Below are 288358 nucleotides of genomic sequence, written 5' to 3'. Positions count from 1 at the left end.
GACTCCCTAAGGGGAGGGGGCCATTGGGATGTGACACTAGCTTCTGGCAGTTGGATGTTTAGGGACACCAGGAGCATGGTGGTGTATCCCTAAGACTCTTGCCTAGCAACCATTGATAGATCTGTTCTCCACTTTCTAATTCTTTTTTAACCCCATTATCCTTTGGCCTTCACAACATCCCCTGGCATCAGATTCCACAGGTTGACTATGAGTTGTGTTGAAAAAGTAATTTCTTCTGTTTGTTTTTAAACCTGCTGCCTGTCTGTTTTATTGGGTGACCCCGATGAAGTGGATTTGAGCCCATGAAAGCTTATGCCCAAATAAATTTGTTAGTCTAAGGTGCCACAAGTACCCCTCGTTCTTTTTGCTGATACAGACTAACATGGCTACCACTCTGAAACCTAGTTCTTGTGTTATGTGAAGGGGTAAAGAACACTTCCCTGTTAACTTTCTCCAAACCATTCATGATTTTATAGACCTCTTTTGCATCCTCCCTCAGTCACCTCTTTTCTAAGATGAACAGGCCCAGTGCCTTCAATCTCTCCAAATAGGGAAACCGTTTAATACCCCCTAAGCACATTTTTGTTGCCCTTGTCTGCACTTCATCCAATTCTGATTTTTTTATTTTTTTTTTTAAGATCGAGCAACCAGAATTACGTGCAGCATTCAAGATGTGGGCGTACCATGAATTTATAAAATGGTATTATAATATATTCTGTCTTATCTCTTTCTTAAAGTTAGCTTTTTTGACTGCTGCTGCACTTTGAGCAGACGTTTTCAGAGAATGATCCATGATAACTCAAAGATCTGTTTTGAGTGATAGCAGCTAATTTAGATCCCATTATTTTATAGGTATTGTTGAGATTTTTTTCCCCCAATGTGCATTGAAAATTTGAAAGTGTTTAATTTATTGTACCAATTTAGGGGGAAACCGTAGTATCTAATGCATCGCATTTTATGTGTTCCGAGTCTGAAATAATTCCATGCTGTACAGTATATTCTCCATTATCTATATCTTTTTTATTTCTATTTTATAATTTAAAAACCTACATATAGCACGTAACAGAAAATAAAAAAACAATATATGGAATGTTGTGATACACTTATAAAGTGTTCCCATTGACTTGTCACTCTCTATTGTGGAGTAAGGCACTACTCACTGCGAGTAAAGACATTAAAATTTTGCTCTATTTATCTATCATTATAGCTTAAAACCTATCATCTTTCCCTCAAGTTATACCTGCCTAGATAAAAGATGGGCTTTGTATGCCTGAAAGGTTAAGGAATCTGGGATGCAGCAGATCAGCAAGGTGAGCAATTTCCAGAGTTGTATATAACATAGGCCAAATCCTCAGCTGGTGTAAACTTGTGTAGCTGCATTGAAGCCCGTGGAGAGTCACACTGATATACAGCAGCTGAGGATCTGGCCCTATGTTTACAGCCTAGAAGCAAATACACACCATTAGATGTTTACATGTGTCTGACGAAGTGGGTATTCACCCACGAAAACTTATGCTCCAATACATCTGTTAGTCTATAAGGTGCCACAGGACTCTTTGTTACCATTAGGTGTGTAGCTATTCAGATAGTTTTCCACCTTCTGAATAGAACTGTGAATTTCTCCAGTTTTGCTTTGGAAATGTTTCTATTAATATTTTCTTTCTTTGAGTCTGCATCTCATACCTCAAGATTTGCTTTGTTTGAAACTGAAATTCAAAGTTAAAAAGGCAAAGCAAAATTCAGTGCAAAGTGCTGAATTTTGCAAGCCAAGCAATGCAAAACTGCCCATAGCTTCCATGAAAAGTATAAACAAGCATGGATTCATGTGCAACAAGACCTATCAGCATGGAAAGGTTCATGAAGCTTAGTAAGTAATTCAGCAAAGCTGATCTGGGTTCTGAGTTTGCTAGATCACAAAATTGGCATTTTCCATGTACTTTCAGATTCTTCTGCAAACAGTTTGCACAACTCTAATTAGGAGACACGAGATCAAAAAGCTAAGAGTCTATGACTGGGAATTATGCAACATTGTTACCAGATTACATTATTCAACACCCTTCAGTTTTATTGCAATAATTCTAAAAATGAATCCAAATATATAACTATTTATGTATTTATTTGTATAGTAGAAAAGGAATAATTCCTGTTGAAGTTAGGAACCCCTCAGAGAAGAATGTTTTTTCATTTGTACGACAGGGGAGGGAAACCTGCAGAAGCAAGAGGGGCTGACGAGGTCTCTGGGCAGATTCCAACATGGTAGCAATTAGAGTCTGATCAAATACGCTGAAGTTCATAAGTAACTTTCCATTGATTTGTTCATAGATTTTAAGGCCAAAAGGAACTGTTATATCATCTAATCTGATCTCCTGTATTACAGATCATAGAATTTCATCCAGTTACTCCTGTACTGAGCCCAATACCTTGTGTTTGGCTAAAGCAGGGATCAGGAACCTTTGGCACGCAGCCCATCAGGGAAATCCGCTGGTGGGCCAGGACGGTTTGTTTACCTGCAGCGTCCGCAGGTTCGGCCAATCGCAGCTCCCACTGGCCGCTGTTTGCCGTTCCAGGCCAATAGGGGCTGCAGGAAGTGGTGTGGGCCAAGGGATGTGCTGGCCGCCACTTCCCGCAGCCCCCACGGCGAACCGTGGCCAGTGAGAGCTGCGATCGGCTGAACCTGCGGACGCTGCACGTAAACAAACCGTCCTGGCCCGCCTTCAGATTTCCCTGACTGGCCGCATGCCAAAGATTACCAATCCCTGGGCTAAAGCATATCTTCCAGAAAGGCATCCACTCCTGATTTGCAGACTTCAGGAGATGAAGAATCCATCACTTTGCTTGATAATTTCTTTGAATGGTTAATCAGCCTTAGTGGCTTCAGCTTCTAGCCATCAGTTTTGTGATGCCTTGCTTTGCTAGATTAAAGAACCCTTTAGTAACTGGTATTTTCTTCCTGTGAAGGTATTTATACACCACAATCAAATCACCTCTTGATCTTCTTTTTTTCATAAACCAAACAGATTAATCTCTTTAAGTCTCTCACTGTAAAAAAAGGCATGTTTTCCATCCCTCAAATCATTTTTGTTGCTCTTCATTGGCCTTAACCTTTGGGTGGACAGCACAGCAGACTATGTAGACATAGTGGAAAAAAGCTAAATGATGGGCAGAAAGGCTGATAGGCTGAGGATGGCAGGAAAATCGGCCAGTTTTGTGGATTTATGCAGGGCAAACAAATTTATATGCATTATCTTGGGGGGGAAAGATAAATTTATGCAGGTTTTTGCATTGTGCATAATTGCATGGACTCTGTCTATATATTATGCAAAAGCTGGTTTCCAATTGATAACGCTTATTGTCAATTTAAATTCTGTGGATAAGGGCTGTACTCCAGCATTCTGAGTGGCTGATGGAGAGTATATACAGTATTTGTAATTCACTCACAATTTAAGACTAAAGAGCAGTATGTTGGCACAATATAATTTTAATAACACTGACATTTTTAAAAATATACTTCTGCATGCTGGTAAATTAATTAGAAAGCAGTAACTAACAGTAATATCAAGTTACTAACATGTGCTTTTTATTGTAGGAATATTTCTCGTACAGTGATTGTTCTCTGTTCAAGAAAAGAAGGTTAGGTAGTACAGCATTTAAAAAAAAAAAAAAAAAAAAAAAGCGAAGTTTTGAAAGAGCTAATTCACCACCATACCTCAAGCAGGAGCAGTTGGGATTGAAACACAGGTTTTTCTCCAGAGTGTTGATGGGGGACTATCCTATGCATCAGGCTATAGGGCAGCCCCCTCACTTGGTCAATGCCTGATGATGAATCCTTCTACTGATCCCACCCACAGAAAAATCCCACTGTGCAAGGCTGCAAAGATAGGACCCCATGGAGAGGGGCTGTATGGCATGTAGGGGGTATTCAGGTTCCTTTCACTGGTTTCCTACATGCTATGGCCTCTGCATCTGTATGCAACTGAACCACATCTGGACTGCAGCACCTAGGGCTTTTGGTGAAAATTAAGAAGGGAGCAGGATTTGCCCCCAAAACTGTAAAAGTACAGACCAGACATGAGGGTTTTCTTGTGGTGATGAAATCTGGCCCTTACTTGGTGCTTAACTGGGAGCTGAGCACTCTTGAAAATCTGGACCCATTTGCCTTTCCAAAGGTGCTATCGGTCTCTTTTTTTTCAGTGAAGTCAGTTGCAAAACTCTCCTGCAGGGTTGGGCTGTCAGGCTTAAGAATTTAGTGATACCTACGAACTAACGAGCATGAAATTATCTCCTGTGATCTTCTTAGTACTCATGATCATACATCATTGTCCACTAATTGGACAACACACTATTAGGATTTTATTGATATTACCGTTGGACTTATTCAACAATGCAATGTTAATTAAATCTGTTATTTTTCCCTTTCTGCTGTTATGGACCATTAGATATTAGTGACTGACTGGCTGCCTAAACTCCTACCACTGTGGGATGTCTACACTGCCATTAAAAACCCATGCCTGGCCCGTGTTAGCTGACAGGCTCATGGGGCTTGAGCTAAGGAGCTGTTTAATTGTAGTCTAGATGTTTGGGCTCCAGCTGGGCCCGGGCTGTAGGACTCTCCTTCCTTTCAGGATCCTGGAGCCTAGTGAGAGAGAAAAGAAAATCTGCATCTCAGCACACACAGGTGAAAGAAAACAGCATGAAGCATTTTTCCTCAGTAGACTCCATGTCTCTTTCTGCTCAGCTTGATAGAACTTTATGATGGGGGGGGGCTGAACGATAAAAGTGAGGGGCAAACACCCCAAGGTATCTCTCTACCTATCCATCTCCCTTCTTGCACCTAAAAAGACAAAAGAAACATCTGTTAGACTTGGGAGGAAGGGTCCGGATGTGAAGATTTTGATCCATAATGCTGTTGGAAGGATGTGGAAAGGACGTTACCTTGAATCAAGTACAGTTTCAGTTAGGCACTAGGAAGCATTTTCTTTATTTTTCTTGTAACCATTTCAGACTTTTTTATGCCTCATTACTTGTACTCACTTAAAATCCTATCTTCTTTTGTTTGTTTTATTGTTTGATCGAACCCACTGTGTTTAAGTTAAATTGTCTTGGTAACTCCATTGAAGGTGGCAAATTGTTGTGTATTGTTTCATTAGAGGAACAACAGACCTAATATCTCTGGGACTGTCCAGGAAAGGGCTGGACAGTACAGAACATACATTTTGGGGGGAAATCTGAGACTGGGAGTTTGTTGGGGTCACCCTGAAGTAGTAACCAATGCTGCTGACAGCTGGAGTGTGACTAGAGTGTGGCTGGCAGGCTGCAGTTACATGGATGTGCTCCTATGAGCAATCCAGGTTGGGAGCTACAGCAGCAAGGCGTTGCAGGTCACCCCTGGTTACAGGGCAGGCGATGACAAAGCCTCTCACTGGTCTGGATAACACCCTGGAATGTCACAGTTTGGCTTTTTTAATGAATTTTGCGCCATAGTGACAGCACTGGAGAATGAAGCTGTCTCCATCCACAAAGCAGGTACACTATGGGTAATGGCAATCCAGTTTTCCCAATGTTATTGTTTGTTCTGAACAGAACCTCTAGGGAGGGAAGAGTTGAGTCATTCAGTCTTTTGATTCTTCTTTGGGTCTGCCATCAAGTTTACAATATGGTGCCAGTTGTTAGGTGGACATCTATCAAAACAGAACTGGACTCCCTTCACATAGGCTACTGAACGGCCATCAGATAGTAATGAGTTTCAGACACTGCCGATCTTTATAATTTAAGTCCTATTGTGAAGTTGCCAGGGAGTGGACGTTTGGGTTTCTGTACTTTCAAGGTAACATTAGTGGTACTGTTAATGCTGTGCCACAGGATAAGTGTTTGTCTCTCTGCTTTGTAGCTAATAGGATCTTCATAATACTTATATGTGTAGTTCAGAGGAACTGTAATTAAGAAGTTTGCAGGCATCACAAGGCCAGCAGCTTCCTTATTTTGAGCCATCGTTGAGCAATGGGTTGGATCGGAGAATCTCCTGGGATTTTTGCTCTTCTAGGAGTTGTTTGTTGTTTTGTTGGAGTATCTGCTTGCTTTTGAAGCTTTGGTATTACAGCCAATGACAGAAGGAGAAGCACAGTCTTTCTGTTAGAAGGCTGGCTGTGCTTAGGAAATGTTACTTGCCACTGCAAAACTGGAAGAACAGTTCTGGAGCTGTTTGGAAAGCCTCTTTGAAACATGTCATCTTAGATTTTAAGGAAGTTACTACTGTTCTCATTTACAAAGCTGGTTCTGCTGTTGTAGCTGCAACTCATTTTTTGGACCATGTTGTCCAGTCAGCTTCTGTGGGGGTGTACTAATGCCAATATTCCTTTTTATTACAAACATTAAGAAGTCTTCCAGACATCTGGTAATTTCCCTGCTATTCTCAAACTAATGGTAAGCCTCTCCTTTCCTTGCAACATATTTATAATCCTATCCTGAAGCATCTTTAATTTGCCATTTCTTTTGAAAATGTTTAGGGTACCTTCCAGGTATAGCAATGTGATCAAACTCAGTCAGGCTTCAGTCAAGGTCATAGCAGTGAGAAAGCTAATGAAGATTTGTCGTAATCTTTTTCTCAGGCAATGTTCCATATTTTGTTAATTCTGCTATTGGATCTGTTAATTCCATGTAATACTTCAGAAGAGAGTGGGCTAGTTAGACCAGAGGACCTGAATGGTGAGATTATTAGCAACTCGGTTGCTTTGAATTTTCTTTGCACTTGCTTAAGAAGTTTTAATTTGCTTCAAACATCACATGAATTTCATCAGTTTGAAATCTGCTAGCTAGAGTATCCCAAGACTGCTCTTGATCCCATGTTGACCAGTATCTGCATTACTTGCACAGCATCAAATTGCTTAGCACTATAGGATGTATGAACACCAAACCTGATCTAAAACCTCTTGAAGCCAATGAGAGTCCTCCCATTGAAAAGAAAGAATTATTTACAGAGGAGAGGCAATTCCCTCCCCAGTGCAACCAGGGTTGAAAATGGATGATGCAATATTTTCAGAAATGTACAACTTTGAATTTTTCTCACCATCAGAGGAGTGAAGTTCTGAAACAGTCTTCCATAGGAATAGTGGGACAAACAATCTAACTTGTCTGAAGATGATCCTTGACAAGTTTTTGAACAGAATTGTATGATTGGGTTGCCTGTGATAACAAGGGATCCTATTTGATGACCCAGGAGGTCCATTCCAGTCCTAAATCCAGTGTTCTTGTATTCCTATTTATTCTGATGGAGGCAGATAATTCTAAAGGTATTATGTCATCCCTTCCCATGAGTTAGCCATTGGATGGGAGTAGCAGTTTTTCAGCACCTCTGAAGATCAAGCTCATGATAATCATGTTCACAAGAATTACGAGGTTGCATATTTGAATTTTATGATTCAAGATTGTCGAACAACAGGCTGAAACGGAATTATTTAATCAAAGATTATCTATCTGAAATTAGTACAGCACTATACAGAATACAGAAAGAATAGATACATTATCGCCCTGGGTGTAAGGTAAAGTGCTGGCCTTTGTAACAAGTGGGATGCTGGTAGTTTGTACTCCCTGACCTAAGTTTCAAGGTCTCTGTTTTTTATAGGGTGGGAGACAAAAAAAAACAATTCTTGGATGGCAAAAATACTTTCCCACGATTATATTTATTGTGTGTTCTGTTTTCCTAATTACTGACAGAATTTCTTTATGGTCCTCAGTTTACCTGATTGATGAGTAAAAAGGAATCTCTAATCTGGTCATTATTATCAACCGCTGTGAAAACTGACAGTTCTTAATAACTTAAAAACATCTTTCAACGGTTCATTATTTCATCCATTACAGAACCCATCTGTAATAACAATTATTCCTTATTTATCACCCAACCCACTACAGAAAACATCTGCCATAAAAAGTATCCCTTATCAATCACCCAGTTTTGTTTATAACATACTTCTGTAGACATTCCTAGTAGTTTGAAGGGGTCTTTTCTATGGATACCTGGATTCCTCAGCACTGGAGATGCTGAGAATAATTACAGGTTTCAGAGTAGCAGCCGTGTTAGTCTGTATCCGCAAAAAGAACAGGAGGACTAGGAATGGCTGAGCCATTACAAACATTGAATCTATCTCCCCTTGTAAGTATTCTCACACTTCTTATCAAACTGTCTGTACTGGGCTATCTTGATTATCATGTCAAAAGTTTTTTTCTCTTACTTAATTGGCCTCTCAGAGTTGGTAAGACAACTCCCACCTGTTCATGCTGTCTGTATGTGTGTATATATATCTCCTCAATATATGTTCCACTCTATATGCATCTGAAGAAGTGGGCTGTAGTCCACGAAACCTTATGTTCTAATAAATTTGTTAGTCTCTAAGGTGCCACAAGTCCTCCTGTTCTTTTTGAGAATAATTAGATACAACCCAACACTCAATCACATAAAAATTCCTGAGTACAGGTCACTCACAGGCTAAGAACTAATGCTCTTAGAATTCAAACATACTTTCTGCTAATGTCATAAAAATTCCAGGGGAATTAATATCAAAAAAGGACTAAAAAGGTTAATATTTACTAACCAATGTATTTTGCAAATCTGGAGACATCTGTTCCACAGAAGTCAATGAGAATTTTGCCATTGATTTCAATGTGATCAGGATTTCACCCTCTATAGCTACTATGAAGAAGACAACATTTACCATTGAAGAGAGAGCTCTAGATATTTACCTCTGCTATTTCAAAACTACCTGGAAGGACATTCATTCCCTGGATAAAAATGGTTATTTGAATACTCTCTTTCTGGTACTCCAAGAAGTCAAAAACTGTCTTTCAAACTAGTCAGTCACTAGTCCTCATGAAGTCTATGTCCATTATTAGCCAGAAACTTTAAATACCGTTAACTTTTGTCCTAGTGATATTGGGGGGGGGGTCCTCCAGAGACCCCATTCAAATGAAGTATCAGCAGTGGAGATCAGGCTATGCCATACCTTCTCCCTACACAAAACATGCCCCTTCTCTCTCATGGCATACCCCACACACTGGGGTGAATGTTGGCTGGAACTGGCTTTACCCAAGCAGAGTTCTCTTCAGCTGAGGGAATTCACTAGCCATTTGTAACCTGAGCAAAGAGGCCAGATCATATCAGAGAATCTGGCCCAAACCTTTTGCTGTTCTGGATCTGACATGAGTAGGAGTTATGCATGCAGTTCCACAATAGTATTATGGATCTAGGTACAGTAGTGCCTTTGCATGTAAATGGTTAAACAGAGTTTGAGAAGATTGCTTTTATGAAATCAATCAAGTGGTTGATGCTGTGACATTTTAAAGATTAAAGTCTTTTTGTAACTTGTCCAGTGGATTGTATAAACAATTTAAGAAAGATTAATGAGCATGGCATGATTTTCATAAACAACAAAGGATGAATAAAAGGGTACTCTAAGACTTTCAATGTTCTAGGTTTGTTGGAAAAGGTCAGGCTTGTGAGATACAATGAATAACTTTTAGCAAGGGCTGGGTGTCTATGGCATATTTAATCTTCTAGTTAAAAAAGTTAGACATATATTTGAAATTTATGTTGTTTTCACTCCCTATCCTCTGCCCCACACACAAACCAAATCTAAACTTAGTTTTATCTGGACTATCATATCAAAAGCCCCCTCTTCAGCTAAAGCAAAATATAAAAAGATCGTATGAGAGCACAAAGGAAGCATAAGGGGTTTGCTATAGTTATCACAGTTTGAATTTTTTTAAAATATTCATTCGATATATCATTTTCTCTTTTTGTAAATAGAGGAAAATATCCCTGAGCAGAAAGATAAGATTTAAGTTTATATTGGAACAGTCCTAAAGTGTTGGGTTGTTTTTAAGTTGATTTAAAGCATGGTGTACAATATACACTGTATTAGAAGAGACCTTAGACTAGTTTCCCCTGACTATAGCCCTTGGAAAAATTGCATGAGATATCAATCTCCCCATGCTGGGCTTTGGCTTTCAGTGGTTCGAATGGACAATTGTTTCAAGTATTCCACTACTGTAGAACCTTTAACACAACATTACATGCTGATCTACTGTAAAATGTAAAGCCTGAGTAAAAGGATGCCCGTGAATAACACTTCACTTAAATAGCACTTTTAACTTACAGATGTCCAAATGTCTTATCCAAATTAAGTAATTAAAGCTCGGAACACCCTAGGGAGGTAAGAATTATTATTCTGTGTCTTCTCTAGACTTCCTGACCCCATTATAATCCTTCCAATCTGTTCAAAATGCTGCTGTGAAAAAAGGCTTTATCTTCACTGCTTTAAAAGATATGTTTTTATAGTAAAAGGACAAACCATGGATAGTTATTGTTATGATCAGGGTGAAACCTTGTTCCAGGTTGAGTTAAAACCTTCTTAAACTGATCTGTGAATGAGTCCTGTATTTAAGTCAGTTGTAAGATACAATTAAGGGGCCACATATAAAACAAAGCCTAATGGAGTCTGGACAGAAACTAGCACCAGGTGGACAGACGGTTTGACTGAATATTGTGACCAGGTACAGGGGAGTGGGAAGGGCAGAGGAAAGGGACAACTGAGAGCAGACTGAGTGAGACAGACAGCCTGAAGGAGTAATTGAAAATGTGTGGCTGACCCTCAAAGAAATCTGGGAAGAGGTTATTGGATCAGGGGCACAGGCTGAAAGAGTGCTCTTGGTGCTGTGAGTAAAAGAAGCTGTTTCCTGCTATTTGATTCCCTCCGCGTTCAGAGGCACAGGGCTTTCTACATTTGTAAATAAAAAAACCCAGCATCAAAGAAATACTTGATTATTTCCAATTTCTACTCCCAACTGGAACACCCAGAGGGCCCCAAACTTTCTCTAGCTGCTTGGGTCAAAGAGGGGCACAATTATCTTGCTGTAAAATCCTAAGTGGAGACCAGACATTTGTAGTGCTTACTTCCTGATAGGTGGGTGAGGTCAGCTCTATACTCCCACCTGGGGTATAGCTCATAGTAAAACTAAGGGTATGTCTACACTACGAAATTAGGTCGAATTTATAGAAGCTGGTTTTATAGAAATCGGTTTTATACAGTCGATTGTGTGTGTCCCCACATAATATGCTCTAAGTGCATTAAGTCGGCGGACCGCGTCCACAGTACTGAGGCTAGCGTCGACTTCCGGAGCATTGCACTGTGGGTAGCTATCCCACAGTTCCCGCAGTCTCCACCGCCCATTGGAATTCTGGGTTGAGATCCCAATGCCTGATGTCGCGGGGGGTTCTGGGTACATGTCATCAGAGCAACGGCAGACAATCGATTCACGCCTTTTTACCTGGGTTACCTGTGCAGACGACATACCACGGCAAGCATGGAGCCCGCTCAGCTCAGCTCAGCTCACCGTCACCATATGTCATCTGGGTGCCGGTAGACGTGGTACTGCATTGCTATACAGCAGCAGCTAATTGCCTTTTGGCAGTAGACAGTGCAGTATGACTGGTAGCCGTCATCGGCTATCTGGGTGCTGGCAGACGTGGGGCTGCATTGCTATACAGCAGCAGCTCTTTGCCTTTTGGCAGTAGATGGTGTATTACGACTGGTATCCATCATCGTCATACTCCTCAGTATGAACTCCAGAGTTCGGTCAGAGACACCTGGGCAGACATGTTTTGTCTCCTAGAAACTCAGTCCTGCCGGCTGTCCTATTGAACCGTCTTGACGATGATGGCTAGCAGTCGTAATGCAGCATTTTCTGCCAAGCACCCAGAAGATGCCGATGGCAATCAGTCATGCTGCACCGTCTGCTGCCAGCCTAAGATGTAAAAGATAGATGGACCAGATTTGTTCTGTATTCATTTGCTTCCTCCTCCCTGCGTGAAATCAACAGCCTGCTAAACCCAGGGTTTTGAGTTCAATCTTTGGGGGGGCCATTCTGTGTGACAGTTCTTTGTGTTTCTCCCTGATGCACAGCCACCTTTGTTGATTTTAATTCCCTGTAAGCCATGTCATCACTTGCCCCTCCCTCCCTCCGTCAGACAATAGTTTTGCGCCTTTTTTCAGCCCAGACGCCATAGCACTGGGATCATGGAGCCCACTCAGATCACCGTGGCAATTGTGAGCAATATGAACGTGATGCGCATTGTCCTGGAGTATATGCAGAGCCAGAACATGGCAAAGCAAAACCAGGCGAGGAGGTGATTGCAGCACGGCGATGAGAGTGATAAAGAAATTGACAGGGACATAGACCTATCACTAAGTATGGGCTCCAGCAATGTGCAAATCATGGTGTTACTGGGGCAGGTTCATGGCATGGAACGCCAATTCTGGGCCCGGGAAACAAGCACAGACTGGTGGGACCACATCGTGTTGCAGGTGTGGGACAATTCCCAGTGGCTGCGAAACTTTTGCATGCGTAAGGGCACTTTCATGGAACTTTGTGACTTGCTTTCCCCTGCCCTGAAACGCCAGAATACCAGGATGAGAGCAGCCCTCACAGTTGAGAAGCGAGTGGCGATAGCCCTGTGGAAGCTTGCAATGCCAGACAGCTACCGGTCAGTTGGGAATCAATTTGGAGTGGGCAAATCTACTGTGGAGGCTGCTGTGATCCAAGTAGCCAACGCAATCAAAGACCTGCTGATATCAAGGATAGTGACTCTGGGAAACGTGCAGGTCATAGCGGATGGCTTTGCTGCAATGGGATTCCCAAACTGTGGTGGGGCGATAGATAGAACCCATATCCCTATCTTGTCACCAGAGCACCAAGCCACCGAGTACATAAACCGCAAGGGGTACTTTTCAATGCTGCTGCAAGCCCTGGTGGATCACAAGGGACGTTTCACCAACGTCAACGTGGGGTGGCCGGGAAAGGTACATGATGCTCGCATCTTCAGGAACTCTGGTCTGTTTCAAAAGCTGGAGGAAGGGACTTTCTTCCTGGACCAAAAAATAACCGCTGGGGATGTTGAAATGCCTATAGTTATTCTTGGGGACCCAGCCTACCCCTTAATGCCATGGCTCATGAAGCCGTACACAGGCAGCCTGGACAGTAGTCAGGACCTGTTCAACTATAGGCTGAGCAAGTGCAGAATGGTGATAGAATCTGCATTTGGACGTTTAAAAGCGCGCTGGCGCAGTTTACTGACTCGGATAGACCTCAGCGAAACCAATATTGCAATTGTTATTGCTGCTTGCTGTGCGCTCCACAATATCTGTGAGAGTAAGGGGAAGACATTTATGGCAGGGTGGGAGGTTGAGGCAAATCGCCTGGCCGCTGATTACGCGCAGCCAAACACCAGGGCAGTTAGAAAAGAGATAAGGAATGGATGTTGTCTGCATGCCAGCAAACACCGGGACCATACGCTGCCATGCTTTGTTATGCAATGATTCCAGACTACGTGCTACTGGCCTGGCATGGTAAAGTGTCCTACCATGGCAGACGGGATAAGGCAGCCCTCCCCAGAAACCTTTTGCAAAGGCTTTGGGAGTACATGAAGGAGAGCTTTCTGGAGATGTCCCTGGAGGATTTCCGCTCCATCCCCATACACGTTAACAGACTTTTCCAGTAGCTGTACTGGCCGCGATTGCCAGGGAAAATTAATCATTAATCATTAAACACGCTTGCTTTTAAACCATGTGTAATATTTACAAAGGTACATTCACCAGAGGTCCCTTGTGTGCCCTCAGGGTCTGGGAGCATGCCTTGGGTGAGTTCGGGGGTTACTGGTTCCAGATCCAAGGTGATAAACATATCAGTTTATAGCAGTTTCTCTGCTTCCTTGCTGTGAGCTATCTTCATTGTCTTCATCATCATCTTCCTCGTCCCCCAAACCCGCTTCCATGTTGCGTGATTCTCCATTGATGGAGTCAAAGCACAGGGTTGGGGTAGTGGTGGCTGCTCCCCCTAGCATGGCATGCAGCTCTGCGTAGATGTGGCATGTCTGCGGCTCTGCCCTGAACCTTCTGTTTGCTTCTCTGGCTTTGTGGTAGGCTTGCCTTAGCTCCTTAATTTTCACGCGGCACTGCTGTTCGTCCCTGTTATGGCCTCTGTCCTTCATGGCCTTTGAGACTTTTTCTAATATTTTGCCATTTCGTTTACTGCAACGAAGTTCAGCTAGCACTGATTCATCTCCCCATATGGCGAGCAGATCCCGTACCTCCCATTCTGTCCATGCTGGAGCTCTTTTGGGATCCTGGGACTCCATCATGGTTACCTGTGCTCTCCATGCTGGGCAAACAGGAAATGAAATTCAGAAGTTCGCGGGGCTTTTCCAGTCTACCTGGTCAGTGCATCTGAGTTGAGAGTGCTGTCTAGAGCGGTCACAATGAAGCACTGTGGGATAGCTCCTGGAGGCCAATAATGTCTAATTCTGTCCACACTACCCCTAATCCGACCCGGAAAGGCTGATTTCAGCACTAATCCCCTCGTCGGAGGTGGAGTAAAGAAACCGGTTTAAAGGGCCCTTTAAGTCGAAAAAAAGGGCTTCATCGTGTGGATGTGTCCAGGCTTAATTCGATTTAACGCTGCTAAATTCAACCTAAACTCGTAGACCAGGCCTTTGTGCCTAGTCTTCACTAAGATTTGACAGTAGGATAGCTAATAAATGTGAGTTATCCCATGGTAAAAACACAACTGCTTTCTTTTTTATTTTTGGTTGACTCTCCCACCTTGCAGGGTCCTGGAGCTCAAAATTCTACCACCTTCTCTGACACTGTGCCCCTGTTCTGCCCTTATTGTAATCATTGGCTCACCAAGTCTTTCCAAATCAAATTCAAGAGCCTCATTTTTGCCTTCCACCATTCAGCTCCTTCCTACTTCAGCTCATCTCCTTCCATTCTCCCCCCATTCTTTCTTTTCTCAGACCACACAATGTGTATGATTGGGAAATGGATATGTAGGGGTATTTACACCTCTACATTGCCTTAGTCTTGTGTAAAGCCCATACATAATTTTCAGAATGCATTAGTCTCAAACATTGTTACTCTGTTGTATTCATTTTGTCTTTCAACAAAAACTCCTCATTGCCCTGATGTCTCCTCCTATTCTTGTCTTAGCTTAGATAGTAAGATTCATAGATTTAATAGCTTTAACACAGGCCATATAATTTTATCCAGTGATTTCTCCATCTGGCCCTATAAAGTCTGAGTTAGAGCATATATTATAGCAAGACATTCAGTCAGAAGTCCCCTACTGACAGAGAATTTTCTGTACCCTTTAATAATCTGTTCCAATTTAATTACCCTCAGTTAACAATCAACAGAGGGTCCTGTGGCACCTTTAAGACTAACAGATGTATTGGAGCATAAGCTTTCGTGGGTGAATGCCCACTTCGTCATACGCTCCAATACATCTGTTAGTCTTAAAGGTGCTATAGGACCCTCTGTTGCTTTTTACAGATCCAGACTAACACGGCTACCCCTCTGATACTTGACATCAGTTAACAATGTGTATCTTGTTTCCAGTTTGAACTTTACTGACCTCAACTTCCAGTCATTGGATTTTGTTATGCCTTTATCTACTTGATTAAAGAGCCCTCTAGTATCTGATATCTTCTACCACTGTAGTTAATAATAGACAGTGACTAAATCACTTCTTAGCCTTCTCTTCAATGAGCTAAATAGATTGAGGTTGTTTAATTTCTAATTTTAAAGTATGTTTGCTAGACCACAAGTCATTCATGTAGCCTTTCTCTGAATCAATTCAGATTTTTCAAAATCCTTTTTAAAGAACAGCAGGGACTCTACTATGCTACAGAAATAATATAACCCATTTTACAGATGGGGAAACTGAAGCATAGAAATTCTATATCTTGCCCAGATCATGTAGTGAGTAAGTGGTAGAGCCAGGTCCTGACTGAAAAATGCAAACACTGAACTGTACCTGAGCCACTAAATCGCACTGGGCTGACAATGAGTTATTTGGAGGATACTACACAAGGAGAAATCACTGACAATAAGATCTCCTGCTAATAAATGTGCGTTGTCTTTCCTGATACATAAATCATAACCGCCAACAAGAAATCAGACTAGTATCCTATAAATATTTGTATGTAGGAAGTGAAAATAAAAATACTACTTAGCTTTTGTATGTGCATGTTAGGGTTTTATTTTGCTGCCAGTCACCGGCAGCATGGTCAGTTCATTACATTTTCTAGGAATCAGTGGGTTTGGCCTGTGCTGTACCAAAGATGTGTGTGTATGTGTTTTGTATTCTCACAGCTTTAACTCAGTCTGGACCTTACGTTTAAAGGGCAGGGACTGAAAAAGAATGAGAAATACTATGAGCTACTATTTAATGCTCATTCTGAAGTTTGTTAGTAAAGACATTCCTCTAATGCTTTGTCAGATCCATGCCCACAAGCTGTGATCTTTCCCTGTGCAATTAACTTTGTCTAACATAAATGGATGTTGTCTACTGACCTCCATAATCTCAGATGCTTCTAAAATCAGGAGACCAATCATCTATCTATTGGCCTGATCCTTGGGACCTGATTTGCTGTTTTAAGTTAACTTTTTTGCTCTCCTAATTCTGAGGACCTGCAGGCCAGATCTGTTGAGGTATCTAGGTATTAATACCACACTTTTCACCATGTATCTGACCATTTTACAAATGAGTTGCTTTTTTGCTTTTTTTTTTTTTTTTCCCACCAAGATCTTAGCTGCTTTCCTCCATAAACATAGGACAGTGGTTTTCAACCTTTTTGCAAACCCCTAAAAATTTTGAATGAAGGTGCCTTTGGAAATCTTAGACATCGTCATAGTGGACCACAGATTGAAAACCACTAACACAGGGGAAACTCCCACTGACTTTAATGGATGCAAGATTTTATGTATGTTACAAAGTAACACTGTATTTTCAAAAAAATAGAATATAGAGGATCCCCCAACACAGATTACGTCCCCTGATAAGACACCAGGTATAAATGGTTAATCTATTGCATAGTAGGGCCAATAATCAAATACCCCCATGCTTTTTTCGATGAATACTTGACAATGGAATATATATGCTAAAGAAGAGAAGTCCAGTAGAAGAAAAGCTAAAATAGCAACTTGACCTGATAAAATAAAAGATCTCTTAAATGAATGCCTTTTCTGCTCAGCAAGCCAAAATATATTGAATAAAACATCAGATCCCATTTAACTGAATTTTGTGTTTTGCAAGATCAGACTGCTAGGAAAAACTATAATTTTGGTGTAACAAAGTTATCTATTTTAAGTTTCTTTTGTATATTACTGTTCCATGAGCTTTTAGAAAGGGATTTGAGCAATATAATTATTTCAGTGCTGCTGCTCCTGCTGTGTGAGGCAGGGGAATTTTTTACAAGTCTCTACTGACCTAAATAGACTCAATTTTATAAGGAAAAATATTTTGTTTCCCCTTCTATGTGATCACAAACCCATCTGCTCTGACCTTATCTTGCTATGAAGAGGTTTAGTAATTGCTGGTAAAGCTCTAGGGGGCTATGCATTTTCAGTTTAAATTGCTATATACATTTTAGTAAAGAAAGGTAATAGTCTAGAAGGCATTATTATCTAACACCAAAACCCAATAGAAGTGGAAAAAATCAAGACACTCATAAAGCATAAAAGTCAATGACTGGAGTAGCTAGATACAAAAGAACAGATAAAGATAACATGAGAAACAAATAAAATGAATAAACCATCAGCTCCCTAAGAGGATACTCTTAAAACAGGATCTGATCCAAATTATATGGAATAATAGGAATTTTACCACTGATTTAGCAGGTTTTGGATTAGACCCAGAGCTGTCCTTACACTAGGCCACATCAAAATGAGAATGTTTGCATTCCTAAGTTTTTTGTATCAAGTATATTAGAATCCCTGGATTCTTTAGAATTTCTTTTCTAATATTAAGAAAATTGTAAGTACTCTTAGCATATGCACAATGTGCCCTCAGGTGGCATGTGACCAGGATTCATCACTGAATTTGGTCCACTGAGTGGATCATTAGCTTCCCCAGCTCAGGCTGGGTACTGATGGGGAGTGCGATGTGAACGCTGATTCATGTGGGCCACAACATCAAGACCTCCACAAAAACTGGGTAAATATGATATGAACAAGGGCTTTTCTATTGAGTTTGTGGAGGATGGAATTCTCCAAGGAGTATTTGGGCCACTCTGTGTAAAGATATTGCCATTGGAGTTTGATGATCATACTAGTTTCAACCGGTAATGCTTGGTTAATGTCTTACAGTGATGATGATGATTATTAGAGTATTTATTACAATTGGGATCAGTACCCAAGTTAATATGAGAACAAGATAAACACAGTAAGGGGTATAAAAAGGAAGAAAGAGAAGGGTCAAGATAATAAGATCATGCAGTTGCTTGAAAAGGGAAGTAAAGGAGGGGAGTGTCAGGGCATTGTGGATATGATGAGAAGGGATGACTGGTAACAGTTGTAGGATGTTGAAGAGTCATAAAAATATGTTCCCCCAGAAATAGAGGCTTTAAATAGAGATCTACAAGTAGCAGTGCTGTATATTGCTGAAGAAATGAGTATAAAGGAAGCTGCATCTAATATGTATAAAATTTGGAAAGATGTTGATGCAGAAAAAGAATTGCCTTTCATGCAGTATTTGGAAAGGGGATCATGGGAGAGAAAACAATCCAGACAGATGGAAACGGATATGGAAAATCTGTTTGATTTTACAAAAGAAATTACTTCAAATCTATCAACATTTACACCCATCAGAATAAATAAAGTGACCAATGGCATGGGAAAAGATTGTTGGAAGCATTGTGGCCTGGGGGAGCAGGAGGGAGGGGACATGATTCTACATATTTGGTGATCATGTCCTAAGAAGTAAAAATTTGGGAAGCAATTGATTTGTTTGTATATTTGCCAAAAGCAATTTGGCACTGGTCCTGTCGGGCCTTATCCTGTATGGTGCTGAGTGCCCCAGTAGGCCCAGTCACAGGGAACTGAAGAAGCTCAGCACCTCACACTGTTGGGAGGTCTATGAAAAAATGTACAATGTTTAAAGCTTATGGAAATAATATCCCACTTATTAGTTACTCTACAGCAAATCACTGGAAGAGAAAGACAAATAATCTCCTGCCCGTTGTCCCATGGACAAAGAACAACCACATTCTTTCCACCTCAGTGACTTTAGTTTTCCATTTAAAAAAAATCCAACAAACCAGGAAGGAAAGGGAAGGAGGGAGATAGACAGAATGGTCATCAGGATCATCTAGTGCCCTTCTGCAACAGGCTCCATCTGAATACAAAATGGCAGCTTTCTCCGAAGCAGGGAGGAACACTTCTCTCAATGTAAAGGTGCAGAACACCTGAAAATGAGCCATAAGGTATAGCCCATACATAACATTTTAATTTAACAAAATGTAGGAAATGATGGGGAAACTCACTTTTAAAAAGGCAGAACTTGGATACAATTTTTTGAAATCTGGGTAATGTCACTGAATTATAGAATTTAATAACTGCATCAATCAAGCCTACACTTTACATTCAATTCTTGTTAACTATTGATATATAGGTTTCAGAGTAGCAGCCGTGTTAGTCTGTATCCGCAAAAAGAAGAACAGGAGTACTTGTGGCACCTTAGAGACTAACAAATTTATTAGAGCATAAGCTTTCGTGGACTACAGCCCACTTCTATGCATCCGAAGAAGTGGGCTGTAGTCCACGAAAGCTTATGCTCTAATAAATTTGTTAGTCTCTAAGGTGCCACAAGTACTCCTGTTCTTCTTTTTATTGATATATAAAGTATCATTTTTGCCATCTAGTGATGGTTCCTGTGTTTGTTTATTTTTAATTATTTGTACTGTTGTCAGAAACTTCATTTTTAAAAAAATGGTTGTCACTCCCTACCCCAGCTGTAACAAATGACCAGAACCTCTTGATTTCATTAATATATTTTTCCTAAACTGCTCAGACATGTTATTGTCCTGTGTCACACATTCATTGCAGTCTAGAAACTAAAAGTGGTTAACAGAGAAGCAATCCTTAGGAACTAAGTGTGTTGCAGACATTTTTTTTTTTATGTAAAATCTGTTAAAATCTTATGCTAATGGCTCCAGGTAGATGCATTTGGTGAAGCTTGCACTTTTAATCTTTTGAATATGTAATTCCAAAAACAACCAACCAACCAACCACACCCCTTTTCAGGAAGCTTGTTACTGTGATCCTAGCAGCTCAGTTGAACCAAGAATTGCAGTCATGCAGCTGAATGGCTCAGATTATTAATAATTGGATAGAGTCTCTCACCTCTGTGTTGCTTGTTCAAATAAATTCCAGTGGCCAAATCCTGTTTGGCTTACTCACACAGTTCCCACTATTTCCTTGTACTCCTCTATCTGTCCTTCTGTATCCCTCAGTTGCCTCTTTTAGGCCAGGTCTACACTACAAACCTATATCCATATAACTAAGGGCATGTCTATACTTACCGGAGATCAAAGCTATGGTGATTGATGCACTGAGGGTCAATTTAGCAGGTCTAGTGAAGATTGCAGATCACTCTCCTGTCAACCCCAGTACTTCACCAGAATGAGATGAATAAGGGAAGTCGATGGGAGAGCGTCTCCCATCGATGCAGCACAGTGTACACACCGCAGTAAGTAGATCTAAGCTACGTCGAATCCAGCTACGTTATTCAGGTAGCTGAAGTTACATAACTTAGGTTGATTTACCCCCATAGTGTAGACACGGCCTAAGTCATTCTGGGGTGTGAAATCCACACCCCTGAGTGACATAGTTATACCAATCTAACCCCCTGTGTAGACAGTGCTACGTCGATGGAAGTGATATAGTTACCGCCTCTTGGGGAGCTGGATTAACTATGCTGATGGGAGAAGGTCTCCCATCAGCATAGTAGTGTCTTCATTAAAGCACTAAAGCGGCACAGCTGCAGTTCAGCTGTGATGCTGAAGAACTGTACGTGAAGACAAGCCCTTGGGCCTGGTCTACACTAGAAAATTAGGTTGGCATAATTATGTTGTTCAGGGGTGTGAAAAATCCACACCCCTAAGCTGCAGAGGTAAGCTGACCTAAGTCTCTGTGTAGACCTTCTTAGGTCGACAGAAGAATTCTGTCTACTTAGTTGCCATCTCTCGGGGAAGTTGCTTACCTATGCTAACGGGAGAACCCCGCTTGTCGACATAGGTAGTGTCTACACTGAATCACTGCAGCTGTGCCACTGTAGAGTTTCAAGTGTAGATAAGCCCTTAGCTTGTAAGCTATTTGGAACAGGGACCACGTTTTTGTTCTGTGTATATACAGCACCAAGTACAGTGGGCTATGATTAAGGCTCCTGAGCACTACAGTAATACAAATAATAATAAAATAACAAATAGTGCAAAAAACTTTTTACAAAAGTTAATTAGTGAGCTAGTTAAACAAGAGTGAACTACCTTCGCATCCCTTGAAAGGGGTCTCTCGAGAACAAACTACACCATTTGCTCAAGAAACTCCCTGAAAAAGCACAGGAACAAATCTGCACAGACATACCCCTAGAAACCTGACCAGGGGTATTCTATCTGCTACCCAAGATCCATAAACCTGGAAATCCTGGACGCCCCATCATCTCAGGCATTGGTACCCTGACAGCAGGATTGTCTGGCTATGTAGACTCTCTCCTTAGGCCCTATGCTACCAGCAATCCTAGCTATCTTTGAGACACCACTGACTTCCTAAGGAAACTACAATCCATTGGTGATCTTCCAGAAAACACTTCCTGGACACTACAGTGCTAATAAGTGATGGTCACACAAACACCACCCTATACCGGAAACCTATTGACCGCTATACTTACCTACATGCCTCCAGATTTTATCCAGATCACATCACATGATCCATTGTCTACAGCCAAGCGCTAAGATACAACCGCATTTGCTCCAATCCCTCAGACAGAGACAAACACCTACACAATCTCTATCAAGCATTCTTAAAACTACAATACCCACCTGCTGAAGTGAAGAAACAGATTGACAGAGCCAGAAAAATACCCAGAAGTCACCTACTCCAGGACAGGCCCAACAAAGAAAGTAACAGAACACCACTAGTTGTCACCTTCAGTCCCCAACTAAAACCTCTCCAGCACATCATCAAGGATCTACAACCTATCCTGAAGGACAATCCCTCACTCTCTCAGATCTTGGGAGACAGGCCAGTCCTTGCTTGCAGACTGCCCCCCCCAACCTGAAGCAAATACTCACCAGCAACCACACAACAAAAACACTAACCCAGGAACCTATCCTTGCAACAAAGCCCATTGCCAACTCTGTCTACATATCTATTCAAGGGACACCATCATAGGACCTAATCAGATCAACCATACCATCAGAGGCTCGTTCACCTGCACATCTACCAATGTGATATATGCCATCATGTGCCAGCAATGCCCCTCTGCCATGTACATTGGCCAAACTGGACAATCTCTATGCAAAAGAATAAATGGACACAAATCAGACGTCAAAAATTATAACATTTAAAAACCAGTTGGAGAACACTTCAACCTCCCTAGTCACTCAATTACAGACCTAAAAGTCGCAATTCTTCAACAAAAAAATTTCAAAAACAGACTCCAACGAGAAACTGCAGAACTGGAATTAATTTGCAAACTGGACACCATTAAATTAGGCTTGAATAAAGATTGGGAGTGGATGAGTCATTACACAAAGTAAAAACTATTTTCCCATGCTAATTTTCCCCCTACTGTTATTCACACCTTCTTGTCAACTGAGTCTGGTTTTGTTCAATTTCTTCATCAATGATTTAGATAATGGCATGAAGAGTAAAGTTTGTGGACAATACCAAGCTGGGAAGGGTTGCAAGTGCTTTGGAGAATGGGATTAAAATTCAAAATGATCTGGACAAACTAGAGAAGTGGTCTGAAGTAAATAGGATGAAATTCAATATGGACAAATGCAAAGTACTTCACTTAGGAAGGAACAATCAACTGCACACATACAAAATGGGAAATGACTGCCTAGGAAGAAGTACTATGGAAAGAGATCTGAGGGTTATAGTGGATCACAAGTTAAATATGAGTCAACAGTGTAACACTGTTTTAAAAAATGCAAATAGCAGGAGTGTTGTGAGTAAGACACAAGAAGTAATTCTTCCACTCTACTCTGCACTGGTAAGGCTTCAACTGGAGTACTGTGTCCAGTTCTAGATGCCACATTTTAAGAAAGATGTAGAAAAATTGGGGAAAGTCTAGAGGAGAGCAACAAAAATGATTAAAGGTCTAGAAAACATGACGTATGACGGAAGATTGAAGAAATTGGGTTTGTTTAGTCTGGAGAAGAGAAGGCTGAGAGGGGACATGATGACAGTTTTCAAGTGTAAAAAAGGTTGTTACAAACAGGCGAGAGAAAATTGTTCTCATTAAACCTCTGAGGATAGGACAAGTAATGGACTTAAATTGTAGCAAGGATGGATTAGGTTGGACATCAGAAAAAGCTTTCTAAATCATGGTTGTTAAGCACTGGAACAAATTGCCTAAGGAGGTTGTGGAATCCCTGTCACTGGCAGATTTTAAGAACAGGTTAGACAAACATCAGTCAGGAATGGTCTAGTTATTACTTAGTCCTGCCTTGAGTGCAGGGGACTCTACTAGATGACCTATTGTGATGTCCTTTTCAGTACAACATTTCAATGATTCTATGACTAGTTCCTTCCTCCCATGTGCTGCAAACTCAGCTGATGGGAGGAGTCTGCTTGCATGACTCATCTTCATAGGGAGGAGAGCAGGACAACAAAATTCTTTTATCCTCTTGTTGATGGTATGTAGGGAAATTCTTGTCACAACATCCCACAATAATCCATCTGGTATTGATGGACATTTCCCTTTGGGAAGGGCATAAAACCTTCTGTTGAAGATCAGCCCTTCATACTAATGTCTCTCTCCCATCTGGTGATTTGCACAGTCACAGAGGCTTACAATACAACCGCTCAAATATTACCTTGCACGAGGGAACACATATGTTATAAGAAAGATTAATGCAAGCACCAACTGACAAGCATTCAATAAAGTCTCAATGCTAAATACATTTTTACAATTCTAATACCTATTTTAACAATACTAGCACACGGTTGGGTCAGACTGATTCCAGGTACGTATTTGTCAGAGTTCAGTGTGAGCTGGCATCTGGTCTGCCAGTGTCACAGAGGAGAAAACAATCCTCCTACCTTTCTTTGTCTCCCCCTCCTTCTTGGCTGGTACAGAGAGTTTCCCCTCCTGTTTCACTTTACTTTAACTACTGGGAATGATAAACCACTAGAGGTGCAGTGTTAGAATTATGAGACTGCTATGTTGTACGACAGGATACGTACAAAGAAATCCATCAAACTCTGCTCAGGCTTAGAACAGATGACCTGGTGCCCTGGCCTCCAGCCAAGTTTCATTCCCATCAGGGAAGCTATGATAAGGACAGGTGCTGAAGGAGGATATTTGAACAGCAAACAAATAGGCAACTTGGGAGTTTGGGACATTTAAATCCAGTTTACTATTATCCTCTCAAAAACCATATTCAGAGCATGCACCTGCATTCCTTGTACGCCCCAAATTCCACTGGGGAATCTGAGATGTGCAATGAATGCAGTGTTGGACCTTAAAAATTGCAATACATAAAGAAAGTCAAAGGTATTACCTCACTTCCTTAAAATTGCCCTTCACATATCAAATGGGATCTGAATTTATTATTTAGAAATTGGTATAGAAAGGACTGGAGGAACGTTCATGTCCCTAACATATAGTAGAGAGCACAGAGAATTACTCCTCCTTGTACTAACGTAACTATTAATTAGTCAGCCACTATGTGTATCAGGGATGAATTTGGCTTTATCTCTGCCAGATTTGAAGATTCCAACTATTTCTCACATCTGGCAGAATTAGCAAAATTGCACAATATTAATTGATAATGTATGTGAGAAATGGATAGGGACAGATATAGAAGATTTTAAACAAAGCAAACTAAACGTGAAATGTTGGAATACAGATCATTGAATTGAAGGTATGGCTAAATGTGTAATACAGATGGTCTAATTTAACTATGGCTGGCCTGCTTCTAATCTTACTTACTGGTTTTTCACCAGTAAACTCCATTAATTACAGTGAAGTTACTCCATTAATTACAATGCAAGTGAGATCAGAATCAGGCCTAAGGACCAAGACCCACTGAGCTCATAACAAAGTGAGCAAGCTGAATACTTTATTCTATTTTGCTGCTGCTAAGCTTGAGAGATGTGCATGCATAAAAATTGAAGAACAGAGCTGTTTGTGTGAATTCCTCTTGTGTGGTTAATAGAAGGTATCCGGGGAAATTATTTTTCCTCTCGCCAGTAAAGACATTTGGGCAGATTCTGAAAAAAAAAAATCATTGATTTTTTTTTTTTTTTTATAAAACCATTAAAATGTACTGATAAAATACTGGGAAGTAATTTTTCAGAGTCAGCATTTGAAAAAGATTTGATGGTATTGATTTTCGCTGTGTATACCTGCTCAGTACTGCAAGAATATTTTAAAAGTCCTATCTCTGTTACCCATATCTGTTTTCCCTGCTAATTATGAGCAAAGGTTTTAAAGAACCATTTTGTGTGGTATTGTACCTGGTCACCTTGAGAACTGCTGTTGTAACTGCTATTCTTTTCTTTATTTCTTTCTGAGTATTTAGGGCTCATGAAAGACACAGTCATGAGTCTGAAGCCCCCTATTTAGCCATAGAACAGGTTCAATATGAGCAGCACAGTGCCAATATAAAGAACGAGGAGTACATGTGGCACCTTAGAGCTTAACAAATTTATTTGGACATAAGCTTTCATGGGCTAAAACCCACTTCAATGGATGCATGCAGTGGAAAATACAGTAGGGAGATATATATACACAGAGAGAACATGAAAAAATGGGTCTTGCCATACCAACTCTGACGAGACTAATCAATTAAGGTGGGCTATTATCAGCAGGAGAAAAAAAACGTTTGTAGTGATAATCAGGATGGCCCATTTCCAACAGTTGACAAGAAGGTGTGAGTAACAGTAGGGGGGAAATTAGCCTGGGGAAATAGTTTTTACTTTGTGTAATGACTCATCCATTCCCAGTCTTTATTAAAGCCTAATTTAATGGTGTCCAGTTTGCAAATTAATTCTAGTTCTGCAGTTTCTCATTGGAGTCTGTTTTTGAAATGTTTTTGTTACTGTATTTTCCACTGCATGCATCTGATGAAGTAGGCTTTAGCCCACGAAAGCTTATGCTCAAATAAATTTTTTAGTCTCTAAGGTGCCACAAGTACTCCTCATTCTATTTTAAGTTAGATATCTCATTATATAATCATAAAAAGAACGAGGAGTACTTGTGACGCCTTAGAGACTAACAAATTTGTAACTAGTCGAGGTAAACTCCAGGTAGGGGTATAATCTTGATAAAAGCTGGGCAATATTTTTGGATTAAAATTTTTTTTGCCAAAAAATTCATATGTGGGCCTAAGGAGAGAGTCTACATAGCCACACAATCCTGGCTGATTTGAGTCAGCTGGGGGCTGGGATCATTTAATTGAGCAAACCAAATACAGTTACCAAACCAATTAGAATACAAATTTCAAAACCAATTATCAATTTATAAAATCATATAAAAATAAAATATATATCATATAATTAATTGAAATGTTTCAACTATTACATTATGATGTTGTCTGACACAGAAGGACTGGGCTCAATGAGCCTTCTACTCCCTTGCATTTCAAAAAAATATTTGCTATTGCTCCAGCTCAGAATGGGGGGAGGGAGGGAAATCATAGTTTTGGAATGTCCTGAAGAATGGGAATTCCAGGTTCTGACCAGCTCTAATCAATTACCTTAAGATACCTCGGGAGCAATGCTACCATGAGAAAAGGAGCCTAGGGAATAGTATGCATGCTGCAGTACTCAAAGGAAATTCCCACAGATCTTTGGGGGCCACACCATTCTACTCCTTCCATAAACCCTTCCTTGAGTTGAATTAGCATTTTAGGAGCTCCATGAATTCAAACTGAATTTCCTAAGCAATTATCCCAGTTCACACAGGCTTTTTAGCTGAACTATATGAGTTAGGCCTTCTGCAGGATATAGATAACCAAACTGGAAACTTCAGCCCATGTTCTTTCTGCCTACATTGCACAATGTACAGTAGATTAAAATCATGGCTGCATTAATTGTCTGGTTGGTGATAGGAAATATTCCTTTAGCACATGTTTAATGGTCCAACCTTGATTGTCTCTTTCCCTACTGAGGAATAATATAATACAGCACATCAACCTGATGTGCTATTGATCGTGCTTTATTTTTGTTTATGGCAAACTCTGAGGGCAAATTAGAAGTTTTTGTGGCATGCTGCAAACAGATGATTCATTCAGTGATTGAACTAATAAGAAATACTAAAAGAAATCTGTCAGGCAACTCTAAACTGTGAGATTCCCACATTTAAAAAGAAAACAGGGAAGCAGTTTGGCTTTGGGCCAATACCACTATCACAATGCATCCACCTTGGCATTCTGAGTGCTACTTCCAGGTTAGACTCATGATCCATCCAGATATTAGTGCCATCTTTCACCCATCAAATGCTGTAGTGGGAGAAAGGATGGCAGGATTTTTGTTAGGCAGGAAAGAGTGGCGCGCACAAGCTGTCAAGTTCCATACCACTATTCCCTGCTTAGCCCACAGATATCTGAACAGACAGGGAGTTAATGCTGCTTGATTGCCACTAAGCAGCCGAAGGGCATTTGGCCAGTGGCAACACAGCTCCTTCAGGAGCCAGACTGTTGGGGTGTGGGGAAGGTCAGGGAATAGCCATCCATGCAAGATGGCCCCTGTCTCCAGTTCTCAGGAGGTCCCTTCCTTCCAAATCCCATGGATTCATGAGACTGGAAGATCTCATCACAAACCAATTCCTGTGGGCCCCCAAATCTCTGTCTCTGTAAAGGGAGTTTCTCAGAAAACTCACTTTTGAAGTCTCTTGCCCCGTTTTTCCAGGAGAAGGCTTGATGTGGCTGTGGGCTATTTATTTTTCTTTAATCTTTTATTAGTTTTAAACTTGTGGTGGTGGTATTTAAATTGGCTTAGTGTGTTGTCTGGTTTTATTGACATTGGTAAGGTAAATAAAGATTTTTTTTTATTAGCGAGAGAGAGAGAGAGAGAGAGAATACCTCGGTTTCACTGATAAAAATTATTGTACAGTAAGAAAATGCCAGTGGAAAAAGATTATGACCTTGTGAGCACGTTCCTTATGTACTCTGAGGATTATGTGACTTTTACTTTAAGTGAGCTTTAGTATTCCCAAAGCAGAACTTGTGAAATCATGTGAATGCTGTTGGGATCATATGAGTGTTGGTCTCAGTATTCATAGCTGACTTTTGGTGGAATTTATTTAAAAGAAAATCATTTTTTCTCTCTAAATAGTTTGAGCTCTGGAAAGAAACATTTCTGTATATTCAGAAATCACTAACAATGGTCATGGTATAAAATGAGTGAACAGCCTCCTTTTGGTTTTCAAAATGGCTTGGTGGGATATCAAAATCTTCTCTAATTTTTAATCTCATTTTAGTTTGTACTTGATTGAGTTTAAATATTTTATTTAGCATTTATTATTCAATTTATTTTTAAAAAGACATTCATCCAAGTGCTGCAGAAACTTTATTAGCTACTTAGTGCAGTCATTGATACTCTGTTGCTATTAAATATATTTTTAAAAAGTCACCTGGAGTCTAAGGTAAAGTGAATGTCCCTTTGCTCTTAAGAAATTGTGCCTTCTCTCAGGGGCCACAAAAGGTGTCGTAACAATTATACAAGAAAGCCCTTATGGTCCAACTATTAGCTGCAGATCTTCAGGGCAAGATTTTCGAAAGAACCTGAGGGAACAAGGTGTTCAACTTCAATTGGATTTCAATAGAATGTAGGTGCCTAACTTGTTTATTTCTTTGTATAGTGGTAGCACCTAATAACCTCACTCACAGATCAGGATCCCACTGTGTTAGGCACTGTACAAACACAGAACAAAACGATGGTTTCTGTCCAAGCTTACAGTCTAAGTATAAAACAAGAAACAAGAGGTGGATGCAGAGTGGGGAACATAAGGAAAGAATGGGACAATGCTGGTTGTTGTGTTAAGTAGTAGTATCAGCACACCAGCTTCTGAACTGTTGTTTGTGGGTTTCTTTGGAAACATCACAACCAGGGAGAGTTTTAAGGAGGGGTTTGAAAAAGGAAAATTAGATGTTTACCCAATGTAGATTTACCGAGAGCTCTTAGTATGTCTGAGGGGGAAGCATAGGAGAAAGCATGAAAGTGAGTGTTGGAAAATCTAACAAATGGTTGAAGAAGGTGGGCATTACTGGCAGAGCTGGCATCTTGCTAGGCCTTCTAATAAGGCCTTCTATGAAAACCTCAGCACTGGTTAGTAGAGACAGTGTAAGTTATTGCAGATTTCCCCTTCTACAGAAAACGTTGGAGAAGAAGCAAGTGCGACCACAAACCAGAGTTCTGAGTTTCACAGGAGACAGCACAGAACAATCCTAGCCTCAAGTGCACGATCATTTTTTGGCTTTAGCCAAAGACTTTGGTTTATTAATAAAGGTTGGGGTATAATCCATGAAATATCCAATGATTATTTCTAGATTTTTCTTCCATGTCCTACTGATTACCTGTCAGTTCCCCCCAAAACACTGATGGGGTGTGAAATCACAGCCGACATTCCATCTTCTTCAGGTTTTTAGGATCAAACGCTTACAGATAATGTTTGATCCGTTCCACAGGCAGTTCAGTCTCTGGATGATTAAACTGAGCTTCTCAGCATGAAAAGATCCAGATTGTGGCAACCAAACTGTCAGCCTAATTTGAGAAGCAGCAACAGCAGCAGAAAAATAACAGGAGCCAGCTTACCCTTTGGTCAAGGGAGCTAAAGTGCAGCAGAGTCCCTGCTAGAGGAGAAGTTCTCTTGAATATTGTTTTCTTAATTCTCTTTTCTGGAACAGATTTGTTGTACAGTGGCATTATTCCCAGCTTGAGCTATAAGAAAAATAGTCAATAGAAATGAACTAACAACCAAACACTCATCATAACCTTTAAAGTGCACATCTGACCACTTCTGTCTACATATAACAACTTTCTAATGTAACACAAAAGTTTTGAAACTATGGCTCTGAGTTTCCCTTCACTTATGCTGGTGTAAATCAGGAGAAACCTGACGACAATGGACCAGATTCATCCCTGCACCAATGGAAGTGATGGTGTTAAGGCAGAAGACAGGCAGCTTTTGACTTCACTATTCAGAGATTGCTGGAAGCCAGTTCAGCATATTGCAAATTATGGAAGCCCATCTGAGAGTCATTACAGTAGTGGAGAATTATTTACCATAGCATCTAGGAGACTCCAGAACAAAAATACAGTGCCTTCCCCCAAGGGATTTACAATCTAAGTATAAGACAACAGATGGATACAGACAAGTGGGGAGTACAAAGAAACGTTGATAAGCAGTGGCCTGTGTTGGCATCCTCACTGTAGCATAGAACTAACCTGGCCACTACCCCTCTCCCTGCCTCCCCACCCTACCAGACACACACTCCTGCCCGAGAAGACCTTGATGCAGGGGACATTTGATGGCAGAATCTGGAGCTGGGAGAATCATTTCTGTGACTCCCTGTGCAAGGGTTATTCCCTGGAAAAGTCTTGAGCCCATTGTGGATGCTTCACACTGTTTAGTTGGTACAAAGGAAGCACAGTTCAAGGGTGAATTCCCCTGAATGGAGTGCACCAATGTTTGTGAAAGGAGAACTTGGCCCTCTGTTCTTAGTCTATACAATACATTGTAGCTGTGCTCTTCTTACTATTACAGATAAGATGATATAAGAGTATGAAAAGAAAAGCATATTTAAAGAATTTATAATGTGGCTTTAAAAATTGATTAAAGATTAAATTTGATTTATAAATTGCCAGTGTGTGATCCATTTTTTAAATAATAAAATTTAAGAAAATCCCCTTTGGGCACTTTTTAAATAGAGTGTAAACTGGAATTGAAGTTTAAAAGAAAGGTGTTTGGCTTACAAGTTCACAAAAGGTTTCCAAAAGTATATACCGAGTCAAATGGAAAATTTATATATTAATGTATATTAATTCTCTTTCCAAAACCACCCATCAGATGAAGTAAGAGATATACTGAGATTTAAAGGTGTTATGCTGCTTATGCTCAGTAGAATTACATATATTTGTATAGGCAGCTTTTTAATGTACAGAATCATCTTTACACCCATCATAACATAGGAAGGAAAATGCTACAATGGACACTGATTTTTCTTTTGGAATAGTAGAGCAGCTATACCAGCCGACCTGGCTCTGAACAATGCCCTAGAGCAGAAACCAACACATAGTGCATGAAATGTACTGGAAAAATGAAAGCAGTCTGAGACAGACTTTGATGACCAGAGGGCCCAAATGAGATGCTAACTGACTGTCGTCATCCTAGGAGTAATGCACGGGGCCCAATTTTCAATTGTGTCTTAATTGGATTGCCCCATTCTGCATTTGGACTAGCAAGTTGGCACTTAGGGGACAAAAGGTACCCACACCTCTGTGACCCGATGATTATCTAACAGTGAAATTGGTGTGGTTCCTCTGCACAAGCTTGTGGGGAGATTTTGGGAGGACATTGGGAACCCCACTCCATGTTTGCTCCCTGTGTAGTGGATGGGACAGGCTCCAGATGATCCATCACTGCATGTGTTCTCCTGTCCTCTGCCCCATGATGGGCATGGAGGGCTGCTTCTACAACTTAAAGTAACCTCCATTCATTGAATCTGCAGCCACTTGCTGGGCTGGAAGCAAGTATTCCTCCCTAACTGCTGCCTGACATGCCTCAGCCCAGTATGCCACCTGACTACTTGGGCTAAGAAAGGGTAAGGGGATCTGGACCTTAAAACTCAAACTTGCTACCAATTTGACTACTTAAATGAGCGTATTTGGGTTCCCAGGTTCGAAAATCCATTTCTCTGTGTGTTAGACTCTCTCATGCCAGCAAAGAAACCTGCATGTCTAGTTTTCTTTCTGATTCCAAAATATGTGATCCTAGCAGATCATAAAAAAATCAAAATATGTTTGAAGAGTCAGCAAGGCATCAATACTGCAGTTCTGTGAGAGGATCCTTTCTGTGCAAACCTAGTGAGGTTCCAATCTTGGTCCTGACCGTAGAACTGCCAGAAGTTCTATGCATCACAGTTCAATATTGCCTCTTGGGCAGAGGTTGTTCATCCTGTCTCTTCTGCTCTTTCCAGTGGAAAATTCTGACCACAGCTTACCAGGAGACGGTTGGTTGTTTTTTAAGTTAATGTTAATTTTTTTGCTGAATCCTTGGACAAGTCTATGTCCCACATGTACACAGCTACTCTTCTGTGGCCAGCTCTGCCTCTCTAATGCTGCACAGCTGGGGCCTTTTCTTGACAGAATTCTTTCAGGGCAGAAAATGACAATCTACTATATCTTCACACTCTACCTAATTTTTGGCAGCATTAAAGTCTACATAAGGCTAATGTACTGGAATTTCCTCTCTAGTGCCTGCCTGAAATCTAATCTGGTGGCATATACTGACAATTTCTGATCTGATAAGAAAAGTATTGTCATAATAACTTCTGTTTTAATTAACTGCACTGTCATGTTTTTAACCAATTTCATTCTCTATTCTTTGTCCAATGGTAATACTGATATCTCTGCTTCATGTTTAATCTTTAGATCCTTGGAATCTAGCTAACTGATCAAAGTAAAAACTTCCAGATGCAGCTAAATTGATCTTCAGATGTTTATCTGAAAAGGAAAATGCAGATATAGCCAATAATTTTCTACAGAAATGTACATCACTCATCCTAACAAAGTTACATCAGAGAAGCGGCTTACAGAAAATTTCCTGGCAGGTACATTTTTGTTTTCGTTAACTTATGTCTGTCAAATATAAGGAATAGGCTTTTCTTGCTCACAGATAATGTGTTTGAAATGTGCTAGCTGTGTTTCAATACTGCAAGCCTAGATCCCAATTCCGACAGGGCAGAGCCCATTGCCAGATAGGGGCCTTGGAACCTTATCCTACAAACTAACAAGTACCTTTAGCTCCCAAATGAATTCAATGGGGGTGCTCATCAGCTTGCAAGAATTATATATCTCTCTTCACAGATCATTTCCTAAGAGGACCTGATGGCTCGCTTCATTTTTGTCACCGGTGTTTAAGGGAACACCTTGGTGCCTTATATAGTCCACATACTACTTACTGCAGTATCCATCTCTTTAAAGCTTCTCATATTCATTGTTTGTCATATCTGTGGGAGGAGATCTTTTATTGACTTGTGTGGGGCTTTGATAGGAAAGAGTTCTATTGATTTGTAAGTATTTAAAAAAGGAAGAAGGGAGCACAGATGACACAGATCAGTCTTCAGATGCTGAGAATTTCATATCATGTAGGTTTCCAAAAAGTAAATTTTTGTATTTAATTACAGAAGTTATGTGAATTGAAGCCGAGAGAAATCTTACTGATGGTAGAATTCTCCCCTCTGGTTTAGTCCTACCGACGCCCGAAATGGTGGAACTATGCATCACCTCCAGTATAAGTACCTGATGTGATTAGACTGTTCACTGTTGGTTAGAATTAGAAATAGGTCAAATTCATCCTTGAGCTAAATTTATTGAAATCTGTGAAGTCATCCCAGGGATGAATTTGCCCCCAAAATAATAATTTTATAAATTTTAACAGCCAAGAGTCCAGTGGGAACTTCCGTGCAGAATCATAGTATAGTCAAAATATAAAAATGAATCAAGTGTCGCATTTACCAAGTAGAATTTTTGTTATGATATATACTAAAATCTGTGATTCCTGCAGAAATTAAGTATGTAATTAAAAAAAAAATCCAAGCCACTTTTGGGTTTCCCAATCTGTCATGTTTCTAAGGGTCCCATGTGAATGGGAGGAAGGTTGGGGCAACACATGGGAAAGAGCCCTGCCAAACTGTGCAAAGAAGACATACGCTAAGAAGCAGCAATTTCCCATGACCGCACATGCCCTACCTGGCATCTGTGGTTTTTAAATAATGCTGTTTAATCGTTTTCATAGGAAGCCTTAGACAGTGGCTGTACATGGTTGTGATGGTGGCACTGACCATTGATGTGCAAACCCAGCAGGGTTGGGCTGTTGAGAGAGCCACGGTTGAGAATAGAACAAACCTGGAAGATGTTTTCTTGAAGTAAAGACTCCACTCCATTTGTATTTTTTTAATATATCTCCCCCCTTTATATTAAAGCAGTATGAAGTATCCATTGACTTTAGGAAATTCTGTGCTCCGACTAATTAATAGTCTGTTACTGGAGACAATAATTTTGCAAAGCAGTTCAGCAAAGGCTAGGTTCGATCTGTACTGTCGGCCACTGAAACAGCAATCACCCTGTTAGAATACATGGGTTTCAAATGCTACTTAAAATGTTCTATCACTTTCTTGCCTTGTGCTATGGGAAGCTTTTACCATTACCTATTTATGTAACTGAGTGCTTGCTTAAAGAGCAGTGCTAAACCATAGTCTTGTGACATCACATCCATAGTGAAGCTTAATTGTATATTGACTGAGAGTTAGCACTGACTCTCTACACTTGCACTATTGTATTAATTTGCTTCTGAAAGCTAGAGCCATGTAGTTGATTAACAAGTTAGAGCACAAATCAGTGGTTCTCTAACTTCTGTTCTACCAACCACATGGGAAGAAGAAGATACACTCATGGACTGTCTCCTCGCCCAACTTTCTAACAGTCCCTCCTCACTCTGATTGGTTTCTCAAAATGTGTCTTTTCTGCAGACCTCCATGAAGGTTTCCATAGTGATAGCTTAAGAGCCACTGCACTAAACCTTGCAGGTGATTCCATTCACTTCCATGCAGGTGAGCACTTTGTTCACAGACTCCTCTGGTTGCCAAGAAAGACTTGGGACAGCAAATTAAGCACCCAGTCCATCACCTTTGTAAAGTGCTATGAGAACCTATGGATGAAAACTGCTATATAAATGCCAGGTAGTTATTACTATTATTTTGCTCCCATTGAAATCAAACTGAGTGTTGCCACTGACTTCAATACGAGAAGGGCCAGGCTTCAGAAGAGGAGAAATTATCCAAAGTTTTCTTTTGGAAATTGTGATAATATTGTATTTGTTATGTAGGTTATACTCATTTATTCTGATATTGCCAAACAGTATATTTCTTAATGAATTTCCCCTAAGGGAAGCAAATGTGGCAATCTAACCAAGTTGTTATGGTCTATTGCATAAGAACTACAGTATGCATGTTTATGATCCTCTACAGAGAACTACACTGCTAACTGTTTAATGGTGTAAAGCTTTTCATCTCTGACAGAACATCACTTTTATACAGTATCTTGGGTTTTTTTCAGTACCATAACCTTAATGTGCTTTTAAGGATAATTCGTTTTTGTTTTATTTCTGTTTGTCTGTTACTAAACTATCTAAAAGAATTTGCAAACATCTGTTTACTAACATATTTTGTCCTCTGAAGAAAAGCCATAGGAATGAGAAGTTCTAATGTATAACTTGTAAATATTCTCATTGGAAAAGTGCAGAAACAAACACTGAGAAGAGACTACAAAAGAAGTATTCATGAAGACTTTTTAAATGAGAGTAAGGGCAAAGGAGGACTAGATCCCTCAAGAAATTTTCATTAAGATATGGAATCTTTTACCTCGTGGCTGTTTCTCTAAATCTGGCCCAGTCAGTGGTAACAAGAAGTCACCATTATTCTTCTATGATGGTTTGGTGATCTATGTAAAATGAGTTAGTGGCCCCAGTCCAATTCAAAGGAGATATGTCTACATCACACAAACATATTGATAGTCTCAGTAGAAAGGTCAATGACAGAATGGAGTTGAAGAATTCATTCCCCAAGGAAGGTAATTTCCACAACCACTAAATTCACTAAAATGTAATTCAGATGGGACACTTAAAAACCAGACTTGACCGCATAATAAACCAAGTCTAATATAGGAAATGAGGTGATTGATCTAGTATATTTGTCACTTGGGTGGATAATCTTTTATGTTTACTAGTCAGAAAAAGATGTCTGCACATAAAAAGTCATGTTTTATAAAGATTGGGCTGAACACACATTCACTCTGTGGTCCTGAGCAAATTTCTTAACTTTTCTGCTTCAGTTTCTCCATATGGAAAATGAGAATACAAATATTCACTAACCAACACATACGGGTATTGTGAAAATTTATTAGCTAATGCTGGTGAAGCACTTTGAAGGAGGAAAGCAATATGAATCCTAAGTAGTAGTATAGCATTTGTGGATACCAAAAAGCAAGATACATATATAATCTCATACTAACACACATCTCTGAAAAGTTAGATGAATTATTGTAAGCATAAATGTTGTTCTCCCATTAGTATAAGCCTCAGAGTTACTGGTGTAACTAATGTGAAAGGGGAAAGCTAAAGAATATTTGCATAATTGCCAACCATCCGTCCCCTTAAAAGGAAATATACTGTGAAGTACTATTAATAAGTGTCAATGAAAATATAATTTTGGTTACATGATTTGAATGACTCATCAGATAAAAATGAAACATGTCCTTGTTTAAAGGCAACTAGAGAAGAAAAGTAAGAATAAAAAGAAATTCTCTCAAAAACAGGCCACTGTATATGAAAAAACTTCTTTCTAGGGACTATGACTGCCCCTAATCTTCCTCAATATTATCTGAATTTTGTTCCTCCAGTACATTTGTAAGGGTGCAGGGTAGAACAGACTGGAAGGGGGTTGTTTCTCAATCCTAGTTGTACAGTTCACATTTATGCTAGCATATGGAGAATATTGCATGACCTAATGGAAAACATCACATTTGTTTTTACAAGTGTAATCATTCCTCTTATTACATCATCTGCATGGCTTGAACTCAGGACCTCTGAATCTAAAGGCATAAGCTTTTACTGTTTAAGCTAAAGGTTGTATCTGTTAGTTTTAATTTGGTAGCAGACTCATAAACCTATATTCACAATTTAGTCAGTAGAGGGGGACAAAAAGCCACATTGTATTAGCAAGAGTTACCTGACTGGGAAAGATTATCCCAAGCTTCAGAAGTGCATAGTAATTCAAATCCCTTATGGGCCACTACTTGTATTGGTGCCTCTGGATGTTTGGAGCCAGGACCTTGGGATCTCAAAGCATGCACTGTTTATTAAAGGGGCATGTCCATTAGCTTTAAGGTACCACCAAACTCATAAACTGCTCTGTGGTCTAGCCTTTAGAGAACAACAAAAGCCATAGTGCTCTTTCATCCCTTTAAAGACATGTCTTTAAGGAATCACTATATGTTCAAAGAATAAACATTTAGGGCCAATTTTTGCACTCAGTGGTTCACTTTCACCTCCCCCTGAATGGTGTTGCACATGTCTATCAGGCATCAGACACTGGCTGTTAAATTCAATCTCCAATTTTACATTATTATTCATCTTGTCTAGAGTTGGTTGGGAGTTTTTTTCCCTAGAAAATGCAAATTAATCAAAACTGAAATTTTTAGTGGGAATGTACCGCTTCAACAAAACTTTTGTTGGAAAAGTTTCTCAGATCCAGGATGGAATTTAAGAGAGAGAGACCTCACTCTAGAATAGCCATTAGCTGAAAGCCCAGTGGGCACTCACCTGTTGCCAGCACAGAGTGCCCGAGGCAAAGCAACAGTGGGGTTTGTTGCCCGGTGTGCTTCGCGCCAATAAACACACCAGGGGGAGAAGCAAACAAAGTTTATTTGGGATCCCAAAGCGGTGCAAGGAGACAGGCACGTCTCAGATCAAGCACATTAACAGGAACAGTTTTTCTTCTTTTATACATTTTGCAGTTAAGCCTCACCCCCCCCCCCTTTCCCCTCTAGCCTTCCCTTTCTCCCTCCCGTCCCTGGTAATAGTTAAGTCATTCTTGGCAGCTATAAGCCTAGCTTGTTAGTAACTTCTTTAAACCGTTATCTTGTCCTTTTTCCCTTCAGCCAGAAACATGCAGGCCTCATTATTACTGCTTGAGCAGGGGGTTGCACACAGATAACTGGTTGCTTACATATTCCAATTGCACCTGGCTTTTGAGGTTGATTAGAGTTTAAACATGGAAGGATAGAGTTTGGTTCACTTAGGCCTAGTGCAGGAAGGCTTCATTGACACTTAGTGGCCTTCCACCCTCCCGAGTTACCTAGGGTGAGGCTTAATGACGTCAACACACCTATGATGGGGAAGACCCAGGTTTAAGTCCCTGCTCTGCCTGACTTGAGGCAGGTTTCGTTTTTTTCCCTGATGTGGAACTGGAAGATTTTGAAATCTTGAAAAGTTTTGTGGGACCAAAAAGGTTCCCGCTTGGCTCTAATCCTAACTTTAGATGCACACATAGATTAAGAACTAACCTCGTTATCTCCACACTGATATATACCTGCCTCTGGAGATTTCCATTACTTGCATCTGAAGAAGTGAGGTTCTTACCCACGAAAGCTTATGCTCCCAGTACTTCTGTTAGTCTCAAAGGTGCCACAGGACCCTCTGTTGCTTTTTACAGATTCAGACTAACACGGCTACCCCTCTGATACTTGACACCATGCAAGGCACTGCATTTAGCCGTATGGAATGGAAATCTATCAACCTCATGAAGAAACTTGCACAAATACAGACAGATATCATCTTCCTTTCCAAATGCAAACGGATGGACATCATACCAAATGGACTGAAGGTGAAAAATCCATTGCTATCTACATACTGCACAGACCACAGTGAGAGATTATGCCATACATTATCAAAGAAACTGAGGAACCACCTGATCAGCATCCTATACAGCAAACAGAAAAACATCAAGAAAGAGCTCTCCAACCTGGAGACTTTCATAAATAACCAACCCTCCACACAAATGGACTTTACTAAAATAAGACAGGAGATCTACATTACACACTTCACCTCTCTACAAAGGAAAAAGGACCGTAAACTGTCTAAAATCCTACCTGCCACATGGGGCCACAACAGGGGTACCCCTAAGTCACCCAGCAATATCGTCAATTTATCCAGCTACACACTCAACCCAGCAGAAGAGTCTGTCCTATCTCGGGGACTCTCCTTTTGCCCCAGCACCCCCACGAACATGATACAGTTCTGTGGTGATCTGGAAGCCTACTTTCGCCGCCTCCGACTCAAAGAATATTTTCATGATAACACTGAACAGCGCACTGATACACAGATACCCTCCCACCAACAACACAGGAAGAAGAACTCCACATGGACTCCTCCTGAGGGTCGAAATGACAGTCTGGACCTATACATAGAATGCTTCCGCCGACGTGCACAGGCAGAAATTGTGGAAAAACAACATCGCTTGCCTCATAACCTAAGTCGTGCAGAACGCAATGCCATCCACAGCCTCAGAAACCACCCTGACATTATCATCAAAGAGGCTGATAAAGGAGGTGCTGTTGTCATCATGAACAGGTCTGACTACCAGAAGGAGGCTGCCAGACAACTCTCCAATACCAAATTCTACAGGCCGCTTTCCTCAGATCCCACTGAGGAGTACACTAAGAAACTGCACCATCTACTCAGGACACTCCCTACACTAACACAGGAACAAATCAACATACCCTTAGAGCCCCGACCGGGGTTGTTCTATCTACTACCTAAGATCCACAAACCTGGAAATCCTGGACGCCCCATCATCTCGGGCATTGGCACTCTCACTGAAGGACTGTCTGGATATGTGGACTCCCTACTCAGACCCTACGCCACCAGCACTCCCAGCTATCCCGTGACACCACAGATTTCCTGAGAAAACTACAATGCATTGGTGACCTCCCAGAAAACACCATCCTAGCCATCATGGATGTAGAGGCTCTCTACACAAACATCCCACATACAGATGGAATACAAGCTGTCAGGAACAGTATCCCTGATGATGACACAGCACAACTTATTGCTGAGGTCTGTGACTTTATCCTCACGCACAATTATTTCAAATTTGGTGACAATATGTACCTCCAGACCAGTGGCACCGCTATGGGCACCCTCATGGCCCCACAATATGCCAACATTTTTATGGCTGGCCTGGAACAACGCTTCCTCTCGTCCACTCATGCCCCTTCTCTACCTACGCTATATTGATGACATCTTCATCATCTGGACCCATGGGAAGGAGGCCCTGGAAGAATTCCACCATGCTTTCAACAGCTTCCACCCCACCATCAACCTCAGCCTGGACCAATCTACACGGGAGGTCCACTTCCTGGACACCACCGTACAAATAAGCGATGGCCACATTAACACCACCCTATACCAAAAACCCACCGACCGCTACGCCTACCTTCATGCCTCCAGCTTCCACCCCGGTCACACCACACGATCCATCGTCTACAGCCAAGCACTGAGGTACAATCGCATCTGCTCCAACCCCTCAGACAGAGACCAACACCTACAAGATCTTCACCAAGCATTCTCAAAACTACGATACCCACACAAGGAAATAAAGAAACAAATCAACAGAGCCAGACATGTACCCAGAAGCCTCCTGCTACAAGACAGGCCCAGAAGAGAAACCAACAGAACTCCACTGGCCATCACCTACAGTCCTCAGCTTAAACCTCTCCAACGCATCATCAGTGATCTACAACCCATCCTGGACAATGATCCCTCACTTTCACAGACCTTGGGAGGCAGGCCAGTCCTCGCCCACAGACAACCTGCCAACCTTAAGCATATTCTCACCAGCAACCACGCACCGCACCATAACAACTCTAACTCAGGAACCAACCCATGCAACAAACCTCGATGCCAACTCTGCCCACATATCTACACCAGCAACACCATCACTGGACCTAACCAGATCAGCTACAACATCACCGGCTCATTCACCTGCACGTCCACCAATGTTATATATGCCATCATATGCCAGCAATGCCCCTCTGCTATGTACATTGGCCAAACTGGACAGTCACTACGCAAGAGGATAAATGGACACAAGTCAGATATCAGGAATGGCAATATACAAAAACCTGTAGGAGAACACTTCAACCTCCCTGGCCACACAATAGCAGATGTAAAGGTAGCCATCTTACAGCAAAAAAACTTCAGGACCAGACTCCAAAGAGAAACTGCTGAGCTCCAGTTCATTTGCAAATTTGACACCATCAGATCAGGATTAAACAAAGACTGTGAATGGCTATCCAACTACAGAAACAGTTTCTCCTCCCTTGGTGTTCACACCTCAACTGCTAGCAGAGCACCTCACCCTCCCTGATTGAACTAACCTCGTTATATCCACACTGATATATACCTGCCTCTGGAGATTTCCATTACTTGCATCTGAGGAAGTGAGGTTCTTACCCACGAAAGCTTATGCTCCCAGTACTTCTGTTAGTCTCAAAGGTGCCACAGGACCCTCTGTTGCTTTTTACATAGATTAAGATGGTACTTAGTTTCATGCTGGTGTGTAGTGCTGAGGAGGTGAAGGTGAAAAGAACCTTTCATCTTAACTAATGGGCCAGGCTCAATCCCAGTGCTTTTGCAGTTGACAGGCAGGGGATTTCAGCACTGATAGTAGTGTTAGATATCCCGAAAGAGATGGAGCAAAGCAGATGTTTAAGAGCCCTTGGCCAGCATGAGAGAAATACACTCTGTGTTCCAAAAAAAAAAAAAAAAAAAAAAAAGCAGAGATTTGTGTTTCAACAGCACCATCTTGGTTTGAATCTCATCCTGTAATGGCAGTAGAGGGAACAGTTGGGAGCAGTAGCTAGTGCTCACCTACCTATCTCGTAGCACAGGCAGTGCATTATAACCATGATCCTGCCCTTATTCTTTAAATATTGGAATACTCCATGTGCAAAATTCCTGAAAACTATGACATGGCTAGGAGACTTTCCTCTGATGACAGCCATCTAAAGCTAGCATTTTGTCCAGGTGTCAAGAAGACCCAATCTCATCCTTTCTCCAGGAACACTGAAAAATGAACTGAGTTCTGAGGTGTTGAACATGTTGGCCTATATGTTTCTAGGCACCTACATTTGAAACTTTTAGGTTTTAAAATGAGACTCCTAAATCTATATTTAGGCACCAAATTAAGTATCCTTTCTTCCAAGAAAAACACTGATCTGCATGTGCTCAGCACCTTTGAAAATAAGACCAATCTTATTTTGGTGCCTTAACATGGATTCTTGAACAATTTGGCCATAGCAGATACATGTTAGCCAGGTGCTCTCCCACATTTGCAAAGTAACTTTTAGCATAAACATACTACGCTTTTTTTTAATCTGTATTTTTCATCCTTTTTTAATCCATTGCAGTTGCTGTGACAAAGTCCTGTTTGTGGGATTGATCTCAGTTTGAACATCCTCTGTTATCTTTTGCTTCCATCTGGTTTATGTGAACAAACACAACAATGTGTATGTTCTCCCTACTGGCTCACTAGCTAACAGAGAAATCAAAAATATCTTCAGTGCATTTTTCACACCTGTCTGTGAACTTCTAACCCCTCTGATACTTCCATTATTCGGTTCTGTGATGCCTGTTAGGAAACAATATTACTGTCTTATGGCAGTAAAACCATGCAGAATGCTAATAGTATGGCATCTTTTTCAGGATATGTAAGAAATGATCAAGTAATTTGGGAGAGATGGTTATATGAAAAGCCTCAAACAAATGTCATTTGTTGTCATTAGTTGGCAGCTACTAGATCAAAGGTAATGAAACTGCAGTGTGTCACTACCATTAATAGATGTCTCTTATAGCAGCTGTCAAAAAGAGAAAATTGTCTCTTTTCTGATTCCCAGTTAAAACTAAAGAGCTTCAGTCACATTTTTTTTAATAGCTAACCTTCTAGTTTTGGGTTAAAGGGGCATTTCTATTTTGAGTTTGTTTATGGTTTGTTCTGGTTGGTTTCTCCCAAGGGCGTTTCTGTCTTTTTAAAGTATGATTAATATTTTTGTATAAATTTTAGTGTTTATGAGCAGTCCATATTGACAGCCCGAATGACGTATCTAAAGCCACAGAAGAGATAATAAAGCACAGGCAGCAGTGTGAACTTACTCCAGACTAATTCACCAAAAGCATCAATCCTCCATTTGTTATTATTCTCATATGGAAGCACTTTCTCTAATGGCTGACTTTCTCCCAAATCTCATAACATCCCTGAAGTACAGAAGTATTATTCCCATTTTTAAACTAAGGAGATTGAGGCAAAGAGACTAAGGACAAAATTTTCTAAAGCATCTACCATATGTGATTTAGGCTCCTAAATCCCATTATCATGTAATAGGACTTAGGCTCCTAAGTCACTTATGCATTTTTGAAAATTTTCAGGTCTGCCACAGATTCAGGAAGTCTGTGGCAGAGCTGGAAATTTAATCCACATCTCCTTAATCTCTGCCCATTGCCTTAACTGCAAGACCATCCTTTACTGCAACATGGGGAGCCTATGTGGAGAGTAGGTCAGAGAAGAGTTGAATCCTTGTGCTCATTCAGTTCTTGGCCTCTCTTGGATGGCACTAACGCTACTTTTGTCAGCACACTTTTTTTTGGGTAAAATGGACACTTGCATCCTGGGAAATGGACTAAAACCACCAAACTCATTTTACATGGGATAGTTTGCAAGTTAGTAATCTGTGAATATTTTCCCGTGAGCTATTCCCTAAAATCAAAGATTTATCATTAAAACACTAAAGGTTTTTTATGTATTAGTCCAAACAGAAGGTACACTAATCTAAAACTTATTTCCTGGGTCCTCTTATGGGTTAAAGAAATAGTCTAAAGATCAAGTTGGGGGGACGGGGGGAGAAATGGGTAAAGTGAAAAATGGACATAAGAAACAATGTTGTCCGACACCCCCTAGCAAGTAGTTACCTCATTGCAAATTACCCACAAAAATCAGTACACAGTAGCAAACACTTGAAAGATCATGTAACCGTTTCCTTTCATGTTATTTTTGTTGATGATTACATCAGAGCACACTGAAAAGTGCATGATTAGTCTGGGTGAAAATTGATGTCAGTGGCAGTGATTCAATAATACTCACTCAAAGGCAAGCAAGACAAAGTTTTCTTCACTCTCACTGATATGGGATGGCAAGTAATGAGTTAACCCTTTCTATCGACACAGTATGAGACTAAAAATGTTGCCCTTTCTTCCTTGAGTGTTCCACTTTAAGATAGGAAGTGAAAACTTGCCCCTGCCCATCGTAGGTTGTTTCTGACATAGGTACTAATTTCAGCAAATTCACAAAACCTCAGGTGTATGGAAGGTTGTACTGGACACAGCAAAAAAGAAAATGAAACACCAGCCATGGCAATATGAAAGAAAAATTAGACAAAATTTATTCACCCACAAAATATACAAGGAGTTGAAAATCTTTTCCACTGTAAATAAAAGTTTCTCACTTCCCATGCAGATTTCAATTTCTGCCTAGCTCGTTCTTGTTGGCAAGATATTTCTGCAGACTAAATATATTTTCAAATCTTAAAGATTAATCTCTGAAGTGGGCAAATACTAATAGAGTAGACTAAAAATATCAAACTGTCATCAAAGTAATCTTAATTTAAAATAAAGTACAGCCACTTCAGCAACTGGGGAAGGACACCAAGAAAGCCTGCCAGGGTGAATTCTGCCTTTGGTTATACCTGTGCAACCCCACAGTCTTAAACCTCGTCTCTGAGGCCACTGTGTAGTAGAACATAAGAATGATTATACTGGGTCAGAACAATGGTCCATCTAACCCAGTAGCCTGTCTTCCGACAGTGGCTAGTACCAATGATTCAGAGGGAATAGATAGAACAAGGGAATTAGTGAATGATCCATCCTGTGTTGTCCAGTTCCAGCAATCATAGGTACAGGGACATCTAGAGCACCTTGTAGCCCTGGCCATCTTGGCTATTAGCCATTGGTGGATCTATCTCCACGAATATATCTAATTCTTTTTTGAACCTAGTTATACTTTTGGCCTTCACAACATCCCCTAGCAACAAATTCCATAGGTTTACTTGTGTGAAGAAGTACTTCTATTTGTTTGTTTTAAACCTGCTGCCTATTAATTTCATCGGGTGCCCCCTGGTTCTTGTTATGTGAAGGGGTAAATAATTCCTTATTCACTTTCACCACATCATTCATGATTTAATAGACTTCTATCAAATCTGTCTGGTCATCTCTTTTCAAAGCTGCACAGTCCCAGACTTTTTAATCTCTTCTAGTATAGAAGCTGATCCATACCCCTAATCTTTGTTGTTACCCTTCTCTGTACCTTTTCAATTCTAATATATCTTTTTTTGAGATGGGGAGACCAGAAATGCACTCAGTATTCAAGGTGTGGACGTACCATGGATTTACATAGTGGCTTTATGATACTGTAGTTACTGTCCTATCTATCCCTTTCCTAGTGGTTTCTCCACAGTCAACTGATGCAAAAAATTCATTTAGCTTTTCCGCAACTGTTTTGTATTCCTTGAGTGCTTCTTTAGCACCTTGATTGTCCAGTGAGCCCACTGATTGTTTGGCAGGCTTCCTGTTTCTTATGTACTTTTAAAAAATTGCTCTTAGTTTTTGTCTTTTGCTAGCTGCTCTTCAAATTCTTTTTTAGGCCTGAATAATACTTTTTCATGTGAGTTCCAGAGTTTATGCTCCTTTCTATTTTCCTCATTAGGATTTGACTTCCAATTTTTAAAAGATGTATTTTTGCCTTTAACTGCTTCTCCTATTTTGTCGTTTAGCCATGATGGCATTTTTTGGTCCTCTTGCTGTTTTTCTTGGGGTGGAAGGGAAGTGATGGGGGTGTATACATTTAGTTTGAGTCTCTGTTATGGTGTTTATCTCCATGCAGTTTTCAGGCATTTCACCTTTCTGACTGTTCTTTTAATCTCTCTTTAACTAGCTTCCTCATTTTGGTATTGTTCCCCTTTTTGAAGTTAAATGCTACAATGTTGGGTTTCTTTGATATTTCCCCCCCTACTAGGATGTTAATTTTAATTACATTATGGTCACTAGCACTGAGCAGTTCATCTGTATTCATCTCTGGGACCAGATCCTGTGCTCCATTTAGAACTAAATCAAGAATTACCTGCCCCCTTGTGGGGGTTCCAGGACTAGCTGCTCCAAGAAACAGTCATTAATGGTGTCCAGAAATTTTATCTCTGCATCCCATCCTGAGATGACATGTACCCAGTCAATATGGGGATAGTTGAAATCTCTTGTCATTATTGGGTTTTTTGTTTGTGTAGCCTTTCTAATATCCTGGAGGCATTTCACAGTTACCATGACCATCACCATACTGGTCAAGTAGTTGGTAGTATATTCCTACTGCTAAACTCTTAGGCCTGGTCTACACTGGGCGGGGGGGGGGGGGGGGGCGAGAGGAATCGATCTAAGCTATACAACTTCAGCTACGTACTTAGATCTACTTACTGCGGTGTCTTCACTACGGTGAGTCGACTGCTGCCACTGCCCCGTCGACTCTGCCTGTGCCTCTCGCCGAGCTGGAGTACAGGAGTCGACGGGAGAGTGCTCGGGGATCAATTTATTGTGTCTAGATGCAATAAATCGATCCCCACTGGATCGATCGCTGCCCACCGATCCGGACGGTAATAAAGACATACCCTTATTGTTCAAGCATGGGATTTCCGTCCATAGAGATTCTGTGGTACAGTATGATTTATTTAAGATTTGTATTATATTTGACTCTATGCTTTCTTTCACATATACTACCAATCCCCCACCAGCACAACCTACTCTGTCATTCCTATAGATTTTGTACCCTGGTATTACCATGTCCCACTGATTATCATCATTCCACCAAGTTACTGTGATTCTTATTTTGTCAATATCCTCATTAATATCAGGCACTCAAGTTCATCCATGTTAGTATTGAGACTTCTAGCATTTGAATACAAGCACTTTTAAAATTTGTCAATAATTAATTGTCTGCCTTCATGTGATGTAATTGAATGGGACTCTTTTTCATTTGACTGTTTTACTTCATTCCTATCTGTACATTATCAACTTCTAGTTTCTCAGTAGTTGGCAGTGATGGCAGTAATATATGCTGCTTTATTGCATCATAACACAGAGCCAGGATTTGGTCCCATGTAAATATGGATTACTGAAAACCACATCCACCCAGCACCACAGTTCAGTTTATTTTATTTATTCCTGTTATCAAGAAAACTATTAACTCCAGTTAGTTTCCTTTTTCAAAAGAGGTCATCTGTGCCAAATGTCTCTGCTGATATTGGCACTGATCCTGCAGCCCATGTGAGAAGCTCACTGACTTCAATAAGACTCTGAGGATGAAGGGCTGCTGGACTGGAAATGTTGTCCTTTTGAGAAGCAGTTCCTTGCCTTCAGATGTAACATCTAGAAATCTCTTACCCTTTAAACAAATCATCCCATCCCCACACATACTGCATATCTAAGAACACATGCCACCTTTTACTTATATTTAGAAAACAAACATAATGCATCTAATGAAGTGTACTTTTAGAAGTGAATTTTTATTTCATTTAAAAAAACCACTACTATGGATCAAAGTCTGCTCTCAATACAGCAAATGTAAATTAAGAGTAATTACTGGAATTACATCAAGTTTGCACAGGTGTATATTAGAGCAGAATCTATCCCTCACTAATTATTACCAGTTTGTCTATCTTACTGCTTGTGGGCATCAAACTAAATACTTTCTCACTCTCTATTTTTGTACATTTATCCAATCTAATCTACATTATTGTACTGTGCCTTCACCATGGTATCTAAGTGAATTGAAGCTGAGCTTCTGTCTGATCTTTCTAATACTCTTTTAAATCAACATTTTCTACATGATTACATTCTAATATCCTGATTAACTGAATTGACATCTTAATAGGCACATAAAGAGCCCTGAATCAATAGTGCTATTACCATTGTAACATGCATAAATACTGCATGGATTATTACTTTATTTCATTCACTTATCAATTACCCTGTGTTCTCATAAGTAATTGATACATATTTGCGACCTTAATTCTGTATGAGAAGCTTCTTGTCTGGGAAATTCTATATAGTTCATTTGCGAAATACTGGGCTCTTTAGTGATGTAAATTGTTGACACAAACTAGTCTGAAGTATTCTCAGAATCCCAAATAACCCAGAATACACAAATGTGAGATGTTTGGGGAATGTCAGTTGCATTCAGGGCAGATAAAGTGAACTGAAATAGAGTTTTTTTAATTAATGTAAAAATGCGCCTGTTAGATCTTAAATCATTATGGTTGAAATTTACCACAGTGCAAAGAATACATGCAAGGCTCTTATACCACTTAAATCTTTAAGTACAAACCTGGGTTGGTGCAGTAGACTTGGCACAGGCATTTGGGTGAATTTCATCCTCTCTGAATTTAAAAATAAACTGAAAGTTTTTAACCACTAACACCTACAGTCATGGTTTGGGTTTCTCCTGTAGGCCACTAAGTATGTCTACACTGCAATTAAAAAGCCTGTGTGGCTGGCCTGTACCAGCTGACTCGAGCTTGGGCTAATGGACTGTTTAATGGCATTCTAGACGTTCGCGCTCAGGTTGCAGCCTGAGCTTTGGTACCCTTCCACCTCAAACCTGGACATCTACACCACAATTAAACAGCCCCTTAGCCTGAGCTGCACAAACTCGAGTCAGTTGACATGGGCCAGCCACGGGGGTGTAATTGCAGTATAGACATACCCTAACTGATTTTGATTACTTCAGCTTTATGGGGGTGAAGTGATGTTCACCCTTAGGCTCTACTTTTGCAATTTCACTGCACCAGCCCAGAGCGCCCTTGACTTCAGGGAGCTCCGGCAGGTACTGCAGTGTATTTGCATGCAGTGAAGTGTACAGTCTGGTCTTCAGAATGTAAAAAGAGAGATGCTTCCTGCTCTGCTCCACACAGCCAGACCTTCTACATCCATGCTGACCTTTTCATTTTGCCCTTGGACTAATTTTGAGCCAAAACCTGAAGTCTTTACTCAGGCCAAACTACCCTGACTTACCAGGTATGTTGATCTCAGTGGGAGTCTTGCTTGACTGTGAACACAGCATTGGGCTTGATGTTTATTGCAGGAATACATCCGTCTGCAGCAAAATCTTTATTAGTTGGATAAGGAAAAAACCTGCTATTCTGAGTCTACTTACCACTGACATTGCTATTTCAAGAACAGCTACTGCATATTTTGAGGAGATCTTTGATTGTTAGCTAAAATAAGCAAGCTCTTCCTTTAAATGGTTGGTGCTGGTCCTGCTTTGAGCAGGGGGTTGGACTAGATGACCTCCTGAGGTCTCTTCCAACCCTAATATTCTATGATTCTATGTTTCTATTGTCACTTGAGACTTGTGGTGCTTTTTCACCTTAAGGCTGCAGTTTCTATGCTTATATTTTTCAAAATAAATTCAATACTTTACTCAATCCAAAAGAGGTTAAAACTTTCATTCATTTCTGTTCTTTCAGGAACCTTCTTTTTCTCAGCCTATGTTTTTTCCCCCACGAGATGTATCTTATGATTATGCTGTATATTTAAAAGCTTTTAGCATGGCTTCTTTAGTCTGAGTTCAAAGAAGCATATGGTATCACCATTGGAAAACAGGTTTATCATGAATTTCATCTTGGAGATCTTTTTTCTTTGGTACAGATCTAAGAGAAGTTCTAATATTGTTTTCTTAACCTCAACACAATCCTTCAACTCAACCTAAAACTATTTGAGCTGATTGTTTAGGTCACTTTTTTTTTACAAGGCCGATTTTCAATCCATACTCCTGAGGGATTTTTTAGCCTCGTGTGTGCACACGCACACACGTGCAATTGTTATTTTTTCTTTCAGGAGCTAAAACTGAGAACGTTGCGACCAGAAACATTTGTAGTTACTCGTGCTAAGATATAATATGTTGTTGTAACAGAACTCTTTTCACAGCCAGGATATTATATTCTTAGTTATTATACATACACTATAAATGCATATGGGGGGAAGTTTCTTCCAGACTGCAATAATAAGTTTATGCCCTGAAGTAGGATCTATGACTAACTTTATCTTTGTTTTGTTTTTATGAAATATTTTACCAAGGGAAAAGAGGTAGGGGTTTTGTGTGTATGTGCGCGCGCGCATGTGCATGTGTATATACATATGCTATTAAATTGTACATGTAAAAAATAAAACCAGCCTAAGTGTGAGATTTAGTTTTTGAGTTTGGGTCCATCTAACTCTAAGAGTTACAGCTCAACCATCTATTAGATGGATTTCAGAAATGAGTCATTTTTAACTGCTTCCAACTCCTAAACTACTGAACAGATTTACTTCTAACATGCCTGAAGATTCAGTCTTTCCCCAGCAAGTAAATGTTGTAAGTGCAGGTCCACACTCTCTTTAAAATCTCTATCAAAGTTCAAATTTTACACTAGAAAAGGATATGGGTACTAATATAGCTAACTATCTTCTGGTATAATATGCTGACTTACCATCTGAGAATCTGGTCCAAATCAGCCCATCTCCATCATCTTTAAGCCCCTGATCCTGTGAGCTACAACAGAGGTTGAGCAAAATCTAGCTCTCTGTGGATAAAATGATGTTTCCTAAGCTTGGCCTCAGAAACTGCTTTTTCACTTCAGTCAAGGTTTTACATAAAACTCAGACAGGAATTTCTTATTTTGATTACTGTAGAGAATGGAGAAGACATTTTATATATGATATTAATTCAACTGCAAAGAATTTCACAAATAGAACATCTGAAGGATCAGTGAATTGTACAGTGGGAGATACTTATCAATTGACTGTATAGGTGTTGTTTCGGGCTAAGAGGCATAACATAACAATGTGCAAATATAATTCCAAATACACCACTACCTTCAGAATTAATTTTAATATGCATCTCACTTCTGCTCCTGTTGCAATCCACGGCATAAGTCCCACTGATTGAAATAGAAGCCAGACTGTCTCCGATGTTAGTGCAAAATTAATTTCTAGAATTTGGAAAGCTACAAGTGAGTTTGGAATTCTCAGACTATTCTTCTGTACCTATTTGGGAGGAATTTGTGGCAGCAAAATCTGTAGTTTTGTGTAGTTTCATTTATTTTGGTTATTAAAGGTCTATGAAACATTTCTGCTTAAACACAACCTTTCATGTCGCAATTGCTCAAAGGCAGTGCATCTAATTAAGCCTCCTATATATATATATGTAATTACTCCTCGGTAAGATTTAGTACTAAATGCTTTGGCCTCCAAGTCTTCTGAACATCTTGGTAATTGCTAAGCTTAATTTTAGACAATTAGCATAACCACTTTGTTAGTTTTCCTTTCACACCAGAGAAATAAAACAGGACATGCTCTGTTCAATGCAAACTAGGGATCAGTGAACCTCCGGGACTTGGAGGTTTTGCAGACCACTTGAACCATATTTTGTGTTCACATGGTATGCAAAACTAGTTCCAGTTCACAAACCTTGTATTCCTGTAGTGTAGACATACATCTTTTAAGTAATTCAATTAAAAAACAAACAAGTTTTCATAGCCCAAGGGAAAACTGTACTATGAATTGGATGGGAAATCCCTCACCCCCCAAAGCCCCTTAAGTGGAATATATAGTGTATAAGGTATATACAAACACATACAAAAAGTGTATCTAGTATATAAAGCATATATAGTACATAAAGTCTATATCGTATACAGAAACAGAGTATGTAGTTTTATTATAAACTTTTCTTTGACACTCTTAATTCCATTTTTTTCATAATATATTTTTCTCTCTGCCCCTCCTCTTCTAGCTCAGTCCCTTTTCCATAGTCTCTTAAAGGGAATTGAACCCAATAATAAAAAACCTGCCAGAACTGTCGTTTATACTGTAAAGCATACTAGAAATTGTATAAGTTCCAGGCTGCTCAAAAGGAGCAAACACTAGGATAGGAAATCTTCTAAGGTTGAGTGTACAGATGATAGTCTATTGTAATGAAAATGTAAGTGCATTTTCAAGCACAATCTAATATGTCTTACATAACTTGTCCATAGACACTAGTGAGGTGAGACAGGTTCCGTGCCCTTAATGCAAATTAAACAAACAAGGTTAAAGGGTCGTAAGACTGGGTTTAGTTGTTACTGCTGAAACTAATGGCTGTGAGAGGAAAGGAAAATCTGTTACTGTTGAAAAGGACTTACCCTGTCAACAGAAATTGAACGTGCTTGGAACTAACGTTCTCAGCATAACCAGAGGACATAGAATCATAGAAATGTAGGGCTGGAAGGGAACTTCAAAAGGTCATTGTGACAGAGTAGTCTTCCCCTTATGGGCCGTGCTGCCTACTGATCAGCCCTACCTGTCACAAGGTATGGCAAAGGAGATGAATTGCCACCTAGCTCCAGGAGTCAAGCTGGGTACATCTGGTGAAGGGAAGGACAAAAGTTGCCTGAACTACCCAATCTCCAGAAGGAGGGCTGAGACTCCTCCCATAAGTGAGATTGAGCCCTGTGGGGACTGGGAACAGACCTTAGATGGCAGTCTTCAGGTAATCATGTAAGCCAGAAGCACGTTTTGTTTATTTGGGACTTATTGTTATGGCTCTTTTTGTATGAGGCTTTGTAATAAACAAGGTCTAACAAGGATGGTATTGAGTCAAGTGTCAAAAGTGCCTGAAATGAAGTGATTGACTTCCTGAGAAGGAAAACTGAGGCAGGGAATATGCAGAGCACCGCATTAACTCAGCAGGGGGCACTATAGGGTAGACATGCCCTACAACTGTCAACTAGTCCATCCCCTTGGCTGATGCAGGACCAAGTATACCTGGACAATCCCTGATAGGTGTTTGTCCAGCCTCTTCTTACAAACCTCCAATGATGGGGATTCCACAACCTCTCTTGAAAACCTATTCCACTGCTTAACTGTCCTTATAGTTAGAAAGTTTCTCCTAATATAACATAAATCTCTCTTGCTGAAGCTTAAGCCCATTATGACTCATCCTACCTTAAGTGGACATGGAGAACAATTGATCACAGTGCTCATTATAACAACCCTTAACATATTTGAAGACCGTTTTAAGTCCCCCCCTCAGTCCTCTTTCTCAAAACTAAACATGTCCACATTTTTTTAACCTTTTCTCATAGCTCAGGTTTTCTAAACCTTTTAGCATTTCTGTTGCTCTCCTTTGGACTCTCTCCAGTTTGTCCATATCTTTCCTAAAGTGTGGTGCCCAAAACTGGACACAGTACTCCAGCTGAGACTTCAACAGTGCTGAATAGAGTAGTAAAATTACCTCCTGAGTCATTATTAGACAGCATGCAAAGGCAATGATTGAAATCTAAGACACTGTAATGGTTTTTGGCAAAGAACAGATATAGTTCACCCTACGCTTAATGTGAGTGGTGCTTCTCCTGTCGGTGATTTCCAGTTTTATACCTCTTGAAGCAAAATGTGGAACTGCTGTAAGAAAATGTGCAGGATTAGGTGGTACCAAAGGAACGGTCACTGTTTGCCTTTAGGACAAATAGATTTAATTACATTTCAAATTACTCTAGTTCCCTCGAGCTGTTTCCTAATGAATGTTTATTCACATTAGAAAACTACACAATCTGACATCAGCCTCCATATCTACTTTAATAGACATGACTGGAACAAGATTTTATAGATTAAGATGTTATGTCAGAGACATAGAGAGAGGTTTATGTAATGCTTGCAAGCATCGTGCCTAATTCAAACCAGTGATTTTCAGTCTCTCACCTTCATAAGAACTAAAAATAATCACATTTATGAGTAGCTAAGTGAGATCACTAGTGTAGGAAACCCCTACATTATTATTGCAAGATTTTGGGTCAATATTATTTCAACATTCTTCTCTCTTTTGATCTTATCTGTTTAACACAATAACTTTCTGATCAATCTAATTTATAAACTATCTAGAATAGATACTTTCCATCCACTTGTTTAGACTTCTTTGTAGGGGTTGGGGGAACCCAGGATGTACAATACCTTGAAACACAGAAAAGAAAAGCTTGCTTTAATATGTTGCTTCTTTACATAGATGCTTTTTTATTGTCTAAAATAGTGTAAATAGACAAGAATTACACTGAAGAACAAGACTGAGCTTTACTTTGCCTACCCCATGTTTCAACTGTAGTCTATTGAAGAGACACGGTGGGTGAAGTAATATCATTCAACTGCAACACGACTTCAAGTTTTGCATTATTGCTAATGGTAAAGTTTCAAATAACAGTAATGATGCCTGGCTCTTTTCATCAGTAGATCTCAAAATACTTTGCAATTGAGGGAGATAAGTACCATTATCCCCATTTTATAGATGAGGAAACTGACGAACAGAGAGATGAAGTGACTTGGCCAAGGTGACTATCCAGCAGGCCACTGGCAGAACTGGGAATAGAACCCAGGTGTTGTGAGCCATAGTCCAGTGATCTATTTATTACACATACTGCCTTAGTAGTATGGTAAGAGGCGGGGGCAGATTGAAATCCAGTTCATTTTTCTATATCTAATGTGTTCTTAAGATACCTTAATAATACTGTTGCCCCTTCTTCTAATATCATGTCCTGCTCTGACACCATTGTCTTCCCTCTGTTGATTGGTAGCAGATGTCTGGTGCCTGACAGGTCACTCTTCCAGTGGAGGAGGAATCAGAGGTGGAGTCTAGGTATATTCTAAGTGTAACTTGTTTTATTTATATATATACAACAGTCTTGGAAAAAGGTGGCCATACACAATCCTTTCTTTCAAGAATCTCAGCCCAACAGCAATGTCCAGTTCCCAAAGAGCATATCTGCTTCAAGTATTGTCTTTAATCAGAGACCAAAATAGAGAGCAAACTCATCACCTAGTGATGCTTATCATAACAATCCTAATAATATAGGACCAATATCTAAAACTTGCTTTCATTTTCTACCACCATGTTGTCTACAGAAGATTGTGATGACACGATAGAAATGCCCAAGATTCCTCAAAACCTTAGGTGATGTCTCTTGTTCCAATTTCAGCTTATTGATCAAATGAGTTAGAATGCCAATAAATCAAGTATGGCAAACTGCAAACAATTCACTTAGCAGTACTGCAATAGCCTTAGTGCTTCCAACTTTTTATGCAATGCCATGAAAACTTTATTTCAAACAATATTTTAAGGACCTGTAATGGGTGGGGTTTTTACCCACAGATACAACTGCATAAAAGGTTGCAAAGTGTACATTCAACCCTTGTTCTGAGTTCACAAAAGCATAATTATGGTATCTTGGATATCTATGCTGGCTACATAGAGATGGATACAAATGATCAAAGTGTAAAAGATCCTTAGCTGACATGACTTGGTGTAGCTCCATTGGCTTTAATTGAGGTGCACCAATTTACTCCAGCTGAGATCTGGTCTTAAACTTTAAGCTTATTTACAGGAATTTTTTCCAGATATGAAACATTATCTGGAACAGTATGTGTGCAGTTACCTCCAAAACTGTATAGATAGTGGGGTATAACTATCTATAAAAGGTGTAACTGCATTACAGACTTTGAGAACGGTGCCACAGGTAGTGAAAGTAGATTAAATCTAATGGGCTAGTAAAATGTTTAGGGATCACGTGTGCCCCTTATTCCTTACCCGATAGTTGTGCCTATGGCCAAAAATAAAAACTGCTTTAGCAGTCTGTACTGGAGAATGTAGTTTTCTCCGTGTGATTTACTTCTGCTATGTGTCTGGTATTAAAGGACACAAATAAATGAATCGGTAGATTGGACCAGTAAAGAAATTGTAGCTAGGCACTTGCCTTTGTATATCTTTTGTAGAGGGGTAAAATGAGGTAGTGGGATGGAAAAAGTGAACCGCAGTTCCAAGGGAAACCTCTGACTGTTCTGCAAGGTGACCAGATATTAACACGTTTTGCATTTTGTTTTAAACATGCTCTCCTGTATTTTCTTCTAACTATCTTGTTACCCTGACCTCGGGAATTAAATAATGTCTTGTTTTCACAAAAGTATGTCTTTGAGAAAAATAAGCCAAAATCTTTGGGAAGTTAGCTGGACTATTGATGGTTCTATATCAAAACAACTATTTGGAGTCCCCTGAATTTAAGTACTGCGTCTGAACTACATGATTACACCTTGTCCCTCCAATAGGCAGATAAGTAACCACAGTAAATGGTCACTGTGCGTTGAGAAAGCAAAGCTGTGAGATAAAGAACCAAGTGCTATTTGAATCCCAATGTTCACTGCCCCAAGTACTTGCACTTACTATCTATCCATATTTTGAAAAGGAGATAATATGAAATCACAGTATTGCCAACTGTCATGATTTTTATCTTGAACCTCATGGTATTTAGTGGGCAGTCTTTCTTAAAGTCACAGCTGCTGGCATCGTATGATAACCTGAAAATCTGAGTTTTTTTTTTTTTTATTAAATGCCAGTTTCTAGCTCTTACAGTTGTAGAGAGAGGCTTGGAGAAGTGATTCCCTGAAGGCTTAAATAAAAAGAAAATAGAGCCCATTTTACATTAATTTATATATACATGTAATGTCATGGTTGTTAAGCTAATCTCATGATTTTTGAAAGCTTGGCATTGGCAATACAATCACTTTAGAGTGACAATGGTTGAGGGGTTTTTTTGTACTGGTTGTACTAAGATATGTGGACATTTTGAAACTTCAAGAAAAACAGGAGATGGGGAGCTTCAAAAGCTGTTCAAGAGTTAAAGGGAGATAATGTTGCTGAAAGAGCAGAAACCATGAAAAGAGTTGATGAGTGAGTGTCTGAATGGAAGAGAAGATAACGACCGTATACCATTGAAACAGTTACGGTCTGATGAAATACAAATTAATATGTCCCATTCTGATAGCAAGATTCTATTCAAAGATTTCTATTCTAGAAGTAGAATGACAGGTATCTATTTGTTAAGTAGGGTGGAAGCATTATGGTAGGCAGCTGTTTTCACTGATGGCATAATAGTCAGTACATTGTATTATAAGATGAATGTGGAATTTGGACCAATCTATTTAGTGCCTAGTCCGTTAATTTCCCTTATTTTCATCTAGCAGCAAATTGATGAAGCAGTAACTAAAAATTTACAGCAACAAAAAGCAAATTGAAGCAGCATTTTATGGATAACCTGGAAGTAGCTGACAATTTTTCAGAGATGCAAGGCCAAATTAAATTAAATAAATTTATGGAGATCCTATCTCCTAGAACTGGAAGGTCATTGAGTCCAGCCCCCTGCCTTCACTAGCAGGACCAAGTACTGATTTTGCCCCAGATCCCTAAGTGGCCCCCCTTAAGGATTGAACTAATAACTCTGGGTTTACCAGGCCAATGCTCAAACCACTGAGCTATCCCTTCCCTTCAGCAGGTGATTTGTCAAGTGCTAAGTGGATGTATGAAAGTCCTGAGTGTAAATTGATGTAATTTACTGACATGCCTAAGAGTCAGATGAGGGTAGTTAATGTTGAATGTGGCTTACGTTACCTTTCCTTTGAGCTGATTTTCCTGCTATACCCTTTTTTCCCCTTAGCATGTGAGTAAACCATTTTAGACTCCATCAGACTCAATGAGCCAAATTCAGAGGTGATATGTATAGGGTTATAAATTACATTCTGGTAAATTGATCTGAGGTTATCTTTATTATCCCTGCAGTATGTAAGTTACCAAAACTTAGACTCCCTTAGACCTATATACATCCACTTATTGATGCAAAACTTACACATCCTGAATGTGGCAATATAGATTTTAAAATCAGCTGTCTGAGATTATCTTCAGTAACGTATATCTAATTCAAATGAAAACTAATGCTTATTTTCTCTTAGTTCCTACAGGATTGTTGAGCAGGCAACAATCTTATGGTAATTTTTGCCCTGACATATTTCAGGCAGGCAAAGAAACTAGAAGAACATATAATGAGGCCAATTTGCTCTGCTGCTGTATTTAGCTACCAAATACAGGTCACTGTTTGTATTTAAAGGGAAATAGCCTGGTTTTTATTTTCTGAAAGATCACATTTTCTGCTGAAGATTTATCTTCTACCTATATCAACTCCAATGGTACAATAAAAATTCTTGCTGTCCAGTGCCCAGTGGAAGTAGTCATTTTAACTGAAACTTCATCTTTGGTTTCTCCTACTTTCTTTTGATTCAATGCTGATTTGGTTTATCAGGAAACCATCCCTTATTTTCCTTTCAGAGTCCTTCCACACCAGAATAAATTATCTTAATTTTACTTATTCACCATTTCTTTGCCTTTAAGTGAATCTTTGTATGAAAGGACAACATGAAACCAGGTATATCCTACATTCTGAGATTGACAGCAATTTGTCTCTGCAAAATTTATCATCTGACATTTGCCTGCTCGGATTTAGTCAGATTCACTGGCACACCAGTGTGCAGACTTGCGGTTTCAGACACTCTAGAAATCCTTCTTTTCAGTAGTTTGGAATGCTTCTTTTGCACATACCATCCTAAGTCGAGATTGATCAAGTAGCAGAGCCCTTCTGTGGCCACCCAGTTGTACCCCAAAAATGGTTTAGCATCTCTGCTGCCATCCTATATGATAGAAAAAGATCTGGAATGAGGAGCCCATCTGGCTAGAAGATTTCCCATGAAAAAGAGCAGAGCTCTTCAGATATCACCCAATATCTAATTTTCTGTGTGTGTGCATATGTGTGCATGCACTGGGGAGAAGGGAGGTTTTGTCAGAGCTTCTTCCTGGAGGATTGATTTTATCTTTCTCCTCCTTCCCACTTCAGTCACAATTACAGGTCATTTGTGGTCCCTATAGAGGAAGACCAATGAGTGCCCTGTGGATGGACAATGAAGAGGGTGGGAAATTCTCTGAGGGAATCTCCCTCACCCCTTTGGCTCCATTGTGGTGTGGATGGAAACTCTCCACCAGTGATATAGTGGGTTTTTTTTTTAAAAGAGGTAAATTAACCTAAACTCCATATTTTCCAAATGAGAAGTCTGCAAACTCCATTTACCAGTGTTTACCCTTGACTACACTACTGCTCTCAGCAACCCCTTGCTTTAATATTCAGTCAGATTGTCTGAGAGCTCCACTACTTGCAAATATGAGGGCTGCACACTTCAGTAGGGTTTGTTTGTAGACATCCACATAGCTGTTGATCTCCTTTAGATGTTCAGATATTTTGGTGTTGAGTATGATATAAAACACAGATACAATTATACTTCTGAGACACCCTTGCAGACTGAATCAGGTCATTACCAGATTAACCTAGATACTGTGGATAGTATTCTAAAAAGGGCCTAAAGTGATTTTAGGAAAACAAGTCCCATTCAACTTTCAATGGAATTTGTGCTCCTAATTCACTTTGACAGTTTAGAAAACTCACCCTGTTTGAAGAAAGTTGATTGGAGAGAATAATCCAAAAGTATGAAAATGTGATATTTGCAAAGGAAATCACGGTTGAAGTAAACCAGCTAATCTCTGTCAAATCTCCTGGTCCTCTCCACTCCATCAAAAGTGTGTGTTTGTGGTGTAATACACATACACACAAACTTCATATAAGAAGGAACTAGTTATAGTACTACATCTTTAGTTCTGTTTGGGGAGCCAATCATATCTGTGTTACAGCCATATGTGTCTTAGAAAGGATTATCATTGAATTGGGAGCTGCAGGACAGCTCCCAACTTTATTAAACTCTAACTTTATTAAAACAAACTAAGGTTTATTTAACATTTCTTTAGCTTGAATACGTGCAATGCTACTCTTAAGCGCTGGTGTGACACTTAGCAATTTGAAAGGAATATGAAATCAGATAAAAATGCATTATACTCTACATCCATTTTATTTAACATGAGTTTAAGAAAACCCAAAACTAATCCTTTTCCTATTTTGCTACCATGGATAAAATCTTTGGATTTTAGATGAAGCTTAGCCTCAATCCTCTATTTTAAGAAAAGTTTCAGAAAAAAGCAGCCGGGACTTATTTTATTATTATACTCAGTAGCTACATTTTATGTCTGTTCTTACACAGAAACTTAATGTACAATTTCTTAAATGCCTGAAGACATCCACAATTTAATTTCTTTACCAGCAGAGACTCCTTTTCAACATCTTTCTGGTTTAGGCTCAAAGTCAAAAGACCCTCAGATACAGAAAGACTTCTACTACCAAACTAGCTGCCAGGCCTTTGAATGAATAAAAAGCAAGGTGTTTTTTGGATGGAGAAAACCGAATATAGTCTGTCCTGATGAGGTTTGGGTTGAAATTTGACCTCAGTGAATAATTCAATTCTGGTAATATGTTAAATGAGTAAGGGACTGGAACATACTTAAGTATGTATCGATCCCCCTCAATTCTTCTGTCTTCCAAAATGTGTAGATGTCCAAATCTGACCATGTCTATCTTTACAGAAAGCACTTTTTAGTCTTCTCAAAGGATGTCTCTATGTGGGATACACAAGTATAAAAATACCTAAGCTCTTTACAGCCTCAGGTATCTCTACTACTAGAGCTTGATGAACAATGAATGTGCAGTAAATAAAAATAAATGTATTTGATTGTATCTATCTACTATATGATATTTAGGTACCACCACCAGCTCCTAGTTGTGAGATATTCGGACAAACTAGTAGGAAGAAGACTCAAGATGAAAAAGCTTATTTCCATGTCTTACAAACTGACCTTGCAATGCTCAGGTTCATCTTAGTAGAGTCAAAATGTATTTAGTCAGTTCAGTTTTCTGTCTGAACCATTTGCTCAGTCCTAATGTTGGTTTATACAAAAGTCCCCTCAAGCACCAACTGAATTGGATTGAAAGTCATTTGACATTTAACAGGGAATACACTGAACAAACTAAACCAAATGAACCAGTCGTATATAGCTTTTGTGGTTTTTAATGCCACAGCTGTACAGGGAAGGGGAAAGATCTCTGCACTGGTGGCAGGCCACAGAGGGTGTTCTGCCTGTGTCGGTACTGAGTCAGTGGAATGACTGGGAATGAGGTCGGTGAATGCATTCATAGAGACAACTGCAGCACCCTTTGGAAGAATACAGTGTATGTTTCTGCTTCTTCTGTTTTCCAACTGCTGGTGCATAAAGGAGAGCAGGAGCAAGGCCCCAACCCTGCCTGGGAATCAGGGCCGGCTCTAGGCACCAACAAAGCAAGCAGTTGCTTGGAGCTGCAAATTTGCAGGGGCGCAAGAATCCAGCATGGGAGCTGTAGTTCGTTGGTTAGCTCCCTGCCTATAGAGCCAGCCCTGGAGCAGCGAAAGAACTACATTTCCCAGCATTCCCTCGGCCGCAATTAACAGGAAAGGGAGGGGGAAGGAATGTGGAACTGAAACCTCATGCTGTAGCTTGCTGTGAATGGTAGGGACAGAGCCAGCTCTAGGTTTTTTTGCTGCCCCTCACCCCAGCCCTGGGCTCCCCCTGAACCCCCGTGCTGCCCCAGCCCTGGACTCTCCCCCGCCTACACCCCCTGCTGCCCCAGCCCTGGGCTCTCCCCCCACCCGCATCTCCTGCCACCCCAGCCCTGGGCTCTTCCCCCCCACACACCCGCACCCCCTGCCACCCCAGCTCTGGCCCCCACCTGCACCTCCTGCTGCCCCAGGCCTGGGCTCTCCCCCCGCACCCGCACCTCCTGCTGCCCCAACCCTGGGCTCTCCCCCAAAGAAAGAATTGGGTGGACTAAATGGACAGTGCACCTGTCTATCTGAAGCCTAGCAAGGGAGATCCCACTAGAATTTAAAATGAAAAGTAAGGGAGGGGAGGCTCTACTAGGACCTGGGCAGCTTTAGATACAGTACCAGGCACGTAGGAGGATTTACACTTCTGAGCCATGGAAGCAGAAACTGACTTTTCTTTTCCAGATTTAGCTAATATTCAGAAAGGGAATCTAGCACCTGCCTTCCAGATTTGAACACCCTCAAAATTCAGAAGTGCTCAAGCTCAATTTGAGCAGCTGTTACTTCATTTCTCCCAAATCAAATATACTGATCCACTGTAACGTGCTGTAGAAAAAGTAGAATAAATTTAGCAAGAAATGCTTCCCAGTGGTTATTAAGACTGGAATTGCTATTTTCAATAGCCATTGCTTTTTTTTTTTTTTTTTTTTTTTTTTTTAGTTTTAGTTTTATTTGTTTAAAAGGAAGACAGTGATATTGCATTGGCAAATTCCCCATAGAAACAAAGAATGGAACAAAAGAATAATAAAGGCACCTCAACTTTTCCTCATTTATGTAGGACAGTCTTATAATATGCATCCAGATATCCTTCAATCACACAAGCTGAAAATTGTTCCACTTTACTACAGTCCTGTAACCATATGGGAACCAATCCTGTCTGTGTTCTGTGCACATCCAAAATTCCTGCTGAATGACCCGCCCTGGGAGCGAATTACCAGTGACCCAGGGCTGGGGCAGCAGGTGGGTGCAGTTGGCGGGGAGCGGGGGGGGAAGAGCCCAGGGCTGGGGTGGGGGGCAGCCAAAAAATTTTTTGCTTGGGACAGCAAAAAACCTAGAGCCGGCCCTGCTGGGAATACAGCACTGCTGGTAAACACTACACTGTCCCACCCTTGCACAAGTGCACTAGGCCTGCGAGTGTGCCGGCCATTTGTGCAGATGTGCAAGGGGGAAGATTCCTTGTGGCCTTTTCCCTACTTCATGCATATCTGTGCAGGGTCAGCTGCAATTTGGCCCCTAATGAGTACAAGAGATTAAATCCTATTTCCCATGCTTGCTGATGGGCCATAGTGAGTCTGAAGAAAACATTATGCTGGCTCTTCTGCATTTATTTCAACTGCTTCCACGGGTATGCAGTTTCCCTTCAACAGGTATAAACAAGGCAGAGGCGCTAGCCTAGCTGACACTACTAGGGACAGCTAATATATAAGCTGATAGAAAAGGAGCTGTCCTGAGCGACCAGAGCTACCAGTGAGATGAGGGATACCTGACACCAGTGGGACCACCAGGAGCCTCCAGTGAGAGAAGAATGTGCAGGAGAGGGGGGTGAGAGGAAGATCAGATGGAGGGAAAGCATGTTCCCGAAGCAGGCGAAGAAAACAGAAGAGATGGGAAGGAAGAGGTGACATATAAAGAAATACAAGAGTGATCACTCCCTCTTCCTGCCCCAAGAATGATTGAACTCATATCATTATAGATTGACCAAGAATTGTGAATACTTCCATGTACTTCTTTTCCACATAAGCAATTGCTGTAGTTGCCATAGGGATATTTTATTATCACAAATAGTATCATGGTTCAGACAGGAGAAGCTAGGGTGACCAGATGTCCCAATTTTATCGGGATAGTCCCAGTTTTTGGGTCTTTTTCTTATATAGGCTCCTATTACCTCCCCATCCCCTGTCCCAGTTTTTCACACTTGCTCTCTGGTCACCCTAGGAGAAGCATAAGAGATCCATGAGATAGAGCTGATAAAAAAAATTGTGATTACATTTTTATTTTTAAAAAAATGAGTTTTCATAGAAAACAAGTTTTTGCACAAAAATCTTTTTTGGTGGAATTTCTTGGTTTGATAACACTGGTCTACAATTTTTGAGAAGTCGTCTGCTTCAGATATAAAATGTGCTATTTATTATGTATTTTGATGTGCTGAATTCAAATATGACAATTAAAACAACTGATTGGCTACTGTTTCTAAGATATTTAAGTTTTTACATTTTATGTCTATGTATATTGTGTAGATAGTAGAGTTTTAATCATAAATTGTAAACCTAGGTCTTTTCATGTGTTTATGGTTGCTTTACTTGATAATATTTCACCTGTCCTGTTTATGTAACGCTTTAAAAATCAGCAAAAGAGCTATATAAATAAAATTTATTATGAAACAAAAGGCAAAAAACTATTATGTACATAGTTTAGTCCTATTCAGTGTCTACTCGGCGCTTCTTGGCTTGTCTCTTGTATTCATTAAATGGAGCATCTCTTGTCACTGTCCAGCAATAGTCTGCGAGCATTGATGGGCTCCATTTGCCCTGATAGCGTTTCTCCATTGTTGCAATGTCCTGGTGAAATCGCTTGCCATACTCGTCGCTCACTGCTCCACAGTTTGGTGGAAAAAAACCTAGATGAGAGTGCAAAAAATGGATCTTTAGTGACATGTTGCAACCAAGGCTTTTGTATGCCTTGAGGAGGTTTTCCACCAACAACCTATAGTTGTCTGCCTTGTTGTTTCCGAAAAAATTTATTGCCACTAACTGGAAGGCTTTCCATGCCGTCTTTTCCTTGCCACGCAGTGCATGGTCAAATGCATCATCTCAAAGAAGTTCACGAATCTGAGGACCAACAAAGACACCTTCCTTTATCTTAGCTTCACTTAACCTTGGAAATTTTCCACGGAGGTACTTGAAAGCTGCTTGTGTTTTGTCAATGGCCTTGACAAAGTTCTTCATCAGACCCAGCTTGATGTGTAAGGGTGGTAACAAAATCTTCCTTGATTCAACAAGTGGTGGATGCTGAACACTTTTCCTCACAGGCTCCAATGACCGTCAGAGTGGCCAATCTTTCTTGATATAGTGGGAATCTCTTGCACGACTATCCCATTCGCAGAGAAAACAGCAGTACGTTGTGTATCCAGTCTGCAGACCAATCAAGAGAGCAACAATCTTCAAATCGCCACAAAGCTGCCACTGATGTTGGTCATAGTTTATGCACCTCAAAAGTTGTTTCATGTTGTCATAGGTTTCCTTCATATGGACTGCATGACCAACTGGAATTGATGGCAAAACATTGCCATTATGCAGTAAAACAGCTTTAAGACTCTTTGATGAATCAATGAACAATCTCCACTCATCTGGATCATGAACGATATTGAGGGCTGCCATCACACCATTGATGTTGTTGCAGGCTACAAGATCACCTTCCATGAAGAAGAATGGGACAAGATCCTTTTGACGGTCACGGAACATGAAACCCTAACATCACCTGCCAGGAGATTCCACTGCTGTAGTCTGGAGCCCAACAGCTCTGCCTTGCTCTTGGATAGTTCCAAATCCCTGACAAGGTCATTCAGTTCACCTTGTGTTATGAGGTGTGGTTCAGAGGAAGAGGATGGGAGAAAATGTGGGTCCTGTGACATCGATGGTTCAGGACCAGAAGTTTCATCCTCTTCCTCTTCTGACTCAAGTGAGAATGATTCTGGTGCATCAGGAACCGGCAGTCCTTCTCCGTGGGGTACTGGGCGTATAGCTGATGGAATGTTTGGATAATGCACAGTCGACTTTTTCTTCTTTGACACACCTTTCCCAACTGGAGGCACCATGCAGAAGTAACAATTGCTGGTATGATCTGTTGGCTCTCTCCAAATCATTGGCACTGCAAAAGGCATAGATTTCCTTTTCCTGTTCAACCACTGGCCAAGATTTGTTGCACAAGTGTTGCAGCATATGTGTGGGGCCCACCTCTTGTCCTGATATCCAATTTTGCAGCCAAAATAAAGGTGATAGGCTTTCTTAACCATAGTGGTTATACTGCACTTTTGTGATGCAAAAGTCACTTCACCACAAACATAGCAGAAGTTATCTGCACTGTTCACACAAGTATGAAGCATCTCTGCTCACTTTGGCTAAACAGAAATGTGTCCCTTTGCAAAATCAAACACTGACAAATAAGAGAGCATGACACTGTATGATTTCTAGAGCCAATATAGGGCAATTTGTTCAGCAGAGTGATGTAAGCTTCGTTATGATTGCATCATCCATGACTTCTAGGAATAACATAATGCAATTCATATCATGTATGACGCAATACCAGCTTCAGATTGCATCATTCATTGTTTTGCCTAAAAAGCAAGTACCTGTCCAAACCCAGTCATAGATTTATTCATAGATCCAGTCAAAGATGTATTTTAGTCATTTCTGGTTTAAATTGAGATCCGTTCCCTTTATAACTCACTTATCCTCCGCCATTCCCAAGTCAAGGGTCGTATATACTGACCCAATAGAATATCTTGAAAACTAGAGCCAATCAACAATTTTAAGCATCATTTTCATTCTCAGTGACCCAGAATTAGTAAAGTTTGACTACATTTATTTCAAAAGCATTTTGGCTGTAGAGCAGTGTAATCTGTAATTAAAAACTTTAGGGAAGAAAACGTCTGTTATTCAGAAATTGTGGGAAAATGCCCACCTTCTCCTATTTATGTTTTTTTCCTAGAAAAGTGGGTTGGGGGCAGAAGCCCATCATGGGAACAACTGGAAAACGGTGAGAAAAATGGGGGGGGAGAAGATTAAGGACGTGTTGGACATTGTTTCTAATTTTCCTATGTGAAAACATGTATTTCCTATCAGGAAATTTTCTCATCGGATTTTTTCCTGTGAAAACTCCCACTGGAAAAATTCCCATTTTCCAGATTGCTCTAGAGACAAATTCACCCCATTATGATTTGGCCAGGCATGAAAAACAGTGGGATCCCCTTTATCTTAAAGGGGGGGGAAACAGCAAGATAGTGCAGCTGCTGGAAGTGATGGCTCAGTAGGTGGCACTGTTCTCTCTGAGACACTGCTAAATTTAACTGCCAATTGTGGTGTTACAGGACATGGCACAACTGTCTCTCTAATGACAATTGTATCATGGATCCCCTACAATGCCTCCCCTATCCCTTCGCGCGCGTGCGCACACACACACACACACACACACACACACACACACACACACCCTGCTAAATAAAAAAGAAATGAAAAACAAAAGCCATGTTAATGTTTTGTTTAGCATCTGCTGATTTAAGTCAAGCAATTCAAAGTTATGATTGAAATTACACCCTTACACTGCCTTAATGTGCTTAGCGATAAAATGCTTATGGCATCTAAAATCACCCACTGATCAGACTCCTTTGAAATACCTAGGAATACAGAGTTTCAGCTTGATTATCACTTTTTTGTTGATTATAGCCAAACATTTTTAACATTCAATACTTTACACAAAGGTTCACCAAATTCATAAACAATTATCTTCATTATGTCTTATCTTACCTTTGTAAACTAATTTATTGTTGTCTTTTCCAATAAATGACTGAATGTGTCCACTTTTCTTAATGGTCTCAGAAAGGAAAATAATCCACTTTCTAGCTGGCATGCATTTACTGAAAAGCTGTAGAATGACAGATGTCAATGTGGAAATTGCAATTATTTTTCCAATATGGTTTTTAAAGTAGCATGAATCTGTTCATAGTTTTCATATCCCAGAAAGTTGGTTATAGTTTCACTATTTCTATATCTATTTTTAATGCTAAAATTGCAGCTGCACATGGAGGATTTAGCTGATATCTTGGCAGCTACCCAAAACAGCCTTTCTGCTATGAGCTAGATACTTAGCAGGATAATAATCTTCTCTCTTTTATTTTATTGTGAATTCAGAAATCAGCTCATTTTTTACAGCAAAACATTTAATGCATCACAATAGAGTTCAGTGGTCAGCTGAAGCTTTGTACTTACCACTAATGGCATTTAGACAAAGGGAGATATGCATATATCTCCAGCTAGAAAGATATTCCAGACTGCTAAAGCCATCTTATACTGTCGCTGAACACAGACACATTTTCTCTCTCCTTCAGAAAAAGAAATACCTGCTGATGCAGAACATATAGGCATGTTAAGAACTAGGTGGGGAAATGGCAACAGTAACCTCCAGAGGTTTATAGTCAGGAAAAGTAACAGTATAAAAGTGACATTTTTTACTCAATATGTCTATTCCATGTACATCTTGGAGTCAAGCCTGCTTACTTTAATGTCAAGAGCAGTGGGTTTTGGTGTTTTTACTTTTCTGCCTTGAAGAGACAGTACAGTTATGGAAGAGTGAGCTGGATTCTAACTTTATTTCTTGCATCATCCAAATTCTCACTGCACAATCATTATTAACAATAATATAAGAGAGAAAGCATAGCTTTATTTTTCAGATCCCAAATGGAGGTTGCAGCATTGTCAGGTGGGTGGGGGCAGGAACCTTCTGATTTGTAAAATGAGCAAATATAATCTAGACTTGGTCTACATTGGAAAATTAGGTTGGTTTAACTACATCAATCAGGGTTGTGAAAAATTCACATCCCTGAATGGCGTTGTTAAAACAATCTCAATCCCCATGTAGACAGCTCTAGACTGATGGAAGAATTCTGCCTCTTGATGAGGTGTATTACCTATGCCGATGGGAGAACCACTCCCATAGGTATAGATTGTGTCTACACTGAAGTGCTGCATCTGCGTAGCTGTAGCATTTTAAGTATAGACAGGTCTTGACCTAGAAGGTTTGAGAGAACTGATATGGAACTAATCTAGCCCCTCTGCTATGTCTGCTTTTAATGAAATTGTGTGAGGAAGGTAAGCAGGTTTTGAGTAACTGCTATTTTTTATATAATCACCTTTCAGACTACAACTGAACTTTAGGGGGCAATTTTTTCAAAACTACACTTCCAAATTGCACCTAACAATCTGCTGTTGGACATATAAAGGAGTTATACCAATTATGCCAGATGAGGAGCTGACCCATAAACTGGGTCATTTGCATACAAACTCACAAAACTAGTCATTTTGTCTGAACAAAACTATATTAGATTTTGCATGCACAATTATCTCTCTGCTACTGGAGTACCTATTTCCACATGCAGCTTAGGCACCCACATCTTAAAATTTGGCTTAGCGTGACTTCTGAGTACAAACATATGTTTGAAGCAGTTTGAAATATGCTTTTTACTTCACTTAATTATATGTGATTTTAAGATTTCACCCAACTTATAACTCTGGCTCCCTTTTTGAACTCGCATATAACCACAGGTGTGATTTTCGGGTGTAATTATTTGTGGATAAAAATTAAGCTATCTAGACATCTACAGACATTTACAACTAGTGTAAGTCCTAGGTTTCCCTGCCATTTGTATAATACCTGGTATTTACACTCTCATGCCGCCCTAACAATTTTGTTTGTGCTATATTGCTGTTTGTGTAGAAGGCCAAAGGTAACACTAGCCACCGTGTCAGAGGGAGGGTAAAAACCTAAGTGGTGACCCCTCACAACAAAATGTTGATTTGGGGTCAAGGGGGGGAATGTCACAACCCAATGGTCCCCTCCCTCAGGGGGTCCTAATGCTGTTGCAGGCATTGCAAGGTATTTCGGGAAGGGTTAAAGGTGTGAATGTGGAGTAAAAGGTTCCTTTGCGGGTTGCAAGAGGCCGAAGAGGGAGGGAGAGAGAAGGGAATGGGTTAACTCGACGCTCCAGCTAGGTCCGAAGAGAAGAAGCTAACTTCAGCCCAAGGCCACTGCACACAACCGACTCTCGGCTACCTGCCAAGAAAGACGGGAGCCTAGATTCCAACCCCGATCAGCCGTAAAAAAATAAAATAAACTAAGCTAAGCAGGACTGCAGAGGCTGCAAAAACTAGTGAGACAGCGAAGGCCAGCAAGGGGGAAAATAAAGTCTAGCACCCCTGAAGCCTGTGTGTTTTGAAAAAGCTAAGAAAGCTGCAGAAAGCCGGTTTGGACTGGGACAAAGAGCACAGGGGACAGAGGTCCCTGAACAAAACGCTCCCCAAAAAAACCAGAACTTAAAAACCTTCCTAGAGGCCAAAGCAAGTCAAAAATAAACAGTAAGCCCTAAACGGCCTGTGTACAAAACAAAACTCTTGTCTACCCTTCCCCCTCTTCTTCTTACGTTACACCCAGCCTTGGCCAGCCTTGGGTTCTGCATGTGTAAGCATAAAAGTGGGTTAGGGCACGGGCACTAACGCTTTCTTCCTTCCTTTAAGTAATGTAAAAAGCACCCCACACTCACTGCTGATATTTTACTAATAAAGCTTTAAAACTTAAACACTTGGTGTGCTCCTTCATCCCCTCCCCTAACAATCCTGTGGCCTCAGCCTAATCACCTAACACCTCAGGCAAACTGGTAACATAAATCTGTCACACTATGGGTACTATTCTTCATACATTAAACTCAGTGGGAGTGTTGCCATTGACTTCAGCAAATGCAGGATCAGACCCTATATATTATTAGTAACTTTGTGCCCACAATTATTTATAGATTCTAATATTGGGAGCACATAAAAGGAAGCCTGGTAAAAGGCATTTTAAAAACTAGACCTTTTATTACAAATACTGAGAAGATTCTTGCCTGCCAAATTCCCCACGTGTATTCTAAAGCAAAAAGTATAACAAAAAAGCAAAAGAGAGATCTTAAAAAGTATCCGGAGCTAAAAGAATAAGACAAAGATGAAAATCTAGGTTGCTAAAAAGTGTTAAAACAAATATATTGCATAGGTAAATAAATTACACTTTCACTTCACTTAGCCATCTACCAAACCAAACTAGACAGCAGTGGAACAGTGCAGTACTTGGAACACTGCAAACAACAGGTAAAAAGAAATCTGATGGATCCAAAAATAAAAGAAAGAAAAAAAAGTTACTAAGCCAACAAATAGGATCCATTTTCCCAATGGCAATTATGTTGAGGAGTAAACAGAAAACAGCACTGATTGTGCAAAGACTTTCATGCTTAACTTTAATTACATGAGTAGTTCCATTGACACCAATGGGACTACTCATGTTTAAAGTTAAGTACATGCATAAGTCTTTCAAGTATTCAGACCCAAAAATGCCATATAACATTTTGTGAAAGGGAACAGGTTCGGAGCCAAAGTATATTTCAAACTCTATGGATGAAAACCTGGCCCTATTGAAGTCAATGGGCAAAACTCCCATTGACTTCAGTGGGGATAAGATTTCACTCTGCTTCTTCTAGGAAGCCTGATATATTTTATCTGAGTTTGCCTCTGTTCTGGTAAAAATATATATGTCGATCAATAAACTGCTGAAGGATTATAGCCAATTATAAGTCTAGACTTGTGCTAGTTGTTAAACTTTTCCAGAGTAATGAGAAATACATATAACGAATGTAAGTCATTACACTGTCCTCAGCTCTTCAGTGTTTTATAGCATCCCAGGGCCCAATCATACAAGTTGCTGAGTACCTCCTCTTATTTGCTGAATACTCACAACTCTCAGTTAACGGGATTGGTGAAGTTAATGGGATTTAAAGGTGCATAGAAAGCTCTCAGCACCATTCAAGATCAGTCCCGTAACCTTGTAAGGAATGAACAAAAAGATGAAATCTACAATTTCATTGTAAAGGAATGGGCTATGGTTATTTTGGAACTAAATTAATTCCACCCAATCCAATAAAATATCGCTTTAAAAACCTCTTTAAGATAAAGAAGGATGAAAATAATATGTCTTTTATCAGCCAAAGTTTTCTGTATTACTGATTCCTAACATCATTTAAAGGGTGGGGGTAGGGATCAAACATTTTACTATTTTTCTTTTTAGGAATTTCATTCAGCTTGGCCTCTGAAAGCAGATATATTAGTTTCATTTGTTTTTAATAACTGTTTTCACTTTTCAGTTTTCTCGCTTGAACCAAATTATGTTGTGTTTGGGGTAACAACACTGCAAGGGAATCCTGAAATAAAAATAACTGATTTAACTACCATGAAAATATTTCATGTTCTTTTATTAAGTGTCAGATCACTCCCCCCTCTTTTGTAACCCCAAGTCTAAATATCAGGGGCTAAATTAAGCTGATAGTGTTCTCTTAATTGAAAGGCCCCCAAGCTGTTGATCCATCAAACTGAGGTTACAGGTCTAAAAAGGGCACCTTGATCAACCTATATATAAAAAGCTATTTCAGTGGCTTGAAATGAGCTCTCATCAGGTCTTTAAAAATTAGATATACATTTCATCTGGCCACAAAAGGGTTGATTCTGGGTTGCAGAAGGGCAAGTGCTTTCAGGCAGCAAGGGATGCGTGAGTCTGCTGCTAAAAGAATGTGTATTTCAAAGGAACTCTGACCCTTTTGTACTGACAGAGGAAAATAAAACTTGGAGAGATCTTCAGGGGGAAATGTATACCATCTGAAAATAAAGCTCCTGTCTCTGCCATTGGTAACTATTGCAATAAATGCTTTTAGAGATTGTAGAGGAATATTTGTGATTTGCTCTGCACCATAAACCCTTCAGATTCTGACTCCAACTTACTGAAATTCAGAAGGCAAAAATGCCTTTTACGTTAATACTTCACATTTTATTGAGTTCCCGTCAAAGAGTGTATGAAGGGGAGGGAGGGTAGCCTGGTGGTTAACCACAGGGGCTGGTCAGGCTTCCTGGTTTCCATTTAACATCTTTATGCCTCAATTTACCAACTTAGGGAACAGCTATCCTCTTTATCTTCACTACGTATCTCAAAAGGGTGCTGTGGAGATTTATATTTTTGACATACTTTTTGCAGTCCTTAGTGAACATGCTATAGAAATGCAAAGCACCTTTATCAATTGTGAAAACTGCAGCCTGTGGAGCCCTTTTCCCAAATTCAAGGCCAGAGTGTGTGCCAAAGGTACCTAATAAGAACGGCTTCAATTCTCCCTCCCTCCAGGATACTTCATTAATTTATCTCCTGCAGGATGTCTCCCCCATGGGCAGCAAAGACCTATGCTGGGAAGGCTTTAAAACCAATCAATACACAGGACTTGGCTTTAGGTTAATGGTCTCATGATCAGGAATAGCAGGAATATCTGTGGTGAGTGAACTGTTGGGAATTCTAGCATTCTTTGCTGCAGCAGACATGAAAGTTTTAAAAGGGCCCTCTAAATTTGGCCTGCTGAAATTGGTGTTTGAGAAGCTGGGAGTCTACTAAGCTCCACTGCTTCATTTAGGTCTTACAAAGAGAGTGTGTGAAGTAGAAACAATGAGGAGTCCTTGTGGCACTTTAGAGACTAACAAATTTATTTGGGCTTAAGCTTTCATGGGCTAAAACCCACTTCATCAGATGTGTGGAGTGCAAAATACAGTAAGCAGAATATATATTATAGCACATGAAAAGATGGGAGTTGCCTTAACAAGTGGGGGGTCAGTTCTAACGAGCCAATTCAATTAAGGTGGAAGTGGCCTATTCTCAACAGTTGACAAGAAGGGGTGAATACCAAGGGAGGGAAAATTACTTTTGTTGTGCTAATGAGGCCAGTGCAATCAAGGTGGCCCATTTCCAACAATTGACAAGAAGGTGTGAGTATCAGCAGAGGGAAAATTACTTTTTGTAGTGACCCATCCACTCCCAGGCTTTATTCAGGCCTAATTTGATGGTGCCCAGTTTGCAAATTAATTCCAATTCTGCAGTTTCTCATTGGAGTCTTTTTTTGAAGTTTTTTTGTTGAAGAATTGCCACTTTGAAGTCTGTTATTGAGTAGCCAGGGAGATTGAAATGTTCTCCTACTGGTTTTTGAATGTTACAATTCTTGATGTCTGATTTGTGTCCATTTATTCTTTTGCGTAGAGACTGTCTGGTTTGGCCAATGTACATGGCAGAGGGGCATTGCTGGCATATGATGGCATATATCACACTGGTAGGTTGACCATATTTCCCAAAGAGAAAACGGGACACTACTTGCCTGAGCCTCCATCCCCACGTGGGGCTGGCCCAAGCCACTAGTCTGACCCTTGCACTCCCCTTCCTGCGCGGGGCTGGCGTTGCTGCTCACTGGAGCCCTGCCTGACCCCAGGCAAGGCTGGGGCTGGTGTTGCTGCTTGCTGGCAAGCTGCCTGCCCCCTGCCCAAGTCCTGCCTCCCCCATGCACCGGCTTACCCCCCCCCACACACATTCCTCTGCGCCCCAATTTTTTGACAGAAGTGAGCATTTTTCCCATTTACTCTTGGCAACTGAGTAAAAGTTTTTTGCCAAAAAAGTTGGAACTGCTGAGACAGGGCTTAAAAAGGGGACTGTCAGAGCCAAAATGGGACATATGGTCACCCTAGTGTGAAGCGTATGTTCAGGTTTAATCAGGTGGCTTTTTGAGCTTCCAAAGTATAGGACGAAGAGCTCTGGATAAAAATCTTTCTATGTGCTACCATGCCTTATACTTGTACCATAGCCTATATTGTCATGGCTAAAATTCAGCTTTCTTCCTTATTTTAATTAGTTCACCAAGGAATAAATATTATGATGAAGCATTAAAGTGAAATCCTGGTAGTTCTGCCATGGACTCCAATGGGGCCAGCATTTCACCCTTAGGCTCTCCTTCCTACGGAGCCTTTGGGAAGGAAAACAATATAATGCATTATACACTTGGCTAACACACTTTTCAGTAGTTGTAACTATTTTTTGCTTTTACCACTGAAGAGCAAAACTTTTACATTTCTCTTGCTTCATTTTGCTTTAAAGCTAAATCTGTCAATGGTTTATGATCTAAGGAAAAATATATCCTGTAAGTATGGACACATGCTATAATAGTTCTTATGACTGACACAGTAGCTTATGAAGCGGTTTATGAAGTATTTTCAATTCAAAGTACTTTCCATTTTTTTTCACTCAGGATGCAAGAGTCCAAGATTAAAAATCATGTAAAATATCTTGTTGTTAACTTCTATACCACTGGAAGTCAGGAACTTGAATTAGTACCCCATCCTTAATTCACCCAGATATGGTTAGCTATGGTCTGCATTGCAGTACACAAGGTGTTCATTATGTTTTGATGTTCGTGCACAGCTAGGTAACGCAAGGATGATAAATCAGCCTTATTTCTGACCTTGTTTAGATTTGGTTTACAACAGGTCTTTAATTTTTACCAGGGATTTTTGAATGCCATGTAAACTTAGCCACTGAAGTCAGTCAGTACTGACCCCTGCCATGTAACAGAAGTATGACTGTTTGTCACTCTGACCCATGTGTCTGGGGCCAGTAAGCAAAGACCAGCCTTATAGCAGCACTCTGTGTATCACGTTTTCATTACCTGTAATACTGTTTTTGCTATGTAACAGCATGCAGTCATTGCTACACATTGAATTTAGAGATCTCACTTACTGGTTAAGCAATCTATTTTTAGGGTTTTATACAGCTGGCCAGCACCATAAAAGGCATCCAACTATTATGTAAAATCAATCGTAATAGCAAAATTTCTAGTGCACTTCAAAGAGTCTTTAGCTCAGTGGTGGGCAACCTGGGGCCCATGGGCCTCATTTGGCCCATCAGGATAATCCGCTGGTGGGCCGCAAGACAGTTTGTTTACATTGATCAACGCAGGCACGGCCGCCCGCAGCTCCCGGTGGCCGCAGTTCGCCGTTCCCAGCCAATGGGAGCTGCGGGAAGCGGTGGCCAGGGACGTGTTAGATATGTCCTAAGCACTGCAAAATAGTTTTATTTGGAACCCTAATGAGTGGCACAACTAAGTAACCGAGACAATTGTCAAGGCTTAGGTCCCAATTTAGCAAAGTATTTAAGTACACCTATATGCATATATAGGATAGTAGGGTTATAAGTAATAGCCAACAAGGATTTGTCAAGAGCAAATCATACCAATCCTACCTAATTTCTTTCTATGTCAGGATTACGTTAGGATATTCTAGAGGATAGGGGGGAGGCTGCAGATATGATAAAGCTTGATTTTAGTGAGGCTTTTGACATTCTCATGAGCAAACTAGGGAAAGATTTAGAAGCTGGGTGTGCTTAGTCTTGAGAAAAGAAGATGAAGGGGGCACCAGATGACAGTTTTCAAATATGTTAAGTGCTGTTATAAAGAGAGCAGCGATCAATTGTTCTTCATATCCACTGAAGGTAGGACAAGAAGAAAAAATGGGCCTAATATGCAGCAACGTTGATTTAGCTTAGATATTAGGAAAAACTTTCTGAATAGAATAGTTAAGTACTGGGTGGTTGTGAAATCCCCATCTTTGGAGGTTTTTAAAGAATAGATTAGACAAATACCTGTTCGGGATGATCTAGGTATACCTGGTCTGGCCTCAGGACAGGGACTGGACTAGATGACCTCTCAAATTCTTTTCCAGACCTACATTTTTATGGATTCCATAATGCTTCATTCTTAACTTTCACCATGTGAATGACTTCATGTATGCACTTTGCTCAATCAGGGCTATATAGTAGAACCTCAGAGTTATGAACAACAGAGTTACTAGCTGACCAGTCATGCACACACCTCATTTGGAACCGGAAGTACACAATCAGGCAGCAGCAGAAACAAAACAACAACAACAAAACAAGCAAAAAAAAAAAAAAAAGGAAATACAGTACAGTACTATGTTAAATGTGAACTACTAAAAAAAAATAAAGGGAAAGCAGCATTTTTCTTCTGTATAGTAAAGTTTCAAAGCTGTATTAAGTCAATGTTCAATTGTAAACTTTTGAAAGAATGACCAGAATGCTTTGTTCAGAGTTACGAACATTTCAGAGTTGCGAACAACCTCCATTCCTGAGGTGTTAGTAACTCTGAGGTTCAACTGTAGTTCAGAGCTTACTAAATATTGGAGGTACTATGTTTTCTAAAATGTCTTTTAAAACTAACCATCCAAGTCATCTTCAGAAATCATGATGGTGATGCTATTTGAACGCTCATTGGAAGAGATGTAGGAAAAATGTTACTGTTTTGCGTGTATGATTTTACAGACTAACGATATTGAACATAGAAGAATTGTGGAATTTTTCTTCAAAATACATCACTTTTTATTATGTATTATACATATTTCATACTTTACTGATTTTTAATATGAAGAATTAAAGATATCTTTAAAATAAATACCCAATTCCACACCAAAACAGATTTCGATAACACTATTTCAATTCTTCAGTCATACTCATAATGCCCATCTTGAGTTCATGTAAAAAAAAAAAAGTGATCATGGAATAATCAATCTCTGTTGTCGGTTTTAGCAAAAATACTTAAACATAAAGCAACCATGTTTTATATCAGTCAGGCATTGATTTTGAGGGTCATGAGAAGTTAATCCATAAAAGAAATTTTGTAGAGATAATGGATATTATTGTAAAATATCATTTGTATTTTAACAAACATATCTAAATCATGCTTTAAATCTTCACCTGGAGACACAAACCACTGCCACCGCACTAAGATGTCACACTGCCTACAACAGATCAGTTCTTGGATTAAGAGCAGCTACCTCAAGATGAACTCAGGCAATGCTTAAGTGATGCTGTGAAGCTTCGGGGTCCTGTTTTATTCCTCACTAAATCTGGATGAACAAATTGTATTATTGTCTAAATATGCATTCTTTCATCTCCAACTCCCCAGGGAACTTTGCCTCTTCCTCCTGGATAAGGACTTTGTCATACTGATGCAGGCATTTGTCACCTCCAGGCTGGATTACTGCAATCCACTGTATCTGAAGCTAAATGTGAAGACAATGCACAGGCTCCAGTTGGTACAGAACTCATCTTCTCCATAGTTTAGGCAGCCCATCAAGCTATGGACAGTACTTTCAGACAAGATTGATTCTAGGGCACCTGGGGGGGGGGTGTCAAGTGAGTATTTTGGAGCACCTGGCTGGACCTATTAAAGACACAAATCTTCCATGAGTCCAGGGACAAGTTAGATCCCTGGAAAACCTTGGCTTTTAAGAGTTTATAAAAAGGAAAATTTGTCTACTGTGTCAGTATTTTGCTGTAATGTATAATTTACATAAAGGATGAAGACTCTCCAACCTGCTGCTGTTTTAAGCATAATTTTCCCTGGCAGACTTGCAAGGAAAAAACCCCCAAAATGAAAAGAGAATTAAATGAAGTATTGACATTGTTGAAGTGCAGCTTTCTATCACAGCAGAAAGGCAAGGGAGATACAGTTCACACTTTTCACCTAATTTATGAATTATTTATGAATTATTTCTGCTGATAACCCCAAATGCAAATGCTTGGTTTAAAGCACATTATCAAGATATGCTAAATTATACTCTTCTTATTGTGAAGAGCCTCCAGATGGAATCTGCTTATATAGCAAACAAAACACCAGTATTTTAATTTTCAGCCAGTGCTCCAGAAAAACTTGAAACAGTAAAATCTCTGCTAAAACCTACTCAGCAGTTAGGAAGACACACATTCACAAAAAAAGTCAATCAGTAAAATGAAGTGCTTCAGAAACAAGCAACCAGAACATCTTCCCTGAGCCCTGAAAGGAACATCCCCCCTCTATCCTGACTCTCCTCTTCCATTCTCAAATGACTCCTCCCTGCCTCAAACACATACCAGCCTGAATCAGAACTAGTTCACCTATCCTTAAGAACAGGATAATCTGAGGGGTGTTTCAGGTGATAAGGGATGTGAGAGTCATATTTACTCAGACATCTTTTCAATGCGGACAGTCAGTATAAACAAACTGTCTCGTGGCCTGCCAGCGGATTACCCTGATGGGCTGCAGGTTGCCCACCACTAGTTTAGGAGTTCTTTTCTCAATTTTTATTACATCCTTGCTCAAGCAAACTCTCTTTACTTTCTTCCTAACTAAAGTATGAGTAAATATCAAGTAAAAACTTTTTTTTTTCAATTCTAAACAGGGTAAAACACTTTAGCCATAGAAATCATACAGACTGTCAAGGATGATTCCTAAGCTATTGGTTACAGTTCACTGAGTATTCAGAAGATTATCTTAGTCTGTGCAAGCTGCAGAAATTGGACAATTTTTTGCTTTATTAGTTTGAACTGTGTTAACCTCTTGACACACAGAAAGTGGTTATCTGGAATTTGTAATATGTGGCATTCCCGTATGCCCTTTATTATCTTTTTGGATTTTTTTCTTCTGCCCTTATTCATTGCATTTTTTTATTGTTTCACAATGGGACAATTTAAAACTATTCCGATAAGATGACAGAGAAAAAAAGCAGAACAAGGTCCTTGGGATCTGGCCCATAGCTGTGCAGTATTTTGTTGGGCTGTGTTTATATGAAAACTGTTACATGAACAAACACTTCATATTCCTGTCCTTAGGAAGTAATTTCTTCACTCCTATCCACCAATGAAAAACCATTTAAACAAAGAGGAAATAACTATAAAGATTCTGTTGGGGTGGGGGCGCGGGGGAGAAGGAGAGTCATAAGATGCCACCCTACTTAAGTTTAGCTACAGAGATGGTATTCTTCTTTATGTTTCACTTCATATACAATAGTTTTTATTATACTTCGCTGACTGCCTGAATATAATCCCACTGAAGTGAATGGGAGAAGGATTAAGACTTAAAATAAAAAGCTGTGTGAACATTTTTTTCTTTTTCAAATACAAAACCAAAGCAGACCTCTATCTTTAGTCACAATATATAGAAAGTTTCAGAGTAGCAAATATCTCCAACACTGATTGTGTTTGACATAGAGAGCCCATGAAAGTTGATCTCAAAATATTGCTTGTCTCGACTTTGACAGTAAAGTGCTTTTTGCAATGGAAATATATTTTATTCCATCACTTTACCCTAACTATCCAAGTTAAAAATTGCTGATAGTGAAGCAAAAATTATGTAACTAGACTAAAACAAAGTGACTAGGAGACAATTGTCCTACAAATGGAGCAGGAATGAATAATGAATTAAAATATATAAAATAACTTCTTTTCAGGTGTTCTCATTTTCTACACATACCCTCACATCTTAGTTATGTCTGTGCTACAACATCAATTTGCAAATAGAGAGAATAATTCATAGCATGAAAAGTATTCAATTTTTTTCCATAATCCAGAGAATTAGACCGGGAAAGAAGCAAAATGGAGGTGTCTCAGATGTCTTTTATATCCTTTGCCATGTGCATGGAAAGTTAATGGCCCAAGATGGAGTCCAGGGTCACATGATCATATCACATGTCTCTACATGTTTTGCTGAATCACAGGGAGTTGGCATTGGCTTCTTGCTGTCTAAGCCATCCACAGGAAAGGCATCTGGGCGTCTGAGATTCTTCACTGTCTCATTGTGAGAGCTGAGTATCCTTAATGGGCCATCATCACATAGCTGTCTAGCCCTAATGTAAATCTATCTGCGGGTGTCCCCCAGGAATACAACATGTTTAAGATACAAGTATGTAGCCAATATTCCTAACTTCAGATACAAAGATGATACATGCATATAAACAGGATGATCATGCTTAGCAAATCGTAACTTTTCCATTGATGCCTTACATAACATACTTTCTACAAGATTTATGGAAATTGTGTAACAGTGGTAACAACCGTGATGTAAACGGTTACCTTTCTTATAAACAGCATCACAGTTCCAACCAGTGCCACCTAATTAAACCCAATGAAGACAATGACCATGTGTCAGTGAGGGCAGTGATGGAAAGAATAATGATGTCATTATTTACAGAGCACTTTTTAGAGTAGAACCCCACTTTAAATATTAGATTTCATTGATTATACATTGTAGCAATAGTCAAGTTCTAAAGTGTTTCCAAAAGCAAACATCATAGACCATGAACATGGTTATATTGAAATTGGCTTTCAAATTTGAACGGTCACAGACAATTTTGTATTGCCATAGAATTATAGAAATGTAGGGCTGGAGGAGACCTCAAGAGGTCATCAGCCCAGATGCCTGTGCTGAGGCAGGACCAAATAAACCCCTCACAGGTGTTCTTAAAAACCTCCAATGATGGGTACAACCTCCCTTGGATTCCACAGCCTTCCTTTAGGTGGTAGCTCTAGTAATTTATAAAGCAAAGTTTATAGAAGTATATTTTGGTGCTCATGTTAAACTCCTTCAAATGCAGTCATGTATATATACCAACTATAATGGTCTTCTCCTAAATTGTCTAGAGTCACATCCATGATTCTCAATATTAGCTATGGCCACTGAATGCACTGACTTTTGTTGTACCTAAAAATCCTATGGAACAAAATTGTACGTGGGTGCTATAAGCTGAAATCATTCAGCCAAGGAATGAAAGACTAAACCAACCATTCTGATAAAATGTGGTGGTTGTTTTTTTAAATGTGGAAAAGATGATGCATCTTTTGGTTCTCTCTCTCTCTCTCTGCATATCTGCCTATTTTCACAAGTCTGGTTTGGTTAGGTTCTTCAGGAAACGTGGACTAACCAAGAATGCAAAACCTACCCTAATAATTTATCTGCCAGAAGTTGAAGTAAATGCCAAAAACCATGAAGAGGAATGCTTCAGCTAATTGATTTTAAAATGCTTTGGACATGTTGTGCATTGGACCGTGTATGTGTTGACATTCTCTTGTAATTTAAGATATGATTTTGTTGCATATTGTAACTAAGGAACTGGTATGGATATATGTGTATTGCTGTTCTCTGCTGAAACTAACAAGCCTTTGAAGGGGTTTATATGTTTCTATTGCTTGATCTAACTGAGCTGCCTCTGTGTCCTTTCTCTTTGAAGCCAGAAGTTGTGATTTATATTATTCCTGACATATGTATGTAGTTAGCTGATGATTTGGGGTATCTTGTTAGAAAGAAACATGGATTGTCTAGGCCTCACCGCACAAGGTAGTTTCACCTTTAATGGACAAATTTTCAGAGGACTGCCATATTGCATACATCCAAACCCCACATTGTGAGTATTCAAATTGGGTAGTAAGGTGCAGTTACTCAATTTGCACATGTGCACACTCTTTTGCATGCACACAGTTCTAACCTAGTGTGTGCAAATAAAATTGTAAAACATGTACACTAATAACCTAAGGTTTCAGAGTAGCAGCCGTGTTAGTCTGTATCCGCAAAAAGAAGAACAGGAGGACTTGTGGCACCTTAGAGACTAACAAATTTATTAGAGCATAAGCTTTCGTGGACTACAGCCCACTTCTTCGGATGCATATAGAATGGAACATATATTGAGGAGATATATATACACACATACAGAGAGCATAAACAGGTGGGAGTTGTCTTACCACCTCTGAGAGGCCAATTAATTAAGAGAAAAAAAACTTTTGAAGTGATAATCAAGCTAGCCCAGCACAGACAGACAGTTAGATAACAAGTGTGAGAATACCCACAAGGGGAGACAGATTCAATGTCTGTAATGGCCCAACCATTCCCAGTCCTTATTCAAACCGGAGTTGATTGTGTCTAGTTTGCATATCAATTCTAGCTCAGCAGTTTCTCGTTGGAGTCTGTTTTTGAAGTTTTTCTGTTGTAATATAGCCACCCGCAGGTCTGTCACTGAATGACCAGACAGGTTAAAGTGTTCTCCCACTGGTTTTTGAGTATTTTGATTCCTGATGTCAGATTTGTGTCCATTAATTCTTTTGCGTAGAGACTGTCCGGTTGGCCAATGTACATGGCAGAGGGGCATTGCTGGCACATGATGGCATATATCACATTGGTAGATGTGCAGGTGAACGAGCCCCTGATGGTATGGCTGATGTGATTAGGTCCTATGACTAATAACCTATGACTTCTTGAAAAAGAAGCAACTATTTGATCCTTTCTACCTATGAACTCAAAGTAAATTTGCCTTGAGGTGTGTTACTTGCGCTTCCCTCAGCTAACAGTCCCTCTGCATCTAGGGGAGTTTGTACCACGCAATTTCCCTCAAGTGTTTCCCCGAGTTGAGATTGCTTTAAGCTGGGACTGGGGTTCCACCAACCGAAGCTTTGGGGGTTTATGCTAAACAAATGCGTTGCCCACACATCCTGGCCAGTGTAATTTATATCTGGCTGAAAGCCCTCAGCAGAGGGAAGTCTGTAGACATTTTACACTGCTGGAACCCCACTCTGGGTTGACTCTCCATCAGCAGCAGCCCTGAATCTAGTTACAGGTATAACAAGCAGCTCAGTGAGATATATGATACTGAGATCTCTGAAATTTTTCAGCTGGACATGTTCTGACAAAGGGCATGGAATTGGAGGTTGATAGAAAAAGAAAGGGGGGGAAAGTGAATAGTTCATGTCTACACTATTTTAAAGTATTTTTAGACATAATGAAGGTAACAAAATAATTCAGGAAGTAGCTGTGCACAATTGTTCCTGGAACAGTTTTTCTTAACTGTCTTCTTGTATCTTTGTCAAAACTGGCTGAGGAAGCAAAGGTAAACATAATCATTAAAACAATAATGTTTAGTCCCAGAGAGTGGAGTTTGGCAGGGTCTTGAAGCTTCTCATGAATTCCTGCACGTTGTTAGCTTTTATTTTCTGATTTCTGGTTGATGCAGGCTGAGCTGCTGTGTGTAATTGGATGAAAGTTTTAATTCCAGAATCCTGTTAAGAGATGGAGACGAGCTGGAATGTTTTGTTCAGAGTGACATTTTAGAGTTCCAACATCAGCATCAAAAGCATGAGTGTCTCCTGGCAGAGGTGAATTATACTAACACACAAAGCAAAATCCTCAACAGTTGTTAAATTGCTGGTCTACAATAAAATGCCTCTTTGCACCTTTTCTGTTTCTTTAGTTGCAGTTTAAAAAATACAGTATGATAATGAATTAAAATGATCCTGGACCAGTATGATAATGAATTAAAATGATTTGGACCAATCTACACGGGAGGTCCACTTCCTAGACACCACCGTACAAATAAGCGATGGCCACATTAACACCACCCTATACCGAAAACCCACCGACCGCTATGCCTACCTTCATGCCTCCAGCTTCCACCCCGGTCACACCACACGATCCATCGTCTACAGCCAAGCACTGAGGTACAATCGCATCTGCTCCAACCCCTCAGACAGAGACCAACACCTACAAGATCTTCACCAAGCATTCTCAATACTACGATACCCACACAAGGAAATAAAGAAACAAATCAACAGAGCCAGACATGTACCCAGAAGCCTCCTGCTACAAGACAGGCCCAGAAGAGAAACCAACAGAACTCCACTGGCCATCACCTACAGTCCTCAGCTTAAACCTCTCCAACGCATCATCAGTGATCTACAACCCATCCTGGACAATGATCCCTCACCTTGGGAGGCAGGCCAGTCCTCGCCCACAGACAAGCTGCCAACCTTAAGCATATTCTCACCAGCAACCACGCACCGCACCATAACAACTCTAACTCAGGAACCAACCCATGCAACAAACCTCGATGCCAACTCTACCCACATATCTACACCAGCAACACCATCACAGGACCTAACCAGATCAGCTACAACATCACCGGCTCATTCACCTGCACGTCCACCAATGTTATATATACCATCATATGCCAGCAATGCCCCTCTGCTATGTACATTGGCCAAACTGGACAGTCACTACGCAAGAGGATAAATGGACACAAGTCAGATATCAGGAATGGCAATATACAAAAACCTGTAGGAGAACACTTCAACCTCCCTGGCCACACAATAGCAGATGTAAAGGTAGCCATCTTACAGCAAAAAAACTTCAGGACCAGACTCCAAAGAGAAACTGCTGAGCTCCAGTTCATTTGCAAATTTGACACCATCAGATCAGGATTAAACAAAGACTGTGAATGGCTATCCAACTACAGAAGCAGTTTCTCCTCCCTTGGTGTTCACACCTCAACTGCTAGCAGAGCACCTCACCCTCCCTGATTGAACTAACCTCGTTATCTCCACACTGATTTATACCTGCCTCTGGAGATTTCCATTACTTGCATCTGAAGAAGTGAGGTTCTTACCCACGAAAGCTTATGCTCCCAATACTTCTGTTAGTCTCAAAGGTGCCACAGGACCCTCTGTTGCTTTTTACAGATTCAGACTAACACGGCTACCCCTCTGAGAATTAAAATGAGTTATTGTATAATATTAGTTTCTTATAAAGTTCTCAATGGCAGTTTGAGGCTTATTCTCTCCTGTGCTGTGGATCTGCTTAGCGTGGGTGTGGGGATGGTGTGATGTCAGGGAGCCAGTTCCCTGATTGTAATGCTACTTACTGTAGGTCTACACTGCAGCTGAGAATATGCTTCCCAGTGCTAGCAGATTCATAGATTCTAGGACTGGAAGGGACCTCGAGAGGTCATCGAGTCCAGTCACCTGCTAGCCCCGCTTGAGCGAGTGGGCTAAAACTAGCAGTGTAGCGGGGAGTAGCATTGGCCCTGTCTTGGGCAGTAACTAAATGCTAAACTGTATTATACAGTTTAACCACTCGGTGGCGCCATGCGTAACATCCCTCACTTGGTATGTTCTGTGGGGACTGTTAACATCTCTATACCTCACTTTCCCATCTATAAAATTCAGAAGATAATACTGACTTCACAGCGTATTGTGAAGTTTGGACAGTGATTAGAAGTAAAGTGATAAGATTTTATTTGACTTTATTCTGAATTTAAACTGCCAGACAATCAAGCTTTCCATTAAAGGAATTTCATATAGTATTCATGCCTGTCAGCTTCAAAAAGTACCTATTGCTCTAATACTTAGGGCAACATATTGCCCTCAGTTCACATCCAGAACTCTCACTCATATCAACAGGAATTATTCTTTCAATGATGTCCCATTTATGGATTTTTTTATATGATCTCTCCAAATATAACTAGGGAGGGATAGCTCAGTGGTTTGAGCATTGGCCTCCTAAACCCAGGGTTGTGAGTTCAATCCTTGAGGGGACGATTTGGGGATTAGCCCTGCTTTGAGCAGGGGATTGGACTAGATGACCTCCTAAGGTCCCTTCCAACCCTGATATTCTATGATTCTATAAAAGATAGCTTCTGTGGCATTAATAGCTTGCTCTAAAACATTAAATTTCCAGCATGATTCTCTGTGGATTTATTTTTCCTACAAGACTATATGTAAGACTCTGGCTTATAAATCCTTTTTAGAAAATAAAAATAATAAAAATAAGAACTTTTGTTTTGAAGAATGTCCACTAATGCCTGCAATCAGCTGTCGGCACAACTGGCAGCACTGAGACTTCTATCATACACTGCTGTTAAGGTAGTTAGACATCTTAATATTGTCATTTGCACCTGTGAAAATTGATGTTAAAGTGAAACTTGGCTCTTCAGAAAGGCAGTACTGTAATACCAATAAAATGTGGCTACCTGATTTAAGAAAGCTACTTCAACACTCTCTCCCTTCTTTCATGTATTTATATTATGCTGTATGTTTTCTATCATCGGCTGGATTTTAAGCTCCTTCTTCCTCACAAAAGCCATGCTGTTTCAAACATCCTTTGCAATTTTTATGAAAAGAAATACAAAGAAAGTTAAGGGAGATCAATCATTACAACAGTGAGAAACAAATCAGGAGGTTTTTGAAAGGAACCAAAAAATTTCTGATACTCATCAGACTCTTAGTGTTCTTTCAGTTCAAAGCTATATTTTCAATTGGAGAAGACAGCTCCCTTTGAGAAAAGAAATATGTTTGTATTAAACTGGAAAACAATTTAAAAAAGGATACCACAGAGTCAATAAAACATTATACATATATTCAATACATCCTCTACAGTAATCTGTCTAGCATGGTCTGCTTTTTCCTCAATTCTGCATTGATAGGAAGGTTTTTATTTTTAATGAATTCAAATGATTAGGTTATAAGCATTTGAGACATGAACTCGGACTACCCCCATGCTCTCAGCCAAAACTACCAAAACATAAAAGTGCAACAAACTGTTATGAAAACATATCTGTGTCTAAGTCCTTATTTAGATTCTACCAGTGATACATAACTAGTGTCTCCACATGGCTATGACAATAACCATTTAAAGAAGAACAGGAGTACTTGTGGCACCTTAGAGACTAACAAATTTATTAGAGCATAAGCTTTCGTGGACTACAGCCCACTTCTTCGGATGCATATAGAATGGAACATATATTGAGGAGATATATATACACACATACAGAGAGCATAAACAGGTGGGAGTTGTCTTACCAACTCTGAGAGGCCAATTAATTAAGAGAAAAAAAAAAACTTTTGAAGTGATAATCAAGCTAGCCCAGTACAGACAGTTTGATAAGAAGTGTGAGAATACTTACAAGGGGAGATAGATTCAATGTTTGTAATGGCTCAGCCATTCCCTGTCCTTATTCAAACCATTTAGTAATGATTAACAGAAAGGCGTGCCATGCAAATGGTATATAATTTTATGTAGTATTTACCTTGCCTTATTACACATCATATTAGAATATGTGTGGGCAAATTATAAGCATTGTTAAGGTATCAGTCAAGAAGGCACATGACATCACAGCCATGTATAATAAACTTCCCTGTCACTCAGAAATGTTGTTATACCTAGATCCATCAGTTGGTAAAGCAAGCCCTGCAATTAACAGCTGAACCAATCAGAACGAATAAAATGTTTCCATTTTCTAAAACCTATAACTGATAGCCAGTCAGAGCTTTCCATAGCTCGTATTCATACCCAAATCAATTTCTTCTTCTGATTTTCATAATGAAAAGTTTAGGGCCATACTCTTCCTCTTAATACTATCCAAAATTCAGAGTTACTCCAGAAAGGTCAATGGCATTGTATCAATAAAAACTATTGTGAGAGGAGAATCAGGCCCATTGTTTTGGAAAATACTTAGATTTAATTACACTTTTGATGTTCAGTTGGAGGTAAGAGTTAGGATACACCTGAACTTTCAGTTAGGGATATCAGTTAGAATACAAATGTGGAAAGAGTAAGCAGAAGAAGATAAAAGTGAGGAGATAGAAGGAACAAAAAGATGACAAAGATTATTCTAAATGTTGATAGTATTTCATTTTGCACAATATGGATTTTAAAAATCATATGCCAGGGGAAAACTATCATGCATAACAATGCTGTTCTCTGCATGTTAGATTCTTGTTGATATTAAAAGTATTGAAGCGTCTCTCTTCTGTTTTAGGATGCTGCCACACCAGATTCCCTTGATGGAACAGCAGACTTGTTTTACAAGATTGCTTATCTACTATTGTCTGGGCTGTGCAATGGCACAACAGTCTCCACAGTGCTACTTATGTAATATGAATTGCTTCTGAGTGCTGCATCTTATTAGTGTTCTTCCACACTCCCCAAAAAGAAGTCCTTCCAGAGAGAGAGAAATAAAAGGAGCAGAAATTATTAACATTTCTACTAAACACCACAAATGCTGACATGAATAATGCAACAGATTCTTCACATTATATCCTCCCATCCTCTTCCCTAAAAAGGCACTCAGAGTCACTGAGGTGATGCAATAAGGTCTAATGTAATGGGAGGAAGTAGGAGATCCCCAGGAAGAAGAGGAAAGAAATTTTGTTCCCACAGGCCAGGAACAAGCTGTGAGTGGCTTTCCCCAGTATGCTGTCATCTTCTGGAAGAGGGGGTGGACCACCAGTTAGCATCTTCCGAGACTTCCTGCTGCTGGACGAAGTGTAGAGTCTCTAGCAGCTGTTCCCTGAGTCTCCCTGCTTCTTCTGTAGTAAAGACTAGATCCTGTGCTCAGATACTCAGAAGAGTCTCAGTGACTTCATGGGGAAACAGAAAGCACAGGTCAGGGTAGAGTTTGGCTCTCATGACCTTGTCCTGCAAACCCTTAGGCACAAGAGTAACTTAACAGTTGAGTTGTCCCCCTACGTTCAAAATGATGTGTGTGTCTAAATCTTTGCAGGATCAAAGCCTAAGTCTATTGGACAGCCTTGGTGTTCTGAATCTATACTTTCAAATGAATTTCTCCAATTGTGGAAAGAGAGCCATGGGTAGGCCACATAATACAGCTCAGTCTGGCAATGCCCAAGTGTGGAACACAGGCACAAAATCAAGCACATGGCAAAAGTAATAGTGCTAGTGACAGATGATTAATTTCTTATGCATGCAAAACAGAACTTCATCTTCATGATTCAACATTTCTGATATCAATAATTAACTAATGAATGTGAGATACCATAAGGTCAATAGACGATGGAGGTAAAAATGAAGGACATTTGGAAGATATGGGTAACAGCTGGCAATAAGACTGCAGGTGAGGAGAGTAGCAGCTGGACTTGGGATGCAGCTTTTAAGCATAAAATATAACACTCACCTCTCTAGGTGTGGCATATAAAAATTGTAAAGGGAACCTATGAGGAAAAGAACTAGAAATGAAGGAAGAAAAAAGCAGACAGCTGGTAAAATAGGGCTGAAAACTGCCATTTTCAGTATTGTCAGTTCTCATGATATTTGATGTTTTTCTCCTCCGCTCCTGAAATGATGAAATTACATGAAATCTTAGCATTCATTTTTAAAAAGAAGCAAGGCCTAGACCCTCAAAGGTATTTAGGCTCCTCAATTTCATTGATTTCAAGTTTCTAGCACTCGTTGTTGAAGAGAACAGTCTGAAAATGTGACCCAGGTGTACCTTAAAGGCTTAGAAAGCCAGAAAGCAAATAAAAATGTATACATCTATTATTTTGAAAAAAATTTCACGATTTTTATGCCAATCTCATCGTTTTTGAGGCCTGACTTTTGATTTCTTGGTGTCAGCAATACTGCATTTTATAGCAATGTGAGGAGGGCTAGCTTCTTTGGCTGGCTGCATGTGGCTTTACCCTTTTGGAAGTCCTGGCCAGTTGCCCTTGGCTTCCTTCCAAAGCTGTGCATTAGAGCAAAAATCTGTGAGTGCTGGAAACACCTGGCTGTATTGGCAATAAGAGTCCGAGAAAGAAAGGACCTGATTTGAGAGTTTAACCTCACGCTACAGGGAAAACGGAAGGCCAGTGCTGGCCAAATGAAAAATAACAGGTCCCCAGTACATAATGGGAGAAGGTCAGACACTTGGAGGAGGTTCTGCTACAGAGTCTAACACAGAGTCAGCTAGGTTGGATGTTTTCCACGACCCCCATCCAAAACTCTGAAATTTATGGGAGTCATTCCATAGATGTTGGATTGAGTCCTAAAGGAATTAAAATCTAACAGATTGTAATGATACAGGGCCCAATCCTGCCCTCTAATGATCGATGATTAAGCTTCACTTAACTTTAGTCGGAAATGTAGTTGATTAAGAAGCAAAACTGAACTAAGTGGCTAGTGAACTCTTAGTGTGAAGTGTTAGATAAAATGATTGTAAATATAAAACTCATGACTAAAACTGTATAATTAAATACTAGCTCTCCTCAAATGCTGTAAAAAATAAAAAAAAGATGCACCTGAAAACATTACAAAATACCCTCTTAACATTATAGACATTAAAACAGATCAAGGGGATTTTCATTCTATCTGGTTTACCTGTTTTTAAACGTTGAATTGGAACTGATGTCACGGTGACATTGTATGCTAATGTCATGTCACATGGGACACGCCAAAAGTAGGACAAATCTTCTAATTTAATAATCAAAGTAAATTGACAAGTACTGTAGCAAAATACGGTCTTGATCCTGCAAGCTGTTCCACGCAGGTGGACCTTAAAATGGAAGCTCCGTGCAGACAGAAAAGGTTGTAGAATCAGGGCCTACATTGGTAGTTATTGTGTCTTCCTCCCGTAACATTATCCATTGCTGTTTAAGATTTAGTCCCTGAATTCATTCAATAAGGCAAAAATTCCTTCCCATACTGATTTGCATTCTGTCACTAGGTGGATATAATGTCAGCTTTTCTCAGCAAATTTAGTATTGTGAAGCTTATGATACAGAAAACTAGAATTACATTTTCCAAATGAATTCTATGTTGTTTAGATTTCCGACCTCTTCAAAATTCTTTTAATTCCACACTTAAGACCCAGCCCTGCAAACATGCCAGTTGTCTCCCTGAATGCAACTCATTTGTGAAGCCACTCGCGTTCATAGGTGTTTGCTTAAGACTCTATTCCTCTAAGCTGCTCCTGTACCAATAAATCTCCTTTTCTGGGAAGTCAACAGAGGCCACATCCTGCAATTACTATAGTGCAGATTGCAAAATTTTATTTAAAGCAAAAATGTTTTTGTTTAAAATGGGTTTCGTTGAAAAACCAAAATATTATATTTTTTTTACTAAAAACCTGTGCCTTTTTAAAAAAAAAATGTTTTTTTTTTGGTGAAAATTTCTGTTTTGTCAAAATAGCCATTTTGTTGGGGAAAAAAAAGTTTGGGTAGATTTTTTTGGCCAGCTCCAGTTTTTAACCACAGCGTTACTGAGTCTAAGGCCCAGATCCTGAAAGGTATTTAGGCAGCTAACTCTCAGTGATTTCTCTTTGTTGATTTCAAGGGGTGACTGAGAAATAAACCCCTTTTAGGGCAATTACTCTTCTTTTAGCTTTTTTCAACCCTGCTTACTTGTGATCCTGCGCCTTCTCTCTCCCCTGAAAAGTCCCAAAGCCGAAGTGAGCTCTTGGAGCGATCACAATTCACATGGGCTGGGAAGGGGGGCAGTCTCGCGCTCTGGATTGGCTCAGCATCCGCACGTGAGGCTGCACTCGCGCCTCTGGGCTGACAGCTGGGTGGCTGCCCGGCCGCTGAGGTTCAGTGTGAGTGAGTGAGGGAGGCTGGCGGGGCTGGAGCCGGCGTGTACTGGAGCGGTGAGCTAGAGCCCTTGGCTGGCAGCCGGAGCGCCAGCAGAGCGCGCGCAGCCCGGAGAGCAGCGGCAGGATCCGGGCACAAGGGTAGGTCTGCCCGCAGCCACTGCTGCTTTGCCCCGCTGCAGCTGGGAGTTACACACGGGCAGGGCGGCGTGGCAGGGCTGCTGCTGCAGTAGTTACTGGAGGGCGGGGGAGGCGTTGCTATTTCCAGTGTAACTTGCTGGCAGCAGCAGCAGCCTGTGTCAGGCAGTTGAGCTGCCCTGAAGTTCTTGTGGTGCAGAGGCTCCGGTGAGTGGTTGCCCCGCTGGGTTCGCTTCTTTCCGGGTGTGCTGGGTTTGGACGCTGCCGGGCGATGTTCTCCCGCGAAGTATGAAGAAGTAGCAGCCCCGAGAGTGAAAGCTTAAGCTGCCTCTGGAAGCCCACATGTGCTAGTCGTGGAAGGGCTGGGGAGGTTTTGTGGCCCGCGCTAGGGTTCGTTATCCCAGTGTAAACACAGCCCGGCTTTCCTTCTAGGAAAACCACATTGTTACGTGTTGCGATCAGTCTCTGGCGCGGAGAGATCTGCCTGGGATGGTGCGTTTTTAAGGGCCAGATCCTGTCCCATTGATGTCAGTGTTACAGTTCCCATTGCAGTCAGTGGGGTCGGAGCGATATAGCCTGACATCATTTCTGTGTTGGTATTTACTGCAGCAAAAGTTAAATATTTACAGGCGGATAGTTTAGGTTTCTAGTGGCTGACTGGCTTTTGTTTTTCTTGCAACGTGTTTGTTTGCTAGTTACACGGGATGGAGTGAGATTTTTGCGTGGGGGTGGGGAGCTGGGAAGGCGGACACCCCAGCTCAGAGTTTGGAATTGGCTGTACTTCCCATAGAAATCAGGACAGCGTCCCTGGAGCTATTGGCGTAACCAAGATCAGAGTGTGACCCAGTTTGTCTACCCTTGGCCTCTACACTCTAAGGCTTTGAAAGTGGAGGGACCAAGAAGAAGAGCGGGAGAGAAGGCTCCTGTGGTCTTCACCTTCCCACTTCCTTGGGATCTTTCTGCTCAGTAACTAAATATGCTTCTCCTATAGCAGAGAAGGGCTGTTAAACGTAGAGACTGCTAGTAGGGAACTGTTCCAGATATGATTATGCAGTCTAGAAATGGTCATTTTCCCTCATCTCCTACTGGTGAGATTCTTAAAGGGATAAGGATAAAAATAAGTATGTAATGCTTTAAACTGATTTGTGTGTTACTTATAAAACATGTTAAAACAATACACTTGATTGTCAAGGTTACTTTTGTTCACTATTATGTTGCTGTTCACTGTTTTCCATTTCATCTAGTGTGGACAGTGCCACTAGCTTGATAAGCCTCATTCATTGGTGCTGTTAAGATCCAAAACACTGCAATGGAATCTTTGCATTTAAAACAAAAAATTGAGCTCACTTCTGTCATTCTGTTCCTTCCCTGTCTACATTTTATGGCTTAAGTTAGTCACCTGAATGTCCCCTTTTAACCTTCATCTCTGCTAATGTGAATTATCTCTCAGGAATGCCTTCATTTTATCCTTTGTCTAACTTTATTGTGAGGCAAAGGTGATGTTATCAACACTCTGCAACTTAACAAAGAAATTAACAAATTCAATAGTCTGCAGTTTAATAGAGAAATTCTTAAAAGACACTCTCATCCCAGGTCATCTGACAAGAGTGCTGGCACCTCCTCAGGTATTCTGCTGTTCCTATTCACAAGGAAAAATAGACTCTTCCATCTCCCCTTACTGAAATTGGAGGATGGGCAGTGCATTACCTTGAGTCTCCTCTGCTAGGTATATCTAATCAAGGCTGCAGCACACTTCTATGGAGGCGGTCATTCAAACCTACTGTCTCTCTTCTTTTCTCCTTTTGGTGACAGGAAAGGAACAGGCATAGCATTGGTTAAATTGGATGACTAAACAGCACTGGACATTTAGCAAGAGACTGTTTCCCCCACCTTCCATATCTGTAATTTTTCTGTGTCCTTTTAATGGCAGTGTTCTTTGTAGGTGTAGATAGCTATCCTAATGTCATTTAACCACCATCCTCAAAAGAAAATAAATTCCCCATGAAGGAGAAAACAGAAAAGAAACCCCAGTGATGGTTTAACCATCTAAATGTTCAAATAGGAAGATCTTTTCCTCACTTTTTGCCAAGACTGGATAATTTAACAGCTCCTTCAGCCAAGGGAGGAGTGTGATGGGGGAATGTGGAAGCCATTATCTCTAAGAATTAGTCCTACAAACAAACTTCCTGGAGTTGTTGGTATGTCTGTTTGCCTTCCGGGGCAAAGATCCTGATCAGTAAAATGAAAGTTACAGTGTTTGCATTCAGAGATAACATAATGATGTGTTCTGGAAAAGGCCCTAAGATAAGTAGATTTTTCTTGTAGCTCAGAGTCAGTTCAACTTATTTTCCAGTGAGGAGGTTCATGATTTTTCAGCAGTACATGTTGAAAACAGACGATGGGTTGAAAATAATTAGCTGTTTAGGGAGTTCTTGTGTGATGATTGGGTTTTTTTGGTGGTCTTTGTAATCTCCCATGACACTTCAAACTTTATATATTTTGGCCAGTTGAACTTTTAAAAGAGAAATGTTCCGTGAGAAGTGCATGAATTCTGCATTGTCTTTGTTGTGTTTTAACAGGTTACACTATAGCATTCAGAAACAAATAAGAGGAGGGGAATGTACTTTGTCCCTGTCTGTCAACCCCTCCCCCCCCATAAAAAAACCCAAACAAACAAACATGCCAGGTCCATTTTCTACATGCTATGTACATGTTCTCTGGAGTGAAATAAATAAAAGCCTGTTCATTGATGAATCTAGATAGAATAACTGTAATTACTGTTGTCGCTCTGATTTTTTTTTTCTTTTTTTGGGGTGTATTCTGGAGCTATCTAAAGTAGTGGTGGATTTCTTTCTCTCTCCCCTCCCTCCCTCCCAACTTTGGCATTTGCACATCAGAGAGTGGTCTGTTTAAGGTTGTTCTCAGCAGTGTTGGACAAAAATGTTTGCATCCCAGCTTTGGTATGTGTTCCCTCCCCCCACCCCCCCCCGGATTTGATGTAGAACAGGAGGCAGAAGGCTGCCGTAGTCTTCATATCACATTAGCTGTACAATTCTGTAGTGTATATGGCAAAGACAGCCAAGTGTTTCCTGGACCCACTTTTCCTAGACTGTGAAGCTTAGGAACTTTGTGCAGCTCAAGAAGTGTGTGAGTTGAAGCACTCGTAGATCTTCCAATTAATTTGTGTCTTGAAGCTATACACTCTGGACAGTTTACAAATTCATCTTGGGGGGAGGGATAGCTCAGTGGTTTGAGCATTAGCCTGCTAAACCCAGGTTCAATCCTTGAGGGGGCCACTTAGGGATCTGGGGCAAAATAAGTATTTGGTCCTGCTAGTGAAGGCAGGGGGCTGGACTCAATGACCTTTCAGGGTCCCTTCCAGTTCTATGAGATAGGTCATATATTATTATTATTATTACCTACATGGTGGATTTCTGTACAGTAACTCCCCACTTAACATCCTTCCGCTTAATGTTGTTTCAAAGTTACATTGCTGCTCGATTAGGGAGCATGCTCATTTAAAGTTGTGCAATGCTCCCTTATAACGTCTTTTAGTTACCTGCTCTGTCCAGTGCTTGTCAGATTCTGTGGAAGAGCAGCAACTTTACATTGCATTGCACAAGTTCCTCTTCTCCTCCCAGCGCTTTCCTCACTGCCAAACAGCGCTTAGGACTTTCTGGGAGGGAGGGAGAGGAGTGGGGAAGCGCTGCGTCTCCGCTCCTCCCTCTTCCTCCCAGAAAGTCCTAAGCGTGAAGTGCTGGGAGGGAGAGGGAGGAGCAGGGAAGCACTGCGTCTCCGCTCCCCTCCCTCTCTCCCTCCCTCCCAGAAAGTCCTAAGCACTGCTAAACAACTGTTTGGAGGCACTTAAGACTTTCTGGGAGGGAGGGGGAGGAGCGGGGAAGTGCCGCATCTTCGCTCCTCCCCCTCCTTCCCAGAAAGTCCTAAGTGCAGCCAAACAGCTGTTTGGCAGCACTTAGGACTTTTGGGGGGAAGGAGCGGGGATGTGGCTGCTCCGGAGAGGAGGTGGAGTGGGGGTGGGAAGAGGTGGGCCTGGAGTGGAGCAGGGACAGGAAGAGGCACCTGGAGCATCCCCCAGCAAAGTCTGCGCCTGTTCTTCTCTGGGGAAGCTGCCGCTGCTGCTGCGAAGATGATTCCTAGTGTCCTTGCCTGCAGCGGGCTGCGCCTATGTGGGGTAAGCCAGGGGCACTTCCCAACCACAGTACAGGATGTAATGCCTTTTGTCTGCCCAAAACAAATTTCCTTGGAACCTAACCCCTTGCATTTACATTAAATCTTATGGGAAAATTGGATTAGTTTAACATCGTTTCACTTAAACTTGCATTTTTCAGGAACATAACTACAATGTTAAGTGAGGAGTTATTGTATGTACAACCACACTGATCCTATCTATACTGGTGAATGTAAATAAGGCAGCTTAACTTCCACTTTAACTTTTTGTGAATAGGCAAGTAACTGAGATCTACAACCTGGGGGCAATGCAACATCTTACCGCTAACAATAAATCTTTGTTTTTTTGTTTTTAAAACCTCTTTTAGGCACCTGTTTAATAGAAAACAACTAAACCAATATTTTGTGCCCCAACACAACCATGTGGGTGAAACTAGACAATCACGGTGGTCTTGAATGAACGCACCAGAAAAATAAGACAAAATACCCTATGTTATCTAAAGGTCGACCCAAGGCAGCTTACATCAACCTACACTAGTCTACACTAGAATGCTGCGTTCACCGAAGTAATTCCCCGCTCCGCTGACATAACTGCACCTACACAATAGGTGTAGCGCTTATATCGATGTACTTAGGGGGGTGCAGTGTCCATGTGGACGCTGTTACTTACATCACCTGTTGGCTGTCAGTACTGAGCGGGGCTGACAGGTGGAGCCTCTCCCCCTTGCCTCGGTGCTGACAGCCCAAGCTGCGGTGGGGGCCAGCTGTGAGCTCCATGCGGGGCTGACAGGCTCCAGCTGTTAGTGTCCCACAATGCCCCGCTTCAGTTGGTAGAAGCACTCCGGGTGAAGAGGTGCACCACTAACAGAAGGAGCAAGAGATTGTAGTGGACTTATCTTAAGTTGACTTAATTTTGTAGTGTTGACAAGCCCTACATGGGCAAACACTTTTCACAAACAGTTGCTCCATATGTGACCTCTCCATCCTCGACCTCCGAGGAAGCCTGATTCAAAAAGGGATTCGATACTTTATACTTAAACAAGAATATCTGCATTACATTAGCTAGGACAAAAAAATGAGGGCTATTCCATGTTTTGGGTTATAAACAAGAAGGGTCAGGAAGGAATTTCACAAATTCCATGATGTAATATTTATGCAACAGGTCTGGCATGTTGCATGAGATTTCACATCCTTTGGTGACAATTGCAGTGAGTTTTAAAAATTAGTAATAAAGGGAGCAAATTAGATTTTTTGGATATTATTTTTTTACTCTTCTTGCTTTTCAGTGTTTAGTCTTCAGTTTACATGATGAAACTAGATTGGTCTTGCTGTCTGGCTTTTATTCATTAGCACAGTGCTGGTCTGTTTGGCTTTGTAATGCTGTTTGTCAGGGTAGTCAGTTATTTTTTGTCAAAGTTCCAGTTTTTTGGTCAAGGTATAGTCAAGGTCCAGACTTCAGAGAAAATAACACAGTCCCCCAATAATGATAATAAGCAAATAAAAAGATGTCAGGGTCCATTCAAAAGTGTCTGGCACTCTGGATTTGGTCTGCAGTCTGCCTATTGACTACCCTTGGTGTAGGTTATGAATATGTGTTTGCACTTGCTAGGCCCTAGAGCAGGGGTCGGCAACGTTCGGCACGCGGCTCGCCAGGGTAAGCACCCTAGTGGGCCGGGCCAGTTTATTTACCTGCTGACACGGCAGGTTCGGCCGATCGCGGCCCCCACTGGCCGCGGTTTGCCGTCCCGGGCCAATGGGGGTGGCGAGGGATGAGCTGGCCGTGGCTTCCCACCGCCCCCATTGGCCCGAGACGGAGAACCGCGGCCAGTGGGGGCCGTGATCGGCCGAACCTACCGCTTCAGCAGGTAAATAAACTGGCCCGGCCCGCCAGGGTGCTTACCCTGGCGAGCCGCGTGCCGAACGTTGCCGACCCCTGCCCTAGAAGATAATGTTTAGATTACAAAACTTTTTTTATATATATATATTTAAAAATAATGTAAACACTTCTGTGTTAAAGCTGTGAAATTCCGGCGTGGATGCTAATACCCCTTAAACTCACACTGACATGGGTGTCAACTTTACATTGAATTTTCTGACACTTGGTAATGGAATGTCTTAACTGTGTTATAAAGGATTTTTTTTTTTTTTAATGGTTATATACATTTGTTTATATGCATGCATGCATCCGTTGCTAAAGCATCTGGGTCCTTTAACAACAAAACAAACGTGCTATTTAAAAAATAGGGGAGGTTTTACTGAGAAATAAATTATTAAAATATTTAACTGAAGTGGTTTTATTAAAAACCAAAAACTATACTTTTGGCTTTTTTTTTTTTTAATAAAAGAAAAGCCCAGTTGAAAGGTGAAAGTTGAGAATACTTTCAGGAAACATTCCCAAAATGTTCCCATTGTTTTCTATACAAAAATAAGAAGCTTGGCTTAACAGCTGTGTCAAATAAAATAAAGCCTCTTTTGTTATTCCTTGGTTGTAGAAGAGAAATTAAATATTTCAGGGGTGGGAGAAAATGAAGTGCTCATCATTATTCTTGTAGCTCCTTTGTCAGAGCTATGGACAATGTCTTGGGACCCGATCCTGCTTACACTTACATATATAACTTTACTTGTGAATACTCTATTGACTTAAATGAGACTCCTCATGTGTAAGTTACCCATCTATGTATATGCAGGATCTGGCTCTCATTAAACATATGATACAGCTGGTCAAATAGGGCTTGAGCCTGCTTTCACTGTAGTTAAGAGCAAAACTCTCAGTAACTTTAATGGGTGAAGGACAGAAACCATAATGGAAGGGAAAACAGATTTGTGAATGTATTTTTGAACAAATGCTTTGGGTTAGAATTGTTACTGTGTTTGTGGGGAGTCACACTCTGTAGATCCCTGGATGATTTTTATATATTTATAAAATTGTTCATGAATCCCTTCAGAGTCTCAGGAACCTTTGCCAGAAGTTTATTATTTGATCATTTATCTGTAGGGTGACCAGATGCCCTGATATTAGGGGGGTTTGTTTTATATACACAATTGTACTCTATCTTCCCCAGCCCCCTGAAAAAAACGTGTCCTGCTTTTTCACAGTTGCTATCTGGTCATCCTACTTGTCTGCTGTTTGTTATCTGGTAAGTGAGTAGGAACCCCATGTGACTGGTTGCTCACCACAGATAGCAGTAGCTGGAGTGAACAACACATAAACTGAAAATTGTTCATCTGAAATGTTTGAAGAGTTGTAAATACGATTTAGTGACTTTGCTTTGTTCACATATCTTGTCTAATTTTTCATTCCAAAGTTATTCAACTACAGTAGTCTAACTTCAGTTAATGAGAGCAAATATGTGTAGTGGGGGAGGGAATTGCCAGTGTTCTCTGACAGCATTCCATGTAACATGCTTAGTATGTGTATGGAGAATTGTTCTTCAGGAGTCTTCTGGAGAAGTGGTGGGGCTGGGGAATGTAACTGTGCTACACCTGTAACATTACCAGACTATTACGCAGCGCTTTTCATCTGAGGCTGTCAGAGCACTTTATAAATATTAATTCAGCCTCTCAACATCCTAAGACTTAGGTGGATATTGCCAATGAGGAAACTGAGAAATTAAGTGAGTTGCATAAGGTGACACAATAAGTCAGTGGTGGTGATTGGACTTGGATTAGAACCCAGAACTCTACTCCCAGTGTCATGGGCTGATCTCTAAGCTGTTCCCCCTGTCAATGTATCAAATGACCTATATTATTCATATACTGCCCTTTTTTTGCATTTCAGAGAGAAAATGGTCCAAATCTCATTCTTATGTGTGTTGGTGGTGGGATTGCGGAACACTTCCATCAGCACCTCTCCTCTTACCATCACAAGAAGTCCAACATAAAGTTACAGTTTTTCTTAATGCAAAGCACATAGGGTCGGGGAGAAGAGGGATTCAAGAGAACTTCCGCCTGAGTCAGCAAAAACATGTTCTCTTGAATCCCTTTTCTCCCCGACCCTATGTGCTTTGCATTAAGAAAAACTGTAACTTTATGTTGGACCTCTTGTCCTTTCTTCTGTTCCACTGATATGGTTGTGGATTCTCTCCATGCTTCACTCTCCTCCACCCTTGACTCTCTTGCCCCTCTCTCCCATTGCAAGATCTGCCCTACCAACCCCCAGTCTTGGCTAATCCCCAACATCTGCTGCCTCTGCTCCTGGTCTCCTGCTGCACCTATGTCTAAGGACATGTCTACCCTTGCCATTTAAAGCGTAAAAAGTCCCTTTTTTGCGCAAAAAACATGGGAGCGCCTACACTTGCCAATGACTTTTTGCGGTGAAACTCAGAAGTTTCACTGCAAAAAGAAAACCACCTCCACAAGAGGCATACAGCTCTTACCAGTGATGCTTTTGCAGTGATGTGCAAGTGAAGACACGTTCTTCCTGTTTACAGAGCTTTTAGCCTCCTGAGGATATCCCACAGTGCCTAGGTGACCACTCTGGCCAGCAGCTCTGCTGCTCTGATGCCTGGTAAACAGACATCTACCCCTCCCCCTGTAAAGCTCCGGGAACTTTGAAACTCCCCTTCCTGTTTTCTTGGCAAGTGCTCACTTATCATCTGGCCAGGCGACAATGCACGGATCCCCTGCTTGGAGCAATGCTGAGCTACTGGAGCTGATCAATGTTTGGGGAGAGGAGGCTGTTCAGGGACCCAGGATGCCCCATGATCATAGGCGCCGACTTCCCCTCTTTCCCGTCGGTGCTCGACATCTGCAACTGTAGCCAAGCCCTAGATGAGGGACTGAGGCACAGCGAGGCTAAGTTACTTTCCCACAATCACAGTCTCTGGAGAAGCAGGGACTTGAAACTAGATCTCCCAAGTCTTAGGCTAGTGCCCTAGCTATTTTACCATCCTTCCAGAAGATTGGAAGAATCCTAATGTTGTGCCAGTATTCTGAGTGCAAGTGGAATGACCCAGGTAACTATAGGTTGGTTAGCCTGACATCAATTCCAGGCTAAATAATGGAAATGAGATGCAATTAATAAACAATTAAAAGACAGGAATATAATTAATACCTGTCAACATAGAAAATAGGTCCTGTCAAACAAACCTGATTTAATTCCTTGGTGAAATTACAAGTTTGTGTTTTGTTAAAGATAACTGCAGAGATGTAATATGGAGATACAAGGTAGATGAGGTAATATCTTTCATTAGACCAACTTCTGTTGGTGAGAGAGACAAGCGTTTCAGCTTACAAAGAGCTCTTCAGGTCTCCGTGTAGATGTACTTTTTAAAAGATGTATGACTTATAATTGCACAACATTCTGATTTAAAAAATTAGCACTACATTGTATCAATAAAGCACACAAAAAGTAGATTAAGAACTGACTAACAGATCTCAAAAGGTAGTCTTCTGCGGCAAATTATCGTTTGAATGGGAGTATTTCTATTGGAGTTTTGCAGGAATTGATATTAGGCCTGAATTTTCATCAACAGCCTGAGAGTAAATATAACATTGCCACTGATTTTTTTTTTTTTTAAATTGCTGATGACAGAAAGATTGGTAAAGTGGTAAATAATGATGAGGACCGGGTGGTCATGCAGAGTGGTCTGGGTATTTGGATTGCTTGGTAACCTGGGCCCATTCAGACAAAAGGCATTTTAGTACAGCCAAATGTGAACAAGGAATGCAGGCCATATCTACAGAATGGGGGACTGTATCTTGGAAAGCAGTGACACTGAAAAGGATTTATGGGTTATAGTGGACAAACAACTGAATATGAGCTCCCAGTGTGATTCTGTGGCAAAAAGAGCCTATGTGATCCTTGGATGTATAAAGAGGAGAAGTGGGTGTGAGTAGGGAGGTGATTTTTTTTTCATCTCTTTGTGGCATTTGCAAGACTGATACTACAATAGTGTGTGCAGTTCTGGTGCCCACATTTTAAAAAATCTGTTTAAAAAGGGTGTGTGTGTAATGAAGAGCCACAGAAATTATTCGAGGGCTGGAGAAAATGCCTCACAGTGAGAAACTTAGGACATGTCTACACGTACAGTGCTGCAGCAGCGCAGCTGTACCAATGCAGTTGCGCCGCTGCTGCATGTCTGGTGAGCATGCTCTATGCCGATGGGAGAGCACTCTCCCACTGACATAAAACAACCATCTCCACGAGCAGCAGAAGCTATGTCGGCGGGAGAAGCTCACCCACCGACGTAGCACTGTGCACATAAGCGTTTCTCAGTGCAACTTATGTTGCTCAGGGGGGTGGTTTATTCACCTCTCCCCCGAGTGACATAAATTATGCTGACATAGGGTGTACTGTAGACATAGCCTTAGGCTTGGTCTACACTAGGAGGTTATGTCGAATTTAGCAGTGTTAAGTCGAATTAACCCTGCACCCGTCCACACAACGAAGCTATTTAGTTCGACATAGAGGTCTCTTAAATTCAATTTCTGTACTCCTCCCCGACGAGGGGAGTAGCGCTAAATTCGACATGGCCATGTCAAATTAGGGTAGGTGTGGATGGAAATCGACGCTAATAGCTCCGGGAGCTATCCCACAGTGCACCACTCTGTTGACGCTCTGGACAGCAGTCCGAGCTCTGATGCTCTGACCAGCCACACAGGAAAAGCCCCAGGAAAATTTGAATTCCTTTTCCTGTCTGGGCAGTTTGAATCCCATTTCCTGTTTGGACATCGTGGCGAGCTCAGCAGCACTGGCAATGATGCAGAGCTCTCCAGCAGAGGTGACCATGCAATCTCAGAATAGAAAGAGGGCCCCAGCATGGACTGATCAGGAAGTCTTGGATCTGATCGCTGTGTGGGGCGATGAGTCCGTGCTTTCGGAGCTGCGATTGAAAAGACGGAATGCAAAGATCTACGAGAAGATCTCAAAAGCTATGACAGAGAGAGGATACAGCCGGGATGCAACGCAGTGCCGTGTGAAAATCAAGGAGCTGAGACAAGCGTACCAGAAGACCAAAGAGTCAAACAGACGCTCCGGATCCCAGCCCCAGACATGCTGTTTCTATGAGGCACTGCATTCCATCCTAGGTGTGGCCGCCACCACTGACTGTGGACTCTGAGGATGGGATATTGTCGACGGCTGCTTCCTCGGAGATGTTAGCGGACGGGGAAGATGAGGAAGGTGAGGAGGAGGACGAGGCAGTCGACAGCGCTTACAACGCTGATTTCCCAGACAGCCAGGATCTCTTCATCACCCTCACAGAGATCCCCTACCAACCGTCCCCAGGCGTTAACCCGGACCCTGAATCAGGGGAAGGATCAGTCGGTAAGTGTTTTAAACATGTAAACATTTATTTGGAACAGAACAGGAATATTAAGAATGGGTTTTTCATGATTTGTTTGCCCTAGGCGCTTAACATTTTAGTCCTTGGCAGTGCAACTACTGGAAAAGAAGGTCTATATGTCCGGGGATAGAGCTGAAATCCTCATGGGACATCTCCACGAAGCTCTCCTGGAGGTAATTGGAAAGCCTTTGCATGAGGCTCCTGGGGAAAGCGGCCTTATTGTGTCCTCCGTGGTAGGAAACTTTTCCTCGCCAGGCTATCATAAAGTACTCTGGGATCATTGCCTTGCAGAGTATGGCGGCATACGGCCCTGGTTTTTGCTGGCTTTCACGCAGCATGCGTTCTTTCTCGGTCTCAGAAATTCTCAGCAGAGTGATGTCGCTCATGGTGACCTGCTTAGAATTAGGGGAATGTTACTATTGGGACTGCTTGCCTGTTCCTTTACAGAACTGTCACCGGCGGTTTACCGCCACGCGGTGGAGGCGGGAGAGGGACAGCATACAGGGATCTTTCCCGGGGACAGCCGCGAGGGGGTGGGACAGGGGCAGAGTTCATGCTTGCCGGATTGCCGGCAGCAGGAACTGCCCAACGATAGGAGCATTGCTTTGAACGTGAAAGGAGGGCACAGCTATAATTTAAGTTTTAAGCAGCCAAAAGTCTACAGCTTACCATGTCAGCCTTCTACCCGAATTCCGCTGTCCTGCCCCGCCTGTCTGATCTCCACTGCAAGACCCCAGGCACTGAATGCGAAGGCTGAAAATTCGACCTTGTCCTGAGTGCGCATGTGATAGGTGCTGTGCATGGTCTTGTTCACAGAGAAAGACTATGTTCATTGTTCACAAAAAATTATCTTTGTGAGGAATTCACTCCCTTTTCCCCATCCCACAGCTGCGACTGTCTCCCGACCTACCCTGGCATCCCCCTCGCAGAGGCTGGCGCAGATTAGGCAGAGAAAGAAAAGGACGTGGGACGACATGTTCTCAGAATTTATGGGCTGCTCCCAAGCCGATGCGGCCCAGCAGACCCAGTGGAGGGAGAACATGTTGCAATACCAGCGAGCACATAGCGAACGGGAGGAGAGGTGGCGGCAGGAAGACCAGCAGGCGACTCAAACGCTGCTTGGACTAATGAGGGAGCAAACGGACACGCTCCGGCGCCTTGTGGATGTTCTGCAGGACCAGAGGCAGGAGGACAGAGCCCCGCTGCAGTCTAACTCTCCCCGCCCTCCCCCGCCACAAACTCCCATACCCCCCTCACCCAAAGTCCCAAGAAGGAGGGGCGGCAGGGGCCGTGAAAACTGTCACTCCACCCCTGCAGACTGCTCAAGTACCAGAAGACTCTCATTCCCCAAAATTTGATAAGTCCTTTCCTTCCCACCTCACCCAAGCCCCCGTCCCAGTTTCATCCCCTAACTGTGTAGTTGCTAATAAAAGATACATTTCTGTTAATTACTGTTTCCATCATGTTCTTTTAGGGGAGAGTGTGTTTGAAGGGGGTTGGTAATTGGAGAGGACAGTCACCTTTACCAGGGTACAGACACGGGGGCAGGTTCAGCAGAAGGTCACACACACATTGCAGTCACTAGGCACCCTGGTCAGTCTGGGAGGTGGTTTTCATGTTCTGTGTGGGGGGGGCATGTGACTTTGTGGCGGGGGAGGGCGGATAGAGATCTTATGCTGCGGTCCTTATCCTGGATCACAGAGCCACGCAGCAGGTGATCTGTAACCATCCTCCCCCGCCACAAAGTCACATAGCCCCCACACACAGAGTCCCGAAAAGGAGGGGTGGCAGGCTCCGTTGAAACAACCAGTCCACCACTGTGGACCTCTCTAGGAGCAGGAGCCTGTCATTCCTCGAGTTTAGAAGCGTTCTTTCCATCACTACGCCCGCTCCCAACCACAGTCTGCGTCCCAGTTTCAACACTTTACCGCGAAATCCGTAATAAAATGGTGTTCATTAACAAAGTTCCATTTATTTTATTTTTAAACGTGTGTTGGAAGGGGGGGACGGGGTGAACGGGGTATGTAGTTGGAGAGGATAGTCAACAGTACGTGGGTAAAGAAACTGGGGCAGGTTCTGCTTCTCTTTAAACAAACTTAATAGTCACAGGTTACCCTGCTCACTGAGGAACCTAGCTTTCAAAGCCTCCCGGATGCGCAGCGCATCCCGCTGGGCTCTTCTAATCGCACGGCTGTCTGGCTGGGCGTAATCAGCAGCCAGGCTATTCGCCTCAACCTCCCAACCTGCCATAAAGGTCTCCCCGTTGCTCTCACAGAGATTGTGGAGCACACAGTAAGCTGAAATAACAATGGGGATATTGGTTTCGCTGAGATCAGAGCGAGTCAGTAAGCTTCTCCATCTCCCCTTGAGACGTCCAAAAGCACACTCCACCACCATTCTGCACTTGCTCAGCCGGTAGTTGAAGAGTTCTTTTTCAGTGTCCAGGGCGCCAGTATAGGGCTTCATGAGCCAGGGCATTAGCGGGTAGGCTGGGTCCCCGAGGATCACTATAGGGATCTCCACATCCCCAACAGTTATTTTGTGGTCCGGGAAGTAAATACCTTCCTGCAGCCGTCTAAACAGACCAGAGTTCCTGAAAACACGAGCGTCATGAACCTTGCCCGGCCATCCTACGTTGATGTTTGTAAAACGTCCCCTATGGTCCACCAGTGCTTGCAGCACCATTGAAAAGTAGCCCTTTCGGTTAATGTACTGGCTGGCCTGGTGGTTCGGTCCCAGGATAGGAATGTGAGTTCCATCGATAGCCCCACTGCAGTTTGGGAATCCCATCGCGGCGAAGCCATCTATGATGACCTGGACATTTCCAAGGGTCACTACCTTTGACAGCAGTAGCTCAACGATTGCGTTGGCTACTTGCATCACAGCAACCCCCACGGTAGATTTCCCGACGCCAAAGTGATTCGCAACTGACCGGTAGCTGTCTGGCGTTGCAAGCTTCCAGAGGGCTATAGCCACTCGCTTCTGGACAGTCAGGGCGGCTCGCATCCGGGTGTCCTTGCGCTGCAGGGCAGGGGACAGCAACTCACAAAGTTCCAGGAAAGTTCCCTTCCGCATACGAAAGTTTCGCAGCCACTGTGATTCATCCCAGACCTGCAGCACTATGCGGTCCCACCAGTCCGTGCTTGTTTCCCGGGCCCAGAATCGCCGTTCCACAGCATCAACATGACCCATTGCTACCATGATGTTCACGGCGCGGGGTCCCGTGCTTTGTGAGAGGTCTGTGCCACTCTCAGACTTCATGTCCTCACCGCGCTGCCGTAGCCTCCTCGCCCGATTTCTCAGCATCTGCCTCTGGAAAAGGTGGATGATAAGGTGCGAGGTGTTGACAACGGCCATAACTGCAGCGATGGTCGCAGCGGGCTCCATGCTCGCAGTGCTGTGGCGTCCGCATTGTCACTCACCAGAAAAGTGCGCGAACTGATTGCCCGCCGGTGCTTTCAGGGAGGGAGGGCGGGAGTGACGGTTGGATGATGACAGTTACCCAACACCACCCTCGACATTTTTTTCTCCAGCAGGCATTGGGGGCTCGACCCAGAATTCCAATGGGCAGCGGGGACTGCGGGAACTGTGGGATAGCTGCCCACAGGGCACCGCTTCCAATGTCGACACTTGCCCCCTTAGTGTGGACTCACAAAGTCGAATTACTGTCCTTAGTGTGGATACACACGTTCGACTTTGTAATATCGATTCCACATATTCGATTTAAGTACAATCGAACTACTCTCGTAGTGTAGACATACCCTTAGAGATCTCTGTGTGTTTAGCTTATCAAAAAGATTTAGAGTTGAATTTATGAATGTGTAAATACCTTCACAAGAAGAAAATATTGGGTACTAAAGAGTTTTTTAATCTAGTCATAAAAAGAACCAATGGCTGGAAGTTGATGCCAGACAAATTGAAATTAAGAATCAGGTACAAATTTTTCACAGTGAGAGTAATTAACCAGTGGAACAAACTAGCAAGGAAAGTGATGGATTTTCCATCACCTGAGGTCTTCAAATTCAGACAACTAGTTATGCTTTACTCAGACACATGATACTGAGCTCACTACGGGGTAACTTGGTGAAATGTAGTGGCCTGCCCCTTTTGGCCTTAAACTCTATGAACATTGCTGCATACTGCAGCCAAGAATTGAACTTCTTATCTGGTGAGGCTGTGGTGATGGTCACCATCTCGTGTTCAGCACAGGTCTTTTATTATCCTGAAGGCACAGTTCTCTTCTCTTGCATGGTGTCCCCGTTGTTCAGGTAAACTGGAGTCTAGTCCCAAAGTGCTTGAACTGCTCACTTGAATATACAGCTAAATAATAACATCTATAGTAGAAAACTCAGAAGTGGAATATTGACAAACTTCCTTAAAAAAGTCTCCGTCCTCTCCTTAACTAATTTCCTATATGCTATCCCTAGTTTAATTAACTCTGTTTCTTTTCCAACTTACAGATGCCCTCTCTTCTTGACGTACAGAATAATTGAACTGATTAATTTCCTTTGATTCAGGATGTCTTTGTTTTGAAAAGCAGAACTTAAATCAAATAAAAATTTCCCTAACTAAAGTATTTGCAAAGATCTCGTGTGTTTGTATAAAGATTGGAGAGCTGAATAAACCAAACTAATCTTTCTGGAATTTTTTAAATTATGTCTTTCCACTGCATGAGACCTCACAGTTGAGGGTTAGTGGCTTGAGTGATATTGTGTGTTTGGGTTAATAATGTAAATCCTAGTAAATGACTTATTGATTGGGTTACTGTGGTGATACAATTCCTCCCCCACTCCCACCCCCCCGATTAAACAACATAAAACTAAGGTACTTTTTGGAAGAGTAGGTTTATTAACCCCAGTCTCCTGGCCTATTTCCAACTATGTAATTGCTTTCTGCATAACTGAAGCTCCCCTTGGAGTTTTCATTGAAATTACTCTTAAAAAGCACATGTTGCTGCCATATTTTGCACTGCTGGTGGCTGAATAACCCTGTTGCTAAAGGGGTGTTGTCAATATGTAATCAAGTCAATTTAAAAAATGAGTTGAAAGTAGTTTCAGGTACTACACCTCCCTATGAGGTGTGGGTTTTGCAATCCTGTTTTTTTTAAATGCTTTTTCTTGTCTGTTACTATGTGAATGACTCTCTTGAAGGGGGAACTGACTCCTGTTTTCAGAGACAGTGAGACTTCTATACACATTGCTGTCAAATGCATGGAGTAAACTTGAAAACACCTAATCTTAGGTGGTGTTTGTGACTATAGTGGGTAAAAAGTTGAAGAAAAAATGTGTTTGAAAAGTTGACTAAAGCTCCTCGAAAGCTGAAAGGAAAGTCTCTTTAAAAAAAGAAATCACACTAAACACTATGAGAGCACCACTAGTATTTTAGGGCAAGTCTACACTACAGCACTACATTGGCGCCACTGTACTGTGTCTGGTGAAGACGCACTATGCTGATGGGAGAGCATATCCTGCTGACATAGCGCCAGTGTGGACAGCGCAAAACTTGCATTGCTTGGGGAGGAGGAGCAGTATAAGTTACTTCGACTTTACTAGTAGTGTAGACCTGCCCTTATTGTCTGCCTGTGAGCACGAGTCTTGCTTGTGAGATCATTGGTACAGCACTGCCCCTCTCTGCAGCTGCACCCATGTGTCTGCTCTGATGATCTCTTTAGTCACTTCCTGCTATTCCATATGAAATCCTGTGGTGATGGAGGATTTGTAAATGCTACTCTGGTCCCAAGGAGTATCTACTGCATTGAGAAAGAAGAGGAGCTCAGTTTCTAAGTGGGCCAAACTAGGTTTTCTTTTTAAAAAACAGTAAGTAGGTTCAGTGGTCAGTCTGTTCTTCGTCTTCGTCTTCTTCGTCTTTTCTTTTTTTTTTTTTTAAATAAAACATAAAATATAAACATGAAAGTAAAAAAGATTTTAAGAAGAAAACTTACCGAAGTAGTGCCCTGCCTCTCTAAAACGTATAGTGCTGGGAGAATCCTTTCCAGCATCTGAACCTTGCCTTTGCAGCGGCTCGAATGAAGGACAAAAAGAAAGATTAAAGCAGGTATTTCCATATGCCAGACATGCCCTCACGCTCCTGTAATAGTTCTGTTCAGCATTATCCCAGTTGAGACTGCTACACCTCAATAGGCATTGTGATTCCACTGCTTTGGCCACAGGTTTGCTGCAATATTGGATGCAGCCTATCAAAAATATTAATTTGTTTTAGGCTTCCATATCACTAACTGCATACAGTTGTATACTTAAGTTACAAATACATACTCATTTAAAATCCATTCCCACCTTCACCTACCTGCCAAGATGTAAGATCAGACTTTCAGGTTTCTATTTTCTCTTGCTACAGTTGGTGAAATAGGTAACAACTAAAGCACCGTAACGAATGCAGCTTCCACTTTACGTTAGGGAATTGGTGATATCAGCAAAAACACATGCACATGCAAAACGTTCAAAGTACTTAACTTGAGGAGTCAATCTTTTCTAATGCTTATTGACTCTTTACATTTGTGGAATATCAAGACACAAACACTGACAGAATTGGTTTCTCCACTATTGTAGGGGTGAAAAATAATGGCAAGAGTGTAAATATATTTTATCCCTATGGATGAAGCCCTCCTTACATAATGAGATCTCTAATAGGCTGAACCTGTTAATTGTACTGTTCTCAGTTTGATTTTCTTTTTCTACAAGGTTTCCAAGTACATATTGAAACTTTGAAGATCTCCCACTGGAATTTCTCCAGTTCTTGATGGTAGCGGACATATAGCATTGTTGACCACTAGCGATCTATAGATGACACTCCTCCTGTTGCCCAGCCCAGGATACTTGGGAGGCTCAGATCGTCCTCCTCCTCTTCCACTTTGGCCTTCAGTCCTCACTCCCACTCTTCCACTGTGAAAGAAGCAGCTGCTCAGAGGCTGCTGTTCTCTCTAGCTCCATCTTTTCCTATGAAAAATGTAGTGGCTCCAGATGCTCTGCTCCCTAACTTCCCCCCCTCCCATCCTCAGAAGCAGGTCATGGCATCTGCTCTGCATTCTACCTCATCCATTCCCTTCCAGAAAGGGAGCCAATGGGTCAAAATTTTAGTTAGCTACAGGGGAACCAGGGTTGGTGAGAGCAAAAGGCCTAAAGTACCATAGTACCACTATCCCTTAAACAAATGGCTATGAATGCTTTTATAAAGGATGAAACACCCCTTTTTAAAAAATAGGACTGAAGTGGTAATGTGAGCAGATCTTTTGGAGTCTTCGTCTCCCCTCCGTGCCTCCCCACCACACAGTAGATGCATCATTGGGAAAGCTTTTGAAACGTATCCTGAGGAATCTCACAAACTGGAATTTTAAGCCCTGAGAGCTTGTAATTTATACTGGCAATCATTAAAAATACTGCCAAAATGTTAGTCTAGTTGTAGTTAGCGGATGTAATATTATGTGGAGTCTCATATTTGCCAAAGGGCTGCTCTGGCATACTCCCTACTTCTCCTGGGCCCTAGCAAGCAGAGAATAGCCATAGTGCACTCTGACCCTAGCCCCCCAACCCTATGCTCAGGCATGAGTACAAGGCTTGTGTAGAGCTCTTACATTGGTTCTACACCAGCTAGGGATGCTCTCTGCCAGGGGACAGGGGGCAATCTCAGGGGGTCATTTCTACCCACTGTAAAGAGCATTTAGTCTATTAAAGAACACTTATCTAATAGATTAGGCTCTGTCAGAGGTGAATGGGAGTGAAAAATGGGTAGGAGTTGCACCTGCTCCTATTGGTATAAAGTTGCAGGAGAAATTGTTCTTAGTTTTGTGTGTATGTTGATATCCGTATATACACAGAAACTTCATTAAGTTACATGAAAGGAATAGTGAAGACTTGGAGGGGTGAAACTGATATTAGACTGCTTAGCAATCCAGTACAATGCACTAAAGCTGGATTTTAAACTCAGTATAGGACATGATCTGAATTAAATTGAAGAATGAGGGTGATAAAATAACTGCAGTATGTTTTAACAATAGTAGAACAAGATTTCATTAATGAAAAGTGATTTTCTTTTAAATTACTCTCCTTTTGATCACAATTTACATTCTTCCCACACATGCTAAGTGGTATTCGCACTTCCCACTATACTGGAATAGGTTCAAAAGTGTTGAATTAAGAAAACTGCATTTTTTGGGGGGGGAGGGGTAGGGTGAAGGGTGGGAGGGGATTTGGAATTAATCCACTTCAACTGTAGAATTGAATCCAGGTTATACTTAATCTGCATTGTTCTTATTATTATGGTTGAGGGAAGGTTGTGGGGTAGAAAGCAATGTTTTTAGCTTTCTTTTGTGTAGTAGCAAAGAACAATAAATATTATGGGCTTGGATGTTTATTTTAATTTATATAGTTTATTTAACCAACCACACTGTAATGTGTTGGCAGCCTGGTAGATCAGGAGCCACATGATAATCAGAAGGAAGTTCTTGCCTTGCTCTTTCAGACAGGGAGATATGGAATGGCAGTTCCAATTTCTAAGGGCTTCCTTGTCTTCACTAGATTTCCGTATGTTGAGTTATTTGCCAAATAACTAGATAGTTAAAATGTTTGTAAAGGCTCGTATGGGCCCTCTACACATTTGAACAAGGCTACAAATGTTTGTCCTTAAACCTAGGATGATTCCTAGGAACTTGTCTAAATACAAAAGTTGTACCATTTTCGTTATACTAGTGTGGTAAAGGTGTTAAAATCCACTTAGGGTGGACACATTTATCTGTATACAGGTCCCTTACACCCCCGTGTTGCCAACTCTCATGATTTCCTCAGGAGTAACACAGTTTTGGCTGTGGAACCGATTTCTAAATGACATGAGAAGCTCCAGCTCTCGTGAATTTCACCCTTGCTGGGAGAGCCTCTCTCTGATCCCCCTCCCCCTCATACACACACACCAATTGGGTGCCTTCCTCGCTTCCCTAGCTCTAGAGAGGAGTATTTGGGCTGGGGAGCTGTGAGAGGGAGCAGCTGTCGCCATTCTCACCCGAGAGGGAGCAGAAAGAGCTGAGCAGGTCACAATGGCCCTGCTCCATCCTCTACCCTGCCTCGTGAAGAATGGGTCAGTCTGCTTTCTGCTTCTTCCACTCCCTTCTCCATCCCTGCATATCCAGACCTGCCAAGGGGGAGATGAAGACTCTGCTGCAACTGCATTCTCTGTACCTTGGGCTGCGAGAGGGATGGGAGGAACCTTTGGAGCTGCAGAACCAGATTGGGGCTGTGGGGATGATAGGTGGCAGATGAGGGGAAAAACTGTCAAGGACACAACTAGTGTGGGGGTGGGGCATGCATATGTAATTGCTGGGTGGGGGTATGGGCAGATCTGTGGGACACAGTTAATTAGATTGTTAGGGTCCGGGGGAGAGGCCCGGAAGCTTCCTGCTATCAGGCAGCCAGGGAAAGCTCCAGCAGCAGGGGCCAGAATCATCTTTCTCAGGGGATTTGGGGGAGTTGACAAAATTAATTGTCACATACTCGCAGTCTCACTCTTCTTGGGGGGAGGGTCAAAAATCACAAGGGACCAAAAAGCACAAAATCTTTCTCCCTTTTTTTTTTTAAAATAAACTAGTGATTTTTAAGCTTCTGGGGTTCACGGTACTGTACTGGTATAATTTGTGTTTGCACTAGGAGTTCTACCAGTATAACTCCTTTCAAAATTTAACCCCCCCCTCCCACACACACACACACACTTGAAAGAGACCTATCTGTTCACAAACTGTGGGTAGACTAGGCCTAGGATAAAGAACAAACATTTGTAGCTTAGAACAAACATGCCGGGAATGTCCATGCCTGTCTCTACTAATGTATTAACTACCTCTCATTAACTGGTCATCAATAAACTTGAGGTACAAAAATCTAATGTAAACCTACCCTATATGATATAGTTAGGACTTGGCTGAAGCCAGGAACTCTGTCTCGTATTTCACTTTGATACTGGAAGTTCATTTTTTTTTTTTTTTGGTAAAAAAGTGCATATAAGCATTGGGGCATTAGTTGCTAACAATTGCCACGGTTATGGTTGTATAACATTTTCTCTTATAACCACTGTCCTGTTTTCATGTGTTGTTAACTTTGCAGAATTTTCAGCTTTGATGGTTTTCCCATCCTGGATAACTTCAGACTTTGAGAAGAGAGGGGTTTTGTTTTATTTGAGCAGAAGCCCTTAAGCTGTTACTTGACCTGAGAGGATTGAGCATTTTTTTCACTTTAAAAATTCTAGTAATTTTGTTGCTTTTAGCATTTAAAAAAATAATTCACTTGGGAAGTTGAAAGTTGGCATGAACTGAGTCCCCTCTGAGAGGCAGTTTCTTAAGTAGGTAGGTCATAGCATGAAACCTTTGGTGACAAGTGGGTGGAGCATGGTGTGCAGGTCATTCTTCAAGGAAGGCCTTCTGCTGAGAAATTCTCTTTCAGTTAATCAGCATGAGGCTTAGTCTTGATACTTGGAGGTCATGTTGCAAGGCCATTTCTTTGCTCAGGCTTTCCTTGTGATGTTCTCTTGGAAGACAGACATCTAAGTGGTATCGGTGGGGACAGTAATTCTAACTAGAGGGATGTAGAGGTGGAGAGTTGAGGTGTTTTAATGAACAGAATTTGATAATTTTATTTGTGTGATGTTTTGATACTGCAGTGATTGGAAATCTACACAGATAGATATGGGTGATGGCATTTATTACCTTCTCAACAAGAAGACTAATATTTTTTCCACTCCTTAACTACAATTAATTTCAGTATTTTTTTTTATTATCCCTTCTAAGATAATAAATCAGTAGGCTAGCTGATGGTGGCAAAGCCTGCAGTGCCATTGAAGAGCAATATTGTAGTGATTTTTTTAACAAAGGAGGAGTTTTTTGTGATCTTTTGTTGACTATTTATGAATCAAAAGGAAATATTAGTCTATAAATGTCATCTATTAAAGCAATCTGTTAACCTGTCTTGGTATGAATTTTCTGTTTTTCTGAAGAGGTTGAGGGATGACATCAAAATCTCTTGAGCCTTAATGCAAGCAATTTTTTTGATTGTTTGATCCTGTAAATCAGGAAAAGTCAATCCAGCTCCAATGGGAACATGATTAGGATTCAAGATTGCCTGTTACATTCTAAGGTTTTAAATAAGTACGCACACCTAATACAATCATGTTAGAGCCTAAATATTTCTTGCTATGCATGCTCATTCCATAAATCAGATTAAATCCTGAGCTTAACTGACTGTCTAGCATTTTCGGCCAGTTATAGAAGAGAGAACCTGGGGTCAGATCCCAACCTCTGTCTCTATCATGCTATTCCTATGGCGTGAAAAGGATGTCACAGCAGTCTCAAGGGGACTGTTGTAGTAGGGAAAATTTAAAACAACCCTTGTGGTGGTCTAAATTACACCAGAGTTTGGGCTGAGGATTGGGGAGAGAAGAGTGTGTCTCCTCCCCAACCTCGGGTCCTACAATGAGCACAGCTCGGCCAGACCTGGGAATATGACCCTTTTGTATGCTTCTAAATTTGTGTCATATATGGATTTTTCTTTTATTAGACTGCCTGATCTAATAGATATAGTGTACATACAGAAGGTAGCACTAGATGCTAAAGATTTCAAATCACCTTCCTTCCCACACAAAAGCACTCTCTCTTATATCTGCCTGACTCTGACAAAAAGTGTGGTTGGTGGGAGAGGGAGAGGAATGATCTATTGGGGAGTGGGGTCACGGGGCAGGAAATAAAACAGACCCAACTAGGCTAACTAATAAAATGAATCCCCTGCTGTTTTATATTCCAAGAGGGTCTGTCTGTCTTGAATCACACCTTCTTGCAGTTAAAGATAGCTCCATATTGCAGGCCCAGAAAATGGGGAATTATGTAAATTAAATATGGGATTATGTTCCTTACTTAAGCAGGTAAGATTTCAGGGGTGGGAGATATCCCTTTGAGCAGATTGGTTATACTAGATTTTAAGCTTTAGTTTGTTTCCCCTTCATGAACCATCTATGTTTTTGGAGGAAAAAAAAAATCCTACTAGCATTGTCATCTGCATACAGTAAGTGCATAACTTGAAGGTGGTAATATAATGATGGACACTACTGCAACCTGTGTTAAATCATTTGTCTCAACTCTTTCATACAGTGTAGTGGGAATATCACAAATTACTAATTTATTAAATGTAACAATTTGTAGAGTTAATCACCATCCCTGATGTCTTTACTGATAAGACTTTCCAAAGCTTGAAATTCACAATATTGGTGGTAAAAATTATTTTTCACAGTTCTGTTTACTGACATTTCATGAGTCTTTCATGGTTAAACATCAGAATGTCAGGTATTAGCATGCTGCTTCAGTTTTACTGTAGATAGGATCACTTCTGATATAAATGTTCCCTTTCTTAAAATAACTGTATGTGTAAATCATCACTCTTTTGTTTGTGTGTTTTTTTTCTATCAAGTGTAATCAGCATCTCTCAAAGGATCCTGGTCACTTTATGGATGACCTCTGTTTTACATATGCAGTGGTCTCAAAGCCTATGTGCTCTACTATTATGTTGTCAAAAATTAATGTTAATAAATAAGAATGGAAATGGTATGATAGATTTAACACTACATGAAATTCAAAGTTGCTTATGGAACATTTATGGACTTTGAGGCCAGGTTCCTCACACTCAAAAATGTCTTTGTAGCCAATGATCAGGCCGCTAAAAGTTGGATCAGTGGCGCAATGGGACATTCCAACCCCCTGTCCCAGCCCTGAATCCCTGCCTGCACCCCAAACCCTTCCTCCCTGGCCCCAGCCGGAGCCTTTACCTTCTCCCGCACCCCAGCCCCCTACCCGAGCCCTGAGCTCCCTCCTGCACTCCAAACCCCTTGGCCCCAGCCTGGACCCCCTTCTGCACCCCAAACCTCTCATCCCTGGCCTCACCCCAGAGCTCACATCCCCAGCTGGAGCCCTGACCCTCTTCTGCAGCCCAACCTCCTCTCCCAGCTTGGAGCCTCTCCCACACCCTGAACCACTCATTTCTGGCCCCACCCCAGAGCCTGCACCTTGAACTGGAGCCTTCACCTCTACCTGCACCCCAACCCTCTGCCCTAGCCCGGTGAAAGTGAGTGAGGGTGGGGGAGAATAAGCGATGGCGGGAGGGGGAATGGAGTGAGTGGGGGCGGGGCCTCAGGGCGGGGTAAGGGTGTTCGGTTTTCTGCAATTAAAGTGTTTACATGTATTCTGTTGATATGGGGTTTAATAGTTGGGCATTTTCAAACGCATTTTACTTTAAACATTAATAAGTTTTATATACCTAAATAAAAAGAGTGTGAGAATAACATGCTTGTTTACTCTCATGACAGTTCATTTTCTACTCTTGTGTTCAAGGATGTGATTGATCCTTTATGTTCTTTCCCTCACCCGCCATCCTCTTTCTTTTCTTCTCATCATACCCACGATCAGTTTCTCCAACCTCTATTTACCTCTGCATAAGAAACTTAGCAGCCTGCAGCATTTATTCATCTCACCTGGGGGGACATAGTTGGGTCAGATATGGTAGATTTTAACTCTTCTTTTCTGAGGTTGAAGAGAATGGGGAATTAGATCTGGTGGGAATATTTGCTCTCTCTCCCATGTCCTACAGTAGGGAAAGCTAAATCATCCAATCTTGGAGTGACCAGAGCACTAGCAGTGTGTATGTTGTTCTATCACCAGTTCACACTAGCCTGGGAGGCCATGATCTGAGGTCTGGTGTATAAGTACTCAGCTATTCAAGACGCTGTTTGGGGTCGTGAGAAATTGGCTTTTTGGGACACTGGGCATGCACCTAGTTGTCCAGCACTCAGTCTGGATTTGACTGTTCAGATTGAAAACTTACCTTGATGCATGTTGTCTATAATATTTAAAGATACACTGTTTTTTAAATATATTTTTTAATACATTTGTTTAAAAAGCAGCAAACGTTTGCTTCACTGTCACTGGTAATTTTTGTTTGTTTTAGACTATCTCCCTTTAAATGATTGTGTTACAAGATAGTAGATGCTGCTGTATATTGCAAGAGAGCTCCTCTCTAAGGATACTTTAATGAATTTCATTTGCAGTTCTTCCTGGCAACTTATTCATGCAGTGCATCATACTGTACCCTGGCAGTGTAAGAAACAGGTTGGAATCCATCCAGAGTTTTAGATGGCTATTTTTCTAGATTATAAAGTTCTGCCCAAAGTGTGTTTCATCATCCCAGAAACTCTGCTCATTCTGAACCTATTTTTGGAGACTAAGAAGAATTGGTGATTATCTGTGTCCCTGGAACTCACTTATTACAGGGAAAAAACTCATGTAGCTCAAGGCATGAACTTAATTTCTTTTTAGTTTAAAGAAAAACTTGAATAGAAATAGGGATCATGGATTTCTCAATTGATTTCTAGAGTTCCTGAAGAGTGACCAAATCCATTTAATGCTCTAATTCAGCTCTTTACCCAGGACTCCTGTCCTACACCAGCATACATGGCATATGTGTCCTTGTTGGTGATTTGTCTTAATTAGATTTTTTTTAGTTCAGCTGTAAGTGACAATTTATGCAAAATGTATTTCTAGCTTTCAAATTATTCAGATTTCATAGACACATAGAAATGTAGGGCTAGAAGGGACATCAAGAGGTCCTTTAGTCCATTCCCCTATGAGAGGCAGGATTAAGTATACCTAAAGCATCCATGACCGGTTTTTGTGTAACTTGTTCTTAAAAACCTCCATTGACAGAGATTCCAGAACCTCCCTAGGTAATCTGTTCCAGTGCTTAACTATCCTTAGAGTTAAAGTTCCTCCTAATATCTAACTGAAAATGTAGGCACCCGAATTTGAAAATTTTCCCAGCATATTTATTGATTTGCCTAAATCTCCACATTACCACTCTGTGATATCACATATTTCAATAACATCACAACAACTCAACTGATTTGCAGTGACAGTATCACTATAGCATCCAGAGGGAGTCTTGTCATCTTGTGTGACACTTGCCAGCATCGCCTTTTATAATTCATATAGTGCGCTGTCTACTGCTGTTAATGTGCTGAGTTATTCAGGCTCAGCTACATGTGACTCTGAAACTGTTGAATACATTCATCCTACGCACAAGCACTGCAATTACTTCATGGAGCAATATGCCAGGAGCACAAATGCCAGCCTCTTGTGTAATACGAGGAATGTTGATGTAATAGAATACTTGAGATACTTGATGGAGAAGTTTGGGTGTGGTGTAAACAGGACATAAAATACTCTGTTCATATCTGAGAGACAAGGTGGCTGAATTATATATCTTTTGTTGGATTAATCTTCTCTTGGTGAGAGAGAGAGAGAGACAAGCTTTCACACTCAGAGCTCTTCTTTTCTGTGTAAACTTGAAAGCTAGTCTCTTTCACCAAGAGAAATTTGTCTAATAAAAGATATTCCCTCACCCACCTCATCTCTCTAATATCCTTGGGACTACCATGGCTACAACAACACTGCCCACTGGTCATATCAGACAGATATAAGTAATTAATGCAAATTATCTCTTTTTGGCACAATATATACCTCAGCCTTACTTGTACTATAAATGTCTGATTACATGATTAATCATGTCCTGAACAGAGAGGTCTTAGAACTCACTTCATCAACACACTATGGATGGGCGGCTTTATTGAGGTGGTGTAAAAAGTGTCTCAGGGCTTGTCTAGGTTAGGATTCTGTGTCTGTAGAGCACTTGGCACAGTGGTGCCCTGGCCCATCACTGGGGCTACTAGGTCCATTTTGTAGACACTTCTTATCTTTTAACATGTGTGGTAGTGCAGTTCCTATCACCTTTATCAACCTTCTGTGAGCTGGCTGCCTTCAGATTTGCTATAAATTGACACTGTAACCCACGTTGAAGAACCACTAATTTGAAAATGTACACAAACTTCAAAGCATCCTAAAAGCTGTATGGGTGACCACATTTCACTGCAAAGGGCAGATGGTCTTTTTCTCATTTGATCAAAGAACACTGAATGTGTTCGTACTCCATGTAAATTATCCAGCTATTGAATTATCGGGGATAGTTTCATATCTGTGTGTGTTACATAACAGTAACCCATTAGGCACTGTCCACTTGTATCAGTATGAACTTTTTAACTCCATATGATGGGATAAGAATTGAGTGTTTGGCTTGTTTTTTTTTTTTTTGGAACGCTTCCCAAGAATATTATTTCAGTATGTTTTGTCTGAAGGAATTGTATGGATTATCTATTGTTAGTAAACAGGTCTCTAAGGAACTTGTATGGACTTTAAATGATCAAGAACTGTGAATATCTTAACACATTGGTGGCATATTTGTATGCCTCTATGATCCGTTTTAAGAGTTTGATCTTAGTGTATCTATTTTTTGTTTCATTGTTATATTTCTTCTGTTAGACACAAATGTTTTTATATGAATTTTGCTCTCTTCCTTGCCATTGTGGAAATGATTGTTTGTGTTAATGACATTAGGGAAGTGATTTTTCACATAATAATACATTCTGTACTTGAAGTTTCACCTGCCTAGAGTAAAGGATATGTACTATGTCAAACAAGAAGATAACAACAACAGGTAAATCTTGAAAATTTCTTTGGTGCCCTTTGTCTCTGGACATTAGCTAAGGCCTTGTCTACACTGCCAGGGTAAGTCAACCTAAGTTGTGCTACGTGAATAACATAGTTGGAGTAGATGTAGCTTAGGTTGACTTACCATGGAGTCTTCACTGCACTGTGTCGATGGGAGATGCTCTCCGGTCGATTTTATCTTACTCTTCTCAGTGAGCTGGAGTAACAGAATCGACCAGAGAGCACTCTGCTGTCGATTTAGCGGGTCTTAGCTAGACCCGTTAAATCAACACCCATTGCATCTATTTCAGCAGCGTTGATGTGGCAGCAAAGACAAATCCGAAGTGCTGTCTTACACTGGGTTGGGAATCTCAACTCCTCAGTAGCCCGCTTTGTTTCACAAAGGACTAATCCATATTACGAGAAAACTGACATAAGAAATTTAGCATGCAAGCAGTGGGCCATATTATGCCATACGTTTTTTACTGTTGGGAGTCGGTAGCCCAATATGAGCAAGGAGTAAAGTGGGAGGAAATAATGAAACTTCTAATTTTACCACAGATCATTGCAAAACATACTCTTAAAGTTTCAAGCAACTGTGCTGAGAAATGCTTAATAACAGTTCTACTCTTTATGGAAATATTCCCATACCAAGCAAAACTACAGTGGTTAGGCCAAGTTAATCAATTGGTAGCCTGTGAAAATTTCAAAAGAGCAGTTAAACTATTACAGTTATGTGTATGAGAATAGGAACTATCACAATAAAATTTATAAATCCACTTTTTTATGTTAGAATATTAAAATATTTGTACTCTGTGTCTTGTGGATAGTAAAATTTATTGACAGGCTATAAAGCTGCTTCAAGATCTCTTTTCTAGGTATCAATTGTACAAATAAATTTCTTTAAAAATCTGATAATGCTAACTTAATTCTTCAGCCAGGTGTAAAATAACACTGTTAGCTGGTGGTAACCAAGTCACAAAAGGCAAGTCCATGGAGTTAAATTTCTTGTTTTTATTTAGACTGGGCTGTGATTTGCATTAAATTGTTCTTCCCACTTCCGCATACCTTCTGGATTAGATCTTTCCCTTTTATCCAGCAACCCTGCAGTTACTTAACTATCTTGAACTCAGGGAAGTTGTAAGGCAACTCCTTGTAAAAACCATTTTTCTGGCCTATCCAGTGCTTCTCCTTCTCGGTCTCTCAACTGCTGTAGACCCAAAGGACGTTGATGACACTGAAATGAATTGTGGCAGTCTATCCGGTTTCTTACACCACGTCCACCCCCCTATTTATATTGTACCCACCCCTTTGCTTTCAAACAGGAAAGAATCTTTCATTCTGTACATTTACTAATTGGTCTGGGCCAGGTTACTTGGGGATGCACAACAAAGCAGTGCTTAAGATGGTAGAATTGCTCAGCCCCACTTAGGGTAATTGTCCCTTTCATCACCTTGGCCAAAAGAAGGGAGGTAGTGGCAACACTCGGCTGGTACTTTCCTCATATTTAATTTGGGTTTCTGCACTTGGCAGTCTTACCAGAGGTAGTTTCTCCCAGACATGCCCATTTAGACTAGTATTCTCTTATTAATTTCTGTCCTAGCTCTCGAGATGAAGAATTTTATGGCAGAACAATTGAGAGTCTTTAAAGCACAATATCCTTGGGAGTTTCTGCAAACCCCATTATTCTGTTTTGCAGTGCTTTGGGGTTAGCAATTTTTAAACAGATTGAGGTGCATATCTAAGAAGCAGCCAGAGTAGAACAAACCCCATGTCTTTTCAAGGTCAGAGCCCACATCATAAGGGTCGTGTCTTCTGACAGACCTCTAACTATTCTTTCCTTGGTAAAGAACTATGGCAGCTATTCTGCATCCTTTGTTCACCTTTACTATGCACTACAGACTCCATGTGTTCTTATCAACTGATGCAGTATTTGGACACTGAGGCCCCGATTTCCTCTAACTTGCTCCCTGTGTAGTCACTTAAAATTTTATATAGGGGGTATGGCGTACTGCCATTCTTATTTTGTAGCATATGAGTGGAAGGCTATTTTCTATTCCACCCTTCTCCCCTGCTTTCATTGGTTTATCATGGTGAGGCTATAGTGGCTGAAGTAGTCCTCTTCTCTTCTCCTTGGTCTGCAATGGTGTAAAAACGCCCATAAAGTAGATAAAGAAAAATGTTGTCATTGCCTCAGTGTCTTCTCCGTCATCCTCCTTTCCCACAATCAAAAATGGGAGAATGCCAGAATTTGAGGTAACTGTGTGCCAACAATGAAATAATAAGCAGAGACTTTGAACCTGATACACAGTAAAATATTTGCTCAGGATGTTTGCAATGGACACCTTTATATACATCATCCTTGTGCAAATAGTTCCTGGAGCTTGTGAATTTTCTTTTGTTAAGTTACCACTGAAGTGTGGGATGGGTTTTGCTAACCTGACACCATTGTTAACAGGACTACTTCAGTTATCCTTTTTCTATCTGCACATTTAGTGGAAAAGAGTAAAAGTAAAATGAATCTCTTAGGAATGCTACTTCAGCTTTGTTTCAGAAGCATATTGAAAGCTGGATAGACAGTAGAAATGCTGCCGAATTTAATTTCATTAAAATTTGGTAATCATTTTCAGAGGTATAAACCTATGATTTTAAACATTGACAGCTAGCTATTTCTTTGACATGTCCTTCCTAATTTTTTGTATCTGAATGCAAATTAATGTCCAATTTTAATATCCCTTCTAATGTTTTCCTATCAATGCTCTCAACAGATCAACTGGAATTTTGTCAGAATTAATGTTGTCTAAATAACAGCTTGTCACCAGCCTTTTGTAAATCTTTCATGTGGTATTTTAGTCCAGATCTAAACCTTGGTTGATGGAGGATCATCTCCAACTCCCTCTCCTCCCTCCCCCTCCCTCCACACATTGTTTCCACCATTCTGTTAAAGCATTGCATTAGCATAGCAGGTTAATTGGAAGCTTTGTCTGCTTGCTTAGTGTTGAAGAATAAGTACAAGGACCTTGTGATATGCCAAAATTCCTCAGTTCAGCAAAAATGGTTGGCTTCTTTCCTATGTGCTGTTTATATTAAAATTATTGACATTTTGAGCTTCAGTCTTTCTGATTTGGCACAACAAAACGTGTTTTAGTTTATGGTGATAACATGATAGAGAAAAATGTTTTGTGATGAAGTTGCCATTTACTGTGTAATCTATTTTCATGTAATCATGGGAGCTGTAGAAGGAAGCTGCCACTGAATGAGGTTCTCTGATGTAGCTGAACGGCATATTCCAACTGGGAGTATGTCTGCTGGCTCACATTTGTTATTTCTTTGGAAGCGTCATGCTTAATGCAAAGAACTAGGGGTTGAGGACAATGGTTTTGTCAAACACTTGCCCATGTCTTCAAGCTTTCTTAAAATATCAGTATTATTGGACATGTCTGCACAGCATGACAAAGTAAAATGATGCTTGTGCTTAGGTCTGATCATTTGGTAATTGTCTTCTTCCTACCCCCATTCCTTCAAGCCATGGCTTTAGTGCTTGGAAGAAAAACTGCAGCAGTTGGTACAAGCTTGAGTGACATTCTACTTCTTTTCAGCAGTTACGATTGGCATTCCCACCAGTTTGGGTATTGAACATAGCATCCACGTCATGTTACTGGGGCCCCAAACTTGTGTACTCTACTTGGCTTTTAAAGTAAAGAAATTCCCCTGCAATGTTTATAATGCAAATTTTGCAGCACTAAGAACCTGAAAGTGACTGTCAAGTGACTGTCAAAAGTAAAACTATTGATTTTTCAGCGTTCAAACTGAAATAAATACAAATAATGAATGAAGAATGAAGAACATAATAGAGAGATTTTTCACTTTTAATAATCTAAGATTGCAATAATAATTTAGGTGAGTTTAGGATATATCTCCTTGGGAAATTGACCAGCAAAACTAGGAATTGACTGCTGGAGCTATGGCAATATAATTCCCCATGTGGGCATTCTATTCTGGAATAAGAGATCTTCCCCCCCCCCCCCCCCCCCCCCAGTAACTTATGTCTCTTCTGAACAACTAAAGTGACATAAACTATACTGACGTTTGTAATAGAGTGATGGTGTTCAACCCTTTTTCATTTCCAGACCCCTAAAAAATTTCAAATGTGTGGACCCCGTTGGAGGTGTGGACCCTGTTAGAAATCTTAGTCTGCGGACCCCAGGTTGAAAACCACTGGAGTAGAGTGTCCATATGAATTATATGGGAATAACTGTAGCAGTATAATAATACCACTATAGTTCTGCCAGTTAATATCACCATGTAGACAAGCCCTCTGTTGCTTGCAACTTGACTTTTAAGTTTACAGTGTCTCTTTTAAAGATGCTGGTCTGTCCTTATTTCTTTGGGTGTACTCTAGGTTTTATGCTAAAAAAAAAAATTCTTTCAATGTTGTGGAGCAGCTAGACGTTTTGGAGATATATTGAAGGTCTAAGTAATCCGCTTGGTTAGTGCTGTAGTTTATAAGGAGATGTAAGAGCACCCCCTTCATTAACACTTTTTTGGTAGGCATAAAAAGATGAGTGAGTTGAGTGTAGTGTGATCCTCTTGGCCCTGAGCTTTCTTTTCTAGTATTCAATAAGTTGGACACTTTTTCATATACATATGTTTAAATCTAATAATATAGAACAGGCTGTCACCTGATACAGTCCCACTCTCTCAATGGAGGCTAGTTGTTTTATTTTGTGATTTGGGCCCAGCCACTGACTCCCATGTGCTACTACGCCCATCTGGGTGGTGACAGGTCACTGTTCTTATCTCTGGTTTTCTCAGATGCACTCCCCAAGTGTGGACCCCTTGTCGGACATCCTTCTTGGGCAGTGGGTTCTTGCTGTCTGGCATCCAAGACCCACCTGGAACCAGTGCCTCTGCCCTCCTCATTCCACCAGTTATTTAGACACATTCTCCCCAGAGTCCACTTGACTGTGGGAGCTCTGGTTTTCTAGTTATGTCCTTTATGAACAATGTGGCAGGAAAGCAAGGAAACACAGGCACTTAGCAAAGGAATTTCTTCAGTCCTTTAAATCTTATGAATCTATGGAACAAATGCACATACTCTTTACTCCTTAAAAAGCACAAGAGATTTACAGATCTATGGAAAACAACAAACTGCTGAATGCATCTCCACCATGTCTGATCTCAACCCTTTTTGCGAGCCCCTGAGTTTGGTCTAAATTCTTAGAAGAGGCAAAGTCTCTCCTGCCTCCAGTCCTCCTCCTTGGCCTCTGTTTGCTACAGGGCAATGGCTTCTTTTGATTTGGAAAAGCATACCCCTCTGCGGGTCAGATGGTCAAGCATGTCCCAGCCATGTGCTTAGACTAGGGCAGGAGTGGTGGAAACTTCCTAAAAGTAAGTGTGTGTGTGGGCGGGGGGGATGGGTGGCACCAGTGCCTGAACTGTGGCCCTGCCTCTGCACTCAGGGCCGGCTCCAGGCACCAGCCCAGCAAGCAGGTGCTTGGGGCAGCTAACGGAAAGGGGCGGCACGTCCGGCTCTTCGGCGGCAATTTGGCGGCAGGTCCCTCACTCACTCTCGGAGCGAAGGACCTGCTGCCGAATTGCTGCCGAAGACTGAAGCGGCGTGAGCTGATCGCAGCTTTTTTATTTATTGATTGATTGATTGCTGCTTGGGGTGGCAAAAACCCTGGAGCCGGCCCTGTCTGCATTGCTCCTCTCCCCGAGGCCTTGCCCCCACGCCACCTCTTCCCCCTAGGGTCCCGACCCCTTCTCTCTCCTCTTCGCCTCCCCCCGTTGCTTCCCTTTATGGCCAGTAAAAAGGGATGGGGCTCTGGCCCCCTCAGTTCCAGCGCCCTGGACTAGGGTATAAGAGGGAGAGGGTGATGACTCCACCCCCTTGTCCTACGTAGGTACAGAGTCCATTCAGCATCAGTGGCCCTTCTGGTAGTAACCCCTTTGTTTCACCAAAGATAACCATCAATGTTGATGGACAGTGATAGCCTCATTACCACTTTCCAGATATGGCTTCCCCACAACATGTCAGTTCCTGCTGCTGAAGGAATGATCTACTCCACAATGACAGTAATAATTACAAAGAGCACTTATAAAACCAACTGGAATTCATAACTGGACACAGACCTATTCCTTAACCTGTTCCAGAGCTGTTAGCTGTTTTATCTCTGATACAATACCACCTCTGTGAGTTGCAGCTTCTAGAAATGGCAACACCTTGCACAGGCTGTTGGCAGGAGCAGAGCGTTTTTTTTTGTACGTAGCCCAGTGCCATTAACTAGGCATTTTAGCACATGGGGTGAGCAAGTATAACCTTGTTGGTGTGGTGCTCTGTCCCATCTAGTGGCACCACTTAGAGAGGGATTAATGAGTCTGCTCTAGAGCCTTAGTTAAGGGCCACATAGCTTTTAGCTCATGCAGTAGAGGCTCATGCACTAAGCTTCAGAGGTCCCAGGTTCAATCCTGACAACTGGGGGTCTGTTGGTGTTATACAAGGAACCTCTACTTTTTCCCCCAGTCTTTTTTCTGCCCTATTTTTCCGCCCCTGTGGCTTTGCAACCTGGGCAGCTGCTCTGCTCGCCCTGCTCTGGTTATGGCCCTGGTGTAGCCGTTATGTTTCAAAACACAATACCAAAAAAAAAAGAACAGGCAGAACCATTTTTCACCTGCAGGACACTTACACATCCCCTGATGTATCAGTATGGGCATATCTGACCCTGGTTATCTCCTCTTGCTGATAAGCTCAAAGATTTAAAACTCCTCCCCTTTTCCTCTCCCTCCTTCTTTGTCTTTTGTACTGCCCTGATGGTTTCCTTTCTGCATTGTTGGGCTGTCTGTGTTGTCACAGCAGCATTCTGTCAGTGAAATAACTACTATAGTCTCTAAAGGGCTCTTTGTTGATGCTTGAGAAATTGGGATGTTGCTCAGGGCATGCAGAGTAGCACAAGCAGGAAGGGATATGTGGGAGAGAGCATATCCATGAAAAATGTAATGTCTCTCTGTCTCTGTCTTTTGACAGGAAACTTTAAAGCAGCATATCCTCCCTCTCCCAGTGTCCCAGTGCTATGTACAAGAGTGTACACAAAAGGTTAAAAGTGAGGGCTGTCGATTAAGCACAGTTAATGCACGTGATTAACTCAAAACATTACGATTAAAAGAATTAATCACGACTAATCGCATTGTTAAACAATAGAATACCCATTGAAAGGTATTACATATTTTTTGATGTTTTTCTACATCAGTGGCTCCTAAACTTGTTCCGCTGCTTGTGCAGGGCCGGGCCGGTTTGTGTACCTGCCGCGTCCGCAGGTTCGGCCAATCGCGGCTCCTGGTGGCCGCCGTTCGCTGCTCCAGGCTAATGGGAGCTGCTGGAAGTGGCGCGGGCCAAGGGACTTACTGTCCGCTACTTCCAGCAGCTCCCATTGCCCTGGAGCAGCGAACCGCAGCCACTAGGAGCCGTGATCGGCCGAACCTGCGGATGCGGCAGGTACACAAACTGGCCCGGCCCGCCAGGGGCTTTCCCTGCACAAGCGGCGGGACAAGTTTAGGAACCATTGTTCTACATTTTCAAATATATTGATTTCAATTACAGCCCAGAATACAAAGTATACAGTACTCACTTTATATTATTTTTGATTAAAAATATTTGCACTGTAAAAATAAGACAGCATTTTTCAATCCACTTCATACAAGTACTGTAGTGCAATCTCTTTATCAGGAAAGTGCAAGTTACAAATGTAGATTTTTGTTGTTACATAACTGCACTCAAAAACAAAACATTGTAAAACTTTAGAGACTACACGTCCACTCAGTCCTACTTCTTGTTCAATCGTTCAAACAACTTTGTTTACATTTGCAGGAGATAATGCTGCCCACCTCTTGTTTACAATGTCATCTGAAAGTAAGAACAGGCGTTCGCATAGCACTGTTGTAGCCGGCATTACAAGAGATTTACATGCCAGGTGCACTAAAGATTCATATTTAAATTTATTCTATTGTTTAACAGTGCGATTAATCACGATTAATTTATTAATCACGATTAATTTATTAATCACATGATTAATCACAATTCATTTTTTAAATAGTTTGATAGTCCTATTAAAAATCCAAAATATGCGGCTTCTGCCACCCATAGCTCTCTCATCTACTTTTCTATCTTTTCCTTTGGTCTTACTTCAAGAGGGGGATTTTTTTTGTTATACCCATGTACCATGTGGCTTGACCATTTCTGTGAAAGTATCTTGAATATGCCCCATCTTACAATTGCATTTTATTCCCCTGTTAATATTTTTTCTTCCTAACCCTTTTCCTTCCGTTCTTTATTCAGTCTTTTCATTTCCTCTTTCTGTGAATTTTCCTTTTTTTTTATTTTCTCATCCTTATCTCCTTTCTAGTCCTGCCTAGTCCACTCTTTTCTGCTCCTTCCTTTTCTGTCTTTCTGGCCAGGTGCCTGGAATGGGCCACACCGAAAATGCCACACTCAGGGCAGATTAAAACAGGGCAGACAATCCTCCAAAATTGGTGGTTTATCCTTCAATTAGGGTATGTCCAGACTACCTGCCATATCGGCGGGTAGCGATCGATTTATCGGGAATGGATCTATCGCGTCTCATTAAAATGCAATATCGATCCCCAAATGCGCTCCCCGTCATCTCCGGAACTCCACCAGAGCGAGCAATGGTAGCGGAGTCAACGGGGGAGCCGCAGCTGTCGATCCCCCGCCGTGAGGATGGGAGGTAAGTCGGTATAAGATATCTCGACTTCAGCTACGGTATTTCCGTAGCTGAAGTTGCATATCTTACATCGACACCCCCCCTAGTGTAGACCAGGCCTTAGATTCACCAAGCCAGTAACAAAAGAGCTTCTGCAGTATGACACTGGTTAACAGGAAGCCAAACAGTCTTCCCTCCATCCCCCTTCTTAGGCATTCTAGCCCTTGGCAAACAGGTCTAATGTGGTGAGGGTTATTGAAAACCTAGTTCACCATATATGAGATTTTTACTAATCCCAGAGGAATGAGACACATACTCTCAGGCCAACGTAAATTTTAGATTTTACCCAAATATCATGCTGTCAGCCAATCCTTAGTAAACTAACTAAAGATTTAATAATAAAAGAAAAGAGTTCTAATTAGTTAAGGAATCATGTACATATAAGTGATTGCAAAGTCCTTATATCAGATTTGTAGCAGGGATGGAATAAACTGCTAGCTTGCAAAATTCTCTCTGGAATCACCCAAATGGATTGGGGCTCATCAGTCCTTGTTCAAAACTTGCTTGTTAGAAATCCAGTCCAGAGAAATGAAGCAGGAAATGAAGACAAAATGGAGATGTCTCAGATGTCTCTCTATATCCTCTGCCATGTGATTGGAATTTTATTGTCCCAAACAAAGCCCATAGTCCCTGTTTGTGGAATCTTACTGGCCCAAGATGGAGCCCAGGGTCACATGAGCATATCTCATGCTTTACATGGTTTGCTGAATCACAGAGGATGACCATTGGCCCCTTGCTGTCTGAGGCATCCTCAGGAATTGCTATCTGGGTGGGATGAGTTTTTTCTATGGCCCATTGTGAGAGCTGAGTGTCCTTGATGGGCCATCAATGCATAGCTGTCTGTCCCTAATGTAAATTCTGTCTGGAAGGCATCATGCAGGAATATAACAGGTGTTAGGTACAAATACATAGCCCCATAGGTGCTGACTTCCCTCTGCTCTGTGGGTGCTCGACCCTCCCCTCCCCCCGCCATTGGCCCTGCCCCTGCACCACCCTTGCCCTGCCCCAATTCCACCTCCTTCCCCCAAGTCCCCGCTCTGCCTCTTTACCGCCACCTCCCCCTCCCCCCCCCGAGGTCGCCACGTCCCCACTCCTCCTCCCTCCCCGAAAGTCTTAAGCACTACCAAACAGCTAGGCGAGTGGGAAGCACTGGAAGGGAGGGGGAGTAGCGGAGACATAGCGCGCTCAGGGGAGGAGGAGGGGTCGGGGGGAGCTTGGTTGCCGGTGGGTGCAGAACACCCACTAATTTTTCCCTGTGGGTGCTGCAGCCCCGCAGCACCCATGGAGTCAGCACCTATGCATAGCCCATATTCATAGCTTCAGATACAAAGATGATGCATGCATATAAACAGGATAATCTAGCTAATCACAACTTCCCCATTGACATCTTCCATGACATACTTTGTACAAGACTTGTTGCAATTGTACAGTAGTGATAGCAATAATGATACAAATGATCAACTTTCTTATATACAGCATCACATTCCTCCTTGTCCCCGTTTTAATATACTTCTTTAGCTTTTCTTGTTTCTTTGAAATGTATGGAAAGTGAAGAGATTCTTGCTGATGCTTTTAAATAGCTTGTTGCTTGTCTTGTATGTGTTGTGACTTTGGTTTTCAGCAAAATCGCAGAACATTTCTAGCACTCTAAAATAAGTTCTTGAGCACTTTAAGATGTTTCTTTAATAATAATAATAATAATAATAATAAAAAAGTCTATTACATTCCACTTCGTACAAAATTAGATTCCTTTCCCCCATGTGGTTTTGGAAATGAATCCACCCAAAACTGTACAGTACTGATAAGCAAAAAACAGGGTTATTACACCAGAATCCAGATTCAATTACCTTCACAGGAGGAAAGATTTGTTGGTCAATCTGTATAAATGGCTGAAGCATATTATTTAAGCACCAATACTGAACACAGAGTTGTACCAGTCACAAATAAGGCACACAAATACAGAGGATAGCCTTTGGAATGGACTGCTTATCTACTACAAACTACTTGAGTTAACGTGCTAGAGACAGCCTGCATCATAAGATAATGCGCTGGTAACTACTGGAGCCTGTGAGAACAATGACCCGCTCCCGCAGTGGCTGGAGCACCAGGCCTTTTAAATCACAGCCGGGGAAGCCGGTCCAGTCCGGCAGGGAGTACCGGCTCTTGCTGGTATGCCATACCGGACCGGACCCGATATAACACGGTCTCACCTATAAGGCAGTGAGATTATTTTGGCTCCCAAGGACCGCGTTATATTGGGGTAGAGGTGTATTACGTCTAGAAATCTACCTTTTCAGCAGCCATAGGGACAAGCTGGTCTGTGATTTTAAGCTGGTAAACAATTAGATACAGAAAACTCTGAAGTGTATGGCATGTTGGCTTGTCACTATAATGTTTGAGATCAATTAACTTCTGTTAAATATGTTGTTTACTGTATGTAATTTATACTAATTTTACCTTGCCTCTTTGGAACAACAATTAGGAGTTGAACTGAGTTGTCTCACTCATCCCTTATTCCCTATAAAGTATTTTATTACGTTACAGAACTGTAGTAAACCCATCAAGATCTAAATACGAATTCTCTTGTTCTCTTTCACCTTTCACTGAGTGTATAGTCAGAGCATCAGTGTTGTCTCTTCCTCCAGCATCATTTATTAGCCCTAGTAGGTTGGATTTTTTTCCCTCTTCTTTCTTTCCTTTTCCTCCCAGGAGATACTGGTGATCATGACTGTGTAGAATAGATGAGCTTTCCCTTTTTGTCCTGAAGTTGTAAAGATTAATTTTCCTTCTAATCTCTTGCAGCAAGGGTATTTCATAACTGCAGGCTAGTTGCTGAGATAGCTCTGTCCCATACTTGAGAGTCTCATACTCTGTTTAAAAAAATCTTCAATTTCACAGAAGTGGTCTGTTGGATGTTTCATGCTCCCCCAGCCATGTTGGAAATCAGGGGTTATTTTTAATTGTATTTCTTTTCTATATCTGTTTATATATCTATGTAGAGCAGGGGTCGGCAACCTTTCAGAAGTGCTGTGCCAAGTCTTCATTTATTCACTCTGATTTAAGGTTTTGCATGCCAGTAATACATTTTAATGTTTTTAGAAGGTCTCTTTCTATAAGTCTATAATATATAACTAAACTATTGTTGTATGTAAAGTAAATAAGGTTTTTAAAATGTGTAAGAAGCTTCATTTAAAATTAAATTAAAATGCAGAGCCCCCCGGATCGGTGGCCAGGACCCAGACAGTGTGAGTGCCACTGAAAATCAGCTCGCCTACCCCTGATGTAGAGTTTCACTTACTATCTGGATTACAAGTCTGTGTGAGGGAGGAGATGAACAATTTTTTTTTCTTTTCTGTATTAGAGGCCAAAACTCACCATTCTAACAGTAGTAGGGCTGAAGAATCAAACATTCAAATGTAGAGTTGAGATGGAAAATCATAACTTTCCTTGGAATTATGCCTTTAAAATCTGAAAAAGTATGAACTTGCTGACGTGGATCATTCATAATATTAAACTGTCAAACTGATTTTCTTTTAAATCTCATTTAGACTTAAAAATCCAGCCATGTCAAAAATTGTTTATAATTTATTATTATATGTTTCCAGTTTGTGTGTATAAAATGTAATGATTAGTGATAATTTCTTATATAAAGAGACAATATTTTAAGGCATGGCTCTCCAGCTCTTTCACCTTATCTGTCTATCTTGGACCAATATAAATCTACTCATCACTGTACCTTGACACTTCATGATGGTCTGAGTTTCTCAAAATTCAGTGTGGAGTTGGAAACAGCCACACTGATGGAGTTGTCCAGGGGTCTGTCATTCAGATATGCAAAGAATGTTTTCAGGTGGCCACCTGCAGGAGTCAAAGGGATTTCCTCACCTCTTTCCCCCCCCCCTCCCCCAGCCCAAAGTGTATTCAGTTTTTTAAAAATCTCCTTTCTCTGAAGCATCAGGGATGGCCATGGCTAGAGATGGGACATTAGGGGAGGGCCAGGGCTCTGAGGTAGCACCAAGTGTTCGGTCTCTCAGGTGCTGACCTAAGTTCCCTCCAAGCTGCACAGCTGCCTATTAAACCTGGCGCAGAGCCTCAGAGCCGCGGCAAGGAGAGGCACCTCTCCCCGCCAGTCCCAGCACAGAGCTGCTGCAGGGGGGAGATGGCTGGGGGGGGGGTCTTCTTTCCCCACCGCAGCCCCTGGGCAGCCTGCACCCCAAACCCTTCATCCCCGGCCCCACCTCAGAACCCGCACCCTGAGCCCCCTCCCACACCACAAACCCCTCATTCCCGGCCCTACCCCAGAGCCTTCACCCCTAGTTGGAGCCCTCACCCCTCACACCCCAACCCTCTGCCCCAGCCCTGAGCACTCCCCCTCCCCCCGCACTCTGAACCCCTTGGCCCCACCCCACCACATGAATTTTATGTGCACCATATTGTTGCACATAACCAAATTCATTATGCACATGGACGTAAAAAATTAGAGGGAACACTGGTGCTGACTGTCTGGTTCTTGTTCACATGCTCAGGTCTAACTGCCATATATGGGGTTGGGAAGGAATTTCCCCCCAGGTTAGACTGCATATATATCAGGGTAGAGGTGTGTGTGTGTGTGTGTGTGTGTGTGTGTGTGATGGATGTAGGTCACTTTCCACGATTGTCTGGTTATATCTCACTGAATCATTTCCCTGTCTTTGCAGGGATTTCAGGGACTGGTACATCTCAGTCCCTCCTGTTCTCTGTCTGTGGTGCATAATAGTGTACTCTCCTGTCAGCTGTAATACTTGGTCTAGTTTTGGTTGTTGAGCTGAGTGGTACTAGTGGTCTGTGATATACAGGAGATCAGACTAGATGATCTGATGGTCCTTTCTGGCATTCAACTCTGTGGCTCTATAACGGTGAGAACTAAGATCTGGTTGGTTTTTATTTTAGAGAGTGGAGGCTTATGTAGATGCAGAGACCCAAAGAAACTTTTAATGTTCATAGATAATGCCAGTAACATTGTTTATTACTTGGTCTTTAAAAAAAAAAAAAACCCAAAAAAAACCCCCGTCCCCTGGCATCTGACTTTCAACTGGTTTGCATGGTAACAGTTTCTATTTCTGATGCACATGTGTCAAAATGTAACAGTTCAGTCACTTTAGCAGCCAGCTGACTGTCAACTCTTATGAAAGATTTTCTGGGGAAAATGCGAGTGGCTCCAGTTTCTCAACTTTCAAATTCAGACTTTTCCAAGATTGACTGATTATCTACAAATCTATTGACTGATTATCTACTTATCTTTGAAGATAAAATCACTGTCTCTACCATGTGCAATATCATGTTTATGCTCTGAATTGAGTTTTTTCACCATTTTATTAAGGTTGGCCAGGAATGCGAAGTCAAGCAGAACTTGTTCTATTTCTCACTTCTTATTTAAAATATCTCAGGGAAGATAGGAAAAGAAATGTCTGCAAAACTGCTTTCTGAACCATTTCACTGTACAGAATTGGATCTGCATAGGCCGCATCAAATTAATCAAGGGGACATTGAAATGGGTGACTCTTATTGTCAGAAGATGAATTGGAAGTAAGCAGTCTGTCAGCAATACTTCCAGTTTATCTATCATTTACCAGAAATAAAATCCTAAACAGATAATTCTTGCTTGTCCCCAAGTACAAAAATATTGGAGTAATCTGTCCCAAGATCTTTCCATAGATACAAAGATATCTCCCGCCATACAGATTTTTAGAGAGATGAATTGATTAAACTTCCAATGGACACCAAGAAATGGGGGCTGATGTCATTTATTAGAAAAATATGAAATAGTCAGAAAATGAAAATCTGACACACTGAGTGTTCAAAATGGCTAAGGGAATTGTTGCATTCTATGCATTCTGAGTCTCTGTCCCCTCTTACCCTCAGAAACTGAGTGGTGAATGTAGTGGCAGAGCATGCTTCGCTTCCTCCCCAGACCTGGGTGCCAGGAGCTGCTGTTGGGTTCTTGGCCCTCCTCTTCAGCATCAGAAACCTGCATTCTGCTCCCTGCTTCTCCTCAGTACATTCAGTGCTCATAGATGTCTTTTATTGGCACAGACACCGCAGGAGATGTATTGCTGCTAGCACCATTGGCTTGGGGAGGGTTGATCTGAGGATATACTTTACAAGGCCTCCTGATGGAACAGTGTATAATGATCTATTGGCTGGAGATCCATTTTAAGAAATAAGCCCCAGGGAGCAATATTGTATTCAAACTGTTAATCCTAACTCCGTTATTTCTTGACTTGTTCAACTTCCATGCTGTTTTCTTTGTGTCAGGGCTGGGATGTAGGTGGCTATGCCTAGTGGTTAGAATAGAGTGGAGGGCTGGGTCCCCACATCAGTTGGGGTTTGTTGTGTATTTGGTTGTTGTGGTAATAGAATCTTGTGTTGCTATGGCAACTGAGTTAGATTATTAGGGGATAGCCCAATCAGTTTTGGCTGGCTGTTGGTTAGTTCTGTGTGTGGCAATAAATGGCTGCTTCAAGGTTTACAGCTCTCTGTGTCTCCAGTGATTTCTTCCTAAAACTGTTGAACCCAAGGATATAACAACGTGGCAACGAGGATCAGATCTCTGTGCTGCCCCAGCAACAGAAGGAAGTAGAAGTTAAGGTACAAAAAAAAAAAAAAAAACACCAACCCTTTTTTGCTGCTGGAAGGGGGTGAGAACTGGCTTGTTTGCACTAACTGTGCAAACTGAAACTAAAATCATGGCTACACTTACAGAGCCACTGGAACCTTTTGAGGAGACTATAGTGCAATGGCATGTATATATTGAGCGGTTTGAGCTTTTTGTTATTGCAAATGACATTATAGAAGAGAAGATGGTACCTAGGGTTACCATACGTCCGGTTTTTCCCGGACATGTCCAGCTTTTCGGCAATCAAACCCCTGTCCGGGGGGAATTGCCAAAAAGCCGAACATGTCCGGGAAAATGCCGGCCGGGCACTTCCCCTCCCGCGGCTGCTCTGCTCCTCCCCTGACTCTTCGGCTCTGTTTAAAAGCCGAGCTGCCCGAGCGCTATGGGCTTCAGGCAGCCCCCTTGCCTCCGGACCCCAGCCGCCGGGCGGGCACTTCCCCTCCCGGGCTCCGGCGGCGCAGGGTCCGGAGGCATGGGGGCTGCCCGAAGCCGGTAGCGCTCGGGCAGCTCGGCTCTTAAACAGAGCCGAAGAGTCAGGGGAGGAGCAGAGCCTCCGGCCGCGGCAGCTCTGCTCCTCCCCTGACTCTTTGGCTCTGTTTAAGAGCCGAGCGCTACGGGCTTTGGGCAGCTCCCATGCCTCCGGACCCTGCGCCGCCGGAGCCCAGGAGGGGAAGTGCCCGGCCGGGGGCGCAGGGTCCGGAGGCATAGGGGCTGCCCGAAGCCCGAGCGCTACCGGCCACTTTTAGAAGTCCCTGCATGTTCAACTCAACATTTTGGTGTGCAACTAAGTAAATGTGCAAAAACCATACCACATTGTGCTTTCACAAATTCATAACTTCCATATTTTTAAAAACATTTTTTGTAAATCACTCATCACTGACCGTGTGCTTGTGAAGAGGGGTGGGAAAGTCAATTTGAAAATTCAGCTGTTTAAGACAACTCCTCCATTAGACCTGAATATTTCCTTTAATATTAATAGTTTATTGATAATTTTGGAAAGTTGAGTGTATGTAAATAGGTTTGTAATAGACATTTTGCAGTATGGGCAATGGCTTCTATCATTTTAAGCAATATCTGAATCTTTTAAGCAAAGAGAGTTTCATTTATTTATTTTGGAGAATAACAACTAGCAGACTGAAAGAATCGAACAGGTAGGTATTCTGATGGTGCTATTCTACTAAACTAACAGCCTTTTGAGGATTTCACCTTGGCTCTGTAAGTGAAGTTGACCTATTTAGTTTAATCCTTGTATGCAGAGCTAATTAAATTCTTTAATTACATTTTAAGGATAAACTTAAGTCCAAAACCTCTTCTGGGATCAAGTCTAGAAATTGGGTGTCTTAAAGTTTGCATTTTGAAAAGTTACAGATTACCTTTCTGTGTTCAGAATGGCAGTATACTCTTCAAAACACTGTGTGTTAACTGTTTTGCTTGAGACAGCAATGGATATTAAAAAAAAAAGATGAAAGGTAATCGTCAAATGCGTTGCCTTGGCATTTATAGCAAGCAAATATCCAGGGGAAAATCAAGATCCGTAAAGCAGCAGAAGCTATTCTTATGAATAGTCATGTTTTATAATGACACTACCATTGACTGAAGTTGATTTAAGCACTGTCTCATAGCTCTTGGTGATTTCAGCAACAGTTAATCAACACTTTCGTAGCATGCACCGTAACTTAATAGAGAGGCTGTCTTCTGGACACAATCCTGTTTATGCCTGAGTACTATCCTAGTGAATACAGAAGTCTCATACATTGAAAAGTAATAGCGAAAACTGCATACATTAATTTGTAACCATGTTTAATATGAGTGTTTTTCCCTTGCTGGCAAATAGATGCATTGCACTTTCTCCTTTTGTCATTTCATTTTCCCTTCCCAATGTTTCTGTCCTCTTGCTCCTCTGAGCATGCTTCTTGCCTCCTTTTCTGCTGCTCTCCTGAGCATCTGCTCCTTTTCCTCATCTTGCACAGCATTTTGAGTTGCTTTGATTCCACTGGACGTTCCTTTCCAACTGGCAGCCCCAGTTCTACTATTGAATTCTGCTCCCTGTAGGTTGGGTTTCCTCAACCCCTCCTATGTAGCAAGAACCCTAATGAAGACATTGGCTGGATCCTCTTGCTTCCACAGTCCAGTAAAAGCAACTGCAAGCAAGGACAAGGCAACTCCATGTGATATGTCAGCTCTTCTGAGACTGCCAGCAAACTTTCCGAGTGGCTCACTGTTTGACTTCTTTTGGGCTTTACTCGGACAGATCTGCTTGATCATAAGTAGTTTATTAATTTTAATGTAGTCTTAGAACTACTGTACATTTGTTTAAAATTGATTTTTTTTCTTGTATCACTGAATAATGGGTGAGCTGTCCAACTGCAAGCAGCTACTTGGCATAGATTTCATAGACAGGAGAAGTTTTTCTTGTGTGTTTCAGTTAGGTCTATATTCTGGAGTGTAAATTCTGTAATCATATCCATAAAACTGTAATATGGTTAGAGTGAAAATCTGCGGAGGAGGGGAAAGCAATTTCTTAATACCTTCAAGATTATCATTACAGTAATATGAATGAGATTAATTGCTTAAAGCAAAAAGCCGGTCAGGACATCTGGATTCTTCTCCCAACTCTGTCACAATTTTGCGTGACCTTGAGCAAAACATTTAACTTCTTGTCTAGTAGGAAGGACTCTTCCACTTCTCCACGAGTGCATTCATTGAGGGGGAGAGGAGGATGGCTCATCTTCCTCTGAGTCGTCTAGCTTGGCTGCTGCTACCGGAGGCAGGATTCTCAAATGTGAAAGATCAAATGGCCTGACCCCATATGGCTCATGTATGTTCTTCAAGCCTGATCAGAAAGGAGCAGGTCTTTTATACCCTTCAGTTCTTGGCTGGCACCATCAAGTCTTTGGAGACTACCTATGACTGATGATAAAACCCAGGGCTTATATTTTCAAAAGTGGCCGGTGATTTTTTGGGTTGCCTATTTTCAACAGGAAGATGCTCAGCACTATCTGAAAACCGCAGGCCCCTTTTAAGGTATCATGTTTGTCACCCAAACATTTAGGCCACCAAAATTGCTAATCACTTTTGAAAAGTTATGCCTAGACTATAAAAAAAAAATTAAAAATATGGACCATACCCCAAGCAGAGCTTCCATAACTCCTGAAGAACTAGCATCTCTATGAAATCCATTATGAACATAGATTGGAAATCTGAATTTTTACATGGAAGAGGCTCATACGTGGTGATGGGTGGCAGTACAAAACTTTTAAATACGAGAGCTTTGTAAATACTTTATGGATTGGTATCTGAATCCATGCATATTGCATGATGTGAAATGCTGTTTCCACCAAGGCTAATCTGGCTTTCAGGGTAGAACACATTTCTGCATGTGATAAGAGTTAAGCACCTAGGAATAAGTCTAGGTACCTATAGCTATTTCATTTACAAAATGAGATGCTTCTCAGCTGTTGGTGAAAATCAGGCAGCTGAGTAGATTTTAATTGGGCTCTGATTACTCAGATTGCTGGCACCTGGTGGTATTTTGTACTGTGGCTGAAGAGAGCAGTTCCAAAGACAATAACTAGCCATGTACCCAACTATTTTCAAGTATCAGAGTTAGTCTGAATCTGTAAAAAGCAACAGAGGGTCCTGTGGCACCTTTGAGACTAACAGAAGTATTGGGAGCATAAGCTTTCATGGGTAAGAACCTCACTTCTTCAGATGCGACTATCTTCAGTTTCTGTTTGCCACAGCGTGAAATTGGAACCATAGCATTTTTATATGTTGTAATAGTGAGATGAAGCAGATTTTGCAAAGACAATTTGAGAAAAAAACATTAGTAAGTTTGGGGGAGGTAGGAGCTAAAACAGTGAGGTTTTATTTTTTCTTTTAGAATTCTATCTTACTAGCAGTATTGCCTAAGCCACATATTAAAAAAATTATGAGTAGGCTGCAAGATTATTATTATTATTATTTTATTTTGGTGTCTCTTATTAACCTTCTGGTTCTTGGGCATTTATGGTCCACATTTTCAACCTTTCTGCAACCATGAGGGCTAATAACTTTTTTTTTTTTAAGTGAAAGCTAAGATTGTCACAACCATATAAATTCAAGAGGTGGGGCTTTTCAATAAAAGCCAGATATGATGAGACAATAAAATCATGAGTTGTCAACAATGTAGAGGTGCTTTCAGTAGTTATGTGAACAGGGGGCTATTTTTTCCAAGAGGATCCAGCATTTTCCCCCTCTATCACACCTCTGCCCACCTTGAAACACTTACATGAGAGATTCTCTCCCTTCCAACTTCAATGGAGAATTGCTTCCATTCACCTGTACCTGTTGCTCCTGTAAAGGATACTTCCCTAACAGGAGCAGCAGAGTCATAACAGAAGATCACAGTGTACTTTCTCTTCCTCCTTCTGTAGCGCATCATATGTTGGTAGCTGAAAGTTAGTTTCATGTGGTTGAGGCTTGTCAGCACAGGTAAATAGGGATCCAGGAGGAAAAGGAGATGGAAACCAATACACAAATCACTAAGGAGAGAGATGAAAAGATAACCGCAAATTGCTTAGTTTTAGGGTTGAAATTATATGTCTCTGGCTAGCAGTCTGCTTGCTTGTGGCACTTGGTAGTGAGTGAGTGAGTTGGTAGTCAGAAACTGAAACTCAACCCCAGGCTCCCTTTGTGTTTAAGTATCCTTCTTTCCTGCCCCATTTCAATGCATTTCAGATAATACTGCCTGTCTGCATCCCTCTGCTTCAGACATCTATGAAATAAAGCCAAGGTCAATATACAAAAACAACGAGGAGTCCTTGTGGCACCTTAGAGACTAACACATTTATTTGGGCATAAGCTTTTGTCATGAACATACAGCTAAGGGTAGCATAAAATCCCTCCTTTACCTGCAAAGGGTTAAGAAGCTCAAATAACCAGTTGGCACCTGACCAAAAGGATCAATAAGGGGAGAAGATACTTTCAAATCTGTGGGGGAAGGTTTTTGCTTTGTGGTGTTGTTCTCTCTGAGACAAAGGAAGAGACCAAGCAAGTAATCCAGCTCTTACTGAAATGATACATCTAATATTACAGAAATAGTAAGTAATAGCAAGGAAATGCATTAGATTCTCTTGGTTTTAGCTTGTGAATTTTCCCTATGCTAAGAGGGAGACTTATTCCTGTTTTTATGTAACTTTAAAGTTTTGCCTAGAGGGGAATCCTCTATGTTTTAAATCTTATTACCCTGTAAAATTACCTTCCATCCTGATTTTACAGAGGTGCTTCTTTTACTTTTTTCTTTATTATAAAGTTCTGTTTTTAAGAATCTGGTTGGGTTTTTAGTGTCCGGTCTGTGCTCACCTTGGTTACCTATTTGGTTGGTATATTATTCTCAAGCCTCCCCAGGAAAGGGGGTGAAAGGGCTTGGTGGGATATTTTGGGGAAACAGGAACTCCAAGTGGTCCTTTTCCTGAATCTTTGTCTAACTCACTTGGTGGTGGCAGCAATACCATACCAGGGCAAGGAATTTGTGCCTTGGGAAAGTTTTTAACCTAAGCTGGTGGAATGTGAGCTTAGGGGGTCTTTCGTGCAGGTCCCCACATCTGTACCCCAGAGTTCAGAGTGGGGAGGGAACCCTGACAGTTTTCATGGGCTTTTGCCCAAATAAATTTTAGTCTCTAAGGTGCCACAAGGACTCCTCGTTGTTTTTGCTGATAGACTAACATGGCTACCACTCTGAAACCGGTCAATAGACAGTAACTCATTCATTGTATAGGCAGCTGGTGAAGATATTCTTTTGGGTGGAGTGGAGCTGAGTAAAACTGTCAGGCCCCACTTTCTGGTGTGCGCGCATGTTTCTATCCTGTTTCTATCCTGGCCTGGTGCAGAATATGGCTCCTGCCCTATCGGACTGGGCCCAGCTCCCCACTCCAGCGGCTTGGCTCTTGCTGCTCATAGATTTGCTGTGATGGGCTCTTCCAGATGAGGTGGAGGAGGTAACCATCTGGCCACTCCTTGTCTCTCTAATATCTTTTTTTGGTCCAACTTCTAAAGGTTTTCAGTCTTACACAGGTCTACACTAAAAAGTTAGGTTGATCCAGCTAGATCACTCGGGTGTGAAAAATCCACACACCCCTGAGTGGACATAGTTAAGATGACCTTCTCTCTCTCCCCCATTCCCCTCCACCCCCTGGATAGATAGTGCTAGGGAAGTGGATTAACTAGAGAGATGGAAGAACCCCTCCCTTTGTTGTAGTGAGAGTGTACACTGAAGTGCTACAGCGGCACAGCTGCCGCTGTGCTGCTGCAGCTTTTCCCGTGAGGACATGGCCTAAATCTGTGTGTGTGTGTGTGTGTGTGTGTGTGTGTGTGTGTGTGTGTGTGTGTGTGACAAAAGCCAATAATCCTTTATAGTGATCACATTTAACAAGTCAGCATTTTACCTACAGTTGTCACATTCTGAGAGATACTGCAGCTATTTCCATAAACTCAGAAGAGGAATGAACTGTGGTATGTCAGAAAAGTGTTATGTCAAATAAAATTTTCTTTTTAATGAATACTGTAGTAAGAGTAACTGGAGAGTGAAGGATTTATCCCTTTATTTCTGGTTTCATTCATATACCTTGAGTCTATTTTTGAAAGTTGAAAGTTATTTACTTAGAGTTGTCTGAAATGTGAACTTTGTCAAAATATTTCTGCAGTTTTTGCACAACCCCAACAGAGTAGTTGTGGTAAGTGTTTTGTGCATAAAAATATAATTCTATGCTCTTTGTTAGTAACAATTCTGATCTGTCCCAAAATGAATTGATCAACTACCTGGGCAAAATTGTACTCTCTCACCTGAATAAATCCGGAATATCTCCAGTGACGTCATTGGTCTCACTATGTTCAGGACCGGCTCTAGGCACCAGCCCTCCAAGCATGTGCTTGGGGCAGCACTCTGCCCCCCCCCCCTTTTTTTTTTCTTGGGGCAGCAAAAAGCAACTGGCCCTGTCAGCGTGCGAGCCGGGATCCGCGGCCCCTGCCCAGTCCGGCGGCGCCCTGCACAGCCCACTCGGGTGGGGAAATGCCGCGCCGCCCTGGGGAGACTCAGAGTGGCAGCAGCAGCAGGACCCCTCCTCCCTCCCTGCATCCTGGGCCCCGCTTCCCTCCCTCCCCGGCCCCTCACACACTCTGGGAGCCCCTCTTGCCGCCGCCGCAGCCCGGGCTCCGCTCCAGGGCCCAGGCTGCGGCGGCGAGGGGCTCCCAAGTGTGTGAGGAGCAGGGAGGGAGGGAAGCGGGGTTCCCTGGAGCTGAGCCCGGGCTGCGGTGGCAAGAGGGGCTCCCGGAGTGTGTGAGGAGGTGAGCGGCCGGCTGGGCTCGTCAGTGCTGAGCAGGTAGCCCCGCAGCTGGAGATTCTCGGTTTCTCGCCCGCCGGGGCTGGGCCAGGGCGTGATGAGGCTGAAGAGCAGCAGGTCCGGGGGACTCTCTAGGTCCTCATCCGTCAGCATGTTGGGGGTGAGGGCGGTGAGCACGAACTGATCCACCTCGGCCACCAGCAGTGCCGCGAAACCCAGGGAGGGGGCCGTGTTCTCCGCGCTGCCTCGCAGGTGCACCGCCACCTGGAAGTACTCCTGCTCCACGCCGCCCAGCAGCTCCAGCCGCATGGGGACGGAGTCGCGGCTGGGCCACGGCTTGGCTGCCGTGTGCTGGTAGCAGATCCCATGTTGGAGGGGGGGAGCCCAGTGCTGGGGCGGCAGAGGGTGTGGATGGTTGGGGCACTGGTGGGCAGGGAGGGGGAGCCCAGGGCTGGGGCGGGGGGGGGGGGGGGGGAGGAGTAGCCAAAATTTTGTTTGCTTGGGGCGGCAAAAACTTAGAGCCGGCCCTGACTATGTGAAATAAAGGGATTACCATAGTAATTATGTGCAAACAGCAAATGTAAAGGTTTAAATTGAAATTGCTCTGTGTATGAATGCTAAATATTGGATCCAATATTTGATTTGCTTGGTTTTTTTTTGTTTTTTTTTTAAATGCACAACCTAAGAGTGAAACTTTCCCATATATGTTTTGTTAGCTAGATGATGGCAAATGTTATCTATCTCTTTTTATTCAGTGAATTAAATTTTGGGCTAATTAGCAGTGATCTGAGGGTGATTCATATAAGCATACAAAGGAAGTTCAAGACATAAAAAGAGGCTTATGAGCTTGAATGTCTTCATGACTGGAGTTATGGAGTTTAGTTGTGCCCTATGCAATGATACACCAAACACAAAGGTGCTGTGAAAAGGGTGCAGGCTGGCAGTGGGGGGAAAAGAAGGCAACTAGACAGGACACTAGTAAGAATTCAAATATTCTTGGCTCACTGTAGACTTCTTCAGAGTAGCCTTTAGTTTACCTTGAGTAAACTTCCCTACAAAGGCAGCCAACTTTAATTAAAAACAAACAAAAAACCCACCCCCCTGAATTATAGCTGCAATTTAAATTAGGTGCAGGATTTTAACCAAGCTGTCAAATTGCACGATTGCCACTGCTAACAAATAGTTGAGGGTAAGGCTATGTTGATGTCACAGCCTGTGTGAGTAAAATTAATGTCACTCAAGGATGTGAATATTCCACTCCTTTGAGTGACATATAAGCGCTCATGTGCACAACATTATGTCCTGCTGACATAGCTTCTGCCGCTCGCGGAGGTGTGTTTTTTTTTTTTTTTTTTTTTTGGTGGACAGGAGAGCTTTCTCCCATCGATATAGAGTGTCTTCATAGATGCGCTGCAGCTGTGCGGCTGTTATCAGTACATCTGCGCTGCTGCAGAGCTGTACATATTGACATGGCCTAATTTTAAATTTAATTCCAATGTTGTTTGTTTAGAGCTGGCTGGAAAATAATTTATTTTTATAGTATTTTTATAAATTTTTTTCCTTTTCAAAAGCACATTTTAAAATTTCAAAATAGGTATTCAAAAATAAATTTGATTTTGAAGGGGAAAAAAAACATTGTTTGACTAACCTGACCAATCCAAATTGGTAGTACATTATGAAGAACAGATTTCAAAGTAGCAGCTGTGTTAATCTGTATCAGCAAAAAGAACAGGAGTAGTTGTGGCACCTTAGTAAATATCTTCTTACTGTATGTTCCATTCTATGCATCAGATGAAGTAGGCTGTAGCCCACAAAAGTTTATGCTCAAATAAATTTGTTAGTCTCTAAGGCGCCGCAAGTATGCCTGTTCTTTTTATGAAGAACAGAGTACATTTTTAAAATTGAAAATTTTCAAAAGAAATCCAAGATTTTTTTTGTTTGTTTTTTGAGGAAAAGGGCCTGATCCTGCAGACTTGAATACATGGATGAATAACACTAACCTCATATGGATTAGTAACATGCCTAAAGTTTAGCATCTGTGTAATGATTTGCACATCAGGGCCCAGACTGTTATATAAAAGGTTGGGGTGGGAGGGAGGAAGTTATTTCAACTAAGTTTTGACCTGCTTTGCATATGAGCTTGAAGCTAGGCAAACAAGGGTTAACCATTGTCTTTGTCTCTGAGATGGCTGGGTGAATGAAGAGCTGGGTTGAGTCATTTAAATAGTATTGAATAGAACTAAGAGGTCCTTCATTAATTCCTCCTGCAAATTCAGAGGTCCTGCCCTTTCATTTTAAGTCTTATGTTAAATATTCTAGATATAGTAGAGAGAGAGGCTGAATCGGGGGCGGCATTTCATTAACTTACAAATGAACTTGGATACAGAATCTGTTTGAAAATCAATTAAGTTTAAAGCTCGAAGGAAAGGGGTGGCACTGAATTGGACTAAGACTCTTTGTTCACTCTAGGTACTAAGTAAGCAGGCTGTGGTCTACACTACAGAGGTAGGTCGACATAAGACAGCTTACATCAACCTAACTCTGTAAGCGTTCACACTGATGTAACTCACCCACTACACCAACTTAACTGCACATCTGCGGGAGGCGTAGTGCTTAAGTCAACGTAGTTAGGTCGCCGCAGTGTCAGTGTAGACCCTGCGTTGCTTGCATCTTCTGTAGCTACTTTTCAGAAGCCTTCCCACAATGCCCCATACTAACAGTTAAATCAGTGCAAGGGCTCCCAGAGAGGGCGCACACGGTTGATGCAAGGAGTGGAGTGTAGTGCGGACATGCAAAAGTGATTTAATTACTGCGTGGCTTAATTTTGTAATGTAGATATACCCTAAAGACTGGTATCAAGGGACTGGCTCCCAAGTGGGAAATAAGTTTAAACTAATTGAGGGAGCCAAACAGAAGGTCACCTAATTTATTTGTAACTCTCCAAAGAAAACAGGGCTGGGGTCAGTGACAGAAGGAGGCCAGTGAAGAGTCCAATGTGTGTGGGGGCAGAGGCACTCTTCCTCATAACTAGCTGCCATTCAGGCCTTGGCTACACTTGGGGATTAACAATGCTGCCGTGGCAGCGCTGTGAAGCGCGAGTGTAGTCACGCCACCAGCGCTGCGAGAGCTCTCTTGCAGCGCTGCAAGTACTCCACCTCTCCGAGGGGAATAGCTTGCAGCGCTGCGAACGAGCGTGCAGCGCTGCAGGCTCTGATTACACTGGCGCTTTACAGCGCTGTACTCGCTGCGCTTGGGGGGGTGCGTTTTTACACCCCTGAGCGCAGCAAGTTGCAGCGCTGTACAGCGCCAGTGTAGCCAAGGCCATAGACTCTTAAGACCTAGTGGCATCACTCAATGGAATTAATGCTTTTAATTATGGGCTTGTCTTCAATGCTGAGTTAATTGGAGTTACAACTTGAGAATTGCTCCTGACTTGATTCCTGTTCACATATAAACACTCTTAGGCCTGGTCCACACTAAGCCCCCACTTCGGACTAAGGTATGCAAATTCAGCTACGTTAATAACGTAGCTGAATTCGAAGTACTTTAGTCCGAACTTACCGTGGGTCCAGATGCGGCAGGCAGGCTCCCCCATCGATGCCGCGTACTCCTCTCGCTGAGCTGGAGTACCGGCGTCGACGGCGAGCACTTCCGGGATCGATCCCAGAAGATCGATCGCTTACATCTGGACCAGGAAGTAAGTATAGACGTACCCTTACCTACGTTGTGGAGGTGCTTTTAACTCCACTTGCTCACCCAAGAGAGAGTATAAGCTACCTATATCTTGAGTGACCTCTGCCTGTAAGTCAGGTGAATGTGATTCATCTGTTACTAACACAACCACTCTGTGATGAGGACATGTTTGCATAGGCGCTGAATCCTTGGAGCACCCACAGAAAAAAATCAGTGGATGCTTAGCACCCACCAGCAACCAGCCTCCCCCCCCCCCAGTGCCTCCCATCTGCTGGTGTCCCGGCCGATTAACTCCTCCCCTCCCCTCCCAACGTCTCCCGCCTGCCGCGATCAACTGTCCGTGGCATGCAGGAGGTGCTGGGGGGGGGGAGGGGGGCAGAACTGGGCGGGAAGAGGTGGGGACTTGGGGGGGGGGTGGGGTGGATGGTTGAGCACCCCTGGAGCCCGGAGGAAGCCGGTGCCTGTGCATGTCCCCATGCTGCTAGTCCTTCAGTGCCATCCCACAATTCTCTCTCTGCGCTCCGAAAGGACAGACGTGATTTCGCACAATTCACTGGTAAAGAATTCATAGAACAGTTTGGATTACTGCAGTACTGAGAACTATGAGATATGCTATGCATGAGTGAGTACAGCACCAGTACAGACGCTGCAAGTCTTTTGCAGTGTGGCCGCTCTTACTCAAGCAAGGCTAACTCAAGAGGAGTAACTTGTGTGTAGGTAAATGTGAGTTAACTCTGCAGTGAAAACATACCTTTAGGTGCTTTTGAAAATCCCACCTCTAATGACAAGAGGTGAAATTATTGTGCAAAGCCTTTCAAGTCATTCAAGACTTAATTTGAAGCTCAAAATAATTGATCTACATGAAAGTCGTCCGTAGTCTCTTGTAACTTAGCATTCGTTTTAATTTTTTGATTGATGATTTTATTTTAGAGAGGACAGCAGCCTCTTCCATCTCTGATCTACAATGAGTACCAAAGCTGCTATCAACAAAGAAATTTTTGCCCCACATGATGAAAGGATGCTGGGAGCTGTCCAAGTGAAAAGGAGAACGAAGAAAAAGATCCCTTTCCTAGCAACTGGGGGCCAGGGTGAATATTTAACCTACATCTGCTTGTCAGGTAAGATAAATGGTTTTGACAGCTAGCCATCCTTTTGGTTTATCTTTGAAGTTTGATTAACTGATTGGCTATCTGTTGCTATAAAGAACAGAGTGACTTGCATTTTAATAATGCAAGTGGATGAACTATGATGGTTACATCTTTAATGTTTATAAGTTTGAATGCAGGAAGTGTGTGGTTTGTCATGTGATATAGCTGACAGAAACAGCTGATTTAGCAGATGGTTCCGCAGTTCTTATTAAAACCGACTTTGGTGGCACAGTTGTACAGTATGAATTTATCCTGTAGTTAGTGTACTTGGAAATATTAGGTCTTTGTTAATCTGATTCAGCTATTCCTCTGAGGGATGAACTTTATATTCTACCTGCTTCTCCTGTATTTCCTTCAATTGTCTGAAACTAATACACTCCCCTGTTCCTTTCAAAGATCCCCTCTGTGTATGATTACGTCATTGGGACCATGGCAACTTAGCTGTAACTGGAATGTTTTCAGCTCTGTGAAGAATGTCACTGTCACCTAATTTAAAAAGGGGATGAAAAGCAGAAGTATTATTTCTTTAAAGGATTTTGGGTGAGGATGGGAAGAAAGAACATAAAAATCTCTTTGAGGGGTCAAGTAGAAAGGAGAAGGATGGTCTAGTTGTTGCTGATGTGTTTAGGCATGTTTTTAGTATGCATTGCAGTATCTCATTCGGGTTCTACCAAGTAGCCTAGCAAAAAGGCTGCAAATTTGAGTTTGGGCCAAGGGTAATATGATAACATGGCCTTGATGTTTTCTGCTATTTTAAATTCGTATATTCTTTTCTTACTACCTGATGTTAAAGCATAAGTATTATATAGTTCCCTTCTTTTTGCTCATTCAGATTGTGAGACTAATCTCAATACTGTGACAATATAATATAATATGCATGCCACAACATAAATGCTTTCCTAGGACTGAGAGGTGTTTTTTTTTTTTTTTTTTTTTAAAGCACGGAGATGCTATATATGTGTTAGAACATAAATATCATTGCAACTATCCAAAAGAAGAAGACTTCTTTGTATGGCGACAAAGAAGAGTTATTAAACGATTTGTAAATCCCTGAAGGAACACTTTAAATTTCTGCCCACATTTGAATTTTGTTAAAACAAATTGTGATAAATGAAGGGGTGGGGGTAACTACCTTTTATGGACACCCAGCCAGCCAGCAGCTATAAAATCCCTCTTAGTAGCTGCTATCTAATTGGTCTACCTGTAAAGGGTTAAAAAGTCTCACTGCTATGCATAGGTAAAAGTAAGTGAGTGGGCACCTGGCCAAAAAGTGCCAATGGGAAGGCTAGAACTTTTAAAAATTGGACAAAGACTCCCTTTTGTCTGTCTGTTCTCAGGGAGAGGCAGACAGGGAGCAGTTATGGTGTGAGAAGCTTGAGCAGGTATGAAAAATCATCAGTATCATACCTAGAAACTACTCAACTAAAACCCCAGATATGTAAGTAGACCAGGAAATGTCTAGGAAGACGCAATTAGGTTTATCCCTTTTATTTCTTTATGGCTTGTGGATTCCCCCGTGCTAACCCCAGGTGCTTTTGTTTTGCTTGTAACCTTTAAGATGGACTTCAAGAGAGCTATTCGTGATGCTTAATCCTTGTAGTTTTTTTTTAATCTAGCAAAAGCCTAAATTCCCAGATGTATTTTCTTCTTTTTTTATTAATAAAATTTACCTTTTTTAAGAACAGAATTGGATTTTTGTATCTTAAGAGGTTTGTGCACGTGTTGTTTAATTAGCTGGTGGCATCAGCTGATTTCCCCTTCTTTCTTTCTCAGCTCTTTCTACTTCCTGTGGGCTTGAGGGTACCCCACAGGAAGGAATTCCCTAGTGCGCCTTTCTGGGTTCTCAAAGGGGTTCTGCATTTGGGTGGTGGCAGCATCTATGAATCCAAGATCAGAGAAAGCTGTAACCTTGGGAGTTTAATACAAACCTGGAGTGGCTAGTATTAATTTTTAGAATCCTTGTGGGCCCCCACCTTCTGCATTCGAAGCGCCAGAGTGGGGAATCAGCCTTGACACAAATAAACAAAATCAAACAAGCTTTCATAAAACTGAAGACCAATAGAAATGGTTCTACAATTTTAAAAAACACCATTTTCATTTATTTTACTTTTTAAACAAATATTCCTCTGCAGCATGTTAAACAGCAAAGAAGCAATGAATTGATTTTTTTTTTCATTGTTCCTGTTGCAAGAAATGCAAAAACTAAGCCAGATGTATGGATTTACTTAAGACTTTTGTCTCTTTGACATAACTAAGTTGACACCCTTTACACAGAAAGGTATGAAATAGAGTGGATTTTTGTTTTTTGCTGTTGCCTTTTTATGAACATTCTTTGATCTGAAGTGATTGATTTAAAATAAAAAGTGTTATAATTTTTTGAAGTGGAACTGCCATTTATGTATTCAATACCTTAGAAAAAATTATACTTCTTGAGCACTGTAGGCATTACAGTAATAGATAACCTAATAGTTGCCCAGAAACTCTTGAGTATGTCTTGGGAATAATGTCATCTTACTTTTCAGGCTGTGTTGAGAATAGTCTTTCTGTAGTTGTTTGTAGTGTACCATTATAAAATCAGGAGCAGCTGGGGGAGACTGCAAGTTGCTTGGCGATGTTAGTCAGATTGACGTCTCTTGCCCAAGCATCTATTCTTACTATTTATATCTCCATTTGAACAACAAATATAGCAAGAACATATTGGTTTAATATTCTGATTTCATATTATTTTCCCTTAACACATACCTTTAAACTGTTTGTTTTCAAACTCATGGTGAACTGATACCACCTTCTGGCTAAAATGATATGGCTGACAGCCAAAGAAAGAGAAACCCTGAAATATGAATATAACCTGTAAGACTGAAATGTGGACTCTGTTGCGTTTTTCTTTTCAGCTGTTAATATCATAGGATCTTAGTCTTCATTTTCTTTTTTCTTACATTGCCTTCCTCCTGCAATCTTTAGGGTTACCATACGTCCGGATTTTCCTGGACATGTCCGGTTTTTTGGGCTCCAAATCCCCGTCTGGGGGGAAAGCCCAAAAAGCCGGACATGTCCGGGAAAATCGGGGGGGGGGGGAGGGGGGCCGGGCCGGGGGCTCCGGAGCGGGGCCGGGCCGGCGGTGCGGTGCCTGGCTGGGGGCTCCGGGGCCGGGCCGGCGGGGCCGGGGGCTTCGGCGGGGGCTCCGGGGCCGGGCCGGCGGGGCCGGGGGCTTCGGCGGGGGCTCCGGGGCCGGGCCGGCGGGGCCGGGGGCTTTGGCGGGGGCTCGGGGGCCGGGCCGGCGGGGCCGGGGGCTTTGGCGGGGGCTCGGGGGCCGGGCCGGCGGGGCCGGGGGCTTTGGCGGGGGCTCGGGGGCCGGGCCGGCGGGGGCTCGGGGGCCGGGCCGGCGGGGCCGGGGGCTTCGGCGGGGGCTCGGGGGCCGGGCCGGCGGGGCCGGGGGCTTCGGCGGGGGCTCGGGGGCCGGGCCGGCGGGGCCGGGGGCTTCGGCGGGGGCTCGGGGGCCGGGCCGGGGGCTCGGGGGCTCCGGCGGGGCCGGCACCGGCGGCTCGGGGGCCGGGCCGGCGGGGGCCGGCACCGGCGGCTCGGGGGCCGGGCCGGCGGTGCCAGGCCGGGCCGGGGGCTCGGGGGCCGGGCCGGCGGTGCCGGGGGCCGGGCTGGGGACCGGCGGTGCGGTGCTGGGGGCCGGGCCGGGGACCGGCGGTGCGGTGCTGGGGGCCGGGCCGGGGACCGGCGGTGCGGTGCCGGGGGCCTGGGGGCCGGGCCGGGGACCGCAGTGCTGGGCGGGCCGGGGGTGGTGGGCCCGGCAGCCCAGGGCTGGGGCCAGCCTGGGCCGCGCCTCCTCCCCCCACACTCCCCCTTACCTGCTTCAGGCTTCCCGCGACTCAAATGTTCACAGGAAGCAGGGGAGGGGGCGGAGACTTTGGGGGGCTGGGGGCGGGGCCGGGGGCCCGTGGAGTGTCCTCCTTTGGGAGGCACAAAATATGGTAACCCTAGCAATCTTTAAAGAGTTGAAGGAATTGCACTTTTATGCTGAATACTTTAGGGTTATCACAGTGAAATATATATGCAGATGAATTAGGAACATAGCTGTGTAAACACTTTGAAGTATGGTTTAAAATTAGTTTGTTTTTTGGTTTGACTGGAGAAAAAGTTTTCAGGCCTGATTTTCCTATGGTGACATATATGGAGATATACCTATCTCATAGAGCTGGAAGGGACCCCGAAAGATCATTGAATCCAGCCCCCTGCCTTCATTAGCAGGATCAAGTACTGATTTTGCCCCAGATCCCTAAGTGGTCCCCTCAAGGATTGAACACTCAACCCTGGGTTTAGCAGGCCAGTGCTCAAACCACTGAGCTATCCCTCCCCCCTATATGCGTTCCTGCGTGCTTGGTCGCGCGCGCGAGAGAGAGAGTGTGTGTGTGTGTTTATGCGGGGAGGGATAGCTCAGTGGTTTGTTTGTTTATATATATATATACACACACACACACACACACACATACGCGCAAGATCTGAGTTTTCGTGAAGTTATCAGGACCTGGAGTAATACCAGTGTTCAGATTAGGAAAATACCATTGGAATTTCTCAGTAAACAAGTGTCATACTTGAAGTGTGTCCAGAGAAGTCTGCTTTTCTTGGTTTTGTCTTTTCCAGAATAATTTCTTTCCAATACAAATTAACTTAAATTACCGAAGTATAAAAAGGCAAAACTTGTTAATTACTTTCCTTTTAGAGCATGTATGCATAATATACATGTGTATATGTTAACATGTATAGCAAATATATAATATGTGCTTATGTATGTGCACATAAGGGTCAACCAGACATAAAAAAAAGTTACGACACCTCTACCCCAATATAACACCGTTCTTGGGAGCCAAAAAATCTTACCACGTTATAGGTGAAAACATGTTATATCGAACTTGCTTTGATCCACCAGAGTGCGTAGCCCCGCCCCCCTCCCTCCCCGTAGCACTGCTTTACCGCGTTATAGCTGAAGTTGTGTTATATCGGGTCACGTTCTATCGGGGTAGAGGTGTATATATTTAGGTTTGAAGGATCAGATTTAGGTTGGTAAATGTCGGTAAACATTGATTTCCATGTAAACGCACAAATGATAAAATATTTCCATCGATTAGTAATAGAAATTTACAGACAGGCAAAGTAAGAGTAATGCCGGTTGAGAATTTACTAGAGTTTAAGGATAGGTATTTTATATATTTTGACATGCAATGTTGACAATTTTTGTGGTTATAAAGTTTTAACTTTTTGAATATCAACGTCTATAGTCATTAAATAATTGTCTGACTCCCCTGTACAGCCTGACTTCCCCAATTTCCCACAACTGTGAAAATTTAAATTGATAAAAATTAAAAAATACTTAAAATGAATGTAGATATTAATTGAAATTATTAAACAAAATATTGAATTCTGCCAAGCCACTCCTCCCCCACCATATGTAGAAGACATGGCTGGAGAAGAATCTGCTTCTATTGAACATGATCCTGGTAGAAAAATTGAAAACTAGGCTTATTTGTATTGTCAGAAAAACCTAACTAGTCAGGGAAGTAAACTTAAATTCACTGTGAAGTTTACCACACTCTAACGTACTTGTACATTGGTAATTCGTTCTTCTCATTCATTGGATTGACTTTTATTGATGCATATGTGTATATGAAAACTAAGGATGTTAAAATTATAGTGAAATGTGTTAGGACTAAGATGTCTTACTGCTTTTGTGAGTCTCATTTCCACAGGCTAGTTTACTTCGTGCTATACTAAAGTAATTTTGATAACTTGTTTTTAATGAGACCTTAACTTGCAAACTGAAACAATCAACCCACATGAAGTGACTTGTTAAATTATGCTAATCAATATTCCATGGACAAGAAGTTCCTGTTAAGTCCTAGTGTTGGAATGAATCTAAGTTCCTATATGTACAGAAACCTGAGACTCAATCATGGTAATGGTTATACTATATTCACTGTTCAGGTTGTAGCTTGTGAGTTATATGATGTGTTTAAAAATCAGGTAAACATATTTTTCATTCCAAAGGTAAATTCAGTATGTATTGTCCAAAACTAGTAGGGACCTAAAGACCTCTGTAAAGAACCTCTCTGCTCCATGTCTATAGGTTCCCAAGAGAAGGACAGGTGAGAAGGTCAACTGTTAAACATTACAAACTGAAAGAGAGGGAGCAAGAAATTACCCTTTAAAATCTGTGTTTAATTTAAGTACATGCTTAACTGCATGCTTGAATGCTTTGCTGTATTGGGATCGAAGGCTAGAAAGAATTGTTTATGATGGTATAAGGCAGGGGTGGCCAACCTGAGCTTGAGAAGGAGCCAGGATTTACCAATGTACGTTGCCAAAGAGACACAGTAATACGTCAGCAGCCCCCCATCAACTCCCCCACCCTTCTCCCAGCTTCTACCACCCACTGACAGCCCCACTGATCAGCGCCTCCCCATCCCTCACCGCACCTCCTGATCAGCTGTTTCGTGGCATGCAGGAGGCTCTGGGGGGGGGAGGGGGAGGAGTGAGGGCATGGCAGACTCAGGGGAGGGGGCGGGAAGGGGTGGAGTGGGGACAGGGCCTGTGGCAGAGCCGGGGGTTGAGCAGTGAGTTCCTTCCCTCCCTCCCCCCCAACACATTGGAAAGTTGGCACCTGTAGCTCCAGCCCTGGAGTCGGTGCCTATACAAGGAGCTGCATATTAACTTCTGAAGAGGTGCATGTGGCTCCGGAGCCACAGATTGGCCACCCCTGGTATAAGGAGTTGTAATGGATTGAAACTAATTGAAAGGTAATTTAGGAACAGTGTTACAAAGTTGCCTCAGGCTATGTCTACATTATAGTGGCGCAGCTGCACCGATGGCACACGTCTGATGAAGACACTTTAAGCCGATGGGAGAGAGATCTCCCGTCGGCTTAATAACTCCTGCCACTGCAAACGATGGTAGCTGTGTTGGCGGGAGAAGCGCTCCCACTAACATAGCGTGGTCCACACCGATACTTAAGTCAGTATAACATGTTGCTCAGGGGTGTTGATTATTCACACCCCTGAGTGTCGTAAGTTATACCAAAGTAAGGGCTTGTCTACGCTGGCACTTTACAGCACTGCAACTTTCTTGCTCAGGGGTGTGAAAAAACACCTCTTGAGCGCTGCAACTTTCAGCACTGTAAAGTGCCAGTGTAGACAGTGCACCAGCGCTGGGAGCTGTTCCCCTCATGGAGGTATGCCGTGACTACACAGCCATATTAAAGCACTGCCACAGCCAGCGCTTTAATGTTGCTAGTGAAGACTAGAGCCTAAGGCAGGGGTTGGCAACCTTTCAGAAGTGGTGTGCCGAGTCTTCATTTATTCATTCTAATTTAAGGTTTTGCGTGCCAGTAATACATTTTAACGTTTTTAGAAGGTCTCGTTCTATAAGTCTATAATGAATATATAACTAAACTATTGTTGTATGTAAAGTAAATAAGGTTTTTAAAATGTTTAAAAAAATTCATTTAAAATTAAATTAAAATGCAGAGGCCTCCGGAGCGGTGGCCAGGACCCGGGCAGTGTGAGTGCCACTGAAAATCAGCTCACGTGCCGCCTTCGGCACACGTGCCATAGGTTGCCTACCTCTGCCCTAAGGGTATGTCTGCACTGCACAGTTGTCGCCAAAACTTTTGTCTTTTGCGGGTACTTAACACCTCGCCCCCCCGCCCACCCTCTCGCGAAAGACAAAAAATTTGCGTTTTGTCAGCAAAAGTGCCAACAAAATACCACAAAAGAGCATTCACACTTGCTGACTGTTAGCGACAAGGCTATGTCACAGCCTTGTCGCTAAAAGCTGTGTAGTGTAGACAAGCCCTAAGTTATACCAAAGTAATTTGTAGTGTAGACATAGCCTCAGAGTCTATTAATAGGTCAAAGGGAGGGGAAGAAACTCTATTATTTGCCTACACAAAGCTTTCTATTATACTGTAGTGATAAAGTGGGACTGACAAGCATTGAGGAGCCATATACCATTTAACTGTGGAGATGGAGAAGAAAACAAGCAAGCAATAGACAGAAGGAAATGGAGAAAAGCAGTGACTGCAGATAGAACAAACAGAGGATGAAAATAGGGCCCTCTCTCTTATAAAAAGAGTTGGAAAGGATTTGACATAGAGAAAAGTTAGTAAATTCGAAGTTAAAAACAGATATTCCATCTGTATTACTTTACCACCCGTTCACACCACCAGACAGAATGACAAGATGTTAAGTGAGTCACTTAACTTTGGGTCTTGTAGACTTCATCTTACATAACCTTAAACTAAAGTTCTTTAAAAAGACTTTTTTGTTTGGCCTTATTGTTAAGGAAATGTGTGAATAAAGTGCTGAGAGTGTGGAATATGCTCTGTATACTTTAAGAAATTATGTTTCATAAAGCATGATGCTTAACTGTATTGCCAATACCAAGTGTTCAAAGGACTTTGCACTGATTATACTAAGTTGGCATAAAAACTCACTTTAGGTTAAACAGATACAATTTTCTTCTCTAGACAAGGCCTATGTAGTTGGCTTTCTTTCCTCTTCTTCATGTAGTAGTGCACTGAAAAATGTGGAATGTGAGAACATACTACTTTTTCATATGGCTTTTTTCTAAATTATTTTAATTTAAAATGGTCAAAGAAAAAAACTGATCTTCCAAGCACTAAGAGAAATCAACAGAACAGCAAAGGAGTAGTAAGAATTGACTCTTCCTCTCCCTCTGTCTCTCTCAGACACCATCCCCATTTCCTTCCTTATCATTACACTCTTATAATCTATCTCGGAGCAGCTCCTACTCCTGAGGGAATTCTGCACCAAAAAATTATGCATACAATATTTTAAAATTCTGCAAATTTTATTTGTCAATAAATGTGGCTCCAGCTTGGCAGTGGGGAGCACAGGCCCCTGGCTGCATTGAAGTGGGAAATCACCCTGAAGCCTCCACCTCCCCCAGTACAGGGACACAGTGCAAGGCCTGGGCCTGCCCCAGAAAGACCCTTGGGCCCTGCCTCTCTGCGCCAGGTACACCTGGTGTGGGTGGGCAGGCTCAGCCCAGCAGGATTCAAGTGTGGAGGGGCTTAGTGTGGGGGATCCAGGTGTGGGGTGAGAGGTTTCTGTGTGGGGCAGTCTGGGTGCAGGTGGCTCAGTGGGAGATCTGGATGCACAGGAGCTTGTTGTGGGGTCCTGGGTGCAGGGGCAATGGGACTCTGCAAGGGATCTAGGTGAAGGTGGTTGGGGCAGGGGGTGGGGGCCTAGGTGTAGGGGGCTCAATGTGGAGGCCCAGGTGCTGGGGGAGTGAGACTTCATGGGGTGAGGATCCAGGTGCAGCTGGTTGGGCTCAGTGGGGTGGAAGTCCAGGTGTGAGGGGGCTTATCGGAAGGGTCCAGGTGTAGAGGGGTAGGGCTCATCAGGGTGAGGGTTCCATGGGCCTGCTTATCAAGGGAGCCCCAGCTGTTGCCAAGGGGACACCACATGCCGAGCTCCTGCTTCCCTCCGCAATGCCCCTATCCCCTTTTCTTCTCCATCCCCCTCCCCTCACTCCCATATTCCCCACCCCCTACCTTCCCCACTGCCTCTTCCCTCTAACCCCTTTCCCTCATTTCTGCCACCCGCCTTACCCAGCCCCACCATGGGCACTCACTGATGCACAGAAAACAGGAAGGCTCCCAGCACACAGAAGGGGAGTATGACTGACACTACAACCCAGGAGGCGGTGTTCAGTTGCAGAGTCAGCAGAGCCTTTGATGCAGCCTCCTTCCTTCAGCAGGGCAGCTCTGCGCTTGCAGAAATGAGGGGGGAGCAGTGGCACATAATCCCATGTGCACCCCCCATGCCTCGCCTCTGTTTTGGGGGGCAATCTCCCCCCAAAACTGCACCCATGTTGGTGCTCCCTCCCACCCCTGCGTGGTTTCCCTTTGCTTTCTTGCTGTTTTCTGCAGGAAAGCACAGGAATTCTGCAGGGGGTGGGGGTGGGCGAGCACACAATCACGCAGAATCCCCCAAGGAGTAAACTCCTCACCCTAAATGAAGTGCTGAAGCAACTTTCTCTCTCTCTTTTTTTATTTATTTTTTTATTTTTTTTTAATCTCTGTGCTACCAAGTTTCAGAGACTTCTTCACATGGGAAGGAACAAACAGCTTCAAATGCCACAGGTTACTAACCTCTGACCCAAAGCCTGCAGAGACAAGGACCATTATTCTGTACTAATGCTATGTTCTTAACTTTATTCTAATCATAGGATTGCTCTTGTACTAGACCCTTTTAAACTCATTAAAAAACAACTCTTTTTGAAGTATAAATGTGAATTTCTAAACTTAAGCTTTGTTTTTGTCCTCCTTTTCTCCATCCAACTTTTTTTTTTTTTTTAGTTTAATTTGCTGCTGCTCCCCATACATTGCTATGGAATGTGGCTTCCATTTCCCTTGAAATGTTTCAAGTATCGCAAATACCATTCATGTTGCAGAACAGCATTGCTGGAAGGAACGTTTATTATTCTCGTACAAAATACTTTGAAGTTAAGGGTTGCTGTGGTATATAATCTGTATGCAAAATACTAAGGTTTTTGCCATTAAAAAAACTAAGCAAAGCAAAACAAAACATAAAAACCACCATAACCACTAAGAGGGTGGTGAAGCACTGGAATGGGTTACCTAGGGAGGCGATGGAATCTCCTTCCTTAGAGGTTTTTAAGGTTAGCCTTGACAAAGCCCCGGCTGGGATGATTTAGTTGGGGATTGATCCTGCTTTGAGCGGGGGGTTGGACTAGATCTCCTCCTGAGGTCCCTTCCAACCCTGATATTCTATGATTCATTTAATTGTTCCCTCTGTTAGCCTGAATGAAGCAAGCTTAGTACGCCCAGAGACTTTTACCAGGTTTGTGATTAATGGCTGCCATTTACACCTACCAGAATAACTAGAGATATATGGTATGTGTGTAATAATACATGTACCCTCTGCCCTCCCTTAACCTTCGTATATTGTTTGTCTTGGGTTTAAAAAAAAAATAGTTCCAGTCTCTGCCCACTTTGTATGCCACATTCTGCTCCCCTCTGCAGCTCCCCACCTTCATCTCTGTTGATTGTCTCTTTAGATTGCAAGCTACTCTGGGCAGGGATTCTCTCTTCTTCCTGTGTGTCAGGATGGCACCCAGCCCGAAGGGGTCTCTATCCTGACTGAGGGCATCTAGCTACTATCAAAATACAAATAATAATTGAAAATTGGAATTTGCAGGTGAAGAATACACACTTAAATTTTAGCCTTCCCAATCATCATTGTGTCTTAAGGTGTCTGTGTTCATTACTAGTTACATTGTTTTCCTTGAGGAAGTTTTATGGAAAATATTCTGAAATATTTAAAGTTTAATCAAAGTCAAGAAAATGATGTCGCAGGATTCTGACAGCTAGGTGAAGGGATAGTTGTAAAGTTTCAGTTTGTGTTGAAAATAGGCTCTTTGTAGGTTCCCGGATCCATGTCTGTTAGATCCATTGCCAATGTCTTACTTTTTGAAGCTGAAGGAGACTGCATAGGACTTGAATAAGCACTACACTAACTTGCAGTGTATGGGGAGATGTTCATAAACCCTAGGAAAAAAACATTTGTTAGCAGGTATGTTGCATGCTATTTATTCCATTCCTACTCCCTGTTGTTTTTGCAGCATGTGTGTGAATAGCATTTCCTCTCCAGACAATGAACTTTGCCAACTTTCCTGTGTTGTAAGACTGTGCAAAGTTTGTCCTATTCCTGTGCTTCAGATATTTACTTTCATTTCCATGTGTGACGTGAATTGACCCTTAAAAACTGATGTACGGAAAATACATTTAAAATTTATTGTGCATGACTGAGATTTGTCTTTACTAAACCTTTAAATTGTTACCATCAGTGAGTTTATATTAAGTTATCCTCCTTTTGACTAATCCTTATCCATGTAGCTGCTGAAGAACTTAGTGCCTTTGTGGAAATGTTTTAGCTATTTCCATTATATAATTGCTTCTGAAAGATGCTCCGTTGTGGCAGCACTGAAAATGGACTTTTTTTTTCTTTTCTTTTTTTTAACAGGGAGCAAATACATATGGCAGTCACAGTGCAGACAAGTTTACCATCTTTGCCTCAATTGTGTCTAATGCTCTTAAGGAGGCTATTAATAGGGCTTGGAGGGCAGGTCAGTTTCCATGTCCAATCTGCTCTTTGGCTCTTAAGATCCTACCAGCAAGAATGCCAAAGATGATGGCTACATGCGTATGATGTGGATATGTATGCACAAGGAACTGGACTAAGACTGACTTGCTTCACATAGGCCATCAAAATGAGCATCTGAGAACAGTGATTTTTTTTTTTCAGGTCACTACTTAACATGGATGGTTTCATACCACTTGCCCAACTATGAGAGAAGTTCCACATACCATTATCAGTCCTCCAAGTGACCCCCACCTCAGAGCTAGGTGAAACTGAAGCAGTTGCTAATGTAACTTGCTATGCAGAAACATACACCACGTTGTAGTTTGGAAGACAGACAGCAGTGTCATGAATAATCGCTTCACAGCTAGTTTTGCTGTCACGTCGCAGCTCTGAGAATTTAGCTTCTGTGTTAATCTTGTTGAGACTGTTACCTATTTTAAGTCCTCTAAATGTTATTAAATCATCTCTTCATCTGCCTATTACCATATGTACTCTTTTGTTTTGGTACTTCAATAAAATTCATAATCAAACCTCTTTCTTTACACGTGTAGCTTAGTTTTCACCATTTGATATAGGGTAACATTTTCAAAAGCAATAAATCCCATTTTGAAAGAAGTTAGACCTCTAATTAATTTCATTGGAAGTCAATGGGATTTAAGATCCTAAATCCCTTTTGAAAATGTGACTTTGAAGCCTATTGGCTTGTTTACATTTAAACCATTACAACACAGCTGCGCTGCTATAGTGCTTCAGTGTAGACACTACATATGTTGATGGGAGGGATTCTCCCATTGGCTTAGGTTATCCATTCTCCAAGAGCCAGCAGTTAGGTTGGCAGAAGAATTCTTCCATTGACCTAGCGCTGCCTACATGGGAATTTAGGTCTGCTTAACTATAACCCTCAGGATTATGGATTTTTTTATACCCCTGAGCAATGTTGTTATGCAGAGCTAATCTTCTAGTGTAAACCAGGCCTCTGTCACTTAAATACTTTTTGAAAACTTTGCACATGGTCAACTTGTGGTGTTAGAGGGTATAGTTGCTTTTTTGTTTGCAGTCTGACTTGTGTTTCTTGACCTCCATATTGATCTTGTTTTTCTTTTTTTTATACAGTTAAAATTGAATTTCTTTTTAGCAGGCTACATGTATTGATCCCATCCTGAAAAAAACTAATGTAATTTATGTTGAAACAGTAAATTCCCTCTGGCTGCATATGTTTGTTTCATCCAGTGCTATTGATATTAGTATTTTTTTTTCTCTTCACAAAGGTTTTACATCCTTCCCTAAGGATAGTCTGTAATTGCTTTATACCATATATTTCTCTCGTGCCCTCCACCCCCCCCCCCATACACACGAGTTTAGATCAAAATTGGATGCCTGAGGTACATATGTGGCCTGTTTCCTAGAAGTGCTCAACACCTGTAGCTTTCATTAAGTGTAATGAAAGCTGTGTTGCTCAGCACATCTAGAAAAATAGCTCATTTATTTAGGTGACTAGCAGTGGATTTTGGTGCCAACTTTAGACACACAGGTTTGAAGAAGTTGGTGTTAGTAGCTAATTTATATAGTCCTGTCCCTTCTTTGTCCAAAGAATGAAAGATACCGTGGCTTTCATATTCATTTATTTCTAATTGAGGAAATTATTAATCAGGAAAACAGCTTTTGGGGTTCCTGACCATTCTTTCAGCTTGGATTGGGATTACGATTTAAGTCTGACTACTCTCTTCAAGGATTCTTCAGTGCAACAGAATGTTTCAAAATCTAAATACTGGATTCAGCAATATTATTGTAGCTGTGACTACTTTGACTTTTTCCTAAAATAATCACTTATGTAGAAGGACTCCTAGGTTCAGAACTGGTGGATCTTGTTAAGCTGGCTTTAAACTAGTTAGGAAAGGTGAAAAAATGGATCTTGCACTTCACTCAGATGATCTGAGGTGGTTTTTTTGTTTGTTTGTTTGTTTGTTTGTTGGTCCCCAACAGTCAGACAGTCCATGGTATTGTTCTGAAACATGAAGAGCATTAATACAGCAAAAGCTGTGTTATCCGGCACTTTATCAACCAGAAAGCTCTATTAACCGGCATTTCTGATATCTCCCAATTAAATTATGTTCAGTATAGTTTTAGTGTTAAGTATATTTGTAGTGATCTGGGTATACGCCATGCACTGCCCATAGTGATATGTAGTGTCATAAGATAACCTACTGTATAGAAAACTTTACTTGTATACATCTAAGTGCTTCAAAAAACCAACCACTCTGCAGTGCAGTAATGCTACTGGATTGGTGAGTACCTGTATACTAGTTTATACTTTATTTATTTTATTGTATTCTAATTCTTTGAAAATTGGTATTCCATTGATAAGTATAACTCTTAGTTAACCAGAATTTTTGACTAACTGGTACGCCCCATTCCCCCATCCATTTGCTGGATAACAAAACTACTTCTGTATATTAAAATTCTTGTACACAAACCCGAGCGGCATGGGTGACCAAGTTATGGGAACTAGCCATATGTATATGATTTTGTTCCATTTGGCACAAAGGAAATTTAATAAGGTTATTCTCAATGTATGTCTATATGTACAAAAGGTATGAAGGGTGTCACTGATATCCAAAATGTTTAGAATATTAGGGACCTAGAATTTGACGATGAAGGCTATGTTTCCACTACCGGTTATGTTGGTATAACTTATGTCACGCAGGGGTGTGAATAAGCCACTCCCCTGAGTGACATAAGTACACCGACCTAAGCGCTGCTGTGGACAGAGCTATGTTGGCGGGAAAGTTTCTCCTGCTGACATAACTATTACTGCTCTTTGAGGGTGGATTAATTTAGTTGATGGGCGAACTCTCTCCCATCAGCTTAGAGTGGTTACACTAGAGAGCTTGGAGCAGCGCTGCTGCATCGGTGCAGCTCTAAGCTCTCTAATGTAGCCATAGCCAAAGAATGTGGTGGAGAAATTCCTTTGTTTAAGGGTTTAAAAGAAAGAATCTTAACTCGCTCACCCATGGGACTCCTCCCACCTCCCAAGCAGGTAGAATCTAAGTCACTGGCTCAGCTGTTCTCCCTTGTTTTCTCCTGACTGCTTTGCTAGGCCAATGTCCAGGAGAGGGAGATTCCCTATATCAGAATAAGGGAGCTGAACACCACTAATGGAGGGTTATCTCAACACAACTGGGAGTTGTCGCTGGAATGGGTGTTGCAAAATTCCTTTCCAGTCCATCTCAGTCCAGCAGATGATGGAGACTGCGCAACCGTCTCATAGTGCAGTTTAGAGTTGATTGCTAGGTAGGCTCAGGGACTACATGTTTGCAGAAAATTTTGGGGTTAAGTAGAATCCATTCTACTGGAGTAGAGCTGTGGTTACATCCTTCTCAAATAAAGCAGACACTGATATGGAGTTTAATGTCAGGTTTAAGTGTCCCCTTGAATGTCATGCTATCTTTGGGAGCTCTTAATTCATCAGGTTAGTTATTGGTAGGTTGGTTTTTGCCGTCTGTGTGGCAAAACTATGGCAGTGTGCCAAGAGAGAGAAACTTCCAAATAACGTTTGGGGTTAAAGTAGAGTGTAGGAACCATACACAAAAAGATGGGCAGGATAGTAAAATTACCTGTTTTGATGCCTAACTTACTGCTGTGAAATTGTGTTTACTGTGGTGTTTAAAAGCTATGGGAAACAGATACAAGACCCAATTATGCATTGTGGTAATACTTTTGCTGAGGCAGTGTCTCTTGTATCAAGCTTTTCAGATCGTGGGGAGCTCTATTTGCAGTACTGGACATGTGGTGTCACAAATTGTTGAACTTCAAACCTAATCTTTATCAGATACTGTATTGTCACATTATTAACATTTTTCCTATTTAAAAATAGGCTTTTGAACCTGCTTGTATCTATCGCCTTTTTTCTCTTTATTTTGTAGTCTTTTCTAGTTGATAGACTTCATTTTAGATCTTTGTTTTTACCTTATATCAAGCTGCATGTTAAAGAAACTAAGAGAAACAAGCTTCTGTCACAGGTCTGCTCTTTTGAGCTTTGCATTAATGACTATTCTTGAATACAGAACAGCAAATGGGAAAAATATATGGCAAAGGAATGCCTAGTTAAATTTTCACCTGTTAGATTACTTTTTGTTGTTGCCTTAAAAATTAATAACACACTCTCTTGAACTTGGAAAATCTCTATTTGTGACATTGTATATCTTTTGCAAGTCAATTCAGTAGTGAAGGAACAAGACTGGATTACATTACTCAGTTTCCTTCTGCAGATGATGATTTTCTGTCCTCCACTCCTCCAGCCTTCCATCAAAAAAGGATCAGATTCTAATTGTGCATTGCTTCACCTTTTAAAAATATATTTGTATAGAGTAGTACTTCACAAACTGTGAGCAATGGTTCTCTTGGGAAGCCACAAAGGGTTCATGGGAGAACCACAAACAAGTGTTTGGGGAAAAATTGTGTCTCTCTTTCTTAATTAAGAGAGACAAGGGGGTGAGGTAATGCCTTTTATTTCACCAACTTCAGTTGGTCAAAGGAAAAAGTTTACACAGAGCTCTTCTTCAAGTCTGGGAAAGGTACTCAGGGTGTCACAACTAAATACAAGGTGGACAGATTGTTTAGCATAAGTAATGATCAGATATTGTAAGATAGCATTCAAGGTGAAGTGGCCCATTAACATCTCTGCAGTCATGGGAAAAAAAGGGAGTTAGTTGTTTACAGATTATTGCAATAAGTGTCTTTATTAAATTCATGCTTTTTAGTGTCTAGCAGAGTTATGAGTTTAATCTCCCAGTCCTGTATTTTCAAGGTGTTGTGTGGGTTTCCTTTGAGGACAAGGACTGAGAGACTGGGGGAAGCATTCAACAGGAAGTCTCTGGGCTGAAATCACCTGCTGGCATAAAGGGCAAAGAGAGGTTCCAAGCCCCAGCAGCAACACCAATGCTTAAGCAGCCAGTTCATGTAATGACAGGATCTGAGGAACAGAGAGATTAAGTAGCCTGTCTGACATCAGTTCACATAGGAAGACTGTGGAGGAGCCAGGAATTGAACCCAGATCTGCTGAGTCCCAGTCTAGTGCCTTAACTACCAGACAGTCTCTCCTCCTTTCCCCTCATGTTTTGGCCTTACAATAATGAGTTCGAACGTATGTAATTATAGGAAGCATTAGACCCGCTACTGACAGAGTGGATAAAGATACAAACGATGCATACTTTTCAACATGAATGAGCTCCTAAGAGCCTTTGTCTTAGCCTAATACCTAGGGTGGATACATATTTAGTAAGTGTTGCCACCATTCTTTCTATGTTCATTCTACTGTTTTGTCCTTGACCTCTCTTGAGCAAAGACATCTGTGAGCCCTTGCTTTAGTGCAGCTGTTCTCAAACTGGTTTGGGACCCCAAAGTGGGGCATAACGTCATTTTAATGGGGTCGCCAGGGCTGGCGTTAGACTGGTTGGGGCCTGGGGCCGAAGCACAAGTCCAAGGGATTCAGCCATGGGTGGCGGGGTCAGGTTACAAACCCCTGCCTGGGGCTGAAGCCCTTGGCCTTTGGCCCCTCTCCCAGGGCAATGGGGCTTTCGCACTCCCGCCCCAGGCGGTGGGGCTTGGGCGGGCTCAGGCTTCAGTCCTCCCACCTGGGATCGTGTAGTCATTTTTGTTGTCAGAAGGGGGTCTTAGTGCAGTGAAGTTTGAGAATCCCTACTTTAGTGCATACTGGTTGTTTGAATTGCCTGGAAAGTCCCTGCTCTACTCTTTCCTTTGTAAATTGCCTTAGGCTGCCTTGAATATGAAAAGCAAAGTCTATCTCAATCCATCCAACATCTACCTTTAACATTTGTTTACTTTTAAATTAATGCTGTCTAAAGCCTAAACACATGCAAATATATGTTCTCAGTACTTCCTTGAAAATGTCATTCTCTTATGGGAATGTCTGTCTGACATTTTTCACAGTTGGGTTCCACAGTTGGGTTGCTGCTTGTCTCCACTACTAAAAGAGGTGTAATTATACCTTGGTGTAACTGAAGTGTGTGAGCTATCCTGAGGTAAAAAACAAAGCAATGACAAGGCACTTCAGTTTTACTGCTAAGTAAAGCAGGCAAGATTAACCCCAGGTGGGGCTATAGTTTACTTAGCAGTAAAACTGTCCTTGATGTGTTTTTTATCTCAGGATAGCTCATGCACATAAGTTACCACAAGGTAAAAAATGCAAGGAGACAAGGTCCAAGATCTGCCCTATGTCAGCAGTTCCCCAAAGTTCTACGTTCACACTAAAGAGCATTAAAGTTTTCATTCTCATCCCCTCCCCCCATTCCAGTTACTTCAAGCCTTTTGTGTGGTCCTTGGACCCACCTGGCCTGGTCGTAATGTGAACATGCTTCCCTGATCAAAAAAACAGAGAGGATGGCTAATGTAATGAAGGAGAGAGCAAGAGAAAATTAACTTTTTTGTGAGATTTTGTTCCATCCTTATGTCTAGCCTGTTACACTAAAATCCTCCTTGGACTATTCTCTAAGTACCTGTGCAGCTGGCCCTGCTTCACTGGGAGAGGAGTCAGCTACCCCCAAAATCCATATATTATTACGTTTTTTGAGAAGTGTATTGCTCTTTATTCTATCTGTAGTTCCATATAGGAATGGTGGTATGTCAGCTATATTGGATCTCAAAGGTTTAAACCTTGATACTTGAGGAAAAGGTCATCTGCTCTGAAATCTGACTTTAATTTCTCTCTACCAAACAGATCAAACACCCGGCTTGGACTCTGGCTTCAGCCCCAGCTCCTTTATGAATACAGTTATCCAACCTAAGTAACTTTTCCCAGTTGAAATCATATGCCAGACTAGCAGATCATCTTTTTGTAACCAACTTCCTCTTGGACAGATGAAGCACAGTAAACCTGCACAAGAGTCTACCCTTGCTTCACAGGCTTGTCCTGTCTTAAGATAGTGCCCAGAAGTATCCCCAAAATCTAACAAGTTCATGTTCTGTTAAACAATCATATATTTGTGTATCTCTTGAGTGGTCACTTACTACAAGTTTCACTGTCTTACCCTAAAATTTTGGATAGGGAAAGGGCTTGATTAGACTAAACATGAGTATATTTTCAGTTTGTATATGTGAGTGAATGTCTTAACATTCTGAGACATTGAAGAGAGGGTGAAATTACAGTATGTCTTGAGATATTTTTGTCAAATAAGATTCCTAAGGCAGTTTCATCTCTTGAGTCTAGATGGATATTAGAGAACCTTATTAAGAATCTAGGCATGTATGTTAGTCCTGTCTTCTCAAATTTTGCCTTACTGGAGGCAGTATCAGATGGAAGGGAAGTTACAACATAGACTTTTTTACCAGATGAAGTAAGTATTAAATGCTTTCCATGGATAATAATTTTGGTACAATAGAACACTATCGTATTCTGTTTTTTACTAAAAAGCTGTATCTAGAACCACATAATCATGGTAAGAGCTGATTTCCATGAGTGGACTAATGAATTGTTTAATAACTAAGCTTTTAAGTTTTGTCACAAGGATCTCCTCAAATGAAAGAACTGTTTATACAGTATACCCTTTCTGAGACAGATTGAAAAGATAGATTTAGAAAGCTTAAATAGCCAAAGGCTTTCAACTCCCAAGCATTATTTATGATTATTCATCCAGAATAATGACATTCATACAAAGAAATTTAGAAAACCCTATGCCTGGGGTTAATAACCTGCAGATCTAAAATTAATTGTGCAAAATATCACGTGATGGATCTTTAGCTGCAGATTTTTGGCAGCTGAAATTTGTTAAACATACTTAAAGAAAAACTGTAAAAGCAACTTTAAATCGGCAGCTGAAATTGAAGTATGTGCGTATACTCTTTCATTGAAAAGTCAGGGCTTTTTAATGAAAAAAATCCCAAAATTTATTAGCAACAATATTTTAATATAAACATAGCTGATGATGGTCCTGGTATCTTTCTCAAAAAGCGAAAACATTTTCTGCTATTTTCTTAGGAAGTCAGTTTGCTGGCATAGTTTCAGACCAAGGATCTGCAAATTAACATTCATGAATCTATATTCTAGGAGCTTTCACCATTATATTAGGTAAATTCCAATTCTTTAAAAAGTCTGTATAAAGAGAACATTAAATAATACATTTCCTATTTATTCATTTGAGTAATGAATACTATTTTTGACTCAAACAGTGAATGGGCTTGATTGGGCTTTATGGCACAGCCCTGAGTAAAGGGTGGTATGTAGGTGCACTGCCCCCAGACAAAGGAGTGGGAGACTGTGGTTTAGGAGAAGGCATCTTCACCGGTGCTGTCTGCCTGAGGTATCTGCAGCATCCAATTTCCACCTCTTAGGCCTTGGCTACACTTGCAGCTGTACAGCGCTGTGAAGTAAACCTGTCTTCGTACAGCAGAGTAGGGAAAAGCGCTGCAGTCTGTCTACACTGACAGCTGCCAGCGCAGTGGTGTGGCCACACTTGCAACATTTGCAGCGGTGTTGGGAGCGGTGCATTATGGGCAGCTATCCCAGCATTCATGTGGCTGCAACGTGCTTTTCAAAATGGGGGGGGGTGGGGTGGATTCTGACAGGGAGTGTTGGGGGAGAGAGAGTACTTTTTGGAGCATGTCAGCTCTCTGTTTTGCAAGTTCTGAACTCCCGGCCCCCTGCTCATTCATTTACTCACTCAAAGCAAGCTGCAAACTGTTTGCTTTTCTCTGTGGTAGGAGCTTTGAAACTGGCACTTCTGCATTCCTGCAGCCGGTCACAACAATGGAGAGGATTGGCCACTCGACAAGGTGATTAGTACAGCGCTGCAAGCATTTACACTCACACCTGTGAGTCGTAGCCACTCCGCTGCAGCTGTTGTTTTTCTCGGAGATATGGAGTATCTGCAGCGGCGTACCCAGGGAGATACAGCGCTGTAAGTGCCCTGCCAGTGTGGATGGGGAGTGAGTTACAGCGCTGGGGGAGGCTTTACAGCGGTGTAACTTGCAAGTGTAGCCAAGGCCTCAAACTGGGAGAAGGCTGAATAGGAGAGGTGGTTGAGAAATGACCTAACTTCAAGCAGCATGGGGGAACTAATAGAACCCCAGTGGGAGCTCTCGTGGCGTGGGGCTAGGAACAGATTGAGAGAAGTAAGATGTCCTGTAAACACTGCTGTGAGGAGGCAGGCTGCATAGGAGTGAAAATGTCTAGGATTAGATCAGTCTGATTAACAAGTCTAGGGGTTGATAAACATCCTAATCTCTGAACCTTTTAGGAGCTTTCACAATTCTGCTCTTACTTATAAACTTACATTCAACACTATGGTGGGGTTTCACGTGCTTCCATGTTGTATCTTTGCAATATTGAGGCATTGTGGCAAAGATCTTTATCTCACAGTTGCAATGCTGCAATATGCAGTGTAGAACACAGTTTTGTAACCCGTGATCACATTTAATTGATGGATTGTGAGGGGTGCCCAGTGAGTGGCATTTAAGGATTCAGAAAACAAACACATAGCAGCAAAATACAATGAGTTTTTAGACCTGATGGCAGTGAAAGGAAAAATGAAGCTTTTCTCTTGCTGCTGCCTTTTCTTCGCTCCTCTTTCTTCCCCTTTGTCCCCAAAATCACACTGCAGCTCCTTGAACCTACCCTTTTCTTGATATTTTAGGTTGTGGTGATAAATAGGCCAGTTTGGGATCCCAAGTGAAAAAGGTTTAGACCCACTTGTATAGAGGTTATAAATACAAAAAAAAAAAACAACAGCAACCCTACATTTTGCCAAAATGCGCACAAACCCTCTAGCCAAAGCAGCCCCGACCACTTTGTGTAGTTGGAGAACTCTTTCTTGAAAAATGTTAACACTGACATCTGTGCACTACTAAATTCCTGGTACAATAGGAAGAAGTTGAAAAAATGTTCCAGTCTTCTAGAGTTCCTGGAGTCGAAAAGCGTGGAGTCTGTGAAATCCTGCAAGGGATTGGGAAAGTTTGGGTTATGGAGTTTGCTATACTTGCTGAATAGTAGAGTCTACAAAAAACACTGTGATTTTTGTCTCCACTAGAGTCTGAAATGCAGTTCTAGTAAGTTTATTTATAAACTAAATGAACTATGTGTGGTGGTCAAACATTTTCTGCAAAGACATCTCTTAAATCCAAAAGAAATTAGAGATTACTCTTTACCTTAGGATGTACTGAATCATGGGCTGAAATAAGGATTCATGCTTCCGTGTGGCAGGATGCTGTAGACTTTTATGTTTATCAAGCCAGTGTTTGTTTTCTAGCAGGAAACTGATACAACCCAATAAGCTATTAGTCATTAGTGCAAGTCTGGCTGAGATTCCTGAAGGGGAGAGTGGCCAGGGAGTTGCGGTGTGTGGTGGGAATCAATCTATATAACAATACAAGGCTGTATAACAATACAATCCTCTTGTACTCATGCATAAGATACAGTAAGAAAAAAATTTGTTGCCATTCCAAAATTTTGCCTAAAGATCATAACCATGCATAATTAGATATCTTGAGGACCATGGCACTCTTATTTTATCATTAACCTCTTATTATAAAGTTTCTGTCTATGAGCCTGTGGATAAATATAATTTTGCATCTTCTCTATTAACTCTATACTGGTAACATAGCAGACATAAATATGTTCCCGTAGTCTGTGGGTATGTCTACACTGCAGTGAAGGTGTGATTGCCGCTTGTATAGGCTTACCCATTCTAGCTTTACTTTAGCTAACAGAGCTAAAAATAGCAATGAAGATGTAGCAGCACAGGCTTTAGTGTGGCCCGCCCAAAATCCTGGATATGTACTCATTTTGCTAGTCTGCACTAAGGTCTGTGCCGTCATGTCTTCACTGCTATTTTTAGCCCTGCTAACTTGTTCAGAGCTATGGCAGGTATGCCTACGAGAGCTGCAGACACATCTTTGATTGCTGTGTAGAAATCCCCTAACACTTAGTCCTCGATAATTTCAGTGTAGGAGTGATATTATCTTTTTAAAAAAGAAACTCTATATTAGTAATTAACTTTGCAGTACACCTCTACCCCGATATAACATGACCCGAGATAACATGAATTCAGATATAACGCGATAAAGCAGCACTCCGGATGGGCGGGGCTGTGCACTCTGGCGGATCAAAGCAAATTTGATATAACGCGGTTTCACCTATAACACAGTAAGATTTTTTTGGCTCCCGAGGACAGCATTGTATCGGGGTAGAGGTGTATTAATGTATCCTGATATTGCATAACGCCATGTCTTGTTTATACTATTGGTCATAGGGATTTTTGGTGCTATATTAGTACAAATACCAAGTATTGAGGAGAATTGATAAATGATGCTAACAAAAGGAACGAATCCAATATCTTGCTGTTAAGTAGGTGTTTCAGAAATGGTCATGGTGTGGAACCTAACCATTTTCTGTTTCTCCCTCTCATTCTGTGCTGTTCTCTGTATTTTAAATTTAATCTTATTCCTGAAGTTTATTTTAAGAACTGTATAATATGGTATTTCATGAAGCGACTGAGTTTTGTCACCTTTTTTACTTAGATGATAAATGTAATTGGCATTTCCAGAACATAAATCTTGAATTGCTAGTGGCTTAAAAGCGACTATACATAGGTGAGAGAAAACCATCTTCTGCTGTCACTTTGTTTTATCTCCAGGTTGTTAAGCTGTAAAGGCAACATTTGATGCATGTTCAGGTGAATTCACTGGCAGAGATGCTTTGGATATAAGTAAACACATGGTAAAGTGTGCTGCAAATAGCTTGTTGGCGCTGTGTAAATATTGACATCAGGAAATCCCCTGAAAAGTGCAAGGTACACACCTAATGGATTTTCTTGCCATGACCTTGTGTAAACTGTAAGGATTGGCTGGCCTTGGGAATTGCTCTGTGCAAGTCTTGTGTGTCCATGCTCAAAGTATGTCTCTGGACTTTTATATCCTACCGATAGTGCCACATATTCATTGCCGTAGTTAATTGTCTAATGGAGATCAAACCAGAGAAAGAATTTGCAAAAATTATCCGTAGCGAAATTTTTGTTGATGGGAAATAAGTTGGTTTGTTTTGAGTTTCACCATCAGGTTTTTCCCAAAGATTTTTTGAAAGGATTGAAGCGCAAGCTAACCAGTGGCAGCAATATGTACTCCCCAAATGGAAGAAAGGTATTAAAAAAAAAATTCCAAAAGTTTACATTGTTTTTGTTTTCAATATCACTTAAGATTTTAAAGATATATTGGTTTTCTGAGAAGAAAACACTTAAAAAAAATGTGGTCAACTTTTAGGGATTTAAAGAAACTCTAGATAGGTTTATTTATGCTTAGCTATTATGATATTTAAAGATATTGGTGATAAGCAAAGATTAATCTTATAGAATGAGTAGACTGTTCTGCCTTGAAAAAAAAAAAAAAATATATATATATATATATATGACAGACCTAGACATCTGTTTTTTCTCCCAGTATTATAGTGCTATACATACTGTATTGAATAATTATTTAGCTCAATTTGCACTGTAAAGAAAAAAGGAGTGTCTCTTAAAAGCCATGTATGGATCAAGGTGAGAGCTGAGACAAAGGAAGAATGGAGAAGGATGAAAATGGAGCTTTATTAATATAAAACTATAAAAGCTGGCAGATGTAAAACTGGGTCTAGTGAATATGATAAACAGAAATATAATCTGTGCATAGAAATACCATTTGGATTGTGATAGAGAAAAACTATTTCTTTTTTAATAAAAATATTTAAAATATCAAAATTACTCGTGAATAATTTTTAAATCTCAAGTGTTTTGATGGAATATGTATCTGGATGTTGAAACCTTCTTCGTACCGCTTAAGATAGCAATACTACACTTTTAACCTTATGAAAGCAGGCAATTTAACAAGATGATCCTTTCCTTGTCAATTCAGACTGGGAATAGTGGAAAACATCCAGAGGTGAAATTAGAAATGTACAGTAGAATTTGGCTAGAATGTTAGAGCTCAATTAAATGTTCCCCAACTTCTAAAAAGATTCAGGGATATTGAATTTTTTGGGTCACCACTTTTCTTATCCAAAGTGGTTCACTCATTCCTTATTCCAGAATTTGAAGGATAGTAATTCTGTCAGTCTTCCCTAATCACATGCCCCTTGAAGCCCCCAGCTGGTCCATTCCAGTAGGTTCTAGCAACAGTCACCAGGAAGCTCCAGCTGGTTCAGAATATACCTGCCAGCCTTCTGAGTGGGTAGACTGATAAAAGTACATCTCACCTGTGCTCTGGTTCTTGCACTGGCTGCCAGTTATCACCGGTTGATTTTCGTATGACAATTAGTTACTACATGCCAAAACCTAAATGAACTAGCACCATATTTCTTTAAGGATTTCCTTACCATTTCCAGCTCACTGTACACTCTATGCTCATCCAGAATAGTCAAACATTATTCTAAAGGGTGAAGGTTGTGGGCGCTGGAGGCTGGGCAATGTCAGTAACCGGCTCTTGAATTGCTTCCCTACAAGATGCAAATAAAAGCTAGCATTTTCCATTGCAAGATTTACCTCATTATCGAGACCTTCCTGAATAATTAATTATTTAGCAGACTGGGTCATATTAAAATCTGTTGGCAGCATGTTTTTTTTTTCTTTTTTGTATGCGTGCATATGTGTCTCATTAAGAACACTTGTATCTTGTCTCAGGATATGTTCCAGTTACCGCGATGATAGGTGCCCTTTAAAAGCTTGTAGTAATGACCACCAGATAGGGGAGTTTTATAGGAATAAGGGCTAGAAAATTCACATGATCTCTTAGTATAGGAAATGAAATCATTGTTGCCCAAGAGATATCTATATGATGAAGGTAAACTGAATTCTGTCTGTGATGGAAAACAAAAACTTCCTTTGCCTTCTAGAAAGCATGAATGGATCTTTACAAACAAACAGTTTGCAAGATGAATATATTAATAATTCGATACTTTAGATTATTAGTGACTTCCACAGATTTCAAACTTCTGAGGAAAGCAATTACCTGGATTTTAAAACATGTTCAAGTTAATAGGGACTGCATTAAAAGATTCAGTATCAAACAAACATAAAAGATAAGACAAGTAGACTTAAACCTCCAATACCTTGAATTAATGTGATAAGGCTAAGGGCTGGTCCACACTAACACCCCACTTCGAACTAAGGTACGCAAATTCAGCTATGTTAATAACGTAGCTGAATTTGAAGTACCTTAGTTCGAACTTACCGCGGGTCCAGACGCAGCAGGCAGGTTCCCCCGTCGATGCCGCGTACTCCTCTCGCCGAGCTGGAGTACCGGTGTCGACGGCGAGCACTTCCGGGATCGATCCCAGAAGATCGATTGCTTACCGCCGGACCCGGAGGTAAGTGTGGACCTACCCTAAGTAAAGAAAACTGAGGTTGAAATTAAACTTGCCAGTCTGCTAAGGTTAATGTGTTCATTACAGTACAGTGAAAATGAGGTTTTGCAGGTGATGTGAGGACACCTGCTGTCTGCCATTAGTGAGCTGTGCTGTAATAATTTTTACCATTCAGATCTCGAAAGTAAATGCAGCCAGTTTACTTATGAAAACTTTCTATAATGTAATGTCTGTGCTACGCATAGTGTCTCCTGACTTCAATGTCTTGACTTTTTTTTGCCTATCAGAAGTTATCTCCACCTACAGAGAAAAACAGTCTTAGACCTGGTCCACACTATCCCCCCACTTTGAACTAAGGTACTTTGACTTCAGCTACGTTATTCATAGATTCATAGATTCTAGGACTGGAAGGGACCTCGAGAGGTCATCGAGTCCAGTCCCCTGCCCGCATGGCAGGACCAAATATTGTCTAGACCATCCCTGATAGACATTTATCTAACCTACTCTTAAATATCTCCAGAGATGGAGATTCCACAACCTCCCTAGGCAATTTATTCCAGTGTTTAACCACCCTGACAGTTAGGAACTTTTTCCTAATGTCCAACCTAGACCTCCCTTGCTGCAGTTTAAACCCATTGCTTCTTGTTCTTTAGAGGCTAAGGTGAACAAGTTTTCTCCCTCCTCCTTATGACATCCTTTTAAATACCTGAAAACTGCTATCATGTCCCCTCTCAGTCTTCTCTTTTCCAAACTAAACAAACCCAATTCTTTCAGCCTTCCTTCATAGGTCATATTCTCAAGACCTTTAATCATTCTTGTTGCTCTTCTCTGGACCCTTTCCGAACTAAGGTACTTCGAATTATTAATGTAGCTGAAGTCGAAGAACCTTAGTTCGAATTTACCGCTGGTCCAGACGCGGCAGGCAGGCTCCCCCGTCGATGCCGCGTACTCCTCTGGAGTACCGGTGTCAATGGCGAGCACTTCCTGGATTGATTTATCGCATCTAGACAAGACACAATAAATCGATCCCAGAAGATCGATTGCTTACCGCCGGACCCGGAGGTAAGTATAGACCTACCCTTTGTGTAAACCTTGGCTATGCTTAAAGTGGAAGGTGGTCTTTTGTGTAAGATTGACTGCCAGAGAGTGATGTGATCTGCCATGGGGACTGGAGCAGAGGGTACAGGACATTGGCTGAGCTGATAGGCAAACTGCTGCAAAATTTTTGAAAGAGGCCCTTTGGTTGAATTGGCTCTGGATCCTTTTTAATCTTAATTCACCACTGGTTTTAGTCTGACTATAACAGCGCTTGTCCATATTTTTGACTGTTACAAGTCTATTTTATGGGTTTTATTTTTGTTTATTTCCAGGAAAAGTGTATTTTGATGTCACCATTTTATTTTGATTGATGTAATCTTCAGGTTATAAGGGAGAAAAAAAACACAGATGTGCCATGATTAGTGTTTTACATCACTTATTCCCTCTGGTTCAGAGCAGAAGTTTTGTATGAGGTTCACACTGTTGAATTCAACAGAAGAATTTTCCCTGACAGATATTTAAAATAGTTTTCATTTTCCTGGGTGGACGCATATACAGATGGGAGGAGGAGGGGCAAAACAACACACAACCAATAAGCAGACATCTATTTCAGGCTACGTAGAATTAGAGCTCATTTCATTTAAGTCTTTATGGCTGTGTAAGAATGATGACAATTTTTTTTAAAGAAACATGTAAGTTCCCTAGCCACAAATTAACTCAGCATGAATGAATGCATTAACCCATTTTTTAGATGATAATGTTAGTTCTTTTTTCTGAGTTCTAAGCTACAGGCTGTAGTAAAAAGATCAGAAAAAAATCATCAGGTAGCTTTTTATCCATTTAAACCTCAAACCACTGAAGACAAGTATGACTCAGTTTTGTTTTCTGTGTGGCATTTTTATGCACGGAGGAATTGCAAAAGAGTTCTTCTAATTTTCAACTCCTTCCCCTTCCCACTGCTCCAAACTATAGAGTCATGCCACACTTCCATCTCTTTTATTTCCCAACACTGAAGACACTCTCGCCTGCCTTATTTTCCCTCAGCTGTCAACCACAATTCTGTGAAGCAGCACTACAGATTGATCTGTCCTTTCAATCCTCTCTCTCCTTCTCTCTTTCCACCTTCCTGCTCTCAGCTAACTCCAGATTGACTCCAGTTTCCAATAGTTGTTCCCCTGTTGACAACTAATGGTTAGGGAAGTGTGGTGTGGGTATGGCAGGGTGGGAATAAAGTAAGTCTTCTAACATCAGAAAGGTGGGGAAAATTGGAAATCAATTCAGATAAGTCTCAACTTGTATAACTTCAGTGAATTCTCCCTCACTTCCAGTGTAACAGCCTGCCAGAATTGTTTTCTAGTTTAAAAACTGGTAATTAATCATCATAATAAAAATAAGTACAACAGCTCTATAAGGTTCTACTTGCCTTTTAAGGATAGCATCCAAAATGGTAAGCTTTGAGTTCTCTCTAATTTACGTTATTTAGGTAATTGTTTACATGTGAGTTTTTTAGTAACAATAGGAAATAACAGGCTGTCCAAAAATTTAGTGTCAAATGAGACCACCTCTCTATATTAAATTCCAGGCAGTCTACTAGGATTATTCAGATCAACAGTGCAAATTATGATCAAGAACTGTTCCAGCCTAGCTTCATTTGGAGATCTGCGCACCCTACAGCTCGGAATTGTCAGAGCTGTATGCTTTATATAACTTTAGATCTGAAACCTAATGACTAGGAGAAATCCATGTAATAAAGGACTTGGGAGAAATTTTGCAGGACTTGAACAAATGATGCTGTATTATCTTGTTGCTAACAATATTTCTGTATTTTGGACATGGTTTAGTTGGTAGATTTTTACAGCTTTTGAAAGGCCCATGGATAAAGGACAATTTAAGATTGAAATGGTAAAGTTCAGAGCTTCTGTCAATGGTTTCATTTCAACAAGCATTTCTATGGTGTTCCTCACCCTTGCCCTTTCTCCCTATCTCAAACATAATTTGTGTTCTGCTAAAATCCTTTGATGCTCATGATCTGTACAGTTGCTCATCAGAAAAATCTGAGTCTGTATGGGCAACAGAGAATTTTTCAGAAGATTGAGTTTCAGGAGTCTGTGAATATTGTAAATTTTTGCCAAGTGTATGAACCAGGAGGCTGCTAAACTGAAAGATCATGTTTAGCCTGAGTCAAGATTGGTTTATGATGGATGGCTTCCTCCCTCCCATCCCTGCCATGGAGTTGACCCTGAACTGGTTACTATGTTTGAGTGACAGAAAGGTTTGGGGGGATAGAGGATAATATGCATCAGAAATAGTAGTTTCTCATTTCTCAAAATGTATCCAAAAAAGTTGTGTTAAGATTTTGTTCTATGATGTGAGACACCAGGGGAAAAAAAGGAAGTGGAATGCTTATTTTAGACATTCTTAGAGTGTCTATGAGGAATTGAACAATAGTGTGTTCTTTTCTAGAGGTATTTATGTGCATCATATCAGTTAAGATGAATGCAAGGTGAGATAAAACCTTAGTGAAATGGCACTTTTATGTGTTGCTATGTTGGAGATGGATTTGCTTTTATGATACAGTCAGATCCATTTTTAATTAGATAGTGGTGAGGAGTGGAGGGACTTACAAACCAAACAATAGTGAACCCTTTGCCAATTGACACTATTGGGCTTCTGAGACACAGTACTATGTGATTGATCATTCAGACATCTGCTGATGCAGTGTTTGTAATTTGGTGCTTAGAACCATGAGCCCATAACAGAATAGACAGTTGAAGGAGAGAAAATGGGACATGGGGGGGCTTGGTTCATTTTACATCGTATTAGCTCCAATTACTTAAGTGGAATTTCACCAGAACAAAACTAGAATATTGTTTTGGTGAAACAAGCCCAGTGTTTTCAGCATATTTGATCTTTCCCCAAATTTTCCTTCTTTACCCTCAATTGTCTTGGATCTGGACTGTTTTTATCCTGATGGTTTTTTTTTTTGGTGAGGGGAGGACTAAGAAAGGTGAAACAACTGCTTTACCATATCCCATAGTCTCTGCTGATGAAAAACAAGCCATGGTAAATTACTATTTTTCATCTTATATGCATATCTGTTTTTCCTGGCTCAGCTGAACAAGTGCCTGCACTATCCAGGGCATATCTTTTCAAAGAAAAGCCACAGATGAAGGTATTAGTTTAGAGAAAGTTGTAGGCACCATAAAAGAGACCAATTGGAGGGAACAAAAATCTGCAATATGATTTTCTGCCTATAGACAACAGTGAGGTGGAGTCTCTGTGCTGGATTCTGCCATGCAATAACTACTAGCATGTAAGGGGTTAAAAATGACTTCTAGCCATTGCATCCTGCACAAAGGAGATACTTGACAGTGTCGGAGAAAGGATTGAAAGAGGAGAGGTTGGGGCTATCTTTGGAAGAACAGGAGAAAGGAGGCATTGGAGAATATTAAGTTTTATTTTTAAAAACATTTGGCAACTTCTTATACAGAGGCAGGGGAGGATGGAAAAATGGGTTAAGAAGTAGGTCAATGAAGAGAAGAGTTGGCAGCAGATGGTTACCAGTGAACAGTCAAATTTAGGAAAGAAGAGAGCAAAATTGAATGAGCTTGATGTATAGTCACAAGATTTTCTCCAAAATTGTGCTGCTGCTGCCTAAGAATTAATATGCAGTTGGATGTATAAAACCGCGCTGGCGCAGTTTACTGACTCAGATAGACCTCAGCGAAACCAATATTCCAATTGTTATTGCTGCGTGCTGTGCGATCCACAATATCTTTGAGAGTAAGGGGGAGACATTTATGGCGGGTTGGAGGTTGAGGCAAATCGCCTGGTCGCTGATTACGTGCAGCCAGACACCAGGGCAGTTAGAAGAGTACAGCAGGGCGCGGTGCACATCAGAGAAGCTTTGAAAACGAGTTTTGTGACCGGTCAGGCTACGGTGTGAAACTTTTGTTTGTTTCTCCTTGATGAACCCTCCGCCACTCCCCACCCCCCTCTACGCCCGGTTCACTCTACTTCCCTGTAAACTAACCACCCTCCCCTCCCCCCTTCGAGCACCACTTGCAGAGGCAATAAAGTCATTGTTACTTCACATTCATGCATTCTTTATTAATTCATCACACAACTAGGGGGATAACTGCCAAGGTAGCCTGGGAGGGATGGTGGAGGAGGGAAGGAAAAGGACACACTGCAGTTTAAAACTTTTAAAACTTATTGAAGGCCAGCCTTCTGATGCTCGGGCAATCATCTGGGGTGGAGTGGCTGGGTGGCCAGAGGCCCCCCCCACCGTGTTTTTGGGCGTCTGGATGAGGAGGCTATGGAACTTGGGGAGGAGGGCTGTTGGTTACACAGGGGCTGTAGCGGCGGTCTCCTGCTCCTGCTGCCTTTCCTGCAGCTCAACCATACGCTGGAGCATATCAGTTTGATGCAAGCTGACGCCACCTATCCTCTTCAGCCCGCCACTTGCTCTCTTCAGCCCTCCACCTCTCCTTTCATTCATATTGCGCTTTTTTGCACTCTGACATTGACTGCCTCCACGCATTCTGCTGTGCTCTGTCAGCATGGGAGGACATCTGGAGCTCCAAGAACATATCATCCCGAGTCTGCCGTTTTCTCCTTCTAATCTTCACTAGCCTCTGTGAAGGAGAAACATTTGCAGCTGGTGGAGGAGAAGGGAGAGGTGGTTAAAAAAGACACATTTTAGAGAACAATGGGTACACTCTTTCATGTTAAATTTTGTTGTTTACATTACACAGCACATGTGCTTTTGTTACAAGGTCGCATTTTTCCTCTTATATTGAGGGCCTGCCGGTTTGGTGTGAGAGATCACTCAGATTTCGGCTTGCAGGCAGCCATGGTAAGCCACAGTCTTTTGGCTTTTTTAACCTTCTTAACATGTGGGAATGATTCCAAACAGTAGCCCCCTCATTTCCCATACCAACCACCCATTGGGTTGGCCATTTAAAATGTGTTTGCAATGTAAAAGGAGGGGCTGCGGTTTCCAGGTTAACATGCAGCACAAACCCAACTACCCCCCCACCACCACCCAATTCTCTGGGATGATCACTTCACCCCTCCTCCCTACCGCGTGGCTAACAGCTGGGAACATTTCTGTTCAGCTGAATGTCCCCTTAATAAAATCACCCCATTTCAACCAGGTGACCCTGAATGATATCACTCTCCTGAGGATAACAAAGAGAGATAAGGAATGGATGTTGTCTGCATGCCAGCAAACACTGGGACCATATGCTGCCATGCTTTGTTATGCAATGATTCCAGATTACGTGCTACTGGCCTGGCGTGGTAAAGTGTCCTACCATGGCGGACGGGATAAGGCAGCCCTCCCCAGAAACCTTTTGCAAAGGCTTTGGGAGTACATGAAGGAGAGCTTTCTGGAGATGTCCCTGGAGGATTTCCGCTCCCATATACGTTAACAGACTTTTCCAGTAGCTGTACTGGCCGCGATTGCCAGGGCAAATTAATCATTAAACACACTTGCTTTTAAACCAGGTGTAATATTTACAAAGGTACACTCACCAGAGGTCCCTTGTGTGCCCTCAGGGTCTGGGAGCATGCCTTGGGTGAGTTTGGTGGTTACTGGTTCCAGGTCCAGGGTGATCCTGGCTGTTGGGGAAACCGGTTTCTCCGCTTCCTTGCTGTGAGCTATCTTCATTGTCTTCCTCATCATCTTCCTCGTACCCCGAACCCGCTTCCCTGTTGTGTGCTTCTCCATTGATGGAATCAAAGCACACGATTGGGGTAGTGGTGGCTGCACCCCCTAGCATGGCATGCAGCTCCGCGTAGAAGCGGCATGTTTGCGGCTCTGCCCCGGACCTTCCATTTGCCTCTCTGGCTTTGTGGTAGGCCTGCCTTAGCTCCTTAATTTTCACACGGCACTACTGTGCATCCCTGTTATGGCCTCTGTCCTTCATGGCCTTTGAGACTTTTTCTAATATTTTGCCATTTCTTTTACTGCTACGGAGTTCAGCTAGCACTGATTCGTTTCCCCATATGGCGAGCAGATCCCGTACCTCCCATTCCGTCCCTGCTGAAGCTCTTTTGCGATCCTGGGACTCCATCATGGTTACCTGTGCTGATGAGCTCTGCATGGTCACCTGTGCTCTCCATGCTGGGCAAACAGGAAATGAAATTCAAAAGTTCGCGGGGCTTTTCCTGTCAGTGCATCTGAGTTGAGAGTGCTGTCCAGAGCGGTCACAATGAAGCACTGTGGGATAGCTCCCGGAGGCCAATAATGTCTAATTCCGTCCACACTACCCCAATTCCGACCCACAAAGGCCGATTTTAGCACTAATCCCTTCATCGGCGGTGGAGTAAAGAAACCGATTTAAAGGGCCCTTTAAGTAAAAAAAAAGGGCTTCGTCGTGTGGACGTGTCCAGGCTTAATTCGATGTAACGCTGTTAAAGTCGACCTAGACTCGTAGTGTAGACCAGGCCTATGGTGCCACAAGTACTCCTGTTCTTTTAACACGATTGATTACCATCTCCTTCTTCTTTGCTTGCTCTTCTCTTTGGATTCCGTGAGCATGTGCCTTCATGTTGGCTGTACCTAGCAGACTTACTCCTCCTAACTTGTTCTTGGTGCATCTGATGTCCTGCCAGGTTCCGTCCTTGGTGACGAGTAATAAATACATATTTTTAATATCCAGGTGTGAGAAGAACAGTAGATCTAAGAAGCAACAGATTATTTTTGCTTCAATATCCAAATGCAACTTTTCTGCTTCAGTAGATTGCGTGGCCTTGCTGGCATTCAGAGCATTATTGTCTTCATTATAGCACTATTTTTTTCTCAAAGAAAAGGTTCATTAATTATTTGAGCTTTTGCAGCATTTCTGGATATTGCTTGATTGCTGGTGTGCTAACATAGATCCCAGGATATTAAAATAATTAGACTGTTGATATGTTCAAAGAAAAGTTTTAAAACCGTCTTAAAAACCAGTTTTCACCTTTGGATGATCCTACTTGAACTAGGTTCCAAGAGGAGAAATGGCATGACAGTGAATCATTAAGACTGTAGTAGAAGAGTATCGGCTGTTTCTCATATTGGAATTTAGCACTGATATGCATTATTCAGGAGAGATTTGTTCAGCATCACTAAGTGTTCATGTAAGCAATAAATAACAGTGGCAGCAGAAGAGTTTGTACAGTACCAATTTAACTAATTTTGCTTACTGTGTTCACCCTGCCATTTCTTCATTACATATTAAAGGCATATACTTCTATAGGTTGCAGTTTTTTGGTGCACCATTGAATAGCAAGTTATATTTGCTTTGCTTAAAACAAGCTTGGGTCCAAGTCTCGCACTCTTTGAGGGAGGAAAAATCCTATAGGAGGGCAATGAAACTTGAGTTCCTGAATTCGTGGTAGGGGAGGGAAAAACTGTCTATACCATGAGCTAGGGGCGTGATTGTGTAGACATACTCACTATCACATTGTCTAAAGTGGCTCACGACTGTGTACCTACTTCAGGGCAGACAGTCAAAAGCAGGGCAGACACCCCAAGCTGATGGTGTGTTCCATAATTAGATTTTACTAAGCCAGTAACAAATGTGAACTCCTGGATCACTATAACAATCTTCCCATGGGGTCACAGACAGTCCCCTTAGACTGTCTAGTCTATCTTACCATCCGGACAAATTGGACTTAGTGATAAATGGTCACTCACATGAAAAAACACACCACATTCAGGTTGCTGCCAATCCCAAGAGACCAGTCACTTACCCAAGATCAATTGGTATCCTAGATCTTGCACCAAAGATAATGTCTATAATTAACTATAAGAGCATAACATAAGAACATCCATACTAGGTCAGATCAAAGGTCCATCTAGTCCATCCTGTCTTCCGACAGTGGCCAATGCCAGGTGCCCCAGAGGGGATGAACCGAACAGGCAGTCATCAAGTGATCTATCCTCTGTCATCCATTCCCAGCTTCTGGCAAACAGAGGCACCATCTCTGCCCATCCTGTCTAATAGCCATTGATGGACCTACTTTTCATGAATTTATCTAGTTCTTTTTTGAACCCTGTTACAGTGTTGGCTTTCACAACATCCTCTGGCAAGGAGTTCCACAGGTTGACTGTGCATTGTGTGAAGAAATACTTCATTTGTTTGTTTTAAATGTGCTGCCTATTAATTTCATTTGGTGACCCCTAGTTTTTGTGTTACGAGAAGGAGTAAATAACATTTCCTTGTTTACTTTCTCCACACCAGTCATGATTTTATAGACCTCTATCATATTCCCCCTTAGTCGTATCTTTTCCAGGCGAAAAGTCTCAGTCTTATTAATTAGCTGTTCCATACCCCTAATCATTTTCTGAACCTTTTCCAATTCAAATATATATTTTTTGAGACGGGGAAACCACATCTGTATGCAGTATCCAAGGTGTGGGAATACCATGGATTTAAATAGAGGCAATATGATATTTTCTGTCTTATTATCTATCCCTTTTTTAATGATTCCCAACATTCTGTTCACTTTTTTGACTGTTACAGCACGTTGAGTGGATGTTTTCAGAGAACTATCCGCAGTGATGCCAAGATCTCTCTCTTGAGAGGTAACAGCTAATTTAGACCCCATCATTTTATATGTATAGTTGGGATTATGTTTTCCAATGTACAGTACTTTGCATTTATCAACATTGAATTTCATCTGCCATTTTGTAGTCCAGTCACCCAGTTTTGTGAGATCCCTTTGTAGCTCTTTGCAGTCTGCAAACTTTTCCACCTCACTGTTTACCCCTTTTTTCAGATCATTTATGAATATGTTGAACAAGAGTGGTCCCAGTACAGATCCCTAGGGAACACCACTATTTACCTGTCTCCATTCTGAAAACTGACCATTTATTCCTACCCTTTGTTGCCTATCCAAGGTTTATTAATTAGGAAAAAGGAATGATTTTTTTACATGTTAAGGCACACAAACACATACATACAAATGAGTTACCATCTAAATCCTAAGAGGGACAGAGTTATGGTGATCTGTCTGTTCAAAGTGTCTTTCAGGGCAGACCTACGAGGCAACCCTTGGCGATGTCTGGCTTTGATTTAGAGTGTCTGGCCCTTCAGAGTTCAAACAGAAAAAAAAGATGCAGTTTCTTCTCATCAGGGATTTTTATTCCTTTCCCCCAGTGTTCAAGATAATGGGATGAGTTCATGTGCACATCTCCTCTTCCTGGGTAGCGGGGGAGCAGTCAACAAAGTTTTTTTGTCCTCTGATGTTCCACAATGGTTTGTCCAGTATCTGTGGCCTTCTTTTTGGGGGGCAGAAGATAACCTCCTTGGCAAACTAGTATTTCACACTTGGTAATATTTCTCTCCTGACTGGAGGTGTGGGGGTGGGTGGGTTCCATTACAGTTTCAGAGCAAACACTTAAATATTACCTTATAACATGGGATATAGATATTATAAGTGAGATTCATACACACAGCAACATACAAGCATTTCATAGAATCTGAACACTAAAAACATTCTAAGACTAATACGTATTTTGAGCAAAACTAACATAGAAGTGGCCTGGTCTGTTCTCCAGCTACAAGGTTGTGTATTCTTAGCTAATGCCTGCAGCTAGGACAAGAGCTGGCATCTGTACTGCCAGCATCCCAGTCGTGCTAGCAGTCATCAAGCTAGTGTGCTAAAAATAGTAGTGTAGCCAGGTAGCACAGGCAGCAGTGAATGGTGGCATGGGCTAGACACCCCAACTACATACCTATACAGTCCAGGTGAGTTTGCATTCACCATGGGTAGCCTGTGCCGCTGCCCATGCAACTGTAGCTACGCTATTGTGTTTAGCCCATTAGCTAGGTGAGAACTAGCATGCGTATGTATACACAAGCTGGAACCACCCCCCTCCCAGCTTCAAGTGTAGACATCCCCTCTGTGTGTGTGTAGCAGGGGGGTTGGTTAAAAATACCTTAGGGGACAGTGGGGAAAGTACATAGGGTAACAACAGAATCAGTGGAGACTTAGACAACTCTGCAGATCTGCTGGTTGGTTGTAAAGATACAGACAATGGGACACCTATCTGTGGGGACAGAGCACTGGAGGCAGTTGTAGTCCCTCTCCCTTTGGCTGCTGGATCACAATGTCTGGCTTTGAGGCTTGTGGAGCAGCCGGAGCCGCTGCAGATTTCCTCTACAGAGAGCCTATGGCGTCATTCCCGTTGAGATCTAAGGAAAGCTGTTGGTGGTGGTACAGTAACTCCTCACTTAACGTAGTTATGTTCCTGAAAAATGCGACTTTAAGCGAAATGATGTTAAGCGAATCCAGTTTCCCCATAAGAATTAATGTAAATGAGAGGGTTAGGTTCCAGGGAAATTCTCTCTCTCTCTCTAATAAATAAATACACAAACACACACAGTATAAGTTTTAAACACAATTTAATACTGGTACACAGTGATGATGATTGTGAAGCTTGGTTGAGGTCGAGGAGTCAGAGGATGGGATATTTCCCTTACTGCTAAATGATGAACTAGCAATTGGCTGAGCCCTCAAGGGTTAACTCTCTCACTCTGCAAGGCAGCAGGAATGGAGGGAGATATGCGAATTTCCCTTATGTACACTGCCTTGTTAATTAGATCAGCTTGCTGAGACTTCAGCCCTGGTGTGTGCCCCCCCCCCTCGCTCTATGGAAGATGGGGTAAGTGGGGTGCAGGAGCAGGGGGGAGGGGGACACCCTGACAGCCCCCCTCTTCCTTCCCTCCCCCTGGCACAGCAAGCAGGAGTCTCGGGGAGCAACTCCAAGGCAGAGGGCAGGAGCAGCACATGGCAGTGGGAAGAGGGACACAGCTGAACTGCAGGCAGCTGCTTGCACAGGGGAGTGGGGAACTGATAGCGGGGCTGCCGGTCCACCCTCATTCCAAGCCCCCACCAGCTAGCTGCAACAGGCTGCTCTTCCTGCAAGCAGTAGACAAAGGGAGCATTACACAACTTTAAACGAGCATGTTCCCTAATTGATCAGCAACTTAACAACGAAACAACGTTAACCGGGACAACTTTAATTGAGGCATTACTGTACATTATAGGCTCCTTCCCTTCCTTACACAGCCATGTTAATACATTCTTTAGAGCCTGAAATACATATGGAGGCTTCAGCAGACAACAGTGGAAGAAGGATTATCCTGTTTAGATTAAATTCCCTCCTGATGCAATTTGGACCACTTCAAGATGTTTTCAGCTATTTTCCTGCCCTCCATATTTAAATCTAGATCTGGCACCAAAACTGCATCTGTCCTAGTTTCTGTGTTTGTAGTATCAGTTGTGTGGCATAACCTGTCTTTTAAAGATTACAAGTAACAAATCCTATAACATGGTGGTTTATCTCTCTTCTCCCCTTCCCCCCCACCCCAACTGCCTTATCTCTTCATTTGGTAATGTGCCACGTTATGGTGATACACTCCTGACAGTCATCGGAGAGTACAGGATGCAGACTAAAAGAAATATGAATTTTCCAGGCATTTAAAAGAAACTGCATCAACATGCAAAGGTGATTTCCTCCTTAAGTGTAACAGGCATGTACCGGTCTGTAAGCTGATTAAAATACTGTGAAATTATTTTTCTGAAGATGTAATGTTTTTAAATCAAATACAGTTGCAAATAACCCAGGAATTTTGCTAGAATCAATGTTTAAAAGTTTCTGGAAGTTTTAATGATAAATATGACTTGGACAAAATGCTACTTGGTCAGTGATCATGTAGTTGCTAAAAGCTTAATTGGCACAGAAAAATTGCCAGAGATGGGTGTAGACTGAACATCTACTCAGACCCTCTTAAGGACCAATCTAGAGATGATCCAAGTTGTGTTTGATCTGCAAGGAGGCTATTACCCTTTGGGATTTGCCGTGGTGGTAGTGGCCTTGCTCACTATCTCTTAAATCTTGATAGCTGACAATAAACTTATGATTGTTTTCACTATAAATGGATCTTAGTGCTGTAGTAATGTTAAAAGAATTAATCTTGAGTTGAGTCAATCAGGCTGGTGTGAATAGTATTCCTTTGAGGAACAGCATAGCTGTTATTAATGTGAGTGTTCAGTGGATAAGGGGCTGAATACTACAGGGGGATGCTTCAGAGGGCCTTGGGGACTGGGGTGCATGTATTAACCTGCAAGGCAAAGTAAGGGCTGGCATAGCCGAGGGGAGATTGTTTGGGTGGTTAACAGGCTGATGGTGTTGGGGAGTTAACACTCAGTTAAGCACAAACAAATCTCTCTCTTGCTGGAGGAAGGGGGGGAAGGTAATAGTCCTGAGCACCTGACATAGTCCTGAGCACCCTAATATCCGTTACATACATTATATGTAGCATGTAATTTGAAAATGCAAGTAGAACTTACTGTAATAGTCCTGAGTAACTTAAAAAAAATGCTTTTTTTGTGAATGTTCACACTATTTTCAGCAAGTCCCTATCTTGACAAAAATTGTTATTTTCATTCTACTTTGACCAAAAAAGACAATTATCACCTAATTCCTTGTGTGACTGTAAACCTTGGTAGGTGGCTGCCTCTTGACAGATGCCTACAAGTATTCTGTGTAAAATTGCATTTTACCAGGATCTGCTAGTAAATTGTTATACTCTCCAAGGAAATAGGAGAATGTCATGCTTCAAGGAGTACCTTATTTTTTTGTTTTTGAAGGCAACATGCTCTATTGGTAAGTGCCTCTGTTGATGCAGCTAACGTAGGAATTGCCATATTGGATGAGAATGGTGGTCCACTTAGTGGAGTATCCTGCTTGACAGTGACTAGTAAAAGATATTTCAGAGCAAGGTGCAAGAATCTTGAAGTGACCAATTATGGTATAACCTGCTTGTAGGAAATGCTGTTTCCTAATACCCTAATAAGTTGGCTTGTGCCCTGCAGTGTGAAGGGTTATTAATATTTTACCGCCCTTTTTTCTGTTATCCAAGAAATTATCTTGCTGTTTATTGTAAATGAACTTTTTAATACCAAATGAAGGCAGACCTGTCAAAGATGAAAAGTTTAGAAGCTGAATTGTATCCAGAAGCAAATAGGATAGTAAAGGGATATTAAGTTTTAATGAAGACACACAAAACCCACCTTAACAAAACTTTAAGGTTGCAAAGTCAAGGACTCAGAACTTAGGAAATACCAGAAACAAGGTTTCCTGGTCAACCTTAATTCAGCCCCTTTCTGTGTTATTTAACTAGATTATCAAATACCAGAGGAGAATTGCTGCTTAAAACATTGGAAAGATTTTTCCTTATTTTCAAGAAGTTCTTATCCAAACAGCTCTTATGGTGTCTTTTGTGATTTTGATTTTGGGATGGAAGGACAAGGAGCTAAAAATAACCCACAAAGGAAATGGAGACTTATCAGTATTGCAACTGATGACTTCTGCAGGATCCCAAAGTCTAGATCATATAAAGCAGTGGATGAACAGGATTTCTGAACATTTGAAATAATGTTGGGCATCTTATGACTTTTTTTTAACTGTCCTAATTATATTTGGCAGAGGAGTGGAGAAAGGAGTAATGGAAGTGATGAAGCAGGATGCCTTCCATTTAATTTTGAGAAGTAATGGGTTGAATAGGCAGATCAAGGCAGCTGACTGATAGGAAGTGGGAGGTAAAGAGGTGAGCTGGATTTAGTTTATAATTGCAACTAAAAACACGTAAATCTGTTGTTGGTAGTAGGAGTTGGTGTCTGGAGAGGTACCATAATGTTCGGGGAGAGTAGCAAGCTGTTAAATCGACGTCTTAAAAAAAATGCGGTGCATTTTGTAACTTAATGTTCAGCAGGCGTAATGTATGTCTTTCCCCTTGTATTTGAGCTCATCCAGCATTCTTTCTTTGTTTGAAATGTGTGGTGTGTTCTAAAATTATCCTGCTTTTTCCCTTGAGTTTTGGTGGACTTCAGCTTTCAACTGATGACAGTAATACCATTGCTTTCTGAAGGGACCTTAGAATTTCACACTATTTTCTTCCAGCCTCTGTGTGTCAGCTATTTGAAAATTCACTTTCAAGGGGGATTGGTAGGGGTGTTGGAAAGCATTAACCAGTCGGGGGAGTGGTGAAAGAGAGAAAGCAGTTATATTTAGAATCTGCAGCCTCGGCTTCCTGCTGTCAGACCAATTAATCTATAAAATTAAATTCATATTAATACCAGACACTGTTCCAGTAAATCTCTGTATTTTAGTTTATTTTATATCTAATGTAGGGTGTAACAGGACATGTTAAACAATGACACAGCAGCTTCAGTATCTGTGATGCCTGGTATTTGTATTGGAGCAGAGCGGTAGGATACTGAAGTGCTAGCATCAGTACGTTTTAAAAATTATTTTTAAAATAAAGCATTTTGCTGAGTGTCTTCCAGTTTTTGGTCAGGCTGCTTTTTCATACACTGCACTCCTTTTCCCAGGTTGCATCTGCTAGGCCCACAAGGTGTTTTGGGCTCTGCCTCATTTGAGTGTTTAGATATTCAGTGTTTTCTGAAATACCACCTGGAAATGCCTTTTTAGGAGCTGGAAGTGCCCAAGAATTTGGAAGCTTAATACTCTTCAACGGGGGAGATGATAAACACACCTGGTTTTTGTTTTTCTTGTTTGACAGACTAGTTTTGAGAACTCCATCTGGGATTTTATATACACCCTTTTAAAAAAAAATAACCCTTCTTTTGAAGGTCCATGTGTGATGACAATAGTACATCTATGGCCCAAGTCATAGGCCCTACATCAGAGAGAACTTGTGTGATCTTCAAAGTAACCTCAATTTACAAAGTTGTTTTGCATATTGTAATATTCCAGAAAGGCTAGGTTCAATACAATTCAGATGATGATGGAAATAATGATCTCTTAAGAGAGATTTATTTTTCAAAGGTCATCTCTCTGCTGGACCCAGTAAAACCCAGCATGGCCTAGATTCTCCAGTTGGTAGAATTGACTTTCTGGTTAATGCTGAAGTAGGCTGGGTGAACTTGCCTAGTCTGTTTTTCTGAAATTCTGTGGGGTGAAATTCCTGCTAACATTAGGAACAGAACAAAATACACCAGCCACAGACAGTTATGACATCACGTGTATTAGATTCTTTCCTCTCTTTTCTCATTTTATAATGTCACACCTATTTAAGTAGAGAATGAAGGAGTCTTGTGGAAAAATTCTTGAGCAGTTTAAATGGAGAGATAAGGTCAACCCAAATGTTCCAAAACAGATTGAGTTTTTCATTTGTAGAAGTATTACAAAAAATTAATATGCTGTATTTATAAATAAACTTTAAAAATTAGCACTTTTGTAAATACAATAAGTTTCTTCTCTGTAACATGATGGATTTCTTAGCTATTCAGAATTATCTGTGATTACATTGTAAACATCCTTGGAGAATACTCATATTCACCACAAAATTGAATAACATGTACACTATCCAGCACTCTTCAGAGCAAGTTAGTATGTGTGAGATTGTGAAACTACCAGCCTACACTGTAATAGGTTTTGTGGATTAGAGATTCCATTGCTTCACATTCTGTTGTATTCTCTTCATTAGATGCACTCTTTATGTACTATAGTTTACTGATAAAATAACAATGGAGAGGAAACCTATTTTTGAGGATGGATATCCCATGCTTCTCAACTTAATGTTTTTAAGCTACTGATGTACTGAGTCTGAAGGATCTTTGCAATAGCGGATCAGAATGAACAGTGATTGAATATGATAGTTCCAGTTGCCACAGAACTGTATGACTTGGAATCTCTGGGGATGTTTACTGTAGGTTTTTTTTCTTAAATTGTTAAAATACAGAATTATTTCAAGTAGGATAGGTATTGTGTGACTCCTTCAATATTGTAAAATGCCTTCCATTTAATTTTGAGAAGTAATGGGTTGAATAGGCAGATCAAGGCAGCTGACTGATAGGAAGTGGGAGGTAAAGAGGTAAGCTGGATTTAGTTTATAATTGCAACTAAAAACATGTAAATCTGTTGTTGGTGGTAGGAGTTGGTGTCTGGAGAGGTACCATAATGTTCGGGGAGAGTAGCAAGCTGTTAAATCGACGTCTTAAAAAAAATGCGGTGCATTTTGTAACTTAATGTTCAGCAGGCGTAATGTATGTCTTTCTCTTGTATTTGAGTTCATCCAGCATTCTTTCTTTGTTTGAAATGTGTGGTGTGTTCTAAAATTATCCTGCTTTTTCCCTTGAGTTTTTGTTGGACTTCCAGCTTTCAACTGATGACAGTAATACCATTGCTTTCTGAAGGGACCTTAGAATTTCACACTATTTTCTTCCAGCCTCTATGGGTAGGTCTATACTTACCTCCGGGTCCGGCGGTAAGCAATCGATCTTCTGGGATCGATTTATCGCATCTTGTCTAGACGCAATAAATCGATCCCGGATCGATCCCGGAAGTGCTCACCGTCGATGCCGGTACTCCTGCTCCGCAAGAGGAGTACGCGGAGTCGACGGGGGAGCCTGCCTGCTGCGTCTGGACCCGCGGTAAGTTCGAACTAAGGTACTTCGACTTCAGCTACGTTATTTACGTAGCTGAAGTTGCGTATCTTAGTTCGAAGTGGGAGGCTAGTGTGGACCAGGCCTGTGTGTCAAAGGCTGAGAACCTTGTGTTGCTAACCTTGTGTTTTTTGGGTGGGGACTGCCCCCGAAACAGAGGCGAGGCATGGTGGGAGGCACACAGGGTTATGTGCCACTGCCTCCCCCCATCATTTCTGCAAACACAGGGCTGACCAGCTCAGAGACTGTGTCTCAGGCTCTGCTGACTCTACAGCTGAATGCAGCCTCCTGGGTCCTAGTACCAGTTGAGCTCCCCTTTTGTATGCTGGGAGCCTTCCTATTTTCTGTGGAACAGTGAGTGCTCGCACTGGGCTGGGTAAATGAGGATGGGAAGGGGAGGTGAGGGGGGAAGAGGCAGTGGGAAAGGAAGGGGGTGGAATAGGGCAAGGGGAGGGGAATGTGGGAGTGAGGGGAGGGGGATGGAGAAGAAAAGGGGATAGGAGAATCACGGGGGGAAGCAGGAGCCCGGCATGCGGAATCCCCTCAACAGCAGCTGCGTCTCCCGCATTAAGCAGGCCCATCAAACCTTCACCCTGACAAGCCCTACCCCTCTACACCTGGACCCCTCCAACAAGCCCCCCACACCCCCACCCTGCTGAGCCCCTACCAGATGCATCTGGACCCCCCCAAGCATGTGGACCCCCACTGAGCCCCCACACCCAGACAAGCCCCCCACCAAGCCCAATCTCCCCACACCCAGAGCCCCCACACACACACTCTTGCTGGACCCAACCACCATCACCTGAATTCCTGGCGGAGTCCCAGAACCTCCCAACGAGCCCCTGTGCATCTAGATCTCCCACTGAGCTGCCTGCACCCAGACTGCCCCACACAGAAACCTCTTACCCCACACCTGGATCCCCCCACACTAAGCTCCTCCACACTTGGATCCTGCTGGGCTGAGTCTGCCTGGCACAGAGGGGCCCTGGGGTGTTTCTGGGGCAGACCCAGCCCTTGCACTGTGTCAGGGTCAGGTGCAGCCTCATTGCCAAGTCCCTGTACTGAGCTGGGGGCTTCAGGGTGATCTCCCACCTCAATGCGACCAGTGGCCTGTGCTCCCCACTGCCTTGCTGGAGCCACATTTATTTATTGACAAATATAATTTGCAGAATTTTAAAAGATTGTGTGCAGAATTTTTTATCTCAGGAGTATAAAGTACTATAGTAGCTTTGCAATGGAGTCACAGACAGTCCCCTTTGACCAGTGATACTCAGACACAAGTGGTTCAGGAGCTGAATTAGTGATCAACATTACCCAAAAGAGCCACAGCAGTGTGAATTCATTGTTTCATTTAGTATAGTACTGTACAGTATATTCATATTTAAACAGTATAATAGGGAAATAGATATATATTCTCACAGCAAAATGATTGACCAAGTATTATTATTTTAGGAACTACCATTGGTTAATAACATAGTAAAAGCATCCTGATTGGTTAATAACTAAATCATGCAGAGTTTTAATATTGTGCGCTGCAAGGAGCTGCTTGTGAGCCTCAGTCTAAGTATCACGGCCTTAGGCACTCCAGTCTAACTTGCTATGCAGGCAGGCTGAACTATGTGATGGATGTGATTTTTGGTGTAAGTGATCAACACATTCAGATTACATCCAGTCCCATGAGACCAGTCACTCACCCAGCTCTGTTTGCATCCTAGATCCTAGACCAAAGACAACATCAGTAGCCAATTCTATAGTAAACCAACTAAAGGTTTATTAGCTAAGAAAAAGGAATGAGAGTTACTGAGACGTGATGCATCAAAATATATGTACAGGTGGGTCATTGTCCATAATTCCAAATGGTAGCAGAGATGTAGTAATTGGTCAGTTTCCCAAAGTCACGCTGGGCTACACAGAATAACTCTGGGGATCTCCATTTTCTCGTTCAGTTATTCTGCCTTATAAGAATCCAAACAGTCCAGAAATGAGGAGTTTTTCCTTGTGTTCATACTGATAGCATCTTGTCACAGAAAACAAGCTGACAGGGTTTCCACCCATCTTTCTTTGATTGGCAGAGGGAGAGGAATACATTTAGAGTCTTTGATCTCTGATTGTCATACACAATGACCACTTGCCTTCACATGCACAAGAATTAGTACTTTCCTGCTAAAGCTCTTCATTTGCATTACACAAGGCTTATTTCTAGTTCGATGGGTTATGTAGTTACAGGGTATATGCATTGTAAATGTTTGCTATTACATGATAAGAGAATACAGATAGTGAAAGCAATGCATTCAGCACCCCACTAGTTTTCATGAAGTTTAAACACCAAATACATTCTTATACATTTAACAATCATTTTGATCTATACTAGTACATAAGTGAATTGGCCTGGCTTCCAGCTGTGGGTTTGTCTGTTCTCAGCTGACGCCTAGGCTTTGGCCATAGCTGGCACTTGGCTTAGCAGAGTCACAGCAGGAATACTGTAGAGCTCTCATTAGTGGCCCTGTGCTACTGATCCTTGCAAACCCTGAGAGGGTATGAATGGGGAGGAAAGAGGGGAGGTGGTATACTCAGCCCAGCAAATTTCATGCCTAGTGCAAACCAGAATAGTAGCTGTAGCACTTGGTCCTATGGATAGTCTGGCAATGCAGCCCATAGGCCACTGTAGAGAGATTGCTGTTAGATGGAGCAGCCTCCAGTGCTGTTCCAGTTTATGCTAGAGACTGTTTCAGCTCCTACAAGCCAGAATCTAGGCAGCACATAAGCGGCATGAATTAGCTCCCTGGCCTATGCCTTCTGGGAAATTCAGCACAGAATCTGATCCACTACTTCATTATCTGTGTCCGTGGCACTGGGGTGACTGGCCCTAGACTACTGTGTACAGTCCTGAATACCGCAATACCAGAAAGATTGTTCAGTATAGAGGGGGGGAAATTGCTTCCCCTCCAACACATGTGGGAAGCATTGACTTCTTAGTATAGTTCTATTTGTTTAGAAATGTATGGGTGAGAGGTCAGATCTATTATTGTGTAGAAACATGGGATACTTTAAAATACATGCATAAAGCAATTATGGCACAAATATGTGGGGAAACACTACAAGAAGTGAGTATTTTAACCATTGTATTTCCTTTCAGTAGTTTCTCAAGTTAATTCAACTGTTCTCACATCACTGTTTCTTTTCTGGCCCCGCTATTAGCTGGTTTTCATCCCATTAGCTAAACTAATTCCTGCACCATTATTAGGAGCCGGAGAGAAAGCTCACATGACTGACAAGCTGTCTCTGAGGAGGGGTTGGTAATTGCCTGGAATGCGAGATGCTAAAATCAGTAGATAATGGGGAATAAAATAGTAAAGATGATTATGCTTATCTGTCCCCTGGATTAGAAAGGGGACATGCTCTCTGTTAAAACAGCCTGGCTAGGGCACCAAATCAGCAAAAAAAAGATCTAGTTAAGAGTAGTAGCTCCTTGGATGGGGAATTCGGATGGGATGGGCATGACATCACTTCATTGTGGTCCCACGCTCGCAACGCCACACACCCCCTACGGAAGTGCATTGGCTGCCACTGGGAGTGGTGTGAGGAGCGCCAGGAGCTGAGAGTCCTGGTGCCGCAGATCAGGTCCAATGACCACACCATCGTCATCCCAAGCACCAGGGGCTTGCTGGAGAGGATCGTGAAGGCTGCCATCCACTCGCTGTACGTGGAAACCCTGAAGCGTAAACCGGACCAGGGTAAAGCCTTCGAGTTGAACAGCAAGTGGGGGGACGCCAGCAACCACTTCCTCGCCGGGGGCAGCTTCACCTGTTTTGGCGACTGGCGGTTCACCCACTGTACCCGGCTCAACTGTGTCCCGCTCAACGGATCCGTCCGCCACGGAAACCGACACAAGCGTTGCAGGAAGTGCGGCTACTCTGGGACCCTGCCCCATGTCCTGTGCAGCTGCAAACCCCACTCCAGAGCCTGGCAGCTGCGCCACAACGCCATCCAGAACCACCTGGTGAAAGCCATCGCACCATGCCTGGGGGAGATCTCCGTGAACTGTGCCATCCCTGGTACCAACAGCCAACTACGACCTGAAATCATCGTCACCGACGAGGCCCAGAAAAAGATCATCCTCGTTGACGTCTCCTTTGAGAACAGGACCCCGGCGTTTTGCGAAGCTTGAGCTCATAAGCTGGAAAAGTACGCCCCCTTGGCCGACACCCTGAGAGCAAAGGGCTACGAGGTGCAGATGGATGCCCTGATCGTTGGAGCCCTGGGTGCCTGGGACCCCTGCAACGAGCGTGTGCTGCGGACCTGCGGGATTGGTCAACGCTACACACGGCTCATGTGGCGCCTCATGGTCTCTGATACCATCCAATGGTCCAGGGACATCTACATCGAACACATTGCCGGCCATCGATAGTACCAGGAGGCATGAGCCGGAGTGACATCGTTCTTCGACTACGAGAAAGGGACCAAGAGACTTTCTCCATTGGATCATATGAACTGGAACCATAAACTCTCTGAACATTAAATCTTACCGAATGAGGGTCAATCCATCGTCATCATCAGATCCATTCATGATAACCCACACCCGAACATAGCTATTATATGAACTTCATACCCTCATATCTCAGTGTCTGTACTTTACCCCATCAACTGTTTACCCCCAATCGGGGATATTGCAGATTATGTATTCCTTATGCCACCCGATCTTAAACTGAACTTCGCACCCCTCGATAATCTGGATGTTATTTCCTGATAACCAGAAACTTCTGTGCTTAAACTCTGTAATGTTGATTTTTTTTTCTTAAACTTCATATTAATACAATTTTTAATCTGGGGACAGAACCCAACACAGTAAGAGCTGCCCCATGATCCGCGTGCGTCAAAAAGATTAAAATAATGACTGCAGAGGGAGGAAGTTCTATCACAGGCAAACTAGGGTGATGGATGTATTTCTCCCAACATCAACAATTAACTGGAAGTGCAAAAGGTATGAGACTGAGGACACCAGAGAAAGCCGCAGAAGACCAGGAAGAAAAACATACTTTTCCAACAGTTAGTAAGCAGATTATCCTTTTCCCCCTAGCTTCTACTCAGAGCTTTAACTGCCTCACAAAATTTAAAACAGACTATTAGAAAATCTAACCATTTTTCAGTACAACATTGATGCATTTTTCCAGTTTATAGGCTCTCCCACAAAAAACACCAATTAGACAAAAAGCTCATTCATCTCTTAAGACCCTACCTATATCATCTTGCAATTTCCAGCCCCACTTGTTATGAATCCTCAACCTACCCAAGTGCCTTAATGAAAATGTTGGGTTATGCAATGTGCACGGAAGGTTAAGAAATCCAGTTAATCTTGTGCAGAACTCATTGGTTTCTCCAAGAAGCTACAGAAATAAAAATATTTTTAAACAAGTCAACATGATTTATTAATTATCTCTAGTCCAATTGTTCCAGCAAATTGATCTCATTCAGGTTCTACAATACATTTCAAACCATTTTTACATATAACACTGTGGTGGCACATCTCAAATGGCTCTTTATTGCTATAATGATCCTTGCTCAAGTGGAATATGGGGGTGGTCTGGGGATTCAGTGGCTTATGACTTTGGTTTTGAAAGTTAACCTGGTAAAACAAAAAATAAAAAAAAGAGCATAAAAAGTTGAGCCACTAGTCTTCTGATTAGTCAGTGATGCAAACTGATAAGTCAACAGCCTGGGTTATATAGATGTCAGATAGTCATGTGGGGAAACTTTAAAAAAAAATCTTTAAAAAAAGTGGTTTAATCATAATTTGGGAATATAAATCAAGTTTGATTTTTGTGTTTTAGTGTTTTTCAGACTTAACCCTAAAATGAATCTCTGTGCCTTTGAACATTTTCACTTGTATCTAATTATATTGGTTTATAATGCACATTCCTTCCCCATGTATAAGATGGTGATGATAGTTACATGGCTTTTATAAAACTCTCTGAGATACCCAAATGAGATGCTGTATACTGGAGTTCTGCAGTTTTAGAAGATGTACCATAACATTTGTGAGTAGTACTGCTAGGTCTGTTTTGGTCTCATGTCTAATTACATCATAATGCATTCTGTCATGTCTACTGAATTGGAATGCAAGTGAAGAGAAATTAAGAAACCACTGCTCAAACACTGTTAGTCTCTTTTTCACTTGTATGGTAGCATTAAATTGAAAGCTTTATTTGTACCATACATTTTCTGATCTTTATCATGGTTTTAGTTGTCCTTATTGTACTGACAGTTAAATCTGGATGTACTGTAAAGAGGGTATTTGCATAGAGTTAAATCAGGCTGGTTATAATACAATAAACCTATTGTATTCCAATATCAGTAATGTTCCAGTAATTATGCTAATTCATCCACTGTTAACTTGGAGTTGATTCTCAGATTTTCTGAACTTAAAATCTGCCTTTAAGTAGGGAAGAAGATGTAGAAGGTTTATGCTTCATACTTCTGTGCCTGGTGCCAGCAGTGATCCAATCATGCTTCCAGAACTCTGAAGAACTTAAAGGAGTTAAAATTAACAAAAGCTTATTTTGAGTGCACACCTTCAAAACAGACTCTGATATTCACACCCAGACACACCCTTTCCCTAGTTCTTCTGGGAGGGGAGTAAGTGGAGCAATCAAACCAAGGACTCATTGATACCACCTTCCTGCAGAGCCAGGTGACTGGGAGCAGGGAAAGTACTTTGGGCAACAGCTCAGGACAAGGTTACGACCCCTATCGCAGGGGGCTCACGAACTAGAAAATTGTATCTGCCACTGGGGATTTCCAGCTCTATAGGTAGCAGACTCACTAAAGGCAGAAGCTCACCCAACAGTAGAGTGGGGGATGGTTGTCCCACTTGAACAGAAATCACTATAGCAAGTAATTTTGGGATAGCACATAGTTATCTCCATCGGTGTATTTGAGATATAGGTAGATTTCTTAAGGCAACAGTAGTTAATCAAAACGTACAAATTATAATAATTGAAGGGAGCTAAGCTACCTTTGGAAATGTGCTTGATGCCTCCAAGCATGTCCATATAAAATATTGCTATTTCAATCTTGTATGCCAAGATGGCACAAATTCAGTGGCACAGAGTAAAGTGTATCATGCAAATTAATAAAATGCTCTAGGATAAGAGTCCAATCACATGTGCAGGCTTAAAAATGTAGTAGGAAGAGCAATAGTCAATAAAATGTTTTAAAATAGGCTGATAGGGGTAATTTCCTTCCTATAAGACAATGACTGTAATTTAACTCCTGACAATTCCATTACTACTGTTTTAGGGTGGGCTTTTTGTTTTGTTTTATTTTATTTTTCACTTCAACAGGCTTTCTTAAGACGTTGTGCTAGATTAATTAGCCTTTATTCCAGCTATAGATGCTAAGGGCAAAAATTGCAAAAATGCTTAAATCAGTTTGTAAGCCACTTACATATATGTTCTAAGATTTAAAAAAAAAAACAAATACAGTCCTAAATAAATTGTGTAGTTAAGTAGATCTGATTGAATTAGGATAGGTATGTAACCTGTACCTTTCAACGTTGTAAATAAAACAACATGTGGCATAGTGAACTAGATAGTATTGAATTCACCAGGTAAAATAAATCTTATGATGACATTAAGCTGGTTACTGGGTTGTATAACTGAAACACACTTCTATATGCATAGTCTTGCGTTTATAGAATTCATGGGTTGAAGTATATACTAAAATCATCTAGTTTGACCTCCTGCAAACACAGGGTATTGAACATCACCCAGTAATTCCTTCATGCTGCCCAATAATTTATGGTTGAGCATATCTTTTAGAAAGACAATGAATCTTGATTACGAGACTTCAGGTGATGGCGAATATAACTCATCCCTTGTAACTATTCCGCTAGTTACATACTCTCACTGTTAAAAATCTGCATCATATAACAGATTAAGTATTTTCTGCCTTTTTCAGGAAAGGTAATATTGATAGGTGTGGTGACCACTATGCTAACAATTTGAGTGTGGGTTGAGGGGATTTTTTTTGAAGAATGAGGGTCAAAAATCTCCTTTCTTGGCCACTAGTGTAACGTCCTGAATAAGGTAGTTTTCTGTGGTCATTCTCTAAACTTAGTGCACGTTTGCAGTCCAGATAATTTTTTACCTCTCTGAAAAGATAAATGATTTACTCCAGTGAAATGCTTTTATATTTTCTGCTTTGTTTACTTAAGGTACTGTACTTTGCATGAATTGTGTTATATATAATTAAATGGTAAGACTTTAAATGTTTATAAACCAAGTAATTTTTTTTTATCAGGAAAATATTTAAAGCACAGCCAGTTTACTATGTGCCAGGTCAGCTCCCTTCCTAAACACGACCCCTTATTGCTACCATAAGTTACCTCAGTTGTGCTCTGTCCAGTGGCTAAACCAAAAGAAGCCACCAAAACTCTCTTGGGAATTCTTTTATACTTCCCAATTTGGAGAAAGCTCAGGAGTGGAGCTGGTGATCTTGATATAAAAGAAAAGCTACCAACAGCAATGTCCCGGTAGTCTGCTCAGAATTCTTAGGCACACCACAACTCAATTAAGACCCATTTTCTCTCAGACCTTGCCGGAGACGCAAACCCTCCAAAGCTGGGGGACTTATTCAGTGACACAAACTATCCATATGCAGGAAATGCTCCCTTCACAGTTTATATAGGAGATGTGTGTTGTTTTGGTCTTATATTAAATTATCTCATTAATAAAAATAAGAATGTCTCAAATCTTGTTTTCAAGTCAGTTGAATATATATATATATTTTTTTAACTGTTCAGCATGGTAACTCGTGCTTAAATAACTACTTCCACCCTCTTCCTCACCAAGAAAAATATTGATTCAGAGTGATCAGTAAATTGTGTAGCGGTTAAGGCAGGGAGATCAGTGGTGTGGTTCACTTTCCTGCCAGTTTCCATTCCTTCTAAATGCCATGGTGGGATTGAAGTAAAGATCCAATTGCCTTTGTGGGTGAAAATATCACGTGTGTATTGCTATGTGAATTTCAACAAAAGCTCCATAGCTTGAAGGTGCTTACTATCTCTCACAGGAGACTAAAACCTTCCCTCAAGGCAGCAGGCTAGTTAAAAACAAATTTAGGCCTCTTCTATCTGGTCAGAGTTTGACAAAAGTGAAGTGGTGAGAAAGCTGTCTCATCTTTGGTCACGCCTAAACATCTATTATGTGTCACTTAGGTAGTTGTGAAACACCCGCTGGCTAATAGTCCACTGCAGCTCCATTCAGAAATCAACAGGTACAATTTAGTTATTGTAAGCATAAAGAATATGGGGCCCAGATTTTCCCCCCTCCCCTCATCGTGTAGTGCCTTACTCTTAGAGTAGTCCAGTCTAAATCAACAGCCAGAAAGGTGGCAGAATCTGGCCCTTAAAAAGACTGTAAGTCTGAGAATACCTGGGCTGTTTTTCTTGTACTGCGGACCACTCCTTTATGTAAGTCTGTTAATGGAAACCTCACCTACCACTCCTGATCCCACACCTTCCTTGTGGCAGCTTTAGTATTTGGCTGTATGAAACATTAGTAGGACAGTATGAAAGAGAAAAGGTAAAAATAAACTTTCTCACAGAATGTGTATCGCTGCTTGGTTACCTTCTCCTCTTTTTGTCCCTGTGCTTTTTACTTTCCCTCCCCGACTGTAGGACACTACCAGATGATCAGTGGTTGCCTGCATTCCCAATAGCTCTAATTCTTCCAGAGCACTGTGAAGATTGGTTTGGTCTTCCTGTGTTGGCTACTGCTATGATTGTTCTGTTCAGTAAAAACTTTGGTTTTGGTTAAATTGATGCCCAAGCAACGCTTGATAAACTCATTAACATACTTCAGTTCCTGTGCAAGCAATTCTAACAGGAACAAGCATGCAGGGGAGCTCTGGCAAGTGACAAAGAGGAAAGTGCTTGAACACTGATGTCTGTGCAGTTGAAACTTTCTAGGACAGAGAGGCCTCCTTTTTATTTCAGTTGCACATGCTTCACCAGTTTGGATGGAAGCAAGTCTGTGAATCACCTGGAAGTGCTGTGCATGGAGCCCGGTTCAGGAACCTCTGGTCCAATTGATTTGACAAGTTGCCAGTTTAGTGTTTTTGTTTGTTTGTTTTGTAAGTGAAGCCCTAATTTTAGGTTTACTGGGAAGTTGCTGGCTTTAAAGCTCTAAGTTCATTCTTGGTAGGGGTTGGGAGTAATACTAAGGTCAACAACTGTCATTCAGCAACCAAACAGGCTAGGCCTATTTTTTGACAAATCTTAAAACCAGCTGTCACGGTAATGCTGAATGGATGCACATACACTGTGCCATCCCATTCATTGATGTACCACTTCATTTGTCTGACATTCTAGCATCACATTTATCATTTCATGAAGAGAGAACTGAATGCTCAACAGAAAGTTGCCTCATCCATAAGAAATGGGTGGCAGGGGAGAAGAAGATGACTCTAGGGAAGGTCAACATTTCTTTGATTTTTTTGTTTTGTTTTTTCAATTTAATTTTAAGCACATTAGTGTCTTGTAAAATGTTTTTTTAATTGCATCCTGTGAAGATTTGTCTTCCAAAAAAGTAATTTATTTAAAAGGCCTGGTATAGAAAGGGTCACTACTGCTGAGTCCTTTTGTTGGATGCATTTCAGGTGTTCTCCGTTCAGCATTACACTTTTCAGAGTAGCAGCCGTGTTAGTCTGTATCCGCAAAAAGAACAGGAGTACTTGTGGCACCTTAGAGACTAACAAATTTATTAGAGCATAAGCTTTCGTGGACTACAGCCCACTTCTTCGGATGCATATAGAGTGCATTACACTGCAGCATTGCCCAGGGATGCAGCTACACTTATTCTGCTGCTGTTAACTTTCAGCGTCCGGTTTCTTCTCCGAGCAGTCTCAAATGAGAGAGCTCTAATGGTTCCTAACAAACTACTGGATGTGAAGTGCTCCATAGAGACAAGGCAGCAGAAATAGTGTCTATGAAACAAGAGTGAAAGTCTGCTCATTTGAGAGGATTTGCATGAAGAAGAATCATTTGGTCTTCCTCTAAGGTCCCATCTCTAACTGCTGCTATTAATGTATAATTTAGCTAAGCAAGTGTTGATGAACTTTTAAAATACACATTGTCCACTGAGGATTTGTATTTCTTCCACTACCTCAGATTTCTAGCTGGATAGATTTAAGTATTCCAAAGGCCTTGTTTCTTCATTCCCATCTCCTTCACTCTTCGCTTGGACTGGGGGTGAAGAGGGTTTCCATTTCCATGCTAGCTAGGGGTAAAAGATAGACCTGCAGAAGTTTTCCCACCTGCTGCAAATTAAACATTACTATAGTATCATCAAAAGTGAAATCTCCATGATATGGGTTGTACAGTCTGACGGATATTTTCCCATGGAGCTAAAAAGATGTACTGCATGTTCTGAAGAGCCTTTAGTACCGAGGTCTGTTAATTTGCACGAGTTTGTTTTTTGGCTCAAAGCACTACATGTTAAACCATTGACTGTATAAACTTGAGCTTTTTATCTTTAAAACAGTTTGTAATTTTAAAAACCTGTGTTGAAGGAAGTGATATAATTTTAGTGCTGATCTGAGAAAATACATGATGCAACATTTTGATTCAGTGATTTTTTTTTTTTTTTTTTTTTAAAGAGAAAAATACAGTAGTTTTGTCCCTAATGAAAATTCTGCAAAATCATTTTGCTTTGCTTGGTTCATTTGAAATGAAAGATACTTGTGCTTTACCCATTCTAGGGACTAAGTCTAAATGGGATCCCTGGTGACTTTCTTTTGAGTCTGGTTATACCTCGTCTGGGTTGGTTTAGGTATCTCTGTCTATACACAAGGTTTGCCTGTCTGAGGGAAATTCTGGATTTTTTTATCGGTGTTTAAAAGCTGTTTGCACAAAATTTCAATCCTGGCATTATGCAGTAAAATATGAAAAAATCATAATACTCAATGCTCAGTGCAGGAGTGTCTTTGACAGATGCAGCAAATTAAAGCAATTGAGTAATATTGAGTTTGAGGCTAACTAGTGCCAGGAATTTTATTCAACATAGAATGGTGAACAAAAGGTATTAGCCTGAGGCTAACTACATAACACTGTTTCTGGAAAATGTATTTCCCCCCCCCCCCCCCCCCATAAACTAGCATCTGAAGGCACAAAGTTCAAACAAAGATAGCTATTGATGGCTGACTGCTAAATCGTGCAGAAGAGGGACATTAAGGAAAGATAAATTATGCCAAGATTTGGCTTGTTGTCCTCTTGTCTTCACGTAGAAGGGTATCATGCTGTTGGTGAGGGACTCTGATAGGAAAGAAAAGAGTTTCAAGTCTCACCTATAGACAGTAGTGGCATGTAATACAAATGTGCAATTTGGTTAAATCCTGACAAACAGTGATAATTTGCTCTAGTCCTGTGTTTCTCATCCTTAGCCCCTGAAACTGGACAGTGTAAGCCCCATCAGTGTGTTAAAGTTCTAATACTAATGAAGAAGGGTGAGAGATACTTTCACTTGGTAACACTGTGACGTTGTGAAGTCTATATGGTTTTATAAAAACATAAGTGAATATAATGTAACTGGAATAGTTTTATAAAAGCATAAGTGGATATAATGTAACTGGAATATGCTTCATGCAAAAGGTCTCTTGTAAGGTATCATTACAAAGCTTATAATCTACTGAGTGTTATCCTCCTATTTGTATAAATGTACCACTCTTGTATCTAAAACAAGAAATATAAAATATAACTCTGAGGGCCTATTGTAATTATGCAAAGTGTGGGCCATTAATGGTGGTTTGGAATCTTGATGACTCCCATTAACCAGGGCCGTTGTCTGCAGATGGATGGCTGTGTTTTTACCTGAGAGTCTTCCTGTATGTGTGAGTGCTGGCAAGTGGGTAATGAAGTCTTGCAGTGACATGTGATCATGTCACCTGAACTGTAATCCGTCTTTAACCTGGTGCTTTTCCAGTGAGGGGGGGGGGGTGGAAACCCAGAGGGACAGAGGGTTCCAGCCTTATGCAAAAGATATATAAAGGGATGGAACAGAACAAAATGGGAGAGAGAGAGCCATCATTAAGAATCCCCTAGCTACCACCTAAGCTAGAACAAGAGCTGTACCAGGGGAAAGAATTGTGCCCAGGCCTGGAAGGTGTCCAGTCTGAGGAAAAAAATTACTGAAGCATCTCTAAGGGTGAGACTATCTGTATTTAGTTTGATTAGACATAGATTTGCGCATTTTGTTTTATTTTGCTTGGTGACTTACTTTGTTCTCTCTGTTACTACTTGGAACCACTTAAATCCTACTTTCTGTGTTTAATAAAATCACTTTTTTCCTCATTAATTAACTCAGAGTATGTATTAATACCTGGGGGAGCAAACAACTGTGCATATCTCTCTATCAGTATTATAGAGGGCAAACTATTTGAGTTTATCCTGCATAAGCTTTATACAGGGTAAAACGGATTTATTTGGGTTTAGACCCCATTGGGAGTAGGGCATCTTGAGTGCTAAAGACAAGCACACTTCTGTGAGCTGTTTTCAGGTAAACCTGCAGCTTTGGGACAAGTAATTCAGACCCTGGGTCTGTGTTGGAGCAGACGGGAGTGTCTGGCTCAGCAAGACGGGGTGCTGGAGTCCTGAGCTGGCAGGGAAAACAGGAGCAGAGGTAGCCTTGGCACATCAGTTGGCAGGTCTCAGGGAGGTTTCTGTGATCCAACCCATCACAAACACATCATATAATTTAGAAATTCTTCCAATTTGCAGGCTATTCCACAGACTTCTTTCTGGCAGTAAAGAAAATTATTTTTTGAATGATTGGATGATAAACAAACTGGTCTGGTGATTGTAAGCTATTTAAAAATATACATTTGTATTTAAAATGCTCAAATTCTGCTTTCTCTGGAAGTGTGTCCAAATACAATTTAGTACTTTTTGTAATTTATCACTATTTACCAAGTTTCAGTCTGTGTTTCTAATACAAAAGCAGAAATCTCAGATTTAAGAACTAACTACTAGATTTATTTTTCTGTGTCACTAGACAGCTTGAAAACATTAATTGGAGTAAACTAGCATTACTATTTGGGTTTTACTTTACCCTAGACTTTTTTGCTGTATGTCAGCTGTGACACTTGTTCAGCAGTGATTTTAATGCAATTAAGAGTTAGAAATGCTTACAGACAACAACGACAAATGTGATAGGTTTTTTTTTAAAGTGGATTTTTTTTTGAGAAGGTACAAGAATTAAAATTCTCCCAATTAGATCTGCGGATCAATATTGTGTAATATAGCCAATCTATCAAAACGCACAAATAGCACTAAAGGTTTTAGTTGTGGTGGTGATGTGATTTAGGTCATTAAGGATTGTAGTAAAAGTCATCACAGAAATAACATTTCAGATTTTTTCTTGTTTCGAAATCAGTGAAACGTAAGTAGGACTAATCGTCTGGCTGAACAATAATTGGTCAAGATATTTTTTTTTCCAGCAACCACAAACTGTAATGTTACTTGATGTGGAGATATCAACAGAGGACCCCAGTTATTTACCAGTAAGTTTCTAGTTTATGGAAGGTGGCACAATGATAAAATCAGATGTTGAAAAGCACAAGCGCGCACACACACACACATACCTCTCTCTCTCTGAGACCAGAACACAGCCTCACAAATTCAGACTTTCTTTATCAAGGGGGAAAACTACTCCAGTCTCCTCTTTTGACAACCCCTGGGGCAGGCTGCAGAATTTACTGTAGCTTATAATTTGTCAATACTTGTGTCAGGAGAGAGCTGTACCCTCATGGAATTGTGCATTCCTTTTTTTTTTCCTTTTTACCTTTATTTTAAATAAAAAAATGAAAATGTGCGTAATGATCCAGATTACACCTTAAACATAGTTTACAAAAAACATTTTGGCAGAATTCTCACTCTAGAAAGTATTGTCCATTAAAGAGACAAGATAGGTGAGGTAATATCTTTTATTGGACCAACATCTGTTTGTGGAAGGGACAAGTTTTTTGTTCTTACAGAGATCTTCTTCAGGTCTGTGGAAGGTAAGCAGACTTTCTAAGCTAAATAGAAGTTGGGACAGTTTTAGCTTAGAGACACTGGTTATCTTTCCCAGACCCGAAGAAGAGTTCCATGAAGCTCAAAATCTTGTCCCTTCCACCAGCAGAAGTTGAGATATTATCTCACCTATCTTGTCTCTCTCATGTCCTGGGACCAACACAGCTACAATACTGCAAACAATTGTCCATTTAATCAGTGTCTTGGTACTGTAAACCAGCGGTACGCATACCCCTGAGGGTATGTTGAGATCTTCTAGTGGGTACATCAACTCATCTAGATATTTGCCTAGTTTTACAACAGGCTACATAAAAAGCACTAGCGAAGTCAGTACAAACTAAATTTCAGACAGACAATGACTTGTTTATACTGCTGTATGTACTACACACTGAAATGTAAGTACTGTATTAATAACAGGGTTGATTTATTATATGGTAAAAATGAGAAAGCAAGCAATTTTTCAGTAACAATGTGCTGTCACACTGTATTTTTATGTCTGATTTTGTAAGCAAGTAGTTTTTAAAGGGGGTACTTAAGACAAATCAGACTTCTGAAAGGGGTACAGCAGTCTGGAAAGGTTGAGAGCCACAGCTGTAAACAACATGTATGTCACTAGATAAAACCATCACAGCCATGAGTCCAGTGACAAAAAGAAGCACTTCTAGCGTAGCTCCCACTCCCCCAAGTAAAAAGTCTTGGTCATTGTCATTGTGGCCAGTTTACTACCAAAGAAAATTCCGATGTGTACTTTTAAAAATTTGTCTGTACACAAAGCAAATGTAGTTGAATATTATAGGGTTTAAATAATTTTAAACTGTTAGCTAAATACTATTAAATGTTGTTAACCAATTTATATTGTAAAATAACACATTTGTTTAACTAGTTGTGGTGTCCTATGACAAACTTGATATTAATTTAAATATTGTGTGGTATGACTTTTTCCTTTGTAAGCTTCAAATTTTGACTCTTGTCACAAAACTGACCCCTCTTCTTCCCCCCCCCCTTTTTTTTTTTTTACCTTAACAATTCTCCTTACTTTATATAATAAATATGCATTTGCTTCTAACACTAGTGGAGGAAGTATCACCATTAACTTTGTATTGCTATGTATAGATCACTATTGGAGGTCTCTAAAATTTGTTTTACTCACTCCAACTTTTACATATTGATATGAAAAATAGTATCAAAAATTAAAAAAAATATATTTTGAGATTGCATCTAAAATAGTTTCTCTGTAGTCTGTGTGGCACAAACAAAATATCTGATGGCATATAGTCTGGTGTAAAGATTTTGGAATGGCTTACATAAATCACTTGTGAACTCATCACCCATCACTAATGAAGCCATCTTAAGTAGGCTAATAAAACTTCAAAACCAGACTATAAAATTATGAATACTTTCTATTTAAAGTTATGTGCAAACATTAATTGTTTTAATTCCAGTTTTTAAATTTCATGGTCAGTGCACCATGTCTAGTAAAACCTTTGTGACCTTAGTCTTTTTTAATGAAAAAAATGCTATCATCTCTTTATTTGCAAATGAGGATTTAACTGAGTAATAATTGTAGCTAAGCATTGGTCACTTTAACTCCCAGTTTTTCTGAATATTTCTTAAATTAAAATTTTCAAACTTGTCTGCTTAAAGTTAGGCACCCAGATACATACCCATATATTTGGCCACCTGAAAATCAGGCTACTTTAGGCTCCTGAAACTCCCATTAATGTTAAGGGAGGTGAAAACTCAGCACCAGTGGATATATAATATATGGAGATATACCTATCTCATAGAACTGGAAGGGACCCCGAAAGGTCATCGAGTCCAGTCCCCTGTCTTCACTAGCAGGACAAAGTACTGATTTTGCCCCAGATCCCTAAGCGGCCCCCTCAAGGATTGAACTCACAACGCTGGGTTTAGCAGGCCAATGCTCAAACCACTGAGGTGAAATCCTGGCCATATTGAACTCCCATTGACTTAAATGGGGCCAGGATTCCACCCTGTTTCTGAGTTTCTGAAGGTTGAGTTTACAGGCAGGACCTGGCCCTTAGCTAATCTTTCTCAAGGTGTGGGTTGCAGTAGCTGCTACATTGCAGGAGGAACAGCTTATTGGCAAGTATAAGATCTTGATAGAACTTTCAACTCTATCAGCTCATTGGAACTGAAAGGAGATGGACGCTAAGGCCCTCCCTACATAGCAATGGACAGCAAAACTGCCTCTTTGTTCAGTCTACGTTCTGTCAATTTCAGACTGAGCAGTGAGATAAAACAAAGAGGACTGTAAAAAGGGATCACTCTGCCAAGTACTAAATACAATTTGCCCTGTCTTTGATTGATTAACTTGCCTTCCCAGTGAAAATTCCATAGTATGTTTTTATTGCTGCAGATTTTTGCTTAACTCCTAGAGGTCATTGTTTGTATTCTTCCTGTGACTATAGGTTACTGTTTATGACTTTATCAGGAATTCTACTGAGTCCCTGTCCCGTTATGGAGAGATTCTGACACTGAGTGACATGTTTAGCTATTGGAAAGCAGAAGATCAAGACTTTGAAAGTGATGAGAGTGGAAAGCTGCTCTTGCTCATTCCCAACTGACAAAAGGAGAGAGGTTATACTTGTTTGCTTTTCACTGTAAACAATAGAGGTTACTGATTTTATAACAGTCACTTGAAAACTGTGTTTTCAAACTAATACTTCCAGCAGAACCCCTCCTGTATTAATTGTATAAACATGTTCTTTACTTGTTTCCTACCACTCTAAGATTAATCAAAGTTTAATTACAGTGACTGAAACATGTGTATGTCTGGAATATGGGTTTGACTTCCCCATTATGGATTCTTCATTGGAGTAAAGCCTGATCATTATTTTAATTTGAGTTGCAGTTTTGGTTTTGCAGTGCATTGCTGAACCTGTACAAATATATTTTCATAAGAAGAGCAAGTGAGATCAACATACTTTCACAATATTAATTTCTGGTCAGAACTATTGGGAAGAAGGTGTCCATGTGCCATCCATAATTGCGCCCAGTTCAGTGTAACTTGTATTTCATGTCATGAGCCAAGCAAGCTGCACTGCAGAATTTTAAAGATTCTAGTTTTCAGTCTGCACATCTGCCTTGTTAGAGGTGGCTATATTTAAACACCAGAATTTAAAATATATGCATTTCAAAAACCCTCTTTAATTTGTCACATCTTACCAATGTTGCTGCTGACTGCCAACTTCACTTAATACTACACCTCTTTGTCCCTTTTTTTTTTTAAATAAGGCAGCTAAAAATCATTATGTAGATTGAAGAATGAAGTATGGAGGATTTTAATGTGCTGCTCATGTGATAAAGATGCTCTCTAATTGGCCTGTGTGATGAGTATTTAAAGTGACAGTAGGAATCTACAAGGTATTCCAGCAAAATATACAATACTAATTTCTTTTTTTTCTTTTTTCTTTTTTCCCAGGCACTTTGCTTTCTATATGCAAATATGCAGGCTTTCTGTAGCCTGCTTCTTGTCACCAGATTGTTTCACCTTTTTTGTAGTTTAATGTGATCCGAAGACATAAGCTGCTCTTAATCAGCTCAGAGATATTGTCATCCAAGTACTGTACTAGCTTTCATTAGGTCTTTCAACTTCTTAAACTGTAGAATACAATTTTTGTTTTTGTATTGTGCAGCTTTGTAACTTTTTTTTTTAAATTGTTTCTCTACTTTCCTTAAGTGTGAGGCGTGTTTGTGTGAACGGCCTTTTTGATGCAATAGGTTGGCTGCCCTCCTGACAGACACCTTTTTTTAAGCTGGCTCAAGCAGCAGGTAGCTCCACTCCTTTAAGCAATCTTTAATACCAAACTAGAAGTGTGATTCCCAGCTATGGGACAACTGCCTGACAACAGAAGTGCTCAGCTGGCTGAGAGTCCTGGTTGTATAACTGTTACTAGAGGAAATGGGTAACTATTTTGGTTTCCTGAAATGGAACCCTTGTTTCTTGCTTCTCCAATCTTAATTTCTCTTTCCCCTTTCCCTTTTCTGTTCTATTCTTGCCTCCTTCCTCAACCTTCTCTGTTTTGTTCTTCTTCCCTACCTCCAATTGTGAAGTTTATTTATCTGCTTTAAAATAATCTCTAACTGTTAACCTTTAAAGGTTAATGAAATCAGGATCTGAGAAACAATTATGCTTTCCTTCACCTGATTTAAATTCATTCATAAATGCATAACTCTTATGCACAGATTGCTAAACAAAATAATTGCTTTTTTCCAGTTGCTGATATTAATGTAGTACGTCCAGGAATGTTGTAAATACTACTGTATAAAGAACATGCTGTACAGTGTGTGTGTGTGTGTGTGTGTGATGTTTCCTTTGTATTATCCTGTGTGTGCTGTCACCTTCCCTTTATATTCATTAATTCCGAAACCAGCAACCATTGAGGTAATCTAATCTGACCTCCTGTGTAACACAGGCCATAGAACTTCCCCAAAATAATTCCAAGAATGTATCTTTTAGAAGAACATCCAATCTCGATTTAAAAATTGCAGATTAATTGGTAAATTGTTCCAAATGGTTAATTACCCTTATTGTTAAAGGTTTGCAACTTATTTCCAGTCTGAATTTGTCTAGCTTTCTAGCCATTGGATCATTTTATAACTTTCTCTGCTGGACTGAAGAGCCATGCTCAAATTTTGTTCTCCATGTTGGTACTTATAGACTGTAATTATGTATGGTTCTTCTCTGTACCCTCTCCAGTTTATCAACATATTTCTTGAATTGTGGACACCAGATGTAATGTCCCCACATTATGTCTCCCATCAGCCACCATGGGGCCCGCTGCACCATGGGAGATGTAGTGTTCACTAGGGGGGAAAATGTGTTCCTGTGTCACAGATACTAAATTGATCAGTCTCTCAGTATATATACACACATACAGATGTATCTGTCTTTATAGCATAGTTGACTTTTGAGTTTTTATATCATTCTAAGGTACCTAGTGATCTGGTATCTGACTCTTATAGAAAATGGTGTCAGCATTCTTAAAAAAATGGTGTTATATCTGTCAGTTTTCTTACAACCAGATGTGTGAGTTTGGTTTTTGGGGTTTTTTTGTGTGTGTGTGTATATTTTTTTGTGGGGGGAAGTTTTCCTCAAATGGGTGCTATGTTACTATCTGAATACAGTCTCATTTGGGTAACTTGTTAGTAAAGTTTAGTCTCTAAAAAGTATGTTATAGTTTTGTTTCATATGTAAACATTTGTTTCCAATATTCTTATCAGTGGCATCCTTTGTTCTTTGATAATAAACTTATTCTTGTTTTCACTATAAATATATCTAAGCGCTGCGGTGTTAAGCAAAGTGGTGATCCTGAGTTGAATCTTACAAGCTGGAGTGTGCTGTTCCTTTGGGAACAGCAGGCCTGGTAACTCTGTAGAGTGCTCAGTGGATAAGGGGATGAACACTACATGGGAACACTCTGAAAGCTTCGGGTTGGTGTGTGTCTATCACTAACCTGCACAGAGGATGCGAAGCCTGCAGGGGCCAGGAAGACAGTGCTTGTGTTGCCAGAGGCTGGTGGTTTAAGGGAGCTGATCCACAAGAGTCATAAACAACATTGCTTCATGCTAAGGGTATGTGGTGCTGAGCTGTCACACTACCGTGGGTACACCTGGGGGAAGTATCTCAAACCAGACATGCTGCTTTTTTTTTAGAAAACAAATATATTTGCACCACCTTGAGAATGAATAAACGAAGGAAAATGTCTGAATAGTCCTTAAGTGGAGTGGAGAGGAAGTCTTGTAAATGCAGAGAAACATGTCCTAGTAACTTAACTTATTTTAGTCTAAAATATCTCAAAAGAAAAATACATCACCAGAATTGAAAGGGGGCATGTTCAAATATAGGAAAATTTTAAAAGGTAAATATCATTTTTGTCTCTCTGAAAGGACAGAGTCAACTTAAATTATTCCTGCAAATGAACAATTTTCTCTAGCTAATGTTATGTTAACATAATTATTGAAATAACTTTTTAAAAATCTGACTTAATTGTCATTTTTTAATGGTCGTGGCTATTTCCAGACATCTCTCTCATCAGCACTCGTATTTTTAAGAGATGCTCCAGTTTCTGTAATGTATTAACACGAAGAATGAGTCAACAATTAGATTTTTAAAACTGTTTTTTAATAGAGTTTTTAACTTAGCATACCAAATCATCTCCAGGAATGAAGTTTAGATTGGCCTTTTTAAGCTTTCTGTTCTTTTTATATCTTTAAAGAGACACAGCTAACAAAAAATTGCCCCCAAATTTAGACATTTTTTTTAAAATAAACTGAAGATCAATGAAGGTTCCCATACGTTATTTTAAAAATAAAATAAAATAATCTCAGTAGAAAGAATTTTAAATGGAAATATTTTGTAGTGTTTGTAGCGCAAACATTGCAGTCCAGAGAAACCTGAAAGTGAAATGGATTAAACAAAGGTGAAACTTGATTTTCATTCTTCAGATCAGGGGGGATAGTCAAGGAAAAAACAGCATAAGTAATGATCTAATTTATAATGGTGTTAGAAACAGAACAGTAGACTTTTCCCCTTAAGTTCGCAGTATGATCAAAAAGATAAAAAGCTAATTTATTGTTCAAGTTGCCCATACTTAAACATCCCCACCTTTGAGGTTCTGGTGATTGGTTTGGTGTGTGTTTTATTGTATATTTTCTGAGATTTTTGTTTTAGTCCAACCCCCCTTCCCCCCCCCAAAATGCAAATTATTAGTGCCAATACACTTAAGATTCTGAAAGTCCTCTCATTCCATACCGCTCTATTCTTTTCATAGTTGAACAAAGGGGTTATCAGGAGTCAGAGAACTCAGCCCCCTGGTTGCACTGGGAGGTGGGCCAGCTCTAATAAATGAAAGCTGGCTCAGGAGGGATTGGGTGGTGCTATAAACAGAATGTTTGGAGCAGAAGGGGGTTGCAGGGAGAGAGGGGGAAACTCTGCAGTCAGTCTCCTGGTAGGAGGGAGCGAAGAAACCTATAAGGAACAGGATGTCTCTTGCAGGGCAAGTAGAAAGCCCAGTAAAAGCTAGCTAGGAGGAAGTCCAGGGAGGTGGCAGTAAGAAGTCTAGTGGAGTCAACCGTGACTGCCTGTCCTAGTGACCAAATACTAAAATCTGGTGTAGAGGGTGGGCCTGGTTTCCCCTACCAGCCAAGATTGTATGAAGCCTCTGAGAAGGGGAAATGGACTACTAGAACTCCTGAGAAAAGAGTATGTAGACCAGTAGGCTCAGAATCCAGGGTGGCCACCGGTTGGAGGGGTCAGACATTTTGTTTTTGTTAAATTTTGTTACCCCGGAAGGGGTGGGACTGAGCATGACCTGGCTGGAGGGCTGAGTCATGAGTCTGCAGAGCCAGAGCAGCCATTGGCAGGGGGCACTAAAGGAGGAGAGCCTGCTACATTATTTATGCCCAGCTGTGAGGGGACACTCCTTTGATGAATCTTCTCTTGCACGTTTCCTATCAAGGAATGTATGGTGGTACAATGCTACAGCTGGAAGGCAGATTTTGGGCCTGTGTAGATACATGGTATGCTAGTGAAAGCAGAGGTGATTGGCTGCCATTTCATTTAGGAGAAACAAGTGAAGCACTACATTTTCTTTGGAAGAAAAATAAGGATAAAAATGAAACTTGGACTTTTGTGGCAAACCTGTGGTGTGCGCCTATTGGCTGTCTGTACAATCATATCTCTGCACACTCTGAGAGATAACTGTTACTGTATAAGAAAGTAATCTCAGAAAAAATGCAACCAGATATGCCTAATATTATGTAGCACAGATGCATTGAATTGTTCCCTGAATGGGCTTTTAATTATGTTTATCTAACTGGGGGTAATGTACTTTGGAGAACTCTTCTTAAAAAATGGAAATATCAAACATGCTGTGACTGTTTTGTCACTTTCTGATATAGTGCATTCTGTGTGTCATCTACTAGGTTTAACAAAGCCACTGGAAAAGGTCAATACCAGTGCATACCTAGAAAACTTTCTCAAAAAGAGTTGCTTGTAGTCTTCCAACTAACTTGTCTGGGGCAACCTCTAGCTGCTTACTGCAAATAGGGAGCATAGACTTTACATTGTATAAGTTTATTTTATTACTGAACAACAGAGAGCTGCATCAATGTTTGTGGAACAAGGATTTGGAAATAATCATTCCATCTGCACAACTAATCTGTCAAAGCCACCTCTGATTCCTCTGACAGGGAATGGACATTGTAAATGTAATTCTTCTCATTGCTGTGTTGATTATTTAAGTTTCAGCATTTGCTTTGATGTGTCTGAAATATTAGGGAAGATGTTTTGAAATGTTTGTTTATGTATGTATGTTTAGCAACCCATATTCTCATTTAACTGTGTGTGAATTTAGAAAAATATTAGCCCTGCATGTATCTAAAGCACAGCTGAACTGGGTTTACAGCAGATGGCTGTATTCAAGTGGATAAATAGCCTTAACCAGTAGTCAATGTATATGATGGGAGAGAGGCAAATTTCAAACCCTTGTGGCTTCCTATGATTTGTTCTGTAAAGGACACCTGAAGCATATGCATGTCATTGACTGTGGAAGTTGTAATTATGGTATGTAAACCTGGAACACTGGCCCTTCCAAAGGTGCTGGTTTTGGTGATTGCCAGGATAGAGCAGGAAGGAGTCCACCTGGGCCCTGACCAGCTCTTCATAGTAAAATATTTCCCTCTTAGTCCTGCCCTTATTCCAAGTTTCTCCACCTAATTTCTGTCATTATTTAATGTTGAGCTTGGATTGTAAGCGCCTCAGAGTCAAAGGATTTACTGTTACTGTAGAGAATTGTTCTGTTCTATTCTATATAGAATACCATGCTCACCACTGAGGTATCCAAACATCTTCCAGTCATGCATTAAGGAGCACAACTAACATCTGCCACCCGGTGTTTTGTTCTCTCATCCCCTGCCCAGGGGGAGAAGTGTGTGCAGTAAAGTGTCTTGTTTTGGTACTATTTTTTGTATATACATGTTTGTTAGAAAAGGCAAGTTCAAATAAATTCTCCTTGCACTTGGAGTGGAAGGTGGTGAGGTTTGTGAGGGTCCTTTGTTCCAGGGGGAGTTCTTTCAGACTTGCCCCCTTGGAAGTGCAGTCTCCCACACAGATGAACTTTATCCTTACTGAGAGAGTTCCATTGTTCCAGAGGAGCGAAGTTGTCAGCCATGGTCTTCATCCTGGAGCTTTAATCAATCTTTTAGATAAATTGAGCACCTTCAAGATAAGACTTGGACCTTCACCTTGATTAGTTGTTTGATGAGAAGCCAGTGTAGGGAGCAGAGGAGAGGTGTGATGTGTCTGAGGTAGCCTATGTTGCTGAGGAGATATGAGGAGACATGCTACAGCGTTCTGTACCCACTGGAGTTTTCTAAATATTGAAGGCTTTTTATCAGGTATATTGTATTGCTGTGGTCAACTATGAGATGGTGAAGGCACGAATAAATGAATAAATAAATGTCATTATGCACCAGGGTGAGATGGAGTCTCTTGGCCAACAGCTGGTAGAAAGTACTTTTCACGGATGCTACTGTGTGACAGCAGGAATGTTGTGGGGTTGCGTTGCACCAGAGACAGTGGAGTGGAATGTTCCATGTCTCTGTCCGCCTTTTGGAACTCATGGTGATTCATGTAGAGCTGCATCTTGGAAATCCTTCCTCTGGGGCCTTCACATCATAGTTCTGCAATAGCTATGGAGCAGTGGTGTGTGTCAAACAAATAAGGATAGTAGCCCGCTACTATCAGAAGTGGCCCTGCCATTTGCATTGACATCCTGGTTGCTGTGGATTTACAAACTATGTAACTTTTGGGAAGACCATTCCTGGGCTAAATGGTATAGTCACCATGAGAGGGATAGTGGCAAAGTTGCTATGGAAAGAGGTATCCCACCTCCTTTATTCTCCTTGTGGTGGCCTCACTTTGAAGAGAATGAGTAAATTGGAGAGAAGCAAAATTATAACAGCAAAAATTACTCCCTTATGTATAGTTATATTTTCCTGCATTCTTCTTATACTCCTGCCCGGTCCTGAGTCTCCACCCTCCTCCTCCTCTTCCTCCTCCTCCTCTTAAAGAGATTATTAGAATCCTGGGTATTTTTTCTTATAAGTAGGAAATTGCTTGGAAAGTGGGTGGGTTACCCAAGGGTGTTGTGGAATCTCCATAATTAGAGACTTTTAAGGACTGGTTAGAGAAACACCTGTCAGGAATGGTCTAGGGGGGATAGACTAGATGACCTCTTGAGGTCCTTTCCATCCTTTCATTTCTATGATTCTGTTATTTTTATTACATGAAACTCACTTCTAAATAACAAATTAACCATTCTTTTAAGTAGGTGCTGGCGAGCCTCTGGGTGGGCGGTGGCTGCACTCTGGCTTGCGGGACTCCCTGCACTCCAGACATGCCCCGGGCAGCGGAGTGTGCGCCCCGGCTAGCGGGGGGCAGATTGGGGGAGAGAGAAAGGGGGTGGCCAGGGCTTCCTTCAGCCAGGGCGCTCACCACTCGGCCCCTCCCGCCACGCCGCCTGCTGGGAGGGCTCCGCGCCGCTCCCGCCTGCAGGTGAATTGAAAGTCGTCGGTTGGCGGGGAGGGAAGGACGCGGGCTGCCGGGCTTGTTGCATACCTGGCACCGGCTGGGGCAGACGGAGCGCGCAGCCCGTTCCCAGCAGGGTGCTCCCCTCCTCTGCACCACCGCCCCCTACAGTGGCGCACTGAAAGTCGTCGGCGAAACAAAAGAAAAAAAACACACACCAGGGCGGCTGGAGCAGCGAACCAAAAAAAAAATAAAATAAAAGTGTCTGTGCCATCCTAGGATTGGACAGAATGCCGCCCCTTAGAATCTGCCACCCCAAGCACGAGCTAGCTCCGCTGATGCCTGGAGCCGGCCTGAGCAGAGCTATTTAGAGAAGTAGAATAATCAAGATGTTGTTCATTTTGCTCCATGCACATTGTGGTGGTCAGAGTTGTGAGTACAATAAGTAACATAAGTGGGAAGGTGTCACACTCCCTGACGTGGCTCACAACTGTGAATGCTTACCTCAAGGCAGCTGTCAGAAGACAGGGCAGATACTCCAAGCTGGTGGTGTGTTCTGTAATTAGATTTTACCAAGCCAGTGGCAAACGTGAACTCCTGTATCACTATACGAGTCCTACCATGAAATCACTGCCAGACACCTTAGACTCCAATCTATTTTGCCACCCAGACAAACTGGACTTTGTGATAAAATGGTTATTTACACCAAAAATCACATCACATGAGGTTGCTTCCAATCCCAAGAGACCAATCTCTTACCCCATATCAATCAGTATCCCAGATCTTATGCCAAAGATAATGCTGGTGGCCAATTCTATAGTAAACTGACTAAAGGTTTATTAGCTAAGAAAAAGAAATGAGTTTTATTGAGAGGTTAAAGCAAATAAAATATATGCACAGGCGAGTCACAGTTTGTAGTTCCAAATTGTGGCACTGATGTAATTAATTGCCAGTTTCCCAAAAGTCTTTTCAGGGTACCCAGATTGTTTCTAGGGATCTCCACTTTGCATCTGGTTCACTTCCCTGTAAGAGTCCAAACAGTCCAGAGATGCAGGATCTTTTCTTGAATCAATAACTTAGCTTCTTCTCACAGAAAGCATGCTGACAGTGTCACTACCCGAGGGGGCTTTTCCTTTGATGACAAAGAATGAAGAATGCATTTTGAGTCTTTGACATCTGATCATCACACACAATAACTGCTTGCTTTGAAATTTAGCACTTTTCTGTTAAAGTTCTTCATTTGCATTCCACAAGTCTTCTTTCTTGTTTGATGGGTTATTTAGTTACAGGGGTATATACACCCTGTAAACGTTTGCTACTACATTATAATGGGATACGGATAAATGAAAACAATGCAAGTAACATCCCACTAGTTTTTATGAAGTTTAAACACCAAATATGCTTTTATACATTTTAACAATCACTTTGATCTATACTTATACATAAATAAATTGGCCTGGGCCTAGCATCTGGTCTACCAGCATCACAGGAGGGTACAGGTTTTTCATTTTCACTTCAGCTATTCGGTATATATCATTTTAAATTCCTATTTCCATTCCCTCAAAAAGGTCCAGTTTGATTTGCCGCCATGCCACAGATTTCATGTTGGTCCTCACATAGTACATATGCAGCCCCAAGGGTGAACATGTGCCCTTCCAAGCCCACCACTCTTCTAGAATGTGCGCTAAGAGGAAGGAGCTCCTGTGTACAAGCAATAATGCCTTAATTTCAATTCTTACAAAAGGAAACCAGAATTGGTGAAAACTGAAAAATAAATAGATATAACAGAACACATTGAATTGGCTAACAGGGACATGTTGTAGTGTGGGAGTCTGAATACTGACTCACTTTTTTAAATAGGAAAGGTAATAGGAAAACACAGAAATGAGTTCATTTAAGCCATATGATAACCTACATGACTGCAATGAAAAACCTAATTGTGGTGCTCTGGGGGCAGAGGGAGAACTTAGAAGTGAATCTTCCAGCATTTTCCTGCAGATTAGTCTTATAAGGAGAGACTGAGGTTCATAGAATCATAGAAATGTATGGCTGGAGGGGATATCCAGAGGTAATCTAATCCATCCCCCCATGCTGTGACAAGACCAAGTAAACCTAGACCGTCCCTGACAGGTGTTTGTCTAATCTGTTGTTAACCTCCAGTTAGGAGGAGATGGTTTTCAGCCCCTCTAACCTGCAGGTTCTTGGGGAGCCCTTGGAGGCCACATTCAATGCAAAGACCATGTATCTCCAGACTTACTCTGAGTTCAAAGTTTTAGCAAGTTTATATTTAGTTAAGATAATTAGAAGCCGAGATGTTCTTGGAGGGGAGCGCCTATTATTGCTAGTGGGAATCTGCAATATGGGCTTTATAGTACATTCTTTTTTCTCTCAACAGCATGGACAAATAACAGTTGACAGACTTTTAGTTCATCATCAGTGCTTTTACATTGACAGTAAAAGCAACTTCTCTTAAAGGGATTTAAGTTCCCATAGTGTATTTTAAAATGAAGTTTACTGGCTTTCACAGTGGTTTATATAAAAATCATTTCTTGCCTCAGTTCTGGGAACAGCTATGTTAATACTAACATGCCTTTTGAAAAAGGCTTTTTTTTTTTTTTTAACACAAAGCTAGCCATGTTTAATATGAGGAGTACTCTGTGAATTGGCTAGCATGTGACTGTACCTTTATTAACAGTGGTGTGTAGAGATGGCAGTGCATAATGTGTTGTGCTCCTGAGGTAGTTTTAAAAATCCATCCACTGTATGTTGTTTGACAAGTGTGTTCACGGTGGGTTTCATGGTAGCTGTGAATATGGAGACCATAACCTCCTACAACAATATCACCAGAATAGCATAATCTAGTTTAATTCTTTTAACTTTAAGCAGTTTTCACCACCTTGCTCCTAAGCTGGAAAGAACAGAATATGAGGGCAGGGAGATATGTAACTATGTACTCTTCTAAAATCTATGCAAGCTTCACATTCATTGATAATTCAGATGAAAGTTTGATTCTATTAATTTGATCTTGTTTGTTCCTCTTGTAATAATAAAGTATGCTAAGTGGCTAATTTCTGAAGCTGGGCTATCCAGCTTGTGAGTTCAGTTTACCAGATTTTGTTTTTCTGTGACTTGCATTTAGATTCATCATCCCAGCAGCGTGCTTTTTCAACCATTACTGCCAGAAAGCAGTGGCAAATCAAAACCGATTGGTTCAGTAAAACTTTTCGCATGAGCAAATTTTCACTGTTCTCCAGTCTCGTGTCAAGAGCCTCCAGCGGTGATTTAATAAGCTCTGTTTGCTGAATGAGGAAAGAAAAAAGAATTGTAATAACTTAAAGTATAAACCCATTAATGTTTCAAACCATTGAATGCTAAATCTACAATAAATAAGCTGTTTAGATTAAAGGAAAGGGGGGGGGTTAAGTTGGGAATGGACTATTTCCCAAAAACAATGTTTTGTCATTCCACTCTGTAGGCAGAAGTTCAGACTATAAAGATTTGTACATGTATAGATACTTACCAAGTACCTTCATCAACATGCAGTGTTTTGTCATAAGCAGTCATTCTTTTTTAAGTGATGGTCCCTGTTGTATTTTACTGAGGGTTACACGTGTGCCATGCGTCTGGAGTTGGAAAATTTGAAAGTAGTGTCCATTGGTCTGCACATTCACCATGGCTCACCTTGTGCTTCCGTCTGAGGCAATAAAGGGCAGGACGGACAAACCGCGTCTTCAGTTATTCTCAGCGCCACATGGTCCGGATCTCGCCTCAGACGCACTTCTAGAAATGCTAGATGTACATAGTTTTTATACAGTTTTTACAGTAGTTTACAAGCTTTTTCTTTTAAAAAAAGTTCTTAATACTTACTAGCCTCAGTTGTTTCATCGACTTAGGGGTTTTCAACCTCCCTTCCCCCAGTACTCATGTGCAGGTATTGGACTATGCCCAGGACTTCAGCTTCAAACTCTGTGCCTCCTGCCCATGATTCTTCTTGGTCAGTGATGACCACTAATGCTGCCTCTACTGCCTGGGAGAAGCTCACGTCTCGGCATAGTACAGTAGTTGTCAGTCCTTCTCCAGCCACATCCAAGAAGGCTAGGCACTTCATCTCTGAAAACATCTCATGGAGCTTGCCATGTGACCATACTCAGACCCGGGCCAGGGACATCCTCCTGCTGCCCCCCGTACATTGGCCTGTTGCCACTCAGAGTGCACCTTCTGCTACTACATCCAATTCCGCTGCTGGTGGAATGACCCCTACAGGGCCTAGTTGGAAGGTAAGGAAGAACTCCCATAAGTGTGGGACTAAGTCTTCCTGATGGCATATAGTCTGGTGTAAAGATTTTGGAATGGCTTACATAAATCACTTGTGAACTCATGAAAGGAGTTATCTTTCACTTACAGTATCAGGCATTGTATTTTATTGCTTTCTAAAAAGCAGCAAGGTTAACAACCATATGTTGTGTTAATCTAGTTGCTGAAAAATAAGAACTTTTTAGATGATTTGTCTTAATTTGATATGAATTCACATTTTTCAAACAAGTTGGTGGTTGAGGTCACAGTTCTTCCCCCTTATCCCTTTCCCTTCTCCCGACCCCTATAAACTACAAGTTTGTTTGCTAAACTTAGCAAAAACTGGAATATAAGCATTCCCCATATTTGTCTATTTTAAGGGATGATATAAACCAAATCTTCAAGTGATGGAATTGTTTTTAAATGTGTCCAGAAGATACTCTTAGAGAATAAATGAACTCCTGCAAACTTTGAGGGGTTGAGTTTGTTGGAAAAATTTAAAAGCAGGTTACATCACAACATAAACCAAAGTTAGCTCACACTGTATCAGATCCACCAGTAATGCCCTAGTCTACCGTGAAGTAACCTTGGGCCTACGCAACAGGTGCTGCAGTGCAGAATGTCTACTTGAAACTCTTAGATAACAGGGATAAAGGCTACATAAATAGAATGAATTTGCATCAACAGTTTTAGTTCTAGTTGGAATGAGGGGCTCTTAGTCCACACCCAGATTCCATATTGATAGTAAGGTCTGGATCATTTGTTTGCAATACTGTTTCTGAAACGATGATACATGTGCCATTGGTGGCACATGTGTTGGCTTATAGTACCAAAATAAGAATCCATTATAACTACACTGATTAAAATTTGGAAGGTGGGATGCAAAATAGCCTACACTATGGGCAGCTCCGCAACTACCTGTGACACTGTCAGGAATAAGGGCCTGCAGCAGAGTTAGTCTCCAGACAGCCTTATCAGTACAGCTGACCTGCAGCAGTCTGCCTGATTAGCCATGACGCTTAATTAGCCATGCCACTTCAATACTCTTGCCCACCAGTGCGCCTGCTCCTGTGTTAACTTGTTCCTGCTGCTGCTGCCTTGCACTCAGTCTTGCCTCTGTCCTGCCCCCATCTTGAACCCTTCCTTGCCTGATACCCTGCTCGCTCCAGTTCCTGGCCTTCAGTTTAACTCTTGGCTCTGACTACTGACTCCGGCTTGACCCTCAGCTCTGGTATCCGCTTTCTGATCTCCAGCTTGACCCTTGGCTCTGGCTTCTGACGACGGACCCCGGCTCATCCTTCGACACTGGTATACAGTTGCTGCCTTCTGGTTTGACCCTAGGCTTCTGGCTCCTGACTACTGACCATGGCTCTGACCCTCATCATTGGGCCTGATGTCTGCTCCGGCCCTCATCCTGGTTGGCTAACGTGCGACAGAGGTGTGTGTATTTTCTTGTGGGGAAATTTTCCTCTAAGTAAAAGGACATTTCTTCTGAACAAACCAGAGTGCTGCAGCTCAGCTAGTACCTGCTGCTTGGGAGGCCATAAGTGGTACTTTGGGGGTAGGTACTTGATGCAAAATCTTCCTCTAATTCAGACATTCCTCCAGATCATTATAAGTAGACTATTCCCATGAAAAATGTGCAGCTGTACTGTAAATATACTTCACAATTATCTTAAAATCATCCTGGGGATTCAGGCATTAAAAAGAGGGAAGGGGTAGTAGCATGGATAAAATCTAGCTCTTTTGATGTTAAGAGACCAGATATTCAGAACTGAGTAGCTGACCAAAGCTGGAGTGTTCCCATAAATATCCTAGCTCTATTACTTTATATTGCTGGAGGCTTCTATGCTGTAATTTCTTATTTTCTGAAGACAATGTGCTTTCTGAGTAGTAACTGGTATTTGCTGAGGAAAAACAAAAAGTCAAAGAAATGATCCTGTTTAAATACTGCACCAAGTCAGTTCATATAAATGTAAGCTAATGTCAGGGAGTTAGAGATAATTTATGATACTGTATAACAAAATATAAATTTGCCTGGCTGAAAATGTTTATAAAGTGGCCACTTCAATCTAGTCTTTAATATTGGTTTATTATAAGTGGAGATTTTAATAAAATTCCTAAGTTAAGATTTCGTGCATCTCTATTGAGGCTTGCCTCTTAACCTACACAATCCTTCAAGAATGTTGGTCTCTTTAGATTTAGTGCTTTATACTCCACCAGAGCATTCTTTTCTGCTCAATTTCCATATCTACGGTGAAAATGACCTTTTCTCCCTTTCCAACCAACCCTCTTGTAGTGGATATTTTTCACTGTGTCGTATCTGTGGCACCTGTTTCCAGTTTGAGAATAAAGGATTAGCCAATGTTTTATTTAAAACAAATTGCATTCAGTAGTTTAATGTATGTGTTTTCCTCCAAACCTCAAATATCTGAGTGCGCTCTTGTAACTCACCCACCTTCTGGGTATGGTGTTCTGTCCCATCTAGTGGCACCGAGACCACTTAGAAGAGAGATTTCAGAGTAGCAGCCGTGTTAGTCTGTATCCGCAAAAAGAACAGGAGTACTTGTGGCACCTTAGAGACTAACAAAATTTGTTAGTCTCTAAGGTGCCACAAGTACTCCTGTTCTTCTTTTTTAGAAGAGAGAGAGATTGAGTCTGCTCTACAGCTTTAGCTAACAGCCAGTTGGCTTTTAGCTCGTGCGGTAGAGGCTCATGCACTAAGCTCCAGAGGTCTAGGTTCAATCCCGCCAATGACCGGGATCTGTTGGTGTTACACTCTGTCATGCTAGATATCCTGTGGCACAGCTTTGTTTTTAGTGTATGAAAGAGGATTGGTAGAATACCTAAGTATAGACTCATATTACTCTGTAGAGAAGAAGGCTAAATGAGATTCTAGTTGCTCTAAATATCTGCATCTTTTCAGATGAAGTGAAACAAGGTCAGTGTTGTGTAACGGTAATAAATCAGTTATGGAAAAGAAAAGCAGATTTAGAAACATTATTCTTACACAATTGAATGATGAGTTAGGGGAGTAAGGAATAGTGGGAAAGAATGTAAAGAAATACAGAGTAAATATGCAACTCAGGTAATTTTTAAATAGACACTGTCCAGTGGCATAGATTGAAATTTATTTTATATAGGACAAATGAATTAGTAAACTACATGAATAATTTCTCATTCCTTCAAAATATGAGGAGCAGTTGCTTTTTGCAAACTGAAATCTCTGATTAACTGACTACGTATTAGTGAAAAGAACAAACGTTTTATACCTGGCTATATTATTTACATCTTTCCAGTTGATTATTTAGCCCCTGTTCAGCAAGGTACTTAGCCATGTGCAACAGGTCTACTCATATGCTTAGAGGTAAGGATGTGCTTAGGTATCTTGCTCAATCAGGGACTTAATCATGGTATTAATTTATTTCATGTTACCGCATTAGACGCTTTATTGTATTTATTTTTACGTAAGTAGTGCTTATATACTGTCCTTCATCCAAGGATCTCAAAGTTTGCTAACATTAATTTTCACAGGCAGCCTTGTTGTGTTATGGTAGGTAGAGAATATATAGAATTGACGTTCCCCATCATTGAAGTGCTACTTTCTCAGGGCTAGATCACAGCAGCTGTTAAACAGTACAGAGAAGTACGGCCAAATGTTTTGACAAGATACTGAACAATGTCACATTTTATAATTGAACCTACAAGAGGCTTTGAGAATGCATAATAAAGAAACAGAGTTACCAAAGTGACCAACTACCAACCATTCTTATGGTGTCCGACCCTGTCCTGTTGAAGTCAATGGAAGCTTTATCACTGAATTCAGTGGGCCCCGGGACCAAACCCGAAAAGATCTTTATTGACTACAAATGGGTAGGAAGATGGTTTTATGAATTACCAGACAGGCAGCACTTTCAGCAATAGGTCCTGGGGCATTGGATCAGTAGAAATGGTGCTACCTATTGAACTGCCAAAATAACTTCCTACAGCACTTAATGCAGATGTTTCATGGAGGTCTCCTATCCAAGTACTGGCCTGGCTTGATCATAATTAACTAGTAAGGTCTAATAAGATTGCAATTCAAGGCTGAATTGCTGCAACTTTATACCATGTAATTAAAACTGTACGTTGGGTATAGAGGATAGGGGTCTAGTTCAGGAATGGTTGGGTGAGGTTCTGTGGCCTGCAATGTTCAGGAGGTCAGACTAGATGATCACGATGGTCCCTTCTGACCTTAGTCTATGAATCTATATTTGAGAGAAATTTCATTTCATTTGTAATTTTAGATGATAAAGATGGGCCACAGTGGATCAGAGGTCAAGATTTTACCTTTCAGAAAGATCAGAATGTCATCTCACAATATTTAAAGTACATCTAGTAGTATTATAGTATATGTACCTTTTTTTTAAACAGACAATTATCATAATAGTGAGTCCCAAATATAACCTTCCAATGTAACCTAAATCTTCCATGTGCACCATAGTGTAACAGTGCGGTTTAGATTCAGATCAGCTACACTATACCACAGTGTGTTATTTTAACTAAGAATTGTGGAGATGGCTCGGTACTGAGTTGGCCTTCCATTTTTTATGCCAACAATCTATGGTCTCTTTCCTTCTCCTTCCCCCTGTTCGTCCTCTGATTCTTAGTCCTTTCAGGATCCTCATTATTCCTTCATTCATCCCCTTTCCCTCAGGTTACTTACACATTCCATTCCTTATCCCTAGATGGCATCATCTCCTCATCCTTCATCTGTCGACCCTCCTTCACATTCTGCTTTATCAGGGAGCTTAGTGCAGGGAGTTGAGGGCGGGGTGCAGGCAGGGTTCGGAATCCGGTCCGGTGCCGCTTACCTAAAGCGGCTCCAGGGTGGTAGCGGCGCACACTGGGGCCAGGGCGGCTCCCTGCATGTCTGCCCTGCTCTGCTCCGCTCCAGGAAGCACTGTGGATCCTGGGAAGGGGAGAGGGTGGAGGGCTTTGCATGTGCTGCCCTTGCATGTGCTGCCTTTGCCATGCCTCCAGGTACCTCCCACGAAGCTTCCATTGGTACAGTTCCCAGCCAATGGGAGCTGCAGGGGGCAGTGCCTGGAGGCAAGGACAATGCACAGAGCCCTCTGCCCCCCCCCCCCCCGCCCGGGGACCGCAGGGAAGTGGTGCCGGCAGCTTCTGAGAGCGGCGCGGAGCCATGGGGGGCAATCCTGCGGACCGTAGTTAGCCCACCCCCCTGGTATAGACCCTGCTGATGTGCTTTAACATAGTGTCATTTGAGAGAGTAATAAGGTAAAGCACACCGGGGAACCTTTAATGCTTACCAGCAGGGTCTACGTGGACCAATTAATGCACAACACGTTAATGTGCTTTAGGAATCATACCCCCATAGAGCACATGACCCCAACATTGCTGACTTCTTCAATTCACTGTTTTTTTTCCAGAATGTTTGGATTCTGTTTGACCTGAAATTAATTATTTTCAGAATGGCTATGCTAGTGAACCAAAAACTCCATTATTCGCCCAATTCTAGTACTTTTAATGTGATGCATTGCCTAATTAACTGGAACATCTAGCTTATTTTCCTTAGTCTCTTCCTGCCCTGAGACCTCTTGCTACTATAAAGGTCAAGCATGGTTTTCACAATGCTGGTGTGATACTTCCTAGTGTCCTGTGCACTTAAGGAGGCACATCTGTTTGACTCATATAGGAATTTTGCCAAATTCCACTTACAAACAGTAGAGATCTTCCTGGTGTACATTTTAAACAGTTTTCCAGAGGCAAAACTTCTGATGTTGAAATATGATTAAGAAAAAAAAACATATTTAAGCTAGCCTCCTAGGCATCCACTGGATGTCATGAATATTAAGCTTGAAATGGGATTATTTTAAATATACATGACGAAATGCTAGTCTTAATTCTGTTTATTAAATATTTTTACTGTTCAGCAAAAGCTGTATGAGATGCTGCTCACTAATATGCTGTCTCTGTTTAAGAAGTGCAGAGCCAAGGGGTGCAGAGAATAGAGCACAATATTTGTAAACTGCAGAGAGTTCAGCTTGTCTACTCAAATAGGGTTACCATATTTGAACATTGAAAAAAGAGGACACTCCATGGGGGCCCCCGGCCCCGCCCCAACTCTGCCCCATTGTACCCCTTCCCCAAATACCTGCCCCCGCTCCGCCTCCTCCCCTGAGCACACCACATTCCCCCTCCCTCTCAGCCACCTGAAACAGCCACCTCCTCCCTGAGCTCCAACTTTTCCGGCTCCCGCCGCTCTCCAGCCCGTGTGCCCCCAGCCGGGAGCTTCCCCCGCGCAGCCGGAGTCGGGGGGGTTGGAAGTTGCTTCAGGCCCCGGGCCTGCCCCCCGAGCTGGGCATCCCAGCCCCAACGCGCTCCCACCTGCGAGACTGCATCCCAGCCGCGGGCTCCCTCTCTGGCCGGGCTGGAGCAGAGAAGTGCTGCATGCGTGGCCCAGGCCTTGCCCCCAGGCTCAGGGGGGCCTCCACCCTGCTCCCAGCCAGACCCGGTGAGGCTGCGACAGCTCAGGCCAGGCAGCTGCGGGAGGCGCTGCAGCGCAGGCCCTTCCCAGGGCGGGGGGTAGGGGGGGCAGCTCGGGCTCCCGGGAGCCTCCGCTGCACACAGAGAAATTTTCCCCTGCACCAGGACCCTCCCCCCGGGCAGCAGCTGCATGGGGGGGCAGGGACCACTGGCAGGGGGGCTCCTTGCATGGCTGGGGCTGAGGGGGGAGACTGAGGCTCTGCCAGAGCCACAGGGGATGCTTGGAGGAGGGAGAAGTGACTGCGGGTCCCCACAACCCGCAGCTGGCTGCAGAGACGCCACCGCTCTTAGCCATGGGGTGCGGGGTTGCAGCAGTACTGGGGGGGGTTGGTGCAATCCACAGGCTGCAGTGAGCTGACACCCCAAGAGGAGAGAGCGCCACTGGGTAGGGTTATCATACGTCTGTATTTTCCAGACGTTTTTATATATTTTAAAAAACCTCCCAGATGGCGATTAACAACTAAAAAGCCGGACATGTCCGGGAAAATATGGACATATGGTAACCCTATACTCAAAGGCAAAAGACTTTTGTTGTATGAATGTGAAGAAACTAATCTAGCAAGTTTGTTATCCTTGAGTAAATAAGCAAGTGGCAAATGCTGAATGGGGCTGGGGGGTGTGGGGGGGGGATATACAGTTTTGAGATCAAAATAACAGGACAGAGAGAAACAACAGATTTGAGGCAGACTGTTGGTCTGGGAATGAGAGTTTTATTGGGACTTCAGTCAAAAAGCCTCTAAGAATCAAGATCTTGAATAAAAATTTTTATGACAAGTTGTAGAAAATCATATCTAGCTTATGAAAGGGCAGTTGTATATTTGATTGAATGTGAGATTTTGAATCTCTCTCCAAGCATTTGCAATTGTGTGCTAGCAGCATCCAAGGGGCATTGCTAGGAAATAAATTTTGTGCAGTCCTTATTGGTGGCAGCCCATGACACTGTGTGGCTCATCAGACTAACTGCCAAGCTCCTGCAAGTTATTCCTTGTAGGCCGATGGTGCGGTTTGGTTCATCCAAGAAATTATTAGTAACTGAAACTTCATCCTGCAAGTTGGGGAGAACATAAGAACGGCCATACTGGGTCAGACCAAAGGTCCATCTAGCCCAGTATCCTGTTTTCTGACAATGGCCAATGCCAGGTGCCCCAGAGGGGATGAACAGAACAGGTAATCATCAAGTGATCCATCCCCTGTTGCCCATTCCCAGGCTGATCTCTTGACACTCCTTTGGTATGGCAGCTCATGCAATCCTGGACAAGAGTGCTACTGACCTTTTACTATGCATAGATGGTCAGCGCTTCCAGAGAGTTTAAAACGACCTTCTTATACAATGGAAGCATTGGTTGGAAAGAGAGTCTAACACACTAAGTAAATTCAGGAGTCCATCACTGCACCTGCCTCCTTGTCCACTTGATCATAGATCCTAGACCAGGGTCAACAAGCCATGCTTTGGCTTGTCTAGAGTTGCCACAACTATGCACCAGATTGACATAGTTTCCTGTGCATGCTGTGACTGTGGGGCAGTGTTACAGATAATAACTCATGTGGTAGAAGAGTGCCCTCAACATCTGGAGGGCAGTTTACAATGCCTAGCTTTCCTTGAAACAGAGGCCATCCTCTGGTTACGGAACCAGGACATTGAGCTCGGATGTCTGAATACAAGAAGGAGGTGGCTAAGAAATGAGTTATTTTGGAAAGGCCACGTTAATCTATTAAAGGTTAATGACAAAGCTAGTTTTATCAGACTGCTTCAAGTCTTCCATTTCAATATCTGTTTATCTGTGTCAGTTATGTGACTATGCTGAAAAATGGTAAACGAAGAGAATTAGCAATGTCTGGATTTCCCCCCATGATCTTTTAATTGCAGTGCACTTAGTATAATATATATAAAAACAATCTAACATGTGTGAAATAATTTACACCATCTGTGAGTTTGTAATACTGTATCTGATATATTTTCCCCCTTCAAGCATTTTAGAAAATTAATAATGTGAGTATAATAACAAATGAGTCATATTTGTCAATAATCTGGGAGGACTAGAATATGTATGGAACACAGGATCTCATAAGTTTATTCGAATAGCTCCACAAGGACTAGTTGCCTACCTTTGAGAGTTCATACTGCCTTATTCTGCAAGGTGCTCTAAGGTCCTTGTGAGATTAGGTTCAAAAGTGTCTTTTCAGAACATTTATTAAGGGAAGGAAAATCTGCACAAGAAAAATAGGTCACATTCTGTATCCTGTTTTGTGGCAGTTTTCAAAGAAGCCCAACAGTATGATGCACGCATATTTTAAGAGTTTGAGACATTTCACATGCTGATTTTCATAATCCGTAACCTCAGTTTTGTTTTTGTTTTTTTTTTTTACATTTTTCTTACATAGATATTTGTTAATAGCATTCTGAGCAAAACCAACTCTTTCGTTATGAAGGCCAGTGAAAACTGCTTTATTCAGCTTTTCCTTTCAGGAAAGTAGCATGCGAATTTGATCTGATGACTAACCATAGTTTTTACTTTGAGGCCTAGCTAAAAAGGAAACAAGATTTGATTTATAACATAGTGGTTTTGATTATATAAGGCATAAGAGGAATGTTACAGTAAACAAAAGAAGAATTCTTGCCCAAAAAGAAAAAAAAATTAAAAATCACTGTAAATGGAAGAAAAGCCAAGCAAATCTTAGTTTGGGAATATAAATTTATTCTAATCTCATACTTTACTTGGAAGGGTTATGGAAGTGTGAATGAAGGGTTGACATGCCTAGCTTAACGGTACAGATACAGTTGCTGCCAAATCAGACAGAAACCAGTGTGGTGGGATGTTTATTATTTGAACTCTTGGGAAGGGATGTGGAGAGAGTGTTTAGATTTTGGCAGGTGCAGCTTGTGTCTATTGTATCTGGAAAGTGCTCTCAATTCTTTTATACAATTTCCCCCCATCAGTTGCAAAATATACTGTGGATGGAAGAAGGGGAAGGAGGTTTTTGGTGACATTAAACCATATTGTACATACTGCAATTACTCCCAAAATGTCAGAGCCCCCAGAATATTATAGAAAAGCTATTGATAAAAACTATGTTGTGTTTTCTGTTACTTTGCTCAAATATCCTGAGCTAACCCATATTTTTTTTAAAAAAAACAACACCTTGGGGAAGGAGAGTGTTGCCAGCACAGAGTGCCCGAGGCAAAGCAACAGCGGGTCCGTTGCCCGGTGTGCTTCGCGCCAATAAACACACCAGGGGGAGAAGCAAACAAAGTTTATTTGGGATCCCAAAGCGGTGCAAGGAGACTGGCAAGTCTCAAATCAAGCACATTAACAGGAACAGTTTTTCTTCTTTTATACATTTTGCAGTTAAGCCTCACCCCCTCCCCCTTTCCCCTCTAGCCCTCCCTTTCTCCCCCCCATTCCTCCCTCTACCCCTCCCGTCCCTGGTAATAGTTAAGTCATTCTTGGCAGCTATAAGCCTAGCTTGTTAGTAACTTCTTTAAACCGTTATCTTGTCCTTTTTCCCTTCAGCCAGAAACATGCAGGCCTCATTATTACTGCTTGAGCAGGGGGTTGCACACAGATAACTGGTTGCTTACATATTCCAATTGCACCTGGCTTTTGAGGTTGATTAGAGTTTAAACATGGAAGGACAGGGTTTGGTTCACTTAGGCCTAGTGCAGGAAGGCTTCATTGACACTTAGTGGCCTTCCACCCTCCCGAGTTACCTAGGGTGAGGCCTAGTGACGTCAACAACTCCCTCCTTTGAGAATACTCAACAAGCTTTTGGCTGAATTTTCTCATATTCTGTGGACAAGATATGATTAAGTGCTATGAAGCTGGGCTTTTCAATGAGAGGGTATGCCGGGATTTTTGAGGAACGGGGGGCACAAAGATTACGGAGGAGCATTTTAAAACAAGCAATTAGGAGGAGGGTGACCAGGCACAATACCACACCTGTGAGGAGGAGACGCACAAGGCCACCCCCCAGTCCTCCTAGGTTTGGCAGCCAACTTCAAAGGGAATCGAAAACCGTGGGTTTCCTTTCCTGGGCCTTCCACGGCTCGAAAGCCTGTTCGGCCGACAGGACGTGCTTGTTAATGTCCTGTGAGTTTTCTGGGACATAAGCTTCTTCCTTAATGGGCTCTGAAGTGGCATACAAAGATTTATGCTGCCTGGGGCGGCCAGGGGTTGTCCCTTAATGCATACTGGGATTCAATGGTACAGTTTTGTGACAAGGGGGTACCCGAGGTATTTCTTCCCCTACTGAACCATCCCCAGCAGATATCTGACCAATTTTGGGGGACCACCCTCCAGGGTAACCCAGCTGCGTGGTGCGGGATTTGGGAGCATACTCAGCAGTTAGAGAGGTTAAACTCTTGGGCAAAGCAAACCTTCAAGGACTCATATGTGTTTGTTTCCAAGTTAGTAGGGATCCCTTTCCATCCCACATGTGCCTGGGGGAAACGGGAGGTAACGAAAGGAGGGTCCCTATGGCAAAGAGTACCACTGTGGCAGACCCTGGACCTGAACTCATGCTGGGCAGGTGACCCTAGGGCCTAACAATTACAATTCCCCAAATACCCACAAAATATCAATTACCAATAGTAGGCAGATTAAAAACAAAAGGACCAGGCCACCAGGTTAGGCCGGCCCTGTGAGAGTAAACACAACCAACGCTTAGAGTTTTCACGGGGAGTGCGCTGCGACTGTCCAGAGAGACCACAGGGCATTCCCAGCAGATCTTATTGTTTTTTTGAATAACAGTTTAAGTCCCAGGTCATCGCTGGTAGTCCTTTTCTGTAGGCTGGACGGTCCACTGTTCAGGAGCGGGCACTGCCTTCAGACGGGAGTGATTAATCCAGTTCTTGTGTCCCTTGACCTTTGCTGCTGTGTGGGAGACCAGCAGGATGGTGTGGGGTCCCTTCCACTTCTCTTAGAGAGGCTAGTCCTTCCAGGTCCAAACGAGAACGGAATCGCCTGGCTGCAAGGCATGGACAGGGGCATCCAGCAGGAGAGGCTGCAAATCTCTGGTATACCTGTGGAGAGAACAAAGAACAGCAGACAGAGAGCACATGTACTGAGATAAAAAGCCACACCCCATTTCCCACTTCCCTGCCAGAACCGGTGTACCATTCATAGGCCATGCCCTTCCAAACATAATCTCGAAGGGACTGAGCCCTAACCTGCCCTTTGGGAGAGCGCGAATGCGGAGCAAAACAAGGGGTAAGGCATCAGGCCACTTAAGGGAAGCCTCTTTGCAGACCTTTGAGAGGTGCCGCTTAAGTGTCTGATTTGTGCGTTCCACTACTCCACTGGCCTGCGATCGCCATGGAGTGTGGAGCTTCCAGGGGATTTGCAGGGCATCCGATATCTTCTGAACAACTTGGGATGTAAAGTGTGTTCCGTTGTCAGATTCCATCCACTGGGGGAGGCCGAAGCGGGGAATGATCTCCTTGACAAATTTCAGAGCCACCGTTTTGGCAGTGTTGTTATGGCATGGGAAGGCTTCAGGCCATCCGCTGAATCGATCCACCAAGATGAAAAGGTATTTGAATCCTTGGGTCAGGGGGAACTCAGTAAAGTCTATTTGCCAAACCAGCCCCGGGCCTGGGGTAGGTTCCAGAGTGGCTGATGGCACTGACACTCCAGCTCGAGGGTTGTTCTTTTGGCAGACTAGACATTCAGCCTGTACCTGGGAGGCCAGGGGTGTAAGAGCCTCCCTGCCAGCGTATAATTCTTTGTTTCTTCACCAGGGTCAGTTCTTAATGTCTTTTGTAGTCAGGAATTCCTGGACTTTGTGGTTTCAATGAAGCAAGTGTTCCTTCTTCTCTTTTCCTGAAACAGTGTGGTTCAGCATCATACAGGGGAGAGGTTACTAGCACATCACCCTGTCTTTAAATAGGCTTATCATCAGTCGGAGAGTCCTCCCGAGGTGGAGGGGTCTTTTTACAGTGAGAAGCCTGGGTCCAGATGGGCAGTCCTTGGTACTTCACAGCGGTGTTGGTGGTGAACAGGACTTGGAAAGGGCCTTTCCACTGTGGAGCCAAAGCAATTTTTCGTTGATGGACTTTACGTAGACTCAGTCTCCTTGTTTCAATGAATGGCAGGGCTGCTAGGGTCTTTGGTTAGCACTTCTTTTATCTGTGCGAAAAGAAACCTAACACATTTCATTAATGCCTGACAGTGTTTTGCAGATCTCATAGTTGCTTGGGCCCATTCAGGCCCCCCCTTTTCTTGGCTGTCGGCCAAGTCTTAGCTCTGGGCAGTGTCCTTGGATGGTGCCAGCATCTTATCTTTGGACTGAGCTTGCTAGCTATATTTTTTCCCTCAGTTAACTCATTCTGTTCTTTTTCCTTCTCTCCTTCTTGGCTTCTTTTAACTTACAAAGGAAACTTCCACTCTTCACTCATACACCTTTTCCCAACAATGAACACATACACATTGTCATTATGCACCCTTCCAGTAAAATAACTTCTATACAGAGCTTTGGAGCAACAAACCAGGATGAGCACACCCACTACTGAGGAGTCCAACAAAGTTCAGGAGTCTTACAGTGGCTTTAAGGCAAGGGATGAGACCCACAGCAGCCATTAACAAGTCATCCACATATTGCAGGAGGAGGACCCTGTCCTCATTGTCCCACTCCTCCAAGTCTCTGGCCAGGGCCTGGCCGAAAAGGGTGGGGGAATTTTTAAATCCCTGGGCCAGCACTGTCCAGCAAAGCTGCTTTTTAACCCTCCTTTTGTCCTCCCAGTGGCTCCACTCTGTGGCTTGCATGGCTGAGGGCTCAATTGCAAGGGTCATTATCCAGGCATTCTCTGGGGGTAAGGTGAGGGTTATTTCATCTTGGGTGAAATGCAGGGTGGCTCCTAAGCGACAAAGCAGGTCCCGTCCTAGTAGAAGCATTGAACAATCAGGGTGGTAAACCAGTTTGTGAGATAGAGTTCTGTTTCCCAAAGCACATTCCGCTGGGGCATATATTGGGCACTTGGTTCCTTTCCCTGTGGCACCCACCACAGTGAGGGACTCTGACACAGGCAGCTGCAGAGGTTGGTTTACGGCTGTTCGTGCAGCTCCAGAGTCTATTAAAAAGTCTATGTCCGAATCTCCCACCCTCATGTTTACTCGGGGTTCCAGGGGCAGGATAGTCCGTCTCCCCCCACACTCCTATTCTTGATCCTTCGCTGTCATTATAGGGGTAGCTTCCCTTTCGGGGCACTCATTTCTCCAATGTCCCTCCTTTCGGCATCTGGCACACTGGTTGCAACCCAGACGCCTTTCCTGTGAGCCAGGGCGCCCACGTCCTCTTATTCCCTGGCCCCTTCCACCTTCCTGGAATTTTCCCCTGCCACCGGCCTGTACTGCTGTGACCATCATTTTCGCCTGCCTCTTTTCCTTTTCTTAAGACATAACCTGATTATGCTCCACCTCAGACAGCAGGGTCCGCATAAGGACATTACAATCATCCCAGTCAGGCTTACAGCTAGCCAGGCACCCTTCAAAGACCGAGATAGACTTGCTTGGGTTCGTAGAGAATTCCCCTGCCTGTGCCTTAAAGGCTGCTAGGTCCACCGGGTTAAAAGGCACATGGGTGTAAACCTGCATAGTAGTGGCCTGATTCCTATCTGAGCCATGTCTGGACACCACGGTCTCAGTGATCAACGGATAAAATTCCACCGAGGGGGCAATCTCTGGGACCTGAGACACCTTGTCTTTATATGGTGGGGGTGTGATAGCCGAAGGGGACACCGGACCTGCCATTACAGCTGTGGGGGGGTTCTGGGGACTAACAATAGCTACTACCGAACCTGTCGGAATCAAATTACACTTTTGCAAAATATCTAACTTATCTCTTAGCAACATAAACAACTGTACATACATATGTTCATTCCATTTACCCGTTTGCTGACAAAACAGAAGTAATTGAAGGATCGTATTATAATTAAGTGATCCTTCCGGTGGCCACCTTTCCTGGTCCTCTAGCTGATATTGAGGCCAGTCTACTGTACAGAACCTTTTCAGTTTACTTTTAACCAACGGATCCGATCCAAACACTTTCCAGTTCACCAGAATGCATTCCAAGGGTGTACACCTTGCCCTGCCTGCCATACTCTGTCCCTGCCCCATAGGGAGACACTGGGCGTCCCCAGGTCAAGACAGATAAAGTCCCCACTGGACTGTTCCTACCTTATCCAAGGGTCCGGTTCTGCACCGTCGCCCTATCCACGGGACCGGTTCCCCACCGTCGCCCGCAGCTGCTTCTCCACTACTCGAGCGCGTTGCACCATTGTGCCCTCTGGGGTCGACCAAACCACGTCTCCGCCGAGGCCCCTGGTAAAGTCACCGGTGCGCGCTGGGCGTCGGTCATCGCCGCAATCTGTCCACCTCCGAGAGGGGTCCGGGCAAGGCTAAATTTCAGCCTCGAGCCCCACGTTGGGCGCCAAAACTGTTGCCAGCACAGAGTGCCCGAGGCAAAGCAACAGCGGGTCCGTTGCCCGGTGTGCTTCGCGCCAATAAACACACCAGGGGGAGAAGCAAACAAAGTTTATTTGGGATCCCAAAGCGGTGCAAGGAGACTGGCAAGTCTCAAATCAAGCACATTAACAGGAACAGTTTTTCTTCTTTTATACATTTTGCAGTTAAGCCTCACCCCCCCCTTTCCCCTCTAGCCCTCCCTTTCTCCCCCCCATTCCTCCCTCTACCCCTCCCGTCCCTGGTAATAGTTAAGTCATTCTTGGCAGCTATAAGCCTAGCTTGTTAGTAACTTCTTTAAACCGTTATCTTGTCCTTTTTCCCTTCAGCCAGAAACATGCAGGCCTCATTATTACTGCTTGAGCAGGGGGTTGCACACAGATAACTGGTTGCTTACATATTCCAATTGCACCTGGCTTTTGAGGTTGATTAGAGTTTAAACATGGAAGGACAGAGTTTGGTTCACTTAGGCCTAGTGCAGGAAGGCTTCATTGACACTTAGTGGCCTTCCACCCTCCCGAGTTACCTAGGGTGAGGCCTAGTGACGTCAACAACTGGAATCTAGGGTGGGGAAAATAAGCTGCTTGGTTAATGTACATTCTTTTGTTACATAAACAGCTGGCTCTGGATTTTACCCAGTAGGAAGTAGTGAACCTAGCAAGTTGAAAAGCATGAGGAGAAAGCTGGGCGGGGGTGGGGTGGGTTGGGTGGTGGTGGGGGGGGGGGAAGGAATCTGTACTTTGTAGTAAACCATCCAAGCCTTTCTACTAAATAAATGTGTTTTAAGACCTATTCAATGAGAACTTGCAGGTTAATAATAAAACCAACCCAGCAAACCAAGAAAGTGAAGCTATTAGCAAGATTCTATTTTAAGCTGCATGTACAGTTGATCTACTGCTATTTATTGAAGACTACTGTAAATATTCAGCTTTACGAGCTGATAAACTCAGGATAATCAAGACTATAGTAGTGTCCTATATAAATGCTAGGAGGATATTGGTACATGATCGTAGCTCTTTGGAATTCATGTGGTCTATCTGGCCAACTGGCTCATCTGAACAAAAACCTTCCAGGAAACTTCCAGAGCAGTCACTTGCAGTTGATCCAAACCTTGGGGCTGATCATGATTAGGGAAAAGAGCTTCCTGATATAATATTCACAGACTGACTGTCCTGGGGGCAGATGTCAATACCAGAGAGAAGAGACTTTCTATTCCAGAAAATGATCATAAAACTAGAGCCTGCTATCAGGGCAGCCACAGAATATCTGTCCAGTCCTTTATGTCCCTGCTCGGTCTTTTGGCCGTATTCAGAGACTTGTGGGCCCAGTTCCACTCCCATATCATCCAACTTTTCCTCCTAGCAATGTCAGGGGATGACTGGATGATCCTCATGTCAGTTGTACCTGTTGGCTGGACTGGATGAACACACTGAAGGGAGTTTATCTCCACAGTGGATATCTGTTTTCTGGACTGGGGAGGCCACTTTACACTCCAGTCACTTTCACAGTATTCCTCTCTTGTTTGTGTGGGTCTTTTAAACATAGAAACTGCTTTTACCACAAAACAAAATTGTAATGGAGATTCAGAAGTAAGTGTAGAACTGCAAGTATCTTCTTATGAACTATTTACAAAATGAGTAGATGTCATCATGTTGACAAACTCCTATAAAAAGAAAAAAATATCTTGCAAAGTAGAAAAATAACCATGTACAAGAGCATTTCCTAAACGAACGGTGGGGCCTATAATGCTCAGCTATGGAACACAGGGAATAAAACTGTTTTGACGCATATAATACCAATTTCACTTTTTTTAACCTCGTTAATAGCTCTGTGAGAACAGGAAGCTATAATCCCCAAAATGACTAAGAATCTGCATAGTAGAGCGGCATTCTAAGTACATATGAAAATATATACATGATGCTGTAAAGTCAGTGTTTTAAAATACAAAACTACAACAAAATATTAAAATATTAGCACAAATATTAACTAACATTAATATTTATGTTCTTTAGCAATCGAACAATTCATTCAAAGAAATTAATACAAGTAGTTTCATAAAAACTGATTTTAATTACCTCAGCTATTCTGTTTAAACGCAACACAAAATGACCTGCCAAGTTCAATTAAGAATGTGGCTTAGTTTTGTTGGCAGAGTGAAAGTTTGACAATTAAACAAACTTAATTTATTCTTAAGCTGAAATGGAGAGTTCTAGCTGTAAACAGTTACTTAAGGTTTGTACTTCTCATAGCAATAGGAGAATTAAAAAGAGAGGAAAAAAACAATGGATTGCAAAATTGTCTTGTTCTGGTAAATTTATTGCTCTTTGTTTTTCACCACTACCAGAAGGTTAGAACCCAAATACTAAGTCTTTCATTCTGCTTTTTGAATGCTGAAGTGTCTCTTCAAGATCACACCATAATCATGAGTCTTCACTGGAGATACAGGATGCTTTAATTTCATGCATCAGGTCTGCAAGTGAGTTCAGGAATTTTTATTCTGTTTCTTTTACATTTAAACTTGTGCCACAATTTATTTACATTTCCCATCATGAGCTGTGTTTAGGAGATATTCATCATCAGCAGTAGAACAGTTAGAAAGAGTATGCTAGTATGTAAACAATTAAGCTAATTATTACATTTTGGGTCTGGAAACCATTTCTCTTTACTTTCATCCCACGTTGTTATTCACAAAATTTTATAAAGAACTGAAAATAGGATTGTAATGAGGCACAGACTCAACACAGCGGTGCCTCCTGGTTGGCTTGGGAATTAGCTCTTTCAGCGGTGTACCTTCGCTAGTGGCGTCTCACCCACTGTTATTCTCTCCGTCTCCACTGTCATCACAGTCGGACCCACGTCATTCCTGGACCACGGCGTCTGCTTCTGGACACTGCCCTCCAGCTGTGCCCGCTCCGCTAGCTCCTCCTCCCCCCTTTAGGGGACCAGCAGCTTCTGGTTCTACCACTCGCCTCAGTGGCTCACTGCAGTCCTCAGTCTAGCCCCTTCCTCCAAGGGCAAACTGCAGTCTGGCTTAGGAAAGTCACTGGCAAGTCGGGGGGGAGAAGGGGGAGAGGGGAAGCAGGCCCACCCGCTACTCTGGGCCCTGACCCAGCGACCCTTTAACAGCAGCCACTTACTGCCCTCCTCCAACTCTCCTCTGCTGCCTGCTTCCCTGGGCCACTTCCCCATAGCCCCAGCACCTTCTCTGCCCTTTTGTGTCAGGGTCCAGTCTGGCAGTCATCAGCCTAGGGCTCTCCCAGCCCCTGATGGCCCTGCCCAGCCCTACTCTATCTTAGGTGCTTCTTTCTCTAAGAGCCAGTTCTTCTCCCTTTGCCCTCTAGGGAGAGACTCCACTCCTCTCTGCCCTGCAGCCTTCTTATAGGGTCCAGCTGTGAGGAGTGGGGGTTCTCACAGCAGAGCAGGGTAAGGCTGGCTCCCAGAGTGATTGGGGTGACCTAGCAGATCATTGGTCCAGACAACACTAGAGGGGAACGTCACAGTGGTACAGCGAGCAAAGGTGTATGTACGGCTTGTTACTCCAAATGAAGTTCACATTTTAAGCACTTATATTTGTCATTTTAAGTGCAGTGGCTAATACCAGTCAGGAGGAGGTCACAGTTTTGTTATTTTCTGTTTGCTTATTTTGGGAAAGGGAAGTAAGAACAAGAAAGCAGGAAAATGAGTGAAAGTAGTAAAGCGATTGCGAAGTTGGAGCTTTTTAAGCTGCAGATTGCAGAAAAGGAGAGGGAGCACCAGAGGTTATTACAACGGAAAGAACTGGAGTTAAAAGAAGGAAGAGAGAAGAAAAAGAGGCAGCCAGAGAGGAGGCTGCACACAGAAGGGCTATGGAGGCAGAGGCAGCCAGAAGCAAAGGGGCAGTTCACACCTCATCAGGGCGTGGATGGGACAAAGGACGCTGGCCTAGGCAGCAACAACAGAATCACCCCCTTTCCTTTGGTCAGTTTGGAACTGCGATGAAGTAATGCTCACCTGACTCTGAAGGGGGTTCTCACAGCAGAGCCAGTAAGACTAGCTCCCAGAGTCAAGAATTGGGGTGACCTAGCTGATCACCGATCCAGACAACACCAGAGGGGAACGTCACAAGGGTTCTTACCCCCTGTCAAAGAGGTGAACCAACCATATTAGTCTGCCATTGGGATCTAATAGATCCATAGCTCTCTCTCTTGGTGCCTGTTGTCCAACTACAGGATTAGGATATGGATGAACCAGTATGCCCACCATCTGTTGTCTACAACTAGTGAAGGTTTGGCCCCTAGGCACTATCTCACCCCTGCATCAGCCCCACAGATCACTGTTTCACGAATGATCTGAAACAAATATTTAACAACAAAAACGTAAGCTATAAGTGTGCAAGAGTCAGAAAACCAATTACAGTGTAAGAGGTTTTTGTGGCCATTTGCATGGCTTTAAGAAACCCTAAGAGGTTCTTCTCTGTCACAGGAGTTGTGAAAACTCAACTAGTTGAGTGTCAAAATGGCCTGGCTTCACACCCCATCTAGGAGTCTAATATCTCCCACTGTGAGAATTTCTCATTCTGTTCTGCAGAAAAAAGGTGGTTTGCATTCAAGATTCACTCCTCCTAGAAGCAGGATCTAACTGAAAGAGGGCTATTGACCCACTTGCCCTTAGCGAGCTTCCCTTGCCTTCCCATTCCCACAGATGGATTATATCAAGGATCTGGCGGAAGGCCTCGCCATCTGAGGTGAAATAGACCCTCTTATATGGTGAAAAATGGACTGGATCTACCAATGACAAAGATTACCAGTGCCTCCTAAGAGACAGAAACTTCTTAATAACCCTTTAACACACAACTGTCCAGCCCACGCTCTTGAAGACATCGCTCAGTATTGATGGTCTAACCAACTATTATCTGGCCTCCTAATTTCTCTTTCTTGGGTTAGAATGAAGAAGATACTGTCAGACCATCTCACATCTTTCTTGATCTTATATTCATTTCAATGAGCAGTGGGGACCAATCAAATATCACTGCACATTCTCCTCAATCTGTTATTGAGTTTGACACTAATAAGCAGTGCCTGCTGCTAAGATGTCTAATGGATCTGCAGCAGTGGGCAGAGTCACTTTAGGATAACTGTTTATTCTTTGTATAGAACTCAGGGGCTGTTTTCACTCCAGTGCTCTGAACTCTACATTGCCAAATCAATTTCAGATCATGTTCAAGTTTCTGCTCCTAACTTATGAGGTTAGGAGACTGTGCCCTCAGCACAGGGCTTGTGACTAGGGAAACTTCCTGAGCCCAGGCCTTTCCACTTCTAGAATCGTACTGCAAACAACACTTCACAACACACACAAATTAACTATGTCAAAAATTGCCCTTGTAGATACGCTTCCCAAAATATGGTACATGGCCCCTTTGGGCAGTGATAGTGCAAGTTGCCCCCATGCTGCCTTGCTAGTATTATGCAGTTTGAAGGTTTTATTTTCCTGAATTAGGATGACTCAGCTTTTGAAAGTTTGGGAAACACTGCACCAGGATAGCTGTATAACTGAGAGAAGAAAGGAAAGTTCTTTCTCCCTTTTAGAGGAATAAAGGTGCATCTCTTTTCTGATAGTTCACATACTAGAAATGATTTAAGAATCTCAAATAAGAATTGAAACCTTTGTGAAATCCCTGTCGGGGGCATCTTTTCTTCTTACAGACTGTGTTCTTTATAATCTTTACAAGAAAGGATTTGTCATAGGGTCTCTGAAACTTTTATAGCATTTCAGCATGGTCACTTTTTTTCCCACCTTCTCCTTCTGAATATAAAAGTGGACCCAGAAAGTGGTGTGGAATTGAGTGGAAATTGGACAGATGAACAAAAAAGATACTGTACTTGAAGGTCAGAAACCACAGCTCCCTTTAGTAAATGGTAATATTGTGTATATATAATTCATCACATAAGTTTTGAGAACTTGAATGTTAGAATTTCAATTGATATGTTGTCTTTGAAAGTTTGTAATATATATTCCTCAGGGATTGGAACTGGTTGCATTGATATAAAAGTTTGGGGAGAGGGAGTGGAAAAGGCAACTTTTGAGTACTGAGTTCCCTTGTATTTAAGGATACAACGCTGCAATTTAACACTCTCACCCCCATGCATAACATCAGTGATTTAATTTAAGTCTTCAAATCAGATTTAAAAAGCCTATTAGAAAAAGATTTTTTCTCCCCTGCTGCTACCAACATTGCAAGATATAGTTCCCAGATACAGATTGTATCAGGTATTAAACATAATGTTATGAAGCCTGATGTGTTAATTCTGACTATGAACTGAAGATACATATATATCCAGGATACTGCTAACCATTTTTGAACTACGGATTTCACTAGAACCTGGATCATCATCTTCTAGGACACAGAGAAATTCACACATCGCTTTAAATGATCTGTTTTCTTTTTGAGGGGTTGGGAAAGAGAGGGAGGAAAGTAGGGATAAATAAAATTTATTATGTACTTGTGCTACACACAGGGCTGGCTCTGGCTCTTTGGCCGCCCCAAGCAAAAACAAAAAACAACCCTAATTAATTTCATTTTGTGAGGGGACATTAAGGTGTCCAACTGAAAAAAAAATCCATATTAAGAAAGTACACTTTGATTTTCATAATTATTAAACATACTTTAAATACTGTACATATCTACACAGTGGATTTCAGTACATAAGGTTTGAAGGAGCTGTTAAGTTTTCACATGAACTCTCATACACTAACCACTCATTGCCTGTGTCTCTTCTTTCCCTAGACAACATTCCATAAATGAGCTTTTACAAGGAATTAAGGTTAGCTAGGCGTGACACTACCCCAACTAAAAACCTTAAAAGCAAGGAAATGCCAAGTTAGGGGTATTCTTTTAACCACACTCTTAACACCCACGCAGTACATTTCCATGGACAGTGACAAATTTCCCATCTTCAGTCACTTTTAACATAATTTTCATAAAACAAATATAAAGTCTGTTTTATTTCTTGTAGTGGCATTATTCTACCCCCATTGTTTTCAGTCTAGGTATTTTTAAAAAAATCTTCTAGATTTAAAAAAAAAAATCTAAGCAGTGTGGGCAACTTTTCCTGTATTTACTGTTAAAGCTAAAATTCTTTTTTGTTAAAATATAAACAATTGTAGCAATCACTTTCTTTATAACTTCTCCAAGACTTTATACACTAATTCCTTGAATCAGTAGTTATTTGATGCATTCAGCACTTTATAAATACATAGAATTTCCAGTTGTATTGCGATGAGGCAATCAAGCCATTTGTCATAGAATTTCTGATTAGCTAGAGGATTTGGGTTTCACACTGCCTGCTATTAATCTTCAGCAGTCAGTACATTTGAACTTTTCATACAGTGTATTTTGAACAAAAAAGAAAATGAATCTTTAAATGAAGATCTGTTATTCCTAAGTAAAGACTTGCAGAGCTAAATGCATCAATCCTAAATCAAGATCTCAAAAGCAGATTTTAAAAAAAACCTCCACCACAGCAACCTGTATTTCAAAATTGGTCCAGTTAAAAAAATGTTTGGTCCACCAGAGCCAGGATTTAATGAAGCCCATTTCTCTCTTTTCTAAGGCTGTTGGGGTGGGGGTGGGGTGGGGGGGGTAATCTGAGATAGATATATTCATGGAGTAGTGCTTTTGCATTATTTTGTAGTTCCCATTTGGGAAATAGGTGCTTATATTTACTGCCACAGTTACAGGGCTAGTTGCACCATTGATCATTCGCCTCAGATCTTAGTACACCCCTTCAGGTATGAGGCCTTTTGCCTTTATCTCCATGGGGTGGAATCCCGCTATTCTCCCTAGGCTGGGTGCAACGTTACAATGTGTGCCAGACATGCTTACCCAGCAGATTCCATTGCGTTCTTCCCTTCAGGAGCTTGTGAATAGAGTGACACCAGTCTTCCTTAAAACAAAGTATCATTTAATCTTAACAGTTGGAACAAGACAAGGCATAAGAGGTTTATAAAACACTAAACAGTCTATATGAAGGTCTATCTTACCTAGAGACGTAGGCAGATATATTTTACCCTGACATCTGGGGTCTGGGTGTCAGTCTGTTCCCCAATAGTGTCTCTGCTCCTGTCCTTGAGGGCTTGCCTTTTTATCCAATCAAAGTCCTTTGTCATCTCCTGTGTCTCCTGAGTCTTGTTATACTGGTTTGGGTGGCTCAGCAGGGTGTCAGAGGTGGACTTTAAAAGTGATAGCACTGTATTGTCCCTGAAGTGATTATAGAGAAGTCGTGTTCTCTCCCCCTCCCCCCCCTCCAGACCTACACCCCCCACCCTGGATTTCTGGGTGCATTTCCTGACAAACCTGTTAGTGAATTAACTCAATTTGTGCATACAGTAAACAACACAATACCTCAAGCAGGCTGTATTATTCATAAATTATTACAAATAGCTTCAAATCAGGCAGTTACAGTTTAGAAAACAGAAGAAAGAAATAAAATTGATTGATCTGAATGACACATGGGTCAAAACTGGAGCCTCATATCTGCACCACTTTAATTTTTTGTGTGGCGAGGTTTGCATTTGCTGCTTCAGATCCAGAATTAGAAGAGGTTTCTGTTTCAGTTTGTGCCAAATGATCATAACAATTTACAAGACTTTGGCACAACATGAAGAAGCTAGATCTGATCTGTATATTTCTACCTCTGTCTCTGATCTGATTTTGAAACAATATTTTTCTTGGATGCATGTCTCTTAAACCTATGCAACCTTCCTACATTTGATACCATGGCTTATTTTTCATCATGTGACTGATGCAGAAATTTAGGCTAATGCCAAGAAGCTAGCACAAACCTTAACTATGGAATGACTGTCATCTTTCCATAATATATTTCTGCTATTTTCTGATGTATATTAACCTAGTTCAGAGTTCCAGAGCATGCCATCATGCCTTGAGGTTATCCTCAGCCCAAACTTTTCATGCCATAACATAGAATGCTGATGTTTAAACTATTCAAATCTCCATTTCATTCTGATTGTACCAGAAAGCACTGGACACGTTTAAAAAAATAAAGACAAAATGAGTTAATATATTTATTTGTATCTGTCTGAGCAAGGAACAGAAACAAAACAATATTGTGTACTGAATGGGGCTGCAATGTATTTATAGATTCTAAATTAATAAAACATTGTCCAGAAGATTAATACTTACTTCAGTCAGTTTGTCTTTATAGGTTTAATTCAAGGTGCAAAGTTATGTTACCATACAGAAACTGAAATTGACACACAGTTAATCCTGTTTTCCTATAGATTATTAAATTAAACTATCATGAAAGGCCCTAGCTGAAGTGGATGGATAATTTGTTAGTCAAGATTTAGCTTGGAAGGTGTAACTGTCCCCGCAATCTTGATCCAATGATTTAAAAAAAAAAGAGACTTATACGATGCTGGCAAAGTTCATACCCACTGTGTAGCTTGTATGAAAGTGCTACTAGTGTCCCTAGCCTCTGTATGGTGTTCTTAGCCTCTGTTTGCCAGAAGCTGGGAATGGGCAACAGGGGATGGATCACTTGATGATTACCTCTTTTGTTCATTCCCTCTGGGGCACCTGGCATTGGCCACTGTTGGAAGACAGGATACCGGGCTAGATGGCCCTTTGGTCTGACCAAGTACGGCCATTCTTATGCTCTTGTGCTCTAGTTTGAAAAGCAACGTAATGAGTAGGTAGTCAGCATGCTACTCCCATCTGCCAATACGTTTGTGTAATGTCTGTCATGCCGCTGTCAAGCCGTCGTGGACTAAAGGAAGTTTTCAAGTTGTTTTTAAATATGTTTGGTGAGGGACGGGAAGATTGGTTTTGGCCATTCTGGAAGTTCTAGCTTAGTGTTTGTCTTAACTAATAACACATGCAAGGAGAAATAATAACTAGATCTGTTCAACCACATGTGACACTTCAAGGTTAATGGGACCCAAAGAGAGAACAGCTAGTATTTCAAGAGTATCATGCCAAATAAGATAAAATTGAATTCTTAGGAAGTAAAGGATTTTTAAACAAAGAGTAACTAACAATAACGAGCTGTATCTTCGAACACTCATGTCTCCACAACATAGCCTACTACAAAAAGTGGTGTAATGAGGTCGATTAAAGAGACCAACCAACATAAGATGTGGGGGAGGGGATTTTTGATGTTTTTTTCTTTCCCCACCACTTATATATCTTGTTTCCTACTAGCAAGACCTGCCCAAATATCAATTTTTGGAACCTGTCTTTTTGAATACCCCACATTTAATGAGCATTGTGGCAGATGTATGTTACCAATCTGCCTGTGGCGTCAGGTGATCAGGCTGAGGCCGCAGGATCTTTAGAGGAGGAGATGAAGAGCACACTAAGTATCTAAATTGTAAAGCTTTATTAATAAAATAATAAAATAACAGTGGAGAGTGCTTGGGGGGGCTTCCCCACATCACTCAGAGGAAGAAAAAAAGCCTTAGTGCCCCAAGCCCTAACCCACTTTCATACTCACACCCGCACTACCCGTGGCTGACCAAGCCTGGGTGTAACGTAAGAAGAAGGGGAGGGTGGGGGAAGGGTGGACGGGAGTTCTTGTCCCGTTCACAGGTCGTCCAGGGTTCGCTGTGATCTCTGACTTGCTTTGGCTCTCGGGGGGATGGGGGGGTTTAAGTCCTGGGTTCTTTTGGGGGTGTTTTCGTTTTAGGGCCCTCCGTTCCTGGTGCTCTTTGTACTAGTCCAAACCGGCTCACTGTGGCCTCCACGGCGTTCCCAAAACACACCAGCTCCAGAGACTTTGTTTTCCCCCCGTTGGTCTTTGCCGTCTCATTCACTGTCACTGTTCTCACTGCAATCTCTGCAGCCCTGCTCCACTTAGTTCTCCTCTTCTCACAACCGGGCAGCTGCAGACTTTTTCTCGAGCCCATGACCTTGGATTGGAGCCCACGTCTTATCTTCGGGCTGAGCTGAGGCATTGAGTTAACCTGTTCTCTGCTTTCTTCCTTCCTCCTCCTTTGGCCTCTCAGCAGCCTCCAAAGAAAGCTTTCACTCCTCACTCACACCTTTGACCTTCCCCAAAATGCTTTGTGATGCTTACGACAGCGTTAGCAAATGCAGTGCTAATCTGCTTTCCCAGGGGACCCCCTGAGGGGGTGTGACAGCATGAATCCATCAATCCACAACCTTATGAATGGAGTGATCTGAATGCTATGCTAAATTCCTATAGAAACGTTCCCCTGTCTCTAGGACTGTCCGAAGTCTGAGACTTGTAAGTATCCTATGGAGGTTTGTCTTGTCCTCTTTCTTCTGCAGAGGCTCAGTTTGCGGAAGTTGTTTCATATTGATGAACTTCAAATGACTCTTGTTTGTCAATAGCATGTGTTACTGACCTAGGAACACACTTTTTTGTTTCTCATCTGAGCTGGAAACCCCATTTAGGGTAGTAGTAGATAGTCTTGAAAGAATATTAAGGAAACACATCAAATAATCTCCCTTTTCAATACAGTAGTGTATCACTTGCAACATCAGCACTTCATAATGGATGTTTAGTATCACTACTTCTGTCCTGAACTAATCCTCTCCAAGGATTTCATTTTTTCTAATATTATTCAGTATTGGAGCTGAATGAACAGCATCAACAAGATTCCAGTATTATGCCAGCTATCTTTTTTTGTTGATTCAGGCAATACGTTTTGTTGTTTGTTTGTTTTTTTTAAATGAATATAAATCAAAGTAGTCTGTCATCAGATTCTAAAACAATCTAATGTTTTTTATGGAACATTGTTTTACAGTTGATATACTATGATGGTTTTTGGCTCATATTGCGAATGAGGATTTAGAATATTAGTGTTCATGTACTAAGGCTCTGAGCTATGATAGTAGAAGTGCTGCTCTTCAAAAGTGGACCATAGGGCTTAAATATAATGCTTGAATCTGGGCCTTACTGTACCTTAAGGAAAAGTGATGTCTGTGTGTGTGTATTTTAGAGATAAGGTAGGTGAGGTAATATCTTTTTATTGGACCAACTTCTATTGGTGAGAGAGACAAGGTTTCCAGCTACACAGAGTTCTTCAGGTCTGGGAAACTTACTCATTGTCACAGCTAAATACAAGATTGGACAGATAAGTTTAATAGAATATGCACTAACTACTTATAAGAGACCATTCAAGGTGAAGTGGTCCGTTAACACCCCTGTTGTCATAAGAAAAAAAGGTAAGTTAATAGGTTACAGATTGTTATAATAAGACATAAATCCTGTCTATTTGTTAAGACCATGAGTTTTAGTGTCTAGCAATGAATGTTAAGCTCTCTGGCTCATGAACGTGTTGTGCAGGTTTCCTTTAAGGATGAGGACTGATAGGTCAGATAGAGAGTGATCACTTTGTGAAAAGTGTACACCCATAGGTGACATGGTGTTTTTGTCTCTTATTGTCCTGTGTGAGTTCATTCCAAATTGTTGTAGTGATTGTCTGGCTTCCCCCCACCTCATTATTGTTGGGGCATTTAGTGCACTGGATGAGGTACACCATATGTTGTGTTAGGCAAGTGTAGGACCCATAGATCTTGAAAAGTGTGTTAGCAGTGTAGAGGTGTCTGCAGGTTTTGCATCTTTTGTTCTGGCAGGGTGCCACTTTTGAGTTGGTGTGCCCTAGTCCGGGGGAGCTTGCTTCTGATAATGAGCTTAGGGTACGTCTACACTATGAAATTAGTTCGAATTTATAGAAGCCGGTTTTATTGAAATCGGTTGTATACAGCCGATTGTGTGTGTCCACACAATAAAATGCTCTAGGTGCTCTAGTCGGCGGACCGCGTCCACAGTACAAGGCTAGCGTCGACTTCCGGAGCATTGCACTATGGGTAGCTATCCCACAGTTCCCGCAGTCTCCGCCGCCCCTTTGAATTCTGGGTTGAGATCCCAATGCCCGGATGATGCAAAACAGTGTCGCGGGCGGTTCTGGGTACATGTCGTCAGGCCCCTCCCTCCCCCGTCACAGCAACGGCAGACAATAGATTCGCGCCTCTTTACCTGGGTTACCTGGGTTACCTGTGCAGACAACATGGAGCCCGCTCAGCTGAGCTCACCGTCACCATATGTCCTCTGGGTGCCGGCAGACGTGGGACTGCATTGCTACACAGCAGCAGCTGCTAACTGCCTTTTGGCGGTAGACGGTGCAGTAGACTGGTAGCCTTCATCGGCGATCTGGGTGCTGGCAGCCGTGGGGCTTGCCTTTTGTCAGTAAATGGTGTATTACGACTATTAGCCGTCCTATTACAAGTCGGGTCATCGCACGTTAGCAGAGTCTTCCCCGAGCAGCCGATTGTGCAATAGGCCTGAAGACCATCGTCATACGCCGCCCCGTATTTGCTGCCAAGCACCCAGAAAGATGCCGAGGGCTATCAGTCACGCTGCACCGTCGTCTTAAGATGTAAAAAATAGATTTGCTCTGTATTCATTTGCTTCCCCCTCCCTCCGTCAAATCAACGGCCTGCTAAGCCCAGGGTTTTCAGTTTAATCTTTGGGGGGAACATTCTGTGTGACAGTTGTTTGTGTTTCTCCCTGATGCACAGCCACCGTTCTTGATTTTAATTCCCTGTGCCTGTACGCCATGTCGTCACTCGGCCCGCCCTCCCTCCTTCCCCTAGTCCGTCAGATACTACGTTTGCGCCACAGCTCAGAGAGCCGAGAAGCGGTTCGCGCCTTTTCTTTAAATTCTGGGTTGAGATCCCAATGCCCGGATGATGCAAAACAGTGTCGCGGGCGGATCTGGGTACATGTCGTCAGGCCCCTCCCCCCTCGTCACAGCAACGCAGACAATAGATTCGCGCCTTTTTACCTGGGTTACCTGTGCAGACAACATACCACGGCAAGCATGGAGCCCGCTCAGCTCAGCTGAGCTCACCGTCACCATATGTCCTCTGGGTGCTGGCAGATGTGGGACTGCATTGCTACACAGCAGCAGCTGCTAACTGCCTTTTGGCGGTAGACGGTGTAGCATGAGTGATAGCCATGGGGCTGGCAGCCGTAGGGCTGCATTGCACCAGCCCCTTGCCAGGCGATGGTATATTATGACTGGTACCCGTCGTCATCGTATTAGTGTGGCTGTCAATCATGGCCACCTGGGCAGACATGCTACTGTTTCGATGATGATGGCTACCAGTCGTAATATACTATTTTCTGCCAATTGCCCAGTATTGTCTGCTAAGCACCCAGAAGAGGCCGAGGGCGATGCTGGGTGCTGGCGGACGTGGGGCTGGCAGCCGTGGGGCTGCATTGCTACACAGCAGCAGCCCCTTGCCTTTTGGCAGATGATGGTATTTTATGATTGGTATCCGTCATCGTCATACTGGAGAGGCTATCACTCATGCTGCACCGTCGGCTGCCAGCTTAAGATGTAAAAAATAGATTTGTTCTGTATTCATTTGCTTCCCCTTCCTCCGTGAAATCAATGGCCTGCTAAGCCCAGGGTTTTCAGTTTAATCTTTGGGGGGACCATTCTGTGTGACAGTTGTTTGTGTTTCTCCCTGTTCCTGTACCTGTACGCCATGTCGTCACTCGACCCTCCCGCCCTCCCTCCTTCTCCTGGTCCATCAGATACTACTTTCGCGCCTTTTTTCTGACCAGGCGCCATAGCTAGCACTGGGATCATGGAGCCCGCTCAGATCACCGCGGCAATTATGAGCACTATGAACACCACGCGCATTGTCCTGGAGTATATGCAGAGCCAGGACATGCCAAGGCGAAACCCGGACCAGGCGAGGAGGCGATTGCAGCGCGGCGACGAGAGTGATGAGGAAATTGACATGGACATAGACCTCTCACAAGGCACAGGCCCCAGCAATGTGGAAATCATGGTGTCACTGGGGCAGGTTGATGCCGTGGAACGCCGATTCTGAGCCCGGGAAACAAGCACAGACTGGTGGGACCGCATTGTGCTGCAGGTATGGGACGATTCCCAGTGGCTGCGAAACTTTCGCATGCGTAAGGGCACTTTCATGGAACTTTGTGACTTGCTGTCCCCTGCCCTGAAACGCCAGGATACCAAGATGAGAGCAGCCCTCACAGTTGAGAAGCGAGTGGCGATTGCCCTGTGGAAGCTTGCAACCCCAGACAGCTACCGGTCAGTCGGGAATCAATTTGGAGTGGGCAAATCTACGGTGGGGGCTGCTGTGATCCAATTTGCCAGGGCAATGAAAGACCTGGTGATAGCAAGGGTAGTGACTCTGGGCAACGTGCAGTCAATAGTGGATGGTTTTGCTGAAATGGGATTCCCAAACTGTGGCGGGGCCATAGACGGAACCCATACCCCTATCTTGTCACCGGAGCACCAAGCCACCGACTACGTAAACCGCAAGGGGTACTTTTCAATGCTGCTGCAAGCCCTGGTGGATCACAAGGGACGTTTCACCAACATCAACGTGGGATGGCCGGGAAAGGTACATGATGCTCGCGTCTTCAGGAACTCTGCTCTGTTTCGAAAGCTGGAGGAAGGGACTTTCTTCCCGGACCAGAAAGTGACCATTGGGGATGTTGAAATGCCTATCGTGATCCTTGGGGACCCAGCCTACCCCTTAATGCCATGGCTCATGAAGCCGTACACAGGCAGCCTGGACAGGAGTCAGGACCTGTTCAACTACAGGCTGAGCAAGTGCCGAATGGTGGTGGAATGTGCATTTGGACGTTTAAAAGCGTGCTGGCGCAGCTTACTGACTTGCTCAGACCTCAGCGAAAAGAATATCCCCATTGTTATTGCTACTTGCTGTGCGCTCCACAATATCTGTGAGAGTAAGGGGGAGACCTTTATGGCGGGGTGGGAGGTTGAGGCAACTCGCCTGGCCGCTGATTACGCCAGGGCGGTTAGAGGAGCACAGCAGGGCGTGGTGCGCATCAGAGAAGCTTTGAAAACGAGTTTTGTGACTGGCCAGGCTACTGTGTGAAACTTCTGTTTGTTTCTCCTTGATGAACCCTCCAAACCCCCCCCCCCCCCCTCCCCGACCCGGTTCACTCTACTTCCCTGTAAACCAACCACCCCACCCCACCCTCCCCTCCCGCTTGCAGAGGCAATAAAGTCATTTTTTTAAAACATTCATGCATTCTTTATTAGTTCCTTACAGAGGTAGGGGGATAATTGCCAAGGTAGCCTGGGATGGGTGGGGGAGGAGGGATGGAAAAGGACACACTGCATTTTAAAACTTTAAGTCTTATTGAAGGCCAGCCTTCTGATACTTGGGCGATCATCTGGGGTGGAGTGACTGGGTGGATGGAGGCCCCCCCCACCGTGTTCTTGGGCGTCTTGGTGAGGAGGCTATGGAACTTGGGGAGGAGGGCTGTTGGTTACACAGGGGCTGTAGCGGCGGTCTCTGCTCCTGCTGCCTTTCCTGCAACTCAACCATACGCTCGAGCATATCAGTTTGATGCTCCAGCAGACGGAGCATTGCCTCTTGCCGTCTGTCTGCAAGCTGACGCCACCTATCGTCTTCAGCCCGCCACTTGCTCTGTTCTTCCCGCGATTCAGCCCGCCACCTCTCCTCTCATTCATATTGGGCTTTTCTCATCTCCGACATTGACTGCCTCCACGCATTCTGCTGTGCTCTATCAGCCTGGGCGGACATCTGCAGCTCCGTGAACATCTCGTCCCTCGTCCTACGTTTTCTCTTTCTAATGTTCACGAGCCTCTGCGAAGGAGAAACATTTGCAGCTGGCGGAGGAGAAGGGAGAGGTGGTTAAAAAAGACACATTTTAGAGAACAATGGGTACACTCTTTCATTACAAGGTCGCATATTTCGGCTTGCAGGCAGCCACCGTAGGCCACAGTGTTTTGGCTTTTTTTAACCTTCTTAACATGCGGGAAAGGTTGCAAACAGCAGCGCATTTCCCATATCAAGGATGAATTGGGTTGTCCATTTAAAATGGGGTTTCAATGTAAAAGGAGGGGGCTGCAGTTTCCCGGTTAACATGCGGCACAAACACAAGTAAACCATCCCCCCCTCCCCCCACACACACACACACGATTCTCTGGGATGATCACTTCACCCCTCCCCCCACCGCGTGGTTAACAGCGGGGAACATTTCTGGTCAGAAGAGCAGGAACGGGCGCCTCTGAATGTCCCCTTAATAAAATCACCCCATTTCAACCAGGAGAGCTTTCTGGAGATGTCCCTGGAGGATTTCCGCTCCATCCCCATACACGTTAACAGACTTTTCCAGTAGATGTACTGGCCGCGATTGCCAGGGCAAAGTAATCATTAAACACGCTTGCTTTTTTTTTGTAATGTTTACAAATAGTTACAAAGTTACACTCACCAGAGGTCTCCTGTGTGCCCTGAGGGTCTTGGGTGAGTTCGGGGGTTACTGGTTCCAGGTCCAGGGTCACAAACATATCCTGGCTGTTGGGGAAACCGGTTTCTCCGCTTCCTTGCTGCTGTGAGCTACCTACAGTACCTCCATCATCATCTTCCTCGTTCCCCGAACCGTCTTCCCTGTGTGTTTCTCCAGTGAGAGAGTCATAGCACACGGTTGGGGTAGTGGTGGCTGCACCCCCTAGGATCGCATGCAGCTCCGCGTAGTAGCGGCAAGTTTGCGGCTCTGCCCCGGACCTTCCGTTTGCTTCTCTGGCTTTGTGGTAAGCTTGCCGTAGCTCCTTAATTTTCACGCGGCACTGCTGTGTGTCCCTGTTATGGCCTCGGTCCTTCATGGCCTTGGAGATCTTTTCTAATACTTTTCCATTTCTTTTACTGCTACGGAGTTCAGCTATCACTGCTTCATCTCCCCATATGGCGAGCAGATCTCGTACCTCCCGTTCGGTCCATGCTGGAGCTCTTTTGCGATCCTGGGAGGACTCCATCACGGTTACCTGTGCTGATGAGCTCTGCGGGGTCACCTGTGCTCTCCACGCTGGGCAAACAGGAAATGAAATTCAAACCTTCGCGGGTCTTTTCCTGTCTACCTGGTCAGTGCATCTGAGTTGAGAGTGCTGTCCAGAGCGGTCACAATGAAGCACTGTGGGATAGCTCCCGGAGGCCAATAACGTCGAATTCCGTCCACACTACCCCAATTCCGACCCGCAAAGACCGGTTTTATCGCTAATCCCCTCGTCAGAGGTGGTGTAAAGAAACCGGTTTAAAGGACCCTTTAAGTCGAAAGAAAGGGCTTCGTTGTGTGGACGTGTCCAGGCTTAATTCGGTTTAATGCTGCTAAAGTCGACCTAAACCCGTAGTGTAGACCAGGCCTTAGTGACGTTGGGGCCTTGTTTGAAGACCAGAAGAGGGGGTTCAGGAAAGATTTCTTTCAGGATGAATATGGGTTGTAGTTGTTTGATGATACCCCTTATGGATTCTAGTGTAGTGTGGTAGGTAGCAACTAGAGGTGTGTGATCAGAGGGGGGTTTATTTCTGTACTGAAGCAGGTTTTCTCGGGGTATTTGGGTGGCCCATTCCATGATGCCATCTACTTCTTTGGTGGAGCATCCTTGTTTGGGGAAGGTGGTTTTGAGTAGTGTTAACATGTGTATCCTGTATGTTCTCCTCAGAGCATATCCTGTGGTATCTGAGTGCTTGGTGTGTTTGGGGTGGTTACTGGATCTATGAAGATATGTGTGATGATCCATAGGTTTTTTGTATGTAGTTGTCTGTAAGGTGCCATTGCTGAAGCTGATCATGGTGTTCAGGAAGTTGATGCTAGTGTGGAAGTGTTCCAGAGGGAATTTAATGGATGGGTGGTGGTTGTTGCTGTCGTGGAAGTCTATGAGAGAGTTTAAGTTGCCTATCCAGAGGATGAAAATATCATCAGTGTATCTCAGGTATAACATTGGTTTTGTAAGAACATAAGAATAGCCATATTGGATCAGACCAAAAGTCGATCTAGCCCAGTATCCTATCTTCCGACACTGGCCAATGCTAGATGCTTCAGAGGAAATGAACAGAATAAGCAATCATCCAGTGATCCATCTCCTGTCATCCGCTCCCAGCTTCTGGCAAACAGAGACTAGCAACACTCAGAGCATGCGGTTGCACCCCGACCACCTTGTCTAATAGCCATTGATGGTGCATTTGTCCAGAAATCCTTCCTCAAACTGTCCCATGAAGAAGTTGAAATATTGGGGAGCCATCCTAATATCCCGGGCTGTTCCCATGGTTTGGACAAAGTGATTGTTGTTGAATGTAAAATTCTTATTGGTGAGAATGAAATGGATGGATGAGTTTGGTGATGTGTTTTGGGTGGATATCTGAGGGTTGTCCATTGTCTTGTAAATATTTGAAGCAGGTGGCTATGTTGTCATTGTGAGGGATGTTGGTGTATAAGGTAGTGACATTCGCGGTGGGAAGAATGGTGTTCAGCGGTAGATTGTTAATGTTGCAGAGTTTGTGGAGGAAACCAGTTTTGTCTTAGAAGAAGTTGGCCCTTTGTGTGGTGAGCGGTTTGAGAATGGTTTCTGTGGGTCCTGATATTACTTCAATAAGAGTACTGTGGCTAGATATGATGTGTCTGCCTGTGTTCCCTTGTCTGTAGGCCTTGGGAAGCATGTAGGTGGTGGGGTTTTGGCCTGTCCTTATTCTCCCAGAAATGGATTTTCTGTTACTGTATTGAATCTCTCCTGTAACTGGGAAACACTAGGGTGTGTGTGTGTGTGTGTGTGTGTGTGTGTGTGTGTGTGTGTGTGTGTGTGTGTGTGTGTGTGTGTGTGTGTAAATCTGAGATAATGTCAAAAGAATAGAACTTTTCATATGGTAATGGTGCATTTGAATAACAAATGAAGATCAGCAAAACCATGTCTTTTTATAACCAGATACATTGATTTGTGACAATGGTTAAGTAAAGGTAAATGACTTTATTTTTTCCCCTTAACAACTAATGAATGTAGATGCAATCCCTTTATCTGATGGGTGTTGAGGAAGTGGAAGACAGGGTTTGTTATCTTTTGTTTTTTGTTTTAAGTATTATGTATTCGTAGAAACTGCCTGACCAAAGCTTTGGTTCTTTAAAAAAACTTTTTGGTATTGTTCAGTTATTCGCTTCTCGGCTCTCCGAGCCCTGGTCAAGCGTAGGTAGTCTCTTGGTCTATCCAAGGCCATGATCAAGTGTCTTGATGTTTTTGGTCTTGAGATGAAAACCTTGTCTTTGCTTCTGGGACCTTGAAGTGAAAAAATTCTCTGTTTATAGAAGATCAGATTTAAAATGTATACATCTGCAATTTCACATGTTGCTTTCACATGTTTCAAAAAGGGAGAGATTTAAATGTCAACACCTCAAAGCAAAAAACACAGCAAGTCTCCCTAAACTTTACAGTCTCCACTTCAGGCACCCTCGGGGGTAAAAGGATTTTAGAAATATAGTTAATTCAGAGGACAAGGGGAAAACAGTAATAACACAGTGTTATTAAATAACCAGATTGTCCAGCACAGTGAATTACAACATAGCATTGTCAGAAATGCAGGGATATAATAATGTACTTTCAAGTGCGTGGAGAGAACATAAGGCAACAGAAAAGTGAAGTAGGAGACTGGAATAAGATATAAAAAAGTATTCATATAGTTATTTAAAAACTGTAAGATGGTTCCTAAACTACTTATTGAGAGGTCAAAAATATATATGATTTCCCTCAACAAAAAAGGCATCTCCTTTCTGTGTTTAGGGAGTGAGTCTAATACAGGAAGCCTTTTTTCCTGTTGTTGGAAGTTAGCTTTAATCTTTTAAGCACATTTCAAAACACTGGGGATAGTGTGTTTATTTAAGTTGTATGGTTTTCTATATTTTTAAAATGTAATGGCGTGTTCCCAACACTCTATACTAACTATATTCCAAAAACATTAAATTGTTTGATATAATTGAGATTGCTTTTTATTTACATGATCTCTGTTTTATTCTGAAGTACATGGAACCCATTTATTTGAACAAGTGAGAGAATTTAAGGAGTTCTGTGCTAGAATCAATATATTTTTATCAAACTGTATTTTGTCTGTGGTTCAATTACTTCCTTTTTTTAGTGCAAAATTCAATTAAGTTTATGAAATATCCAGTGAAATAACATTGACAGTACTGTCATTATTATGTATAGTTTACTATGTGTATTGACTATATACTGCAAATAAGTAACTAAACTTTTTAAATGTTGAGGATATTAAATAAGTGTAGGCTGTTATGTTAGGGACTACTGGCAGACTTCGTGGTGCTGTGAATCAATCACTGATATGAAAGTCCAAAGTAACATTAAAGGACAAGTGAAGGTGGGCAAACAGCATGTGGCTATTGGAAGAATTTACAATCTAGCTGCTTCACTGTTACAAAAATACAAGAGGAGGAAGAAATGAATGAGTGGATAGGCCAAGGCATGGGAAACAAGCCAGCGAAAGGGTGCAGGAATAAGAATATTTAACTGGTAACAAGGACACAGACATAACTTTTGGTTCTGTTTTCAGAAGCATTTAGCAGCATAGAGGCTTATAAGGAACTTCGTAATGCCTCCGGACCTGAGAAGTATAGTGCTTGTTTTATCAATAAGGAATATGTATCCTGACATGGCATCAGAGAGGAAACAATGATTTTTGTCACATTGTATATATATCAAAAGAGGCTCACTGTAATTTCCACTAGGAGTTCACTCAGGAAAAGTCACCAGAAGACCAGCCAGTACTGCAATGAATTAGAGACAATTTTACAGACGTTCACTAGCATATTCTGTGTATCAGTATGAAAGCCAGAGCCTAAAGCAGGTGAAGATCCTGGATGGAAATATAGCCCATGGCACAGGATTAAAAACTAAAGAACAATGTGTAAATGTTGTGAACACAATTAATAAAAATAATGCTAATCAAATACTCATATTTCCCTTTCTAGAGTGCTAAATTTTGTCCAATTTATTGGTTAAAATTGAAGACTGGAAATAGGTTACGTATATGGCAAGATTTTGGCTTGCTGTCCATCTCCTGTAGAGCACACTGTTTGATATTTACGCTTAGAGACTCAAGGAAGTAAATTTATCACTGTGGTGTCACAGAACGCTGTAACAAGGATACTCTGAAATAGAAGGTATCAGAGGAGTAGCCGTGTTAGTCTGGATCTGTAAAAAGCAACAAAGAGTCCTGTGGCACCTTAAAGACTAACAGATGTATTGGAACATAAGCTTTCGTGGGTGAATGCCCACTTCATCAGACTCATGCGTCTGACGAAGTGGGCATTCACCCACAAAAGCTTATCTCCAATGCATCTGTTAGTCTTTAAGGTGCCACAGGACTCTTTGTTGCTTTTTTCTGGAATAGAAGTAACTTTGTCCCCATCCCTTTGGAGATTTTGAATATTTCCATTACAGTAACTAATGATATGCTAGAGCGAGAGAGGCGCTTACAAGAGTATGTGGTGTTGAACAATGAAATTTCATATCTGTTGTTAAGGTTTAGGCCATTTTTGTTTGGAACAATCTTTTATGTTTTGGACTCTTGGTGGGTGGAAAAGAAAGATTTCTGCTTCTTCCCATCTCTGCCTTCCATGAATGCTTCCCTGTTGCCCACTTTCCTATCCCAGTGCTTATTAGAAGTGCTGAGATTCACCAGTTGAAGCCCCCTAACCAGGGAAAGCTGACACTGATTGGCAGGTACCAAGGGCATCTGGACTTCAATGCCCAGCATCCCTTAACTACTATAGGGAACCAGAAAATAAAAAACTTGCGTACATGAAACTATAGCATATGATATTTTTAATAGAAAACTATGACTGTTATCCTGTAACGTATTTTTAAAAAGCATGTTTAAGGCTTTGAAAGTACTTGTGTGTTCGGACTCATCACTTGTGTTAAGATACTGCTTTAACAGACTCCTGGTGCTGTGCAGGGTTCCCATTTTCACAATATTTGGTGTCTGTCTTTAAGTGCCAGCTCTAGGAGTCATGTTATTTCATGAGAAGCTCAGCTTTCACTTTTTTAAAAGTCTGTTTCTAGCTCTTATGGTTCTGTAGAAAAGCATGCAAATATGAAGCAAATGTGCCTTAAAGTCTTCGAAACCAGAAGGCAAATACAGTACAAGGAACCTAACATTTCTTTCTGTCTGTCTTTCTAATCTGATGGTTTTTAAGTCTATCTCATAATTTTTCAAGGCCTGACTTGGTGATTTTTGAATGCCTGGGATGTATGCTCCGAAGGACCAACGTATAATCTAAAGCTTGTAGTGTTGTAATATGAATGCAAATTTTATCATCTTGAATTGCGAAAGGAGTTTTTTATCATTTAACATATTCAAAGTTCAGTACAGATGGCCAAATCCTGCTGGCTTTACTAATGTGCAAAACCCACCAGTGAATAAGGCAGGTAGTGTTTAAGCTCCATCTTTTAGTTTACTAATGGTAGATCATTAGTATATCTTAACAGTAGATTAGCTAATGTATAGGAAGACTGTGAGGCAGTAATTAATTAATAACTTTAAAATGTTGTAATTGTAGTAAATAATTGTAAATGAATGTACATTAAAGGTTACTTACAACAAAGGGAATAGTTTTTAAATCAAATATACAAGTCGTCTTTATTTTTTTAAAAGAAGAAAACTTACATTCTCCATCCTCTGCAATTTCTATGCCACAAGTGAAGCACATTCACTCAGAACAACTCACTTACATTTTCTCCTGGTCTTGGCACAGACATGGTGATCCAAGTTTTCCATGTCATTCTGCTGTGTGCTTTTCTAGGTTGTCTCTGTGTTTCCTGGCATTCTGCACACTCCCTTTTTTTTCTCAAAATTTATTTTTCATTTCTTGTCATTTTATTTGTAAGGCATCCATTGCTTTGTTATTAATGTGCTAGGTCACTGTTATTTTGTGTGCTTGCCCAAAAATGATAATTTCTGATTGATATTTTGATATATAGTACTTTTCATCAAAGGTTGGGGTTATCCTTTTCCTCCCTTATACTTGAGGCTGTGGAAAGTAGTGTCTTCCTGACAAGTAGTGTTGAGTTGTTTTATCATAAGTTCTGTAAATAACACTTCTTTACTAATACTATTCATACATAAATGTGTTTGTATGTGTGTCTGTATTTATACTTTTTTGCTTTCTTTTATGTGTTCAGTGACGAACAAGAAACCCTCCCAGGCATCTATTACAAAAGTCAAACAGTTTGAAGGTTCCACGTCATTTGTCAGGAGATCACAGTGGATGCTTGAGCAGCTTCGCCAGGTTAATGGTATAGACTCTAATCGGGTGAGTTCATTGTACACGTCTGGAGAAAGTAACTTTGTTAGGATTTTTGCTTTTATTGTTGAGGATCAAGGCCATTCTACTGCTATCCGAATTGCAGGTGGAAGGGGCCCTATCATGACCGTTACCCCTTCTTCTTGGGGTCTTCCTCACAAAAAATCTTGGACAGTTTCCATCTTTGCATGCTGATGTATAAGCAAGTATTCTCAATTGCCCAGGTTTAAGTGCTAACTCTTGACTATCCTGTGGAGCAGTACATGTTTTCTCCCAATTTTAAGGTGAAGATTGAGCAGAATAAGCTCACTCCTGTTATGTTCCTTCACTCCTACACTTCTGGTCCTGCCTTTCTCCTCTTCTCTCTTCTGCTTCTGTCTCCTTCCCCTCTTTTGAAAGGGAAGAAGAGCCCCTTTGTTCTCTTACTGCCATGAAGAATAAGTTTCTAAGCCTACCCTTGTTGGCCTTCAGTTCATCATGGAGCTGCATCCAATATAAAACTTGGAAATCTATCCCTAGATGCTTTCTTGAATAAGATGTATCAATACCTGTGGACAGACAAAGGTGGGAGAGAGCATGGAAGGAGGGTTCCTGGAACTGGCTCTGCCTACAAACGCATCTGTTCCTTGCAGAGGTCACAAACCTTACTCTCTTTCCTGGTGCAATGCTTCCCTACAGGCTCCCCCTTAATCCAACAAACTGGCAATCTCTGTAGACTGTCCATTGCCCCTGTAGCAGTGCCTTAGTGGGTCATAACTGAGGATGCCAAATTCAGGATGAACTGCTGAAAAATAGGGCAAACACAACCCAAAACTGGTGGTGGTGATTTTATAAGATATACCAAACCAGCCACAAAAGTAAACTTCTGTTTCACCACACTGGCTAACAAGAAAACATAAAGGCAGTTTCCTCAGGCATTCCAGTTCTTATATCACCACCAAAAACACTTGATTCAGAGATGAGTGGTTCTTTACAATCTCATCAAATAAGTAGTTCTTCTGATCCCAAAGGACCAGCCACTCACCCAGGTTAATATATATCTTAGATCTTACCCAAAAATTATGCTGATGCCAATCCTTTAGTATCAAAAATCTAAAGGTTTATCTATAAGAAAAAAGAAAGAAGGGTGAGAGTTAAAATTGGTTAAAGGAATCTATTACATACAGTAATGGCAAAGTTCTCGGTTCATGATTGTAGCAGTGATGGAATAAAGAGCTGGCTTAAGTCAAGTCTCTGGAGTACATACACAGCCTGGATGGGTCATTCAGTCCTTTGTTCAGAGCTTCAGTTTATAGCACAGTTCCTCCAGACTAAGAAGCAGGATTGAAGACAAAATTGAGGTGTTTTCAGGGCCTTTTATAGCTTTTGCCCTGTGGAGGGCATCCCATTGTTCTTACTATGGAAAAATTACAGCAACAAGATGGAGTTGGAGTCACATGGGCAAGTCACATGTCCATGCATTTCACCTAGTCACAGCAGGAAATTCCATTAAGTGTAGATAGGCTTCTCCCATGGTCCATTGTGGTTAAACGTTCTTTCGATGGGCCACTCAATTTGAATAGTCCCTCCAAGATGTGCTGGGCATTACCTTGTGGGAGTTACCTCAGGAGCAAACATTTAAATTCCTAGTATAGGGCCAATACTTCAAATACAAAAATGATGCATGCATACATATAGCATAATCATAACCAGCAAATCATAGCCTTTTCATAGACACCTCACTTGACAACCTTTGTACAAGATTTGCTGCAAATATATAACAGTGGTTGCAACAATGAGCTATATCGTCATTATCTGGGTTTTTCTTCTTTCAGAATTTCTAACATATATCTGTGTTAAGTGCACCAAACAGATTTGCTAAGTACAAGCTAGTTAAAGATAAAACCTTTTTAAGCACCAGCTAGAAATTAATGTGTGCAGCCTTAGGAGTTGGAGATTTAAATCACATCTTGTGGGCATAAACATTATGTAGTATAAAGTACACAAATACATTATACAATGAAACATGCTTATTGAGTATGGATGAGATCCTAGATTGTCTAAAGTCACATTCTGATTGGTCATATCTTTTTTAATGATGATGCACTAGTGTACCAACTCCTCTCAGTGCACATCTGAGACCTCATTACTGAAAAATGAAATTTAAAAAAAAATCCATACACCTATTCTAATTGTGTGGAGGGGGAAAAGATAAAGGAGGCTCCTGTGTCATTGTAGGGGTGATGTATGGAGAGACAATAAGGGGGAAGGAGAGGGAAAAGTCAGTTTGAAACAGACCACCCATGCCCAAAAGTGCTAAGCTGTCCTGTCAGCAGCAGTTTGGAAACCACTCGGAACCTTGCTGTTAAATATATTCTGACTAGAATGGAAAATACAATACCATTTTCTCTTTTCCTTCTACCAGGAACTATTTTTCTTAGTGGAAGAATACAGTGCAATAAACTTCTCTATTTAATTTTCAATCAGACATACTCTAATAGTAAGACGTGCCAGGGCGTGCATTAGTAAATTACTGGAGCGCTTTGTAGGCAAAAGGCTAAACATATCTGAAGCCTGTTCCAATGGCCTACTAATGCATGTCCTGTTGTGGCTCATTGCTGTACATCAGTGCATATATCATATCATGTCATTGATATGGATGGATTGTCCTAGATTGCCGGGTGAAGGAAGCAAACCACATGATCAGAGTCTAGTATCAGGGGGTAGCCGTGTTAGTCTGTATCTACAAAAACAACAAGGAGTCTGGTGGCACCTTAAAGACTAACAGATTTATTTGAGCATAAGCTTTCGTGGATAAAAACCTCACTTCTTCGGATGCATAGAGTGAAAGTTACAGATGCAGGCATTATATACTGACACATGGAGATCAGGGAGTTACTTCGCAAGTGGAGAACCAGTGTTGACAGGGCCAATTCAATCAGGGTGGATGTAGTCCACTCCCAATAATGGATGAGGTGGTGTCAATTCCAGGAGAGGAAATGCTGCTTCTGTAATGAGCCAGCCACTCCCAGTCCCTATTCAAGCCCAGATTAATGGTGTTAAATTTGCAAATGAATTTTAGTTCTCCTGTTTCTCTTTTAAGTCTGTTTCTGAAGTTTTTTTGTTCAATGATAGTGACTTTTAAATCTGTAATAGAATGACCAGGGAGATTGAAGTGTTCACTTACTGGATTATGTATGTTACCATTCCTGATATCCGATTTGTGTCCATTTATTCTTTTACATAGGGACTGTCCAGTTTGGCCAATGTACATGGCAGAGGGGCATTGCTGGCACATGATGGCATATATAACATTCGTAGACGTGCAGGTAAATGAGCCCTTGATGGTGTGGCTGATGTGGTTGGGTCCTCTGATGGTGTCGCTATAGAGTAGATATGGGGACAGAGTAGTCAACGAGGTTTGCTACAGGGATTGGTTCCTGGGCTGGTGTTTCTGTGGTGTGGTGTGGTGTGGTGTGTAGTTGCTGGTGAGTATTTGCTTCATGGTTGGGGGGGTTGTCTGTAAGCGAGGACTGGCCTGCCTTCCAAGGTCTGTGACAGTGAAGGATCATTTTCCAGGATAGGTTGTAGATCGGGGCTAATGCGCTGGAGAGGTTTTAGCTGGGGGCTGTATGTGATGGCCAGTGGTGTTCTGTTATTGTCCTTGTTGGGCCTGTCCTGTAGTAGGTGATTTCTGGGTACCCGTCTTGCTCTGTCAATCTGTTTCCTCACTTCCCCAGGTGGGTATTGTAGTTTTACGAATGCTTGATAAAGATCATGTAGGTGTTTGTCTCTGTCTGAGGGGTTGGAGCAAATCCGGTTGTATCTTAGGGCTTGGCTGTAGACAATGGTTCGTGTGATGTGTCTTGGATGGAAGCTGGAGGCATGTAGGTACGTATAGCGGTCAGTAGGTTTCCGGTATAGGGTGGTGTTTATGTGAGGACAAAGTCACTGGCGACACCATCAGAGGACCCAACCACATCAGCCACACCATCAAGGGCTCATTCACCTGCACATCCACTAATGTTATATATGCCATCGTGTGCCAGCAATGCCCCTCTGCCATGTACATTGGCCAAACCGGACAGTCCCTATGTAAAAGAATAAATGGACACAAATCGGACATCAGGAATGGTAACATACATAAGCCAGTAAGTGAACACTTCAATCTCCCTGGTCATTCTATTACAGATTTAAAAGTCACTGTCATTGAACAAAAAAACTTCAGAAACAGACTTAAAAGAGAAACAGCAGAACTAAAATTCATTTGCAAATTTAACACCATCTGTAACTTTCACTCTATGCATCCGAAGAAGTGATGTTTTTACCCATGAAAGCTTATGCCCAAATAAATCTGTTAGTCTTTAAGGTGCCACCAGACTCCTTATGATCAGAGTCTGTTTCTTTTTGCAGTTGGCACAGCGTTTGGAATGTGGCTGTATTTTTTTAACTGCCTGCCTGCTGCCCAAGTTGAATCCAGACTATTAGCCCTGCAGCCTTTTAGGAAACATTACAACCTACCCAAACTATGACTTGTAGTTTCTTCTTATGTCCCCATTCTCCTCAATGGCCTGGAATGCCCATTTGGAGTAATTTCCCATAATTCATCACAACCAGAGAATCCATGTTGCACAGCTCCCCCTTCCAAAAACAGGAATCTGTGTTGCATTGCTCCACTTATAGAGGAGAAAGGGCACACGAGTACACTATACCCCCATAAGGCACTACAACTCTCATTTTTGGGTGAAATCTTTCAGTTTTGAGTTTTTATTGAAAACTTGAAAATACTCCTAGAAATTTCCATTAAGAAACATTTTTTTTTTTCATTTTCATCAAAGATTTCTTCAGGAAAAAAGAATTTCATACCAGCTGTAAAAGTGAATGTCTGTCATTTAAAATAATTTATTTTAAATTGCTTTATTAAAAATGTCCATTGCTACATGTAATTTTCAAATCAGTTTTAAAATATAGTACCAGTGATTCAAATGTTGTTTTTCCTCTAGGATTCTCCAGAATTTGATTTACTATTTGAAAATGCTTTTGACCAATGGGTAGCAAGCACGGCTTCCGAAAAATCCACATTCTTTCAGATTCTTCATCACACTTGTCAGCGCTACCTTACAGACAAGAAGCCAGAATTTATCAACTGCCAGTCTAAAATTATGGGAGGTAAGTAAAGGGAGACTGAAATACTTCTGGGGACTGAACATGAATTCCTCTGTTTTATATTGTTTTTATAATGTAGACTGTATACACAATTGTGTTTAATGTGTCTGCATTGTTTTGAACATACAAAGTGCTGTGTAAGTGTTATTTTTTGGATTTTGTAAGTAAAAACTGTTGCATATATTTGCACAAAAGAGGAAGAACCATGTCTAGTTGCCATAGAAGTGTTCTTTCTGATGGAATTATTTATAACACTAGTCACTGGGTTAAGAACTGACATCAGTCATCCTAAAGAGCTGGTTTGCTCAGCAGAATAGACAACCATTCAACTGCGGCGCTGGGTAGTTTGGTCTCTAAGGATGTGGAGTTGTTACTTTACTGGAAAAACCTTCCTGCCCAGCCCGCCCCCTCTCTCATGCCCCCCCCCTCCAAGGTTTTAATTTATTTTGCTTTAAGATGTGTGAGATGTAAGAACACTTCCCCATTTTTAATTGCATCCTTTCCTCTCAGTTCTTCAGAATACCAACTTAAAAGCTTGAAAAATTAATTCCTTTCCCCACTGATTTTGTTCTTTTCCATTTAGAAAACATTGATTTTTCCACCCTCTTCTGCAAGAGCTAAATTAGAATAACTGTTGTTAAACAATAACCATTCCATTCAGTGCTTTATCGTGCCAAAACATCTCTGTCTGTGCACCAGTATTGATGTCAGCATCGTTCTAAGACATGTCAGTGTGTGTTAGTGAACTGCTGCTTCAGAGAGCAGAAAGCTCTCCCAATAATTGGTGACTCTTTTTTTGTAATTTCTTATGGCAAATATATAAGCATATATTTGACATCTCAAAAAATTTATACAGATCACTGGAACCTATAAGACAAAATATCGGAGCCCCAGTCCTCTGCTCTGACTGAGCTGCGTTAGGTGTGAAACCCAAGTTCTAAAGGGAGGTGGGTTTATTCCACTTCTCTGGTCCACAAGGCTGCTGCATTTAACATGGCAAACTCTGAGCTTTTTTAACTAATTGCCAAAGGGATCATGGCAGTGCCTGGAGATCACTGCCATGCATTGTGCTTTGGCCATGTCTCCTCCCATTCTTTATGCTGGCGCTGGGAGAGGGTGGCATGGGGCTGGCTGTGCCAGCTTCACACTACCCAGGGACTCCCGACACCAGTATCTTTTCAATATTCACTACAAACCTCATTGACTCACAGTGGCATTTTCTGTTCTAGTGTTTGTTCTTTTGCAAAACTTTTCACTGCTGCTAACCCTGATGCTGATCCAGCAGTGGTAGCGATGTTGAGAGTGCTAACATAAGCTAGGGCAGCATTGTTTATAATACCATGTCATTTTGACCTGCTCAAAAAAGTGTTATTCAAAATAGTGTGTTAAAATAATGAGAGGCATGTGGAGCTTTTTCTAAAGTAAGACTCCCACTACTAGTGTTCCAGTGAAGAAACTTACATTTGGGTGGCAAAGGGTCAAATACGTCTCTTTTAACTTGCTAAAAATCATCTGTATAGCTTACAAGTGTTGTGCCATGATAGATGAGTGAACTGTCATCTAGATATACATATTAATACAGTACTTTTTTCGCCTCCACTACCACTTCATCCCTGACCCTCTGATAGCTGCTAAGTGCATTCTTCAGTCCAAAAGGCACTATTTGGGGATTGGAAAAAGTCACATGGTAAATACAGTCTCCACCTTACTTTTCTGCTCTGTTTCAATTTGCACATGTACTAATGGCAGATCTAAGGTACCAAACAGTCAAAATCATTTCAGAGATTCAAGAATCTATTGCATCTCTTGTAATACATAAATTGAGCTTCTGAGAATACAAAAATGTTCCTTGTAATTAAAAATATTGGACCTAACATGACTGTTGTGTATAGTAACTGAAATGGCTATGCCTTTTCTAGCATCTCTTGCTCTAGGGTCTTAATTATCCCTTGTATTTTTTTAGTGACAACTACAGAGGTTTTCTCGTCCAGTCTCAATTTTGATTCGGGGAATCTTTTTGCTTCCTCCTTAGTGTTGCATACAATTCCAAACATTGAGTTTTCACTTCCTCATAATGTTTGGAATCTTTTACACATTCCTGAAGTATATACACATTTTTTGTTCATCAGCAGAATCTGTAATGAAAGTGACAGAATATCCACAATATAAGTTGTCTTCATGTGTGATGCAGAGCGAGAATTCTGGGCTCCGATAGTATTTCGGGTCGTACTACATACCCTTGATATGTTCATTCAATGAAAACTTTATATGTTTGCCTGCCATTGCACATTGATTTATATGCCACTGATATACAAAAAAGTTGTCCATAATACTATAAGTAAGCTATTTTTTTTAATGGTAACCTATCCGTAGGAACAGATGAATTCCTTTCTTGAGTGACATGTCAATGTGATGGTTCTGTTTGGCATTGCTGAATTTCATTTGCCAAGATTCATTCTTTTTAACACACATTTGTTTCCAATAGTGTTCACTCACTAATTTCCTGGTGGCTTCAGTATACACAACAGGATTCTTGCCAATTCTGGATTTTTCACGAGCACTACCCCTGACTCAAAGAGCACTATCTGAAAGGTTTGAGGCCTCCTCTTCTCCTTGTCACTTTTCTTATCACAAGACTGAGATGTTACTTCTCCCAGGACTCTGTACAAGTCTTACTTTACAGAGTTTCTGGGTATTATCCAATGGATCTTGCAGATGGATTCCTGGATATCTCAAAACAATCCAAATTGTTTCTTTTAGGGCTTGTCTATACTTACGCGCTGGTTCGGCGGCAGGCAATCGAACTTCTGGGTTCGATTTATCGCGTCTTGTCTGGACGCGATAAATCGAACTCAGAAGTGCTCCCTGTTGACTCCGGTAATCCTGCTCGCCGTGAGGAGTACGCGGAGTCGACGGGGGAGCCTGCCTGCCGGGTCTGGACCGCGGTAAGTTCGAACTAAGGTACGTCGACTTCAGCTACGTTATTCACATAGCTGAAGTTGCGTACCTTACTTCGATTTGGGGGTTTAGTGTAGACCAAGCCTTAGTTTCCGCACACAAAAATAATTGCTTGAAGATTGAGTACCCAGTGAATAATTCTGCAGTACTTTTTAGTAGTGGAAAAGACCCAGTTCAGAGAGGTGAGATCAGAAAACATGATGAAGTGCGAGTTTGCCAAGCAATGTCTCATTTCAATGTCTCATTTTTCATCAGCTCATAACACAGGTATTCACTGTATTTCATTGGTATTCACACAGGTATTCACTGCACCTGCCAAAGCCTTGACTCTTTGAGCTGTTATATGTCAAACTGTACTTTTGTCCACATATTAATTCTTTGGAAGTAATGGATCTGAATGTGCCCAGATTGGAAGTTAAATTAAGCTCCCATCTTCAAAAGCCTTATGATACTTCTCTGTCAAGAGCCACAACAGTCTTCCAACTGATTTGTTTTGATAGTGACTAGCTCTTGGACACACTTGGAGCTCTTCTTGTGAAAATTGGTTAACTAAAAAAGCCTTCATGCCTAATTTGTCTTTCCACTTTTACTCATCCAGTTCAGCCATCTGGGTCACCTCCCTCAGAAACTTTTTCTAGCTATTCATAAAGGTCTGGTTGAAAGTCTACTCTCTGTATTACCTTCAAAAGCTTTTCCCTAAAGCTGCTTATATCACAAATGCTTATTCTACTCAGTTTCCAAGTAGGCATTCTGAAATTGAGTCTTGTCTTTCAGAAATCCATGCTGAAAATCAGTCCAACATCTTACTCTGTTTCATGCTACCTCGCATAATTCCTATATAATAGCATTAAAGTGTGTTGCTTAAACTAACCATCATCTTAGAATCATTCTTTGGGTATAAAACATCTACTGAGACCTTATATGGGTTTGTGTACTCTTCCCCTTGTCTAAACAGCGGGAAGAGCATCTGCTGGAAAGATTCACAGTTCTTCCACTTAAGATTCTACAGATGAAAACCTGTGGAACTATCAGAATCATTTGTGTCAGGTTTGGTTTTATCTAATTCTACAGGCTGGAATTTCTTATGTTCGTTATCTGCAGCACCTTGTTTTATAAGTCTCTGCAGCAATTCTGTAATGTGCTTTTGCTTGAAGAAATTGAGGAAAATGTAGTTGTCACTCAAACAATCTAATTAAGCTATTCAGTCTGTTTCCTGAGTGATTAACTCTTCTGATCTCTTTCTGGCTGAGTCTTCCAAACTGTGAAACAAAGGCATAATCTGATTTATACCCCCAGGAAGGTAAACAGACACAGATGTTCTCAACCAGATCCCAAATACTATCTTGTTACATTCTTACTACCACCTCCTCACTGGCCTTTGTCTCCTTCCTCATACAATCAGAGTATGTTCTTGTCATCTTCCATCCTCAAAGCCATTGCTTGACCCCACCTGCCTCTTATTCCCCTTCACCTCTAAATTCACTCAACACTCCTTTCCCACCTGTGATCTCAAATTCTTCCCTAATTTAATCTTCTCTTCTCCAGATGATCATTCCAACTTCTTAATGCATTATCCTCCCTGAGTTTTCATTATACCATCCTCTCCTTATTTTCCTTCTACTTCTGACATTTCCTTGTGTGTCTGTTGATGGGTTTCCCCTCTGCTTTTCTTCTACTACATCTCTACCTCGATATAACGCTGTCCTCGGGAGCCAAAAAATCTTACCGCGTTATAGGTGAATCCGCGTTATATCGAACTTGTTTTGATCCACCGGAGTGTGCCCCCCTCCCCCCCCCCCCGAGCGCTGCTTTACCGCGTTATATCTGAATTCGTGTTATATCCAGTAACGTTATATCGGGGTAGAGGTGTATTTGGAGGTGATTTTCATTTCAATTGCTCTTCTTCCTTTATGCCCTTTCCTAAAGCAATCCCAAGGGCTCACATGGCTTCAATTGCCAGTTCTGTGCCAGTGACTCACATCTCTCTAGCCTGGTCCACATTAACCCCCCACTTCGAACTAAGGTATGCAAATTCAGCTACGTCAATAACGTAGCTGAATTCGAAGTACCTTAGTTCGAACTTACCACGGGTCCAGACACAGCAGGAAGGCTCCCCCGTCGATGCTGCGTACTCCTCTCGCCGAGCTGGAGTACCGGCGTCGATGGCGAGCACTTCCGGAGTCGATCCGGGATCGATTTATCGCATCTAGACAAGACGCGATAAATCAATCCCAGAAGATCGATTGCTTACCGCCGGACCCGGAGGTAAGTGTAGACCTACCCTTTGTCTCCTGAGCTGTTTCACTTTGTCCAACCCCGCATAACAGCCTGTCTGTGACCTCTGTTCCTGAATGCAGACATGCCAACTCTCACGAATTAATCATGAGAGACACGATTTCTAAGTAAAAATTAATCCTGACACCTCGCATTTGAGAGCTCTATCCCCAGATCATGAATCAGGATTAACGTTACGTAGAAAGTGCTGTGGCAGTTCGGGTGCCTGCCATCAGTCATCCCCCGGGTTCCTGCTATCTGCCCAAGGTGACTATGGCTCCTGCTGTCACCCCTGGGCTGACAGCAGCAGCCACAGTTGCTACGGAGAGAAGTTCCTGCTGTCAGCCTGCCCTGGTTGGCCAGGGCTCCCGCTGTCAGTCCCAGCTCTGGGGCGGCCGGGGCTCCTCTACCAGCCTGGGAAGTAGGAGGGAGACCCCACTGCAGCCCCCTAGGCCTGGCCAGGGTGAAGAACCCTAAGAGGAGCAGAGAAGAGGCTGGGAAGGCTGAACTATGGCCTGGGACTTCAGGGGGACAGAAGTGAGAAGGTTGGGGGCTGATGGGGGGGGGGTTTGTATTGATGAGTTCAGAGCAGATGGTGTGTGTGCTGGGAGGGTGAATTGAGGGTGGTGGGGGTTGATGGGGTAGGAGGGCTGAACTGATGGGGTGGTGATGATAGAGAACAGGCTGGGCAGATGTGGGGGTGAGAGCTCTTGCAGCAAGGGCCAAAATTCCCTTATCCAGTACATATGGGAGAGCAGGCAATGCTAATTGTCACATGCGCACACACACTGGGGATGGGGGGTGTGGGGTCCCATGTGGAGCGGATAAAGCACACGACCAATGTGGTTGCAAGCTGAATCGAATCCTGTTTATTACAAGCTTTCTTTTATAATCTTTTTCAACATTACATAACACAATTAGGCTATAATCCCACATCTACGGATTGGACGAGAAGGAGAATCATGCATCTATCTCATGTACAGCCCCACACCGATTGGTTCAACCATTCCTTACATAAGGCCATGATTTATTACCTTGTTTACTTGCAAGGCCATGAGCCGTTGCATGGCAAGTGTCCCATCGTGACCCTTACCTCCTCATGGAACTTTCCATTAGGTTGGTGTAGGGATGATACATCCCCACCGGGGGCGGGGGGGGGGGGGGGGGAGGAGACTGACCTAAAAAACACAATATAATTTGTTTTTAAAATCTCATTATTTGGGAGGGTCCGATTCCTGATTTTTCATCTCTTGAATTGGTAATGCTGTGAATGTCTCGCTGTCAACTTAATGTAAGCGCAGATAGCTAAAATTGAGCTGGTTTTCTTCTATCCCAAACCATTACCCCAATTTTCTTAATCTTGACAACACCAGTATTTGCTTTTTCACTCAGGCTCATAATTCTGGAGCTCCTTTGACTTGTACCTCTGCCCACCTCGCACATCTAAAACTTTACTTCTCTGAAGTTAACTCTAGTGCAGACCCTCATCTGTACTCTTGACTGAAGCAACATTTTCTCTGACCTTCCTAACTCCCACATTGTTTCACTCTAGTCCATACAAAACAGTGCCTCCATACTCATTTTCCTTGACATGTCATTCTGCCATATCACCTCTTCCTCCACTGGTTCCCCACTCCTCCATAGTAGCAGTTTGAATCTTCTGATGTTGCCTTCAAAGTCAAAAGGTTACTTTCTATTTTAAAAGGCACTACTCTCCCAGGTCTTGGCAAATCTCTCCACCTGGTTATCATACTTTTTGTTCCATTTTCTCCTATCAGCGGTTTCTCATTTTAGAGTACGAGCTCTTTGTGTTTGTACCATGCCTAGCAAATGGTAGTTTCTACCAGAAACACATAATAATAATAAACTCTGCTAATGGTGTAGCCACAAAACCCAAATGATCATCGCCTCTCAACACCACCTGACAATAGGAAGTCCCCTGCCAATCCCTCATCAACAAACTGTATCCATTATTATCGTGGGACTGTTGGGAAATATTTTTAAAATACCATCAAATCATACAATTAGAGGCTATATTTTAATATGTAAGCACCACTGGATGGGAAGGTAATTTAACTTTCAAATTTAATATCTGTATTTCCTGACTTTGAGCATTCAGATCCATAACCTTAATGTAACATTAACAATTTGTATATAAAACAATATACAGTATAATTACAGAATTGTATTGTGTGTATGTATACATAAAGGGTACAATCTTTATGAAAACCCTAATGAAGTCGGTATTATTAGGAAAAGGGCACAGATGAGATTAGCTTAGTTGGTAGAAAGCTGTCATATAAAATGGGGTTGGTTTTTCTCACTGCTGGCATTTGGTTATTACTACTGTTTATTCCTTACATGTGTAATACATGGAAAAAGTATTAATCTGTTAGTCTTTATTATCAGATGAACCAGTGAGCCTTCTCCTGTAAAGAGTTAGCATAGCAGCAATATAGCATAGTATTAAAGCAAAACATTTTGGCTTGTATTACAATTTATGATCTCACCTTTTCCCTGTATATAAATACATGTATCTCCTACAGAGAGAGAGAAAATATTTGTCATAAAAATTTTAGAGAATATCTGAAAGGAGAGAGTCTTAGTAATTTGGAATAGAATTTGATGCTATTTAGTTTCCTTTATATTCAAACCTTTGCAAACCTGAGTTGCATTAGTAGGTCAATGACTTTGAAGGCAAACAGAATAGCTATTAAGTGACCAGAAACAACCCCATTCATTGGGGTTAGAATCTGTTTTATGAAGCAAGGGACTGTTGCCGCACACTGGGATTATCCACAGCTCTTTAGAAAGTGAAGAGAAATCTTTAACTATTTCCAGGGATGATCCCATTAGATTCAGTTTGAAACCACAATGTTCAGAAATACTAAGAGAAAATGCAGTGATATATATCACAAAGTTCAAAATGGGGAAAAAGTAGAAATTGACCTGAATTAAAACATCATGTGTAAACAACTCAGTTTTAGGGATTGCTGGGGGAAGTGTTAGAATCTAAATTCAGAACAGACTTTCCAAACGACCCCTTTTCTAGTAATCTGTTGAACCAAAACAGTAGATCCAAATACTCTCTAACTTCTGTGGTATTCAAAATTGAGAATGAAAATTGTGTCTTCATCCCATCTCTTTAAGGTAGCTTTTGTATGGGATAGGCACTGGGTTTTGGCATACTGTATGGAGTATACAGTTCCTTCAGGGATAAAGTCTGTTGTTGTTTAAAGTCTAATGCTGGCTGGTTATTTGTTTTTGTCATTTGATTACATTAGAAATATGTATTAACCTACATTTTATAAAATAACAAATACAATTGAAGATGAAATGCAAGTTTCTCATTAGAATCTGGTGTCAATATGTTAAGTAGAGCCGGGTCAAAGAGATGTGTATATTTTGCACAGAAAAACACCCTCACCTCAAAAAACCCACATCTCTCTCTCTCTCTCACTCACACTCTCACTCACACTCACACACACACCAGTGAACATGAGTATTTGCCAAAGAGTCCTCAAAGCCCACAGCAGCTGTTTTGCGATCAGACTGCAGCAGCACCACCCATATGTTACTGAACAACTTTTGGAGGCAGGCAGAGCCAGTTGGCATTGCTACCAGGGCCGCACAGAAGTTTTGGGGGGCCCGGGGCGAAATCCGAAAATGAGGTCCTCTCCCCATGCGTCCAAAATGTTGCTAGTAAGGCGTGGCCCAGGGTTGGGAGTTGGAGAGCAAACCTCCACTGTAATCACCCTGTAGTGGTGGCTTGGCTCCTGTTCTATGGGGTTTGTCATTTAAATATTCCCAGCTGAGTGATTTCAAAAATCTTTTGTCTTCGGCAAAAAGATTTTTCATTAAGCTGGTTCTTAGTGTCTCTGAAGGCAATAATTATGCAGTTTCATTGGGAGATAGCAGCAGAAGAGACTATATAGCCCTCTAATATGTTTTGACACCTCACAAAAATATTAATTTTTCCCACTTCTATCTAGCAAAGTCTGGAATTCTAATAATCTGTCCTTTGTAACAGGATCTTGCAAAAAGTGTGTAGATAAACATTTGTTACCAATGTGTAAATATTTTGATATGGAAGAAAATTGTAGTTAGAAAATGATATGGACAAAAACTAAAATAAACAAAGTTTCTTCCAAGCTTATCTTGTAGATCAGTGGGCTCCATCTTTTTGTTGTGTCTGTGTAAAACTGCTGTGAGATTATTCCACCAGTTAAGAACAGTCAGCACAAAAGCTAGTTACACACCCTAATGAAATATGTGCTACTTTTGCTGTGTATTTAACAACTTTTATAACTTAGACACTCTGAGCTCTGAAGTAATTCAAAATATCTGGAAGTAGCAGGCTAGCCAGAGATAAGTAAACTTGATAAAGAAACTTTAGATAAAGAAATAACAAAACAAGAAATCCTAGAGGCAATAGCAAGTATGAAAAGTGGTAAAACTGCAGGACCTGATACCTTGTCAAATTCATCAGGAAAGCTATTATTGTCATTCAAGGAATTATTAGTGGATCCCTTGAGAGGTACCTTCAATGCTATCCTGTGAGGGGAGGAACTTCCACAATCTATGAAAGAAGCTACTGTGATTGTTTCCCTAAAGATGGAAAAATCATCTTCCTATAGCAGTTCCTATAGACTCATATCACTGCTGAATCATGACAAAGATTTTAGCAAAAATACTAGCTAGCCGATTGCAGTCTATGCTCTCGGCTTATATAATTTTAGATCAAACTGGATTCACTGATAGATAAATATCAGACAATATTCAGAGAGTACTTGGAATCATTCATAATGCCAGATCATAAAAAGATCAATTTCTTTTGTCCTCACTAGACGCAGAGCTGTACAAGTAAATGGGGTTAAATCTCTCCTGTTTGAATTACACAGAGGGACTAAGCAGGGATGTCTCCTTTACGCTTTGCACTAGTTTTGGAACCTTTTGCACAGTGGATAAGGAACAACGAATTCATCACAGGAACACATCAGAAAACAGCATTATATGCAGATGCTTTAATATTACACCTCTACCTCGATATAACACTGTCCTCGGGAGCCAAAAAATCTTACCGTGTTATAAGTGAAACCGCGTTATATCGAACTTGCTCTGACCCACCGAGTGTGCAGCCCTGCACCCCCGGAGCACTGCTTTACCACGTTCTATCCGAATTTGTGTTATATCAGGTTGCGTTATATCAGGGTAGAGGTGTATTTTTATCTAAACCAAATATTTCCGTAAAGTTAGTCTCTAAAGAAACCTGAACTTTGGGCAGATGTCTGCATTTAAAGTAAAAGTGTGCCAAATCTGAAATACAGTCTTTGGCTAGCTGTTCTTCAAATTCTTTTTTGGCCATCCTAATTATATTTTTACATTTAATTTACCAGAGTTTATGCTCCTTTCTATTTTCCTCACTAGGATTTAACTTCCACTTTTTAAAGGATGCCTTTTTGCCTCTCACTGCTTCTTTTACTTTGTTCTTTAACCATGGTGGCTGTTTTTCTTTTACTATGTTTTTTAATTTGGGGTATACATTTAAGTTGAGCCTCTATTATGGTGTCTTTAAAAGGTTTCCATGCAGCTTGCAGGGATTTTACTTTTGGTGCTGTACCTTTTAATTTCTCTTTAACTAACCTCCTTATTTTTGTGTAGTTCCCCTTTCTGAAATTAAATGCTACAGTGTCACGCCGCTGTGGTGTTTTCCCCGACACAGGGATGGTAAATTTAATTATATTATGGTCACTGTTACTAAGCAGTCCAGCTATATTCACCTCTTGGTCCTGATCCTGTCCTCCACTTAAGACTAAATCAGGAATTGCCTCTCCTCTTGTGGGTTCCAAGACAAGCTGCTCCAAGAAGCAGTCATTTAAGGTATCAAGAAACTTTATCTCTGCATCCCGTCCTGAGGTGACATGTACCCAGTCAATATGGGGATAGTTGAAATACCCCATTATTATTGAGTTTTTTATTTTAATAGCCTCTCTAATCTCCCTGAGCATTTCACAGTCACTATCACCATCCTGGTCAGGTGATCGGTAATATATCCCTACTGCTATATTCTTATTATTCGAGCTTGGAATTACTATCCATAGAGATTCTATGGTACAGTTTGGTTCATTTAAGATTTTCTCTTCATTTGTTCATTTGTTCTTTAAGAAAAACTGCTGTAATGCTTGTTTTGTTTCTGATATTTACATAAGAAGGGTTTGTAAACTTGTAAAAACTTCCTAAATAAATACAGATACAAAAACAAACAAACAAGAAAACTGCTGTGAGATCAGAATCAAGCCCAATATATGTTTCCTTTAAAGGCAAAGTCCGATATCTTTATTCACATTGCTATTATGTTATAAATTATTGGAGAACACATTAGGCCAAAGTAATTCCTGTAAACATTGGGTTTACATTAGAAACAAATTTGACCCTTCTGATTCTTGGCTATATTTTTTGAGAGCTCCCTGTTATATTTAAACTATTTCAATCAAGACTGCAACTGCCCTTCTAAGAGCAAACAGTTGCTGCCACCTATAGATAAATATGAGAACTGCAAAATATAGTGATTCCAGTGGTAGCAGAGTGATGATACATGCTATTGATAATGATCTGGGACTTTCTACTGCAGCCTGCATGCTACACATTTTGGTTTCAAAGCAATCCCTCTGCCAGTTGAATTAAAAAGTAGCTTCACCAGCTCTTACAAAAAATTGCATCTTTGGCTTCTGTAACCTTTGCTCCAGGGCAGCTGGCAGGAGTTACTTATGGAACATCCAGTTCTTCCTACTCAGAGAATAATTTGCCACAGTAATAACGATAATGAGTCCTTTGATTTTCATCAGTTACATATTGGCTCAGATTAGCTATGCATAAATATCACAATATGGTGCTTCCACTAGTCTCGTGGGCTAATCTTAAACATATTTATATGTAAAAACTGGTCTGCCTTCAGGTTCATTGTGACATTTAAACATGAGTCAATTGGGTCTTATTTGAAAACACAAGCAAAGCTGTAAACATTTACCTTGGGCTTTGCAGTCTTGAGGCTGTATGTTGGGGAAACAAATAGTGGTAGGAAAAAATAATGGGCTCTTTTGCATTAGTGCATAAGCCTGATTATTCTTGTTTTTCCTCTTTAGTCAATAATGTTTTTGATGGCATTAAGCAATATTATTTCCTCGATATCCTCTCCCCCCTAAAATACTTTAGTTTGTGTTTAACTTTGCATCTTTCTTGCATGCTATTTTCCTGACTTTAAGACACAGCACATATTTAATATTTTATCTTTATATGTGATGGACAAATTCCATTGTTATATTTATAAGAAGCACACGGGATCTTTATAGGGGAGAAGGCAAAAACGCCACATTTATTGAGAATACAGCAGTTAGCATATGACGTACACACACACCTGCCAGTTGATGTTTATAGTTACTAGTCCAGAGTCTGGATCAATCTAGTGGCCAGCCAGATTGGTTGCAGAGGGGAGCTGGGCTTGTTGGTCATGATCCAATGCTTCTGGAGTACTGGCAAGACGAACCCAAAGTCCCATGGCAAAGCACCCTGTTGTTATAGTCTTTTTTTCTCTATTGAAGTCTATGGATTTTGCTGTGTCAGTTTCTGACTGGTTACTTGTGTTATCTTTTGATGTTAACATTCCAATACACCTCCAAGAGGATGTCCTGTCCTGGTTTCGATTTCATTAATTGTTTTGTCCTTAGGGGTGCCAACCTGCACCTCAGGGTCATCAGTCTGCACGTTGATGGTTCTCACTCCTCCTTTCTTGACCATCTGGCTGTAACAATGGCCTTCGCACCTTATGTTTTCCTGATGCATACTTTCCTCACTCACATAAACAGTCTTTTACAGAGGCCTTCAGTTAGGATAACATTTTGGAAAGGATTATATGGTTACTAAAGAGATTACAAAAGAACCTTACACAACTTAGTCTGCAATGCTTACAAGAAGCAAGACCTTATAGCAAATGCTGTAATGAAATTTTATCCTAAAACAAAAAGGTGATCATAATTAGCCATAAGGACTGTTCTGGTCTGTCCCTGCCTTAACATCAGTACAGACACTGGCAGTCTGTCAGATGCATTTCTACCAATGTCCCAGAGGGTCATTCCTTTCTGCTATTCAAATAGCATCCCTGGCAGGATGAAATCAAATCATACATTAATTCTCATACAATCCTAAAATCCTGCTCCTACATCATTGGATTTCATTAAGATTTTATTTATTTCCAGTTTATAACAAAATATGAGTAGCATGGCCTCTAGTTAGAAGTACATCAAAAATATCTTCACTTTAAAATGTATTTATGGTCAGAAGAGCTACTGTAAAAATGGCACCTTATCCAAGAGTTTCATTCTCTAGCAGCCATGGGAGAGTGAGCTGGATTCTAATTTTGTTAAGGTATTTTTGGTGTAATTGTTAATAAATGGCAGTAAGAGTCTCTCCATGGACACCGATGGGCTTTGGATCAGGCCCGAAGTTCCAACTGCATAAGTGATGATAGTGGGATAAAAGCCAAGAACAGCAGCTTGACCATTATAGCACAGGCTGAGTTTGCAGGCCCGACAATTAGAAAATAAAAACCTATTTTTACTTGTAAAATAACCAAATTTGATGCAGGAATTATTTAAACAAGATATACATAGGACTTCCCAATAACACATTTTATGAAGTTGTTGTAGCTGTGTCCAAGGTATTACAGAGACAAGGTGGGTGAGGTAATATCTTTTATTGGACCAACTTCTGTTAATGAGAGAGACAAGCTTGCACAGAGCTCTTCTTCAGGTCTGGGAAACTAAGGTCTTGTCTACACTACAGACTTAAGTCAACTTAAGTTACGTCAACAACCATATGCCACTTTAATTACATAGGTTGTGCACATGTGCACAATGAGCCTTGTGTCAGCGGAGCGCTTCTACAGTCGGTGCTCTTGCATTCACAGAGAGCGTTGCGTCATGGGTAGCTATCTTACAAGTTACATTACAAGACTCCTTCTGTTCATGTGCCAATATATATTTATGCCTGTATCTGTAATTTTCACTCCATGCATCTGAAGAAGTGGGTTTTTTACCCACAAAAGCTCATACCCAAATAAATCTGTTAGTCTTTAAGGTACCACTGGACTCATAGTTGTTTTTTTGGATACAGACTAACACGACTACCCCTCTGATACTTTGTTCCATCTCCATCTGAGTAGGTTTCCCAGACCTGAAGAAGACCTCTGTGTAAGCTCAAAAGCTTTGTCTCTCTCACCAACAGAAGTTGGTTCAATAAAAGATATTACCTCACTGACTTTGTCTCTCTAATGTTTTACAAAGTCACTCTTCAGAATAAAAGTACACAATGGCTGCATTTTAAATAAAGAATTTGAGCTATTTTGTTCTTAAAATTTGATTATTGCTAGTTCTCAAGCTAAAAGATAAAAACAGAAAACTAATTTGTACTGGACATAGTATCTCTGTCCTTTTCTCACAGCAGTTGTGGTGCAAATGAGAACATACTCTCACAGTAATGAACTTAAAATATCGAAAATAGGATAAAGATAGTGATAGTATTATCTTATTATTCTCAAGATAACTGCTTTAGTGCTATACTTATATACAGTGAAAGCAAGCATGAATGTTCCTAAAACAAAACTGAACCATTAAAAAAAATGGTTTGATCTTAGAGGAAACTTAAATGTCCATTAATAGCAGGAAAAATAAGGAGAATAAAGTTGAAACACCATAAATCTGGATAATTAATTCAGATTTTAAAATGGTGATACAAGTTTTTATCCTAATGGGAAAACTATCAATAGTGTGTTATCCTTGATGCAGTGATAAATAGGCAAATAATATAAAGCTGCCAAATTATTTGAATTTATTTCCATTTCTGCTACCTAGAGTGCAGTGTTCTGAGCAAGAAGTAATTTGAGTACTTTTCGGAAGTGCTTTTTTGTGCCATGAGTTGCAGTTGCTTACTTTGGGGATGATAATGGCTACTGTGAAAGTTGAGATGGAAACAAAAAGCAATAGAAGGTGTACTGCCAAAGAGCATTTTTTTTAAATATGGTGATTTTTCTTCACTACATATGCATGTCAAGGTTAATCAACTTTGCCATTCTTTTATTTAAGGACCCCATATAAATCCACAAATTAAAACTTTTTCAAAATTTGCTGGGTTTTATTTTTTTGAAGCTGATGACTCATGTGCTGAGATAAAATGTGTAAGAGTAGGACCACACTTTCTCCTGGAAAGTGGTGCACATAATCTAATCTCAGAATTGCCTTCCTAAAACAAACACATGCTAGGACCATCAAATAAACAGTATGTTTGTTTTTGTAAAAATTGTAGGAAAAGATAAAGTAAGTCAAAAGGGACATTCATAATGAAAGAGAGGAAGGTAAACTGCTTTAATGTATACAGTATTTAAGCCATAAAATAGTTTATTCCATAATATTATCCAATCATTTTATAACAGTGTCTTGGTAAAAATAAATCAGTGGGGTGTCACCTTCATGACTTACAAAATTGCTCTTTGTTTTGATGTGCACAGAGCACAATTTCTATCAGATTGTAAATAGCAATTCATGGTAAAGTTAGAGTGACAAGACAGGTGAGCTAATATCTTTTATTGGACCAACTCTGTAAGCTGTGCAAACTGTTGCACTGTAGATTCAAGCTCTGGCTTGCAGCACAGTAACCTGCTGTGTAGGCAAGCCCCTAGTGACATTGGAGGCAGTTGGGTGGTCTTCATGTTCTCTTATCAATCTCAGTATTTAAAACCAAGTGGAATGGAGGGGAGCAAAAAAGATTGGCTGTTTTCATAGTTTTATTTATTTCCCACATTCTAGTTTAACTTCTGTCTTTTTGACTTGGGGTCTGATCTCCAGGCTAACTTAATAACAGAGCAGTTTCCTGAATGATGTTTTGATAAGACTTAACAATATGTCTGTCCATTCTTGCTAACTTAACCAAGGTACTTTTTTTTCCCCCTAGATAAAAAGTTAACTTTCATAAACCTTTAGAAGGGTAGAACTATATAATAAATGTCTGTTAAATGTACATATATTTTAATGTTTATATTGTCTGTATTAGTGAATGGAGGAACACTCTATGAAGAACACAGACATCTGTAACCAACCAAAATAAAATTACAACTAATGACCCATATTCCATTTTTTTAAGCATGACGTGTACTTGTTAATGCAAAAAATAAGAGTGCATTCAATTAACTAGAAAGGCAGCATTTTAAAAATTAATATGAAAAAATTGTGTATGCAACACACGGATGGACTGTGGAACTCATTGCAACAATGTATCATGGAGGAAAAGAGGATTCAAAAAAGATAAAGATTTATACCCTGTTTCCCCGAAAATAAGACATCCTCCGAAAATAAGGCCTACTTACAGTTTTGCCTCTCGTTGTAATATAAGGCATCCCCCTGATAATAAGACCTCCCCGATAATAAGGCATCCACCGATAATAAGGCATTTTTCATTTCTGAAAAATAAGACATCCCCTGAAAATAAGACCTAGCGCATCTTTGGGAGCAAAAATTAATATAAGACACTGTCTTATTTTCGGGGAAACAGGGTATGGATAACAAGAATATCCAGAGTTGAAATAACTACATAAAATATAAACTATACCTTTGGATAGGATATAAACCCTCATGTTTCAGGGCATAAAGAAACCTCTAATTATTAGGGTTTCGCAGGTAACTTTCTTTGGGACAGGTTATTCCATAACTGTCTACTGCAGTGTTTCTTCCAATGAAACAGCTGGTAGTGCCCAGGACCAGCCACCCCAAGCAAAAAAAAAAAAAAAAAAAGCAGCCCCGCCCCGCCAAAACAACACCTCCCGAGCGCCGCCCTGCCCCGCCGGAACAGCCGCCCTGCCCCGCTGAAACAAACAAACCAAAAAATCTTGAGCGCCGCCCTGACAAACCAAAAAAAAACCCCTGAGCGCCGCCCCTTACAAGGTGCCGTCCCAAGCACGTGCTTCGTCGGCTAATGCCTGGAACCGGCCCTGATAGTGCCGACTGTAAGACACAGGCTACAGGACTAGATAGACCTCTACTCTGATCCATTCTGGCAATTCCTACATTCCTGTTGACTCATTTCCCTTTAAAATAATAAATAAATTCCATAATTATTTTGTTAGGTTTAGCCCCTGAGCTCTTGTTCTGTCTGTACTGGATATAGGAATTCTGAAACCTTTGACATATACTGCTGTGTATTTTGTTTCGCTGTGTCTCCCTCTAACTATTTTTTCTAGAAATATGAGTTGAAATTGAATTATGTTGTTGATTATGATGTAATAAGTGACAGTCCTGTAGGTTTTGGTGTATAACAAAGTCCTTGTATGAAGAGACGCTTTTGTCATCTATTGTGAGAGAAATCTGTGAACTACCTATAAAAATAAACATGAGCTAGAAGCCAGTTTTTAAGTTATCAGGTGGTCCTAGGCAAAAGCATAAAGTTAATCATATTTGCAGTATATTCTGATGAAAACCGGAGCAACAAACTTTTATGGATCCAGTAATCATCATAACAATGCTAAAAGTGTATAATATTAAAAATAGTGGTGGGTGACTGAAAAAAGTGAGAATCTTGTAGGTGGAATATGACTGCCCTGACTCAGAGTCATGCCTTAGTGTGTGTTTTGAGATTTGAAAAATCTTTTAAACCTGTCTCGTTGGTTTGTTGGTGTTCTGTTTAGCTTTACCAAATAGAAATTGCTGTCAGTTTGGCCAAGAAAAAATAAATTCTTCACCTTTAATGTTACTGTGTACTAGAGTGAGTCTGAACAGGGCAAGTAATTTATTTTATTCACATACTCAGATTTGTAAAGCTTAGCTGATGAGTGCCAAAATGCATTCTGCTCAGGGGGACAGGTATTTATTCATGGATTCCTCTAACGGCTCCGAAGTATTATGGTTACTGAATTTTCCTTTCCTGAAGGTGGTATTCTTGCCTGTGACAGAGTGTATAAGCCTCACATCTCTCTCCTCAATAGTGCAGCCACCAGCAGTTTATTAGTCAGAGTTAATTGCACAGTGTGCAGTACTTTGAGTTTATTTTCAGTGTTAACCTAGTGCATAATAAAATTGGAGTGTCTGATATGTCAAATGAACATTGTTTGAATTGAATGTACTAAAACAGGAGAGAAATGTCAATATTTCTGCAGTGGAGGTGACAACTCACAATTCATGTAGAGTGATTAAAAGATATTTATTTATTCTGTTGACTAGAAAGTTCATTTTAGTCATCACTGATTTGCAAAGCTAACAGAAAACAGCTGATTGAGGAGTAAGTGTTTACCCTGAAATCCCATTTTCATTTCTCCTCTAAATTGGGTCCTTAATGGCCCTGCACTGGAGTAGTACAGAAGGGTCATGATCCAAGGGACGCCCAGCAGGAGTTTTGACTGAGTCAGGCAGAATCTCCTCTAGCATAGTGGCCCTGAGACACTTGTGATTTTATAAGAACTTGGATACACCAGTTCAGGTTTCCTTAATCTGTCCTTTCATCTGGCACTTGAACTTTTGTAATGATTAGAGTATTTTCTTTGAAGACAATAACCAGGAAATGAGACACCAACTGAATTCCCTGACCTTGGATAGCTCTGCATCAAATCTTTGAATTCTAAATTACAGTTGGGCATGGATACTGGGAATGGGTTGGATGGGGGAAAGGAGATAAAAGGGGAGGGTAGACCTGACCTGATGAAGCATCTAGATGTGGAGAGAGAACTGGGACTGGTTGGGCCAGGAGGATAAGGAGCTGGGAGTGGGTGGACAAGGAGACTGGGAGACTTCTGTTAGACTGGTACTGGGATGAGGCATCTGGAGCAGTGAGACTAGGACTTGCTGGACAAGGAGGCTGGGACTGGAACTGGCTAGGTGAGTACAGTGGGACAAGGAGCCACAGGTGGTGAAGAGACAGGACTGGGGTATAAACTGGTTGGAAGGAACAGGGAAGAAAAGGTTCCAACCCTGCTGATGAACCATGTGGGTGTCAATATGATGCCATATGGTGGAAATTTGGGGGGAGTCACTTTTTTAAAAATAGGACATTACACATACACTAACATAATTGAAAATGAAGTAGTGTGCTTTTTAAATAAACAGGGTGTGAAACTGTTGTCTGTGCTGCTACCCAGCCACCTTGTGAAGACTCTGTTCCAGTGGCCGCTTGGTGTGTGTAGCCATGCAAGACCAGCCACAGTCTGGTCCGCCATAAAGCTTTTTGTAATCTACTTATTCCTGTCTACTCCAGTGTTTTATATCTTTGAAAGTTCATATTCACTACAGCACTGTCAGAATTAAAGTTACTTGCTTTCCCCTTTTGTCACCATCTATAAGTAAAAGGCATGGAGGGGGTAGGGGCGGAACAATCAAAATCTTTATCTGGGACATCTTCGTCATCTGGATGCTCAGTTGTACCCAAAGGCTAAACACCTTCTCTCTTTCAGTAACACAATTCCCTAGCCCATAAGTTCCTTTTTCCATTCATTGTTCTTTTTGTTACCCGGAAATTGTGGCAGAGGCAACTGAACCTGTATTTCCCCCTCCATGGTCTCCAGCTGTCACTTGTCTGGGCAGGGACTCTTGTCCCACTCTCTTCTGACCAGATGTTTTTAGGGCTCTGCAGGTCACTGCCTTATGCTGTGATATTCCCAGCAAGCTAGTCTGCCTAAAGGCCAGCACCTGTGCTTGGTTTTCTCTTCAATGGCTACATATAGCGTATTGCTGGTAGTTACAAGCTACCACATAAGAAAGCACATTTATTGTTAAAGGCATTAGAGAGCAAGCATATTCAAAGAATAAAAGTTCCTGTATGCATGGTAAAGGCTCATCAGAGATCACCCATCAGTCTTATGGGGCCCTAATCAAACTGTCCAACTCTTCCACAGGGGTTGGGCCCACACACACCCTTGGACAGATGATCCTGCTTATTTGCTGGATCAGAAAGAAGTCCCTGAGTCATCCAGCCTTTCTGTATCAAAAGCCCCTTCTTTGTCTGTTTCTGAATTGCTTGAAACAAGGCCACTAGAGTAAAGCTTTAATTAGCAATGGATGTTGGAAAAGTCCGTACTACAGGTTCATCTTGTTAGAAAATTATACAGTGCATAGCTCATTTGAAATGCATTGCTGAAAACTGTCAGGTGTCATAATATTCAGAGTATTGTCACCGAGATGTCTTGTGTGCGTCACAAGAGTATTCAGTCATTTCAGGTCCGTTTGAAGTAATCACAATCTGTCTCCAGAACTATCATTTCAAAATTCAAGTCAAATCCTGCTTCCCTTATATATGTGAGTAGTCGCTTTAGAAATAGTGAGGATTGAAGGTAACAAACATATTTGTCCCTTTTATATACCTGACTGAAGTAGGGTGACCACTGAGTCTGAATTGCCTGTGGTCTCATAACTGTTGCATTTCCACAGGATGAGTTCAAGTTTCAGTTTATTGGACTCTAAGCCCACACTGTATAATGAGAAGAAATTAATCAGTGGTGACATTTTCCATCTCGTCCCCAAGTTTCTCTTCTTGACATGCATAAAAATGATTCACTATCTATAATTTCTACTATCTGGTGCCACAGTGATGGTGGTTTTAGTCTTTCTAACTTCATCACCATATATATAATTTTTCTTTTGAAAGGAATAGTAAAATACCCATCTTTTATGACTGGACTCTGAGTTTATGCAAAAAAAATTATATATGAATGATAAATTATTTCTTTTGTATAGTGTATTTATTGTTGCTTTGAGTGTTCCTGATTACATATTACAGCTTGTGATCTTTGTGGATTTTATAGAACACAAGTTATTACATTTTAAGTAACTTATATGTATTGACTAGCTCTGTTTCTAATTACTTGAGTAAGTAAGCTGCGTGACCTGAATTTCTTATTCTCGTAATGCTTTGTGAACTGTTGATCGTGCTGTCAGTGTATGTCACTGACCTGTTGAAAAGAAATAACAAATCACCATTCATATATAATTTGTTTATGTAAACAGAGTCCAGTCATAAAAGATGGATATTTTACAATTCCTTTCACAAGCAAAATTATCTATGTGGTGATTAAGGTAGAAGACTCAAAAACAGATACGTTACCTCGATATCTTAAAACACCCTATTCAAAATACTACATTCCAAGGGACAGAAATGCTCTCTGCTAAGCAACACTTTCCCTTCTGCTTTGTATCCCATTTGCTAGTTTCTCTTCTTGCTAGCTTCCATATACCATCAGCAGTTCCCAGACGTGAGTCGGAAGACCAGTATTTAAACATTGGAAATGTTCAAAAAATTTTAATGTTCAACGAAAGAAAATTGGATGAGTGCCAGCTAACTCTATCAGAAAACGCTGCAGAATTGAGTATTCAGTAGCATGGACACTTTGAAGTTATTCTCTAGCTCCAAAAAGTAGCGTCTCACAAGTGTGATGTTTTGCCAGTGGCTTCGAAGTTATCGGATTTGAACTGGCAGTTCTTGTTAATCTGACCATAGCAAATGCTCAGTACCCTTAATAAAGGGTAGGATGGAAACTTCATAACCTGCCCTATTGTGACTTTCCCACATGCTGCATCAGACTATCCAGCACTGAGCACTTACCTTCAAGGTGCATAGAAGGAAAGGCAAGTTGGGTTGAGTGGAAAATGTAGGATCCCTCCTGACTAATACAAAATTTATTTATCAAAAATGCAAATTAATGGAAAGAGTGAATATGTCCTAGAAAGTAGATTTGACTACAAGTGATGTTTCTGGACTAACGACTTCCAGTACTTAGGGCTCTTTTTAAAGCTATCCGTGTTCCATTTTTACATACCCTGAATCAGCCTCGTGGCTAAGATGTCACCTCCAATCAGTCTGATCTCCTGTTTTATTGGGCATGTTGTTAACTGGCTTTTGTGCTTCATTATCTGTGGTAGATGAGTACTGTGATGGAGAAATAAAAGCAACTTCACAGCCTTTTGCTAGTATTGCTTAACTTGGTGAACTTGATTCCAAGTGGAGAATTAATGAGGAGGGGATGCAGCTACTATGTAAGACTTGTCAATTGACTCCATTAGTCTCAAAGTTAAGTGAGTTGGGAGGACAGCCAGGATGATCTACTTAAAAAGAAGAACAGGAGTACTTGTGGCACCTTAGAGACTAACAAATTTATTAGAGCATAAGCTTTCGTGGACTACAGCCCACTTCTTCGGATGCATATAGAATGGAACATATATTGAGGAGATATATATACACACATACAGAGAGCATAAACAGGTGGGAGTTGTCTTACCAACTCTGAGAGGCCAATTAATTAAGAGAGAAAAAAAAAAACTTTTGAAGTGATAATCAAGATAGCCCAGTACAGACAGTTTGATAAGAAGTGTGAGCATACTTACAAGGGGAGATAGAATCAATGTTTGTAATGGCTCAGCCATTCCCAGTCCTTATTCAAACCGGAGTTGATTGTGTCTAGTTTGCATATCAATTCTAGCTCAGCAGTCTCTCGTTGGAGTCTGTTTTTGAAGTTTTTCTGTTGTAATATAGCCACCCGCAGGTCTGTCACTGAATGACCAGACAGGTTAAAGTGTTCTCCCACTGGTTTTTGAGTATTTTGATTCCTGATGTCAGATTTGTGTCCATTAATTCTTTTGCGTAGAGACTGTCCGGTTTGTGTGTCTAACAAACCAAGGGATTGTGGTCAACCAGACAGCATTGTAAATTAAGGCCCATTCACCGCTCGTTGAATTTGAGCACAAATAGATTTGCATTGCAAAGCCATGTCTCCTTGAGTCAACATAGGCCCATTATAGCAAGTGGCTAAATACCACCTTGTGCACTGGTTCCTCATTTGGCTCTGCTTGACACCCATTATTAATATCCGCACAATAATACATGGTTCCACAAGGTTTATATTTAAAAAACACAATTCTATGCAACTGAATATACATTGGAATTGAAACCCTTGATCCTTGTACATTTCTGCAAATTAAACATTCTCTAGCAGAATTTTCATGCTTTGTCCTCACAGCCTTTTATAATTTATCATTGCTGGTGTTGTCTGCCTTGTGTTGTATTTCCATTACAGTGAACTTGCACTTCTGAGGGGGACTACACTAATAAGATGACATGT

The 288358-nt window shown here is 41.6% G+C and overlaps 2 protein-coding genes and 1 long non-coding RNA gene across 4 annotated transcripts; 1 reads left to right on the top strand and 2 right to left on the bottom strand.

The window, feature by feature from the left end:
* The first annotated feature begins 90937 nt into the window (after window positions 1-90937).
* Window positions 90938-265019, top strand: STXBP6 (syntaxin binding protein 6). Of its 2 annotated transcripts, none has more exons than XM_065593250.1 (4): window positions 90938-91109; window positions 146528-146715; window positions 259721-259851; window positions 264825-265018. In XM_065593250.1, exons 2-4 carry the CDS (start codon window positions 146562-146564, stop codon window positions 264996-264998), a joined length of 459 nt encoding a protein of 152 aa, XP_065449322.1. In that variant the 5' UTR covers window positions 90938-91109; window positions 146528-146561; the 3' UTR covers window positions 264999-265018. The 2 variants fall into 2 exon arrangements, with proteins under 2 accessions (XP_065449322.1, XP_065449323.1); XM_065593251.1 differs by lacking the exon at window positions 90938-91109 and adding an exon at window positions 91162-91313 and having other exon boundaries at window positions 264825-265019.
* On the bottom strand, window positions 230481-235827 carry LOC135983151 (uncharacterized). Its single transcript, XR_010600668.1, has 2 exons — window positions 235415-235827; window positions 230481-232263 (listed from the first exon to the last, which is right to left on the bottom strand). It is a non-coding gene; the product is annotated as an uncharacterized LOC135983151 (long non-coding RNA).
* On the bottom strand, window positions 251762-253902 carry LOC135983156 (myb/SANT-like DNA-binding domain-containing protein 2). Its single transcript, XM_065593249.1, has 2 exons — window positions 252976-253902; window positions 251762-252370 (listed from the first exon to the last, which is right to left on the bottom strand). Exons 1-2 carry the CDS (start codon window positions 253514-253516, stop codon window positions 252204-252206), a joined length of 708 nt encoding a protein of 235 aa, XP_065449321.1. The 5' UTR covers window positions 253517-253902; the 3' UTR covers window positions 251762-252203.
* Window positions 265020-288358: the final 23339 nt, after the last annotated feature.

This window comes from Chrysemys picta, chromosome 4 (assembly GCF_011386835.1).
Source record: "Chrysemys picta bellii isolate R12L10 chromosome 4, ASM1138683v2, whole genome shotgun sequence".
NCBI lineage: Eukaryota > Metazoa > Chordata > Testudines > Emydidae > Chrysemys > Chrysemys picta.
This window is presented reverse-complemented; position numbering and strand designations above follow the sequence as displayed.

Excerpts from the sequence above, each read along its gene's own strand:
- STXBP6 (XM_065593251.1), top strand. The coding sequence starts at position 146,562 with ATGAGTACCAAAGCTGCTATCAACAAAGAAATTTTTGCCCCACATGAT. Across the intron at positions 146,716-259,720 it reads AACCTACATCTGCTTGTCAG|TGACGAACAAGAAACCCTCC; the intron begins GTAAGATAAATG and ends TTATGTGTTCAG. Across the intron at positions 259,852-264,824 it reads ATGGTATAGACTCTAATCGG|GATTCTCCAGAATTTGATTT; the intron begins GTGAGTTCATTG and ends TTTTTCCTCTAG.
- LOC135983156 (XM_065593249.1), bottom strand. The coding sequence starts at position 253,516 with ATGGAGTCCTCCCAGGATCGCAAAAGAGCTCCAGCATGGACCGAACGG. Across the intron at positions 252,371-252,975 it reads GGGCACACAGGAGACCTCTG|CTGCAAATGTTTCTCCTTCG; the intron begins GTGAGTGTAACT and ends CTCCTCCGCCAG.